At 55.3% G+C, this 262,394-nt stretch overlaps 4 protein-coding genes across 14 annotated transcripts; 2 read left to right on the top strand and 2 right to left on the bottom strand.

The window, feature by feature from the left end:
- The first annotated feature begins 22,232 nt into the window (after positions 1 to 22,232).
- RAB27A (RAB27A, member RAS oncogene family) lies at positions 22,233 to 48,238 on the top strand. Of its 6 annotated transcripts, none has more exons than XM_084816481.1 (7): positions 22,233 to 22,488; positions 31,568 to 31,655; positions 34,811 to 34,983; positions 37,723 to 37,808; positions 38,212 to 38,315; positions 41,853 to 41,976; positions 45,794 to 48,232. In XM_084816481.1, the coding sequence occupies exons 3-7, from the start codon at positions 34,831 to 34,833 to the stop codon at positions 45,990 to 45,992; spliced, it is 666 nt and encodes a 221-aa protein (XP_084672607.1). In that variant the 5' UTR covers positions 22,233 to 22,488; positions 31,568 to 31,655; positions 34,811 to 34,830; the 3' UTR covers positions 45,993 to 48,232. The 6 variants fall into 6 exon arrangements, with proteins under 6 accessions (XP_084672607.1, XP_084672605.1, XP_084672604.1 ...); XM_084816479.1 differs by lacking the exon at positions 22,233 to 22,488 and adding an exon at positions 29,762 to 29,994 and having other exon boundaries at positions 45,794 to 48,238; XM_084816478.1 differs by lacking the exon at positions 22,233 to 22,488 and adding an exon at positions 29,762 to 29,918.
- Positions 48,239 to 53,200: 4,962 nt separating this feature from the next.
- RSL24D1 (ribosomal L24 domain containing 1) lies at positions 53,201 to 57,556 on the top strand. The gene is made up of 6 exons (XM_084816477.1): positions 53,201 to 53,291; positions 54,514 to 54,627; positions 55,655 to 55,727; positions 56,282 to 56,345; positions 56,881 to 56,966; positions 57,175 to 57,556. Exons 1-6 carry the CDS (start codon positions 53,211 to 53,213, stop codon positions 57,246 to 57,248), a joined length of 492 nt encoding a protein of 163 aa, XP_084672603.1. The 5' UTR covers positions 53,201 to 53,210; the 3' UTR covers positions 57,249 to 57,556.
- A 36,070-nt stretch (positions 57,557 to 93,626) lies between these two features.
- On the bottom strand, positions 93,627 to 100,368 carry LOC146336868 (uncharacterized). The gene is made up of 5 exons (XM_084817478.1): positions 100,332 to 100,368; positions 99,473 to 99,709; positions 97,629 to 97,642; positions 94,349 to 95,534; positions 93,627 to 94,141 (listed from the first exon to the last, which is right to left on the bottom strand). The coding sequence occupies exons 1-5, from the start codon at positions 100,366 to 100,368 to the stop codon at positions 93,627 to 93,629; spliced, it is 1,989 nt and encodes a 662-aa protein (XP_084673604.1).
- A 2,401-nt stretch (positions 100,369 to 102,769) lies between these two features.
- UNC13C (unc-13 homolog C) lies at positions 102,770 to 251,387 on the bottom strand. 6 transcript variants are annotated; one of them, XM_084816472.1, is made up of 34 exons: positions 251,111 to 251,201; positions 245,172 to 245,251; positions 240,839 to 244,077; positions 226,239 to 226,261; positions 225,602 to 225,663; positions 210,870 to 210,948; positions 201,156 to 201,227; positions 188,381 to 188,600; positions 185,128 to 185,355; positions 180,197 to 180,338; positions 163,272 to 163,441; positions 162,445 to 162,560; positions 160,107 to 160,270; positions 157,195 to 157,345; positions 145,929 to 145,997; positions 144,830 to 144,919; positions 144,039 to 144,167; positions 140,492 to 140,625; positions 137,565 to 137,650; positions 130,381 to 130,507; positions 129,262 to 129,358; positions 128,482 to 128,625; positions 126,733 to 126,810; positions 124,301 to 124,378; positions 123,332 to 123,361; positions 120,875 to 120,963; positions 120,322 to 120,468; positions 115,769 to 115,892; positions 114,679 to 114,735; positions 113,628 to 113,708; positions 108,749 to 108,896; positions 105,508 to 105,600; positions 104,530 to 104,689; positions 102,770 to 104,443 (listed from the first exon to the last, which is right to left on the bottom strand). In XM_084816472.1, exons 3-34 carry the CDS (start codon positions 243,816 to 243,818, stop codon positions 104,158 to 104,160), a joined length of 6,654 nt encoding a protein of 2,217 aa, XP_084672598.1. In that variant the 5' UTR covers positions 243,819 to 244,077; positions 245,172 to 245,251; positions 251,111 to 251,201; the 3' UTR covers positions 102,770 to 104,157. The 6 variants fall into 6 exon arrangements, 5 of the variants coding, with proteins under 5 accessions (XP_084672598.1, XP_084672597.1, XP_084672599.1 ...); XM_084816471.1 differs by lacking the exon at positions 245,172 to 245,251 and having other exon boundaries at positions 251,111 to 251,387; XM_084816473.1 differs by lacking the exons at positions 123,332 to 123,361; positions 245,172 to 245,251 and having other exon boundaries at positions 251,111 to 251,387.
- Positions 251,388 to 262,394: the final 11,007 nt, after the last annotated feature.

Below are 262,394 nucleotides of genomic sequence, written 5' to 3'. Positions count from 1 at the left end.
AGGCAAAGAGAAAGAACATTTGTAGGGAGTCTGGCAAGAATGCCGGCCCTGCCAAAGATACACTCTCCTCGAAAAGACGAGGATCCAGACCCGCCTGTTGCCCACCGGTTGAGAAGTACTGACAGTGGAGCCCAAACCTTGCTCCCCTTGAGACAGATAACCCAGTTAGTGGCCAATCCAGATCTAAGTGTGGAAGAACGCTATGTACCTGTTCAGGCTTACACATACGCACCTTTCACTACTTCTGATTTACTGAATTGGAAAACCCGTTATGCCTCATATACGGAGAAGCCCCATGAGCTAGTAGAGCTATGCTCCAGTATCACGGCATCGCATATGCCAAATTGGCAAGATTGCCAACAGTTGCTATTAACTTCAGATCCCAAAGAAAACCAAACACTTTGATCAGCACTGGCTGATGGTATAAAAAGTTTTGTATTGTGCTTCACAGACTATTATGAGCATTCGCTTATCAGAAATGCTATAATTGTAATGAAATTATGCATTTAAGGGGGGAAATGTAGTAGCAATGTAGAGGGTCAGACTAAGTAGCCTCATCCCTCATGTTTCTGCTGAGCTCTTTCTCTTTCACATACATTTTGCAAGCTGAAAAGATGCAGGAATTTCTTAACAAGGCTAAGGTCAGAGTTATCATGTTTTCTGCTTATTATGTCCTATAACCCATTTCCTGGGCTGTAGACAATGATGCTAGAAGAGGAAATGCTGAATACTGAAAAATCACACGGAGGGGGGCAGAGGAGCTTTTTCATATGTGTTATAATGTCTATAAAAACAATTTGCTGATGTACTTCGGGGCTTTTGGCACTTTAGAAGTTATTCCGGCCATAAAGCCCGCACGTTAAATAAAGAAAAACTCTTTTTCCTTCACTCCGTGGTCTCTCTGACTCTGATTTCTGCAACAACGCCAACAGGAACCCAGTGTGAGGCCAGGTGGCTCTGGACCTCCCTGTGCCTCACAGGGAGGGTTGGATTTGACTTCACATAAGCTTTGCAACCAGACCCCAATCCAGCTTCCCTGGAAGTGGTTGCCCATGCTGGCCATACTGCTGGGCAAGTGTGCCCAGGCGTGCAAGCTTCACGGGGGGATCTGCCCGAGCATTGCAGAAGGGAAGGGACCAGAGCAGTGACTGATGGGGTGGTGCCAGCTCCTAATAGCTTGTTATGAGTACTAGAATTTGACGGATCACAATAGATGGACGCTGTGGGGCACTTTTAAAAATGCATTTGGCTTGCAATGCAGATGGGTACGTTGAAGTGAAACATCCATCACTTGGGATGTAAAGCACAGCACAATGTGTGCAAGAGAGGAATTTCTCTTTGTTTTTGCCTCTTGGTCAGCAAATTTGTCAGAAGCGAGATAATGCATGAATGTGCTAGTTCTTCATGGCTGGGCCGCGAATGAATCTTAAAACCTGCGCTGCAGATACACGTAGCCTTCAGCTTCACAGAACGCATGGCTCAGGTGTTGTGACTGCAGTCAAAGGTGGTTTCACACATTACACAGCACACAGTCAGGCTCTCTGATAAGTGGACGTGTATGAAATACCCTTTTTTTATAAGCACACATTTTTAGATCTGCATCTAACATATCTACATATGAAGAGACTGGATCCATGCCCTTAGGGGGGTGCAAACATTTCCAGTTAGGGCGATTCAGTGATGGGCACAGCAGGCCCAGGCCAACTTCAGCCTGTCATAAAAGTGTTAAAACCATGAAGTCTCTGCTAGGAGGTAATGAGATGAAAGAAGTTTCATTCTTCTGCTTTCTGGGGTCCTGCTGTGATGGTGTGCTATGTAACTTAAAAGTTTATTTTCCTACTCATTACTGGTTAGAACTTTAGCCACTCTGTGCCTTGAGCCCAACATGGGCAGGAGAAAAAGTCACTCGAGGACTTTTTCCAAAGAAAAGAATCAATTACCTTGCCTTTCTATCTGTAGGAAACCCATTGCAGATGAAACTCTTGAAGCAGATAGAAGAATGACCAAGAGATGCAAACACTGGCTCAGGGAGCTGCTCTCTAATCACTAGCCAAGGGTCTGTTGTCTGCTTGGGGGGCCCTCTAAGGAAGTCCACAAATCCTATCCATTGACCAACCCCTTTTAGTCAGATTGTGCCCCACTGGGCTTTCTAAAAACTGTTGCTATGGAGGCCATCAATAAAGGGCCGGTGATGGGGGTGCCCCACTAATTCAGCCTTTAGGTGTTGCTGAGCTGTTCCTATTAAACACCAGAGGATGTAGGTGTCATTACCTATTTTCTGGCAGATCTATTATTTTAAAGGATGGGTGTTACTCAAGTCCTGCTTACATCGAAGTCCCGCTTGGCAGGAGCTGATAGATATGTGAACTCAAAAGGTCAGCCTGGACACAGCTCAGAAAGCCCCCCCCCCCCGCTTCCTTTTTCCTGGCTATACTTGGGCGCATTCAGGGCCGTAGTGGAAATGGCTGCCAGGTGACTAGAGGGAGAGGATGTTTGCAGAAGGGCTAGGAGGATGAATAACCCTTGGCTGAGCCTCTCTCGCTTCCTGCAGTGTGTGATCCACTGGGCCCCTCCCTGGTGCAAGTGGGGTGAAATGAATGGAACCTTGCCCAGCTCCCATGTGCGTCCACCTGGCTCCGACTGTCACAAATGCCCCATCTCCATTCTTGAAAAGGGATCTATCTGACCTCAGATTTATTTCCACGTTGTGTCTCCATGGATATGGGGTAGTTTTCTCAAAGCTTTTTTGGCTGCTGCAAGGCCCTTGGGAAGGGCCGCCCGAGAGAGGCGGGTGTTTTTTGTGCATGTGCCCTGGTTCCCAAATTAGGCTGTGCTGCTGTGCAAATGTGTGTGAACGTTTACTTCTTGAAAGCAAAGCATCCAGGCCAGTATCCCTGGGGCTGGGCCAGCTCTGGAGTTCTACCCTATTGTGAGACGTTGAATGCTATAAAGGCTCCGCGTCAAGTCTGCTATGTATGGTAGAATGTGGGCACCCTGCACATAGCACATGATGCGAAACGGGAGACCCACAGGTAGTGGTTTGGATGCGCAGAGACCTGCTAGCACAGCGGTAGACAAATGGGTCCAGTGCAGTTTCACCAGGTTGAGCTGTTGCTGCTGTTGCTTTTGAATGCTTTTATTATGTATTTCTAACCCACCTTTTCTAAAACCCCAGTTAAAAACAACACAAGCAGCAGCAATACATAAAATTAAATAACAGGAGACCGGCAAAGGCCACAAATCAGGATTACCTCAAGGCATGCCTAAACAGAAAGGTCTTCAGCTGGCACCTTGGGGGCCAGCCAAATTCCCCATGGCAAAATGCCCCATAGCCTGGGCCTCACCACTGATGCAGCCTTGCCCCTCCTGCTTCTCAACCCCCTCAGGTGGAGGCGGGGCGCACGCATGGGCAGGTCCATAATGGACAGGGCCTGTCCTGCCAGCACTGGGCCAGATGGAGCTGGAGCCTGACAGCGCAAGGTAGCTTTCTCGGTTCCTAAAGGTGCTCTTCCTCTGTACCATGTACGTTGGGGGGAGGGGGTCCTCACTCTGCCTGCACACCTTGGCTTCTCTCCTGAGCCAGTGCCCTCCTGGTCGCCCAAGCAATCCGTGCTGTTTTTGTTTTCATTGTCCTTGTTCCTTCCTTGAGAGGAGATCTGTCCTGCCACTGGGTCCCTTAACTGGAGAAGCCAGGATCAACTGCTTGGAGTCCTGCACTCTGCCACGAAGCTGTATCCCCTCCTAGCAGCTTCCAGTTAAAGTGTTGGTGTTGCAGGAGGTCAGTCAAACGTTATAAACATCACTGCCCGAAAAGGTGGCGTCCCTAACATTCTGCAGTCATCCATGAAAGGGCGGGTGCAAGCCAGCATTACTCATCAGGGCTAATTCTAGTCAGAGGTCAGGAAATGTGATGTTTCTGGGTGTTGGCCTAACATAGGGATGGGGGCCCGTGTCGGGGTGGGGCACCATGCCAGGGCTGCGGGGTGATGGGATTCATGCCAAGGATGCGGAGTGGGTAATCTTGGCCCTGTTCCATGCAGCACTTTCTGCTCTCTTACTAAGAGGGCAGACTCAGAACTGTGTAACTGAGATCAGTGATGCTGCCTCAAGTGTTTAAGAGACTTGAGTGTTCTTGTTTCGGAAATGTACAACACATTGGTGGAACAAGAGGCTCTAGTATAGAATGAAAAGCAGGCCACAGAAGTCTGAAGTCTTATCTTTTAGCCACCCCCCACCCCAGTCTGAAAGGCAATCAAGGGCTCTGGGAGAATAGGAGTTTCGTTCTCTCTCTGTCTCTCTCTCTCTCTCTCTCTCTCTCACACACACACACACACACACACACATGCTTAGAGTTCTTGTGCCAAAGGCTTGATTAGACTGCATATTTAATTGTTCATGGTCTGGGGTACTGTGGCCTTCAAAAAAACACTTGGGTGTTGCTCTTGTAGCCTGTATTCTGTGGGCCTCCACAAATCCACTTGCCATCCCTCCTCCTCTGGAGACTGTCAGGAATTTCAGGGAAGGGTCAGGGTCAATCTCTTGCCCTACGGAAGGCTGAAGCAGTATGAGAGGACAGACAAAAGGAAGGACTTCTTCACACAGTGCATAACTCGTGTATGGCGTTTGTTGATGCAAGATGTCTTGATGGCCACCAGCTTCAGTGGTTTAGACCAATTCATGAAGGAGGAGGAGGGAGGCCTGTTGATTGCTACTTATGATGGTCCAATGGAGCCTGCAGGGTTAGGGGCAGTCTATCCCTGAATGCCAGTTGCTGGGGAGCAACCTCTGGAGAGGGCTGTTGCCTCCATGCTCTTGCGTCTATGGTGACCATGAATAGTGGCTGGCTAGTAAAGCAAGCTGAGATTTGTGGGCCCCACTCTTGTTAATGGCATGCATGTTCCCCACCCTGAGTCACATGCCTTTCTCTACCTAGCCCTGAGAGTGGTCGTCTGGCCAGCCAAATTCCCATGATGCAAATGTGGCAGCTGGACGTGTTCCTAGCTCCACGTTCTCCTCGAAAAGGGAAGGGTTTTCATGGCTTTCTGAGGGCCCTTCAGCAAACAGTTGCCTTAAAAGCAGCCAAGTAACTGCCATCTTTCCACAAACAAGCAGAAATGTGTTTCTGAGACACGTGGGAGCTGGGAGATCTGGGTTCTAGTCCCCACCCGGCCATGGAAGCTCACTGGGTGACTTTGGGCCAGTCACAGACTCTCAGCCCAACCCACCTCACAGGGTTGTTGTTGTTAGGATAAAATGGAGAGGAGGAGGAGAATGTAAGCCGCCTTGGGTTCCTTGCGAGAGGAAGGAAGGCGGGGTATAAATGCAATCAATCAATCACGCTTGGGCTGTGGCTCGCTCCAGAAGGAGATGCTGGGGGAGTGAACAGGGTGTGCGTGTTGCACAGGATGGGCAGATGTAGGGGGTGTCTTAATGACAGGAGGGAGCATGACTGTGCACGTCGGAGATGCAGGCAGAGCAACCTAAAGCAAACTGAGAAGATCCAGAAAGATCATGCATTGAGGAAGCACATGGTCCCCCCCTTCCCCCCAAGTTCTTAAAAAGTCCGTTTTGGGAGAGCTGCTCTCGCTGCCGCCTCAGCCCTTGACACTCCATGCTGTCTTTCGAAATCCTGTGCCATGCATGTCAGCATACCCTCAAGCCATGCAGCAGTGCAGGATTCGCTCCCTTCCAGCCACACCTGCTGGCTGGCTGGCTGGCTGGCTGGCTGGCAAGTAGCCCACACAAAGCTTTGGCCACAACCTGACCAAAGGCTGCCCTGGCCTCTGGCCAGGCAGGGGCTCCACAGTCACAAGGTCCTTCCAGAAAAGAGAGGGCAGCCTTGAAGGACCTGCTCAGCCCAGGAGTTCCTGGAACCGTTTGGCAGGACGCCATAGCTGCCATGCCCTCCTTCAGAACATGGAAGTACAATGACACCACCAAGGAATCCAACCTTGGGATGTTTGGGTTCCAGGGCAGTCCTGGGTTGGTTGATCCTGGGGGCTGCTTCTGAAACAGGGGCCTCTTGACAGCCAAGCCCCCCTCCCCACCCCACTTGAGTTTCCGCCAGAGAAGAGGGGCTTCAGTGGTGGCACTCTGCATGTGCCCCTTCCTCTTCTCCCAGGACAATGCACAGAGCCAGGGAGCTGCTTTTCATATCATGCATCCATGAATGCAGAATGGGAATATTGGATTAATCAGATTTCGGTGGACCCTGTGGTAGCACAGGCTGATCTAGGCAGCCTGCATGATTGTGAAAAGCCACATGCACATGAATCTCTGGGTGCGTGCGCATGCATGCCCACACACTCTGTCCCCAGTGGCCTTTGTGGCTCCTATTAACCTTTTCCTTGCCACCCCACTGCACAACGTTGTGGGGCAGAGTCTCCTCCCTGTCCCGAGACTTTCCTGGCAGATGATGCAGACATGGAGAGGTTATCCGGAGGTGTGGGCTGAGGTGCCATCAATATGCAGATGACACCCAGCTCTACCTCTCTTTCTCATCAAACGCAGGTGAGGCAGTGACTGTTCTGAATCAGTGCCTGGGCACGGTAATGGACTGGATGAGGGCCAATAAACTGAAACTCAATCCAGACAAGACGGAGGTACTCATAGAATCATAGAATAGTAGGGTTGGAAGGGGCCTACAAGGCCATCGAGTCCAACCCCCTGCTCAATGCAGGAATCCAAGTCAGAGCATCCCTGACAAATGGCTGTCCAGCCTCGTCTTAAAGGCTTCCAGTGTGGGAGAGCCCACCACCTCCCCAGGTAATTGGTTCCATTGCCGTATTGCTCTGACACTCAGGAAGTTTTTCCTGATGTTCAGCCGGAATCTGGCTTCCTGTAACTTGAGCCCATTATTCCGTGTCCTGCACTCTGGGATGATCAAGAAGAGATCCTGGCCTTCTTCTCTGTGACAACCTTTCAAGTACTTGAAGAGTGCTATCATATCTCCCCTCAGTCTTCTCTTCTCAAGGCTAAACATGCCCAGTTCTTTCAGTCTCTCTTCATAGGACTTTGTTTCCAGTCCCCTGATCATCTTTGTTGCCCTCCTTTGAACCCTCTCCAGCTTGTCTGCATCCTTCTTAAAGTGTGGTGCCCAGAACTGGACACAGTACTCCAGATGAGGCCTAACCAGTGCTGAGTAGAGGGGAACTAGTACTTCCCGGGATTTGGAAGCGATGCTTCTATTAATGCAGCCCAAAATAGCATTTGCCTTTTTTGCAGCCACATCACATTGTTGGCTCATATTCAGCTTGTGATCGACGACAATTCCAAGATCCTTCTCGCTCGTAGAGTGGTTGAGCCACGTATCCCCCATCTTGTAACTGTGCATTTGGTTTCTTTTTCCTAGGTGCAGAACTTGGCATTTGTCCCTATTAAATGCCATTCTGTTGTTTTCTGCCCAGCACTCCAGTCTATCCAGATCACTTTGAATTTTGTTTCTGTCTTCCAAAGTATTAGCTATCCCTCCCAATTTTGTGTCATCTGCAAATTTGATCAGCATTCCCTGCACCTCCTCCTCCAAGTCATTAATAAAAATGTTGAAGAGCACTGGGCCCAGGACTGAGCCCTGCGGTACCCCGCTCGTTACCTCTCCCCAGCTTGAGAAGGTCCCATTGATAAGCACTCTTTGAGTCCGATTCTGTAGCCAACTGTGGATCCACATGATCGTTGTTTCATCTAGCCCACTTCGAGCAAGTTTGCTCATCAGGATATCATGGGGCACTTTGTCGAAAGCTTTGCTGAAGTCGAGGTATATGATGTCTACAGCATTCCCACGGTCTACAAGGGAGGTGACTTGATCAAAAAATGAGATCAGATTTGTCTGGCAGGACTTGTTTTTGACAAATCCATGTTGGCTTCGAGTAATCACGGCATTGTTGTCAAGGTGCTTCCAGATGGATTGCTTTATGATCTGCTCCAGAATTTTCCCAGGGATTGATGTCAGACTGACTGGTCTGTAGTTCCCAGGTTCCTCCTTTTTACCCTTTTTGAAGATAGGGACAACGTTAGCCCTCCTCCAGTCATCTGGCACTTCCCCGGTCCTCCATGATTTCTCAAAGAGAATAGACAGCGGTTCTGAGAGTTCTTCTGCCAGTTCCTTTATGACTCTAGGATGCAGTTCATCTGGCCCTGGAGATTTGAACTCATTCAAAGTAATGAGGTGTTCCTTGACCATATGCCTGTCGATCTCAAGCTGCAATCCTGCCCCTTCAGCCTGTACTTCGCCTTTGCCAGGGGGGTCATAGACCCTCTTTTGGGAGAAGACTGAGCCAAAGTAGGAATTGAGCACCTCTGCCTTTTCTTTGTCATCTGTTATCATTTTGCCATCCTTATTTAATAGCTGAACAACCATTTCTTTCCTCTGCCTTTTACTATGCACGTAGCTGAAGAAAGCCTTTTTGTTGTTTTTAGCATCCCTCGCTAACCTCACCTCGTTCTCCGCTTTAGCCTTCCTGACGCCATCCCTGCAATTCTGTGCTACCTGCCTGTACTCTTCCTTTGTTACTTGGCCTTCTTTCCACTTCTTATATGTGTCCTTTTTTGTTTTCAGGTCATCCCTAAGCTTTTTGTGAAGCCACATTGGCTTCTTCTGTTGTCTTCCACCTTTTCTTCTTGTTGGAATTGTTTGTGATTGTGCCTTGAGAATTTCCTTTTTTAAAAGTTCCCACCCATCTTGGACTCCTTTTCTCGCTAGCATTGTTTGCCATGGGACCTTACTGATCATTGTTCTGAGTTTATTAAAATCAGCTTTCCTAAAATCCAGGGTACGCGTTTGAGTACACTCGGCTTTTGCTTCCCTTAGAACCAAGAACTCAAGTACTGTTGCAGAACCCAGAGTCAGAGAGACCACGGAGTGAAGGAAAAAGAGATTCTTTATTTAACGCGCGGGCTTAAGGCTGGAATCGTTTCCAAAGAGCCAGAAGCCCCGATTTACATTAGCACATTGGTTTTATAGACATTGTGACACATATGAAACGGCTCCTCCTCCCCCTCCCGCATGGGGTTGCAGTCCTCAACATTTCTTCTCTTAGCACTATTGTTTATAATACAAGAACTGGGTTATAGGGTAGCCATGATAAGGAGAGAACAGAAGAGAACAGCAGAGAACAAGATATACAATTGTATGACCTTTGACAAGATAAGGAATTCCTGTGTCTCGTCAGCTTACAACAATATATTCAAGGGAGAAAGAGCTCAGCAAGAACATGAAGCATGAGACTGCATGAGGCTACTTAGTCTGACCCCCGATATGGCTGCTACATTCCCCCCTTAAATGCATAATTTCATTACAATTATAGCATTTCTGATAACTATACAAAGCTTTTTGTGACATACATATTACTTAGCCTCTTGTTGGGCTATTAGAGCATAGAGGGCAGCAGTTTTACTAGCTGAGACATAAAACAGATTGGTTAAACAGCGCATAAGACAAGGAACGCAGAGACATAACAGAACTTTTATGAACAATACTGGTAGAATTAGGATGAACAATGCTTTTAAGCCAGCTAAGATCTGGAAGCCAAGGGGTTAACTAATTGAGCTAATTGTTTTGTCTTATTGTTTTGTTAGCTACTATATTGTGCAGCTTGTTGATCTGTTCATCTACAGCATTGCCATTATCAGTTAAGTTAAAACAACAGAGCTTTTGGTGTGTCTCACAACTTAAATGATGAAGAAGGAAGAGGTAATCTATACCAGCTCTGTTTTCTAGAACTGCACCTCTTAGATCACGCAACTCTTTATTTGACAATGACAATGCTCGTGAGGTGGCATTTATGCTTTTGGCTAAGCTGCAAGCTAACCGGTTGATTTCCAGACCATCAGCCAAGGCTAAACCTGGAACCTTAACCAGTGACATTGCTAAGGCCAATTTTTCTGAGTCAGAATATAACTGCACATGACTATTACAATTTTTAGTTAGTTGGAGTGCTCGAGGCTGCCGTTGACGGATTTTCTCGGGCTACAGGGGAAGAATTGGCACCAGTTCAATTGGCGGCTGAGGCAACATGGGTGGTTATCAGACAAGTTGGCAGGAATGAATGACCAAGTGCGGGAATTACATGTCTAAAACCATCCATGAGGCAAAAGTATGTGGGCATCATTAAAAGATATGTTTTGAATTTTATTACAGTGGAAGGGGGCCAGGGATAGCTTTGTATTTTCTGGAAAAAATTTTGACAATTAAGCATTCGTGCACACGTAGCATTTGTTTCAGCAACGATGGGGGTGCGTAGAGTGAACTCTGTTGGGGGGTAGGATCTTTGCAACCACGCCCCAATTAGCATTTTGGGAATAAGTTAAACTTACACCATAAACTCTTAACATGGTATCTTTTTGAATTTTCCCAGGATGTCTACAGACAGGTATTAAGCAAGAGCTAATAAGCCTGTTTGCAGGTATACCTCTTGGCAAACAAAAATGTTTTATTCTCGTGATGTTAGCCAGGTGAAGCCAGTAATTATCAGCAAATCACTGGGACAAACTTCTTTTTCCAGGGGCAGACCCCCCTTTTTGCACCTTATTAAGGAAACACAATACAACACTACAATACGCATGTTTGATCTTCTTTGGGATCTGACCGTACGCTGGGCAGCTATTCACCTGGCAAGCTGCAGTAGGGTCTAGTCCCCTTCTTCAATTCTCCAGTTGCAGGTCTGACCGTACGCAGGGGGACAGTTTCCCGGTGTGTCCACAGTAAGGTCTAGCCTGAGTCTTCTTACTGCTTTTTCAGAATGATTTTTAAAGGATTTTCAGGATTTCTGTTTACAGTCTACTCTCCCCCTCTCGCTCTCTTGACTCGTGTCCAATGTATCCAGGGTTTAATTCTAGCTGCTTTCATAGCTGCGGGGGTGGAAAGTATGACAGTTCTGAGTTCTTTCCATCTGGGAGTCAAAGGGTTATTTTTCCCTCTTTAACTCATACTTTAACTCTTGGTTGGAAAGGATGAACTTCTGTGATGGGAATGGCTTATTTTTTTAAGACAAAGCGACGCTGGGCTTGAAGACCTTTGCTCAGTGTTTGGACTTCTTGTTTAAGGCTAACGTTTGCTTGCTCTTGATGCCACTCCAGTGTCAATCATGAAGTCAATGTCACTGCCCCTCACAGTCAATGTCACGGCCCCTCTCAAGCTGTCTCCCTCTTCGCCCATTCTGGCCCCTTTGTTTTTTTCCTTTGTGTATTTGATTTATTTTATTTGGGCATTCATGCCACTAATGTCCATCTTGTCCACACTGGGCACACTGGTTCTTTTTTAAAGAATCTTCTGCCTCTGCTGGGTCTTCTTCTTTTCTTCTTTCATCCATGTCTTCTTGGGCCTCTGGGTCGAGGGAGGTGTACTGGCGATAGGCATTTGAAAGATGCTCCAAGTACGCTCTGGGGCCTCGGTGGCACCTTGCAGCACTTTAGACACTTTGGTCATATTAACTGACTTCTTTATACCTGCCTTTTATGGCTTCTAACAGCAGGGTTTGATACTGGGTGAGGCGCTCTAGCCCAACTTGTGTTTTGGGATTCCAGCGAGGGGGAGATTTATTTACAAGGAGACTTTATTGGGTAACTTACAGCACACAGGCGTACTTAATTGTTGGATCAGACAGCTTCTCTGAACCACGAGCTATTGGGCTAAATGGGTTTTTATACTATACATGTTACCCATGAGGCAGCACAACACTAGCAAGCATTTTCAGCATAGGCTAGAAGTGTTTGGTTCTCAGGCACAGCTTCCTGTAAACAATTTCGCTTCTCAGAGTGCTTGATAACACTTTTATTCATTAGTATGGGAAGAGAAATTTCTCTCTCTTTTGCTTTCTTTTTCTTTGCTGATCTGCCTGTATTGCAGATCATGTTTCAAACTTTTTACATAAAACTTTCTGCTCCATGCACCAGCCTTGTCTCTTTATTTGTCTTTTTCAAGTTAAACTCACTTACTTAAACCTTTCTGCCTTACACTAGTCCCAATGACACACATTTGGGATAGGCTCTTCTTCTCCTTCTAGTTACATTTTCTTCATCTTAAAGAACTATTACATTATTGTGGCTACTTTACCCCAGGTAATAAGCTCCAGGCACAATCAGCTGCTTTTAATTTACCCTGGGGGCAACTATGGCCACGCTTCTTTTCTACAAATGTTTTTTCTTTGCCTCTTGCCTTTTCTTTCTTCTTTTTTTTTCTTTCTTCTCTATCTGTCTTCTACTTTCTCTATTCCTTTCTTTTCTACTTGCCTTTGTCTTTCTTTCCTTGTCATCCATTGGGAACCACACTTAGTATCATTTGGAGTTGCAACTAACACTAATCTGCAAATATCACATATATTTTATGATATCTAAGAAATCATAAAATATACACAACAAACTTTTTCTGCAATTTAACACAATGAATGGAAAACACTTTTGCATGGTAAGGCATGATGGAGCAGATCCAGCAATTATACTGGTCTTCTGGCTGAAAGCTCAGGGCTCATCAAAATCAAGGGACGGGCATACTCACACACGCAAAGAATTCTAGGTCACCATTTTTGCATCGGCAACTCTATGCTGCATGAGTTCTGGCAGAAGGAAATCTAAAAGTTATAGATCAAACTCAGCCTGCTGTACACTGAGCTGACTACAAACATAGACACACGGTCCACAGCGATGAGAGTTCAAGTTTATCAAAAGCTTCATAGCACTGTCCATGGCAAGTTTTTGACAATTTAAAATTTTAGTTAATGTGCAGAGTGTCTCTAAAAAGCTCAGATGATGATGAAAGCAAACAGAGACGGCTCTGGGCAATGAAGATGCGATGTTTCCAGCAAAGGCTCTCTACTTTTGCATGAGTTTAAAAAGGGGAAGTGTGGCCCTACACCCCTTCTGACAGACAAGGGCCTTTAACTTTTTAGCAAGGCTTCTGTTTAAACAGAGCGGCACAGCTCAGCTCTCTAGCCATGATGCTTTAACTTGGGCAACTCCTCTGTAAATTTTATTTTACTTCTGTCAGGTTCTCTCACAGACATTTTAAAAACTTACTCTTTTTTTTTCTCTTCTAACCTGGTACACGAAAGCACTGAAACACTGAGTGCCGAAACTCAGGATGCTGGGGGTGATGGGCATCGCTTTATACTTGCATTTTTCAGGCAGCCATTAATCTTCGGGGAGGCGGTGGGGTGATTTGCAGGACTTCAAAGGCAAGCTTCTCAGTTTGTTTGTATTTGTAAATCCCAAGCTTAAAACAGGACACGATGAGGTACAGGGCAGCCAAATCTTTGCTTTGGCAGGGGCAACAAATAACTCGGGTCAGCTTTCTTCGCTGGGGTCTCAAACAGGAAAACAGTCTTAATTTAAAGTTGTAACATCACTGACAGCGTCAGCCAGCCAGCTACACAGATCTCATTGTTTTTTAAGACAGTTGCTCCAATATTTTCTTCTCAATCAGGTTGGGTCTCCCAGCTTACACAGTTTATTGCAGCTTCCAGGAGCATGGCAGTAGCGTGATTTTGGCTTGGCCAGGAACATGCTGTCTGGTTTCTCGGTCTCTTTAGCACACACACTTAGGCAGTGTAACACTGGACACTCAAATCAGTGAGATTTCTTCATTGCAGGGAATCCCACGGCAAAAGCTTAATGGTTACGCTCTTCAGAAATCATATACCTGATGGTCAGTAGCTACAGGCTCTATGCAATTTTAACACAGTTCAAAGCTAAACACGGTTACCTTGACAGAGATCTTTAACGTGGTCTTTCCGCTTCATTCTGCTTTGGGCCAGTCTTATGGCACACTTTTCACTCGAAGAGGGGTCTAGCCTGTGCTCTGGGGGCTGATTCTTCACCTTTATTTTCTATTTTGCCTTCATCTTCTGGGTCTTCATTTTCAGTTTCCATTTCTTAGGGATTTCATCTCAATTAGGCGAGGTGATGATGTTGCACAACTCAGAATGTTGTGGGCAATTTTCCTGCCCCCCCCTCTCTCGGCGCGCTAGGCTAACAGCTACTTCTTCGGCCTTACACTCTCACGCTCCCACGCTTTGTTAAAAGCCAGACTGTCCTGCAACATTTTTCTAATTAACAGCCTCAGATCTTGTTTTTTTTTTCCTCTCAGCTCGACCTTGAGCTTTTTGCTGTTTTCTCTTTCTATTCTGAATCTTTTTTAAAAAAACCTTTTTCCTTCTTTGTTTGACATACATCTCAAGGGGGTGCAAGGTTTGCTTCCCCCACCACCCATAGCCTCCCTCCTAAATTGAAGACAGACACAATTAGGGAATGGGAATTGGTCAGTGAGTAAGGGGTCTCACTGGCCGACACAAGAGGATTTTTCACACCACGCACTTTGCTACTGGCCTGGGCACCCGGACGGTCAACGGTATGCGTCAGAAACCACAGTAGCCACTCACACAATCATCAATCTCTCCACTACATCCATATGTCCCTGCCACCCACTTTTCCCACTTTTTACCAGAGCGGAAAACGGCTTCCCCAGCTTCCTCAGCTTCCTACTGAGTACTGGCGTGCTAGGTACTGGCGCCCACTCGGGGGTGTGATCAGGCCCCCCTTCTACCCGCAAGGAGTAGGTTCTTTTGTATACGTATACCACCAACACTGACCTTCTTCATAAGGCGGGGCCCTCTTTTTTTCTGCCCAGTGGCCTTTCTCCCTAAAGGCGGGGCCCTCTTTTTCCCATATACTTGCCTTTCTCCTGAAGGCTTCCAATGTGGGTTTCAACTCAATTGCAGCTGCGATACAGGCAGGGCTCAAGTTCCTTCCTCCGCTTCTCAAGGTTCTCTTGCTGCTCGCTGCCGTTTGGGCGATCCCGGTGCAGGCCTTCTCCCATTCACTCGACAAAAAGGTCGGTGGCGCCAAGAAAGGGAGGCATGCGCCGAGCTCGTCTTCCCGGTGCGGCGATCAAGAGCAGGCAACTGCCACCTGTCTGGCTCAGAGCCTGCCACATCCGAGTCACGGCACCATTTATGTTGCAGAACCCAGAGTCAGAGAGACCACGGAGTGAAGGAAAAAGAGATTCTTTATTTAACGCGCGGGCTTAAGGCTGGAATCGTTTCCAAAGAGCCAGAAGCCCCGATTTACATTAGCACATTGGTTTTATAGACATTGTGACACATATGAAACGGCTCCTCCTCCCCCTCCCGCATGGGGTTGCAGTCCTCAACATTTCTTCTCTTAGCACTATTGTTTATAATACAAGAACTGGGTTATAGGGTAGCCATGATAAGGAGAGAACAGAAGAGAACAGCAGAGAACAAGATATACAATTGTATGACCTTTGACAAGATAAGGAATTCCTGTGTCTCGTCAGCTTACAACAATATATTCAAGGGAGAAAGAGCTCAGCAAGAACATGAAGCATGAGACTGCATGAGGCTACTTAGTCTGACCCCCGATATGGCTGCTACAGTACAACATGGTCGCTTTCCCCCAGAGTTCCTGTAACTGCTACTTTATCCACTAAGTCATCTCTGTTGGTTAGGATCAAGTCAAGGATAGCCGATCCTCTAGTTCCTTCCTCTACTTTCTGTAGGAGGAAGTTATCCGCCACACAAGTCAGGAATTTCCTGGAGGGGCCATGTTTTGCAGAATTTGTCTCCCAACAAATATCGGGGAAATTGAAGTCCCCCATTACTACTACATCATGCTTCCTTAAAACATTGGCTATTTGCTTTTCAAAAGTTTCATCCTTGGCTTCTCCTTGATTGGGTGGCCGGTAGTAGACTCCGACCACCAGGTTCCTTTTATTCTTTGCTCCATTTATTTCAACCCAGATGCTCTCGATGGGGCTACCAAGCTCCTCCTCCTGTATTTCTGTGCAGAGATATGTATTTTTCACATACAGTGCAACCCCGCCTCCCTTTCTGTTCCTCCTGTTCTTTTTGAACAAGTTATATCCTTCAACTGCTGTATTCCAGTCATGAGAGTCATCCCACCAAGTCTCAGTTATACCTATCAAGTCATAATTTCCCTCCTGTATTAAGAGTTCAAGTTCATTCTGTTTGTTTCCCATACTCTGGGCATTAGTATATAGACATCGAAGACCATGTGCTTCATAGTCTGGCTTTCTTCCTACATGTGTCTGAAGACTATTATTGGGCGCTATCAGCGCTGTTCTCTCCATTGCAGTGCATGCGCCTACGTCCATTGTTACCCCCAACATTACATCTCCCTTCCCCGTAGGATTCAGTTTAAAGCCCTCCTGATGAAGTTCTTCATGCTGTGTCCAAACACATTCTTCCCAGCCTTTGTGAGGTGCAACCCATCCCTAGCCAACAGCCCATCTTCCAGGAAGTATAGCCCGTGGTCCCAGAATCCAAATCTCTCTCGTCGGCACCACCTTCGTAGCCAGTCATTCACCCGGAGTATTTTTCGTTCCCTTTCTATCCCTCTTCTAACTACTGGAAGGATGGATGAGAAAACTATCTGGGCCCCAAAGTTCTTGAGTTTCCTTCCCAAAGCTTCAAAGTCTGACGTGATCTCTTCGTAGCTCCGCTTGGCGGTATCATTTGTTCCCACATGGATGAGAAGAAAGGGATACCTGTCAGTGGGCTTTATGAGTGCAGGCAACCTTTCAGTCACGTCTCTAATCCGTCCTCCCGGGAGACAACATACCTGGCGAGTCCACGGGTCTTCGCGACATACTTGGGTCTCGATCCCACGCAGCAAGGAGTCTCCCACTACTACCACTCTTCTCTTCTTCTTCTTGTAGGCCTGGGTTTCATCGCCTCTGTTTGACTGACCTTTAGCCTCTTGCTCACTCTCATGCAGGTTCCCCTGTGATTCTTCCTCTGCAGGCTGTCCTCCAGTCTCATCTGCAAGTACCTGGAATCGGTTCCACAGCTCCACCGCTTCCACTGGTGCAGAGTGGCGTCTAGTTCTTCTTCTCCTAACTGTCACCGTTTTCCAAGGAGTATCCTCTACTCCATTTTTCTTCTCCTCAGCATTTCCCACTTCTGCCTCATCTTGCTGTTGCTCTTCAAGCTTCTGGTCTGCCCTTTGCTGCTGTAGTTCCCCCATTCTGTCCAAGAACTCTTCGTGTTCTCTTATTCCCCGGAGGGTTGACAGTCGCCGCTCCAGTCCACTTACTTTTTCCTCCAGCAGCGTGATCAACTTGCACTTGTTGCAGGTGTAGGCCATGTTGTTCTCAGGCAAGAAAACAAACATTGCACACACCTTGCAGGTCACCACCACTGGAGAGTCTTGTCCTTCCATAGCCCCTTTTCCCTTTTTGTGTCTAGCTTTGTGATTGTTCTAGACTAGCCTGTGCCTGCTCCTCTACTCAGTAGAGGTTAAAAGCAGAGTCCCACTGGTGTGGAAGTGTGTGTTACAAGACAAATAAATGGGAAAAAGTTAGTTAAAAAAAAAAATGTTAGGTACTGTTAGTGGGTGGTTCGTCTGCCCGGCTAGGTGATAGTCAACCTGTTCTGGAGGGGGCTGCACTCCCCCTAAAGGATCCGGTTCGTAGTTGGGGATGCTCTTGGACCCAGAACTGTCACGTGAAGGCACAGGTGAACTCAGTGGCTCGGAGCACTTTTTATCAGCTTAGGCTGGTTTACCAACTCCGCCCTTATCTGGACAGAGATAGCCTAGCTACAGTTACCCATGCTCTGCTAACTTCTTGTCTGGATTACTGCAATGCGTTGTGCATGGGGCTGCCTTTGAAAATGATCTGGAAACTTCAGCTAGTCCAAAACAGGGCAGTAAGATTGTTAACAGGGACTGGCCAATGAGATCACATTATGTTAGTACTTTTCCAGCTGCACTGGCTGCCAGTCCATTTCCGGGCCCAATCCAAAGTGCTGGTATTAACATTCAAAGCCCTTAATGGCTTGGGGCCAGGTTATCTGAAGGATTGCCTCCTCCATATGTGCCTGCCCGGACCTTAAGATCATCGTCAGCGGCCCTTCTCCGTGAGCCCCTGCCAAAGGAAGTGAGATGGGTGGCTACTAGGAGGAAGGCTTTCTCTGCTGTGGCACCCTGGCTCTGGAATGAGCTCCCTGGTGAAGTTCACCTGGCACCTACACTGTATTCCTTCTGGAGCCAGGTGAAGACCTTTTCCCCCCCCAGGCATTTTAGCATTTTAGCTTTCTAGACTTCTGGCTTTGCCGTTTTAAACCTGCATTTTAAATTCCTGCACTGCTGCTAGGTTTTATTGTGGTTGTATTGTTATATTGTGGTTTTAATGTTCTATATATTTTAAATTGTTTTATTGTTTGCCATTTGGTTTTAATTTTTGTGAACCACCCAGAGAGCTTCGGCTATTGGGAGGTATAGAAATGAAATAAATAAATAAATAAATAAATTTCAGCAGAGATTTGTGCGTTGAGAAATTCCATCCTTCAAAGGCTACCTTGAGTGGAGGTTTGGCAATGAATCGGAGCAGTTCGCCAAACTCTAGGACACAAATCATTGATTGGTTGGTGAGATCATAAGTGCCGGGGGGGGGGGGGCTTTCTTTCACACAGCCCTACACTGCTTGGGGACTACAAATACCGGCACGGGTTCGTGTCATGGTTCCCTCCCTGGGGTTCTCCTGCTCTCCCGTAACAAGGGAGCATTACCTCCTTTGCGGATGAGGAAAGGAAAGGTTCCTCCTGTGCATTGCTGACCCCTAGAGGGACGCCGCTTGCGCGGGCGTTTTCCTGGCGGATGTGGCGGGGTGGTTTGCCGTTGCCTTCCCCAGTCGTGGCCACCTTTCCCCCAGCACGCGGGTCCTCATTTCACCGACCTCGGAAGGATGGAGGGCGGAGTCGACCTGAGCCGGCTGCCCAGACCCGGCTTCCGCTGGGATCGAGCTCAGGTCGTGGGGAGAGTCTCGGTCCAATACTGCCGCCCACCACTCTGCGCCGCACGAGGCTCATTTGCGGCTGAGCGACTCCCGACGGGCGGACGAAATTCCACTCGCGCCGCGGCTGATCCCGGGAGCCGAAGGCGGGCAGAGCAAGCCCCTCCTCTGGCGGCAGCGCCTTCCCCGCGGGGTCCGCTGCGGCCGAGCAGAGCCCCGCTGAGCCCGAGCCAACGGCCCCGCCGGGGGCAGCAGCGCACGCTGTCTGCGCGCCGCAGAGGCCCCAGCAGGGCGCCGCCAGCCGGGCGGGCGGCCCTCGAGCCCCTGCCGCTCGAGCCCCCCCGGCGGCACGGAGAGGCCGCGGGCCGGGCCGGGCCGGGCCGGGCCTCTCGCCGGCAGCGGCAGGCGCCTTCCGACAGCGGCCGCAGCTGCAAGAGCCGTCCTGGGCCGAAATGCGCCCATTCCCCGGGCCGCTTCTGGGGAGGCGTCCCTGGGGCCGGGGCTGCCCCCCGCGTCCCGCCTTGCCCGCTGGCGCGCGAGGAGCGGCGCGCGCCGGGCGCGCCTTTGTGCCGCTGCCGGGGGCCGGAGGCCGCGGCTGCCCGCCCGGGCCGCCCGCTCCGCCGCCAGCGCGCCCGCCGCCGCGGACCCCGGCGGAGGGCCGGGGCGGCGAGAGAGGCGCGCCGGCCGCGCGGGGCTCTCCCGGCCGGGCCCGCAGGCGGGGCCCTGCATGACCCGCGGCCGGAAGTCCTCGGGGCGGCGGGCCGCCGCCGCGGCGCAGGCGGAGCCGGGCAGCCACGGGCGGCGGCGGAGAGGCGCTCCGCCCGCGCCGGCTCCCCTTTGGCCGGCCGCCGCCTTCCCCCGCGAAGCGAGCCGGCGGGGGGCCCGGCGGCGCCGCGCGCGCGGTCCCGAGCCGGCCTGCGGAGCGCTCCGAGGGAGCCCGCGTGCTGCCGCCGAGGAGCGCGCGCGGACGGCCGCCTGGGCCGCGCCGACGGGGGCGGCGGGCCCCTCGGACGTCAGCGGGCGCGGGCGCGGCCTGCGGAGCGGCTCGGTCTGCGCGCCGGGGCCGCGATCCCCAGGGGCTGCTGCTCAGAGACGCGCGAGGGGCTGCTCGAGTCCGGCGCACCCCGGGCCTCTTGTCCGGGAGGGGCCGCCCCCGCAAGGCGGCAGCGCGGGCCCCTCGCAGCCCTCCGGGGCCCGGGCGGGGCGGGGCTCGACTCCCTGTCCCCTCACTCGCAGGCGAGGCCCTGCGGTTTCGGCGTCACCCGCTTCCACGCCGGCCGATGGCTGCTGGCCGCGGCGCCCGGGTTCTCTGGAGCCGGACCCAGAGGCCTCCCTCCGCCCCGGATGACCCGCGCCGCTACGGGCGGGGGCTCGGCTCGGCTCGGCTCGGCTCGGCTCTGCAGGACGCTGGCCGGCTGCTTGAGGGGTGGCCGGCGGCGGCGGCGGCGTTCCGGCCCTGGGCGGGCGGATTCCCTTTTCCTGTTGGCAAAGCGCTTCGTGGCCCCTCCTGTGCTGGGCACCTCTCGGCCGAAGGGAGGCGCCAGAAGAGCCGGGGGGCCTCCCGGCGGCTTCGCCCCAAAGTGGTCCACTCCCTTCCCTGCGGTGGGACCCCGGGTGTCGAGGGCAGCGGGGCTGACCGAGGGTGGGTGTTGTGCGGGGAGGGATCCCCTCCCTTGGAAGCTGCCAAGATGTGGTGGGAGCAGCATCTCCCGGGGATGCTGGAGGGCTTGGAGGCGGAATGCCGGCGCGTGTCTCTGCATTTACGGTCACTTTCAGGCCCCTTTGGCTGACGTGACTGATCGCAAATCCACAGCCAGCTGTGAATCAGCTTAGCCTAATATGCGGATGACACGCAGGTCTACCTCTCGTTCAAATCTTCACCAAGGTTGGCCGTAGAATCCCTGTCCAAATGTCTGGAGACGGTGAGTGGCTGGATGGGGAGGAATAAGCTGAAGCTCAACCCTGACAAGACCGAGGTACTTTTGGTGGGAGACAAGAGGAGGCTGGGGGATGTTGACCTGGTGGTGAATGGGGTACGGCTACCCTTGAAAGACCAGGTCCGCAGCCTGGGGGTCATTTTGGACTCCCAGCTGTCCATGGAGGCTCAGGTGTCAGCTGTGAGCCGGACAGCGCTGTATCAACTCCATCTGATACGGCGGCTGCGCCCCTTCCTTCCCGACCATCTGCTCCCATCGGTAGTACATGCCCTGGTCTCCTCTCGTTTAGACTACTGTAATGCGCTCTACGTGGGGTTACCCTTGAAACTGCAGCTGGTACAGAACGCAGCGGCTCGCCTGATTAAAGGCAGCCGCCGGTGAGATCACATCATTCCAGTGCTGAAGGAGTTGCACTGGTTACCAGTTGTTTTCCGGACCAAATTCAAGGTGTTGGTTTTGACCTTTAAAACCCTATATGGTTCCGGCCCAGCCTATCTTAAGGAGCGCCTCCAGCAGCACCAGACAGGCCGCTTAACAAGATCAGCCTCGCATGGCCTTCTCTCTGTCCCATCAGCCAGGACAGCTAGACTGGTGGGAACGAGGGAGAGGGCCTTTTCTGTGGTGGCCCCCACTCTGTGGCACTCCCTCCCAAGGGAACTCCATCATGCCCTCTCTTTAATGAGCTTCCGTCGTGCATTAAAAACGTGGTTGTTCAGGCAGGCATTTGGGGTGGGTTAGGGTATTTTAGAAAATGTTTTTATTGTAGAATTTTATTGTTTTAAACTGTTTTTATTGTATGTTGTACATCACCCAGAGTGGCTGGGTGACCAGCCAGATGGGCGATTAATAAATTTAATAATAAATAAATAAAACCCTCCTCCGCCGCATCATGCCCTCCGTCCTATGTCTGTGAATGCTCATCACGCGCCGAGCTGCCACCCCGTGGGAAGTTCTCCTGCGCAAGAGCTGCTGAAGGAATGGGAGCGCACGACAGCGGCACCACGAGCTCCTGTGCAGCTCCCACACCCTTCAGCGGGGTCTTGTGCAGGAGAACAGCCCCCCCCCCCGGATTGCACCCCTCGTCCCTAGGGGCCACAGAGCGGGGCTCCCTGCTCGCGTGGTGCGATGGGTGCATGCCTTCGTGATGCAGGGATGTGCCAGCCTCCCCTCTGGCGTTCCGCCTCGGCCCAGTCTCGGGGGGTCATAATGCTCTTAATTAAGGCAAGGATGAAAAGCTACATTGTTGCTTGTATTCCGTTTCCACCGACATAAAAGAAATAAGTCTTCATGAAGGGATCATATGATGCAGCCTGGAACTCCGTTTGTCAGTTGTCTGGCCAGACCGCACATCTTCAGGAAAGCCACAGCCCGAGACCCTCTGGGGGCTCCTCATCCTGTATTCAGTTCCTCTTTGAACTTCACAGAATCCAAGGGGAAGTGGAGAGGCGGGGGGGGGGGGGGCGACCAGGTCCAGCACCTGGGGCAACAGGAAACCACGGAGCGCCTGCAGCAGCCCGAGAGGTTCTCCACTCAGGCAAGAAGTGTGCCTGCTCCGTTCAGGCCCCTTGGCTGCTTGCTGAGCGGTGATGCAAGCCAGGCTTGGGAGAGGCTGCTGCAGACCGTCCCGCTAGACCAGGCAGGGCTTTGGCAGCAGAAGGCCCCTCCCGGCGGGCCCCATCCTTGGCTGGCGTCTTCCTCAGAAGATCCTGGGCAGTGGCACCGACGAGAGGGAGCTCCGCTGGACGCCCTGGGGAGCCGTGCCCGTCGGAGTCGAGAACACCGGGCGAGGTTGGTCTGACTGGGCCTGAAGCAGCTGCTTTCGGTGTCTGACGCTGCCTTTTCCTGCGCCTTTCAGGGTCGAGCTCTGTTTGGGCCGGGGGGGGGGGCAGTGGGCCGCGTCTCTGAGAGCTGAATATTGCGCACACGTTTGCTGGAAGAGAAGTTCTTAGGGCAGCCCCCCTCCCCCAACCTGGTGTCCCATGCCCATGCTGGCCGGGGTTGACGGGAGTTGTAGTCCAAAACATCTGGAGGGCACCAGGTTGGGCGAGGCTGTCCTGGAAGTCAACATAGGAAAGCACCAAAGCTACGGGGGAAAGGATGTAAAACCGACAACAGATGGGCAAGACATCCAGGACGCAAACAGTGGATGTAAACTCGGGCGGGGGCGGGGGCAGGATATGAAAGCGAGCAGAAGCGCTTCCAGATCCCGCGGGAGCACTTTGCTCTGAAGGGGCCATAGCTGCAGCTGAGCCGTCTGCCTGGGGGGCTTGCCCGTCTGCCTGGGGGCTTGCCTCCCAGGGTTTGTGGCACTGGGTGCATTTCTGGAGGGCAAACGGAGACCCGTGGGAGTCTGTGACTGGCTTGGCAGATGCGCAGAGACGCAGGCAGCCCTCCCTCCCTGTGCGCGGCAGCCCTTGCCAGGAGAGGGCCCTCTGTGAGCCACCGCCAGGAAAGCGGCTTGCCCGGGGCCCCAGCCCTCGGGGCTCTGCCAGGCGCCAGCCAGGCGTTGTGCTGCTCTAGCAAGGGCAGGCGTGGGCTGTGCCGACCCCGCACCCCTGCGCTGCGCCTGCAAATGGGGCGATGCTGAGACCGGGCGTGGGCTGGCGCGCAGCCAACGTGCCCAGGTTGCGCGGCGTTGCCGGCCAGTCGTTCCAACGAGGCACCGCCAAGCCCTGCGTTTTGCAGCACAGAAGGCAGCTGCGGTGCTCTGGCGCCCAGGACCACGCTCTTCCCAATTCGAGGGGCTCAGCAGCTCTTTGCCCGGCCTCCGGCGGGACATCGGCTTCGACGGGTGGCTGGCCTGGGGGTGGGCTTCAGATGTGTTCAGTTGCTCGTTGGGCTTCAGATGTGTCCGGCTCTGATGCTGTATTAAAGAGAACGTCTAAATGCTGCAGTCGAAGTACGATTTGGCAAGAGAAATGGCTGCTTTCGCTGCAGGGACTGATAAGCGCTCGACAATGCCGCTCCCTACGTTGTGGTTCCGGGCCCCGGCCCCCCCCCCGCCGCCCCCCTTGGCAGGAATAAATGAAGACGTGGAATAAGGCCGCTAATTGCGCGCCCCCCCCCCCCGGGCATTCTGCATTGTGTAGGTTTTCTGGCTCTTTGGAGAGGTTTCCTCCCTGGACGTTCCCTGTGTTTCGCTTTCCAGGTCGCTCTCTCCAATGGGAGCCTCTGGTGGGTGAAGAAAGGGGCACATCGAAGGGAGCCTCCCGTTTTCCTCGGCGTGTGGACCGTGATGCCTGCACGCGCGCGCGCGCACGCACACACTCCGCCCCGCTGCTCAGGCTTTCCTGTGGCTGCAAGAGGGGAATATGCTTCTTGCTTCTTGCGCGGGCGGGCTCCTTCACACGGAGCTTTTATCCTGCTCTTGAGATTGGTTACTCAAGTAGTTTGGTAGTTTGCGGGCCCTTTAGACGACACCGTTAACCTCCAGGGCGTCCCGCACTAAATGACCTTTATTCCGTTTTTAAATGGATCGGAGATAAGGAGCTATCATATTACCCCGCTTGAGTCGCGCTCGATTCCCTCGGTGAAAAAGGAAAAGCCGCCAGAAGAGGAGCGGGACCAATGAAACCTATGAGGCCTCGGACAGGGGGAGAGGGAGGGGAGGACGCGCGTGTCGAGGGAGTCCGTCGCGATCCCGCGCTTGAAACGGAAGCAGGGCGCCCCTCTCAGCTGCGGCTCCGCGCGGGCGCAGCAGCCCGGCGGAGGGCCGGTCCCGCGGGCAGCGCGGAAGCAGAGCCGAGGGCCGCAGGGCGGCGGCCGCGGCCGCGGCTGGGCGCGAGGAGGCGGCGCGGCGCTCGGCGGGCCGTGCGGGGGCTCCGGCCAGCCGCTCTCCCCGCGTGCGCAGGCGGGCCCGGCCACGGGAAGGGCCCAGAGGCGGCCGCAGGGGAGGCGGCTCTCCGGCGGGGGGCGCGCTCCGCGGGGGGCGCTTCCGCGGGCGGGCGGCCTCTCCCCCCGCCGGCCCTCTGCGCGGGCGGCTGCCGCTGGGCGGCGGCAGCCTCCCCGCCCTGCCCGCGCGGGGGCCGGGGGCCGGGCAGGCAGCTGCAGGCTGGGGGCGGGGGCCCTCCGGCGGAGGGCAGGCGCTGCCTTGCCTTAGAAGGCCGTCGAGGAGACCTGGCTTGGCAGGATGTGCTTGACGTCCACGCTTTCTTGTCGCGCAGCGGGTGAATTCGAAATTAAGTCTTCACTTTTTTCTTGTAATTTGCACGCTCTGATATATACCCACAACAGGACATTTATTCAATATAACCAGATTCCATATCTTGTCATAGCTGAATAGTTTCATCTCCACATCTCTTCATCAACTTGTCCATTTCTACTTCAGTTTCAATGACCAATGCATGATGTTCAAAGTAAAATTACAGTTAAGAAATCCTTGCTAACCATAGTCCTAAAACTGAATAGTATCACTTTTTCAACATTAGTAGTAAGCCTCCTTATTACAGATTTAATTGGATTTCTCCTCTTCTCCTGAAATCATCAAGATCTATTTTCATCCATTTCCTCCAACATGGAAAGATATCAGTCTTTTAAGGAGTAAATGCATTCTTCCTTTCAATCCGTGGTTAGCTTGAAATTTGGTTTAAGGTGCCATCCTGTGCATGTTTAGACAGAAAAAAGCCCTGCTGGCTGGGGCATGCTGAGAGTTGTAGGCCTTTTTTCCATCTCAGCCTGCCCAGGATTGTGCCCTAGACCATTTAACTGTCCATCCTTCACCATATTTGAAGGACAAGAATAGTGACAATCTTGTGCTAAGCTCCTGTTGACATTTGCCCTGCAAGTTGCTCAGACACAAGGGCCGTAATCCAAGACAGAGTTGAGCTTGCTGCATCCCATAGATTTCAATGACCTTACCTACACTGAACCCTGTATCAGATTGTGGCCAGGGTGAAAGAGCTTGGTTTTTCCCCTTGACCAACATCCAAAGGGGTCGACATCTCTCCCCATAATATAGTAACTAAGAGCCACCCAAGAGCAGCAGATAAATGAAATGAAAACAAAATGAAATTGCAACTCCCAGACACCGGCTTGCATTTTCTTAGACACTGGGTCCTTAGGGGATGGGGAGAAAGGAGGGGGAGAGGTCTCCCTCCACATGTCGGCCAGCCTTTTGGGGTCGTTGGCCTCATTTACAGTGGCATCTGCCAGACTAAGCTGTTCCAGACTAACCTGGACCTCCCAGCGATACTGAGTTTTAGCATCTGTGTCTCTAGGCTGGATATAAAGCAGCCTCCCCCAGCCTGGCGCCCTCCAGATGTGTTGGGCTACAACTCCCATCAGCCCCAGCTAGCATAGCTAATGGTCAGGAATGCTGGGAGCTGTCGTCCAACTCATCTGGAGGGCACCAGGCTGGGGGAGGCTGGCATAAAGGATCCCTGAAAGGTGATTTAGACCAACTTCAAATGTCATGGCAGCCTTATCACTCAGCATCTGGGAAGAGCAATTCTTCCCTCCGGATACGGGCTCTTTTCAGAGGGGTGGGGGCAGGTGGGGGTCTTAAAAACTCACTGCTGGAAGCTTTTTGCTCTGTACAAACATAAGCATTTGCTTTTGTCAGGCCTTCAGGTTAGATCAAGGGATGGACTCTGGGGCAAGACTCCTAAATGATCCTCTCAAGATGATGTTCGTTTCAGTTGTAGCTCCCTGCCATGCCATGTTAATTTTGCATCTGACCATTAAAAAAGAGAGAAAGATCTTGAGATACATTATTCTCCTGGATCTATATACATATATATGCTGCCAGTAAGAGCGGACAATACTCTGCTAGTTGGACAAACGTCTGACCTGGAATAAAATCATTTTCTGTGTTCCTAACTTAGAGTAGGATCTTACCTGCAAGGAGGGCATTGTCTGGTTTTTCTGGGGACTAGGACACAATATAAAGTGTCTTCTGGAACTACCAGTTTATTTCATTTCTTGCCGATTGCAGAAAAGGATTGCCTCAGTATCACAAACATTTGGAAGCATCCCTGGTTGGTTTGGGTTCTTCATATAATTTCTAAGAGCTGTCCATATTGCACAGTTTTTATCCTGCCTCAGGGGGCTTTTCTACATGAGTCTTTTAACCCACAACTTTACTGAGGCCTCTGCTTCCGGATTCTTCGCCGATCAGCTCCTTTACGTGTTTCTCTGCCTTTTTATACGTTCCATTACACAACCACTAGGTGGTGCTGTGATATAGTGGAATTGCACACCTATTTCTGTACTGCCTTTCAGAAAAAATACCATACTTTCCTTGTTAGGAAAAAAAACACTATAATGGTTGCAAAGCATGGGAGAGGCCCTGGAAGATGATGACATTGTGTAAAGCACCCCCAAACTACCATGAGTGAGGAATCATGAGTGCACAATAAAAGCCTCATGTAGAAAGGCACTAGGATCTCAAGGAGGACAGATGTAAAGGAAAGCCCAGGGGTTGGGTAGAAGTTAGCAAAGTCTCTCAGCTGGCAGGACCAAGTCCTCCTGCTGCACTTCCTCTCATTCTGCTGTGTAGCTGTGCAAGAGCCTCCTTTGCTGCAGACTCTTTCACTGGCCCTGAACTCTGAAGGGCCGTTGTGGAAAGAACAGGCTTGCCAAATGGTGTGAATGGGAAGAACTAGACACAGCAATCCTCCGACAGACATGCGACAGGCCTGCTGCTCCGGGGGATTCAAAAGCACTCTAGTCAAGGTGGCCTTCGGAGCATCTGCCCACTGGCGGGAAAGACAACATTCCCAGCTCAAGGGTGCAAATGTTATGGCTGTCTGTCTGTCTGGTGGGTGAGGAGAGTAGCCAGCTAATGCCTAGGTGTCAGAGTGACAGTCTGCCCTCCTACGTTTGACAGTCTTCCCTTGCCAGTTGCTTTTGTTTTTAAATTTTTAAAAAATAAACTATAAAAGACAGAGACACATGAGAGCAAAATGACAACTCATATTCAGCCTTTACTGAATATTACAGTGATTTTTGTTTTATGTTATTGTCCTAAATCTAGTTTAAATCAAAGATCAAAATCATTTCAAAAATTACATCAATGCATTCTTTCCAAATCCCACAAAGAACTACCTACTCAAATTACATTTAATGCCTCTCTTAACATGTTTCATAACTGGCTTTGCTGTTTCAGTACTCTGTGAAAATGAGCCAGCATCCCATTGAATCATTTCTTCTCCTATTTCTTTCCCAAAGTCTCTTGTAATATGTTCCAAAATAGATTCCAAAATCTATTTAGGGCAATACCTTTATCAGGCCAACCCAGAGGTATTGCCCTAACATGGAATTCGGATTTTTTTTTCCTTATGGCCAACACAGCTACCTTTGCTTTTTATAATATGTTGTTTTATACATCGGAACCCTTTGCCATATATTCCTTTCCACTCACCACTGTTGGTAATTGCTGATTGGTCCAATGCTGGGCCACTACCAAACAGGCTGCTATCAACCCATTACCTACCATTTTACAACTTTTAATTGGAATCACAGCATCAGGCTTAAATAAAACGAAACAGTATTTACACTGGACTGGAAACAAAGCCCTGTGAGAAGAGACTGAAAGAACTGGGCATGTTTAGCCGTGAGAAGAGAAGACTGAGGGGAGACAGGATAGCGCTCTTCAAGTATTTGAAAGGTTGCCCCAGAGAGGAAGGCCAGGATCTCTTCTCGATCATCCCAGAGTGCAGGACACGGAATCTTGGGCTCAAGTTTCAGGAAGCCAGATTCCGGCTGAACATCAGGAGAAACTTCCTGACTGTTAGAGCAATATGACAGTGGAACCAATGACCCAGGTTTGTGGTGGGCTCTCCCACACTGGAGGTGTTCAAGAGGAGGCTGGACAGCCACCTGTCAGGGATGCTCTGACTTGGATTCCTGCACTGAGCAGGGGGTTGGACTTGATGGCCTTGTAGGCACCTTCCAGCCCTACTAGTCTATGATTCTACACCCCTTATCTCATTTAGGGTGCAATCCTATGCATATTTAGACAAAGGCCTACAACTCCCACCATTCCCCAGCCAGCTATGCTTTTTTTGTCTAAACATGCATAGGATTGTGCCCTTATCGTATTATCTACCCTTATACAGTGTAGTTGGATATCGATTTTTTAAAAGAATTAACAGTCCCACCAGGTGTCAAAAATCAGCCAATCCTTCTTTCATCTTCAGCATAATGGCATAGGAAGTTGATATCCCCCCCCCCCAACTTTGAGAAGTATAATAAATACATAGTCTCATCAACATTTTCTTTGGCTAAAATAACGAAGGCCATCTCTACATATAACTTTCCAGTTTTGTTCTGAGATACGACTTCAAAACAGCTTTTCCCATCCATTTTTAATTCCTATTTTAACCTCTTGTAAGTTACATAACAATCAACACATTATTGATAATAACCCCTTTTGAAATCAGGTCTGTCTCTCATCCGTCTCCCCTTCTAGATATTCTGCTAAGACAATTCGTAATTTGCATGTGTTCATATAAAGGAAAGGGAACTGTGTGTGGCTTGCGGCATTTTGGCAACTGAGTCGGTTCATGAACAGGGCTCTGCAGAGCTGCCCAGCCGGATGTCTTGACCCAGGCCTGCCGGCCTCAGCACTTCTCCAGACCTGGGCGGAGGAGCCCGGCTGAACGGCGCGGGACGGACGGTGCGCAGGAGAGCGGCCGTCTCCCGCCACAACGCGGCCGGTGCTGCTCTGCAAACCCTGAGCTCCAAAGCGAAGTCCAGGCGCGCCCTCACGAGGGGCCGCTGGATGCCCGGCGGGCGCCGCAGCGAGCGTCTTGTTCTCTTCCGAAAAAATGAAGCCCGGCGGCCACGTGTCCGGGCGCTTCCGTGGGCGCGGAGGCCCGCGTCGTGGGCCGGGCGCGGGCCTCCGCGCGGAGGGCGCGGCGTGTTCAGGGCCAGCTGGGCGCTGCCTGCCGGGGAGGGGGCGCTTGCGCGGGCTGCCCTGGGCTGCCGCTCCAGGGCGCGGCGGGGCCAAGACGCCGCCTGCGCGCCGGCCGCGAGCCTGCCCGGGCCCGCGGCCCGCCGCCGCCCCGGGACGGCGCGAGTCCGGAGGTGGGGGCCGGGCCTGGCAGGGCGCCGGCGCGGCGGCTCTCCGGAGAGCGGCCCCGCGCAGGCGAGGAGCGGCCGCCGCGGCTCCTCCCGGCCCTGCCCGGGTGTGCGGCTGGCGCACCTGCAGTCTGCAAACAGCGCTGGGCGGCCCGCGGGTGACACGTCGGCGGCAGGCCGGGCTGTGTGCGAAGCAGGTGGGGCTCGCAGCGGGGGCAGCAGGGTGCGCATCTGGCCGGGCCAGCGCCTCGCGTCGCCGACGGCGGCGGACAGGTGAGCGGCTGGTGGCGCGGGCGCCCCCGCGCCGCGGCGGAGCAGGGCCCGGGGGGGACGCGTGGCCCTCGCTGCCTGCGGCGGCTGGCTCTTGGCAGGCCCGGCTCGCCCCGGGGCTGCCCTTCCCCGTCGGAGCCCCCTCTGGCTGGGCTGGTTCTAGGCCAGGCGCTCCCGTCCTGGCCGCGGAAAGCCAAAGGACGGACCCCGGGGTCCTCCGCGCCTTCCGCTGGCGGCAGCCGGGCATTGCCTCGGAGGGCCGCAGCCGGGACGCTTCGCGCAGGACGGGACGCAAAGCGGGCCGAGCCCCGCTCAGAAGGGCCCACGTGAAGCCAGCGCAACGCGGGGGGCTCCGCCGGCGCGCCGGCCCCGGCGGATGGATCCATCCCGCCCAAGCAGAGCCCAGGGCCGCGGCGGTGCGGCGGGCGGAGAAGGCCGCGGCGGGCTGGGCGCGGCGCCTCGTTCCTTCTGGCAGCCGCGCTGACCCCGTCGGGATCCTGGGCTGCGCAGCGGCGGGGCCGTCGCAGGGGGGCAGGAGAGGGCGGCGCGGCGGCGAGGCAGAGGAGCGCGGCGTCGGGGGTCTGGAGGGCTGCTGGGGAGCGGGAAGAGGAGATGCCGCGGGAGGCGGGAAGCGGGCCGTGCGGGACGCAGCCTCCCCGGCAGAGAAGGGGTCGGAGCCGCCGGGCGAGCAGCCGCTCCCGGGCTGGGGGGCTGGAACCCGGGGGCGCGGCCGTGCCCGGGCGCCGCCACGCGTGCTGCTGCCCGCGCCCCGCAGGAAGCCCCGCGCCCTGACGGCTCCCGCGGGCCGCAGTCGCTGCCGGAGGCCGCCTGTGCCGGGGGCCCTGGGAACCCGCCTGGGCTGCCGCCGGCGCGCGCAGCCCCCCCTCTCCGTGCCGCGCGGCGGGCGCGACGCGCGCTGCCGAGCAGAGCCCCGGGCGCGTCGTGGGGGCGCGCTCAGGGCCGCCGGTGTGCGCCCCCGCGGATGCCTGGGCGTGGGGTGGTCAGCCACGCCCGGCAAGCTGGCTGCACGGGCCGGGAAGCGTTCCTGGGAATGGGGCAGGGGGGCGGCCACAGCCGGGCTGGCGAACCGCCTGCTCCCGAGCGGGACGCTGCTTGGCCGGGGGGACCTCCGCGGAGGAGCTCCCGCAGCCAGTGGCAAGCCGGCTGCGCCGGGAGGCCGCCCCCGGGGGCTGCGCCGCGGAACGGGAGTAGCGGGGCGGCCAGCTCCGCGCTCGGGGCGAGGCCATCGGTGCCGGGCGGCGAAGGGCAGGGGCCTGGCCCGTTTGGGAGCGGGATCCCGGAGAGCGAGCAGCCCCCCGACGCCAGGCCTGCGCCCGCCCGGCGGCGACTCCGAGGCCCCAGTGATGGCTGCGTGACGGGCGGGTTGGGCGGAGGGGGACTTCCGCGCCGCCAGGGAGGGCGCCAGCCGCGCTTCCCTTCGGCCTTTAGTCACCCCAGTTGCCTTGCATGTGGTAGCGATGTGGTTTGCTTGTTTTTTCATTTTGAAGGGTTGTTACTCTCTAATACTGTTTGAGCAAGAAGTATCTGTTTTGAGGTACCACTTCTCCTTACACAGCTTGAAGTCCAGAACGCTCAGCTGAGATTCACACGTCTGTTTCTGAGCGGGGTCTGTCCCTACAGCCACTGTTTTCTCTCATGGTCAGGTGAGTCACAGACACACTTGTTCAGGTAAGAGAAACGTGGGCTGGGAATCGGCCTCCTGTCTCACGTGGCTCCCCGTTTCCTGCACTCTTGGTGGAGTCTCCCCACGATGCCCCCCCCCCTCCACTAGGTGATGTTCCACACACACCCCTGAATTTATGTATGCCCTGAATTTACAGGTTGCTTTTCTGACAGATATCTAGTGGAGTGTATAACAACATTTAAAAATACACGAGAGATTCATGACTGACACGCCTGTTGAAATCCTGCTTGGGCTTTCAGCAATTCTCGCGCGAGTCCTCCTGGGTGGGTCAGCTGCAGCCGACGTAGGCAAAGGGTGGAGGTTACTTATTAAATATTTGTACAGGGAGGAGGAGGAATCTGAAACTTGAAGGGACAATGATCTTACTGCCTCCCATATCTGGGCCAGCTGTCCCTTGGAGACATTTTCAGTGGGTTGGGTACCCCTCAAGGTCCATCACAGCAGAAAATCAAGGAGTCGCCACCACTTCTTCCTCAACAGTCATAGAATCATAGAATAGTAGGGTTGGAAGGGGCCTACAAGGCCATCGAATCCAACCCCCCGCTCAATGCAGGAATCCAAGTCAGAGCATCCCTGGCAGACGGCTGTCCAGCCTCGTCTTGAAGGCCTCCAGTGTGGGAGAGCCCACCACCTCCCCAGGTAATTGGTTCCATTGCCGTATTGCTCTAACAGTCAGGACGTTTTTCCTGATGTTCTGCCGGAATCTGGCTTCCTGTAACTTGAGCCCATGATTCCATGTCCTGCACTCTGGGATGATCGAGAAGAGATCCTGGCCTTCCTCTCTGGGACAACCTTTCAAGTACTTGAAGAGGGCTATCCTATCTCCCCTCAGTCTTCTCTTCTCAAGGCTAAACATGCCCAGTTCTTTCAGTCTCTCTTCACAGGGCTTTGTTTCCAGTCCCCTGATCATCTTTGTTGCCCTCCTCTGAACTCCCCTCCCAGTTTGTCTGCATCCTTCTTAAAGTGTGGTGCCCAGAACTGGACACAGTACTCCAGATGAGGCCTAACCAGGGCTGAGTAGAGGGGAGCTAGTCATTCCTGGGATTTGGAAGCTATGCTTCTATTAATGCAGCCCAAAAGAGCATTTGCCTTTTTTGCAGCCACATCACATTGTTGGCTCATATTCAGCTTGTGATCGACAACAATTCCAAGATCTTTCTCGCTTGTAGTGTTGTTGAGCCACATATCCCCCATCTTGTAACTGTACATTTGGTTTCTTTTTCCTAGGTGCAGAACTTGGCATTTATCCCTGTTAAATGTCATTCTGTTGTTTTCTTCCCAGCACTCCAGTCTATCCAGATCACTTTGAATTTTGTTTCTGTCTTCCAGAGTATTAGCTGTCCTGCCCAATTTTGTGTCACCTGCAAATTTGATCAGCATTCCCTGCACCTCCTCCTCCAAGTCATTCATAAAAATGTTGAAGAGCACTGGGCCCAGGACTGAGCCCTGCGGTACCCCACTCGTTACCTCTCCCCAGTTTGAGAAGGTCCCATTGAGAAGCACTCTTTGACTCCGATTCTGTAGCCAACTGTAGATCCACCGGATCGTTGTTTCATCTAGCCCACTTTGAGCTAGTTTGCTCATCAGGAGATCATGGGGCACTTTGTCGAAAGCTTTGCTGAAGACAAGGGATATGATGTCTACAGCATTCCCACGGTCTACAAGGGAGGTTACTTGATCCAAAAATGAGATCAGATTCGTCTGGCAGGACTTGTTTTTGACAAATCCATGTTGGCTTCGAGTAATCACGGCATTGTTTTCAAGGTGCTTCCAGATGGATTGCTGTATCATCTGCTCCAGAATTTCCCCAGGGATTGATGTCAGACTGACTGGTCTGTAGTTCCCAGGTTCCTCCTTGTTACCCTTTTTGAAGATAGGGACAACGTTAGCCCTCCTCCAGTCATCTGGCACTTCCCCTGTCCTCCATGATTTCTCAGAGAGAATAGACATCAGTTCTGAGAGTTCTGCCAGTTCCTTTATTTTCCTTTATTTCATCATCTTTTTCAGTTTCCTCTTAGTGTTCCTTACCCACAGTTTCCGTCTTCCCTTTCCATATGTAGAATGCCACTTCCTTGCTATTAGATGCTTTTCATGTTTTAGATTACTTTTAGATCCGTTGTGAGCTGCCCTGAGTGCCTCGTGTTGAGACAGAGAATGGGGAGAAGTGGTTGTAATAAAATCTGAAAATGTGTGTCGGCCAAGAGACAGGCCTTGTAGCCTGAGCAAAACGTGACCGTTAGATGTGCCTGAAAATCCAGAAGAGGCACCATGGAACACATTCCCTGACTTAACCCTCTCCAGACCAGGCTGAAGTATAGCTAGTCAAACTAGGTCACAATCCTTTGATTTGGAATCAATTGCTGAGAGTTGGGGTGGGGGGCGGGGATATGGGTTCTGCTCAAGAAGTTTAGGCACCCTGAGCCTCCTTCCCCCTTGAATGGCCATGAAGCAACAACCATCTCCCTAGTCATGAATGACGCTTATGGTACCAACAGAGTTCGATCCTTGTTCTCACACTGCTGCTTCATGCTACAGTCCCTCTAACCAAGTGTTCCCAGGGAGGGGTGACACCCAGCTCAGCAGTGGCCTCTCTGCATCTCCTGCAGTGTATCGCTGGGCCCTGGGTGGGAGTGACTTTTCCATGCTCATCCAGAAACTTTCATGGCTGAGAGATGGTTCTGAACCTGGGTCTGTTGTGTCCACACCATCACTGTCTTACCCACAGGCCAACTGCCACAGCCAGATCCCCACAGTTTGAAAGCATGGCTGTTGGCCTCTTCACACAGGATATGGGTGCAGGGGAAAGAAAAGCAGGGCCAGTGCCATGCGTGAAGAAGGCATCCGTTTCTGTTTTGCTTAGTGTACATGCCTGGAAATCCACAGCCAGTGCACAGACAAACAGCAGAGCAGATGCAGGCATAATCTTCACCCGTGATGGTATGGATCGTCCTCTTGGACTCCCATGTAGGGAAAATGTCGTGTGGGAAGTGACACTTGGATTGGACTCCAAGGTGGTCCCTGGATGTCAGGAAGTGCAAGGATGACTGAAAAAACAGCATTCCTGGTGTGGAAATTAAAACAACTTTTTTCTTTCCGTTCTCCCCACCCCTAAAGCTGCCACTGAAGTTCTCACTATGTCTGATGGAGACTATGATTGCCTCATCAAATTCTTGGCCCTGGGCGACTCTGGTGTTGGAAAGACCAGCTTCCTCTACCAGTACACAGATGGCAAATTCAATTCCAAATTCATAACTACTGTCGGCATCGACTTCCGGGAGAAGAGGGTGGTGAGTCCCCATCATTTCCTGTGTTTCCAATTCATTTGGAGGAATGTTCACTTCTAAGCATGTTCCAGAAATGTGATCAGGTCTCAGGGCTGGGTCAACTTTTTGCTGTCCACAAGTGGATTCCAAAACCTCTTTGGATATAAATAGGTGAGAAACAGAACACATGAAGCGGGCCGGGGGGACCTATCACAGGCCTGCAACAGCACATGCCATTCAGTGCTGGAGGATTCTTGACTGGGGTGAAACAAAGGATCCCATCACTTGGCTCCTGGAGTGAACTGAGGCTCCTCATTCTAGGATTGAATTTGGACTGGCCCACTAGGCCCACCATGCTTCCAAGGAACAAGCAGTTGGAGGTCCTGAAACAAATGGGGGGATGAAAACTAACCTGGATGCTTTAGCCTAGAGGTCTTTCTGGAAGATATTTCACCTCAAGGCTTTAGACTGGTCAGCTCAAGTTACCCTTCCGGTAGTTTCACTGTGGAAGTGACCTGGTAGTCCAGGAAAGTGGGCGTTTGCACGTATCTGGAGTTCCCATTCTTTGCGTAGTCACAAGGGGGCAATTCCTGTTGATCAAGAACTCAAGAAGAGCCTTGCTGGATCAGACCAAGGGCTATCTTGTCCAGCGTTCTGTTCACACAGCAGCCAACCAGCTGCCTGTGGGAACCCCCAAGTAGGACATGAGTGCAGCCCCCCCCCCCATTTTCCCCAGCAACTAGCAAACACAGGCATGCTGCCTCTGATCCTGGAGGCAGCATGTAGCCATCAGGAGCAGTAGCCGCAGAGAGTCTCACCCTCCACAGGTTTGTCTAATCGCCTTTTAAAGCTGTCCCCAGTTGGTTCGGTTAGGACAGGTGACAGGCAGGTCATGAACTTTAAGTGCATCAGGTGCTGGCAGCTCGCACATTGCTCTCAGGACCCCTTTGCTCCTGGCCTTCTGGAACAGTCAGAACATACTGCAGAAAAGGCAAAGGTGATGCTTGCAGAAATAATGTGTTACAGCCGAGCTTCTCTGTAACAGCTGTATCTGATCAAGTCAAGCAAACTAAGTTTCCGTTTTCTTTTCAAGGGATGAGGATGGTGTGGGGGAGTGTGGGGTGGGCTGTGCCCCCCCTCACCTTCCCAAGACAGGCCTCCGCCAGACGGCCTCCTGCTGCTGTTGCCACAATGTCCCCCTGCCAGGCTTCTGCCCAGCCAGTAGTGTCGCTCTCTAGGAGACTGCAGGAGGAGCAGCCCCTTGGGAGGGTCCTGGGGCCTTTCTGGCAGTGCCGAGGGCGGCTCTGGTCAGCTGAGGCTGCAGTGAAGAGCCGCATTGTGCGATGCAGATGATCTGTGGCCAGGACCTCTGACTCTGAGCTGCCTGGAATCGCCTGTTTTTCCAAAGTCCCAGCTGCGGACCTCAAAGCTGACTGGCCCCTCTATAAACAAGCTTTCCCGCAGTCGGGGCCCTCCAGATGTTTTGGACTACAACTTCCAGCATTCCTGACCATTGCCCATGCTGGCCGGGGCCACTGGGAGTTGAGGTCCAAAACATCTGGAGGGTCCCAGGTGCAGGGAGGCCACTTGAAATCTTTCCCAGCCTGTCTGGGGGAAATGAGGTTGCACTGCGTTGGCCAGATGGAGCAGCAGTGCCAATCCTATCAGAGGGGAGGCAGCTGCTGCCGCTGGGAAGAGAAGCAGGGAGCCCAGATGCGTTTTCTCGCAGCCTTCCCATACCCCCTTTCCAGGCCGCTTCTGCCTCCCTTTCCGATCTGTCGCCAGCACCTGTCTTTTATTTAATGCTGCCTGCTGCTACCTGGCCTTCCATATTAATGCCCTGTTCCAGCCTATAATTCTGACCCATAATGAGATCAGGCTGACACTGAATGGTGGCATTGCTTTTAAAAGCGCCGTTGGCAGCCAGGGCCAGCAAGCTGTGGGGCAGGGAGCAGATCAGTTGCCGGAGTGCGGTTGTTATCTGATTGTCCTTTGTATAATTACGCTTAAATCAGAGCAATCAAACTGGGGCTCTGCACGTCTTGGGTTGGCTGGCCAGGCACTCATCGCTTCTGGTCATCACAGGCTGCTCTCCTCCCACAAGTCCTCTGTGCGTGCCAGTGAAGTTGGAAGGGGGCAGAGCGTGTCTCTCTCTCTCTCTCTCTCTCTCTCTCTCTCTCTCTCTCGTGTTGCGTGAGGCATTGGAGGAGGAGGACACTGCCCAAACCGCTCTCTTGCTTCCTGCTTCGGTCTGCTCTGCTCCCAAGCAGCCTGGGACATTAGAAACTTGGGAGAAAGCTCCACTGAACTCAGTGGGGCCTGGTTTCAGGTAAAAATGTGTAGAATCGGGCATCAGGGCAAAAATAGAATGGGAGACATTAACTAGGATCGTGTGGGATGGAGACGGTGGGTTTTGCAGCTTGGATTTGTGCCAGGAGCCCTCACAGCTGCCGCCAAGGGGAAATAGCAATAATCAAATGTGTTAAGTCAATGTATACATTCCCCTCTGCCCCTAAATTTATTAAATGCAGTTACTAAAAACAAAAAAAGTTGATCTTGGCCACAGGCAGTCCACCAGCAGAGTAATAAAAGCTGATGCGGTCACCACTATAAAAGTCTCCTGAAGTGTAGAAAGACACACACACACACCCAGCCCTGGCTTCTTGAACACTCTCTGGGGAAGGGGTTCCGTAAAGATAGGCTGGGCTTGTTCGGGGATGGATTGGCAGCCCTTCCGGCTCACAAAAGTCCATTTTTAAACAGGTGTACCGATCGAACGGGCCGGATGGCACTCGCGGCCGAGGACAGAGAATACACCTGCAGCTGTGGGACACCGCAGGGCAAGAAAGGTGAGGGGCTTGGGGCAGGGGCTGGCTGAGACTGCTGCACCTCGGGCGAGGAGCTGGCCTGCAGCTGAGCAACTGCATGAGCGTGACCACTGAGCTTGGCGCCAGACCCGAGGGGCCGAGCGCCGCCCGACGCGCCCACGTGAGGCAGGGTCCCAGCCATCCTGCGTCCTGACTTGGCCTCCGCTTCAGGTCGACTGTTAGCCAAAGAGACTGTGCCGAGCAGTGCCTGCCTGGAGAATCTAAGGGCCTGGGAGGCCCTCTGTTCCTTCCGGGTGACTTTAGCCTTGTAGTTAAGCTGCAGTTGTGCCTCCTCTTCACTTCGGGCTCTGTTCTGCAGGAGGCTGGCCTTTCAAAGGAGCACAGGGGAGGAGCCCTCACCCTCTGCTGCTCCTCTTCTCCGTAGGTTTCGAAGTTTGACGACCGCTTTCTTCAGGGATGCCATGGGCTTCCTCCTCCTCTTTGACCTGACCAACGAGCAGAGCTTCGTCAACGTCCGGAACTGGATGAGTGCGTCTCCCCTCCCGCCCCACCGCGGCTAGTTGTCTTTCCTCAGGACGGCCCTTGTGGGTGTGACGCTCCACAGAACACCCCCCGCTCTGCAGCAAGGCCGCCTCCCCACAAGCCAGCAGGGAACCAGCGAGGGGTGGGGGCGGCGGCGGCAGCCGTGCTGTGTGTCAGGATGAATCCACCTTTGGGCAGCCCTGTGGGAATGTGCTCCTTCCAGCACACTCTGGGCAGCCATGAATCACTGAGGCAGCTCCTCAGAGAGGCAGTCAGGCACAGGCGAGGAAGCCCTCACGTGGCCTGGCGGGCTTGTCTCAAAGAATTTGGCTTGGGGGATCCTGGGGCAGAATTCTCACGCGGCCACAGAAAGAGGGGCTGGGGGAAAGGGCAGACCGCTCAGGGAGCGGATGGTGGCCATTGTGTGGCGGCGGCAGCGGTGGTTCTCATGCAACAGAACGTGGCTGCCTTCACTGCACCCCAGGAAGAGGCTGCAGCAGCAGCAGCACCGGCTTCCCCGGGAGGAGCCGCAGGTGGAGGGGGGAGGGACTGCGATACCGGCGGCCCACCTTTGCTGTCCACGGTGGGTCGGGACAAAGAGCTGAGGCCAGTGGTGCCGGCCACGCGGGAGGAGCAGCCGTAGCCCAAGCCGAGCCCCAGGCCCTCCAGCCCAGCCTTGTCTGCCCTGCGAGCAGCCGCGTCCCCAAGCCAGAGGCGAGGCGAGGCGAGGCTCCCTCCAGGCCCAGCTGCTTGCAATCAGCCGTGGCAGCCAGGGGCGGGGAGGTGGCCTTCCAGCCCCAGTCAATGGTGGCCTCTGTGCCCAGGAAGGGCAGAGTGGCCTCCCTCTGGCCCCATGGCTCAGCGTGACGTAAAAGGGCCGGGAGCCTCCCTCAGCTGGGGGACGTGTTCCATTTTGGGGATGCTCTCGGGAGCCACGTCCCAGTGGTGGGTGGGGCCAATGACCACAGGGACGGGGCCACAGTGCCAAAGATGCCAGCATGGCTGAGCTTGTCCCACCGGCAGCTGAGCTTCCGGAGGGCTTTTCAGCCCTTCAGAATGGGGGGAAAGTCTACAACTGCCGGACACCACCAGACGCCCCGTGGTCGAGGGACAGGGAGTGGGTCAGAGAAGGGGGCGTGGGGAGCCCAGAGCATCTGCGCCCCCCTGTAAAGGGAGCAGCTGGGGGCTTGTCGGCTCCCTCCTCCTGAAGCACCCACATCTGTTTCTAACGGAGTGCAGCTTGGCATTAGGCCGAACAGCCTATGAAGCTGGATTGTTTCATAAACAGTCGTTACAATTAACCACAGTTTGCGGTTCAGAAGCAACGCTACACCGCGGCTACTTGCAGACGGAAGCAACAGTTTCCGGACTCCTCACAGCTGCAGGAGCAGAGGAGAGGGAGCAGGCAGCTCGGGCAGCGGGGGCGCAGGCATGGCACCAGCAGCGTCGTTCGGCCTTCCGTCCCAGCCAGGCCCCGCGGCAGCCTGCTGGGCCGTCTGAGCTGCTGTCGCCTCGGTGACCAGCAGCAGCTCTGCAGGGTCTCGGGCCGCCCCATCCTGCGGAGACCCCAGGGCCCTCTGCAGGCGAGGGGGCCTTTGTGTGGATTATAGGCTGGGCTGCAGCCTGTGCCGACTTGCAGCATCCATCCCCAGAAGCCGTGGGGTGCGGGGGGCCCTGGGAGGCGGGCTTGTGAGGCAGGAGCGTCCCTGCGCCATCGCAGCAAAGACTCGATGCGGGCGGAGTAGCGTGATGCCGGACACCCCGGCTCAGCCCTCGCAGGGGGCCGGGGCGGCAGCTGCTGCCCTCCTGGGCTCCCGGCCTGCCCGCCCCGGGTGTCCATTCCCTCAGTGCACAGCACAGGAGCCACCCGTTTTTCTCTTGGGGAGTATTTTTTAAAGGGTTTTTAGATCACACCAGCTATGCAGAGGAGAACTCCCAGCACACGGAGCTCCCGCCTCCTCCAGCAAGGCCGGGAACCAGATGGCCCTTGGTCTGGGGAGAGGCCGCAGCTGTGTGCACGCCGGGCTTGTCTGCCGGGGTGGGGGGCGATTAGGAGCCAAAGGGGCGCGCAGGAGCCCTGCTGAGCCAAAGGAAGCATCGGTGCATTTGCAAGCCAAAGCTTATATGATGCAGAAACATTATTATTCTGCCATTTTTGGCAGAGAGGTGGGATGTACATTTACTAAATATATACATGATACATCTTTGCCATTGCTTGAGCTGCTGGCTCCTGCAGGCCCCATCTGAGCCGGCCTCCTCCTTTCCATCCTGCTTCTGTCCCAACTGGGACACTGGTGGTATGGGAAGGGACTGGGCCGGGCCTTGCAGGACTGGCTCCTGTAAGCCCCCGCTGGGTGGGGCAGGGAATCCCCATGCTAACAAAGGGATTCCCCCTTGGATAGGGAAGGCGAGCGGCACAAAGGGGAATTCTGTGGTTACCTCCAATCAGAGATAACGGGGATTCCTCTCCCCCTGGGGAGGGCAGGGGCCAGATTGCCGCCCCGTCCCAGCGGGCCACAGGTTCCCCTCCCGTGATATAGCACCATCAGCGTGCCCAGCACTGCACAGAGCGCAAGCAGACATTGCTGCCCAGAGGGGCTGAGAGGCTAAAATGTGACACAGGGAAGGGAGTGTAGGAAGAGGTCAGCAGGGAAAGACTGTGTGTGTGTGTGCGCGCGCGCGCGGGGACTCAGTTACACGGACTTCAGCCTGGTGACCGCAGGATATGGAAATTGGGGGGTGCTTATTGGGGGATGTGCAGTCTGGGGGCGCTTATTGTTTCTGCACAGTCATTGGAGGCCCAAGTGACTTCTATGGCTCGAAGGGCCCTTTTTCAACCTGGATGGAGATTACTTAGCCAAAATTGCCCATGCTCTGGCAACATCTCCTTTAGACTACTGCCATGCATTGTGCATGGGGCTACCTTTAAAACCTACTTGGAAACTGCAGTTGGCCCAAAGTAGAGATGCAGGATTACTGACCGGCACTGGATGGTTTGACCAGACTATGCCTGCGCATTGCTCACTGCCTTGGCTCCTAATGCATTTCTGAGCCTCTCCAAAGTGCTGCTTTTAAAAGCCCTAAACAGTTTGGGATGAGGTTACCTGAATGACTGCCTCATCATATGTACCTACCTGGACCTTAAAATCTTCTGAGGCCCAGCTCTGAGTGCCCCCGCCAGAAAGGGCCACGTGGTGCCGTCTTTGGGCTCTTTTCAGTGCCAGGTAAAGACCTTCTTATTTGCCAAGGGCTTTAAAATAATGTATGTCTTTTAGCCCAAGCCTCTCAGTTTGAAATCTGTGCTATACTTATTTGAGCTTTCATTGTTTTATAAATTAAAAGGCCGTGGGGAGCTTTGAAAGTAAGGAGAAGGCCTGGGAGAAAAGGAATGGAAGGGGGGGCGCCAGAGTGACCACATGCCTTACCGCAAACCAGTCCAGACTAAAACAGGACTTGAGCACTGGCAGCAGCGCCCCCTCGCTGCTGCGGCTTCTCTTGGTGTTGCAAGTGAGCCCCACATTCCCCTTCTCCTGTTACTGCTAGGCCAGTTGCAAACACACGCCTATTGCGAAAACCCCGATGTGGTCCTGTGTGGAAACAAAAGTGACTTGGAAGAGCAGCAGATGGTGAAAGAAGAGGATGCAAAGGAACTTGCAGAAAAGCACGGGCAAGTAACATCCTTCCAGTTATTTTTGTGGTTTGACCAGAGTCAGCTGTGTGTGTCTTGAAATGGCTGCAGCAGTCAAGCTGCAGGAAATCCTTCGAAGGAGCTTAACAGAAAAACTGGACACTTCGTACACGTTGGGTAGCCAAACAATCCTCCAGAACCAGTTGGTCATGAACAACGCTCACCTTAAGGGAAGGTGAGCGCTGTCCCAAGGATCCCTCTGCATGCCCCCTTGCATAGTCAGAGTGCTGCCTGATGCCCCAGAAGGGAAGAGGAGCAGAAATCTTAGTTCCTCTGCCTGGCTCACTTCCACCTGGCCTGGGAGGGCAGGGCCCCAACGGACCCCAGCTGCAAAGGCTGCTCAACGTGCCTGGAAGGTTGCCAGCCCCTGTGTGAGAGACAGGCCTGTGACCCTCATCTAGGGTGAGAGCCTGGGTGGGGGGAGTTTGTGGTGTGTGGAGGCCCCCCTGAGTGAGAGCCGGGGTGGAGAAAGATAAGCACCATCCGACTAGGGGTGTAGGCTGATAACTTGGGTGAGCCACTCGGGAGCCACAAGGGAGCAGAGGGCTTGGGTTGTAGCTTTTAAAAAGTGTTGGGCGGTGGGCTTATGGGGCCGTGTTTGTGATTTTAGGGTTGGGTTGCCCACCTGATAGGTGGAAGCGAGGGAGGCATGTGCCCACCTGGCGGAGGCAGTGGGGGGAGTTCTGAGGGCCAGAACATACCGAGGCTGGGCGGCAGATGCTGGCGGAGCACCGGGGCAGCCATGCTGGGTTAGGGGAATGGGAGAGATGCGTAATCTCTGTCCCCTGTTCTGGGCCTGTCCAGAGCCGAAGGATTGCTGGGGGATGCCTGACTCCATCCGCTGGCCCTCATCTGCTGCTGTGTAATGCCAGCGTGTGGAGAGCAGCTCAGATTCAGAATGGGAACAGCCAGAACCGGGGGAGGCTCCCTCCCTGGTGAGCTCAGATATGGCAAGGCATTCTTCTCAAGACCTTGGCGCACAGATGGCTCGGCCTGAAGGGGCCCCCCTCTCCTCCTCCATGAGAACCCAGGTCTCGGGGAGGAGGAGAGTGAGGGGCATGACGTGAGGGATGCTAGGGTCCCTTGCAGAGCGAAGCGGGAAGAGTCCTCCAGGTTGGCTATGCGTGATAGCCTACGTAGGAGGGAGCTGTTGTAAGGGAGGGGCATCCCCCCTAAGCTAGTCTGGCCGGGAAGTTCTAGTACTAACTGCTGGCAACTTCTCTAACTTCCACTTCGGCTCCTCTATTGGTGATTGTAATTGTGTGGTGTAGCTGCTTCCTTCGTAGCCTGAGAGTTTCCTAGAATTTGCATTTGTAAGGAACCTGGTCCCTGAAGCCTGATATCTTGGAGAGTGTTGATTGCAAAGGGGGAGGACAAGGAACATGACAGAGACTTAGGGAGGGAATCAGGGCGGGGGTGAATGCGGTGATTAGACCACTCTTAAAGAAGCCCTCCTTGGATCCCCAAGACTTGAACAACTTTCGCCCGGTCTCGAATCTGCCATTTTTGGGCAAGGTGATTGAGTGGGTGGTGGCGTTGCAGTTGCAGGCACGCTTGGGAGAAGCCAATTATCTGGATCCATTTCAGTCGGGCTTCAGGCCTGGGCACGGGACAGAAACGGCCTTGGTCACCTTGGTGGATGATATGGGAAGGGCTCGGGATAGGGGCAAATGCTCTTTCCTTGTTCTCTATCTCCAGGGGCTATTGATACTGTCAACCACGGTATCCTCCTGGACTGCCTGGAAGGTTGGGCATAGGGGACACCGTATTACAGTGGTTCCGGTCCTTCCTCTCTGGCAGGTACCAGAGGGTAGCTCTGGCTGCTCACTTGCGGGGTGCCACAGGGTTCTGTTCTCTCCCCGATGTTATTTAACATCTATGTGAAGCCTCTGGGGACTATCATCAGGGGGTTTGGGGTGCAGGGTCACCAAAATGCGGATGACTCACAGCTCTACCTCTCGTTTAAATCCTCGCCAAGGGTGGCTGTAGAAACCCTGTCCAAGTGTCTGGAGTCGGTGAGTGGCTGGATGGGAAGGAATAAGCTGAAACTGAACCCTGACAAAACCGAAGTACTTTTGGTGGGAGACAAGAGGAGGTTGGGGGAGGTTGACCTGGTGTTGAATGGGGTGCGGCTGCCCCTGAAGGACCAGGTCCGCAGCCTGGGGGTCATTTTAGACTCCCAGCTGTCCATGGGGGCTCAGGTGTCAGCCGTGAGCCAGGTGGCGCTGTACCAACTCCATCTGATGTGGCGGCTGCACTCCCACCTCCCTAACCATCTGCTCCCCTCAGTAGTTCGTGCCCTGGTCTCCTCTCACTAGACTACTGTAACGCACTCTATGTGGGGTTGCCCTTGAAGACGGTCTGGAAGTTGCAGCTGGTGCAGAACGCAGCGGCCCACCTGATTAAAGGCAGCCATCGGCGAGATCACATCACTCCAGTGCTGAAGGAGTTGCACTGGTTACCATTTGTTTTCCGGGCCCAGTTCAAGGTGTTGGTATTGACCTTTAAAACCCTACACGGTTCCAGCCCACTCTGTCTTAAGGAGCGGCTCCAGCAACACCAGGGATGCCGCTCAACGAGATCGGCCTCGGAAGGCCTTCTCTCTGTCCCATCAGCCAGGACAGCTAGGCTGGTGAGGACTAGGGAGAGGGCCTTTTCTGTGGTGGCCCCCACTCTGTGGAATTCCCTCCCTAGTGACCTCTGCCGTGCCCCCTCTTGGAGGAACTTCTGTTGGGCTTTGAAAAGCGGGCTGTTCAGGCGGGGATTTGGGGTGGGTTAGGTTTTTTTTTTAGAGCAATGTTGTTTTGTTCAGTTGATTTGTTGTAATTTTGGGCTGTTGTTTGTATTGTACGCTGCCTAGAGTGGCCAGGTGGTTGGCCAGATGGGCGGCTAATAAATCAAATAAATAAATAGGAGAAAGCTCTTCCTGATCCGGGTCCCAACTGATTGGCAGGAGATTCAGGGCAGACATAAGGAAGTATTTCTTCGGTGATGGAACACACGAGCAACGCATGGCAGTTGCTGCTGGGAGTTGTGTGTTGATGGCCATTGGCTTCAGATGGCTGTAAAAGAGGATGAGAGGAGGATCAGGCGCGGTCTCCGAAGTACAGCTCAAGGCCAGTTCCTGGAGAACATGAGCTGGAGGGCGCTCCCGCGCTCCCACAGGCATCTGGTTGGCCCCTGTGGGAACAGAACTTTGAACAAGGTGCACCCACCTTGCTCTGACCCAACTTCAAGGCTCTTCTTAGGTTCCCGGCATCATTAGTCAGGGTAGCTCAATGGAGCCTCCATGTTCAGAGGCAGACTAGCTCTGATTATGGATTGCCAGGGGTGTGGTGGAGGCAGGACTCCTCTGTCCCCAGTGGAGGGCTCCTTGTGCCCCGGCACGTTTGATGGTTGCACAAGCAAAGTGGCCCAGGGAAGCCTCTGGGACAGGCAGAAGTGAAAAGCTGAAGGCATGCTAGCTCATGCCGGTTCACTCCTCTCTACCAAAGTACCATCACTCCTGTGTTCGCTGCACGAAGGGCCCTAAATTACAGCCGAGTAGAAAAAAAGCATTTAATGGAAAAGCTGTGCAGCAGCCCCTTGAGCACCATCAGGCAGAGAGTATGGGAATCTGTTATTGGACAAGTCCATGAAAGACAGTCTGGTGTGAGTTGTTGTTCCAGCAAATGTCGTGCTGTCTGAAGCAGAATGGGCCACGCTCCTGATTTCACCACACGCCTTCTCTGATTTCAGAGGACTGCACCTCAGTAGGCACATTGGAGTGATGCTGTCTAATATGCGTTGTTTCCAGGATCCCGTATTTTGAAACAAGTGCTGCCAACGGAACCAATGTCAGCAAGGCCATCGAGACGCTGCTGGACCTCATCATGAAGCGCATGGAACGGTGTGTGGACAAGTCCTGGATCCCTGAAGGGGTAGTGCAGCCCAACGGGCATAGCTCCACTGAGCAGCTCAGTGAACAGAAAGGAAAGAGCAAGTGCAGTTGTTGAGGACACAGACTTGATTGCAACATTTAAATTAAGCGATGATGATACTATGGCTGAAGCGTAATTTGATTCATTTATGGACTGCTCCTGCCTTCTGTATACATAGCAATAGATGTGCGATGATAAGAGGTCTGTTAAGCCTCGGAGCTTACCTTCAAGTGACATAGGCTGCTGCTTTGCAGCCATTTCCCTTCCTTAGTAATTAGCTGGAGATGGATTTGGACAGGTTTGCAGCACTACTGGGTTTTCAGGATATGAGTTGGCTGCCCAACAGCAGCACACTCTTCTCCAAGGGCCCAAATTCTCTCACCAAAGGAACAAAAACTATAAGGAGATGGGGAGGGAGGAGAAGTGCTGGCCAGAGAATGCAGGGAACTTAGAAATGTCCTGGTCGTAAGCAGCATTCTGCAAACCAAGTAATAAGAAATAGATCTGTGTCTATAAGAACACCAAGCCGGCCTTAGTAACAGCACCAAAGTCTATCTTTCAGAGTTAAGAACTAATTTTGTTTGAACCCTGATGTGCCTACCTGTCTAAGTAGATGGAATAAGAGAGAATGCAGATATATGAAGACTGAGGTGTCACATGTAAACTTTCTTGTTTTGACAGGAATATAGGGCAAGCTAATGGCTTGCACTAAATTTGTTTGTCCCAAGTGTACATTTGGAAAATCACCTTCACAATCGGACCGAAAATGTCATTACTGGCTCTGTTTTGATGAGGTGTGTTGTGGGTCTTTAACACTTCTTGGCGTATATACCTGCTCTTTGTGTTGTGTTTGTTCCAGCAGAATCTGGCCACATGTGCTGAAATCATGCAGATGGTTTGTTTTTGCTCATTCGTAATCAAAGTGTCTAGATCAGCTTGTTTATTCTCAGATATAATATTGGGCAGAATCAGTATATTTAATTGGACGTACAACCTACCAGCAGCAGCTTCCAAGTAAGTGCAGAGTGAAAGAGAGCAACAGCGAGGCTCTCCTTGCAGCGCCCATGCATTTCAATGGCACACGTGCAAAGGGAGTGGTGGAGCTGCTGTCTATGTCCGCAGGCACGCACACCCGTGATGTGCCCACTGAATGACCTCTCTGAGCAGCTAGATTTTTGTGCACTTGAAATACCTTGTTGAAAAGCCTTAACAGGCCAGGCTTTTTGTGATGGCCACACACCATCAGAGGCTGCTGGGCTGTCAGCTGTAGCCCAAGCCCCCTCGGTCAGGAGCGTCATGGTCCCGAGTCCATGCATGGGAGCAAATATTTGGCAGCCTGCTCCCTCAGGCATCAGTCCCACCAACCCAGTTGCCAAGCTGTGGTGTCTTAGCCAACCTCTGTGTACAAGTGACTTGCTGTTTGGCAAACCTCACTCAGGAACTGATGGATCTGATGCAATAACAAAACCAGAAGCCCGCCTATGTGGTGCAGTGTGCTTTGCTGGCCAGTACGTTCACAAAGCCCCCCAAAACACTTTTATTATTTCCTCACAATGAGCTGCACGTTATTTAGCAACCTGATACCACCATCACCAAATAATTTTTTAACTACACAAATAAGAATCTGAATGTATTAAACATAAAGTAACTGTTTGGTCGCTGTGAATAAGCATTTTGTTGTGTAAGTATTTTAAAGCTACCCTAAAAAAGGAGCCACTGCTTGTGATGTTAAGGTTGCTTATCAGAAATGCAGTCCGGGAGATGAAGGGTTGCTGTCTTTTCTCTGAGAACGTTGCCATGTTGCTTTAACAAGCAATGCGCACCTGCATGCACACACACTGATTGATCTGGTTCAGCCAGGTGTGCGTGCAAATATTGGCTCAAATGTTTGAAGATGCCAAGAGAACAATGGACTGTAGGCTTATTATGACTCATGTGTGCCTTTGGAAGTAGCCAGGGTGAAGCAAAAGAACCAGCACTGAAAGTCTGACAAAGTTGTTCTTCAAAGGAGGAGAAAATATAACTTCACTTCTTGGCGGAAGGTCTTGGAACTCTGCTACCTGTTTGTTTCATGGCCAATCTAGGCTAAAATCCAAAGCAGTTCTTGACGGGCAAATGCCTCTGGGATTTGGTGCCAAAATGCAACGGTGCACTTTCCTTCATCCGGGGATACATTTTAGATTTGATACTGAGGGCTGATACTGTCATATTTTTTGGCCTGCACATTGTATGTATTTCCAGAACTGTATAAAACGAAATTTTATCTCCTTGTACTGCCATGAAAAAGAGCTTTATTAAAAATGAATTATAGTAGCTGCCAGTGTCTGACTTCTTTATAGCTGAGATCAGGAACTTGAGCAGGCTGAATCAAGAATTGCACAAGGAACTTTTATGAGCTGGGGTGGGGGGTTGTTCATACATGTGCTGGGAGCCCCAATGCTGCAATGTTCAGCCAGCAATGGCAGGGAGTTCTCTGGTGTCCCCACCCCTGCGCATGCCAGCAGCATTCAAACTTGGCCCCTGGTTCGACCCTAGAGGAGGCTCAGAAGTAGCCAGAGAGGCGGGAGGGGGGGCGTAGGCCCCGTAGGAGGCCGTGTCCCCCAGGCCTGTGTAGGCCTGTGTCTGCTGCCCCAAGGACTCGGCCCCCGGGGCCCAGCGCAGGAGCGGCCAGGCCGCGCCACGCTTGCCAGAGTCTGTTTCCCGCCTCCCAGCTGAGCAGAGCAGAGCAAGCTGCTCCAGCTGGTCCAGGGACTACAGAAGCAGGCAAGCTCCCAGAGAGCGAGCGAGCAGGGGGAGCAAACAGGAGTTGGCCAGAGGAGTTCGGCAGGGGAGGTCAAGGGGGAGGCCCCTAACATTTTTTAAAATTATTTTTATTTTTTATTTTAACTAACTTTTTCCATTTATTTGTCTTGTAACACACACTTCCACACCAGTGGGACTCTGCTTTTAACCTCTACTGAGTAGAGGAGCAGGCGCAGGCTAGTCTAGAACCATCACAAAGCTAGACACAAAAAGGGAAAAGAGGCAATGGAAGGACAAGACTCTCCAGTGGTGGTGACCTGCAAGGTGTGTGCCATGTTTGTTTTCTTGCCTGAGAACAACATGGCCGACACCTGCAACAAGTGCAAGTTGATCACGCTGCTGGAGGAAAAAGTAAGTGGACTGGAGCGGCGACTGTCGACCCTCCGGGGAATAAGAGAATGTGAAGCGTTCTTGGACAGAATGGGGGAACTACAGCGGCAAAGGGAAGACCAGAAGCTTGAAGAGCAACAGCAAGCTGAGGCAGAAGTGGGAAATGCTGAGGTGAGACAAAATGGAGTAGAGGATACTCCTTGGAAAAGGGTGACAGTTAGGAGAAGAAGAACTAGCCGCCACTCTGCACCAGTGGAAGCTGTAGAGCAGTGGAACTGATTCCAGGTACTTGCGGATGAGACTGGAGGACAGCCTGCAGAGGAAGAATCACAGGGGAACCTGCATGAGAGCGATCAAGAGGCTGAAGGTCAGTCAAACAGAGGCAATGAAACCCAGGCCTACAAGAAGAAGAAGAGAAGAGTGGCAGTAGTGGGAGACTCCTTGCTGTGTGGGATCGATACCCAAGTATGTTGCAAAGACCCGTGGACTCGCCAGGTATGTTGTCTCCCGGGAGGACGAATTAGAGACGTGACTGAAAGGTTGCCTGCACTCATAAAGCCCACTGATAGGTATCCCTTTCTTCTCACCCATGTGGGAACAAATGATACCGCCAAGCGGAGCTACGAAGAAATCACGTCAGACTTTGAAGCTCTGGGAAGGAAACTCAAGAACTTTGGGGCCCAGACAGTTTTCTCATCCATCCTTCCAGTAGTTAGAAGAGGGACAGAAAGGGAACGAAAAATACTCCGGGTGAATGACTGGCTACGAAGGTGGTGCTGACGAGATTTGGATTCTGGGACCACGGGCTATACTTCCTGGAAGATGGGCTGTTGGCAAGGGACGGGTTGCACCTCACAAAGGCTGGGAAGAATGTGTTTGGCCACAGCATGAAGAACTTTATTAGGAGGGCTTTAAACTGAATCCTACGGGGAAGGGAGATGTAATGTTGGGGGTAACAATGGACGTAGGCGCATGCACTGCAACGGAGAGAACAGCTCTGATAGCGCCCAATAATAGTCTTCAGACACATGTAGGAAGAAAGCCAGACTATGAAGCACATGGTCTTCGATGTCTCTATACTAATGCCCAGAGCATGGGAAACAAACAGAACGAACTTAAACTCTTAATACAAGAGGGAAATTATGACTTGATAGGTGTAACTGAGACTTGGTGGGATGACTCTCATGACTGGAATACAGCAACTGAAGGGTATAACTTGATCAAAAAGAACAGGAGGAACAGAAAGGGAGGTGGGGTTGCACTGTATGTGAAAAATACATATCTCTGCACAGAGATTCAGGAGGAGGAGCTTGGTGGCCCCATCGAGAGCATCTGGATCAAAATAAATGGAGCAAAGAATAAAAGGAACCTGGTGGTCAGAGTCTACTACCGGCCACCCAACCAAGGAGAAGACGAGGATGAAACTTTTGAAAAGCAAATAGCCAATGTTTTAAGGAAGCATGATGTAGTAGTAATGGGGGACTTCAATTTCCCTGATATGTGTTGGGAGACAAATTCTGCAAAACATGGCCCCTCCAGGAAATTCCTGACTTGTGTGGCGGATCACTTCCTCCTACAGAAAGTAGAGGAAGGAACTAGAGGATCGGCTATCCTTGACTTGATCCTAACCAACAGAGATGACTTAGTGGATAAAGTAGCAGTTACGGGAATCTGGGGGAAAGCGACCATGTTGCACTTGAGTTCTTGGTTCTAAGGGAAGCAAGAGCCGAGTGTAGTCAAACACGTACCCTGGATTTTAGGAAAGCTGATTTTAATAAACTCAGAACAATGATCAGGAAGGTCCCATGGCAAGCGACTCTAACGAGAAAAGGAGTCCAAGATGGGTGGGAGCTTTTAAAAAAGGAAATTCTCAAGGCACAATCACAAACCATTCCAACAAGAAGAAAAGGTGGAAGACAACAGAAGAAGCTAATGTGGCTTCACAAAAAGCTTAGGGATGACCTGAAAACAAAAAAGGACACATATAGGAAGTGGAAAGAAGGCTAAGTAACAAAGGAAGAGTACAGGCAGGTCGCACAGAATTGCAGGGATGGCGTCAGGAAGGCTAAAGCTGAGAACAAGCTGAGGCTAGCGAGGGATGCTAAAAACAACAAAAAGGCTTTCTTCAGCTATATGCATAGTAAAAGGCAGAGGAAAGAAATGGTTGTTCAGCTGTTAAATAAGGATGGAAAAATGATATTGGATGACAAAGGCAGAGGTGCTCAATTCCTACTTTGGCTCAGTCTTCTCCCAAAAGAGGGTCTATGACCCCCCCCCCCCCCGGCAAAGGCGAAGCGCAGGCTGAAGGGGCAGGATTGCAGCTGGAGATCGATAGGCATATGGTCAAGGAACACCTAATGACTTTGAATGAGTTCCAATCTCCAGGGCCAGATGAACTGCATCCTACAGTAATAAAGGAGCTGGCAGAAGAACTGTCAGAACCGCTGTCTATGCTCTTGGAGAAATCATGGAGGACGGGGGAAGTGCCAGATGACTGGAGGAGGGCTAACGTCCCTGTCTTCAAAAAGGGTAACAAGGAGGAACCTGGGAACTACAGACCAGTCAGTCTGACATCAATCCCTGGGGAAATTCTGGAGCAGATGATAAAGCAATCCATTTGTAAGCACCTTGACAACAATACTGTGATTACTCGAAGCCAACATGGATTTGTCAAAAACAAGTCCTGCCAGACAAATCTGATCTCATTTTTTGATCAAGTCACCTCCCTTTTAGACCGTGGGAATGCTGTAGACATCATATCCCTCGACTTCAGCAAAGCTTTCGACAAAGTGCCCCATGATATCCTGATGAGCACACTAGCTCAAAGTGGGCTAGATGAGACAACGATCCGGTGGATCCACAGTTGGCTACAGAATTGGACTCAAAGAGTGCTTCTCAATGGGACCTTCTCAAACTGGGGAGAGGTAACGAGTGGGGTACCGCAGGGCTCAGTCCTGGGCCCAGTGCTCTTCAACATTTTTATGAATGACTTGGAGGAGGAGGTGCAGGGAATGCTAATCAAATTTGCAGGTGACACCAAATTGGGCAAGATAGCTAATACTCTGGAAGACAGAAACAAAATTCAAAGTGATCTGGATAGACTGGAGCGCTGGGCAGAAAACAACAGAATGACATTTAATAGGGACAAATGCCAAGTTCTGCACCTAGGAAAAAGAAACCAAATGCGCAGTGACAAGATGGGGGATACGTGGCTCAACAACAGTACAAGTGAGAAGGATCTTGGAATTGTTGTCGATCACAAGCTGAATATGAGCCAACAATGTGATGTGGCTGCAAAAAAGCCAAATGCTATTTTGGGCTGCATTCATAGAAGCATCGCTTCCAAATCCCGGGAAGTACTAGTTCCCCTCTAGTCAGCACTGGTTAGGCCTCATCTGGAGTACTGTGTCCAGTTCTGGGCACCACACTTTAAGAAGGATGCAGACAAACCGGAGCGGGTTCAGAGGAGGGCAACAAAGATGATCAGGGGACTGGAAACAAAGCCCTATGAAGAGAGACTGAAAGAACTGGGCATGTTTAGCCGTGAGAAGAGAAGACTGAGGGGAGATAGGATAGCGCTCTTCAGGTCCTTGAAAGGCTGCCCCAGAGAGGAAGGCCAGGATCTCTTCTCGATCATCCCAGAGTGCAGGACACGGAATCTTGGGCTCAAGTTGCAGGAAGCCAGATTCCGGCTGGACACCAGGAGAAACCTCCTGACCGTTAGAGCAATACGACAGTGGGACCAAGGCGCGGGGAGGCGGTGGGCTCTGCCCCACGGGAGGCCTTCAAGAGGAGGCCGCACAGCCACCTGTCAGGGGCGCCGACTTGGGTTCCTGCATTGGGCAGGGGGTTGGGCTGGGGGCCTTGCAGGCCCCTCCCTGCCCCACGATCCCATGCTTCTATGAGGCCCACCGGCCGCGAGGCGGCCCTGCTCTCCGGAGCCGGCCGCCCCGCAGGACTGGCCGGCAGCGCGCGGGACCTCGGGCCGCAGGGCGGAGGGCGCTGACCCGCGGCGGCGGCGGGGGGCCGGAGGCGCCTCCCGCGGAAACAGGCCGCCGCCGCCGCCGCCGCCGCGCGGGCGGGCGGGCGGGCGGGCGGGCGGGGGAGGGCGGGGCTCCCGGCGCGGGGTTCCGCTTCCGCCCCGCCCGCCCGCCCGCCGCCATGCGCGTGGAGAGGTGCTGCTTCTGCTCGGGCCCGGCGTACCCGGGCCACGGGCTCCTCTTCGTGCGCAACGACGGCAAGGTGAGCCTCGGGGCGCCGCGCGCGGCGGGCCAGGGCCGGCGGGGGCCTGCGGCGGAGAGCGCCCGGGAGGCGCGGGCCGCGCTTCCGCAGCGTCCTCGGGCTGAGGCGCGGCGACGCGGCGGGCTGCCGGGCCGGGCCGGGCCGGGCCGGAGCGGGGCGGGGAGGGCCGCCGGCTGTCAAGCGCGCCGCTGCCGCGCAGGACTCCTGCCGGCCCCGCCGGCGCTGCCCCCAGCGGAGGGGCCGCCGTTGCCCCCGCGGCCGGACTGCTCAGCCCAAGGGGGCGCCCCGATCGCCGCCGGCACCTGCCTCCGCTGCGTGCCCCGGCCTCGGTGGGAGCAGGCCGTGGCCCCTTCTGCGCGGCAGCTCCCGAGGGGCTCCCGGCCCCCGCAGCCGTCTCGCTTCCGAGGCCGGGCATGCCCGCTCCCTTCCGCCGCCCCTTGTAGGCAGGACTCGGCTGCTGGTCTGCTGCTCATCTTCGTTGCCTTTCTCTGAGCTCTTTCCAGCTTATCTGGATCCTTCGTAATGTGGGTGGCCAGAATTGGACAACAGTATTTGAGGGGAGAAGTTACTTAAGTTTCATGGGATTTTCGGTTTGTGGGAACTGAGGTCAGAGCCAGGGCTACAAACTCTGTTCCCAGAAACTGTCACCCCCTTGTAGCTGCCACAGTTCTCCCTGCGCTCGGAAAGGAAATGGAGCGTGGAGATGGGGGAAAGGGGGTGCCCCAGAGGAGGGAGGAGATCCTGGGAGCTGTGTTGTGCAGCTTTCTGTGCACCACGCAGCCTCCCCGCTCCCGCTCCGGAGCTCCCTGGCTAGACGGATGAAATCGCCTGTCTAGCCAAAAATGCAGGGCAGCCGGAGCACAGAGGTGAGGATCACCTCTACTCCAGCTGCCCTGCATTGGATAGTCGTTCGGAGGCAGTGACTGACTCCAGAGGATTGTGCCCCAGAGTGAGTGAGTTTATTTATTTATTAAACTTATTAATCATCCATCTGGCTGGTCACCCAGCCACTCTGGGCAATGTGCAGCATATAACAAAACAGTTTAAGACAATAAAATTCTACAATAAAAACGTTTTCTAAAATACCCTAACCCACCCCAAATGCCTGCCTGAACAACCACATTTTTAATGCACGGCGGAAGCTCATTAAAGAGTTGGCATTGGGCTCTCTTTGTGGTTGAAACAAAGCACTTCAGCCTTTGTACGGACTCTGTTCCTGCAGGTGTTTCGGTTCTGCAAATCAAAATGCCACAAAAACTTCAAAAAGAAGCGAAATCCCAGGAAGGTCAGGTGGACCAAGGCCTTCCGGAAAGCAGCTGGGAAAGAATTGACAGTGGTGAGTGTGCGGCCTGAGTGCCTTTCGGTATGCCACTGAGCTCAAGTCCCGTTCACACAAGAGGGTGTCTGGGAGTGTTGAAAAGTTCTTCCTTAAACATGAACAGTGATTGTTTGAGGCGTGGCGGTGTCTTTGAACTAGCACTGTCCCTCTGCGCTTTGGAGCAGCATCTAGAGCAGGAAAACGACTTGGGTGGACAAAAGGAAGGCCTTCACGCAGCACGCAATTGGTTGCCACAAGAGGGGCTGTGGCTCAGTGGCACAGCCCCTGCGTTGCATGCAGCAGGTCCCAGGTTCAACCCCCTGGAAAAACTCCTGCTTGAAACCCTGGACAGCCACGGCTGCCAGTCAGTGTCAACAGTGCTGGGCTGGATGGACTCCATGCAAGGCAGCCTCCCAGTTTCCTATGAGTGATGGCCACTGGCTTGGGCAGCTTTAAAGGGCAATTGAGCACATTCGACGAGGGAGACGGGAGGCCCGTTAGTCATGATGGAGGCTGAAATGGGGCCTCAGGGTCAGCTCACTTTTGGATCACCGCCTCTGGGGAGCAACCAGGCGGGCTGTGGCCCTTACACCCTGCTTGCAGGCTTCCCAGAGACATCTGGTTTGCCCTAGTTGAAAACAGGATGCTGGACTGGATGGGCCCTGGCCTGATCCAGCTAGGAGAATTCTGATGCCTGGGGACCGCAGCTGTAGCCCATCTGGCCATCCACACTGTGGTTCCCAGTGCTCTGCAGTGCATCCGGGTCACAACACGTGCGCATCTGCTGTGGATGCGCTCATGCTGAGGATTGGGCCCTTGTGGTTGCTGTCTTTGCAACCAGTTCTGTGAAGCTGGGTGTCATCCAAGAGGGCTTCAGAGGTGAATTATGGTGGGTGCTCTCCCCCCCCCCCATGGAGGAGGAGGAGGAGGAGGAGGAGGAAGGGCAGTTACTGCTGGGAAACGTTTTAAAAGGTGGGCAGGTGTTTTGGAGAGCAGCTTGGAACTCAGCTGTGCCATATTAACTCCTCTGCTTGTATCCATGCAGGACAACTCATTTGAATTTGAGAAACGGAGAAATGAACCGCTGAAATACCAGCGAGAACTTTGGAATAAGACAGGTATCTAACCTTCCTATATAGAGAGGGCAGGATTTCTGAAAAACTGATAGCCACATTTGTAGTGTTGTTGTTTTTATCATGACATCTCAGCTGTTCACAAGATGTGAAATGTAAAGTTGGCTACGAATTTTGTGTCAGCATTTTGAAATGGCACAAGGAGAAACCTTGTATACTGCAAGTGGAATTGGTTTATTGCAGCCTTGCTCCAGTCTGGAGAAGCCTGCTGGGCCTTTTCCTTCTTTTTCTAAGGAATGATCCCCCTGCACTGCACGGCAACCTGCAGTTCAAACTTCTCCAAGTAATGCCTAGTATTTAGTGCCCGTTCTGCAGTCTATGGATATTCCTACCATCCACCGTGAATGAAAAATAAGTGGAAAAACAAAGAATGGCAAATATGTCCAGTTGAGACTACGCCTATTGGTTTTCTGTTATTAGGAAATGGTCAAGCATACCTCATTCTTTTTAATGCTAGGAATTGAAATCTGAGAACAGTTGCAAATAAGAAATGACTAGACTGCAGCTGTTTTTGATGTGAAAATATCTTTGCTTTTCAGTGGATGCTATGAAGAGAGTAGAAGAGATCAAGCAAAAGCGTCAAGCCAAATTCATCATGAACAGGTATGGGGCCATTTTTTCCCCTTTGAAGCCTCAGCTGGGGAGAGCTTTTAGCCCATAGCATGTTGAAAATAACCAACAGTTTGCCATTGGACTGAGCTCTGCTGCTGAAGAACATTTGCAAAAATCCCAGTCATCTCAAAAGTCTCAATCCAGGAATCGGGTCTCTTGGGCTCTGTTGCTGTCTGTAAAATTGGAATAGGTGACCTCCTTCTCTGGGCATTTTGGGGAGCAAATGCAATGAAAAACACTAGCAGAGTAAAAGTGGGGAAATTGGTTGGCCTTGAAAGGGCGTAATTGTCTGAAGTACCCACAGCGTGCTTTTCTGTGGCTTTGTTAAAACCATTTTCATCTGTACTCCCATAGTTGTGGTTTATGTGAGGGAGATCCCAGTTTTTCTTGACAAGCAGAAAATATGAAATCTGATTTATGTGCATTTAAAATCTGCTATTGCTGAAAAACCCTCTCTTGTATTTGATTTTGGAATAAAAGTGTTTCCCTCCCTCTTGTTTCCCCTGTCCCTCCCACACCCTCAAAGATTAAAGAAGGGGAAAGAGCTGCAAAAGGCACAAGACATTCGGGAAGTCAAGCAGAGCATCCATCTCATCCGGGCTCCGCATGCAGGTGAGGCGTGCGGGATCGGGGGGAGCTCGGGGGGGGGGGAGGGAGGGACAGTGGTGACCTCTTGATGGTCAAGACCTCTTCATTTCTAAGCAGCCTTTTAAAACATTAAACCGGTAGCTAAAGACAGCTAGCAGGACTAGTTAATTCTGTGGTCAGCCACCTGTTCGCTTTCAGGCTTTGAAACTATCACCTTTGATTTCTTCTTAAGGCAAAGCCAAACAGCTGGAAGAGAAGATGGTCCAGCAGGTACAGGATGCCACACGGATGGAAGAAGACTCCTAGAAAGCTTCCCTCTCCGGACCGTGACCTGTCCGAGCACATCATCGTTCACTGTTGTTGCTGTTGTGTCCAGGTGTTTCTGTGTCTGTGAACTAGCCCTGCTTGTGTTTCTTGCATGCCAGTCCCAGCTGGGGCAGCGGTTGAAGCGGTCTTGTGCGTCATCCATTGGAATTGGCTCTCTGAGCAAGATGAGGTCAGGGGAGGAAAGTGGCTGCCACGAAGAGGGTCAACTCTATCCAAGACTGTTGCCTGTCTCGGCTGTTTAAATCCAGCGAGAGGGATGGTGGCTCAAATAAAGCATGTTGTAAGAAGCAGTTGCCGTGCCTGTTGTGCTCAGCCAGTTGTTCCAGAAGGGAATCGTTTAGGAAGGAGGGTGTGGCATGCCTCATTTTGGGGCTTTGTCAGTTCAGGACGTTTTCTGGTGTTTGAAAATGAGTTGTCTTAGGTGCACCATGTAGGGCAGAATTTACTCTGCTTCCCATGAAGCTGCAGGTCCACATTTGAACAGGGGTGAGCCCCAGGGAGCAGCTCCTGGGCTCAAGCTTCACTCTCGCATGGTGGGGCTGAAGGCCCGAGGCCCCTGCTGCTATAAGAGGGGCTCAAAGGAGAATTCAGGCCTCTTTCTTGAGCTAGCTGAATGTCTTCAGTAGGAACCGGCACTCCTGCTGACTTGCCTGCGTGGCAGTCTGTCTGCTGGAGAGCTGCGAAGCCCAGTGAGGCTTGGACACCACATTAAACTGGCCCCCACTCAGGTAGTGGATCAAGACATACAGAAGAAATGGGGAACACGCGGTCCTGCAGACGTTGGAGGACTGCGACTCCCATCATGCCTCACCACTGCAGTCCAACAGCATCTGGAGGACCACGTCCTTGGTGTACAGAGATGAAGTCTCATCTGCAAGTGGTCATGCCGGAGCAGGGAGCGGGGATGTGAGGCTAAGACATTCACAGCAAGCTGCGGAAATAACATAAGCTCCCTTTCACATGAACCATTATTTCAGTCTTTCCCCATAAAAATACAGTAATATATCAAAACGTCTGTGCTGCTGTTAATGCCACTGAAAAACCTGGGCTCCCCATTCCCCAAGCTTCCTTGAGTCTGGTCTGTTTCCAATTACCTGCTGCTTAAGCCTTTCTTTGTGGCTTGCAGTTCTGATAAATCTGAGTCTTGCTATTATACCCGCAAATGCTGCCCAGGGGAATGGGAATCTTCGCTGCCTCAGAACGCATCTATTTTGATTGTTTTGGAAGCTGTTCAGGCTTCTGTGCTGAGTGTGGTTTTCTGATAATCTTTACTTAAAAACAAACAGCTGGACTCTGCACCAGAAAAAGCTGAACTGCGTAGCCTCCAAGTAAAACCGCTGCATGTATGTCAGGATCCTTGCTGGCCAGGGTGGACAGTGTCAGGCGAAGCAGTGCTGGCTCTCAGGCCTTTCTTTGTAGTGGTTGAGGTCTGGCAGATGGGCTTTCAGGGTGCAGAATTCTGTGGAACGCTAAACCAAATGCTGCTGTGTAACCATGCAACATGCCCCCACCCCACCCTGGGCTATGACTGTACAGCTCCAGCAGAAGAGGGAGCTCAGTCTCTTTCAGGTGGCCTTGACAACAGCGCTCTCCCACTTGTCAGAAGTGAAGGGAAGGGGCACCCCCCCCCCCAAGCTCCTGGGCTGTGCTGCCATCCACTGCCTGGGTGACTCTGGCGTCCTTGACAAGAACTTGAGGCTTGCCACCAGCTCTGCCCCCTCTCTGCTACCCAAAAAGCAATCCCATATTTAAAAAAATCAGCCTAGATGGGCTGGTGCTCTAATCCCAGCAGTAAGTGGGCCTGTTCACTCTTCAGTAGATCCTGAAAGTTGTGTCAAATAGCCTGTATGGCCCTGCACAAGAAATACTTTTGTAACAATTTTCATTTATTTTTCTAGCACTTCAGTGACCTGTTTTGAAGTATTCAAAGTGCTTCCTGCACGTTCCCTGGCATCCTTGCTACAGCCCTGTAAGGTGGGCCAGGATCACTGTCGGCGGGCCACGAATGGGGTTGAGAGACCTGGCCTGTCCGAGGCTGGCGGGTGATCCTGTGGCCTGGTGCTGCTGGAGCGAGGAAGGCAGGAAGTGCCTCCCCCTCGTGCCCTTAGCCACCATCCTGCGCTGGGCCTGTGCAGGGAGGGCTGCGTGAGCAACGCATGCAGATCTTGCATCTAGATTGGTCACATTTGTGTCCAACCTTTTCCTCCAAGGAGGCTGAAGTGGCATACGTGATCCTCCTCTCCATTTTATCCTCACAACCACCCTGCAAGGCAGGTTAGTCTGAGAGTACGACTGGCCCAAAGTCACCCTGTGATCTTCATGGCTGAGTGGGGACTTGTACCCGGGTCTCCAGTGTCCCAGGCTGACACCCGCACCGCGCCACGATTTGCACGGGAGGCTGGACGCCTGTCTCTGTACGCATGGGGGCCACGTCTAACCTGCCCTGCTCAGGTCTCCCTTCCGACCAGCTTGGGCTCCCTTGGGGATGGAGACTGCAGGAGGGGCAGGGTGGAAGGGATCTCACTCGGGGCGGCCGGCAGAGGCTAGCGCCCCTCCGGGACCGGGCCTGCGTGGGCTGGGGCGGGTCAGTCCCCGCTGGCCTGCTCTGCACCGTTGCCTGCCTGTCGCCTCCATGGCCTTGCCGTGTGCTGCAGAGCCCTGGACCGGGGCCCCGTTCCCCCGACATGCCTCCCCCAAAGCGTCGGCAGGCAGCGACGCTGGGAAACGCAGCCCGGGCCGAGAATCCGCCCGGCGTACGCTGCCCTGCCTTCGACACGGCCGCGTTGAGCGGGCCGGCGCAGCCCGACGCGCCCCCGAGGCTGCCGCGCGCTCCGAGCGCCGCCTCTGCCCGGCCTCTCGCGCTCCGCAGGCCCCCGCCGCCGGGCCCGCTGGGCTCCGCGGAGCGGGGCCCGCCCTCCTCTCCCCGCCGCCGGGCGCCCCAACTCCGGGCCGGGGGCGGCGCCACGCGCGGCCCCCGCTCAGGGGCGGGGAGGCGGCGCCGCCGACGGCGGAGCTCCGGCGGAGCGCCAGCGGCGCGGAGGTCCAGCGGGGTCGCCGCACGCGCGTCTCCCCCCGGAGGGCGCCGGGCCGGGCGGCCGTTTCCGCCTCTCCTCTGCGGGCTTCGCCGCCCTGGCCTGCCGCGCTGGCGACGCGCTCTTCCGCGTGTCGGGCGCGGCCCGCGGGGAGCGCTCCTTCGCCCCTTGCCAGGCCGCCGCCCGCTGGGCGAGCCGCCGCCTCCTGGGGCTTCAGCGGAAGGCGAGTGGGTCCGAGGGCCCCCTTGCCTTCCACCTGCGCCCTGCGGGCGGGGCGCTCGGGCCTGCCCGGTCGCGAAACGAGGCCAAGCCAGGCCCTGGGAACTGCCCAGCGAGCCCCGGCAGGCTGGAGCGCTCAGGCAGGCCTTGCTCTTCGCACGAGCGAAGCGGATGCGCCCTTCTCCCGGGCAGCCTCGGCGAGCCAGCAGGGCCGGCTTGCCCCCCCCTTGCACTCGCTCCCTGAAAGGCCTCGTCGGCTGATGCAGCGCCTGCCTCGGGGTGGGGGTGGCGTGGACAGCTGAAGCTGGCGCACAGAGACCCCACGCGCTGCCAGTCGGAACACGTCCCCCGATAGCCAAGGACATCTCGCTCCCTTGAGCGTCTCACGCGCCCCCTCCCGAGGCGGCATCTCCCTCTCCCAGCCATGACCGGCTCCCTCGGGAAGCAGCAGCCGCTCACAGGAGGGGGGGGGGGGCTAATTGGTGCATGGCAAACAGGACACGACGTTAGCCACATTCCTCTCCACATGACCTGACGCTCCAGTCATCTGTGAGAGTTCTCTGAGAGTCCAGCTTGTTTCTCAAGAAATGCGCCACACTTGGCTTTTTTCTGCTGTGAAATAAATCCTACACCTGGCTATGCAAAGCTCTCTGGCTGGCCTTCCAGAAGGCTGGGCGGCAGGGGCACCAGCGGCTGATCCCTGCCCTCCCGCAGGTGGTCAGCGTTTCCACCTCGACTGCCAACAGATATGTTGCATTCCCACACGATAATTCACTCTATGGGCTAGATGCCATTTTACACACAACCCCACCTGAGTTTGAATAAGGGTTTAAATTCCACCCAAGAGTCTTGTCTTCCTTCTGATAAATCTCCTGGTGCTGTTTTTGGCTGTTAATCCAAAGAGGAAAAAAGCCAAATACCAGTATGGATGAACCATTCATACAGGCATCCAACAAGGACAGAAAAAATCCCAGTTTCTTTATGGTTTAAGTTATGCCACTTCAGTGAAACTTCCAGGGTGTCCCACAACAGAGGAGTAGACAAAAAGAAAATATAATGATCAGTCAAACAAAACAGAACACTGATCAAATGGGCAAGACAGGAAAAAAATCAGCCCTTAAAATTCAGCAGGACTTAAACTGTGTGGTTTAGCTGGACAAAGGCTGCAAGCAGACGGCTAAAGATGAGCTGCTCTTCTCGGCTGGGTGGGCATGGGCATCCTTGCTGCACCACCAGAAAGCGGAAGGGAAAATGCAGAGCCCCCAGGACAGACCGGAGAAGCATGATGCATCTGTGCTCTGCCTCTCTCTGAAAGTCCAGGGGGGCGAACGAAGAGCAAGAAGCAATATGAAAACAGCAAGCAGCAGCCCCGAAGGCAAAGGCCATGGCTCCCTGGCCCCTGGGCACTCCAGGGCTGAGCTGTTTCCGAGCAGGGACTGCACAGGATCGAAGCCTGGATGGTGGCCAAGACGCCCAACTCGGCCCAGGCATGTGCAGTCAAGGGCCCCCGGATGTTGATGGAGCCCGGAGGGCTGCCACTGGCCTAAAAAGAGAACCACTGGCTGAGTGCCAGGAAGGCGTGACTGGGCAGGGTCCCCCACTGGCTCGTGGGAAAGGGAAAGCATCCGTGGGGGCAGCGTGGGTTTCAAAAAACGCCCCCCGTGCTGTTCTCCAAATGTAACCCCCCCCCCCGAATTTGGGCACACTGTGAATTCACTGCCTCTTGTCTGCTGGGGCCCAGGCCAGCTTCTACAAGCCCCGCCGCCCCACCCCCGAGGCTCCCTCCTGCTGCCATTAGGAGCCCTGCCAGTTGTTGTTGTTGTTCAGTCGTGTCCGACTCTTCGTGACCCCATGGACCATAGCACGCCAGGCCTTCCTGTCCTGCGCTCTCTCCCGGAGCGTGCTCAAGTTCATATTCATTGCATCCATGATGCTATCTAGCCATCTCATCCTCTGCCGTCCCCTTCTCCTTTTGCCTTCAGTCTTTCCCAGCATCAGGGCCTTTTCCAGGGAGTTTTCTCTTCGCATTAGGTGGCCAAAATATTGGAGCTTCAGCTTCATTATCTGTCCTTCCAATGAGCACTCAGGGTTGATTTCCTTTAGGATGGACTGATTTGACCTCCTTGCAGTCCAGGGGACTCGTAAGAGTCTTCTCCAGCACCACAGTTCGAAAGCATCCATTCTTCGGCGCTCAGCCTTCCTTATAGTCCAGCTCTCACAGCCATACATTACTACTGGGAAAACCATAGCTTTGATTAGACGGACCTTTGTCGGCAAGGTGATGTCTCTGCTTCTTACTATGCTGTCTAGGTTGGCCATAGCTTTCCTCCCAAGGAGCAAGCGTCTTTTAATTTCATGGCTACAGTCACCGTCTGCAGTGATCTTGGAGCCCAAGAAAGTAAAATCTGTCACTGCTTCCATTTCTTCCCCTTCTATATGCCAGGAAGTGATGGGGCCAGATGCCATGATCTTCGTTTTTTTAATGTTGAGTTTCAAACCCGCTTTTGCACTCTCCTCTTTCACCCTCAACAAGAGGCTCTTTAGATCCTCTTCGCTTTCTGCCATTAGGGTGGTATCGTCTGCATATCGGAGGTTGTTGATAATTCTCCCAGCAATCTTAATTCCGACCTCTGATTCATCCAACCCGGCATTTCTCATGATGTACTCTGCATATAACTTAAATAAGCAGGGTGACAATATGCAGCCTTGTCGTACTCCTTTCCCAATTTTGAACCAATCGGTTGTTCCATGTCTGGTTCTTACTGTTGCTTCTTGACCCTCGTACAGGTTTCTCAGGAGACAGGTAAGGTGGTCTGGTACTCCCATCACTTTCAGAATTTGCCACAGTTTGTTGTGATCCACACAATCAAAGGCTTTAGCATAGTCAATGAAGCAGAAATAGACGTTTTTCTGGAATTCTCTTGCTTTCTCCATGATACAGCGAATGTTGGAGATTTGATCTCTAGTTCCTCTGCCTCTTCTAAACCCAGCTTGTACTTCCGGTAGTTCTCGGTTCGCATACTGCTGAAGCCTAGCTTGTAGGATTTTGAGCATCACCTTGCTGGCATGTGAAATGAGCGCAATTGTGCGATAGTTTGAACACTCTTTGGCGTTGCCCTTCTTTGGAATTGGAATGTAAACTGACCTTTTCCAGTCTTGTGGCCACTGTTGAGTGTTCCAGATTTGTTGACATATTGAATGCAGCACTTTAACAGCATCATCTTTTAGGATTTTAAATAGCTCGGCTGGAATACTGTCATCTCCGCTAGCTTTGTTGTTACTAATGCTTCCTAAGGCCCACTTGACTTCACTCTCGAGGATGTCCGGCTCAAGTTCAGTGACCGCACTGTCATGGCTATCAGGGACATTCAGATCTTTCCTGTATAGTTCTTCTGTGTATTCTTGCCACCTCTTCTTAATCTCATCTGCTTCTGTTAGGTCCCTGCCTTCTTTGTCCTTGATCATGCCCGTCTTTGCACAAAATGTTCCCTTGAGATCTCCAATTTTCTTGAAGAGATCTCTAGTCTTTCCCATTCTGTTGTTTTCCTCGATTTCTTTGCATTGTTCATTTAAGAAGGCCTTCTTGTCTCTCCTTGCTATTCTCTGGAACTCTGCATTCAGTTGGGTATATCTTCCCCTTTCTCCCTTGCTTTTCGCTTCCCTTCTTTCCTCAGCTAGTTGTAAAGCCTCCTCAGACAGCCACTTGGCTTTCTTGCATTTCTTTTTCTTTGGGATGGATTTCGTTGCTGCCTCCTGAACAATGTTATGGATCTCTGTCCATAGTTCCTCAGGCACTCTGTCTATCAGGTCTAATCCCTGAAATCTATTCCTCACCTCCACTGTATATTCATCAGGGATATGATTTAGGTCATACCTGAACGGTTTAGTGGTTTTCCCGACGTTCTTCAATTTCAGCCGAAATTTTGCAAGAAGCAGCTCATGATCTGAGCCACAGTCAGCTCCAGGTCTTGTTTTTACTGACTGTACAGAGCGTCTCCATCTTTGGTTGCAAAGGACATAATCAATCTGATTTCGATATTGACCATCTGGTGACGTCCATGTGTAGAGTCGCCTCTTGTGCTGTTGGAAAAGAGTGTTTGCTATGATCAGCATGTTCTCTTGGCAAAACTCTATTAGCTTTTGTCCTGCTTCATTTTGTACACCAAGGCCATGCCTGCCTGTTATCCCGGTGATTTCTTGATTTCCTACTTTAGCATTCCAATCCCCTATGATGAAGAGGACATCTTGTTTTGGTGTTAGTTCTAGAAGGTGTTGTAGGTCTTCATAGAACCGATCAACCTCAGCTTCTTCGGCCTCAGTGGTTGGGGCATAGACTTGAATTACTGTGATGTTGAATGGTTTGCCTTGGATTCGTACTGAGATCATTCTATCATTTTTAAGATTGTACCCCAGTACTGCTTTTCCCACCCTTTTGTTGACTATGAGTGCTACTCCATTTCTTCTAAGGGATTCTTGCCCACAATAGTAGATATGATGGTCACCTGAATTAAATTCGCCCATGCCTGTCCATTTTAGTTCGCTGATTCCCAAGATGTCGATGTTCAATCTTGCCATCTCATGTTTGACCACCTACAGCTTACCTTGATTCATTGATCTGACATTCCAGGTTCCTAAACAATATTGTTCTTTACAGCATCGGATTTTCTTTTCACCACCAGACACATCCACAGCTGAGTGTCCTTTCGGGTTTGGCCCAGCCGCTTCACTCTTTCTGGCGCTACTTGGAAATACCCTCTGCTCTTCCCCAGTAGCATATTGGACACCTTCCGACCTGAGGGGCTCATCTTCCGGCGTCATCTCTTTTAGCCTTGTGATACGTTCCATGGGGTTTTCTTGGCAAGAATACTGGAGTGGGTTGCCATTTCCTTCTCCAGTGGACCACATTTTGTCAGAACTCTCATAGAATCATAGAATAGTAGGGTTGGATTGTAGGGTTCCATTGTAGGGTTCCATTGCCGTATTGCTCTGACACTCAGGAAGTTTTTCCTGATGTTCAGTCGGAATCTGGCTTCCTGTAACTTGAGCCCATTATTCCGTGTCCTGCACTCTGGGATGATCAAGAAGAGATCCTGGCCTTCTTCTCTGTGACAACCTTTCAAGTACTTGAAGAGTGCTATCATATCTCCCCTCAGTCTTCTCTTCTCAAGGCTAAACATGCCCAGTTCTTTCAGTCTCTCTTCATAGGGCTTTGTTTCCAGTCCCCTGATCATCTTTGTTGCCCTCCTTTGAACCCTCTCTAGCTTGTCTGCATCCTTCTTAAAGTGTGGTGCCCAGAACTGGACACAGTACTCCAGATGAGGCCTAACCAGTGCTGAGTAGAGGGGAACTAGTACTTCCCGGGATTTGGAAGCGATGCTTCTATGAATGCAGCCCAAAATAGCATTTGCCTTTTTTGCAGCCACATCACATTGTTGGCTCATATTCAGCTTGTGATCGACAACAATTCCAAGATCCTTCTCGCTCGTAGTGTGGTTGAGCCACGTATCCCCCATCTTGTAACTGTGCATTTGGTTTCTTTTTCCTAGGTGCAGAACTTGGCATTTGTCCCTATTAAATGTCATTCTGTTGTTTTCTGCCCAGCACTCCAGTCTATCCAGATCACTTTGAATTTTGTTTCTGTCTTCCAAAGTATTAGCTATCCCTCCCAATTTTGTGTCATCTGCAAATTTGATCAGCATTCCCTGCACCTCCTCCTCCAAGTCATTAATAAAAATGTTGAAGAGCACTGGGCCCAGGACTGAGCCCTGCGGTACCCCACTCGTTACCTCTCCCCAGCTTGAGAAGGTCCCATTGATAAGCACTCTTTGAGTCCGATTCTGTAGCCAACTGTGGATCCACCGGATCGTTGTTTCATCTAGCCCACTTCGAGCAAGTTTGCTCATCAGGATATCATGGGGCACTTTGTCGAAAGCTTTGCTGAAGTCGAGGTATATGATGTCTACAGCATTCCCACGGTCTACAAGGGAGGTGACTTGATCAAAAAATGAGATCAGATTTGTCTGGCAGGACTTGTTTTTGACAAATCCATGTTGGCTTCGAGTAATCACGGCATTGTTGTCAAGGTGCTTCCAGATGGATTGCTTTATGATCTGCTCCAGAATTTCCCCAGGGATTGATGTCAGACTGACTGGTCTGTAGTTCCCAGGTTCCTCCTTTTTACCCTTTTTGAAGATAGGGACAACGTTAGCCCTCCTCCAGTCATCTGGCACTTCCCCGGTCCTCCATGATTTCTCAAAGAGAATAGACAGCGGTTCTGAGAGTTCTTCTGCCAGTTCCTTTATGACTCTAGGATGCAGTTCATCTGGCCCTGGAGATTTGAACTCATTCAAAGTAATGAGGTGTTCCTTGACCATATGCCTGTCGATCTCAAGCTGCAATCCTGCCCCTTCAGCCTGTACTTCGCCTTTGCCAGGGGGGTCATAGACCCTCTTTTGGGAGAAGACTGAGCCAAAGTAGGAATTGAGCACCTCTGCCTTTTCTTTGTCCTCTGTTATCATTTTGCCATCCTTATTTAATAGCTGAACAACCATTTCTTTCCTCTGCCTTTTACTATGCACGTAGCTGAAGAAAGCCTTTTTGTTGTTTTTAGCATCCCTCACTAACCTCACCTCGTTCTCCGCTTTAGCCTTCCTGACGCCATCCCTGCAATTCTGTGCTACCTGCCTGTACTCTTCCTTTGTTACTTGGCCTTCTTTCCACTTCCTATATGTGTCCTTTTTTGTTTTCAGGTCATCCCTAAGCTTTTTGTGAAGCCACATTGGCTTCTTCTGTTGTCTTCCACCTTTTCTTCTTGTTGGAATTGTTTGTGATTGTGCCTTGAGAATTTCCTTTTTTAAAAGTTCCCACCCATCTTGGACTCCTTTTCTCGCTAGCATTGCTTGCCATGGGACCTTACTGATCATTGTTCTGAGTTTATTAAAATCAGCTTTCCTAAAATCCAGGGTACGCGTTTGAGTACACTCGGCTTTTGCTTCCCTTAGAACCAAGAACTCAAGTACAACATGGTCGCTTTCCCCCAGAGTTCCTGTAACTGCTACTTTCTCCACTAAGTCATCTCTGTTGGTTAGGATCAAGTCAAGGATAGCCGATCCTCTAGTTCCTTCCTCTACTTTCTGTAGGAGGAAGTGATCCGCCACACAAGTCAGGAATTTCCTGGAGGGGCCATGTTTTGCAGAATTTGTCTCCCAACAAATATCGGGGAAATTGAAGTCCCCCATTACTACTACATCATGCTTCCTTAAAACATTGGCTATTTGCTTTTCAAAAGTTTCATCCTTGTCTTCTCCTTGATTGGGTGGCCGGTAGTAGACTCCGACCACCAGGTTCCTTTTATTCTTTGCTCCATTTATTTCAACCCAGATGCTCTCGATGGGGCTACCAAGCTCCTCCTCCTGTATTTCTGTGCAGAGATATGTATTTTTCACATACAGTGCAACCCCGCCTCCCTTTCTGTTCCTCCTGTTCTTTTTGAACAAGTTATATCCTTCAATTGCTGTATTCCAGTCATGAGAGTCATCCCACCAAGTCTCAGTTATACCTATCAAGTCATAATTTCCCTCCTGTATTAAGAGTTCAAGTTCGTTCTGTTTGTTTCCCATACTCTGGGCATTAGTATATAGACATCGAAGACCATGTGCTTCATAGTCTGGCTTACTTCCTACCTGTGTCTGAAGACTATTATTGGACGCTATCAGAGCTGTTCTCTCCATTGCAGTGCATGCGCCTACGTCCATTGTTACCCCCAACATTACATCTCCCTTCCCCGTAGGATTCAGTTTAAAGCCCTCCTGATGAAGTTCTTCATGCTGTGGCCAAACACATTCTTCCCAGCCTTTGTGAGGTGCAACCCATCCCTAGCCAACAGCCCATCTTCCAGGAAGTATAGCCCGTGGTCCCAGAATCCAAATCTCTCTCGTCGGCACCACCTTCGTAGCCAGTCATTCACCCGGAGTATTTTTCGTTCCCTTTCTATCCCTCTTCTAACTACTGGAAGGATGGATGAGAAAACTATCTGGGCCCCAAAGTTCTTGAGTTTCCTTCCCAAAGCTTCAAAGTCTGACGTGATCTCTTCGTAGCTCCGCTTGGCGGTATCATTTGTTCCCACATGGATGAGAAGAAAGGGATACCTGTCAGTGGGCTTTATGAGTGCAGGCAACCTTTCAGTCACGTCTCTAATCTGTCCTCCCGGGAGACAACATACCTGGCGAGTCCACGGGTCTTCGCGACATACTTGGGTCTCGATCCCACGCAGCAAGGAGTCTCCCACTACTACCACTCTTCTCTTCTTCTTCTTGTGGGCCTGGGTTTCATCGCCTCTGTTTGACTGACCTTTAGCCTCTTGCTCACTCTCATGCAGGTTCCCCTGTGATTCTTCCTCTGCAGGCTGTCCTCCAGTCTCATCTGCCAGTACCTGGAATCGGTTCCACAGCTCCACCGCTTCCACTGGTGCAGAGTGTCGTCTAGTTCTTCTTCTCCTAACTGTCACCGTTTTCCAAGGAGTATCCTCTACTCCATTTTTCTTCAGCATTTCTCACTGCCTCATCTTGCTGTTGCTCTTCAAGCTTCTGGTCTGCCCTTTGCTGCTGTAGTTCCCCCATTCTGTCCAAGAACTCTTCGTGTTCTCTTATTCCCCGGAGGGTCGACAGTCGCCGCTCCAGTCCACTTACTTTTTCCTCCAGCAGCGTGATCAACTTGCACTTGTTGCAGGTGTAGGCCATGTTGTTCTCAGGCAAGAAAACAAACATGGCACACACCTTGCAGGTCACCACCACTGGAGAGTCTTGTCCTTCCATAGCCCCATTTCCCTTTTTGTGTCTAGCTTTGTGATTGTTCTAGACTAGCCTGCGCCTGCTCCTCTACTCAGTAGAGGTTAAAAGCAGAGTCCCACTTGTGTGAAAGTGTGTGTTACAAGACAAATAAATGGAAAAAAGTTAGTTAAAATAAAAAATAAAAATAATTTTAAAAAATGTTAGGGGCCTCCCCCTTGACCTCCCCTGCCGAACTCCCCAGGCCAACTCCTGTTCGCTCCCCCTGTCCGCTCGCTCTGTTCGCTCGCTCTCTGGGAGCTGGCCTGCTTCTGTAGTCCCTTGACCAGCTGGAGCAGCTTGCTCTGCTCTGCTCAGCTGGGAGGCGGGAAACAGACTGAAGCTTCCCGCCCAGTCAGCTGCTGGGAGTACTCAGGCCACACCCCTCCAATTCAGTTGGAGCTCTCAGAAGCCCCTGGTGAGCTCACAGCCAGTCAGAAGGACAAAGGGCAGCGCCCTGGGCTAGTCTCTGCCATGACCTGTCCGTCTTTTGGGTGGCCCTGCACGGCATAGCTTATGGCTTCACTGAGTTACGCAAGCCCCTTCGCCACAACAAGGCAGTGATCCATGAAGGGGGCCCTGCCAGTTGTTGTTGTTGTTCAGTCGTTCAGTCGTGTCCGACTCTTCGTGACCCCATGGACCATAGCACGCCAGGCCTTCCTGTCCTGCGCTCTCTCCCGGAGCGTGCTCAAGTTCATATTCATTGCATCCGTGATGCTATCTAGCCATCTCATCCTCTGCCGTCCCCTTCTCCTTTTGCCTTCAGTCTTTCCCAGCATCAGGGTCTTTTCCAGGGAGTTTTCTCTTCGCATTAGGTGGCCAAAATATTGGAGCTTCAGCTTCATTATCTGTCCTTCCAATGAGCACTCAGGGTTGATTTCCTTTAGGATGGACTGATTTGACCTCCACTCCCTAAATATATGTTGCTCATCTCTTACAACCTGAGAATTTTTTAGAGGAAATTTTGGTGAAAAAAAGTTTGAAATGTACTGTTTTTCATGTAGTTAAAATTGCTGGGAGAAAAGGTGTACGGCCTCCTCCTCCCCTTACAACCACCCCTGTCCTGCATTCACCACCCTAGAACGAGGCACACAGAGCTTTCAGAGGCAAGGTAACCAGTGCCGAGGAAGTGTTCCAGAACCAAGTTCTGAGCTGCTTCCTCAGCTTGTTTTCGGCAGAATTCTGGAACAGAACAAAATATTAATACAAAACAACATGAGCTGATAGCTCTGTTCAAAACAAGAAATAAAGTACTATGCCCTGTGCCACTGGAACGCTCCGCACAGTCAAGAGCGCAAGAGCCATGGCACTAACTGCACAGGATGAGGATTCCTCCATGGGAGCAAGCAACCAGGTAGCTCTTCTGCATGGTCGATGGACGGGGGGGGGGACAAGGGGGGGCTGGGGAGCTGACTGCAGTGTTTGCCTCTGGTCAGTTTGGCTTGGCGATCTGTATACAGAGCAACTACTACAAAGCCACCTTAACAGCACAATCCCATGTATATCTACTCAGAAGTAAGTCCTAGTAATGCCAATGGGACTTGCTCCCAAGTAAACATGCATAGGGATTCCCCCCCCCCTTCTCCACAGGGGCCTCAGCCCCAGAATGCCTTGCACCCATCACATACTGCTGGACTCACGGGGCAGGTAAGAGTGGCTGCCCTGCATGGGCTCAGCACATATTGATGGGGCTGGTGGGGCTGTCGTGTCAGGTGTGACATGTTTATCCCGCCCTTGAAGGTGCTCAAGGCAGCATGCCTGCTTCCTATTTTATTCTCCCAACAGCCCTGTGAGGAAGGTAGTTTGAGAGATCGTGATTAGCCAAAAGGGGATCTGAGCCTGGCTCCCGTCCCAATGCTCTTCCCATGACACTCTGTTGGCTCTCCAGATTTTAGTGGTGGCCTCTTTCCACCCTTCACTTCTATAATCCCAGTGCTTAGAAGCTTGGAGCTCTGTGGCTTCATAGAATCATAGAATAGTAGAGTTGGAAGGGGCCTTCAAGGCCATCGGGTCCAACCCCCTGCTCAATGAAGGAATCCAAGTCAGAGCATCCCTGACAGATGGCTGTCCAGCCTCATCTTGAATGCCTCCAGTGTGGGAGAGCTCACCACCTCCCTAGGTAATTGATTCCATTGTCGTATTGCTCTAACAGTCAGGACGTTTTTCCTGTTCAGGCGGAATCTGTGTTCCTGTCACTTGAGCCCATTATTCTGTGTTCTGCATTCTGGGATGATTGAGAAGAGATCCTGGCCTTCCTCTCCGGGACAAGCTTTCAAGTACTTGAAGAGCGCTATCATATCTCCTCTCAGTCTTCTCAAAGCTAAACATGGCCAGTTCTTTCAGTCTCTCTTCATAGGGCTTTGTTTCCAGTCCCCTGATTATCTTTGTTGCCCTCCTCTGAACCCTCTCCAGTTTGTCTGCATCCTTCTTAAAATGTGGTGCCCAGAACTGGACACAGTACTCCAGATGAGGCCTAACCAGTGCTGAGTAGAGGGGAACTAGTACTTCCCGGGATTTGGAAGCTATGCTTCTCTGAATGCAGCCCAAAAGAGCATTTGCCTTTTTTGCAGCCACATCACCTTGTTGGCTCATATTCAGCTTGTGATCGACAATTCCAAGATCCTTCTCGCTTGTAGTGCTGTCATCATGTGTGGGAAGGGTCCACCTGCAGCTTCTGACCATGTGGACGCTCTGTGTCCCCTCTCCAATCTCTGAATAGGCAAACTGGGGGGGGGGTAGAAATGCGGTGGGACTGGAGGCACACATCACACAAGAAGCTTTCCGTAGTGGCACATTTGCACATCCAGTGTGCAGAAAAAGCAGGACATGTCTTCAGGCTCATGTGGCCTGGCCCTGAAGCGTAAATGTCTCAGGCTCTTCTGTGGATTGTGTGGGGGTAGCCCTTATTCTCCCCATTTCAGAGACGAGCAACCAAGGGCAGGGGGAGAGAGCAGCTTAACCAAGACAACAAAGGAGTCAACGGCAGGCGCTGGCTTCTCAAGGACGACCCATCCGTCTCCCACTTGATTCCTACTGGCGTAGCTCAACCCACTGTGTTCAGTGGGGGTTATTCCCGGAGAGGTGTTGACACCCAAACTCTGTGCAATTCCTGTTCCTTACAGATCAATTCACACAACTCTTTTACTTGGTCTGGGCTAAATGCAAGTTGGCCTTTTAACTTCTCATCGCAAATTGTTCCAGATGGGTCCAGGCAACAACCAAACCAAACCCATTCAGCAAGGCCTGTGAAAACTGGCTTGAAGCAGGCCCATGTCAGGTGGCTGGTTCAACACCAGCTGTAAAAGCAGATATGGCCAGCCGTTTGCTTGCAAGCCAAGGGCCACTGAAACACGCTCAGCATGGCAAGGCGGGCTCTGCCTTGGAGAAATGTGGTCCACTGGAGAAGGAAATGGCAACCCACTCCAGTGTTCTTGCCAAGAAAACCCCATGGAACGTATCACAAGGCTAAAAGAGATGATGCCGGAAGATGAGCCCCTCAGGTCAGAAGGTGTCCAATATACTACTGGGGAAGAGCAGAGGGAATTTCCAAGTAGCGCCAGAAAGAGTGAAGCGGCTGGGCCAAACCCGAAAGGACACTCAGCTGTGGATGTGTCTGGTGGTGAAAGAAAATCCGATGCTGTAAAGAACAATATTGTTTAGGAACCTGGAATGTCAGATCAATGAATCAAGGTAAGCTGGAGGTGGTCAAACATGAGATGGCAAGATTGAACATCGACATCTTGGGAATCAGCGAACTAAAATGGACAGGCATGGGCGAATTTAATTCAGGTGACCATCATATCTACTACTGTGGGCAAGAATCCCTGAGAAGAAATGGAGTAGCACTCATAGTCAACAAAAGGGTGGGAAAAGCAGTACTGGGGTACAATCTCAAAAACGATAGAATGATCTCAGTACAAATCCAAGGCAAACCATTCAACGTCACAGTAATTCAAGTCTATGCCCCAACCACTGATGCTGAAGAAGCTGAGGTTGATCGGTTCTACGAAGACCTACAGCACCTTCTAGAACTAACACCAAAACAAGATGTCCTCTTCATCATAGGGGATTGGAATGCTAAACTAGGAAGTCCAGAAATCACCGGGATAACAGGCAAGCATGGCCTTGGTGTACAAAATGAAGCAGGACAAAGGCTAATCGAGTTTTGCCAAGAGAACACGCTGATCATAGCGAACACTCTTTTCCATCAGCACAAGAGGCGACTCTACACATGGACATCACTAGATGGTCAATATCGAAATCAGATTGATTAAGTCCTTTGCAACCAAAGATGGAGAAGCTCTATACAGTCAGTAAAAACAAGACCTGGAGCTGACTGTGGCTCAGATCATGAGCTTCTTATTGCAAAATTTTGGCTTAAATTGAAGAACATAGGGAAAACCACTAAACCATTCAGGTATGACCTCAATCATATCCCTGATGAATATACAGTGGAGGTGACGAATAGATTTAAGGGATTTGACCTGATAGACAGAGTGCCTGAGGAACTACGGACAGAGGTCCGTAACATTGTTCAGGAAGCAGCAACTCAATCCATCCCAAAGTAAAAGAAATGCAAGAAAGCCAAGTGGCTGTCTGATGAGGCTTTACAACTAGCTGAGGAAAGAAGGGAAGCGAAAAGCAAGGGACAAAGGGGAAGATATATCCAACTGAATGCAGAGTTCCAGAGAACAGCAAGGAGAGACAAGAAGGCCTTCTTAAATGAACAATCCAAAGAAATCAAGGAAAACAGTAGAATGGGAAAGATTAGAGATCTCTTCAAGAAAATTGGAGATCTCAAGGGAACGTTTTGTGCAAAGACGGGCATGATAAAGGACAAAGAAGGCAGGGACCTAACAGAGAGGTGAGATTAAGAAGAGGTGGAAAGAAGACACAGAAGAACTATACAGGAAAGATCTTAATGTCCCTGATAGCCATGATAGTGCGGTCACTGAACTGCAGCCGGACATCCTCGAGAGTGAAGTCAAGTGGGCCTTAGGAAGCATTAGTAACAACAAAGCTAGTGGAGATGACAGTATTCCAGCTGAGCTACTTAAGATCCTAAAAGATGATGCTGTTAAAGTGCTGCACTCAATATGCCAACACATTTGGAACACTCAACAGTGCCCACAAGACTGGAAAAGGTCAGTTTACATTCCAATTCCAAAGAAGGGCAATGCCAAAGAGTGTTCAAACCACTGCACAATTGCGCTCATTTCACATGCCAGCAAGGTGATGCTCAAGATCCTACAAGCTAGGCTTCAGCAGCATGTGAACCGAGAACTACCGGAAGTACAAGCGGGGTTTCAAAGAGGCAGAGGAACTAGAGATCAAATCGCCAACATTCGCTGCATCATGGAGAAAGCAAGAGAATTCCAGAAAAATGTCTATTTCTGCTTCATTGACTTCACTAAAGCCTTTGATTGTGCGGATCACAACAAACTGTGGCAAATTCTTAAAGAGATGGGAGTAGCAGACCACCTTACCTGTCTCCTGAGAAACCTGTACGAGGGTCAAGAAGCAACAGTAAGAACCGGACATGGAACAACCGATTGGTTCAAAATTGGGAAAGGAGTATGGCAAGGCTGTATATTGTCGCCCTGCTTATTTAATTTATATGCAGAGTACATCATGAGAAACTCCGGGTTGGATGAATCACAGGTCGGAATTAAGATTGCTGGGAGAATTATCAACAACCTCAGATACGCAGACGATACCACCCTAATGGCAGAAAGCGAAGAGGATCTCAAGAGCCTCTTGTTGAGGGTGAAAGGGGAGAGTGCAAAAGCTGGCTTGAAACTCAACATTAAAAAAACGAAGATCATGGCATCTGGCCCTATCACTTCCTGGCATATAGAAGGGGAAGAAATGGAAGCAGTGACAGATTTTACTTTCTTGGGCTCCAAGATCACCGCAGACGGTGACTGTAGCCATGAAATTAAAAGACGCTTGCTCCTTGGGAGGAAAGCTATGGCAAACCTAGGCAGCACAGTAAGAAGCAGAGACATCACCTTGCCGACAAAGGTCCGTCTAATCAAAGCTATGGTTTTCCCAGTAGTGACGTATGGCTGTGAGAGCTGGACTATAAGGAAGGCTGAGCGCCGAAGAATGGATGCTTTTGAACTGTGGTGCTGGAGAAGACTCTTACGAGTCCCCTGGACTGCAAGGAGGTCAAATCAGTCCATCCTAAAGGAAATCAACCCTGACTGCTCATTGGAAGGACAGATACTGAAGGTGAATCTCAAATATTTTGGCCACCTAATGCGAAGAGAAAACTCTGGAAAAGACCCTGATGCTGGGAAAGACTGAAGGCAAAAGGAGAAGGGGACGGCAGAGGATGAGATGGCTAGATAGCATCACTGATGCAATGAACTTGAGCACGCTCCGGGAGAGAGCGCAGGACAGGAAGGCCTGGTGTGCTGTGGTCCGTGGGGTCATGAAGAGTCGGACATGACTGAACGACTGACCAACAACAAACCTTGTTTGATTAGTGTTAGATGTTAAATCGATTTATTGATGTTAGTTTTATGGCTTTACCCATGGGTTTTGCTGCTACTTTGGTGGCAGAGAATGTGGTGTATGAAATGTAGTCAGACATGCAAAATAACCTGAACTGTCTGATTTACTCAGCTCTGAGTAAAGCTCTGACAAGTGCTTGCTGGTTGGATCCCTGCCCTGCTCCTCAGCCAAAAGGCTCCTGGAGCAGCTTGCATGCCATCAGTAAGAGAAGACGGTCCCTGCCTGCAGGCTTGCGATCCCAAAGGGGACGACACATGAGGAGAAAGGGATGGCGAGGGAAGAGGAACCTTGAGATCATCTTTCAGCAGGGCTGGTGGAATGGCCCCGCTCCGCCGTTGCATCTCCCTCAGCACAGCCCGCTGGAACGGGGCTGCGCCTGTGATGCCCTGCCAGTGATACCAGACCCACTGCAGAGAACACCAGGCAGCAATTGTGGCAGGGGCCTGATCCTGACTGCACAATCTGACGTCACTCACGAAAGACAAAGCCATTTAGAAAGAGGGCAGATCCGATGGCAGATGCCTCCCACCCTTCTGCTGGTTCACGAGGGCTGCTGCATGAGGCTTGCCATTCGGAAGGGTGGAGGGGAGCTGCCTTCCTTCCAAGATGGCTGGGCTGGCAGTCAGATGATCCCTCCTGCTCCCAGGCCCCACCAGGACCACAGCCCTACCAGCCATTGTGGACAGAGGCAGAAAATGCCTCCAAGGCAGCACAACATTCCACGACGATTGGGGGTTCCGTGGGGGTGGACTCAGTGGTCTGACAGGCTCCATCTACCCCAACTATTCTATGATCTCGGGTCCCAGTGGTCTCTTGCCTTCCTGCCACATATTCATTGTTCTTTCTGCTCCAGTGTGTGTGTGTGTGGGGGGGGACTCCACTCAAGCCCTCTGCTTGCCAGTGCCTTCCTTCCCTGCTTGGGAAAATGCTGACACAGGTTTCCAGCTCTTGGCCTCTCCTCCCAAGGAACTGGGGTGGGGGCACAATCCACACTGGAACCTAAGTGATTGCGACACCCATTCTTCCTGAAAGGAACTGACACCTCTGGGGAAAGTGTCAGCTGTCACAGGGTGGTGCGCCAAACCTCAACTCTGCAGCTCCTCCACTCTGCAGGACTAATAAATGTCCGCAAGAACAGGCCACCACCACTTTCTTGAGAAATGCCAAAGTAAAGAGCTCTGCTGTTGCACTCTCCAGCACTTCCCGATCCAGGCAGGATCCAGATGGTTGCTCAGCCAGGTGACTCGGGAAGTCAGACTCTTGACTTGGTGGGGCCTTGGCAAGTCCAAACGCGCAAACCCCAAAGGCATCTGCTTGCAGGCTCTTCCCAGAGGGAGAGCCCTGGAGCAAAGGGGAGAAGCCACACTGCAGCCTCCTCCCGAAGAGTCTGTGGGTGCGTGTGGGATGCAGCTGGAGAGAGCAGTAGGGAGCAAGGGAGCATCAGACGTCCTGTATGGGCTCTCGCTCACCCTCTCCAAATCCCAGCCATGTTGGGGGGGGGGCTTTGAGGCCATTTAGACAAGGGGCCCATAGGAAAGCACTCCCACGTGTTCCCTGCTGAACCCTCAGACCCAGGAACATTCTAGGGCTTGAAGGAGCAGATGCTGAAACCACATGGGCAGACGTAGAAGGCCCCGTTTGGGGGGCTGAAGGCTGAAGATGGGTAGCCCAGCCTAGCCTGAGGGTTCTGCTCCACCTCCTCCAGTCCGCACCCTGGCTGGGGCCCACACAGGGAGGCCTGGACTGCCACTGCCCTGCCCGCGCAGAGCCTGCAGGTCTTATGGCTGATCCGATGACCCTCTGGGTTTTCACTGTATTTGCAGCTTTCCTTTCTCATGGCTACTTTGACCTTGTTTTAAAAAGCAGGACGTAAATGTTTGAAATATAATAAAATCTCATAGACATTCATCTGTCAGGGGTGCTGCAGTTGCAAGATTCCTGCATGGTGCACAGTTGGACTAGATGACCTCCAGGATCCCCTCCCACTCTATCGTTCTGCAGTTCCTTGCCCCCAGTGCCTCTGGCAGCGGCGACAGCACCTCCACCAGCACCTCTCTCCTTGGGCTAGGCTGAGGGGTGCTGTACACTGGGAGCGGCACGACTGACCCCTTCCGTGCCACCGCCCACCTCTGCCGCTGCCCCCGGCCCCTGGTAAGCTCACTGGGGGGGGGGGCAGAGCGGGGCAAGATGCCCAGATGGTGTCGGTCCTAGCTGGGATCACCTGACCCAGATAAAGTAGCAGTTACAGGAACTCTGGGGGAAAGCGACCATGTTGTACTTGAGTTCTTGGTTCTAAGGGAAGCAAAAGCAGAGTGTAGCCAAACGCATACCCTGGATTTTAGGAAAGCTGATTTTAATAAACTCAGAACAATGATCAGTAAGGTCTCATGGCAAGCAACAATAACAAGAACTCTTAATACAGGAGGGAAATTATGACTTGATAGGTATAACTGAGACTTGGTGGGATGACTCTCATGGCTGGAATACAGCAATTGAAGGATATAACTTGTTCAAAAAGAACAGGAGGAACAGAAAGGGAGGTGGGGTTGCACTGTATGTGAAAAATACATATCTCTGCCCAGAAACACAGGAGGATGAGCTTGGTAGCCCCATCGAGAGCATCTGGATCAAAATAAATGGAGCAAAGAATAAAAGGAACCTGGTGGTCGGAGTCTACTACCGGCCACTAGGGATGTCAGAGAATTCCGCCACGGATCTCGGGGAGGCTGAATGCCAGTGCATTCAGCCCCCCAAAATAGGTGGTGGAATGGTCTGCCCCCCGCCCCCGGGACGGGACTTACCTTGGGCGGATCTCCCTGGCGGCGGCGGCTGCGGCGGGGCGGCGGCCGGTCTTCCGTCCAGCCGCCGCCGCTGCCATTTCCAGTTAAAAACAACAACAACAACAAAACATGATAGGCTACGTAAAGATTTACGTAGCCTATCATGGCTGATTTAAACGAAAAAGAAAAAAAACGCGCGTACGCAAATGGCAGCACCCATGGGCGCTGCCATTTGCATTCCTTATTTTGGCATGTCTTAGTCTATGTAAACATTTACATAGACTGAGACAGCGAAAATAAGGGGAACGCAAGACGTGCCAAAATAAGGAACGCAAATGGCGGCGCCCATGGGCACGTTTTTTTTCTTTTAAATCAGCTGTGATAGGCTATGTAAACATTTACGTAGGCTATCACGGCTGACTGCAGGGACGCAAACGGCGGCAGTTACGGCCGCCGCCATTTGCATCCCTGCTAGCCAAGCGGCCGGATGTCCAGCCGCTGGCGGAGCCGGCCCGTGGCTCTGCAGAATCCCTGCAGAGTGGAGCCGGCCAGCCAGGATTTGGGGGGAAGGGACGGAGCGCCTCCCCCCCAGCCAGAATTTAGGGGGGAGGGACGGAGCGCCTCCCCCCCTCACGAATGTCACCCTTCGAAAATGTAAGTGACTTTCGTACATCCCTACCGGCCACCCAACCAAGGAGAAAAAGATGAAACTTTTGAAAAGCAAATAGCCAATGTTTTAAGGAAGCATGATGTAGTAGTAATGGGGGACTTCAATTTCCCCGATATGCGTTGGGAGAGAAATTCTGCAAAACATGGCCCCTCCAGGAAATTCCTGACTTGTGTGGCAGATCACTTCCTCCTACAGAAAGTAGAGGAAGGAACTACAGCTATCCTTGACTTGATCCAAACCAACAGAGATGTCTTGGTGGATAAAGTATCAGTTCCAGGAACTCTGGGAGAAAGCAACCATGTTGTACTTGAGTTCTTGGTTCTAAGGGAAGCAAAAGCCGAGTGTAGTCAAACGCGTACCCTGGATTTTAGGAAAGCTGATTTTAATAAACTCAGCACAATGATCAGTAAGGTCCCATGGCAAGCGATGCTAGCGAGAAAAGGAGTCCAAGATGGGTGGGAGCTTTTAAAAAAGGAAATTCTCAAGGCACAATTACAAACCATTCCAACAAGAAGAAAAGGTGGAAGACAACAGAAGAAGCCAATGTGGCTTCACAAAAAGCTTAGGGATGACCTGAAAACAAAAAAGGACACATATAGGAAGTGGAAAGAAGGCCAAGTAACAAAGGAAGAGTACAGGCAGGTCGCACAGAATTGCAGGGATGGCATCAGGAAGGCTAAAGCTGAGAACGAGCTGAGGCTAGCGAGGGATGCTAAAAACAACAAAAAGGCTTTCTTCAGCTACGTGCATAGTAAAAGACAGAGGAAAGAAATGGTTGTTCAGCTATTAAATAAGGATGGCAAAATGATAACAGAGGACAAAGAAAAGGCAGAGGTGCTCAATTCCTACTTTGGCTCAGTCTTCTCCCAAAAGAGGGTCTATGACCCCCCTGGCAAAGGCGAAGTACAGGCTGAAGGGGCAGGATTGCAGCTTGAGATCGAGAGGCATGTGGTCAAGGAACACCTCATTACTTTGAATGAGTTCAAATCTCCAGGGCCAGATGAACTGCATCCTACAGTAATAAAGGAGCTGGCAGAAGAACTCTCAGAACCGCTGTCTATGCTCTTGGAGAAATCATGGAGGACAGGGGAAGTGCCAGATGACTGGAGGAGGGCTAATGTTGTCCCTATCTTCAAAAAGGGTAAAAAGGAGGAACCTGGGAACTACAGAGCAGTCAGTCTGACATCAATCCCTGGGGAAATTCTGGAGCAGATGATAAAGCAATCCATCTGGAAGCACCTTGAAAACAATGCAGTGATTACTCAAAGCCAACATGGATTTGTCAAGAACAAGTCCTGCCAGACGAATCCGATCTCATTTTTGAATCACGTCACCTCCCTTTTAGACCGTGGGAATCCTGTAGACATCATATACCTCGACTTCAGCAAAGCTTTCGACAAAGTGCCCCATGATATCCTGATGAGCAAAGTAGCTCAAAGTGGGCTAGATGAAACAAGAATCCGGTGGATCCACAGTTGGCTACAGAAACGGACTCAAAGAGTGCTTCTCAATGGGACCTTCTCAAACTGGGGAGAGGTAACGAGTGGGGTACCGCAGGGCTCAGTCCTGGGCCCAGTGCTCTTCAACATTGTTATAAATGAGTTGGAGGAGGAGGTGCAGGGAATGCTGATCACATCTGCAGATGACACAGAATTGGGTGGGATAGCTAATACTTTGGAAGACAGAAACAAAATTCAAAGTGATCTTGATAGACTGGAGCTCTGGGCAGAAAACAACAGAATGACATTTAATAGGGATAAATACCAATTTCTGCACCTAAGAAAAAGAAACGAAACACACAGTTACAAGATGGGGGATACGTGGCTCAACAACACTACAAGTGAGAAGGATCTTGGAATTGTTGTCGATCACAAGCTGAATATGAGCCAACAAGGTGATGTGGCTGCAAAAACGGAGAAGGGGACAGCAGAGGATGAGATGGCTAGATAGCATCACTGATGCAATGAATATGAACTTGAGCATGCTCCGGGAGAGAGGAGAGGACAGGAAGGCCTGGCGTGCTCTGGTCCATGGGGTCACGAAGAGTCGGACACGACTTAACGACTGACCAACAACAACAATAGAAGCATAGCTTCCAAATCCCGGGAAGTACTAGTTCCCCTCTACTCAGCACTGGTTAGTCCTCATCTGGAGTACTGTGTCCAGTTCTGGGCACCACACTTTAAGAAGGATGCAGACAAACTGGTGAGGATTCAGTGGAGGGCAACGAAGATGATCAGGGGACTGGAAACAAAGCCCTATGAAGAGAGACTGAAAGAACTGGGCATGTTTAGCCTTGAGAAGAGAAGACTGAGGGAAGATAGGATGGCGCTCTTGAAGTACTTGAAAGGCTGTCACAGACAGGAAGGCCAGGATTGCTTCTTGATCATCCCAGAGTGCAGGACATGGAATAATGGGCTCAAATTACAGGGAGCCAGATTCCGGCTGAACATCAGGAAAAACATCCTGTTAGAGCAATATGACAATGGAACCAGTTACCTAGGGAGGTGGTGGGCTCTCCCACACTGGAGGCCTTCACGTCGAGGCTGGACAGCCATCTGTCGGGGATGCTCTGACTTGGATTTCTGTATTGATCAGGGGATTGGACTCGAAGGTTTTGTAGGCCCCTTCCAACCCTAGTATTCTGATTCTATGACCTCCCACTCCTCCAGGCCTCAGCAAAGCTCCTCAAGACAAGGGAAGATACTAGGCAAGGTCCAAAGAACCATTTGGGCTCTGAAGGCAGGCTCTGGGAATGGGAGTGGGTGCATTTTGTACTCATTTCTTGTTGAAAAAGCTGGAATGCCTCCAGAAAAGCAGCGATTTTTCTAAAAGGGGGAGACCCTGAGGACTTCTTCAGTAATCATCTCCTCATGAAATCCAGATTCTTTCTAACAACTGAAATCAGTTTGAGATGGATTAAAAATTATGTGTAAAACGCAGTTCGAGATGACCAGACCGAGCCCTTTTTCGTGGCTTCTGTGTTACCTGAGCCCTTCTGTGGTGCCACGCAGCATGTTGCGTTCACAGCCTCTGAGGACGCAGAAGCAGATAGAGGGAAGGGAGGTGGCAGGCGAGTGAGTCTTGCACCACCAGCGGAGCACCCAGCAAAGCACGAGCGAGAGGCCCTGCTACAGAGGAAGCCGTTCTCCCTCTTGTGAGCTGCAGCTGACCCCTCCTCTCCCACCCCAGAGGACTGGATAACTCTGCCAGGAATGGCAGCAGTTTGTCTTGCTGGGGTGCTTCCTATGATGCTGGGTGTTCAAGCATCAACACCCCAACTGCTGGCTGCCCAGCTTCTCTGCAGCTCCTTCCAGCCTTCGCCGGTGAACACCTGGCAGTTGCCAATTCAGCTGTGAGCCCAACTCCAAAGCAGCCACACTCCTCCTAGAGGAGGCTCTGGCGTGCTTGCCTCGCTGGCTGCCGCACGGCTCCGTGTTCAGGAGCCGAGCCCCAAGGACAGAGCTGGAATCGCTGCAGAAGGTGGCAAGCCAAGACTGAGGGAGGTGGCTGGAAGCTCTGTCTGGGGGCAGGCCTGCCTCAGGCGCATACGCACCGCGTTTCCTTTTTAATTTTCCCGTGTGTCTGACTCGCCCCTCAAAGTACCCTGGGCACTGTAGCTTGCAAAGTGGCAGAGAAGTCTCTGTTACAGAGCCTTTGCTCCAGAGCCAGCGCAGACCGCAGGACGCCCCCAGGAGTGTTTCTGACACCTCTCCATGGTTTCAGCGTTAAATAGCTTAAAAAAAATGTCTCAAAAATCTACACTCCCTGTCCTATAATGATAAGCCATTATGTGCTAAAAACAACAAAAGTGTCTTGTGGAGCCTTAAAGACTTGCAAATTAAAGACTAGCAAAGAGAGCTTCGGTTATTGGGTGGTACAGAAGTGAAGTGAGTAAAGTACGTGTATTCTGGCATGTCCTTTATTCACGGCCACCATCTGCTTCAGCAGCAGCCAGTGGCCATGAAGGGGCCCCAAGGCCCCTCGGTGCTCGGCTGCCACCGCCCAACACAGCCACCCTCTGGGCGCGAAGCACTGAGAGCCCTCGTCACTGCTTCATCTTGTTCTGCTATTGCAAGTGCCATTAGTTTGCAGCTCTTCAGCGTCGCCGTGGATCCCAGATGGGGCTGGGTTTCTTCCGGAACAAGGGCGAGCCCCACATTAGTGAGTGGCTGTTCCTCCTGTCTGTGGCCATTACAGTCATCACATTCCTTCATTCCACTTCTATGCTTCCTAGCAGCCAAAGCTCTCTGGCTGGTTCACAGCATTATTATTATTATTATTATTATTATTATTATTATTAATCGTATGGCACATTTACATCGCATTACAATAAAAACATACAGCATAATAAATACGAAATGTAAAATATAAAATATAGACAGGAATATTACAAACGCATGTCTAGGTTACAGATAAAGTTTTTTGCTTCTGTTGTCACAGCCAGGAAATCAGCAAAGTCTCCACTGTAGGCCAGTGTGGTGTAGTGGCAAGAGTGTTGGACTAGGAGCTGGGAGATCTGGGTTCTAGTCCCCACTCAGCCATGGAAGCTCACTGGGTGACTTTGGGCCAGTCACAGACTCTCAGCCCAACCCACCTCACAGGGTTGTTGTTGTGAGGATAAGATGGAGAGGTGTTGGATTGTGTAGGCCGCCTTGGGTTCCTTGCAAGAGGGAAAAAGGCGGAGTATAAATGCAATAAATAAATAAAATAAATAGGCTCGGTTTTGACACTCTGTCACTATGTATTGGATAGTTTGTTTTTCAGCCCCACGGTCACAATTTGATGATGTTGTTTTGCCCCATTTATAAAGGGCATCTGCACATCTACCATGACCCATGCGAATTCGGTTCCAGGTTGTCCCTATCACACGGGGCTGGTCAAATCCAGGTGGTTTTTCCGAGATGCAGGCCAAGCATCGGCATTGTGGAGGGCAGTTTCCTAGCCAATGTTGTTTCCACATGTTGTGGATATTGAAATCATCTTCTAGAAGAGCTTTAGCGGTAGAAATGGCTGGATGTCTCAGTCTTTACCTGTTTCGCTCCAAGTAGGTTACATCATTTAATATTGGTAGCTGGAGATGGTCAATAATCTTCCGGTCTTCTTCAAGAAGGGCGCTCTTTCGTCTTGCATCCAGAGTGGTATATGGCTCAAAACAGGCAACCAGTATGTGGGAGTAGATCGTATCGTCCCACTAACAATATGCATTGACTCATGCAGTTGTGTATCGATCTTTCTTGTGTGCAGACTATTAAGCCACACTGGGGCACAGTACAGCTGAGTAAACCAGACAGTGCAGTCGTTCTCAGCATATCCGCTGTTGAGCCCCAGCTAGTGCCGCGTAGTTTGTGTAAAATGTTATTTCTACTTCTCAGTTTGGCAGCAGTCTTCATCAAGTGTTCTTTATAGGAAAGTGTCCTATCCAGTGTGACTCCAAGATATTTGGGATGCATGTTATGATTGAGCCAGTTTCCCTTAAATTGAACGTTGAGCTCTCTGCCTGCTGATCTGTTACAAAGGTGGAAGCATGTTACTTCTGTCTTTGTTGGATTGGGCTGTAACCTCCACTTACAGAAATATTTATCCAGTATGTCTAGATCAGAAGTGAAGACATCTTCAGTTGTCTCAAAGGATTTATGTTGTGTGGCTATAGCCCAATCATCCGCGTAGCCAAACTTCCTCGTCTTTGTGTGTGGTATGTCAGCTATGTGTAGATTGAAAAGGGGAGGTGCAAGAACCAAGCCTTGTGGTAGTCTGTTGTTTACTAGTAGCCTCTCCTATAGTCACAGGGAAAGTTCTACCAGCAAGCATATTATCAACAAGTCGGGTGGTGTTTCGGCATGAGGTTACTTGTATCAGTTCATAAAGTAGTCCATGTCTCCACACTGTATCATATGCTGCACTTAAATCTATAAAAGCAACTGATGTTCTTTGCTTCGCCTGATATCCTGCTTCGCTCATGGTTCACAGCATGATAAAACATAACGGAAAACCTTGAACATTCAAACATTCAGAACACTTCAAAAATAACTTATAAACCCCTGAGAGTGCTCCTTGTTTCTTACAGTTCAAAGTGTTCTCCATGGGAGACGAGAATGGCACCACCCGGGGCACACGTGCTGCGTCTTCCCCAGCCAGTTCCTCGTTGGATCTGGCAAGTGGCTGGTCAGACCTGAAGCGCAACAGGAGACAGCTGGGCTGACAGGGAGCCATTGGCCAGAGGCCCCGGCATGGAGGGAGCCCAGCGGAAGGCGAGGGGGCAGGGGCGGCCACGCAGGCCTGGCTGCATCAGCTCCGGGTGCGCATTGCAGGGCTCCGCATATTTCCCCCAGCCCAGTGGGTGGGGATGAGGGTCAGGACTGGACCTGACGGTGCTCCTGACATCAACCAGGAACCCGGTTCGCCCCCTGACAATCAAGCTGTTTTCTGACTTGAAAAGCGAAGTCGCCCTGCCAGCCAAGCTCAGTGACGTTAGTCCAGAAAGGATGGCCCGTCATCGCGACACACAAGTCACACGAGGGTGAGCAGAAGGTCCTCCGGGCATCTTCTGCCCTCATCTACAGCTGGCAGCAGCCCCCGCCCCGCCCCACCTCCATTCACCATCAGTCGCTCCGCCCCACAACTGGTGAACCATAATTTTGGATCCAGACTGCTTACACACCAGCAGATTCTTAAATAAGGTCTCCTTTTTAGGGCCTCACTGAAAAGCTGCAATCCTGCTTCACATTAATCCTTTTAAAGAGCCTGGAGCAAGCAGAGTGCTTGCTTGAGACCTCTAGAGTGAAAACCAAGATCCTGTGGCTCCCTGAAAGGGCACAGAGTGTTTTGTCCAGAGTGCCAGCCAAGGGCAAGTCCTGTGAGCGAAGAGCGTTCGTGATTCCCCAAGTAGTCAAGGCAGCAGCACCAGCAGCGCTCCCAATTCGTTTCAGGAGTGAACGGACATCATCTCTGTAATGGCTGGCTGTCTGGAGCTCTGCACACACATAAGTGGAAGTACATCCCATTGTACATCAGTCAGTCCATCCTCAAGGAAATCAGCCCTGGCCGCTCCTTGGAAGGACAGAGACTGAAGCCAAAGCTCAAATATTTTGGCCACCTAATGCGAAGAGAAAACTCTCTGGAAAAGACCCTGATGCTGGGAAAGACTGAAGGCAGAAGGAGAAGGGGACAGCATAGGATGAGATGGCTGGATAGCATCACCGATGCAATGAATATGGACTTGAGCACGCTCCGGGAGACAGCGCAGGACAGGAAGGCCTGGCGTGCTGGGGTCCATGGGGTCACGAAGAGTCGGACACAACTGAACAACATCATCCCATTGACCTCAGTGAGACTTACGTCTGAGTAAACATGTTAGAGGACGGATTGTATTGCATGTCTGTGATGGTAAAATCTGAATTCTTTGAAATATCTCTAAGGGTTCTTCGAAATGCAGATTTTATCATGCCGTGGCCCTGTGTCATTCATGGCATTTTATAGTACTTGTGTCTTCCGCTCGTAACCCTCAAGTGTTTTCCTTCTGCTTCTTCCATCTTTTTATCACAGAAAATCCGTTAGTGAGATGGAGTCAGCGTAGCTGCACAAGGCCTTCTCTTAGTGCTGGGGGCAACCTAGGAAACGCCTGGAAGTATGGCGTGCAGGACTGGAGGTAGCTCTCATTACTGCTGCTGGGACCTCTTCATCTGAGACCAGGATAGGCCACCTGGCACCCTCCAGATGTTCTGGAATACAACTCCCATAACCCCTGGCCTTTGGCCACACTGGCTATGGCTGTAGGCAGCTGTAGTCCAAAACATTTGGAGGGTGCCAGGTGGCCTTCCCATGTCAGATACTCAGCGCAAGCAGCTAAGAGCTGCCACACGGACCTCTTGCCCAGCAAGTAAAGCAGCTGTGCCTCCCTCCAGAACAGTTAGCAGCTGGGGTACGCACCCGAGATTTCATCTTCCCAAATGGGAGGTTGTCAAGAATGATGGTCTGTTTTCCACCATAAGATTAGGCCAGGTGGTCACGTCGGATGTAACCACTTGGGATTGTGTGTTATCTAGGGGCTCCTGGGCCCCTTCGCTCAAGGCCAGCGCAGTCCCTGCTAACTGGGAAGTGATAACTGCTGGAGTTGGTGGGGAGTTCCAGTCTTTTGGAGGCCAGGGTGGTCCACTCAGGGGCTGAGCCAGTGACTGGTTGAAGGGGGATCTGCCCTGGGTTGCCAGGGCTGGGCTTTAAAAGGGGGCTGAGGTCAAGGCATGGGGTGTCCCTTCATCCTAGTGGTCCTGGACCTGCAGATGGCTGGTTGCTATCCAGGGAAATCCATACTTAGGTATGTAAAGATAGGCCAGGTAGAGTTATTATTTTGCTTGGGTGTGTATTCATGAAGCTCTCTGTATATGGTTAAGTGATTTGGCTTTGTACCCTCTTGTGTAACTTGTTACTTCTGTCCTTCCCTTTCCCTCTACCCCTTTATTTTGATCTTAATAAACCTTTATCCAACCTTTAGTTGGTGTGGTCTCCTCAGTGCCTTTTGGCTTAAGAGGGGGGCTACTGGGTAGTTTGGGGGACTGAAAAGCCAGGTTTGGCCAGTCCTGTTTTTGGAAGGAGAGCCGGGATCAGGTCCTGAGTGGTCCTACCTCGCAGTGAGGTTGGGGCCAGTGCTGGCGGGATACCTTCACAGTCAGCTTAGTGCAGTTTGGAAGAACTGCGTGGCAGGGAGGCTCTTCCCTTCCCCAGGATCAAACCATGCTGGCTCCTGAAGGCCTGGGCAGTGGAGCACCGTGGCACCAGCCCACCCCCAGCCCCTGGGAGGCTGGAGAGGTGGGACCGTGACCCCCCCATCACACCACAACTGCCCCAGGGGGAGGGCAATCTCCCAAGCACAAGGACTGCCTGCACTTTGGGGAAGGACCCGTGGGGAGAAGAATGGACAGGCAAAGACAGGCTGGGAGTGCAGACACAGCTACTTCCTGCCTGCAGGCCACTTGCAGACGGGAGGTGGGAGAATGCAAGGCAGCCACCCATGGCCAGCCTGGCGGCCCTTCTGCGGAGCCAGGCCTCCTCTTGGCGGGGCACGCTCTGAACTGCCAGCACTCGACCAGAACAGATGGGGGGGGGGGAACATCCATAGCCCCCCCCCCCCCCGCTTGGTTGTTCCCAAGTTAAGCGGCATCTCCTGGGACACAGGACACTTCTGGTCCCAGGTGACTCAGCTGAAAATCTCCCTGAAAGGCTGTTAGAACTCAGGGCTGCAAGGGTTCTTATTAGGTTGTATTTCCAAAAATTGTGTGCATGTAAAACTTCCCCTGATGAGAGTTTTACACCCAGTTTTGGAAATATGACTCAATAAGGTGCTCAGCAACACTATAAATGAGGCATGTGGGCCTTGTTTGAACTGAGGACTAATTGTTGTTGTTCAGTCGTTAAGTCATGTCTGACTCTTCATGACCCCATGGACCACAGCACGCCAGGCCTTCCTGTCCTCTGCTCTCTTCCGGAGCGTGCTCAAGTCCATGAGGACTAATTAGGAGTCTTCAAATAATTTCTCTCTTCTCTGCAAGGATCATAGAATCATAGAATAGTAGGGTTGGAAGGAGCCTACAAGGCCCTCCAGTCCAACCCCCTGCTCAATGCAGGAATCCAAGTCAGAGCATCTCTGACAGATGGCTGTCCAGCCTCGTCTTGAAGGCCTCCAGTGTGGGAGAGCCCACTACCTCCCTAGGTCATGGGTGCCATTGTCCTATTGCTCTAACAGTCAGGAGGTTTTTCCTTATGTTCAGCCGGAATCTGGCTTCCTGTAACTTGAGCACATGATTCTGTGTCCTGCACTCTGGGATGATCGAGAAGAGATCCTGGCCTTCCTCTCTGGGACAGCCTTTCAAGTACTTCAAAAGTGCTATCATATCTCCCCTCAGTCTTCTCTTCTCAACGCTAAACATGCCCAGTTCCTTCAGTCTCTCCTCCTTTGTTTCCAGTCCCCTGAACATCTTTGTTGCCCTCCTCTGAACCCCCTCCAGTTTGTCTGCATCCTTCTTAAAGTGTGGTGCCCAGAACTGGACACAGTATTCCAGATGAGGCCGAACCAGTGCTGAGTAGAGGGGAATTAGTACTTCCCGGGATTTGGAAGCTATGCTTCTATTAATGCAGCCCAAAAGAGCATTTGCCTTTTTTGCAGCCACATCACATTGTTGGCTCATATTCAGCTTGTGATCGACAACAATTCCAAGATCCTTCTCGCTTGTAGTGTGGTTGAGCCACGTATCCCCCATCTTGTCACTGTGCATTTGGTTTCTTTTTCCTAGGTGCAGAACTTGGCATTTATCCCTATTAAATGTCATTCTGTTGTTTTCTGCCCAGAGCTCCAGTCTATCCAGATCACTTTGAATTTTGTTTCTGTCTTCCAAAGTATTAGCTATCCCACCCCATTTTGTGTCATCTGCAAATTTGATCAGCATTCCCTGCACCTCCTCCTCCAAGTCATTCATAAAAATGTTGAAGAGCACTGGGCCCAGGACTGAGTCCTGCGGTACCCCACTCGTTACCTCTCCCCAGTTTGAGAAGGTCCCATTGAGAAGCACTCTTTGAGTCCAGTTCTGTAGCCAACTGTGGACCCACCGGATCGTTGTTTCATCTAGCCCACTTTGAGCTAGTTTGCTCATCAGGAGATCATGGAGCACTTTGTCGAAAGCTTTGCTGAAGTCGAGGTATATGATGTCTACAGCATTCCCACGGTCCACAAGGGAGGTGACTTGATCCAAAAATGAGATCAGATTCGTGTGGCAGGACTTGTTTTTGACAAATCCATGTTGGCGTCGAGTAATCACGGCATTGTTTTCAAGGTGCTTCCAGACTGAGTGCTTTATCATCTGCTCCAGAATTTCCCCAGGGATTGATGTCAGACTGACTGGTCTGTAGTTTCCAGGTTCCTCTTCTGGGAGAAGACTGAGCCAAAGTAGGAATTGAGCACCTCTGCCTTTTCTTTGTCATCTGTTATCGTTTCACTATCCTTATTTAATAGCTGAACAACCATTTCTTTCCTCTGCCTTTTACTATGCACATAGCTAAAGAAAGCTTTTTTGTTGTTTTTAGCATCCCTCGCTAACCTCAGCTTGTTCTCAGCTTTAGCCTTCCTGACGCCATCCCTGAAATTCTGTGCAACCTGCCTGTACTCTTCCTTTGTTACTTGGCCTTCTTTCCACTTCCTATATGTGTCCTTTTTTGTTTTCAGGTCATCCCTAAGCTTTTTGTGAAGCCACATTGGCTTCTTCTGTCGTCTTCCACCTTTTCTTCGTGTTGGAATGGTTTATTTATTTATTTATTTCATTTCTATACCGCCCAATAGCCGAAGCTCTCTGGGCGGTTCACAAAAACTAAAACCAAACAACACACAATAAAACAATTTAAAATATATAGAACATTAAAACCACAATATAACAATACAACCACAATAAAACCTAGCAGCAGTACAGGAGTTTAAAATACAGATTTAAAACAGCAAAGATAAAAATTTAGAAAGCTAAAATGCCTGGGAAAATAAAAAGGTCTTCACCTGGCGCCGAAAGGAGTACAATGTAGGCGCCAGGCGAACCTCACTAGGGAGCTCATTCCAGAGCCGGGGTGCCACAGCAGAAAAAGCCCTCCTCCTAGTAGCCACCCGCCTCACTTCCTTTGGCAGGGGCTCACGGAGAAGGGCCGCTGATGATGATCTTAAGGTCCGGGCAAGCACATATGGGAGGAGGCGATCCTTCAGGTAACCTGGCCCCAAGCCGTTCAGGGCTTTGAATGTTAACACCAGCACTTTGAATCGGGCCCGGAAATGGACTGGCAGCCAGTGCAGCTGGAAAAGTACTGGCGTAATATGAGCTCGCAGGCCAGTCCCTGTTAACAATCTTGCTGCCCTATTTTGGACCAGCTGAAGTTTCCGGACCGTTTTCAAAGGCAGCCCCACGTATAACGCATTGCAGTAATCCAGACGAGGAGTTATCAGAGCATGGATAACTGTAGCTAGGCTATCTCTGTCCAGATAAGGGCGTAGTTGGTATACCAGCCTAAGCTGATAAAAAGTGCTCCGTGCCACTGAGTTCACCTGTGCCTCAAGTGACAGTTCTGGATCCAAGAGCACCCCCAAACTACGAACCTGATCCTTCAGGGGGAGTGCAACCCCCTCCAGAACAGGTTGAATATCACCTAGCCGGGCAGATGAACCACCCACTAACAGTACCTCCGTCTTGTCTGGACTGAGTTTCAGTTTATTAGCCCTCATCCAGTCCATTACCGTGCCCAGGCACTGGTTCAGAACAGCCACTGCCTCACCTGGTTTTGATGAGAAAGAGAGGTAGAGCTGGGTGTCATCTGCATATTGATGGCACCTCAGCCCACACCTCCGGATAACCTCCCCCAGCGGTTTCATGTAGATGTTAAACAGCATGGGGGATAGAATAGAGCCCTGTGGAACCGCATGGCACAATTGCCATGGCACAGAGCAATAATCCCCCAGCACCACCTTCTGGAATCGGCCATCCAAGTAGGAGCGGAACCACTGTAGTGCAGTGCCTCCAACTCCCAACCCAGACAACCTATCCAGAAGGATACCATGGTCGATGGTATCGAAAGCCGCTGAGAGGTCCAGGAGAATCAACAGGGTCGCACTCCCCCTGTCCCTCTCCCGGCAGAGGTCATCCCACAGGGCGACCAAGGCAGTTTCCGTTCCAAAACCAGGCCTGAAGCCCGATTGAAGTGGATCTAGATAATCTAGGTTTGTGATTGTGCCTTGAGAATTTCCTTTTTTAAAAGCTCCCACCCATCTTGGACTCCTTTTCTTGTTAGCGTCGCTTGCCATGGGACCTTACTGATCATTGTTCTGAGTTTATTAAAATCAGCTTTCCTAAAATCCAGGGTACGTGTTTGACTACACTCGGCTTTTGCTTCCCTTAGAACCAAGAACTCAAGTACAACATGGTCGCTTTCCCCCAGAGTTCCTGTAACTGCTACTTTACCCACTAAGTCATCTCTGTTGGTTAGGATCAAGTCAAGGATAGCCGATCCTCTAGTTCCTTCCTCTACTTTCTGTAGGAGGAAGTGATCCGCCACACAGGTCAGGAATTTCCTAGAGGGGCCATGTCACTACTTGCTAACTACAGAAACCCCACACCCCACGGATATTTGTGAAGCTGGACTGATTGCTGTTTGCTTGGGCACAGTTCTGACTTCACAAGGACTGCCACATTTAAAAGTCACCTTTAGGAAACACAAAACAGCGCAGTGGGCTTGTTGACCCAGGAGCAGCCTAGATGTCATGACGATACTGCCCAGAACGTTCCAAAAAAATACACCATGCAGGTAGCTGAAAATGGAGATGCACATGAGCCACAGGGCCCGAAAAATGGCCCACGAAACATGGAGGGTCCCGCACTTGCCACACTTCATCCACACCAACCTTCTCACATGGGCAGCATTGCGCAGCTCCGTGTGTGTGTCTGGCATAAATAGCGGCAATCCCATTTCCAGGAAATGATGAGGAGCATCGCCTTGGCAGCTCAGGCACGTGTGCATGGATTCCCCCTCTGCCTGTGTCCCTGAAGGAAGATGCACTCTCTCCCCTTGTCCACTTCCATCCCCTCCCTCTCTTGTCTCTCCTGATTCAAAGCATAGATTGCAAGCTTCTCAGGGGCAGGGACTCAAGAAATAAGAGCAAAAAGCAGAACATGGGCTTGACCAACAGCAAGATGGGATTGGAATTCTCCTGCCAACAGAGAACCCATTTCTACCCTAATGATGCCTTGGCAAGGGGCTCTGACACCTTGTGGGACACACACACACACACAAACACACACACACACCGGCTGAGGTGAGGGTGCGCAGTCCAGGCTGACTTCAAAGTGCCTCTGGTGGGGAGATGTGTGGGAGCTTCCCAGGGGGGCCACTTTGCCAAGAAAAGGTTGGCTCCTTGACAGTGAACTGGAAGCCACGCGGCTGATGGCTTCCTGCTCAGGCCAGGCTGTTTGCATCAGCCACATTTATTATGTATGAAGAGCAATGCTGCACTTTTTTCATTCTCAGGAATCAATAGTTGTCTTCTCTCTTATGCAGCAAGCACCAAACAAGAGAAATCAATTTCTAGCAAATGTTTGAAAGGGAGGCCATAAATCAGTTGTTTTGCTCTAAACTCTGGGGACAGGATTTAAATGTCACTCGGTTAATTCTGCATGCAAGCAGCACTGCTTTGCTCTGCAGGCCAGGGTTTCGTTTTGCTTCAAAATGTTGCATGGCCACCTGTCTGCCTGCCCTGCTGGCTTCCTCTGCCCAGCCAGCCAGGGCCTGAACTCCTGTCAGGCCACACACACCCTGTTCACGAACGCCATGGGGGACGAGTCAGCTGCACGATGTGGGCCTGTGAGAGCTGCTGTGCAGCAGGCGAGGGGAAAAGCCAGGCGGCTCCGTAGGCCGGGCACAGCGGGCCTGCATGTGCCCTGTGGCAACTGGGACCAGGGCCCCCAGAGCCGGCACCAGGCCCCCTCCCTGCTCAGGGAGCCTGCCTGCAGCGCCTGCCCCCCCCCCCCCGGGGCCAGAGCGAGAGGTGGGGAACAAGCGGGTGACACCGGGAAGAGGTGGCAGCGCATGTCCCCGGGGCTCTGGCAGAGGCCCCTGTGGGGCAGTGGAGCCTTGGCAGGGGCCCAAGCAGGCCTGCCCTGGGTGCCGGCCCTAGGAGCCCTGCGAGCAGGCTCACCTCTGCAGCGGGGCAGAAAGGGGCGAAGGGAGCTGGCTGAGCGTTCCTGCCCTCCTTGCCGGCCACGCTGTGGGTGGTTCCTGGGAACCCCACACCCCGCCAACCTCACCCTCTCAGCTGTTTCCCGGTTATCAGGGGGCAGCAGGCATCAAAGTCCACCTGGACGCGGCACGTTTCAGCGTCTTACCATTCAAAGCGGCTTCCTTTCATAGGAAACAAAACGGCTTCTCAGGAGCAACTTCTTGCAGCTGGTGTGAAATCTGCGGTGTCGCCGCTGAGGTCCGGCTGGCCCGCGCGGGGCCCGCCGCCCCCCCGCGGAAGCACCGCCCTCGCCCCCAGACGCGCCCCTCCCAGGACCCGCGCAGGGGACACGCGCGGGCCGCTCGCTGCTGAAGCTGGCTCTCCGCGGCGCGGCGCGGCTCGGGGGCGCCGCCGCCCTCGCGCGGGGGACGGGGGCCTGCGAAGGCCGAGGGCCGCCGCGCGGCAGGCCGGGCAGCAAGGCAGCGCCGGGACGCCTGACGCGGCCCTCCCCCTGCAGCTCGCCCACCCGCCCCTCCGGCCAGTCTTGCGCGGCGGGAGCGGCACCCGCCAGGCAGCCTCGCCCCGCTCTCCTGCTGCCGCAGCTGGGCCTCCCCGCCAGGCGCCGACAGCCGGCCCGGGCTGGGGCCGCCTGGCGCCGCGGCTCAGCTGCTCCGCACGGGCCGGCCTGGCGGCGCCCGGGCCTCCGGGCAGAGGCCGAGGAGCCGCGCCCGCCCCTCCCCTCCTCCGCGCTGCTTTTGCGTCCGCGGACCGCGACGCCGCCTGGTGCCCCGCTCCGCGCGCGCCGGACTCCGCGGAGCAGCGGCGCGGGAGGCAACGGCTGGAGGCCGGCGCCGGCAGCTCCCGACTGGGCGCGACCGGCTCGCAGGAACGGCTCCAGCCCGGCCGATCGCCGTGGAGCGCGGGCTGCGCTCCCGCGGCGGCTGCGCCCGGGGAGGCGCGGCCCCGTCTCCCGGCAACGCGTCTCGCGCGCGACGGGGGGCCGCGGAGCCGAGGGCCTCGCCTGCGAAGCCCCCCGCCGCACCCCCACGAGGCGCGGCCGGGGGCTCGGCGGCCTCTGCAGGCCGCGCGCGGCACGGGCCGCCGGAGCTGGGCCCGGGGGCGGGGCGCTCCTTGGCCTGGCCAGGATCAGCCGGCTGGCGCCGCGAGGCTGCCGCGGGGCGCGGAAGGTCCGGCCGGGCGCCCGCCCCGCCTTCGGAAGCAGCCGGCGGGGAGCCGGGCCCCGCGGCCGGCCGGCCGGCCCTGCCTCGGACAGCCTGGCCTGCGGAGGAGGGGCGCCGGCTCCGCCCCGCACCTCCGGGTCGGCTGAAGGCGGAGCGCAGGCGCCTTCCCCTCCGTCCTGCCGGCCGCGCGGCGGCTCCGCGCGCTGGAGGGGCGCCTGGGCCTTTTCAGCCCCTGCGGCGGCCTGCAAGGTCGGGGCGCGGCGCCCGCCGCCACGCTGCCGAGCCCTCGCCGCCGCGGCCCCCAGCGCCTGTCCGCCCGGGTTGCGCCGCGCCGTGGCAGCTCAGGCAGGCCCGTCCCTTCGGGCCGCGCCCGCCGGTCCCGGGCACAAGCGCCCGCGCGCCCGCCCGCCCGCGCGCCTCGGCGTCTGGCCCGGCCTTCCCCCGCCGGGGGCGCGCCTTGTGCGCCCCTGCCCAGGCGCCGCCGAGGTCCGCATAATCAAAGCTATGGTTTTCCCAGTAGAGACGTATGGCTGTGAGAGCTGGACTATAAGGAAGGCTGAGCGCCGAAGAATTGATGCTTTCGAACTGTGGTGCTGGAGAAGACTCTTACGAGTCCCCTGGACTGCAAGGAGGTCCAGTCAGTCCATCCTAAAGGAAATCAACCCTGACCGCTCATTGGAAGGACAGATAATGAAGCTGAAGCTCCAATATTTTGGCCACCTAATGCGAAGAGAAAACTCCCTGGAAAAGACCCTGATGCTGGGAAAGACTGAAGGCAAAAGGAGAAGGGGACGGCAGAGGATGAGATGGCTAGATAGCATCACGGATGCAATGAATATGGACTTGAGCACGCTCCGGGAGAGTGCGCAGGACAGGAAGGCCTGGCGTGCTGTGGTCCATGGGGTCACGAAGAGTCGGACACGACTGAACGACTGAACAACAACAATCAGATGAGAAGAAGTATAAGAATATCCCTCCCCCCACAGACAATGTGCTCTTGAATGGAAGAGTGTGGGTGCGACATGCTGCCCCCCCTGCCACCGCCTTTGCTCCCCCCCCCTGCATTTATGTGGAGCGCAAAAGATCCCTTGCCAACCCACAGAGAGCAGGAGCCGGTCCCAGGAGAGGCTTGGGAACTGGGGAGAAGGCGAGCAGGAGCTTGAGGGCTGTGCACGTGGGGGGGGGGGAAGAAGCGTCAAGGGGCGGGATGGGAGGGGATGCCTTCCTCTTTGAACGAGGCCTGGGCACGGCCCTCCTCGGTGGGTTGTTGGTTTAAAAGCATATATTTTGTTGAGTTGGATTATACATGTTAAGAAGTAGCGCGAGTGCAAAGGGAAACACACAGGGCAACAGACCCCCGGAGCAGATGAATGAAGCCCCAGAGGCCGCCCAGGCAGGTGGCCAGTCCGGGGCTGCAGTGCAGGGAGCGGCGCAAGAGATCCATGCCAGAGAGCAGTCGGTGGAGCAAGCGCTCTGGTCAGCCACAGCCCCGAGCCCCAGCCAGGCATTCTGCCACCATTGCGTGGGGCAGCCCCACTTTCCCAAGCCCTGCCAGCCTGGCCTTCTGCAGAGGTTTTAACACATCCAGCTCATGGCTAGATCTGCTTGCTTTAATTGTGCTCTGCAAATGGGCTTAATGTTACGTTTGGTTGTTATACATGTCCTAAACCAGGATGGGGAATTTCTCTCAGCCCAAGGGATGAATCCCATTTTAGAGAAGCTCTTGGGGGCCACCTCCCAGTATGGCCCCAAACCCAGCCCACGTGAGCGTGAAGCTCTCCCTGCCTTCTGGTCCCTTGGCCTCAGGAGAGACGTTCCAGCCTTTTGGAATGGGGGGGGGGGGGCGCTGCACGACAGCCGTGAAGCCACCAAGCGATCAGGAGTGGGGAGGAAGGGAGGCAGGGGAGCCCTACAAGGCTGAATTTGGCCCCCAGACCTGGGGTTCTGCGCTCTTGTTCTAAACATATAAATGTATAAGTAATGTGGAAGAGACTGAGAGGCGCTGAAGGGCGGATGTGTCTAGGTAGATATGCTTTGGGGCCAAGCACCTAACCAGAGGCCTGGGCACTTAGGAGGAGTGTGTGTGTGTGTGCACGCGCGTGCGTGCGCAGGGGTGGGGGGCTTGTGGCTGAGCCTGCCAGCTGGCTGTGGGGGTAATCCAGGCATGTCAGTGGGGCCTGCCTGTCTGCAGCCTCTCAGCATTTTAAGAGCTGCTCGCTATCACCTTCTTTTAGGGAGAGACTTGGTGACCGGTTGTTACTCAAGTTAGCAAGTGCCTTTGCCCAGGGCAGTTCAGCTTCTGTCTTGCTGAGACCCATCCTGATGAGGGTTGCAAGCACTGATGGAGCAATTACTGTGTGCAAACACAGAGTACCAACACCCTCCCCCCACAACAAACCTACAGCAAGGCTATAACCTATTTGGGCAAATTGAGCCAAAATTAATCCACCAACATCATATTTAGAGGCCCTTCTCTGAGCACCCTCATGGCTTGAAGTGAGGCAGGTGGCAGCTGGGGAGGACAGGGCCCTTTCGGTTGTGGTGCCTCACCCCGCCCCCCTTTGGAGGCTCATCCGCCACCTACATTTGGTGATTATCTTTTTGCTTTCACAGTCCTTTTGCCTTCTGATGAGCTTTTAATATCTGACCATTTTATTACTCCTATTTTATCCTGTTGTCTTTTCATTCATGAACTGTATTCTCATGAAACCACTGTTTTTATCTTGTTAACCCCCCTGATAATATTGACTGAAGGGTGGTATAAAATGTATTAAATTAATTTATTAAGTACATTTAAGTGCCATTGATTTCAAATAAAAAGGGATGGGATACAAGAGCGACCTCCGTTGCGATGGACTGCCAGTTGTCATCTGTCCGTCCATCCACCCATTGCACTGAAATAAAAAAAGCTTTCCATGCTGAAGCAATTTCTGCTCTTGATGATCTCCAAAGAAATATTTGTACTTACTTGGTCGGAGAAAAAAAATCTGTGGCAACTAGTAAGTATTAGAAGACCTTTGAAGTCTGGGAGATGGAGTGAGCAAAAAGCAGCTCCCCCCGACTCTGGCAGGGGACTGCTGGGGCCGTAGCGTCCTTTGTGACACTGGGGATGCCCCTGCGCTACAACAGCAGCCTTGTGGCGGCCTTCCCATGACACAGCTGGACACCTCTGCTCCAGAGCGAGCTGTCAGAAACGCTTATGTTGTCCACGGCCATATCAAGAATTCCTTTTCAGGCCGCGTGGGTGGAGAGGCAGGTGTCGCTGTGCCATTTGCAGCCTGGAGCCAGGCAGTCCACCTGGCACTGGCCTCCGGAGGAAAGGAGACCAGGCGGAAGTAAAAACTTCTCCCCCCATCCCTGTGGCCCAGCTGTGGCTGGTGGATTCCAATCCACATGAATGAAAGCAGGACTGAAACCAAACCAGAAGTTGGCAGTTCTGAATTCATGATCTGTACTTTGGTTCCCTAACAGGCTTGGGGGGGGGGGGTGCCCAGCTGGTGTTTCATTGCTATGGCTAAATTGCCATATAACTACCCGAATCCGTTTTAGTAAACAGCATATTTCAATTGGTATTTTCTGTTTTTTAATCAGATTCAGATTGCTGTCCAATTAATGCTTGTACCTCTCCAGTTCTACTATGGAGAGCCATGGAAATGCTCTCCGCTCCTTCAAAATATGCTCAATAAAGCTCAATTGCCCATGTAATTGCAGTGTATTCCTCTCCTGCCACAAATTCCATTTCTGATTAGAGAAAGATACTACATGCAGGGGAAAAACACTGCAAAGAAATGTGTTTACTTTCTGCCTCCCTGCCTCTCCCCCACCGCTGGTAGTCTCTAGACACATGTGGCAAACAGGATGCCTGCAGGATGCTGGCAACTGAGCAGCGGGAAAGGGGTCTCACAAGTCATTTCTGGGGCGCACAGCTCTTCCCTCGACTGCCCGCTTGCCAGGGGCTGACACGCGGCATGCAACATGCCCCTGAAATACAGTTTAGCCAGTCTGAACATTAAAACAATGCTGTCAAATCCAGCCAGCAGCACAGATGGAAACATACCTTGGATATGTACACTTCCAACCCCTGAGGGAAAGCGCTCCATGACTGGGCCACCACCCCTGGAGCTGTGGGTTTGGGCATCACCATGCCACCAGCCTCGCCTCAGAAATGGGCTTTGCAGAAACATCCCACGGGAGTTCAGGGCGACATCCATTCTAGCCCAGCAGCTTCCTCCGGGATCAAACGCACATGACAGTCCAACACCCTCCCCTCGGCATTTCTCTAGAGCGGTCAGCTGAGTAGAAGCCCCAGAGCTCCACTCCAGCCGGTCCAGGGCCGAGAAGAGGGGCCGGAGGCACCACCATGCGCAGCTGTCTCCAAGGGCCCTTCCCTGGGACTGGGGTCTCCGACGCACTGCCTGCAGACCCCTCTGCTGGAGCCCTGCAGGCCCCCACAGGCCCTCATCCTGGTTCTTAAGGTTCTGTTCTTTGAAAAATCAAGTGGGGAGTCTGGCTGCTGCAAAGCGAGGGGCTGCCCTCTGGCATCATCTTGGCGCCAGTTCAGGTTTTGTGCTTGGGGGCTCAGAACCCACCTCTGCTGTGGACTTCGGTGCATGGGCATGTTGCTTTCCTTTTAGTCTCACCAGCTGGCCTCCTGTGAAACGACTGCTGGGTGACCAGCTATGTCCAGTGTGGCAGCCATCTTACACATGAGCAGTCCCCCCCATGGCAGCCATTTTGTGAGCGCACCCTTGACATACTCTCAACATTCCAAATGCAGCCACTGACCCCAACAAAGTTGGGGACCCCTGCCCTAGAAACCCCCCCCCACACACACACACTCGGATATTGTCCATCTATTGGTTAGCAGGGCTCCAGTTTGGGGCTGCCACATCCCCTCTGCTTGCAGTTCCAGCGGTGCAGCCAGGGCTGGTCCTTGGGGCCAGAGCCCAGCCCCATCTGTGTGTGGCCTGCCCCAGGCGGCCATGGCCATCTCATGTTGGCTACCTCATCCCGCACCCTTCTCACTTTTAAAACATTTTGTAGCGGGGTGGTGGTGGTGGGCTGGGCATGCACATGGGCACAGATGCGCATTGCATTCTTTTTACTTTTTATAGAGATCATCCCTTTCTCCGGCAAAACCATGCTTGTTCCCAACCCAACGTGTTTAGCATTCGGCAGCAGATGCAAACTCGTTTATTCTTGTGCAGTGATGCTGCCGCTAAGATTTATGTGAGTTTAAAATGTGAAACTGGTCGTGTTCAGAGGATCTCATGTTTGCGCTATATCTGGAATGCAGAAACAGTTACAGAGCAATGGCTGCTGGTGGTGGGTGTGTGCGGGAGAGAAGAGAAATGTCAGCCGCGGGCTTCACATACACAGGGGTGTCTGGGCGGGTGCTGTAAAACTAGTCAGTCCGGCGTCTACAGTTGCCTCGCTGCAGCCCCGCGCCGGGCGTTCACGGATGGCGGCGGGCTGCTCCTGGGAGCCACCCCGGCGCAGCCTCCGCGCCGGTCCAGCAGAGGCAGCCCCGTCCGCCCAGCCGCGCCTTGTCCCTGGCTCACCAGTCCTGCCCCGCTCCCTGCCCATCCCCTGGGCTTGCCCCGGAGGGCACCGCTTCCGGGCCCCCCGGCGTGCGGCCTCTGGGCGCGCGCCCGCTCGCCCCGGGGAGGCTCGCAGGCTGGCCTTTGCCGAGGGCCAGCGGCCCCACCGCGCAGGAGAGGCGGCTGCGCGGGCCGCAGAGAGCACGGAGGCCCACACCGGAGGGCCGAGGCAGGCGGGCGGGCGGGGCTCGCCGCCCTCCGCCCACTCCGGTCTCGGCAGACCCCCTTTCTGCCAGCAGCGGGGGCCTTCAGCGCCCCGAACACGCCAGCCCGCCGGGCCCTCATCGCTGCCCCTCTCCTCGCGCCGCCCAGGCCACCGCGCGAGCTCCGCGGGGGCTGCCGCCTTCGCGCCCGGCGGGCTCCGCGCACCTGCCGCGTGGGCCGCACGAGCCGGTCGCGGGCCGCCTGGGAGGCGCGGGTGCTGAGCGCCGCGCGCGGCCCTGCCCGCGACGGGCGGGCGGCTGCGCCAGAGGCGCCCGCGTGGCGGGAGGCCCGCCTCCTCGGGGCGGCGGCGGCTGGCGCCCGGGCCTTCCCAGCGCGCCCTGCCGCCGCGGAGGCTCCCGCAGGAGCCGGGCGAAGCGGCTCCGCTCCCGGCGCTCGGCAGCGGGCTCCCCGGGACCCGCGGCCTCAGGCGTCGCGCCGGCGTCACGAAGGCGGCGGCAGCGCGGCGCTGTCCCCGGCGCCGCGAGCCGGGGAGGAGCGCGGCCCGAGAGGGCGCCCGGCCCCGAGGAAGCGCGACGAGCCGCCGCGGCTGCGTTCCCCGCGGAAGCCCCGGGAAGCCGCCCCGCAGCTCGGAGAGGCGCAGGAGCCGCGCGCCGCCCTGGGCCGCCCGCCTCGCTCGCTCGCCCCAGGCCCGCCCGCGAGCGGCGGCGCTTCCGGCCTGGGGAGCGGCTTTGCCGCGGAGCTGCCCGGCCTGCGGCTGCGCGCCGCTCGGGGGCGTGGCTTCGGCGGCGCCCCGCTGCCCCGGGCGCCCCAGGCGGCGAGGGGGCTGTGCGGCCCCTCGGGCGCGCCAGGAGGGCCCACGGCAGGGCTCGGGCGAGCGCTTCCGCCGGCACGCGGGCAGCTGCGAGTCGGGCGGCAGCTGGGCGCCCTCGCGGGCCGCTCCGCTCCCCCGCCGCGCGCTCCGAGGACGCCTGGGGCAGCCGAGCGCCTGCAGGCAAGAGCGGCGGGGCGGTCGGCCGGGGAGCCGGAGGCCGCGTGACAGACGGGCCCTCGCGCGCAGCGAGCGGCGCCTCGGCCTCCTCCCCACTCGCGCTCCCCGAGACGCACGGGACGTTCCTCGGCCGGGAGCCGCGCTGCTGGCTTCCGTGTAGCCCCTGGGATCCGGAGCCTGGCGGGGCAGCCCTGCGCTCCCGGCGGGGCCGTCCCGGCAGGGCCGGAGGCCTGCGCGTGCCAGGGGCCAGCGGGGCCCGGGCGGGGAGCGCTCCGGTGCATCGCTCGGCCCTCCCACGGCCGCGACGCGTCCCGCTTTCTAGCCCTTTCGACCTCCGCGCCGCCAGTTCGGGCATCTTTCTGCTCGGGAGGTCACGGCGACGGGGCGGGCGGGGCGCCCGGCAAATGTGCGCGAGCGAAACGCCGCCTGTCTTGACGCGGGAGGGCCGTGTTCCCCTCCCCCAGCTTCAGGGGAGCGCAGGACCGGCGCTGGGTCGGGACGCAGCCAGGCTCGGCCATGACTCCGCTCGCCCACCGGAAGGAGCTCGGCTGCTTCGGACGGGGCGGGGTCTCGACGGAGTTCTGCAAGGGCACGAGAAGCCCCTCTGGGGCAGCCCGTGGGCAGATCCTGCCCGTGGCCGCAGTTTGCGCTCTTCGGGGCGCTGCCCCGGCCTCTTTGGCCTCGGGGACGTGGGGAAGGCAAAGTCGACGCGGCGTCTGTTGGCCCGCTTGCCTCCCCAGGGCAGCCGGGGGGCTGCCGGCGGGCAAAGAAGGCCAAGGGGAGACATGGGGCTGTTCCTTCTCGCTTTATTTTACAATTTCTCACGAAATATATTTACAGCACATGGATTTTTTTCTTCAGTGCACGACATAGGCATGTTGCATAAGTAGAAACCTTAGAACTTTTGTGAAAATAAAAATAATGAAGCACTTGGCTGAAATCTCAGTTAAGTATGTAAAAGAACGGCCGCAATGGCCAGACTGAAAACTGTCGCGACAAAATTGCTTCTCGCGAAGGATCTCTAGATCGAAACCCCCAACCAGCACCTTCCGCCTCATGGTTAACCCTGTGTAGCCCAGCAGCGTTTTGCACAATGTGACTGTGGAGCGCTTCCCACCCACTGGGGACGCCTTGGGGGGGGGGCCTGCACGTCGGCCACCGGAGCAGAGCAGAAAAGGCACCCCAGCCAACAGCCGCCCGCAGCCTTTGCCAGGGCAGCCTCCGCACTCCAGAGCCCCCCCCCCCCCCCGCTCCGGCATACCTCCTCCTGATGCACACATGATCCTCTCCATTCACTTCAATGGAAGAGGAGCCCCCCACTCGGGAAGCCATTGCAGGTGGGCCGGGGGGACGACCCATGGGAACCCCCCGCCTTTGCCTGCAGGAAAGCACTGAACTGGGGTGATGGAACTTCCCTTTTACTACAAACATGGTGTTACCTTTGCAGTCTGAGAGAACGTTATCTCAAGATATCAAACATCCGTAACAAACGTGGTTAAATGTCTTGAGCACTTGCTCTGACAGCATTTCTTTTTCACAGTGATGAATATGAAAAACTGGGGGAAAACGGTCAGGATAAGACATTTCCACCTTTTCTTTTTTAAGTTTGTGTGCAAAAAATCATTTATTATCAGCAATTATAAAATTACAAACCCTTTCTTGAAGTTACTGCATCTGTAAGTTATGGTAGAAAAAGGTTTTGGGAAGTGAGACTAAAATGGAGTTTGCATAAAACAGAAAGAGACAATCACGCCAAACACCTGAGGTGGGGGTGGGGGTGGGGGGGGGTGGGACTTGGCTAAGGGGGTGTTGGCGAGGCCACCCGGTCATTTAACAGAGACGGCTAATGAGGCAACCCAAAAGACTAACATGTCCCTAGGAAATGTTTCCGGTGGAGGAGCTGTAATGAGACAAACTCAACATTTTAAAAGATGCCATAAATTCATTGCAGATTTTGGTACTTCATTGAAACAACTACTTCTTTTTCAAAGACATATGGAAAAGGTCGACAGCTCTTGGACACACCTTGCAAATATAGCACTTTATGTTCTGGCAAACACGGAAACAGAGTTAGTTAGACATTCCCACAGAGTTGCACACACATGCATGATTCAGACGTCGATAACACTGGGTCAAGGATCTTGGCGCGGACATTTTGCATTTCCTCACAAGGAGTTTTCAGGCAGTTTCCTCAATGGATCGGGCTTCCGATTTGAGCCGGACGAATTCTTTTGCAATGTCGTCACTGGTCCTCTGAGAAAGGATCCGCAGGATCATCAGCCCCGTCTCGTCCACGGAGATGTTCCTCAGCAGAGGGTGCCACCCCGTGCAGGCCCCTCGCTCTGTGAGGCTGCGCAGCTGGATCACAGCCATGCCGACAACGCGGTCCTCCCTGGCAAAGCAGTAGTCCTTGACCGAGAGGTGCAGCTCATAGGCGCCAGGCTTTTCTTCGCGGCTCAGGAGGCTGGAGGGCGTTACACACAGGAATTAAAACCACCGCCACGCGTGGGCTGTCGGCACGAACTGCACGGAGAGCCACACGCCACTTACAACTGGAAGGTCTCGTCGTATTTGGGCGACCAGGTGTTGCTCTTGGCCTTGGTCCCGTGCTTCCGCTTTCTATCCCCGAGGCCGGGCCCCAGAAGGCACACCTCCACGAAGGGCCGGAACATGGCGCTCGTCTGCCAGCTGAGGTTGTCGATGGCCACAACTGAGGACCGAGAACAAAGCCAGTCACCTCCTCGCCACCCACATGCAGCCTCCCATTGGGCCTGAAAGCGCGCCCGCACACCAGCGAGGGGACAGGGCTGCTCCCTTCTCGCGGCGCCAGGGGCAGATGCCCAGAGATACAGAGGGCCAGAGGAGGAGCCAGCGTGTTTCTGCTTGCAGACAGGGTGTGTGTGTGGGGCGGGGCGGGGCAGGGGGGATGCAGCAGAGCAGTGCTGAGAATAGCAGTGGCCACATACAAAGCCGGGGAAGGGGGAAAGCAACTTTTGCCCCCAATCCTTTCTTTTTTGGTACCAGAGGAAGAAAACCTGCCGCCTCCTATCACTGATGTCTGCGCAGGCAGGACTTTGGGGAGAAACTTGAGCCCTGCTCAGCAGGCGGGCTCCCCAAACACATCAGGGCTGGCTGACCAGATCTTAAGGTCAGTGGAATGAACCACGTGGCCATCTCCGAGCCGCTGCCCCCCCGCAAGACCACAGGAAGGCAGGAGAAGAAGCAGCGTGACTTTTGAAAGAGGGGCCCTTCCTAAGGTCATTCGGTCCAGGGTCTCCAGCCGCGCCACGGGAAGCGCGTGTCCGCGCCACAGTCGGGGCCCCTTTCCCTACCTCTGGGGCTCCCCCACCCCACGACATAGCCACCGCCCAGCTGGGCCCCATCAGACAAGCGAGGCGAGACCTGGTGGGGGAAACCACCTGCCTGGACCTTCCGCCCCCGCCGGCGCCAGCAGCCCCCCGCGGCCCTGCGCATTCCGAGCTTGGCAAGTGCCGGGGGCTGCGGGAGGGCCAGCATGCGGAGACGCACCTTTCACCGTGACCCTCTGCTCGCTGGTTCCAGGGTGCGTGGTGAGATCCACCTGCAGATGGAGCTCCCCCACTGCACTGTGGGTTGCCTGACCTGCAATGCAAGGCGGAGGATGACGCGGGGGAAATCCGCGTGTGCAGGAGCGCGCACCGCAGATCACACCCCTGCAGACACCCCCCCACAGGGCTGGATCAGGCTGCGTGTCTGGCTGCTGGGAGCGAGTTCCTGAGGGACTCTTGGGAGAACGAGCGCTCCTGGCTGCGAGGGAGCGCGCCGCGCGAGAGCGCCTTGGCGGTGCGAGGCCTTCCCTGATCCACACTCAGGAGAGAGGCCTCTTCTGGCCTCCCCCACTGGCCCGTTTTTACAGCGGTGTCCTGGCATCCTCTCCTGTAACAGGAGGAATGGGGCACGTGGGCGTCTGTGCAAGGGTGCGGTTGCTGGGGGCGTGGTTGCTGGGGGCGCGTGCGTGCTGAGCTGCGGACAGATCGACACACAAGGTGCATGGGGTGGGAGGGGCTGATCTGGTGGCGGCAGCAGCAGCAGGAACATCCTTCCCGCAACAACCCTGCCGGGTAGGCCAGCACCCCCCACATTTGACAGACTGGTGCTGAGGCTGAGATCCAGGGGGAGACGGGGGGCGGAGCTCTCGCAGAGGCTCCCCGGCAGAGCTGCCTCTGGAATCCGGCCCCCCCGCTCCCAAGCCTGGGGGCTGCTCTGCTGCCGCCCTCCCTCCCTCATCAGGCGAGAGACGCTGCTGCCAATGAGAGATGGACAATTCCCAGTCCATCTCTCCATCGGGGTAAGCCGAGGGTGCTCTAAAACTCACCCATCACTGTCCAGAGCATATTTGCTAATGGAGACCAGTCTCCCGGGAAAAGTCAGGTTCAAAGCGGCATGTAGAACCATGTGTCAAGAAGACACGTGGGAAATGCAGCGGCAGCCCAGCCTCCCTGGCGCAAGGCCAAGGCTGGAAGCAGAGGAGAGCCTCACGCCTCGGCCGCCGGAGCGCTCATGCGGCCCTGGCAGCCCTCCTGGCCAGCGTTGCGCAGGCCACAGAGTCGGCCGGCTGGCCATGCAGGCCCAGGTGGGCGCCAGCTCCTTCTGCACGGAAACACACACGGTTCCCTCGTGTCAGTCTTCCCGGCCCTGCTGGCCACCCGGCTGCGGCCTTCTGCTTCAGCACTTCCTTTTGCCCTCCCTCTGTGCTCCCCGAGTTCTGGGTCCTCCCTCCAAAGAGAAGCGGACCTACGAGCTGGGCACCTCCTGCGCAGGCCCTCGGTCCGCCACGCCCAGCACCGTTTGCGCTGACTGGCAGCGGCAGCAGCTCTGCAGGTCTCAGTCCAAATGCCCACAATCCCCTTTGCCTGTCCGGCCCCAGCGCCGTCCTGCGCGAGAACGCTTGGCGCTCTTGGAGGAGGCAGAGAGTCCCACTGCTGGCCTCGGCCCACCTGGGTCTCGTGTGGAGTCATGGAGGTGGACAAGGCCCCGGAGACAGACACCCAGACCGGGACCCAGGGTGGGGAGGCTGCTGATGCTGGCAAGTGCCTCACTGCTCCTTTCAGACCCTCCACCATCACCCCAGGAACGCAGGAGCAGAGACCCTGGCCGCAGTTCTGGGCGGGGGCCTAGAGCCAAAGGCCCGAGTCCGCTCAGCAGCACCAGGCCTCCCTCCCCGAGGCCCACCAGGGAGGGGGAAGCCAGAGCCAGCCACGCTCTGGAGCAGGGCTCTGTTGAAGGGCTGCGGCAGCCAGCAAGCTCCTCTGTGGCTGCCCGACCACAGCCGAGGCGGGCCAGTCGAGCGCAGCAGTCCGGGGCTGTCGGTGGACGGCTCCCCCACTCCTGAGGAGACCGTGCTCCACGACTGGTGGGGCAGCCCTCCGGCCTTACTGGTAAGAAGAGAATCTAAGCCCCACGGCAGCAGTGGCCACTGGAGCAGGACCAACCGGAGACAATGCCAGGGGAGCGACCCTCACAGAGGTCTGCACATGCCCAGGCAAGGGCCGGCTGTGAAGAGGCTCCCAAGCAGCCGCTCACCCCATGCGCACGGCACGGCTGCGTGCAGCCCTGCCGGAAGCAGCCCTGTCCTGGGGCCACCCTGAGTCACCTCAGGGCTGGAGAACAGCTGTGCCACAGCGAGGGCAGCCCCACATAAGCACGTCGTGGTAATCCAGCCTGGAGGCTACTCGCGCCTGCACCGCCGTGGCCAAGCTGCCCCGTCCAGGAGAGGCCATAGCTGGCAAAAGGCGCTCCGAGCCGCAGCGGCCACATGGGCCTCCAGCGACGGTGGTGGATCTCGGAGTGCTCCCAGACTACAGACCTGCTCTTTCACGGCAGTGCAACCCTGCCCAGAACAGGCAATGAGCCTGTCTCCCAGACCCGGGAACCACTTGCCCACAGGGCTTCTGCCTTGCCAGGATTCAGCTTCAGTTTATCGGCCCTCGTCCAGCCCATTACTAAACCTAGGCACTGATCCAGGACTTGCACAGCCTCTCCTGATTCAGATGGCACAGGGAGAGAGAGCTACGTGTCCTCAGCATCCTGATGGCACTTGGCTCCAGATCCCCCAGTGACCGCTCCCAGCGGCTTCATAGAGATGTTAGACGTAACGCTGGGGACATGACGGTGCCCTGAGGAACCCCATAGCTCAATTGCTAAGGGGCTGAGGGATGGTCACCAAATGTTACTCTCTGAAATCGGCCCTGCGGGGAGGATTGGAAGCACTGTGATACAGTGCCTGCAATGCCCATCCCACAGAGCCGATCCAGGAGGATACCATGGCCAGTGGCACCAAAAGCCAATGAGAGGTCGAGCAGAATTAGCAGGGTGCCACTTGGGGAACAAAGCAAACATCCATACTCGGCCCCCCAGCCAAAGAAAACGGCGCTCTCTGAGGGGCATCGCTTGAGGGGGAACTTGCTCCTACACCTAGAAGCCCCCGAAGAAGGCCTCCCTGGTTCAGATCCAGATTCAGTGATAGGGGCTTGTTTTTGGCGGCTGTGCTTCTTGCATCTGAATGTGCAAAACATGACCGCTGGGAGCAAGCTGGGAGCAAGCAGGGAAGGGCCAGGAGCACTGGCACAGCCTCCCTCCCCTCCCGGAAGGAGCAGTGATCAGGCCGGGGGCAGTCCGATGGGGGTTCCTGCGGCCACCCGGCCAGCCTTTCTGTGCCCCTTCCGGGCTGCCAAGCACGAGTCGCCTTCCGGGCACACAGAGGCCTTTGTGTGTTTGCCAGCTCACTCACTCTGCGATGTCTGGGTGTCGATGAATTTCCTGATCAGGGCATCTGTGGTCTGTGCGTAAAGGTTCAGGGCGTATTTGAGAGACTGCAGGGCTGGACTCTTCTCCAGGAAGTTCTTCTTCAGCCCGCTTCCTCCCGCATGGAAGTATTGCTAAAAGGAAGGAGAGGAAAGAGAGGAGAGGAGGAAAGAGAGGAGAGGAGGACCATCTAAAGACCTGCCTGCCTCTGAGCTTCCTGGTCAGAGGAAAGTCCGAAGCGCCATGGGGATCAGGCCAGAGTCTGGCATCCTGTTCCCACGGTGGCCAACCCCATGCCTCTGGGGACCCCCCCCAGACAGAGCACAACTGCCCCGCAGCAGAAGCAGGACTAGGCTGTGTTCCACCGGGGGGGGGGGGCGAAGTCAGGGGCTGGCATGGGGCAGTGTGGCCACACAGCTAGGGGCTTCCTTGCAGTTTCTGCCACCGGTGCTTCCGCGCTGAAGAGGCAAGCTGTTTTTCCATGGCCAGCTGTGCCTGGCTCTTCAGTGCCGCACGCAGTCACGGGGGAAACACCAGAGCGACGTCCTGCTGCTTGTATGGCTGTGGCCAGCTCTGGTGGATGGAGGCCAGCAGAGTTAAACTGCTGCGAGAGAAACTGACTTCGCTAATAATTAATGAATAAACAGGGCGACTCTTTGCAGTAGGCAGCAGCAACATGCTGAATGGTTGGTGCTATATAAATTAATAAGTCTTGGAATTAAGTAGCTACATTTTTAACTTTATAGTAAACTAATTTTTTAAAAAGGCACCTACTAAAAAAGGGCACCTATTCTGCTCTTCTGAAATCAAGTTTTTGAGAAGATCAAAGAGATAACAGAGAGCAATATTCCTTTTTAATGATCTCGGTACGAATCCAAGGCAAACCATTCAACGTCACAGTAATTCAAGTCTATGCCCCAACCACTGAGGCTGAAGAAGCTGAGGTTGATCGGTTCTATGAAGACCTACAACACCTTCTAGAACTAACACCAAAACAAGACGTCCTCTTCATCATAGGGGATTGGAATGCTAAAGTAGGAAGTCAAGAAATCACCGGGATAACAGGCAAGCATGGCCTTGGTGTACAAAATGAAGCAGGACAAAATGAAGCATGGCCTTGGTGTACAAAATGAAGCAGGGCAAAGGCTAATCGAGTTTTGCCAAGAGAACACGCTGATCATAGCAAACACTCTTTTGCAACAGCACAAGAGGCAACTCTACACATGGACATCACCAGATGGTCAATATTGAAATCAGATTGAGTATGTACTTTGCAGCCAAAGATGGAGGAGCTCTATACAGTCAGTATAAACAAGACCTGGAGCTGACTGTGGCTCAGATCATGAGCTTCTTATTGCAAAATTTTGGCTTAAATTGAAGAACGTAGGGAAAACCACTAAACCATTCAGGTATGACCTCAATCATATCCCTTATGAATATACAGTGGAGGTGACGAATAGATTTCAGGGATTAGACCTGATAGACAGAGTGCCTGAGGAACTATGGACGGAGGTCCGTAACATTGTTCAGGAGGCAGCAACTCAATCCATCCCAAAGAAAAAGAAATGCAAGAAAGCAAAGTGGCTGTCTGAGGAGGCTTTACAAGTAGCTGAGGAAAGAAGGGAAGCAAAAAGCAAGGGAGAAAGGGGAAGATATACCCAACTGAATGCAGTTTTCCAAAGAATAGCAAGGAGAGACAAGAAGGCCTTCTTAAATGAACAATGCAAAGAAATCGAAGAAAACAACAGAATGGGAAAGACTAGAGATCTCTTCAAGAAAATCGGAGATCTCAAAGGAACGTTTTGTGCAAAGACGGGCATGATAAAGGACAAAGAAGGCAGGGATCCAACAGAAGCAGATGAGATTAAGAAGAGGTGGAAAGAATACACAGAAGAACTATTCAGGAAAGATCTGAATGTCCCTGATAGCCATGATAGTGCCATCACTGAACTTGAGCCGGACATCCTCGAGAGTGAAGTCAAGTGGGCCTTAGGAAGCATTAGTAACAACAAAGCTAGCGGAGATGACAGTATTCCAGCTGAGCTATTTAAAATCCTAAAAGATGATGCTGTTAAAGTGCTGCACTCAATATGCCAACAAATTTGGAACACTCAACAGTGGCCGCAAGACTGGAAAAAGGTCAGTTTACATTCCAGTTCCAAAGAAGGCAATGCCAAAGAGTGTTCAAACTACCGCACAATTGCGCTCATTTCACATGCCAGCAAGGTGATGCTCAAGATCCTACAAGCTAGGCTTCAGCAGTATGTGAACCGAGAACTACCGGAAGTACAAGCGGGGTTTCGAAGAGGCAGAGGAACTAGAGATCAAATCGTCAACGTTCGCTGGATCATGGAAAAAGCACGAGAACTCCAGAAAAACATCTATTTCTGCTTCATTGCCTACGCTAAAGCCTTTGTCTGTGTGGATCACAACAAACTGTGGCAAATTCTGAAAGTGATGGGAGTACCAGACCACCTTACCTGTCTCCTGAGAAACCTGTACGAGGGTCAAGAAGCAACAGTCAAGAAGAACCGGGCATGGAACAACCGATTGGTTCAAAATTGGGAAAGGAGTACGACAAGGCTACATATTGTCGCCCTGCTTATTTAACTTATATGCAGAGTTGTTCAGTCGTTCAGTTGTGTCCGACTCTTCGTGACCCCATGATATGCAGAGTACATCATGACAAACGCCGAGTTGGATGAATCACAGGTCGGGATTAAGATTGCCGGGAGAATTATCAACAACCTCAGATATGCAGACGATACCACCCTAATGGCAGAAAGCGAAGAGGATCAAAAGAACCTCTTGGTGAGGATGAGAGTGCAAAAGCTGGTTTGAAACTCAACATTAAAAAAACTAAGATCATGGCATCTGGCCCCATCACTTCCTGGCATATAGAAGGGGAAGAAATGGAAGCAGGGACAGATTTTATTTTCTTGGGCTCCAAGATCACCGCAGACGGTGACTGTAGCCATGAAATTAAAAGACGCTTGCTCCTTGGGAGGAAAGCTATGGCAAACCTAGACAGCACAGTAAGAAGCAGAGACATCACCTTGCCGACAAAGGTCCGCATAATCAAAGCTATGGTTTTCCCAGTGGTGACGTATGGCTGTGAGAGCTGGACTATAAGGAAGGCTGAGCGCTGAAGAATTGATGCTTTCGAACTGTGGTGCTGGAGAAGACTCTTACGAGTCCCCTGGACTGCAAGGAGGTCCAATCAGTCAGTCCTAAAGGAAATCAACCCTGAGTGCTCATTGGAAGGACAGATACTGAAGCTGAAGCTCAAATATTTTGGCCAACTAATGCGAAGAGAAAACTCACTGGAAAAGACCCTGATGCTGGGCAAGACTGAAGGCAGAAGGAGGAGGGGACGGCAGAGGATGAGATGGCTAGATAGCATCACGGATGCAATGAATATGGACTTGCGCACGCTCTGGGAGAGAGCGGAGGACAGGAGGGCCTGGCGTGCTGTGGTCCGTGGGACACGACTGAACAACTGAACAACAACAAGAATATTCCTTTTAACCCCAACAGTAGTACTTCGGGTTTGCTTTGCAGGAAGATCTTGAATTGGCCCCTTGTTTACTGACTGCAGCTAAAACTAACATCCCGGCCCAGTGGATGTCATCACGCTCCCCACCTTTGACGGGTGGTCTCAGAATAGAGGGCCAGTCGCTTTTCGGTTCACATGCACCATGGTGCCCGTTTGCGCGTGCGGGGCTGCCCCTTGCACTGAGTGAATGGGGCAGCGGGGGGGGGGGGGCCCTCACAGGAGTGCTCTGGATTGGGGCCCGATGGAGGAACATTTGCGTGCACTGCCAGCAAGGGGGAGGTGCCTTTTCTGTCCATCTGGATGCATCAGACTGGCCCAACTGCCATCAAAGCACTTTTCCAGTGCTCAGTTCTGTGGCCAAGGTCCAGGGTATCTGGACGGTGCCTTCCTGGCCCTGCAACTGGCAACTGCAGGCAGGGCTCTGCTGCGATGGGAGCCAAGCGGCCCTTTACAGTGGGAAGGAGATCAAGCGCCCCACCAGCAGCTCCAAAAGGCCCCCCAAAGCCCCCTCCCTCCTGCCACGCAGGCTCCGCCGCCACAGTCCCGCAGAGAGGCGGCCAGACTCTGGCTCCTGCCCAGCGTTCCCCGGATCGAGCGAGACGGTCCAGCCCAAACGCTGCCCCTTCCAGCCCAAGACAGCAAATGTGGCAGATCCAGAGAGCCTCTTCTCAGAAGAGCACCTCGGCTGCTGGACTTGCCCTCCCACAATGATGTTTCTGAGGTGAGTCCACTGCGGTCGTGATGGCAAAGATTACTTGATCCAGTTGTGCCCCCAAACATCTGGCCAGCAAGTTGGGTCAGCCCCTGATGGGGAGCCAGTGAAGGGAGGGGTTCATCACCGTCTTGGGGTGCCCCCACTTATGTGCAGGTGGCGGCTAATTAGCAGATGTACAGAAACGGAACATGACAGATGGAGGAAGAGCGGGGGGGCCGGTTTCACTGGGGCCCCTCCCCCAATTAGACTCGTCTTTATTATTTGCATTTGCTCTCCGGCGGTTTCAGAAGTTAAAGCCTCGTGCTTTGTTGTGTTTTACCTTCAAAGTGCCTGGGGGCCCTTCTGGGGGGCGAAGCGCAGGGAGGCGTTTCCCAAACGAAAGGAGCTGCACGCCAAGCTGGCCCTGGGCCTGCGCCGTCCGACCGGGTCTCCTCCGCCTGGCAGCGGGCCCTGCTCCAGAGGCCCAGCCCAGGGCTGCCAGGGACTGAGCCAGGGACCTTTGGCTCCCCCAGCCCCTTGCCCGTGGGAGGGGATTCCAGGCCCGCAGCTCCCCAGGCAGGGCACCCTCCTGGCCCGCACGCCAAGGCCCCCTACCTTAATGGTGGCCAGAACCACGTCCATGATGGCGCACTGCCGCAGTGTCAGGCTTTTGGCTTCTTCTCGGATGACGTGTTCCTGGAAGATGAGGAGGGGGCGTTGCTGAGGAACTCCTTCTGGAAGGCAATGCAGCCCCTTCTCTCCGCCGCACCCTGAGCCAGCTGTGCCACCCCCCCCCGCGGGAAGGATCTCAGCCAACATGTGGGGGGGGCAGGGGGAGGAGATGCTTAATTGTACAGGGTTCAGGACCCGGGCAGAGGGGCTTTCAAAGGGGGTTGGGGGAAACTATGTGGGGCGGAGAGCCGGCTGGGCTGCCCCCAACGTGGCTTGCCTGCCAGCATGACGGTGCCGGGGGAGCAGCAGGTCCAGGCCGCAGGGGCGGTGCCGGGAGGCGGGCTGGCTGAGCGGGGGAGGCAGGTCCGGCCTCTCCAATCAGACCGCGCTCCCTGGCCAAGGCGGGGGGGCCACCACCCGCAAGTCAGGCCCTGGGCTGAGCATCGTCTGCCTGGGCAGCGGCGGCGGCTCCCCTCGCAGGCTTCCGAGCCAGGCTCTGCAGGGCCTGCTCAGTCTGGGGCTTTCTTTCGGAGGGCCGGGCATCGGAGCGGGGCGGAGAGGGACAGGGACGCCTGCATCCCCACTGGCCCTCCGGTGCGTGGGGCAGTCTGCCTTTGCCCGGCAGTCCTGTGGGGTGGGAGCGGCGGCGGCTGTAGCCAAGGGCTTCCGGGCCCTGCTGGGGCTCCCCAGAAGCCTGTGCCTGGCTGGCCACTGGCGGAGCGGGAGCTGGGCGCCAGGAGCCCTTGGCCTGCTCCTGCGAGGCTCCTTTGGCGAAGCCCCGCGAAGCCTGCCCTCGGGGCCCCCGGGGATGGCAGCATCCTCCTGTCCTGGGAGCAGCGTGGGGAGCGACCACGGGGCAGGCACAACTGCGCCGCTCTTCTCAAGCGAGGACCGGCCCAAGAGCGGCGCCTTGCCTGCACAAGCACGGGCCGCTCCGGCACGAGCGAGCACAACCGTGCGGCAGCCGCCATCCCTGCCGGGGAGGTTCACTCACCTTCAGCTTGGACAACTGGCCAAAATCTTTGGCTGCACTGAGAAGCATGGGGGGCCCCTGTGGGCAGAAGCAAAGGCAGGAGAGATGAGGCCGTGCGGCGGGAACGCACCCCGTGTTCGGCTCCCAACGGGCACGGGGGAGCAGGCTGCAGAGGGGGCCTCTGCTCCCACCGAGGAGCCCTCCCTTCCCAAGGCCGCCTCCCTCGTGCCCCCCCAGCCTGGGCTGAAGCCAGCAGGCTGTCCCTGAGGGGATAACCCCCCCACACACAAAGGCTTATGAGCCCGGCAGGGGAGCTGACTGGGCGGGGGGGACACTGCCTGCCCCTGAAGGCGAGGGGGAGGGAGCAAGCTTGAGCGGGGCCCTGCACTGCCTCCCTGGAAGCGGCACGTGGCTCAGACGCCAGAAGGAAGGAGCCCTGGCTCGCAGGCAACAGAAAGCCCCCTCCGGGCCCCCTCCCCTCCGGGCCCCACCATCCTGCACCCTCCGTCTGCCCTCAAACATGCTCCTGGGCTGCTGTGGAAAAGTAGCTGTGCGTCATCCTCCAGGAGGGGTGGCAGAAATCCACCCTCCCTAGCGAGATGGGGGAGAGGCTGGCACTGCCCCGTGCCCCCAGTGCCACGGCCGCGCAAGCCCCGCAACGCGTAACCCAGGAGGGCTGGGCCAGTCAGCTCCCCCCGCCTCGTGCGGCTGGGCAGCGGAGAGGCCTCCGCGCCACCCGTCCCCAGCTGCAGCGCTCGCATCCGCAGGCGCGTTCTCCCCGGAACCCTTCCCACCCCAGCTGCCTTGGCGGGGGAAATAGCTGGCGGGGCTGCCGAGCACGACTTTGTCCTCGTCTGGAGAGGAACGCTTGGAAAAGCGTCTGCAGGGCAAGCAGGTGGGAGAGACAGAGGACCGTGATGCCCCAGCCTAGCAAGCCCTCTGCCATGGGACCGACACGCCTCAGCTGGGGAAGGGGTTTCCCCTGCAGCCATCTGCCCCGGCCGGCACAAGCCATGTGGATAAACGTCCGGGCTCCCAAATGGCTTCTCCGCTCCTCTGGGGAAACGGAGGAGCTGCCGTGCCATGGCCTTCTGCGCGCCTGGAGACTTACCGCCTGGTCTGCCAGTGGTGGGAGCACGATCAGCTTCTCGATCTGGCTCAGGACCAACTTCCAGAGCTCTTTCAAAACCCTCTTCAGGACGGTCTTCTCACAGATTTTTGCGGAGAGACTTAAGCTGCAACAAAGTGAAACCATCTCCGAATCCAGACTCCACCTCCCCACTGGGTCGCGTGAACAGCCACAGCGTGTCGGGGCCTCTGCCGGCCACGAGGGCAGCACTGCTTTGGGGAGGCTACGGAGCTGCATAGGCTGTCCACCGCCGCGAAGGAGTGCTGCGTGCACAGGGCCCCGCTCTGCTTCCGCAGCCAGGAGCATCCTCCCTGCCTGTGGGGGCTTTCCTGCTTGGCCGGAGGAGGCCTGTGGGGCACGCCTAGGCACACGTAGGCAGTGGGAGCAATCTGCAAAGGAGGTGGGGGGGTCTGTTCTAGAGCCTCAGCCAGGGCTGCCTGGGTCCAGGAAGACCTGGATCTCCCCCAGGGGAGCAGGGGCGCCCCTCCCTCTGGACCCCCCTGCAGGTGGGTGGGTTCATACAGAGCGAGGAATGGGGACCAGGCGGGGGGCTGCGCTCAGAGCAGGAGGCGAGCCCTAGCACTGGATCCACCCCAGGGTCCACCCAGTCTGCTCACACTGCGCCCAGCCAGCCTCAGGCAGAAGAACCGGCCCAGGTGACTGTCATTCCGCCCAACCCTGAGTTTCCTTTATTCTGGTTTTTTTAGTTTATTCATTCATGTCTGAGATGCCTTTTGGTCCAAACAGGGCCCCACCAGGCATCTTACGACTGAAATCCAAGACAACGAGAAAACTTCAAAATGTCACAACAGACACATTGGGCGTCTCAGTCATTCCCCTCCCGTTCCAGCACAGTGGGCATGAACCAGGGCGAATGGGCCCTGCCCAGCCGCCGAATTCCAGGTGGCCTGGAAAACAATGTAAAGAAGGGATATCCGGCTGGAGCCACGGCGTCCGGCAGTGACTTGCGGAGCGCCGCAGGCTGCTTATCTCAAACAGCGGGGAAAAGGTTGAGAAACCTTTCTATCTTCCCCTGGAATTAAAAGGGGAAGCTTACAGGACCGTCCAGATGAAATCCTGGAAGAACAGCTGCTTCTGTGAAGAAGCAGAGGGGCTGAAATCTAAGAACAGACGCCGGAGTGTCATCTACTGAACACTGTTTGAAACTCCTAAGCAATTAGGAGACACAAGGACAAACGGCTCCAAACAGCATTTCTGAATTTGAACTACCAGCAATATCTGAGGACCTGGAATTAGGGATGTACGAAAGTCACTTCCCTTTTCGCAGGGGTGTTCGCGGTGCGGGGGAGGCGCTTCGCTTCTCCCCCTGAAGTTCAGGTGAGGGGGGGGAGGCGTCCCGCCTCGCCCGGCCGAAATTCAGGCCGGGGGGGGAGGCTTCCCGCTTCGCCCGGCCGAAATTCAGGCCGGGGAGAAGCGCCCCGTCTCCCCGGCCGTGAAACAAAGTGTAAAAAAACCCCAAAAAACAAAAAACCCCGTGATAGGCTACGTAACGATTAACGTAGCCTATCACGGCTAGATTTCCAGTCAGCCGTGATAGGCTACGTAAATTGTTACGTAGCCTATCACGGGTGACTTTGAAAAAAAAAAAAGTGCGTATGCAAATGGCGGCACCCTATGGGCGCCGCCATTTGCGTACGTGTTTTTTTTTTTTTTTCAAAGTCACCCGTGATAGGCTACATAACAATTTACGTAGCCTATCACGGCTGACTTTGGAAATCTAGCCGTGATAGGCTACGTTAATCGTTACGTAGCCTATCACGGGGTTTTGTATTTTTTTTTACACTTTGTAATGGCGGCGGTGGCAGCCGGTCGGAAGACCAGCTGCCGCCCCTGCCCCCGACGAAAGGCTGACGAACCGCTGCTGGGACCTGCCGCCGGGAGGGACATTCACCAAAGGTAAGTCCCATCCCGGGGGGGGGGGAGAATTTTACCGCCGATTTCGGGGGGCCGAATGCGTTGGCGCTCGGCCCCCCGAAGATTCGGGGAGAAATTCTCTGCCATCCCTACCTGGAATTCAACCTGTGTTTTTTTTGTTTCTGCAATTATACTTGCTTGTTATGCTTTGGAAAGTGGAGGATGGCAGTACCAAAGGAAAAAAGGAAAGGCTTGGAAACGCCATCTACGCCCCCAATTGCTCCCTCGGCAAAGGTTTCTAGAAATGCCGGAGATGAAGAGGAGTTGCTCGCTTTGATAAAAACTGTCTTCTCAGCTACTAGAGCAGTCAAAGAAACTTGAAACAATTCAGGAATCTATTACTGCCCTTCAGGGGGCTGTGGATTTAATTACTATCTCTTTTCAAAAGATGGAAACGAAGGTGAATGATCTTGAAGATAGGGTTACTGCACATGAAGCAGCCATAAAAGTGTCTCACAGTGTTTTGTCTGCTCGAATCTCTCACCTGGAGGCCTTCACACGCAGAGCGAATCTACATTTCCTTGGTATTAAAGACATGGCTACCGATATAGGTTTGGATGAATTTATGGATAAACTTTTGTATGAGCTATTTGCTTTACCATCTGATTTTTCACTTGATATTGAGCATGCATATTGTGTTCCTGGTTCAATATGTGGCACTAGAGGGTCTTTTGGGACTGTTATTGTTCAATTTTCTCAAGTCTCCACAAAAAATTACCTCATGTGTCTGGCAAGAGAACAAGGTGAGCTCTGGTAGGGACCAGCAAATGACAAGATTATGCTCTTTCATGACTATACTAAAGAAATCGCTGACAGAAGAAGGCAATTCACCAAGGCAAGAAGTTTGGCAAAGCAAATTAACCTACAATATCATATTAAATATCCAGCTACATTTTGTATTCTTTTTGAAGGCCAGATGAAAAGATTTTTGGATCCTGATGCTGCAGAACTGGTATCAAAACTAAACTAAGGGAACCAACTCTCTCAGCCTCCGGAGTTGGAACTTAGCCATTTTTACTGTTCTTCTGAAGTGTTGTTTGGGCTCTAGCTGATAAGATGTCTGGGCAGTATGCCAAAATAAATGTTTGCATTTTTTTCTCTTTCTCCTCTTTTTTATGTTATATTGTAATAAAGTGCATATTTGTGTGTGCATGTGTGTGTACACATATAAATATATTTTAGATATATTACTTAAAATATACAAATGATTTGTTCCTGTTTTTATCCTTTTCTTAAACTTCTCTTTTTTCCCCTTTTTATTAGTATTATTATTATTAATACCATTATGGGATTATTATTATTACTACTCCTTGTTGGCTAAACCTTGGTTTATTAATACGTGTTAACCGAATGGTAATTTATGGCCAATGGAAATGGAGTGTTTGCTTCTATTTTTGTGCTATAAGATTGTTTGGATATTTGGTTTGTTTTTATTGAAGTTTAATATAATTCTGTTTTTTTCTTTTTTTCTCTTCCTTCTTATGCTATCCTCCCTTTTTTCTTTTTCTTAGAATACTGTAATGTTGGAAAGTGAAGATTTTGATTATATTGTTGGTAGTGCTTATTTCATTTATAAAAATAAAATAAAAATAGATTTTTTAAAAAAAGGAAACCAATGTAAAGAAAATGTGGTGGGGCCTGTGGTTGCACCGGAGGGCCGCAAGGGCCAAGCTCAGCTTACAAGAGCATGGCGCGGCTCTTTTGGCGCTCCTCTGTAGCAGCAACAGACACCGTTTCCTCCTGACAGTTCTTCAGAACTTGGCCTGTGCTGCGGCCTGCTGTAAGGCAGAAATGGTCCCGGACCTGCAGCGGGTCATGGCATGCAGAGTCGGGGACACACACAGGGCAGCTCTGCAAAAGAGAGGGTGGCCGGGGCGCCCTGGGGCGGGGCGGAGGGCGGGGCTCGGCAGCTTCTCCTGCGGAGACGCCGGGATCCAGCCCCTCCCGGGGCTGGGGGTGGCTGCTTTGTCCTGGCTCCTGCAGCGGAGATGCACTCCACGGCCATGCTCCTCCTCCACCCCTTCTGACAAGGTGGATGGTGGGCCAGGATTGGCTGGTGCATGGCGCCTGGAAAGACGGATTCTCGCCAGGTGGAGAGAACGGGAGGGCGGAGCCCCTGGTGCCACGAGCCAGCCATTTCCGCAGACGGAGCAAGTGGTGGGAGAAGAACTTGGCACCGACTGGCGACGGGGAGCTTGCGCCAGGCAGGGAGGCTGCCGCTTCCCTCTGGCCAGCCAGCCACTTGGATCCGGAGGGCAATTTTCCAGGGAGGCGGGAAAGTCCCGCTGCCTTACTGTCACTCTCCGCTCTCGAGGCTATGAGAGCTGTGCTCAGCCCCCCAGTGGGACACGGTGCAGGCCCACAGCCAAGGCCCCCTCCGCCCCGCATGGGAGTATGCCGATGCCCCCGCGCTGCGGGACATCCACGCAGTGCCGCCGCAGGCATGGCCCGAGCGGTGGGGTGCCACGGGGCAGAGTGAGGGCGCCCCCATCCTAGGGGAGAAGGGGGGCCTGAGGCAGAGGCCCCTCACAGAGCTGCCGGGCAAAGCCTGCCCCTGCGGCCCCTCCCCTCCCCTCCCCTGAGGCCGCCTCCCCGCTCACGTTTTGTCGAGGAAATCCATCAAGGGGCGCAGCACCAGCTCCGCCTCCATCACGCTGCTGCTCCTGCTGGCGGCCGCCCCGCTCCCCCTCCTCTGGCTCAGCTCCACGGCCATTTGCCTCACGCACTCCTCGATCATGAGCTGGAAGCTAAGGGAAACCAAGCGGGCAGATGATGGCGGTGGAAATCCCACATCTCTGATTTTATTATTTAATGAATATCTCTACTCTCTTAGAAAAACGCCTTACAAAGCAGCTTGCAAACATCTGAAATATTACTAAAGAAACACAATAAAATCACAGCAACAACCACCAAATCCGAAACGGCCCCCCAAAGACAAGCGTCGCCAACGCAGGAGACCCAGCTCTGCGCTTGGAGCGCCCCCTCCCCCCACGAGGCACTTGCCAGCCGAGCCCCGGAGAGCCCCATCTGCTGCCCCGGCGGGGAGCCCCTCCCCAGCCGCCCTGCCCCAGCCCCACCCCTGGTGCTCCCTGGCACGGGCCCGCGGTGGACCTTCCACCGGGCTCGGGGGGCGGGCAGCGGGCAGCCGCTCACCTGGCGCCGTAGGTTGCGCTGAGCCGGTCCAGGGCGCCGCTGAGGTTGGCCTGCAGCTCTTTCAGGGCTCCACTGGCCTCGGGGTCCAGCTGGAAAGAGACACTGGTCAGGTGAGTCCCGCCTGGCCTCCTCCCGCTTCCGTTCGGCAAGGGAGGGGGGAGGAGAAGGCACCCATCAACTAGGTGACATTAATGGAAAACAAACATGGAAGCCCCAAGGCAGTCTGGTGCTGGAAATGGAAGGTCCAAACGGGCCCTCTGGAACGCAGGCCTCGCTCCACCAGGACGTCCCCCTCCTGCCCCAGCCTCGGTGGAACGGCTGAGGCTCGGCCGGTGCAGGGCTGCGCCCGGGCTCAGACTGGTGCTGCCCCCCCGCCTTAGCAGGGCCCAAAGTCAGCCCAGGAGTCTCTGGAGACGCCCTCAGGGCCGGGCCAGCGGCTCTCACAGACTCGGGGGTGCTGCCCCATCCCCGCCCGGAAGGAGCCCCAAGTCATGCGCCCCATCCCACCCACGGCCAGGGTGTTCAGACGAGCTGCGGCCGGGCCGGGGGGCAGCCGGGAAGGAGGAGCTCCCACGCTGCTTTGCATTAGCGTCAGCAGAAGCATCCAGCTGCGGGGAGGAGCGGGGCAGGCTCTGGGTCCATGCTCTTTCCCGAGGAGGGGCTATGCGGGGAGGGGGAGGAAGCGGCCCACTTTCAGCCCAGGGCAGTCCTGGCTGTGCCCCGTAGCATCCCAAGGCAGCCAGGCCAGGCCAGGCATGCGCAAGCGCCCCTGCCGTCCGAGGGATCGGCCTCCACAGGCTGCCCGCCCGCCCGGGTGCTCGGCAAGTCGCCGCTCGGCTGCGGGCGGAGCCTCGCTGGGCACACAGATCTCTCTCAGATGGGGGGGTGCACCGGCATTCATATCTCGCCACTGACTGCCACCTCTGCCTGCTCCCAGGGCCCCTTTTGAATGGGGGGGGTCACAGCTGGGGTGCTCAGGGGGCGGCCCCTGGCCCACCAGCGGAGCCCGGTCTGCGTGCGGAGCCTTCGATCCACGCCTGAGATGTGGGCATAGGGGCAGGGGGGGAATGTCCGGATTGTGCATGTGAGACAGGCCTGGAGGAGGCTGCCCGGGGGGGATCTCCCTTTCCAGAGGACCACCATGGGCCAGTGGCGTGGCATGGTCCAAAGCAGTGGCTTCCCAAATCCACACACAAATCCGGGCCTGTTGCAAATGGACACTCTGCGCAGAGGCCCGATGGTCCGCCAACAGCGATTTCGTCTTGAGGAGATGCCCAGAAATGCCCTCACAGCTGTAGACCCCCTCCAAGGCACGTGACCGTGAAGGGGAGTGGACCGTGGGGAGAGGCGACTGCAGCCACCGCCGCCTGTCCTAGTGCTCCGCAAACTTCTGGAAGGGCAAGCAAGGACCGGGAGCATCGGCCCAGGCGCCTCACGCTCCAAGGACGGGCCGGCCGCTGATTCCACGGAGGGCAGAGGAGCAGCCTGCCCGGGCTGCCCACCTCTCCCGGGGCGCCTCGGGGGCTGCAGGCCACCCCTGGGCCAGCCAGGCGCTTCGGCCACTCTTTGGCACAAGGACGGCGCGCCTGGCTGCACAGGCCGCCCCAGCCCTTTCCACGGAGGGAGGGTGCTGCTGGGTGCACGTGCAGAGCAGCTCCTCCCATGAGGCTGGACAGCGCGGCCCCGGGGAGTGCCTGCTGCACTGGGCGGACTGAGGATCCCTCCAGCCTCAGCTCCTCGGGGGCAAAATGGGGGCGGGGGGAAGAGGCGCTTGGCTGCACAGTGCTGGAAGGGGGGTGGCTGAGGAGAGCACTTTGCGTGTAAGCCTTCTGGAGAAAAACGGGGGTGGGGGGGCACAATCCAGTTCAGAGTGACACATGAGTAAGTACCCATACACCGATGGGGCTTGAAAGCATGTGTGTGCTGGATTGGGGCCACTGCTGGTGATGGCAACTCTGAACGCTAAGCCATGGCGGACTGCAGAATGGTCCTCCCCGGGGGTGCGCCAGTCGCCCGGCGCGTGTGAACCTTGCCTCGTCCCGTCAGGCATGAGGAAGATGTGCCTGTCACCCTCCCTCCTTGACAGGGGGCTCTAATCCTCCCCTTCCAAATCACCCCGCCCCCGGCCAGGCTGGCTTTCATCTAGCTGCTTTCAACAGGATTAAATCAGCGCAAATCCAAGTGTTTCTGTCGAAAGCTGCCATGCCTTTCCATACGAGACCGTTTCATGAAGCCAGGCTTCACGGCCGTGGCTGCGCACATTCCGAAGAGGGAGCCGCCCCTCTGTCCACGGAAAGATCCGGGGCGTCAGCTGGGAGGCCCATGCAGACCTTTCTGGGGACGAAGCATCGCCTGCGGGGGCTCCCGCCAACGCAGCCACACAGACCCTCAGCAGTGCGACAGCTGTGGGCCGCAGGGCAGGAGAAGGAAGAAGTGAAGATGCTTGCTAGCACAAACCTCATAAGAAAACCGCTCTCCTTCTTGCTTCTGCTCAGGGAATGGCAAGTTAAAGGCATCAGACAAAGACAGGAGGACACGTTACAGCAGGCACAGGCACAGGCACGTGGCTGCCTCCCTCCCCTGCCCCACATGCGCCCGTGGCCCGCTGTGCTGGGAGCCCGCCAGCCCCCAGAGGGAGGCACGGTGTGGCTCTGTCCTGGAGCGGCGGCAGCGGTGCCGCACCAGGGCGGAGCTCAGCGCCAGGGCCTCACGTCCCAGAGCACCCGCCTGGGCCCGCCCAAGGCCAGGCGGTCCTCCCCCAAACAGCAAGCGCCGCGCAAGTCCCCCCAGTGCCCCGAGCCTAGGAGAGAGGGACGAGTCAGCAAGCTGAATCGGAGCTGCCTTGCCCCCCACTGCTCGAGGAGCCTCGAGGCAAAGCGGGTACATTCAGCCGTGCAGGTGAACGTTCATTCTTTGAAACCGGAACAGCTCAAAACCCAGCCTAAGTTGTGGAAGTTGTTGAAGACAACGTCAGAGCAAAACACCATCCTCACGTTTTAAAACTGAAAAGCTGCTCCACGGGGGGGGGGGGGGCTCATCACATCACGTGAGGCAGCCCATCAGTGCAGGGCACAGCCAGCTTCAGCTGCGAAACGCGAGGGTCCCCGAACCTCCAGCTGGGGGGGAAGTCGCACATCTGCACGAGACATGCGAGGGCACGCTGCCGGGGGGCTTGCTGCTGGCCCTGCAGCCTTCAGGATGGGCCCCGTTTCGTGTTGTTCTCTCTCCAGGGATAGAGCAGCCAAGCTGTTCTGAACCTCCTGGCCACACAGGACAGACACCTGCCAAGCAGAGGAGCCCTGGAAGCGCCCTCGCTTCTCCTCCCAGGGACGTCCTGCTGGACACCCCCAAGGGTTCTCTTCTCTTTCTGTCCCCTCGAATGCCCAGGTGGGGCTCCGGGGATGCAGCAGGCAGCTCCTGACTCACCTCTTTCCCCCCCATGGCTTCAAACATCTTCTCGAGCTGGACACGCAGTTGCTGGATGTTGTTCATCAAGATGCAGGGCTACGAATGACAGAGGTCGCGTGATGGCATTAGCACGGCCGCGAGGGGAGATCAGGCGTGGGCGAGGGGAGCCCTGGGGGTGGCGCTCCTGGGCCGGGGGGCTGTGCATCACCCGCGGCAGCCCCGCTGCTGAGCGCAGTGCTGCGGAGGTGGAGAGGGGAGGTTTGAGCCCAGCCCAGCCCAGCCCCCTACCCGTCCTGGCAGGCAGAGTACCCACCCTTTCCTGGCAAAGCAACCTGCCCTCCCACAAAACGGTGGCCAGGCCAGCACTGCTCCTCCTGGGCCGACCCCGAGACATGTGAGCAGCCAGATGAGGCCCGTCCCCAGAGACCGCTCCCGGTGCCAAGCCTGTGCTTGCGTTCTTCCCCTGCTGCCTTTCCTGCCTGCATCCCTTGGATTTCTCTTTGCACGCTGACAGCCCTGCCTGGCTCATTCTGTAGCCGTCTGTTTCTATTTTCTCTTTTTAAAAAATGTGCTGAAGAGAGACGTGGAAATCTCCCAAAGCAGCGTCTTCTGCATCGCTATTTTGAGATTCCCAGCGATCAAAATATTTGATGTGGAAAGGAAGGCTGCAATATGGTGCACCCAGATGGAACAGGATTTATGCCGACAGAGAAATGAATGCATTCAGCAGCAGCAGCTCTGTCGGGCCCGACTCCCGCCGTGGCTAGCCGCACCTTCCAGGGAGGGGGGTCAATTTAGATGGGGAAAAGGCTGAACCCAGGCTGGCTGGAAGACAGCAAGGAAGGGGATGACCTCGCACCACCCAGACAACATCCGTCCGCCTGTGGGATGCCACAAGGCCCCCGTGCTTTTCAGCATTTACATGAAACTGCTGCAGGGAGTCATCCGGAGGTTTGGGCTGAAGTGTCGTGAGTAGGCGGATTATACGCAGCTCTGCCTCTCATTTCCATCTGCACATCCCAGGGAGGCCGTGGACCGCTTGACCCAGCGTCTGGAGACTGTTTGGGGATGGATGAGGGTGAACAAGCCGAAGCTTAATCCAGACAAGGGGGCGGCACTGTGACTTGGGGAACCGACTACTCTGGGTGGAGGTTTACAACTGGTCTTAGATGGGGTTGCACTCCTGCTGAAAGACCAAGTGCGCAGTGTGGGAGTCCCCTGGACTCTGCGCTAACTGGAGGAGCCAATGGCTATGGTGTCCTGGAGTGAGTTTTACCAACTTAGGCTGGTGTGCCAGCTGCGGCCCTATCTGGACAAGATGGACCTCGCCTCAGTTATTCATGCACTAGTCACATCCAGGCTGGACTACTGTAATGTGCTGTACACGGGGCTGCCTTTGAAGATGGTTCAGAAACTTCTGCTGGTGCAGAATGCGGACACCCAAGTGCTGGTGGGAGTGAAGTGATCCAATTATGTAATGCCAATATTGTGCCAACTGAACTGGTTACTGGTGTTTTTCCAAACCCAATTAAAAGCGCTGGTTTTGACCATTAAAGCCTTGCATGATTCGGGACCAAATTCCCTAGTGAGGTTCGCCTGGCACCTACATTGTATTCCTTTCGGCGCCAGGTGAAGACCTTTTTGTTTTCCCAGGCATTTTAGCATTTTAGCTTTCTAGACTTTTAGCTTTGCGGTTTTAAATCTGTCTTTTAAACTCCTGCACTGCTGCTAGGTTTTATTGTGGTTGTATTGTTATATTGTGGTTTTAATGTTCTATATATTTTAAATTGTTTTATTGTGTGCTGTTTGGTTTTAATTTTTGTGAACCACCCAGAGAGCTTCAGCTATTGGGCAGTATAGAAATGAAATAAATAAATAAATAAATAAATAAATTCCTTGAAGGGCCACCTTCAGCCATATCAGCCTGCCCACACTTTGAGATCAGCAAGAGGGGCCCTCCTCACTTGCCCACCTGTGGGTGACCACACGTGACAGGGCCTTCTCTGCAGTGGCCCCACACCTTTGGAATAAGCCACCATTGGGAGTCCATCATGCTCCTTCATGGCAGGCTTTTAAGAAGGCCTTGAAAACATATTATTTTACTCTGGCCGTCTCCTAAAAGGATTGCTGTTGTTGCGGTTTTATTGCTGGTTTTGTTGTTGGTTTTTATTGTTGTTTTTATTGCGTTCTTACTGTTTTTATTGTGCTTTTATCACTTTTACTATTGTATTGGTTTTATGTGTTTTATTGCTGTATGCCGCCCTGGGGGGGCTTCTGCCCTGAAAGGCAGCCAAGAAATATTTTAAATAGATCAAGTAAATAATTGAGGAGAGTTCTGCTCTCCAACCGATCAGTCTCTCCCCTAGCAAGCCACCCTCTGGTCCATGCTGGTCATACGAAGGTTGCAACATAGTGTGTTAAATAGAAAGAAACAACGGCATTTTACTCACCACATTTTCTTTATCGCAGTAAGAGCCGAAATCATTTGTTATGATCGCGGCATACTGAGTCAGCACTTTATGGATCGTCTGCAACAACAAGAACAGGGTGGGGGAAGTAATCCCGTCACGGGCATTTGCTCAGCAAGACGACTTGTGGGAGCCCCCAAAGGGGTTGGGCCGCAGCTGGCCGTTGTCGGGGCAGTAGCAGAAGAACCCCGTCCCATTCCTCTGCCTGAGCCATCGCAGCACTAAGGCGACAGGGTTCTGGCTCCCCTGTCACGCCCAGGAGAGGAGCATCAAGGCACCAGCCGAGGCTGGCTCTTCTGGCCCTAATGTGAAAAGCAACCCTGGTGTCTGAGGGTGGTGCTGGGTGTCAAAAGAGAACAGAGCAGCTAAATTAATTCTTTTTGTCTGTCTTCACTGTGGAAAACACAGGGCAGAAACCCAAGTCTGAATGAACATTTTCAGGAAGGGAGTTTAAGAAACTGAGGCAAACAGTGCTGACAAGAGACAAAGTTTTACACCTTATGGACAAATCGAAAGCCAAGAAATAACTGGGCCCAGACAGTACCCATCTGAGTGCTTAAATAACTCAAATGTGAAATTGCTGATCTTCTGACAAAACATGTAACATGCTCCTAAGATCAGCAGTTAAAAAAAGGAATCTCAGGGGGATTCAGGAAATTACACACCAGTTGCTTAACATCTGGTTCCAGGTAAATTGGTGGGAAGTATTATTAACAATAAAATTATCAAGCATATAGAAGGACAAGTCTTGCAGAAGAAGAATCAACACGGCTTCTGCAAAGGTAGGTTTTCTCTCACTAACCTTTAGCGTTCCTTGAGAGTCAACAAGTACATAGATGGGGTGTTCTGGTAGACAGTGTTTAGGGTGGTAAAAAGTGGGGGGACTGAAGAACTCCAAAAGGGTCCCTCCAAACTGGGGGAATGGACATCAAAATGGCACATACAGTTCAAGTAAGCAAATTAAAAAGTGATGCAGTTTGGGGCAAAACATCCTGATGAGGTCTGAGCTTGTGCTGACTGTCTAGGAAAGGGATTGTGGGGTCTGTGGGGGAGAGCTTGATGAAAATGCAGTTGTAAAAAAGGCAAATGCCACGAGAGGGATCATTCGGGAAGGGGTCTAAAAATTAAATGGCTAGTATCGCAATGTCTTTACGGAATAACAGGGTGTGGCTGCAGTTGGGGCACTGCGCAGCGCTTTGGCCACCCATCTCACAAAGGAGATCGCGGCTGTGTCACATGCCTCCCTCCAGGAGGGCCGCTCTGAGCTCCGGAAAAAGCGAGCGAGGAGAGGTGTCGGAGGGCCCTTGGCCGAGGGAGGGGCCAGAGCTGCTGAGACAGCGCTCGGCGCCACAGGCTCTGCCAGGCCGGCCTTCTCCTCCTTGCTGCTGGCTAGCGGTGGGTTGCCCCCTGCCTCTGTCCGAGGGGGATCCAGCACCCTGTCCCCCAGGGGGGCCCGTTTCCCAGAGTGCCTGTGACCGGCCCAGAGAACACAGCTCTTGTCTGGGGGATATGGCGTTTGCAGCGGCGCGGTGAGCCAGAGCTCAAAAAGGGGAGGCTCCTGCGACAGGGCGACAAGCGAGCGCGTGGGCGGGCGGGCAGGCAGGCGGGCAGCAGCTCTGGAGACGCTTAGCGGAGAAGCCTCGGGAGTAGCAGGGCCCGCCCTGAGATGCGAGGAGGGCGGGATGCCGCCGCCAGAGCCAGCGCAGCCAAGACGAGGACTGGCACGCTGACCTTGGCAAACCGCCTCATGAGATGAGAGAGTGCTTCCGGGTGGGGGCACTCCAGCTTCTTGATGATCGTAAAGCTCTGGTTGAGCTGCGCAAAGACGTCCACCACAGAGCAAGAGAAGAGGGCGTGGTCGGATGTTGGCTGGAACTGCAGGGAGAGGCCACAACACGCCGTCAAGCTTGGGCCGGGCCAGCAGCTGCGGGGGCTGCGCTCAGGGCCCCGGCTGCGCCCGCCCCGCTCCTTTGGCTGGGCCGCTCCGCTTTTCTGCCTCTTCCCACCAAGCGGCCACGGCGGCTGTCGGACAGGGCGTGCCTTTAGGAAGGAGCACACCATCTGCTCCCGAAGCAGGCATGGCCGCAGAGGTGCTCTCCGGGGCCTGGGGGCCGGTGGCACCCGGGGCTCGGCGCCCCGTCCCTGTCCCCTGCCGCGGCGCAGCCACAGGCTACCCGGCTCTCCGCTGCTTCTGCCTGTGGCAGCTGCGGTGGCGGATCAGGGGGCCTGGACAGGGCAGAGCAGGGCCACAGAAGGGGCGCTGCGGGATCCCCTCCCCTGCCCTTCGCAGAGCAAAACAAACAGTGCTCCGCCGTGGGAGTAGGGCCAAGATGGATCAGGGCCGCCCAGGGAAAACGGCCACGGCTGGCAGGGTCTGGAGGGGCGCTCTGTCCATCCTGCCTTCCCTCGCCGGGGGGCGGGTGGTGGACAGGACCAGCACGCCTGGCTCCTCCATGCCAGGATGCCAGCCACAGACCCGATCCAGGGCCTGAGCTTCGTGGCTCCTCTCACCCCGTCTTTCTTGTCCCTTCCCAGTGCACCGTGAAGAAAGTCCATGGAGACATCCTCATTCTCGTCCAACCACTGCATGGCAAACGGCTCAAACCACCTAGGGATGGAAGTCATGGGGGCTTCACACCGGTCTTGCCTGCAGCAACGTTTCCATCTCAGACAGAGCGTGAGCCTTCCTGCCAACCGGGAGGGGCGCTTCCGGACCAGGCCTTCTAGGGGCCTCCTCACTGTGCAGTCGTAGGGGTGGCTGGACGTCGCCCTCCCCACTTGTAGCCCCCCGCCCCTGAGATTTCCCACTCCTCCTTCTGCCTTACCACAGAAAATCCGTCGAGGGGGAAAGGCGGAAGGTCTGCGGGAGGCCTTCCGGGTGGCAGCGGCAGAGCCCTCCACCCAAAGCCCCTCCAGGCTCAGAGCAAAGAGGATTGGTGCTGGGGCACTGCTGCCCCGGAAGAGGCCCGCGGGTGCCCAGCCCGGCCTTGCAACCGCCCCTTGTCGAGAGGCACGCACCTGCAGTGCCAGGAAGCCACTGCGCGGCCACCACGGGGTGCGGCTGCGTGTGGGGTGGACCCCAACGGACAGAAGACAAAGCCCCCCCCAGCAGCAAGCGCAAGGGGGCAGCGCCCCACCCGCCATGGCCATCCCCTGGCACGCCTTGACCCGCCCTCCGGATGGGTGCCGCAGGAACTGCAGCCCGGGCGGGCGGGCCAATGGTCTGGGTGGGGCAGGGCGCCAAGTGCCACATCATGCCCTGGCAGAGGCACCGCCCCTCCAGAGCGCTGCTGCCTCCTCCCCCAGCCTTTGGCGGCGGCAGGATCGGCCCACGCTGCCTCCCACCCACCCCTTTGGGGATGGCTCCCGTTCTGCTTCTGGGGCCTGCAGGAGGTCTCAGTTCAGCATGGCAGACAAGAAGCCACTTTGTGGGCGATGGATCGCCTTTTCCCTACCGCCAAATAGAGAAGTCAAGGGAAAGATTCCTCTAAAGTGCACCACACGGGCTCAAACGGGCTCTGGTTTCAAGGCTGTGCTGGATGAATACTTAAAAGAAATCTGAGCTCAGCGAGCAAAATAAAAGCTCCGGAACGTTCTCCCACCCCCATGCAACATCCCCCCCACACTTACAGAGAGTATTCCGGCACTGCGTCTCGGAATGCAGAGAGTTCTCGCACATATTCATTATAAAACCATTTCACTTTGAAGTGCAAATTCATATAATCTGTGCTCTTGCATAACCGTTGCTTCTCATGCTCTGTAAAGGAACACAAGGAAACAGAAGGGAATATCTGAAAAAGCAGCAGCTGTAAATACAACTGCAGTGTCCCAGAGTACCTTAGTTCTGGCAAAATGAATCATACTGGACTTCCACAGCCGGGATCTGCTTAGTTTCCAAAACCGCTTTATGCTCACTGATGGAAAAGCAGGGGCGGCCCAGAAGGGAGTGGGAGAATGGGACTGGACCCCATGGGGAGAGCAGATCCCTTAAGGATTGGGGCCAGTGCAGCAGAGCACCCCAGAAGACGCACGGAAGCAAGCCAGGCCAAGCCAAGCCATGCAGCTGGTTTTGCCCCCTGCTGCCCACCAACGGCCCCCTCAGCCTCCCCCCACCCCGCCTCGCTCCTGAAGTTTGGGGGCAGGCGCGCCCCTGATGCGGCACCTGGGAGCTCAGTCGCTGGGGCAAGCCGCGAGTCCTGAAGGCTGTGAGAAGACCCCTTCGCCGGGAGACGCCACGCCTGAGGCCGAACCTTTCCCACAAGATGGCAGGGGGGGCGTTTGATGGCCAGCATTACCGGACAACAAGACTGGGCTGGATCATGGCTACTTTATTGCCCCCTACTTGTGATGCTGTGAACCTTCTGAGCCCTTTGGGGGCTTTTGGGCAGCAGGGGGGGCGAGGAGGAGGGCATGCTGGCTGGGGTTGCCTCTGCACCGGCCCACAGCCTTGTGGGCTCAGCTGCTGCATCGCTCCCCCGGCGCCTCTGCGAAGCCCGCCACGTGCTCGCTCGGCCTGCAGGCCCTCCCTGGCAACCGGCAGGCGCGTGTCCTGGCAGAGGGGCCGGCCCCACTAGCCCGTTGCTGATCCACGACAGCTGCGGCCGCTTGCAGCCCCGGTCAGGGGCTCCCCACAGTTCCTGGAGGAAAGTTCTGGGCGACGTCCTTGCGTTGCCGTTTCTTGACTGGCCAAATCCATTTCCCCACTGAGATGCGCGGGCAGGAGCAGCAGGCGCAGCTCCTGCCCAGGCAAATGGCTGCACGAGCCAGAGTGCAGCAAGACGCGTCCAAGGGGAGCTGCGAGATGGATCTGGGCCCACCACACGCCCTGGGCACCAAACCATCCGTCAGGACTGCCGACGCCGTTTATTTTGGGCGGGAATCCCAGGGGCCCTCAGGAGGCCCTGGGGCTGGACCAGACATGGAGGCTCCAGGCTCCTGCTTCCTCCCACAGGGGCCCAGCGGACACCTCCGGGAAGCCTGGAAGCAGCCGGGGCATCAGCCCTCGCCTGCTCTCATGGCCGGGTCTCGGAACATGGCGCTCCCCTCTAGTGGTAGCAGACTGTCCTCCTCCTCGCCGGATCTGCACAATCTCTTTTTAGGGCTGCCGGAGCCAGCAGCCCTCAGCGCCTCTTCAGGCTGGGAGTGCCAGGTCCGTGTGGCTTCAGTCCGCGTAGCTTCAGCTTCAGGAGCTTCAGGAGGAGGGAAGGCAGCAGGGGGGCTGGTCCTGCTGGCCTGGCTCAGGATGTGGCCAGAGCCTCCCTCGCAGCGCGAGGCAGCGCAGCCTGTCCCCGCTGGCCAGGCCGCTCTGCCTCGGCTGCCGCCAGGAGTGCGCGGCTGCGGAGGGAGACCGGTCGGGGCCCTCCCTTCCGCTCGGCATCCTGTTCCCAGCCCCTGGAAAGGGCAGGGGGCGTCCGCCCGCGAGGGCCAGCCCGGGTCACTGCTTGGGCCCCCAGGGGAGCCAGGACGAGGCCTGCAGGGCTCTGCTTTCCCAGACCCAGTGGAGGCGCAGTCATGACGCCACGAAGTGTGGCGAGCCAGACTGATTTGGGAGCCTCCCGTGTGTGGATTTCTGCCACAGCATTTATAACCAGCAGAACAGCACTGTGTAGCCAGAGCAAACATTTATGCCAATCCATCCAAGGGACAGTGCATCCGGCCCAGCCCTGACCCAGGCGTGCGGCGCCAGCAGCGCTTCACGCCCACACCTGGCAAGGTGGCCCATGCCGGTGCTCCAGGGCCCTGCTGCTTCCCGCCAAGGCCACCTCCTCCAGTTGGGCTTCACTCCTCCAGCAGGGGGTGAAGCCTGATCTTCCGGGGGGGAGTCCCACGGCAGGGCAACCCCACGCTGCTTCTGCGTCCCTCCAGCAGGCTGCCACCAAAGGGCCCCAGTGCTGGAAGTGACTGCCCAGCACCCACCCAGACACGCCCTGCCCTCCCCAAAGGGGTGTCACCGTGGCCCAGGACTTTCCGGCCCACTCAGCACAAGCAGCAGCAAGCAGAGGCAGTTCCCGGGCACGCAAAGAGGGCAGCGAGAGCAGCTGGATGCGGCTGTGCCCACCAGGGCTTTGCCTGCCTCTTGGGAGTGCCACGGGGACGGACACATGAAGCAGGGCTCCGTGTTGAGCTCCCCTCGTGGCTCTCCCAAGGCAGCTGCTGAAGAGCCTTTCCTTGCCAGCCCTTCATCGGCCCCCCACCCCACCCCAAGCACTGCTTGTGGCCACTGCTCACTCAGGGCGAAAAGTGGCAGCAGCCAAGCAACACAGGTGGCCGGAGGGGTCGTCATGGGGAGCAGTGCAGGGGGCGTTAGCCCCCGAAGACCCAGCCCCCTTGACTGCTGCAAAACTGGACCCCCCGCTCCACATGAAGGAGCTTCTCAGCCCTTCACCCAGCCGCTCTAGCCATGTTTCCCTGAGCAGAACCTGAGCGGAGCTGGGCCCTCTTCCACCAGCCCTTGCAAACTAGCAACTCGGAAGTGCCACGGAAGAGTCTGTCCCTTCAGAGCCTCTGAGAACAGAGCTCAGGGTCAAAACCAAACCGGACTCTGCGCTACCCGGGAGAGGGCGGCATTCGTGTCATGTCTGAGGCCTGGCAACAGAGAGCGCAGTGTGCTCCCCCGCAACAGCATCACGCGTGACCGGCCTTCGTCCCGCTGGCAAATGCCTTGGAAGGTCTCACGGCGAGGGGCCAGAAGGAGGCCCCCAGTCTCGCGTAACAGATGCACAAGGGCAAAATGAGTCTGTGTAGCCCTCCCCAGGGGAAGGAGTGCCTTCCTCTGCCCGTCCTGCCGTGCCAGCGTGACTCGTGCTCGTTTCCCTCCTCCAGGGACAGACGGAAGCCTTAAAAAATCCGTCAGTCTGGGAAGGAGATCCGAAGTGTGGCTTGTCCACAACATGACCTGCCTCCGCTGAGGAGTGTCCCTGACATGGAATGGATTCCCAGCCTGGGGGGGCGTGTCCCACTGGTGGAATGGGGGGGTGCCAGTCAGTGCTTGGCCACTTCTTTAATTTTGTGTGTGCTTCAGTTAAAACATGACATCGTTCCAAACATGACAGGATTTGAGGGGAAATACTTAAACATGGCGGGAAACCAAAACATCCCCTGCAGATGCCTTTTGCTCCATGGATTCTGTGTTTAAATGAAGGCAAGGATCAGGATCCCTTCTCTTTCCCCAGCTGGGGGCTGAAGAACTAGCATGAACTGGCGGGTGGGGTGGCCGGCCGCCTCCTGCCCATTCCCGGGGGATCTGCTGCTGCCTCCCCTTGCGCTTCTCCTGGGCCCACCCACCGGGATCAAAAGGCGGCACGTATAGAAGAAACAGCCTGCATAATAGGATGAGGCAGACCGTGGCAGCTCACTTCCACTGGCAACAGCACGGCATGGCTCCAAGGAGCGCCGAACGCAGAGGCATCGCTGCCTCCGCACAACCGTTGCCGCCATCACCCTCCCAGGCAGCTCTGCAAACCGCCATGGAACGGGGGGGCTCTCAATTTTAAAATGCATCATTTTGAGAAAAATACCTCAGAAACATGTCCTTCAACAGGGCTTTTCATGCAGATTTTAAAAACATGCAGACATGGGACAGAATGGATGTGGGTGAAAGCGACACAGGCCAGGAGCAGGCCCATTTGCCCTCCTTTGCATGCAGCAGGGCCACCCGGGGACTGGATGCGAGGTCCCAAAGGGAGGCAGGACTGTCCTTTGGTGGCGGACATCTCTCCTGACCCACATCTCCGCCTGCCACGCAGCTGAACCCACCTTCTCAGCTGCTTGAGCTCATTTCTGGTCGTTCCTCCTGCCATACCCCTGGGTGGGCTGCAGCTTCTCAGCCCCTCATTCAGCAGCTCTTTTTGTATGATGTGGAAGGATGGCTACGAGGGCTAAAGGGTCAATAGCCTGGACCCAACGCAGCAGCTGGGGGGCTCCAGGCAGCTGTGGACTTCGGGGGGAGCGAGCGCAGACATGTGTTGTACACGTGCCGGTTCTCTCTCAGTCAGGACTTGGATTCCTGCACTGAGCAGGGGGCTGGACTCGACGGTCTTGCAGGCCCCTGCCAACCCTGCTACGCTCTGACTCCAGGACGAGGACCGGTTGGGCATACATTCCTCTCTGCTGGATCTCGTCCTTCCCCTTATGTGGGGACCTGTCCCCAAATGTGGGCAGAAGCAGCTGAGCTGTGATGACTGAGTGTTCTTTGCAGGAATGGTCCTGGGAAATGTTTTAACCATTTACTTTAAGCTAATTATTGTGAAGCAGCATCTTAACTGGAAGAAAAGATCCTTCCTCCCAAAGCCACCAAGTTCTGCTCCAGTTCTCAGATGTCTATACAAAATACTAATCTTTTAATACTTAATTGGATTGCTGGGCACAAACACCCAAGTGGAAATGGAATGCATTCACAATAGTAATTCTGCGCTCTCCAAAACATTTTTTAATAGCTGAAGGCACTCCAGTATTGCTTTTTATGCTCTGAGCACAATGTCTTGTTTTATTCCATATTAAAATTCAATTTGCCCATATGATTTAATTCAACAAATTGCATAGCCTTGTAATTACAGGCGCTCCGAGGCAGCCTTGGGCATCTTAACTTATTTGGGGGCGGGGGGGTTCAAAAGGAGCACTGCTCTTTCAGCTGACTTGCCAAGGTTCAACTGCTGCCCTGCCTGGTGCCCCCCAGCTGCTGCCAGCACATCCCATGCGAGAATGTGAGGGGGCACTTGAGGGGTTGGGGTCTCGGCACAGGGGCAGGAGAACTGAGCACGGCTGGAATTTGCCACTGCTGACCCTGGAGAAGGAGTTTACCTTTTCAGCAGAGAGGCTGAATATTTCTGACAGTTGTAAACGATATTTCAGAAACTCTTGGCTGCTTGAACCACATGCTCTCCAATAAAAAGAGACCAAGGCCACACCCTTGTTTTTAACAAACTGCACTGGAGCCCGGTCCCTTCCCCCACGGTTCTCATCAGTGCAGGCCTTCCGCGCCATGCGCAGGCCCCTTCAAACAGCCGGAGTGGAATCGGCTTTGTGCCCCCGGGAGTGAGTGGGCTTCCATGCAAGGCCAGCTGTGGCGAGGGGCCATCTGGACTGTGCACCCGGCGGCCCTGCTGGCACGGCTACTCGTGCCTCTGGGGCCCCGCGGTCCTGACCGTCGGGGCCCCGTCCTCTGCTCTGGGCGTTGATGGCTCGGGCAGGGGAGCCCGACTTCAGGCAGGCGAGGCTTCAGCACCACGGCCAGCGCCGGGGCATCTGCTGGGGGGGGGCCTTCAGCACCACGGAGAGCGCCCTGCTGCTCCCGCACAGACAAGCCTGCGGGGGAGGCCCGCGGAGGCCGGCCAGGCGCCTCCAGGAGCTCAGCCCCGCTCCGGTGCACCGGCTGTTGAAGGCTGGCACCCTGTCCTGCCGGCGGAGCGAGGCTGCAGGAGCGAGGAGCCGGCTGGGCCTGCTCCTCAGGCCCCCTGGTCCCTGGAGAGTCGGGGGGCCGGGCATGTCCTGGGGCCGTGTGGCCCGGCTCGGAAGGGGCAGAGATGGGCTCTGGCACCACCTCAGGGCCCCTGCTGCTTCGGCCTCTGAGGGCTCCTGCTGCTGGGCCACAGCCCCCCGCTCCACGCCACGCCCCCTCCTCTTGGCGCTTCCTCAGCCCCTCTTGCTGCGCTGCGGCTCCAGGGGGACGCCAGCCTTGCAGCGGTCGCGAGGCAACCGCAGCGAAGGCTCCCAGCCTCTCCGCAGGGTTAGCAGCGGTTCAACGCAAACCAGGCCCAAAGGCCTGAAGGGGGCTGGTGCTCAGTCACACACAGCATCCATTTTGGGGTGCACATGAATCTCCCTCCTGGTTCTTGGCAACGAAGATTCGCTGTAAAGGCCTGGCTTTACTTCTCCGCCATTTATTTATCCATTTCTTTGTAGCTCTCCTTCCTACCAGAACTGGCACTCCAGGCGTCTTTACCTGGGACGCGTGGCTTGGCTGGCATGCTTGAGGGATCCAGCCATTCTTGCTGTCTGCTTGCGACCGACATCCTGCACTCCATCTCTGCCAGACAGTGGGGGGGGGGGCTGTGCTGCGGGGGGAGCTGGCCCCACCAGCGCAGAAGAGCCTTGCAGCGGGGCCCGATGGAGGTGCCTCCGCCTGGTCCAACACGCAGGGGCCAGCCAGCGGTCTCGAGAGAGCCCACACACCAGGCGGGCAGGCAGGCAAGCTCCCCGCCCGCCCCCAGCAACTGCTCTGAGAAGGGCATCTCTGCGGCCCCTGTCAGGGCCATGGCCCGGTGGCTCCAGAGGGCGGCTGCTGCGCCCCTTCTCTGGAAGCTGGCAAGGGTGAGCAGCGCACCCCTGGCCCGTGGAACTCTCCCTGCAGAGCAACGGCTCACCCCCCACCAGGAGCCCCTTCACTGATGATGTGTGACTCCTGGGGTGGTCCACTGGCGGTGCCCCTTGGCACAGCTTCTGTCCACAGCAAGGGAGCCCCACCCGGCACAGGGGAGGGCAGCCCTCTTCTGCACTCAGGAGCAGCTCTGGTGAAGGGGGCTGGGGGAAGGGCTGTCCCGCAGAAAGAGCGGAACAGAGCGCCAGCCCAGCTCACGGGCCAGCGAAACCGCCTCCCGGGGAACCAGGCACCAGGGAAGAGCCTGGGGCGGGTTTTACGCCACCGCTCCATTTGCGGAGAGCTCGGACTGCTCCTGCTTGCTTTCTTGTGCTGGCTCATCACCCTGAGCGGGGGACGCTTGTCCCGCGCTGCCGAAATGCACGCTTCCTCCCCAGGCTGTTCCGGCCTGCGAGCGCCCCGCCAGGCCGGCGTCTAAGGGGGCCCTTCCCCGCCTTACCTTCCAGGGCGTATTTCATGTCCTGCGCAAAGAGGGCCCAAGTGATCTCAGCACTGACTTTGCCCATGTTCAGCTCCTGGGGGAACCTGGAAGAGAGCGAGAGTGGCCGTCGTCACTGCTGCTGGTGCCAGGCCCCGGGAGGGCTCCGCCCCGGCAGCGCTGCTTCCCTTGTAGCCCCCACGCGGCAGGGCCAGGGCCGGGGAAGCCCACCCTAGGGAGGGGGGAGTGCATGGGCATGGCTGCCCCCACAGTCCTCGGGAGGCCGAGGAGAGCGGGGTGGGCGGGGCCAGGCGCCCGTGTTGGCTGTGGGCATCTTTGGCAAGTGGAGCAGCTGTCCTGGGCACCACCACAAAATTGCTGCCATGGGGGTGTGGCAAAGGACAAGTCACTGTCTGAAGTCTGAGCCCCGGTCTGCGCCCAAGTCTGAGCCCCAGCACGCTGAACAACCCCTCTGAGCCCCCCGTTTTCAGTGCGAGCAGAAACCCATTTCACAGCAGGCCCACTGCTGGCAAGGACACTGCATTTTTTTCCAAACAGCGGGTGGGGCTGAGGCGGGCCGCAGCAGAGCAGGCTGGCCTTTGGATGGAGGGGCTGACACGCACCAGGACTGGCCTGCAGCAGGTGGCCGCGGTGGGGGGCTGGAGCCTTCTTGCCAAGGAGGACCACCTCGTTGGGTGGGTGAAGCGTTTGAGCCCATGTGCAAGGCCCGAAGTGCGAAACGACAAAGAGGAAAGGCATCTTCAGGATTTGCTGACATGAAGACAGGCGGGGAGTCCCTGCCCCTCCGGACACCCTGCAGCTCTGGCAAGAGAGGAGTCACGTGTGCCTTGGACTCCTGCGCTGAGCGCGGGGGGGGACGACTCGATGGTCCTATAGGCCCCCCCCAACCCTGCTATGCTGTGGCTCTATGAACCTTTTCCGCAAACGGGGTCTGGCCAGAAAGGGAGGTGCAGTTCTCTCTCAGCAGCCAGTTAAGTAGCTTTGCATTACCAGGTGACCCAACTAATTTGCATTCTTGTGTGCACAGTTCTTGGGCAACAGATTCCTCCACCCAAAACAACACGTGTACCGGGTGTCTCACGGGAATCGGGGGGGGGCGCCGAGGTCCAGGTAACGACGTCCCCTTGAGACGGCGGATTCACGCAGGGGGGTGGGGCCTGCCTGCAGACCGCCCAGCGATGGCATGCTTAACTGGGCTGCGTGCACTGGCACAACACAGGCGACCCCCCCAATCAGGTGAGCTGAAGCGGCCATGATTCTGGGCGGGGCAGCATCGGACGCGCATCTGAGGAGCGCCTGTCCTCGCAGCACAGGGCTCCCTGGCCGCTGGCCCACCTGGGAAAGGCCAGGTGGAGGCCGAGTGCCAGAGCAAACCAGTCGTTCACTGGGGGAGCCTGGGAGGGCACCTCAGCGTGGTGAGAGGGAGAAGGCAGCATCCCAAAGGAGGAGCGGAAGAAGCATCGCGCACCCAGATGAAAGACTCGAGGCCTCTCTGCCCCATCTGGTCCATAACAAAGCAACCCCGAATTGGGGGGGGGGGCAGTTGCTGGAGTGACTCAGCCCTGGACCACTCTCTCCCCAGCCCAGGCTCTGCAGGCGCCTCCCTCTGCAAGCGCAGGGGGACCCTGCTGGAATGAGCTGAGCTCCACAAGCCCCAGAGCCCCCGTGCCAAGCAGGTCCACTGGAGGGGGCGGGGGGATTACGGCTGCAAGGGCTGCTCTTCTTCCAAAGGGCAAGCAGCAGCCACACCACCCACGTGGGCGGTCACGTGGGGGACGTGTGGATGGGCCTTTCCTCTGCTGCGCAGCACGCATGTTTAACAGCAGCAGGGGCAGTGTGCATGCATGTGCGCGCACCTGCCCACCCACGGTTACTGCCTTTGGGAGAAGAGCAACCCTTCCAGGCACAGTCCCGCCCTGCCCTGCCCCGCCCAGGCGACCTCCTGAGCATCGGGGGCTCAAACCACAGGGAGCTCCTGTTTTGGCTGCTGAAGGCTAGGGTGGGCCAGGCCCAGGCCCAGCCATTCAGCGGCTGCTTGGCTTTGCCTGGCCATGCCCTGCGCACGATTCCAGTGTCCGCAGCGACATCAGCTCCATGAGAAGGGAAAGAATAGGCTTTTAGTGCATGTTCCCCGACTCAATGCTAGATAACCTTTTCCGGATTATTTTGCTTTCAGAAGTGCTGCACAAATTTGTCATTTAAAAATATCCTCTTTATTTGCTGATCTTAATTCCCAGGGGATGCAGAGTGTGAAAGCGGAGAAGACCCCCAGCTTGTGTGGCGCTGCTCCCAAGGCAGGATCGTCGCGAGGGACGGCGCCTTGCTTGGAAACGATGCTGTGCTCATCTTCGCAAGACAGGCCCTCGAGCTCAGGGCTGGGCTGCCCTGCTTTGAAGCCGCCTCCTTGGGTAGCCATCCTGTGGCATGGCAGCCTCGGTGGCTGTGGCCGCTGCCCCTGCCAGGTGGGCAACTTCCCCATGGCGCTGCAAGCCACTCTCGAGAGCCATCTGCAGGGCGGGGACCATGCGGAAGAGCAGGACCTTTTTGTGCTTGTCGGCGCAGCCCCTACACTGGCAAGCAAGCATGTTTGCATCGGGCATTTCTAGATGGGAGCACAGAGCCAAGCTGCAGGTCCATCACTCCGACGAGCAGCTCCATGGAGAGGCATTTTGTTAACAGGTTAGACACGGAGCAAAGCGTTCTGCATAATGCCTCTTTCTGAAGAGTCGCACAAAAGACCGGGGGCCTGGTCCCAGCCGCCCCCCTGCCCTGCCTTTCTCCAGCGGCCCCTCCGAGCACTTCCTCAGCTGTAAGGCCACCTTTTGGCTGATGAACACAGGTGGCCATCTGTCATGGCCAGGCCCCGCGCAGCCCTCACGAGACGGCCTTGACCGCCCTCGCTCTTCCCGCCATACAACGATCCTTACTGGTTCAAGACAGGAGTGTAGGCCGTCTTGTCTTCGTCAATGACGGTCACCATGAGGGTTATCAGCTGGGTCCAAAAATCCAGGTTCTTAGTAGTTGGCCCCTGTTCCTCCCGAGGAATCTCTTGCTTCTTACTCTGTTGGCAAAAAAGGAAGAAACAGCCCGTTCAAGTTTTCTATGACACTATTTTCTACAAAAAGCCAAAGTCCGAAAAAGCCCCCTGAAAAGGCCTGCTCCTGGCATCTCCGGCCCGTTGCTGCTGTCGACAGGGGCTTGCTGCACCGAGCAGACAGCCAGTGCTCAGCGCGCGCGGCCTCTTCCCTCCCCTCCTGCAGCGCTAGCTGGGGCTCAGCAAGGCCTCCCCCAAGAAGGCCTTTGCACCAACCCTCGCAGAAACATCCTCCATGTTATCCTCAGGAAGGTCCTCCCTCTGGGCAGAGTCCTCCCCTTGCAGGCGGAGGCAGCCCGGGACCCTCCAGGCTAGGCACAGCGGACGTGCAGGCGGCTGCAGCCCTCCCCAGGCTGTGTGTTGGGACTGAGGGTGCCCTGCCAGGGACAGGCGCTGGCAGCTCCACTCAGCCAACCCCGGCCCCTCGCCCCCCCCGGCGGCCTCTTGCCCAGGAGAGGCGGGCTGTGTGGAAGGCTGAGCCAGCACGGGGCTGGGCAGCGCATAGGCGGCTGCTTCCTTCCCCGGGTGCTGCCTGGGCACAGGGAGCTGCCACGCCTGTCCTCCCGTGCACCCCTAGAGTGGTCAGGTGAAAGCATCTGCCTGTCGTGACTCACAGCCGTGGACAGACCTCCCCTCCCTCCACTGAGAATTGGTCTAGGCCCTCTTTGGAGCCACCCAAACGGGTGGCCATCGCCGTATCTTGTGGCAGCGAGTTCCGTGGGTTAACTGTGCGGGGTATGAAGAAGCCCTTCCTTTGATCTGCCCTGCAGCTCGCGCCGAGCAGCTCCATGGGCGGGCCCCGTTCGGCTCTCGCATTGCAAGGCAGAGAGCAAAATGTCTCCCTGCCCCCTTCCCCGCCGGGTTTGGTTTTGTGCTCCGCCATCACGGCTCCCCACACTCGCCTTTTTCCCAGGCATTGCACCCTTTCCCCCAAGGGGCTTTGCTCCGGCCCCTCCGTCTTTTCAGCTGCCCTTTTCAGCATCTTTCCCAGAGCTGCGACCTCTAATTTGAGATGGGTGACCAAAGCTGTAAAGGAGCAAAAGGCGACCTGGTGCCCTCCAGATGTTTGGGACTACAACTCCCATAAGCCCTTACCAGTATGGCCAAGGATTATTCGGGGTTGTAGTCCAAAGCACCGGGAGGGCGCCAGGTTGCCTATCTCCACTGTACACAGTATTCCAAATGTGGCCAGACCACAATTTATATAAAGTCATTGTGACACCGGCCAGCTCATTTTCAAATCCCTTCCCTAGTAACCCCTTGCAAGGAGTCCGCCTCTGGCGCAGCGGCTGCACACCGAGCGGGCGCCTGCACTCACCGCCCCAGGCCTCTCTCTGGCCCTCTCAGGCCCAGCCTGCCATGCCCCTCCCGCCCCGCACAGGAGGGGCCCTCGCCAGAGGAGGAGCGGCAGCACCCTGAACCAAACATCCCCGAGGAGCAGGCTGTTTCAAGAGACCCCCATGGGTGGTCGGTGGACTTGGTAGACCTGCTTCCTCAGGATGCAGAGAGACCCCCGCTTCTGCTGCAGAGAGGGAAGCTGAGCCCTGCCTAGTCCTAGAGAACACAGGCACCCGAGGGTGCTGGCTCAGCTGGCTGCCAGGCCAAGAAGTGTCCGTCGAAGAATTCCTCATGAGTAAAGGGCTGCTCGTGAATAAGGCTCTCCTCATGAGCAAGAACTTCACAAGGCACCTCTGATGGTCTGCAGCTGAGCCCTGGGTGGGGCTCTGAGAGCTCAAGCTTCCAAACATGCAGCCCTGGGCAGACGGGTGCTGGTGCAGCCTCTGTGCTCCAGCCCCAGGCTTCTGTCTCGCCTTTCCTGGCTGCCTACTTCCCCTTTGGGCCACGTGTGCCCTGACCCTTGGCTCTTCTTCAGGCCTCGCCTTTGGGCAGGCACGGGAACCTCTGGCTTTCAAAGCAGAATATCGGTCTGTGCAAAGTGAGGAGTTTCCTTGCGCCAAGCAGGGAACAGGCCTCCAAAATATGCTTGTCACGGAGGCAAAAGCGCCGAACAGCCGGAGCCGCTCAGGTCCTTGTAAACACCGGCCGATGGCACCGGTGAATGCGGAACAGGTCTGAATGTCATTTGGAGAGTAAGTGGCAAGAGAGACGATGGCGATCAACGTGGGCGGAGGCATCGGGGAGGCGACCAGGGCCATCTTCACGTCGCATCAGTGAGTGGATTCTCGCTATGCCTCAGGACCGGCCTGTTACACTGACAGCTCCAAACACCCCTCCCCGACAGGGGACTCCCAGTGACAGCCCACCACACGCATCACAGCTGTCGAGGGATCACGCTGCTGCGGGAAGGAAGGAGGGGCTCAGCACACCCCCAGAGGGCTGCACCGCCCCCTTCTGCTGGCGAAGCGAGAGGCGCCTCAGTCTCTGGACGGAGCCATTGTTTTGGGAAGAAGAAGATGCCAACCAGAGTTTCTTCCCTTTCTGGGAGGGCGGGGACGCTTCTTCCACTTTCGGTTTCTTCCCTTTCCGGGAGGGCGGGGACGCTTCTTCCACTTTGCCTGCTGCCAGGGTTGCCAAACGCTATGCAGCCAAAGGGCGGCACTGCCGGTTTGCCACCGAGGCCTCACTGCTTCCTTCAGAGGACCAGCAGGGAAAGACAAGGGCCCCTCTCCGCATCTAGAGAAACCCGCTCAGCGCAACGCCAGCTGGGATGAGCGGCAAAGCTCTCGCGGGCCCCCGCCTCCCATTTTCTGTTCCAAGCAGTGTTTCCCCAGCCGGATGCTTTTGGGACATTGACAAGCAGCGCAGGGAAGCCGGCGTTCCAGCCGGCTCTTCGCCCCCGGCCGGCCTCTGGTGTGTGGAGACAGCACTGCCCCTGGATAAGGGGGCTCCATTGAGTGACCGGGCCTGATCATGTTAGTCACAAGAGGTGCGGCCCAGGACAGGACCCCTTCTCTGCCCATAGGAGAACTCTTCATTGCACAGGCCGCAGTTTTTGCACCCCTGTCCTAGGCCATAATGGCTGTTTATGACGTCAGCCTCCTTTTAATGGCCTGACCTACTGTTTTTATTGGTTTTAAAAACTGGTCTCTTGTAAGCCACCTCGAGGCCGTTCCAAAAGGCCAGGTAAAAATATCTCAGATAATTAAGTGTTCCTCACAGCTGGGCCTGGGCATAAGTGGGCAGCCACACCAAATATTCAGGGGGGGGGGGCTGAGAAGCCACAGTACCAGTAGGGATCAGAAAAAAAAATCTGTAAAGTTGGAAATCAAAATAAAAAAAGGAGCAGCTGCATCAATGGCATTCCCAACGCATTTCGACATAGGTCTTTATCAAGGGAAAAACACCAAGAGACTTTTCTGGAGGATTCCCTCTCCCTGACGTCTTCCAAAGAGGGGGCTGAGAAGCCACCAAGAACTCACCTGGTCCATTAGCTGCAAGTAGAGCTCATCGCAGTTGTCGAAAATGTACTTGTACGTGGCGTCCAAGCAAGCCTGGACACAGTCCTTCACCACCGCGCTGGCTCGGGGAGGGCTCTGCAGTTCCAGCACCTGCACAGGATTGCACAGAGCAAAGGCCACGGATGGCACACCTTGCGCTGGGTCGGTGCCAGGGCAAGGGGCTTTGGCTGGGCTCCTGAGCAGCACCCCAGGCCGCCACGCCGCAGATCCTCTCCTTGGCTTCCAGGATGTTTGTTGGTCTCGAAATGGGTACTTGGGAAACACTCTTGTTTGCTGCAGGAGCGAGGGGGCTTAGGCTGCGGGGGCTCAGAGCCAGACCACCTGCCGAAGGCCCCCCCAATGCCCAGGGACCGGGCCACATGAAGGAGGAGACAAGGGGAGCATTCCTGGAAGGACGCCAGGGGCTGGACTTGCAGTGAGTTCAAGGGGGCTCCCAGGAGCGAGACGGAGCTGAAATAGCTGGACTTGTAGCTTGTCACTTATTGCTTATGGTTTAAGGTCTATTTGCAGGTACAACAGAAAACAGCAGCTCAGCCTTGCTAGCTAAATGTTGTCACCTTGCAATGGGTGGGAAGCACAGGCCCTCGAGAGCCCCCTCTTCCCTGGCTGATTCGTGTGTGGATGTTCCCTGCCTCCAACAAGCCCCAGACGGGAATCGCCCTCCCACCCCACACAAGCACCGAGAGACGTCCTCAGAGAGCCAGGGGAGCACATTGTGGCAGATGCGGGTCCAGAATCAGAGCCAGGATCACCTTCATGCGGAAAAATGCGATGCTTGTGAGCAGGTCCACCGTTGATCTCAGGTCCTGAAGCCTCTCAGGATTGCTGGCAGGGAAATTTTCCTGGTACGTGAACAGAACAGAACATGCAGATCACCAAGAGGCCCCCGCTGCAATGGCGAGCCAGGCAACCGAGCAGGCCCCCGTTTCCCTGGAGCCGGCGCCCCCCCGCCTGCTGCCAGGAGGAGGGAGCGTGCAAGGTCCAGCCCCCGAGGCCACGCAACTCTTGTGCAAAAGGGCCACGCTGGGCCGAGAAGCCAGGCTGGGCCGGGGCGAGATTTCCTCCAGGATTAACCAAAGACGGAAAGGGCGCCGGCGGGGTGTGCGGGGCTGGCTTCCGACTCCCAGCGGGGTTTGGCAAGGAAATGGCAGCTATCTGCCCAGGCCTGCAAGCAGGAGCCTCCCCCCCTCTGCACGGGAGCAAGGGATTTGGCACCAGCACCTCCTTTCTGCTGTGCTGAGTGCCGGACGCCCCTGTGCGGCAGCACGTCCGCTCCAGCCGGGGAGTCTGCTCTTCGCTTGGCTGCACACACACGTCCCCACTTGCTTTCCTGCCCTTGGCGGACTGCCGTCTTTAAGGAAAGCCCCCCCCCCCCCAGGCAAAGGTGCTCCCTGGATAAATGCACATGGAGGGTGTCTTGGATGTGGCTTAGGGCTCTCCCCAATGCAACAGTCTCTCTGAAGCCTCAACTCTGGTTCTGACACACTGTCAAGGGACAGGGCAAAATCACCCCCCCCCCGCCCAATCTCCCTTCCCTCCACAAAAGGCACCTGCCTTTTGTATTGAAGGAAACGTCCGGGCCGCTTTGAGAAGCAGCCCGAGAGCCCTCTCTCCGTGGGCCCGACTGGCCCCAGGTGCCCGACCAGCCTTGGCCCCAATGCCATCGATCACAGAATCAATGGCAATGCAGTCCTACGCATGTCTACTCAGAAGCAAGTACCTCTACGTTCAACGGGACCTACTCTCAAGCAGGTGGTGATCGCCTTGATCCCTGAGCTGGGCAGAAGCCAACGCGTCCATGTGGCTGGCGGGGCAGGGTGAGGTTTGGGGTGGGCAGGAGCCGATACGTACCCGGTATTTAGAGAGGTCGATCCTCAGCGAATTGTGCAGCTGATCCAGCAGTCTGATGAACTTTTCCCTCTGCATGGGAAAGACACAGGCACAGACACAGACACACAGACCTGTGGGTGAGAGGCAGCGCTGGCCCCACCCACGGACGGCGGGCCTCTTCCGCCGGCTTTGCCCCCCCCACTGGGCTAGAAACGCCAGGAGGGCCCCGGCTGGCAAGGCACGTGGCCCCGCGCGCACTCCTCCGCCCGTGCCCGGCCAGCGTGCAGACGCGCACCACCCGTGCTCCCTGCAGCGAAGGCCTCCCGCCTTCACGCCGACTCTGGGGGAGGGGGCGCACCCCGGGGGCACGGCGCTGGTGCGGGCAGGACCCCCCTTTGCCGGGGCCTCTGGGGAGCGCCTGCCGGCCACGCAGCAGGGTGGAGTCCGGCCCGCGGTGGGGCAGCTCACTGGGAGAACTACAGGGCGGAGCGGAACACTCGGGGTTCCCCAGCTTGCAAGACCTGGCGAGGAGAAAGGGGCACACCTGTCGGGACAGGGCAAGGCAGGGCTGGGTAACCTTTGGGGGCCACGGGCACGCTCGGCAACTAGTCCTGGGCGCCACAAGACGGCTGCCATCGGAGCCGGCAAAGGCCACGTCGCCTGCCCCAAAGACGGCGGGCTGAGCGCCACACCTCGAAGCACTGCTCCGAAGCCCGGCCTTCAGCGCCACCGGAGCCCTGCCCCACAGCCGCCTCACTGCCGACAAGGCCGCGCATTGATCAAAAGAGGGAAGGGGGCGGGGGCCAAGGTCGTTGGCTGGGGGCGCGCGGGGGCCGGGGGCCACCCTGCCCGCCCTGGCCCAGGGCCGCCTGGGAACCTTGGGCTGTTCCCGCAGCCCTCCCCACAAAAGCCTCCCCTCTGCCTGCCTGACCCGGAGGGCTGAGCACCAACACCTGCCCCCCCAAGGCAGCCAGCAGGCCCTCAGCCCCCCTTGTGTGGCAGCCCCAGCCCCACCTTTGGCCCTGGCCGGGCATGTTTGTGGGCTTAAAGCAGCCCCCTGCTCTCGGACGCCCCCCGAAGCAGGATGCAGCCAGCAGCCACGTCAGCGGCCTTGCCAGCAGAAAGTGTCCGACCCCCCCCGGCCCGCCAGCCTAGAGACCATCCGGCGGCAGCTCCAGCAAGACCTGACCCCGCTCTCTGCCCGGCTTGTTCCCCCGTGGCCCGGGGCTGGCGGAGCCCGCAGAAAGGCTGTGCCCGCTGCCGCCGCCGGGGCATGCGGAGCAGCCAGCCAGGGGGGCATTTCGCCCCGGAGGAGCGGCACGGCTCTGCCGCTCGCTAGGGTATTGCTGCCTTGCTCCTTCTGGTTGGGCCTAACTGGGCAGGACTGGTGGACTGCTGAACCTTGGCGTATATTTACTGGGGGCTGCACATGCATTGCGCAGGTGGGTTGCCCCCAGCTGCTGAAGGGGCTGTTCCCCCACGGCTGGTCTGGGGCGTTTTGCCACCTTGTCAGAGCCCTGCATCCCTGCTGGGGCCCCAGTCCAGGGGGGCCGGGTCACCCCATTTGCCTGCTCTCTCCACATTCAGGGAGGGGCTGTGGGTGGGCCACGCGCCTCCCAAGCCCCCTCCCCCTCCTGACCCTTCAACGTGGCACTCTTTGCAGAAGGGGGGTGCGCTTGCTCGGGGGGGGGGGAATTCTGCCGGGTGTGCTGCTGCTGCTGCTCCCCAGGTGGAAACTCGCTTCAGAAGGATGGAAGCACAGACAATGAGCTCCCCCCTCCCCCCCGGTAACACTGTCATGGTGGCTGGGAACGCTGGGTGGGAGGGAAGGGGCTGAACCTCCCCGACCATTTCCACTTGCAAATATCCCTGAGACTAGAAATTAGCTTGACCACTGGGGGGGGGGCAGTTATGCGGGTGGGATTTTGTGTATTTAGTGTGCTTTTAAACTGCCCAATAACCAAAGTCCTATGGGCAGCGTACGATACATAAAAAACATATATCACAAAAAAGGAAAATGGTTCAGAATAAGACCAGATCAAAACTGGCAGCAGAATAGACTACTAGAAGCACTAAAAGCAGTTCTTAAAATTCTTGGGACAATAAAAAGATCTACTTCTGGTGTGGAAGAGACCATAAAGTAGCCGCTGGGCGAGCCTCTCTGGGAAGAGCGTTCCACAAATGGGGCCACCACTGAAAAGGCCCCCTCTCTTGTAGCCACTCACCCTGCCTCATTTGGAAGGGGCACCTGCAGGGGGGCTCAGGCAATTATCTTAATTCCAGATTGATAAATATGGAAAGAGGCTTTAAAGGGGTGAATATCTGGGAATGGCTGCAGCACGCCACACCCCCCACCCCATGTGGGACTGGGAACCTGTGTTGGCAGGGGCGTTGTGCTGTCCAGCCCTCAGAGCAGGGCCTTTCATAGAATCATAGAATACTAGGGTTGGAAGGGGCCTACAAGGCCATCGAGTCCAACCCCCTGCTCAGTGCAGGAATCCAGGTCACAGCATCCCCGACAGATGGCTGTCCAGCCTCGTCTTGAACGCCTCCAGTGTGGGAGAGCCCACCACCTCCCTAGGGAATTGGTTCCATTGTCGTATTGCTCTAAATGTCAGGACGTTTTTCCTGATGTTCAGGCGGAATCCGGCTTCCTGTAACTTGAGCCCATTATTCTGTGTCCTGCACTCTCGGATGATCAAGAAGAGATCCTGGCCTTCCTCTCTGTGACAACCTTTCAAGTACTTGAAGAGTGCTATCCTATCTCCCCTCAGTCTTCTCTTCTCAAGGCTAAACATGCCCAGTTCTTTCAGTCTCTCCTCCTTTGTTTCCAGTCCTCTGATCATCTTTGTTGCCCTCCTCTGAACCCTCTCCAGTTTGTCTGCATCCTCCTTACAGTGTGGTGCCCAGAACTGGACACAGTACTCCAGATGAGGCCTAACCAGTGCTGAGTAGAGGCGAACTAGTACTTCCCGGGATTTGGAAGCTATGCTTCTATTAATGTAGCCCAAAACAGCCTTTGCCTTTTTTGCAGCCACATCACATTGTTGGCTCATATTCAGCTGATGATGTACCACAATTCCAAGATCCTTCTCGCTTGTAGTGTTGTTGAGCCATGTATCCCCCATCTTGTAACTCTGCATTTGGTTTCTTTTTCCTAGATGCAGAACTTGGCATTTGTCCCTACTAAATGTCATTCTGTTGTTTTCTGCCCAGCACTCCAGTCTATCCAGATCACTTTGAATTGTGTTTCTGTCTTCCAAAGTATTAGCTATCCCGCCCAATTTGGTGTCATCTGCAAATCTGATCAGCATTCCCTGCACCTCCTCCTCCAAGTCATTCATAAAAATGTTGAAGAGCACTGGGCCCAGGACTGAGCCCTGCGGTACCCCACTCGTTACCTCTCCCCAGTTTGAGAAGCACTCTTTGACTCCGATTCTGTAGCCCACTGTGGATCCACCGGATCGTTGTTTCATCTAGCCCACTTTGAGCTAGTTTGCTCATCAGGAGATCATGGGGCACTTTGTTGAAAGCTTTGCTGAAGTCGAGGTATATGATGTCTACAGCATTCCCATGGTCTACAAGGGAGGTGACTTGATCAAAAAATGAGATCAGGTTCGTCTGGCAGCCATTGTTTTCAAGGTGCTTCCAGACTGATTTTAAAAAGCGGGACGTGGTGTGTTGCAGCCCTGACTTGTCTGTCATGAGCATCTCATGCCCATTCAAGCTCAGCATCTCATGCCCATTCAAGGGATGTTTATAGAACAAGATCAGCCAGACCACATCAACATTGGGGCTGGGGGGACCTAAGCAGATCTGTGGAATTCCCATGACGGAGACCAGGCCCAATCCTCAGCCCACCGAAGCCGGCATGGGAGAGGAGCCGCTGGGCATGGAGAGAGGCGGGGATCCCCACCCAGCCCACCTGCGGCTCCAGGGAGAGAAAGCTCCTGCTCAGCAGCCTTTCGGGAAAGCCCCCCCCTCGCCACAGGCCGGCTCCTGCCGGAGAACCCCGCCACACTGCCCCGTGGCCAAGGGGGGCTTCCCTCCGCCTTGGCGTGTGGTGCGGGCTGGGCGGAGGGCATCTCTCCGCAGGATGGCCTGGATGGCAGTGGCTGGACGGCCAGAGGGCCAAGCATTGTTTTTTCTTTGTAATTTCACTTAAGCCCTCCGAAGCTGTTTGTAATGCCAAGAAATGCTGAGATGAAAAATATTCCACTACATTTGCTTCTTCACACTGATGCTGCTGCACCCTGATTTGCTTGGTTCATGACGTAGGGGTTTGTTTTACTTCTTCGCTTCCAAGTGCTGGGTGCGGTTGGTGCCAGGGCAGCAACCTGGGTACGCCGCCCTCCTGGCTCGAGAGCAGCGGCTGGATTCTCCCAGCTCACTTGCTCTGTGCCCAGCGGGGCTCCCACAGCAGGGCTCCCAGGCCGTCCCAGGAAAGCTCCCCTCCAGTTAGCCATGGCAAGGTGAGCTCAGGGCCCTCAGCGAAGGAGTGTGAACAGAAGCGGCGATCTGCTTCCCGAGCGCGCTGCAAAGTGTACGCAGAGGGGTGACCCTGCGCTCTGCAGCCATGGCCAAAATTAGTCCGAGGAGAGGAATGGCTCCGAATCTGATGAAAGCCGGTGGCCGATGTCAAACAGATGGCTGTGGATGGCCTGGCACGTCGTTTACAGAGAGGGATGTCTCGGGAAGTCGAGTGAAGCGGGCAGCCCGGCGGCCTGCTCAATGCCCAAGCAGAATCGGGCTGCAACAATAGCCTCCCTTGAGCAACGCCTGCCCTCCCCGCCTTGTGCTCACAACACGCCTCGCCTCCCATGCACGGGAGCGGCATCTTCCCACTCTCACAGGAAGGAAAGGCTCTGTTAGTTCCTCAAAGGGTGGGGAAGAGGGCCTGCAAGGGTGGTGGAGGAGAACGGAGGCCTGAAGGCGGTCCCCGCACAGGCCCTCTGGGCTGGCTTCCAGCCCCCAGTCTCCGACTTCTCCCCCATGGGGCCTGGAGAGGGGTGCCAGAGAAGGGTCTGGGCGATCTCTGCCCCCCTGTGCCAGCCTGCTCCGTGTAGGCGCCCTCCCCGCCAACGGGGAGCCTCCAGACACCCGCATCCCCCTCCAGTGATGTCGGCGTCTCAGGGCCCAATTCCCGTCTGAGCAGAGCAGCATGCTGCTCGGCCCCTGCCCTAAGGAGCCCCCGCTCCTGGCAGGAGAGTGCAGGGGGCCCACAGGGGTCCCGGGAGACGCGCCATGCCTGACACAGCCTTCCGCTCCGTCCTGAGCCCACCGACACCTGGGGCCCCACCCTTCTGCCAAGAAGGCCGGAGCTCTCGGAATGCACGGACGGCCTCCTCATGATTCATGGCTGTGCTTTCAGCTTTGCTTTTGAATATTCTAGGCATGTCAACGGACGGGCTTGGTATGATTATACTTATGCATTTTGATCTGTCCCTGTAAACTGCTTGGAGATGCCTTTTGATAGGATCAGCGGTACATAAATTGATTAAATGAATAAAACAAACCTTTTCCAAAGAACAAACCACGCTTGGCGTATCAGAGGCTGCTGTGGCAGCTCCTCCAAGTGTTTACGCCAGGGGCGGGGAGCCCCCTTGGCCCGGGGAGGGCCACGTTTCTTCCAGGCGTGCATGTCTTGGCCGCGCGCCAGCAGCAGGCAGGGCTGCCCCAGCCTTGGCCTCTGGCTCCCGACAGGACTGCCCAGGCCCCCACGCAGCGCACGCCCCCTGCTCCTCCACAGGCTGCCACGAGGCTCTGCGAACGCCCTCACAGGCAGCCAGGGAGGCTTTTCGAACACCCCATGAAACTTGTGGGTGGGGGGAGTCGGGGAAATCCCTTCTCTCTGATCAGCTATGGATGGGAGATAAAAGATGCTCAGGTGTGGTGGTGGCATGAAGGCTGGGGAGGGGTGTCGGGACCAGATCCTCTCCCCACACGCACACAGTGCCTGGTCCAGGGCCGCAGGTCTACCATCCCTGGCTTGTGCCAATAATAAACAGCCCCACTGCACAGGTTATGGCAGCAGCAGAAACTTTGGGGGTAAAAAACACTCAGCCTGAAAAAAAAAAAAAAAGCAAACAGGCCTCTGCTGCTTCCTCTGGTCTTCGTGTTTTTTTAGTAATAGTTATAAATCAGCAAGACAGCTGAATGCACAACCATATGTACGTCTACTGAGAAATAAGTCCCACGGAGCTCAGTGGGGCTTACTCTCAGGTAAATGTGCACAGGATTGCAGCCTTACGCAATTAAGGCTTTCGATACCATCGGCCATGGTATCCTCCTGGATTGTTTATCTGGATTGGGCTTGAGAGGCACAGTTTCAAAGTGGTTCCGGTCCTTTCTGGAGGAGCAGCCTCAGAAGGTGGTGCTGGGGGACTTCGGTTCCACCCCATGGCCATTAGCCTGTGGGGTGCCGCAAGGTTCTATCTTGTCCCCCAGGCCTTTCAACTTCTACATGAAACCACTGGGGGAAGCCAGCAGGAGGTTCGGGCTGAAGTGTCATGCGTAGGCGGGTGATACGCAGCTCTGCCTCTCGTTTCCATCTGCACAACCCAGGGAGGCCGTGGACCTCTTGACCCAGTGTCTGGAGGCTGTTTGGGGATGGGTGAGGGTGAACAAGCCGAAGCTTAATCCAGACAAGATGGAGGTACTCTGGGTTGGGAAACAAACTACTCTGGGTGGAGGTTTACAACTGGTCTTAGATGGGGTTGCCGTCCCCCTGGAAGACCAAGTGCGCAGTGTGGGAGTCCCCTGGACTCTGCGCTAACCGGGGAAGCCCAGATGGCTGCAGTGTCCCGGAGCGCTTTTTACCAGCTTAGGCTGGTATGCCAACCACGGCCCTATCTGGAGGGGATGGACCTTGCCTCAGTTATCCACGCACTAGTCATGTCCAGGCTGGACTACTATAATGCGCTATACGTGGGGCTGCCTTTAAAGATGGTTCAGAAACTCCAGCTTGTGCAGAATGCGGGCACCCAAGTATTGGTGGGGGTGAGGCGATTCGATCACATAATGCCTATACTGCGCCAGCTGCACTGGTTACCGGCGCGTTTCCAAGCCCAAATCAAAGTGCTGGTTTTGACCTTTAAAGCCTTAAACGGTTTGGGACCAAGTTACCTGAAGGAGTGCCTACACCTGTATCAGCCTGCCTGCACTTTAAGATGAGAAAGAGAGGCCCTTCTCATTTGCCCACCCATGAGAGCAGTCAGGTGGGTGACCACACGTGACAGGGCCTTCTCTGCAGTGGCCCCACACCTTTGGAACAAGCTGCCATCAGAGGTCCGCCATGTTCCATCACTGCAGGCTTTTAAGAAGGCCTTGAAAACCTTGGCCTTCTCTTGATATGACTGCTATGGTTTCTGTTACTGCTGTTACCGTTGTTGCTGGTTTTACTGTTGGCTTTTATTGCTGTTTTTATCACTTTTAATATTTTAACTGGTTTTATGTATTTTATTGCTGTGAGCCACCTTGGGAGGGCTTCTTCCCTGAAAGGTGGCCAGGAAATATTTTAAATAAAAAAAAATTAGGCACACAACAGAATAGAATATACAAAGCTTAGAATACAATTAAAACCAGTAAAGAAACAGCAGCAGCTAAAATATCAATCTGCATCAAAATGCAGAGGCCGTGATAACGTCAGTCCATTTTCCAGCCATTCCTCCCTGCCCCCGCCCCAGTAAAAGGGCTTCCCCTCAATTTCTAATCTAGAGCTTCACCCCATACCAGCTAACAGACGTTGTTCCCATACTCCATGGCTAGTCTCCGCTGAGTAGAACTCCTCGATGCGGATGCTGACTGAGGTTTCTCCGGGCCCATTCCCATCCCACCCATCCCAGCATAAACGCATTCCAGCTCTCACAGCATGAGTTAAGAGAAAAGGCTGGCAGCCACGCAAATTCCACATAATTCAGAGCTTCCTGGAGCTTGGCCGGGGCTATTTCTGGATGCCCAACAGATCCCCAAAGGAAATCTCAGCTATGCCCTTAAAAAATGCCCTAGGAATCTGAATGGGTCCCCCACCCCACCCCCCACTGCTACATCCAGCTTGGGAGGATGTGCTTTTAGATTATATCTACTTGCCCACTGAACTGGAGGGCTACTTAACCAAGTCCAGATATGGATTTCCCTTCATAGTTACTTTAACTATATTATCTGTCTCCTGTAATTAATAGATAAATATTTCATCATGCCTCCTCATTTCAACACACGAGCATTTTAATCTCCATATGGCAGATTGGAAAGGGTTGTGGCTGGCAGAGAGTGGCTTATGACAGCCCTGCAGTGCAGTTCACATGGCACACTGCAGGTCAGGCTTGGAGTCGTTTACAGCGACCCTCCTGCAGTGCAGCTTGGGGTTGGGCTACATCCCATGTGGAGGGAGTAGCTGTACTCTTCCCCATCACTTCCATCCCTGCATTGCTGCTGAGAGAGTGGTATAAAACAACCTTGCAGTGTTGCTCACAGCTATACTCCTATTGCAGCTTGATGGGCCATGCTTATGGCAGCCCTGCCATGTAGCTCCCTGCTCTGCTCCGGGCTAGAGGTGAGCTATGTTGCCCCCTCAGGCCCCTCCAGGCCAGACCGATGCTCCCTGGCAGGCAGGCAGGACGCCGCACCTTTACATGGCCAAAAACTGAAACAAGCAAACACTGCACAGGAAGCAAGAGCCACGTTCGACTGGAGAGTCCTGTCTTAGGTGTCCATTTTCCAGCCCGCTCCGCCAAAGGCTCAGGTACCATGAGTGCGGCAGGAACATGCTGTAACATTTTGTTGCGGGGCCCTGCCTGATCTTTCACTTGCCGTTTCGAGACTTCCTGCATTCGTGGAGACAAAACGGCACCACCTGCACGCAAAAGAGAGCCATCAGGGCGCGAGGGGGGCACCCTGGGGATCTGCACACACATGGAAGGTCTTGGAAGAAAACTCCACGGCAGGGGCTCCGCTGGGCTCCTCCGTCCTGCAGCTGTCCCATGGCAGCACCATTCCACCCCAGCAGAGGGATCGGAGAGGAATCCGGGCTGTGCTGGGAGACCCACTCTGCTGGGCTCCTCCTCTCCTCGAACGGTTCCCATTCCAGGCAGTTGTTACGGGAAATATTGCCACTTTAAGAACTGGTGCTTGGGTTGGCTTGCTTTCCTCTTCATCCATTTTCCTTTTGTGTTGTATCTTTTAGAGTGCAAAACTGCAGCCAGGGACTATCTAGTTTTTATTTATCCTATGAAAGCTGCTCCAGAAGGCTTTTTCACAGAAGAGCGGAATTAAAGTGTTGTTCAATAAACCAGGCAAAAACCACCTGACAACTGGTGGGGGGGAGGGCAGGGAGAATAGGCTGGAGCGACCACAGACACCAGTGAAGACGTTCAAGATGTGGGCACTGCTGGGCCTGGGCACACGGGCCCGAGAGGACCCCCGAAACAGGTCTGGGGGGCCTGAGCGTGCTCTGTGGGCAGGGCACACTGACATGCTGTTGGGGAGGGAGGACCATCACTATTCTATGATTCTATGACCGGAGCACCGTGGGAGGCGGGGAAGGGGAGGCGGGGGCCGGGGCGGCTTGGGCCCCACCCAGGAGCACTCCGCATGGGAGCGTTTGCTCTGGGGCCCCAAGCGCTTGAGCGGGATTCCATTTGAACGGCCACTTCGCCACCTGAGGCTGTTGCTGGCCGCTTGGCGCCTCCCTGGCTTCCCTGGAAAGGGAGGCGCCCAGCGGTGGCGGGCTGGGGGGCGCTTCCTCGGCTTCTCCCTCCCCCTGAAAAGGCAGAGGTGCCCATGCTGTGAAAAGGATTGTGGTCTCCGGACGGAGACCTAGGGAGCCGCTGCCATTGCCAGCTGGAGCAAGCGGTGCCCAGGCCAGAGACAGGCCCCGCCTCCCCCTCCCCTGAGGAGGGGTCTCCTCTGGTTCTGGCGCAGGAGACTGGTGGGGCAGGAGGCCCCGTCTGGCGCCTCCGGACAAAGACGCCACTGCCCCGTCGCTCCCTCTGGCCCCTGGTAACTTGTACTGGGTGGCAGCCTGAGCAACAAACATCTCCGCCCACCCAAGGCGATGGCGGAAGGCAAAGCCAGGCGCGGCGCAGGAGGCACACGGGGAGTCTCTGCACAGTCTTCCGGAAGGAACGGCGGCCCTGAAAGCAGGACTCGGGGGGGGGCATCCAACCCTTTCCTCTCTGGCCATCTCTCCACTACTCGTCTCCCAACCAAGCGGCATTCCCGGCAGGGGGGAAAAGAAAGACCCCCCCCAGTTTAAACAAGGGTGGAGCTCAACGCCATGTCTCAGCACCCTCCTCTCAGGACCAGCCCAGTACGAGGAGCGGCCTTGGAGGAAGAGGAGAAATTTACTGCTGGCCCTGGGGTCCAGAGCAGACACCCCATCCCACACCCCCCCCGCCAAGGCCTCCAACCATGAAGATAGCTGGACTGGTCCCAGCACCTCCACCTCTGGACCCCAGAAGAAGAGAGGGCAATATGTCCGAACGGAAGCCCCCAGCGGAAGGCTCAGACACCTCCAGGAAGCCTGGGCCTCCCACCCAGGAGCCCTACTCAAGTGGAGGAGGCCACACTCCAGACATTCCGAGGATGAGGGCCTGGTGATGTGCCCAGGAGGACAGGGCAGCAGAGCTCTCAAGCTGGGCAGATGGGCCTAGCCAGCGCTGACGCCTGGCTGTCTCCTGCAGATCGCTCCCCTGCCCTGCTCTCTCTCTGCAAGAGCGGCAGCCCCCGGGCCTCCCCGGCAAGGCAGGATTTGGGCCCACACAGCAGCATGGCAGGATGGAATACGACATTACAACAGCAGAAAACATCGCCCCAAACCAACCCATCAAATGCTGCTCAACCCCCCCCCCCCGAGCTCAATCGGCCAGCACCCCCCAGCACCACACAAAACTACAGTTCAGAGCCCCGTCTCAGCAGCCATATCACTTCAACCACGCATCCCGAACGGGGCTCCTGGGTGGGACAGGCCACGTGGGGCATCGCGGGGCACGGTTCCCAGGACAGGGACCAAACCACTAGGGAATCTGCCGCCAGCCCCCTTGGCCCTGCGGGGCCAGTGTGCCCACTGCTGCCTGGCAGCCCTGGCGTCTCCCAGGCAAGCGCCTCTGTTCGCGGCTGTCGCTCCTCTACCATCTCTCCGGGCGACACATGTCCACCGGGGGAGCTGCTGATGCCCGAGGGGCCGCCTGGCGTGCCGGAGGCTGCTCGGCGTGTTCCGACCGGGGAAGCCCAGCCGCTCCGCTCCGCGGGAACGCTGACACTCAGGTGCAGGAGGAGGAATGGCACTTACCCCAAAGTTGGTCGCAGCAAATCGGTCTGAGGCCGAGACATTGGTGGCGGCTGTGGTGCGAGCATAGAAAGCGTTGATGTTGGCCAGCAAAGTGCTCATGACTGCCGGAACGCCAGGGCACATGTACTTCGAGGACAGGCAAGAGAAGTGCCTGCGACGCAAACCAGACAGGAGCCACTGAAAGGCGGGGTGGGGCGGCCCGGCTCGCTGTGCCCCACCGGGCGTGTGGCCTCCCGCAGCGCGTGCGCAAACAGCTTCGCAGCCGGACCACAGCGCCCCGCCTGCAGGAGCACGTGGGGGCCTCCTCTGGAAAACACTGAACGGGCCTCTGGCGGCACGCGCGCGGCCCATGAGGACATGCGCAGAGCCCCACTGGGTCCGCCCAAAGGCCCTTGTTTGGGGAGGGGCGAGGTGCCGGGCGCGTGCCAGGCGCGCTCGCCACACAGCGCCGCTCGGTCTTGACTCGCATGTCATTGACCCACACGCTCCGTCTCTGGGGCAGCGCTACGCTCCCTCCACCTCCCTCTCACTCTTCCGGCAGCGCTGCTCTCCCTCCTGCCCTACCATGGGGCCCGTGAGTGCCACATTTACCCCGAGTAGACGGAGCGGGCCACTGGGGGAGGCAGCCAGAGTCCGCTGCTGCCCAGGGTCTGCTGCTTCTCCTTGAACACATGAGAAGCCTTCTTGGCCTCTCACACGCTCCCTGAGCAGCCCCCGCCCCAATGCATCACTTCAGACGAGGGGCGGACATGCAAGCGGAAACAAGCTCATTATCTGGCTGTGCCAGGGAAGCACCATGTAAAGTGATGAATTCTGGTGACTGACGGCCCAAACTCAACGCCCCCTGCACGTTTTGAGACCAGGAGCTGGGGTGGTGTGACCGATCAAGCGCTGGACTCAGACTGGGGAGGCCCAGTCTCAAATCCGTGCCTGCTGGGGGCCCTGGGCCAGTCACTAGCCCAGCTCACAGGGCTGTGGATCCAACCTGGTGCCCTCCAGAGGCTCTGGAACTGCAACTCCCATAAGCCCTGACCACTGGCCATGCTGGCTGGGGCTCATAGGAGCTGTAGTCCAAAACCTCTGGTGGGCACCAGGTGGGGAACGGCAAACCATCCGGAGGTGCCTGGAGGAAGGGCGGGACAAACCCGTCAGTACGCAAGCTAACGGACGCACAAGGCATGCGTGAGCGTGACCCCTGACCGGCGCGTGTGCAAGGCAGCTGGGGCGCCCCGTGTGCCAGCGCGGGCGAGAAGAGGCCGGGCAGCGTGGCTGCGGGGTGCTGGGGCTCTTGCGGGGGCGCCTTGCTAGCCAACACGGCCTTGTCTGCTTGGAGTTACAAGCGTGGCGGCTCCGACCCAAGCTTGAGGCTGCCTGGGAGCAGGCCAGGGCCCGATCCAGGAGAGGGCGCTCCTGGAGCAGGAGGACTCTGCCCCACTCAGGACAGCCGTGGTGGTGGCAGATCCGCCTGCGGAGCACTCTTCACGCATGGACCCCGGCCCCGCTGAAATGGATGGGCCAGCCCCTGTGCACGGGCAAGTGGGGGTCCCCCCCCCACTAACATGGAGTCTGGGATCTGCACAGCAACAGCATTCTCACGCTGAGCCACCGCGAAACTCCCTTCTGGCAAACGAGGCTCAGTGCCGTGAACGGGCCCGGCCGAAGCCTCCGGCCGAAGGCGCCAGTCAGGAAGAGGCTCGACTGCACTGTAAAAATTAACTAGCATGCAAGTACCACAACGTTGCAGGAACGCTGACGTCTTTACAGCAAGCTTTACACTTTCCTGGGCACAGCTGAAGGGGCAGCATTAAGAACATGTGCCTCCACGCTGGAATAAAAATAACTCCACATGCAAAAACAGGTTTCTGCGAACGGAGCTGCCCCCACCCCTGGTCTCCCCGACATCCCAGCAAGGTGCCTTTGTGATGGCTGGATTAGCACAGGGCTCAGCGGCATGCTGGCAGCCTCCGCCGCCGCGGGGCAGAGGCAGCTGCCCTCCCGTTCCGAGGTCCGTGGGTGGGAGAGAAGACATCCCTTGGCAGCGCAAGGGCGCCGTCTTTCCGTAGACCTCCAGAATCTGTTCAGCCTCGCAGGAGTGATTTTACCCCTTGAATGGCAGAGAGAGGTCTGCCAAAATGCAGACGCAGGGCAAGCCGCCATACAAAAGTGGTGCCGTCTGTGGAGGGTGCTGGGGGGCTGGCCCCTATGGACGCTGGCTCCTGGGCTTGGGAAGGAGCACCAGGCCTCCAGCTGCCCCCCTGCGAGGCAGAGGTCCCCAGCACCAGCCCTCCAGAGCTGCCCAAGGCAGAGCCCATCTTGGCCCAGAATGGGGCCAGCCGGCCAGGGCTCACGGGGACTCCAATCCAGGGCCAAACCCATTCAGGTTGCCCCAAGCCAGCAGCTGAGCCTCAGCAGGTGGGCAGGAGCACGGCTGGGTTCTCCAGTCCTGGATGGGTTCGGGTAAGCGGGTCCTCCCCCAGCATGCGCAGGCGACGTCTGCCGTGGCCGGGCCTGTGGCGCCCAGGGGCACCAGGTGCCATACAGCCTGTGCTCAAGGGAGAGGCAGAGCAAACTCCGCCGCCTCCCCCATCTGCCCATTCTGGGCCCGGGGCACCCGCTGCACAGCCCGCGTCCAGACTGCCCTCGGCGCCGCCGCCTGCCAGCCACGCATGCAAGTGCGTGCGTGCAGCCAGGCGCCACCTGCAGGAGAATGCGGCACCGATCTGCTGGGAGAGAGCCACAAGCTCCTCTTGCTGTGGGACGCAGGAATTGGGTCGCCTGGCCTTCCGCTGGCACAAGCGCAAAGCTGACCCCAACTCAAGGAATCGGGAGAAACCTGGGAGGGACCTGGGGGCCGCTGTGCCTGCCCCCCCCCCGTCCGCCAGCCTGCCCAGAGGAGAGGACGGGCGACTTACGTCATCGCCTGGTAGATGTACTCGATTCCGTAGCGCATGGCAAACTCATCCACGATCTCTTGTGCGGCATCATCAAAGTAGACCTTCCAGGCCTCATCGCCTTTGACTGCAGGGATCTGCACCGCCCCGCTGGACTTCGCCTCCGTCAAGTGATGGAAAAGGCTCTACGGGCAACATATTTTTCACTTTAGTTGGACACTTTAACCTCCAGGTGCCACCGGAGAAGACGGAGCGGCATTGCACTTGAGCTTTTCCAAGGCTTTTATTATTTTCAGATTTTCTTTGCTTCTGTCACAATGATCACTGAATGAACGAGACACTAGAAAAGCCCGCAGCCCAAAGCAGACGTCCGGAGCACAAGCTGGGACTGGGCCCCTGCAGCTCGGTCCCTGGCATGAGGCTCCCCCTGCCCGCCATGAAAAAGCAGCCAGTCCAATCTCTTCACCAATCCAGCACTGCACCAATCTGTGCCCAAACCTCCCTCCAGGCCCCGCGAGGGGCTGCAGAGCGGGGGCCGCAAGGTCTGGTGAGCAGCCGGGTGTGTGCCATGTGGGGGTGCTCTGCCGCTCAGGGCACTTTGCAGAGGAGCCAGGAGTGGCACATTCTGGAGGGGGGGCGAACCTCTCTCAGCTGAAGTGCCCCACCTCCGCTCAGCAAGCCTCCTGCTGGGGGAAACCTCAGAATTTATTTTATTATTTATTATCAAATTTATTAATCGCCCATCTGGCTGGTCACCCAGCCACTCTAGGCGATGTACAGCATATAATGAAACAGTTTAAAACAATAGAAATTCTTCAATAAAAACATTTTCTAAAATGCCCTAACCCACCCCAAATGCCTGCCTGAACAACCACGTTTTTAATGCACGGCGGAGGCTCATTAAAGAGGGGGCATGGCGGAGTTCCCTAGGGAGGGAGTTCCACAGAGTGGGGGCCACCACAGAAAAGCCCCTCTCCCTCGTCCCCACCAGTCTAGCTGTCCTGGCTGATGGGACAGAGAGAAGGCCATCTGAGGCTGATCTTGTTAAGCGGCCGGTCTGGTGTTGCTGGAGGCGCTCCTTAAGATAGGCTGGGCCGGAACCATATAGGGTTTTAAAGGTCAAAACCAGCACCTTGAATTTGGCCCGGAAAACAACTGGTAGCCAGTGCAGCTCCTTCAGCACTGCAGTGATGTGATCTCGCCGGCGGCTGCCTTTAATCAGGCGAGCCGCCACGTTCTGTACCAGCTGCAGCTTCCGAACCGCCTTCAAGGGTAACCCCACGTAGAGCGCATTACAGTAGTCTAAACGAGAGGAGACCAGGGAATGTACTACCGATGGGAGCAGATGGTCGGGAAGGAACGGGCGCAGCCGTCGTATCAAATGGAGTTGGTACAGCGCTGTCCGGCTCACAGCTGACACCTGAGCCTCCATGGACAGCTGGGAGTCCAAAATGACCCCCAGGCTGCGGACCTGGTCCTTCAGGGGCAGCCGCACCCCATTCAACACCAGGTCACCATCCCCCAACCTCCTCTTGTCTCCCACCAAAAGTGCCTCAGTCTTGTCAGGGTTCAGCTTCAGCTTATTCCTCCCCATCCAGCCACTCACCGTCTCCAGACATTTGGACAGGGATTCTACGGCCAGCCTTGGTGAAGATTTGAACGAGAGGTAGAGCTGCGTGTCATCTACATATTGATGACACCGCACCCCAAACCTCCTGATGATAGCCCCCAGCGGCTTCACACAGATGTTAAATAGCATCGGGGAGAGGATGGAACCCTGTGGCACCCCACAAGTGAGTGGCCACGGGTCCAAAACCTCCTCTCCCAGTGCTACCCTCTGGTACCTGCCGGAGAGGAAGGACCGGAACCACCGCAATACGGTGTCTCCAATGCCCAACCCCTCCAGGCAGTCCAGGAGGACACCGTGGTCAACGGTATCAAGAGCCGCTGAGAGGTCGAGGAGAACTAGGAAGCAGCATTCACCCCTATCCAGAGCCCTCCTCATATCAGAACCAGCGCTCAGGCCAGGCCCTAAGCTGGAGGGGGGGTAACCATCCCCCTGTGGCAAGAGGCACAGCCCAGAGGCCAGCAGGACGCCCCCCCCCCTTTCTGGCCTTGCTCCCTCTCCCCATCCCACCCCTCCCTCCCCAGCCACAATCCTGACCAGGATGCTGCTCTGCCACCCCCCTGGCCTAGCTGATCCCTCCCCCTCGCCTTCCTCTGGAGCCCCTCAGCCTCAGCACCCAGCTCAGAGAGGGAAAGGGGCACTGCCTACCCTGCCCTGGGAGCCCCTGGAGATGCCTTGCGAACCCCAAAGGAGCTCCCGCTGCCGGGACGAAAACCCCGTCCCCCCACTTACCTCATGTAAACAGGTGTACTGCACGTGGTACGGTGCGACCTTCTCCTCCCCTTTTATTTCAACGTTCAGCTTCAGCCGAATAGCCCCGGACACGGCAGACTTATCAGTTCGCTTGTCTAGGAGATTGGGGGCGGGGGGAAGTATCATGCTGGCCATTGCCAAGAATGGCTTGTTAGCAGCCAGGAGGGGCAATGCTGCCGCACAGCCACGGCTTCCGTCATTCAAAGGCAAACCTTGGCCACGCTCTTTATTCCCTGCCCGGAAAGCAGCCGACCCAGCCCGCGCCCGATCCAGAGCGCCGTCTGCGCACTGGTGTGCATTTGGATCTACTGCACGTGGGAGTGGAGCCGCCCATTCATTTCAATGGGAGGGGAAGCTCTGCATGCCCACATGTGTGCAAACCGGGCCTGGGAGCGTCTGCTGCAGGAGCCCACGGATAGCGCTGGGCTGAGCAAGAACACATGGGCTCCGTCTGACGCGGCAGGGAAAAAGTCCACGCAAAGCCAGGAAGGACATGCGAGGGATGGAGCAGAGCGGCCTACCTCCCTTTACTGAGCCAGAGGGGGGCCATGAAGGCTGAGCCTCCGGGGAAAGGCCCTGGGCAAACGACGGAGAAGGGCCAATGGGGGGTGGGGGCCGAGGATCGTGCCCCCCTTCGGGGAGGAGGTAGGGCTGATGGACGGGTTTAGGGGGGAAGCGGCTCTACAAGAGGGCTGCCTGCTCAGATGTGCAGGGGCTCCAGCAACAGGGCCGGGCGCCGCCCAGCTCACAGCCCTCCCACGGCGGCACTGGAGGAGGCTCCTGCTCGGGAGAGGGGCGGCACCTACCGAGGTTGTACCAGACGTCCATCTCCCCACTGAGGGTCCGCACTTCGATGACGGTTTGCCCCAGGAAGTCATCTGATTCCTTTTTGAAATGCTGCTTCACTCGAGATTTGATGTCATCATCTTCATCCCAAACCCGGACTTTGATTCTGTCTGTCGAGTTGTGGCATTCGCTGGAAGACAACGTCAGGACACAGGTGAGGGTTCTGGAGCGCCAACAGCAAGGCCCAGGCGCCCGTGCTGCAAGGCCCACAGCACCAGGGGCCTGGCAGGGTCAGTCCTGGGCTGGGCTCCCAGTCACACGGCTGCTGCATCTCTTAAGAAAGGGCTACAGAGAGACATTCACAGTTGCACCTCCCCCCAAAAGGTGCCAGCTGGACACGGCTGGCCAGCATGCGCCGCTTCCATCAAGAAGCCCCCAGGGCATGGGTGGCCCTCTCCCCCGCCTTGCATCAGCCCCTGGGGGAGGAGCAAGGACGTGCCTGGCTCAGGATCGTCCCGCCACACGCACGCCAAGGGCGCTGGGACGGAGGGTGACGCGCGCTTCTGTCCCGGCCTGGGAATGGTCAGCAAGCACCAGCGTTTGCGCCAGAAATGGGGACTCTGCCGGCCACCGAAGGGCGATGAGGAAAACGTTCAGAGTGTCAGGAGCCCAGTAGATTCCAATAGCCAACTCAAGACACAGACGAAAGGATTTCTTTTCAAAGCGTTAATCCTTTTACAACTTAATGACTCTTTCAGATGCTAAGCACCAGCAACTAAAGCAAGGAACAGCAGGGTGGCCTAAGCTCCAAGTAGTTGACCCCGTTTGAAAGAGAGTCACTTGAAGACCCAGAACTTATGGGCTAGGGAGAGATCCTCCCTCTTTCCCTTGGGTCCATGGGAGGCGGCGTTGCTTGCGTGCCAAACGGGCACTACGCCTCCTTTCCGCGCCCTCCATCGCTCTTTGCGTCTGCGTTGAGCATCTAAGAAGCCCCCCTCCCGCATTCCCTCACTGCCAGGGTCGCTCTCTATCTCTGGAATGCTGGCAGAAGGAATCTCTGCCAGGTGCTGAGCCTGGGAGGGATGAGCTGGCCCCTCTCCCACGGATAGCTGTTCCTCCTCAGAATCCGAACTGCTCTGAGGCTCTCTGGGCTCAGTTTCCACCCTGAGACAGAGAAGGGGCTGCAGGCCAGGGAGAGACAAGGCTGGGAGCCTGTGCGTCTGGGAAGCCCAAAGAGGGGCTGGATGGCGCCTTCTATTTCCTGCCTGAAAGCCCCCACCCCGGCAAAGCCCAACACACCCGCCGAACAGTCGCCACCTTCGGCAACACACCTTCGCAGGCCCTGCATGTGAGTGCTGAGATGAGTGCACTCTTGTGCCAGGCATCCATCTGAGAGGAACACGGAAGTCAAATGCTTGGTCTGGTCTTGATCTTCAAGGGGGGAGGGTGGTGCCAGTGTTCATTCACGGGGAAGGAGAGGTTTCCAGCTCACCAAAGAGCAAGTCGAGGTCAATGCAGAAGCAAACCTGACTGCGGTGGTTTCTCTGGCCTGTGCTTGATGACCCCTTTCCTTCTCCGATGGCCACACTTCCCCCTTCGCGTCACGGGGGCTCTCCAGCCGAGGGGAGGCGGAACCCCCAAGGCAGGAGGCTGGGAGGCGCAAGGGAGCAGCTGAACCGCCCATGGCCTGCTTAGGTCCTTGGGCGCTGAGTGCGGGAGCGGGAAAGGGCCAGACTGCTGCCTCCCCTCGGAAGCAGCCCTGCTGACCCGGGAAGGGCCAGGCCAGGCTGGGCCTCCTGCCCCCCACCCGGCCAGGCCGTGTTTCCCACTCAGGCGCCCTCCCCGCTGCCTGGCTCTCCTGATGGCGCTGGGGTTTTAGCTTGTTTGTTGTTGTTTCTTGGTTGTGCATTTTCTTGTTATGGGTTTATCCTATTTTGTTTTTAACGTATTGGAATCTGCCTGGAGGCCTTTGTGCCGGAGAAGCGTTGCACTTGGAGTCGCGTAAGATCTGAAGACCTACCCACCTGCCTCTCCAGAGACACCAGCAGCCACAATACCAGCAGCAAATAGCAGCAGCAGAGGGCAGCAGCTTTAAAGACAAGGGGAAAGGGGCAAACGTGGACTATCTGCTCCTTCTTAGCTGCTGTTCTCTTTTATCTCTTTTATCTTTTATATTCTTTTAAACTGTTGTACATTTTATATCCTAACATTTTAATATGTGCCTGGGAGGACTATTGGGCAACTCAGGGGGTCGGGGAGGTGCCACCATAACTGTGGTCACGGGCAGGGGGAGGTATGGCATTGGGGGATTAACAGGCCAGCTGAGGAAAAGAGGGGCTAGATACCTTACAGCTGTCCCCTCTTCTGGTTCTTCCCCCAACCTGATGGTTCCTGACAGCCTTACCAGTCTGCCCTCGGGTCTGGTGGTGCTGCTGCTGAATGCCAGGTCGGCCTAAAATAAAATCTCCCTCATCCATGATTTGATTGTGGATGAGGGGGCTGACCTGGCACGTATTACTGAGACCTGGGTGGGGGAACTGGGAGGGGTCACTCTCTCCCAGCTGTGCCCTCCTGGGTACTCGGTGCAGCACCAACACCGACTTGAGGGTCGGGGAGGGGGGGTTGCCGTGGTCTATAGGAATTCAATCTTCCTCTCCAGGCTTCCTGCTCATTCGAGCGCAGAACTTGAGTGTCTGTACCTTGTGTTGGGTACCCGGGACAGATTAGGGATTCTGTTGGTGTACCGCCCACCCCGCTGCCCATCAGACTCCCTGCCTGAGCTGACGGAGGTGGTCTCGGACTTGGTGTTGAGGACCCCCAGGATGATGGTCCTGGGGGATCTCAACTTCCATGCCGAGGCCACTGTATCCGGGGCGGCTCAGGACTTCACGGCCGCCATGACAACCATGGGGCTGTCCCAACATGTCATCGGCCCAACGCATATAAAAGGTCACATGCTTGATCTGGTTTTCTCGACTGGGCAGGAGGATGGTGATCTGAAAGTGGAGGACTTAACATCTGTCCCTTTGTCATGGACAGATCACTTCCTGCGGAGGTTTAGACTCCTGGCGGCCTTTCCCCTCTGCAAGGGTGGGGGACCTATTAAAATGGTCCGCCCCCGGAGATTAATGGATTCCGATGGATTCCAGAGGGCTCTGGGGGATTTTCCTGCTGGTATGGCTGGTGCTCCTGTCGAAGCCCAGGTCGCTCTGTGGAATGCAGAGATGACTCGGGCGGTTGACACGATCGCGCCCAAGCGCCCTCTCCCTCTGAGCAGAGCCCGGCCAGCTCCTTGGTATACACCTGAGCTGAGGGCAATGAAGCAAGAGCGGAGATGGCTAGAACACAGGTGGAGGAAAACTCGTGCGGAGTCTGACCGAACACAGGTAAGAGCCCACTATCGAGCCCACTCTGTGGCGGTGAGGGTGGCAAAGAGACAGTTCTTTTCCACCAGCATTGCATCTTCTCAGTGTCATCCAGCGGACCTTTTCCGAGTGGTTCGCGGCCTGTTACATTCTGGGCCAGGGAGAGAGACGGTGGAACCCTTGGTAGCACGCTGTGACGAGTTTGCACGGCACTTGAGGATAAAGTCGCTCAGATTCGTCATGAATTGGACACCACCATTAATGCAGTTCCATTGGTAGAGGCGTTCAGAGCACCGTCTGGTCCAGTTTTATTGGATGAGTTTCAGTTACTGAGGCCTGAGGATGTGGACAAGGTGCTTGGCCAAGTCCGATGGACCACTTGTGTGCTTGACCCTTGCCCTTCATGGCTTATTAAATCAAACAAGGAGGGGTTGTCCAGCTGGGTCCAGGAGGTTGTAAATTCCTCCTTGAGAGAGGGAGTGGTGCCTGCCGCTTTAAAAGAGGCAGTAATTAGACCACTCCTGAAAAAGCCTAACCTGGACCCAGAGGATGTTAACAATTATAGGCCAGTGGCCAACATCCCCTTCCTGGGCAAGGTGCTTGAGCGGGTGGTTGTCGGACAGCTCCAGGCACTGTTGAATGAAACGGATTATCTAGATCCATTTCAATCGGGCTTCAGGCCTGGTTTTGGAACGGAAACTGCCTTGGTCGCCCTGTGGGATGACCTCTGCCGGGAGAGGGACAGGGAGAGTGCGACCCTGTTGATTCTCCTGGACCTCTCAGTGGCTTTCGATACCATCGACCATGGTATCCTTCTGGATAGGTTGTCTGGGTTAGGAGTTAGGCTCCTACTTGGATGGCCGATTCCAGAAGGTGGTGCTGGGGGATTATTGCTCTGTGCCATGGCAATTGTGCCATGGGGTTCCACAGGGCTCTATTTTATCCCCCATGCTGTTTAACATCTACATGAAACCGCTGGGGAGGTTATCCGGAGGTGTGGGCTGAGGTGCCATCAATATGCAGATGACACCCAGCTCTACCTCTCTTTCTCATCAAAACCAGGTGAGGCAGTGGCTGTTCTGAATCAGTGCCTGGGCACGGTAATGGACTGGATGAGGGCCAATAAACTGAAACTCAATCCAGACAAGACGGAGGTACTGTTAGTGGGTGGTTCGTCTGCCCGGCTAGGTGATAGTCAACCTGTTCTGGAGGGGGCTGCACTCCCCCTAAAGGATCAGGTTCGTAATTTGGGGGTGCTCTTGGATCCAGAACTGTCACTTGAGGCACAGGTGAACTCAGTGGCACGGAGCACTTTTTATCAGCTTCGGCTGGTATACCAACTACGCCCTTATCTGGACAGAGATAGCCTTGCTACAGTTATCCATGCTCTGATAACTCCTCGTCTGGATTACTGCAATGCGTTATACGTGGGGCTGCCTTTGAAAACGGTCCGGAAACTTCAGCTGGTCCAAAATAGGACAGCAAGATTGTTAACAGGGACTGGCCTGCGAGCTCATATTACGCCAGTACTTTTCCAGCTGCACTGGCTGCCAGTCCATTTCTGGGCCCGATTCAAAGTGCTGGTGTTAACATTCAAAGCCCTTAACGGCTTGGGGCCAGGTTACCTGCAGGATCGCCTCCTCCCATATGTGCCTGCCCGGACCTTAAGATCATCATCAGCGGCCCTTCTCCGTGAGCCCCTGCCAAAGGAAGTGAGGCGGGTGGCTACTAGGAGGAGGGCTTTTTCTGCTGTGGCACCCCGGCTCTGGAATGAGCTCCCTAGTGAGGTTCGCCTGGCGCCTACATTGTATTCCTTTCGGCGCCAGGTGAAGACCTTTTTATTTTCCCAGGCATTTTAGCATTTTAGCTTTCTAAATTTTTATCTTTATTGTTTTAAATCTGTATTTTAAACTCCTGCACTGCTGCTAGGTTTTATTGTGGTTGTATTGTTATATTGTGGTTTTAATGTTCTGTATATTTTAAATTGTTTTATTTTGTGTTGTTTGGTTTTAATTTTTGTGAACCGCCCAGAGAGCTTCAGCTATTGGGCGGTATAGAAATAAAATGAATGAATGAATGAATGAATGAATGAATAAATAAATAGAAGCAGGGGAGGGATACACACACAGATACACGGAAGACCCAGATGACTTTGGAGCTGCTTTCCTACGAAGGCACGCGAAGTGGCATGAGAAAGAGACCTAACAGAAGTGCTGCAAGAGGCAGGCGTCTTCTGGCCTGTGTGTCTGTGGATGCTGGCCTGGCCAGCTGCCCAGCCTGGGCCTCAGGACCCAAACGCTCCGTGGGCAGAGCAGGCATGCCAGCCCCGACCCAGAGACCTCTCTGCTTCCTCTGCAGCCTGCCTTCCCAGCTGCCATGCCTGGTGCTTCCCTGCCTGCCAAGGTCACCTCCCCAACCCGAGGGCCTGGTCACGTCTCGATGAAGGGCTCCTTGGCATTCCCCCCCATCTCTTCCCCCTGGAGGCTGGCAGCATCTCCACAAACCAGCCCTTCCCCGCTATGAATACCTGAAGGAAGAGGAAAACGCTGCACTTTGTGGCAGCCCCACAAAGCATCAAAGCTGCCCAGGGCCAGTTGGCGGAGGAGTTGCAGCCAAATGTACTCCCGGGGGGGGGGGGGACATCCACCGCACAATCCAGCCATGGCACTGGGTGGTCTCCGCCGATTTTTCACATGGCGGCGGGTTCCGTTCTGTCAAGCAAGGGCAGGAGGCCCATCGGCAGACATTCTGAATAGACCTGCCGGAGACATCCAGGCCGTGTGGGGCAGACCCTCTCCCATCAGACCCGCCTTGGATCACGCTCAGCTGCCAGGGACAGGACCGCACACTTGAGGGATGGCGCCAGGCAGGAGCTGAGCCCCCCCGCCCCACCCAGGGACCAGCCACGGACACGCCTTGCATCAGCAGGCCATGGAGGCCTGTGGGAGGAGCCCACAGGTGCCTCGGCTCCCATGCGCGTCCTGCGGGAGCAAGAGCCTCTGCTCTGGCTGCCTCTCCCACCCCGAGGGGCAGCCATGCTGCAGCCAAGGCAGCTGCGGAGGAGGGCAGAGCAGCTCCAGGGAGGGGCAGAGCTGCAGGGCGCCTGTGTGGCTGGGAGTCAGTGCCCCATGCGAGAGGGGCTCTCCCTGCCCTTTCCCACGCAGCCTTGGGAACACCCCCCCCCGGAGTTCTGAGCGGGCAGCCCTGGTGGGAAGGCCCCGCGCGCCCCCCTGTGGGCCCAGGGAGCTCCGCATGGGCAGGCCCGTGGGACGGTGGGAAGGAGGAGGCAGAGGCCCCGACGACGCTGCGAGGAGAGGAGGCCGAGACTGGGGCGGGGGGGTGAGGGAGAGAAGAGGGGTCCGGAGGAGTCCGAGAAAAGGCCGGGAAGGAGGGCAGCCACCCGCCCCTGCCTTACCGCCCCCCCGCCCCACGGCTCCTCAAGCAGCAGTCAAAGAAGTCCCAGCTCATGCTCTGCCATGCCCCAAAACAGACAACTGAGGCTTCTCCAAGTTTAGTGCCAAGATGAAACTGACCCCACAGAGGGAGTAGATGGGGGGCAGGTGCTTGGAGCTGGGTGCCCAGGTCACCCTCCCCCAACACAACGGCCAAGCTCCTTGCAATCAGTCTTCAAAAGCAAACACCGGATTATTCAAAGACCAAGCAGGGTCAAAGAAGCAATCTGCACGATGCAAATCAAATCTGTACTTGTAATCAGAAAGCTGCCCGCTTTTAATCTCTGGCCATTTCTATTAGCTCAGAGACCTGGTATACAGACGGATGCATGCAGCAGCTAGACTGAGTCACTCCTCTATGTTTGAGTCCTATGGTATCAGCTGGAAGGCAGAAGCGGCCGCTGGAGAGCCAGTGTCTTCTCTGCAACAGCAGCCACAGCTGGTGGGGGGCTCCGAAGCAAAACGGGGCTCTTCAGAACGGCTTAGAGAGAGGATGGCTTCTCAGCTCAAGCAGCCTCCTCCTCCTCCAGGTTGATGGGGCCGGATCCTGGCATCTGCAACCACCCATGTACCCGCTGCTTTACTGTCCTCCTCCTCTTCCTCCAGGGCTTCCAAACCAAGGCAGGAATTTGAGCCTAGAAAGAGAAGGAGCTGCATCTGCCCCCCGCCGGCCTGTGCTGATCTTATTATGTTTGAACCGCTGGCGTGGTGCGGGGGAGGCATTCCTCATCCCCCTGCATGCTCAAGCACAGTCACGATCTTTGGGCTCTCTGGCAAAAGAACAGAAGTGAACCCCAAAGCATCTGCACGTGCATTCTCCAAGGGAGAAGCTGTCTGGCTCTTCAGTCACATCGCCAGAGCTGACTATTCTATGATTCTATGACCTTGATGATGTCTGGCTGACCTTCCCTCCTGCACTGCTGCAGAGGACTGCAACTCCCCAAATCCCTCCGAAGTGGACAACAGTAGCATACGTGACCTGGTTCTTTGCATTAGCAGGTGACCTTTGAGGTGGTTCCACTTTGCCTGAGAAGCTGCATGTCAGGTTGAAGGCCGGGTCAACCCAAGGGCCTGTGAAGCTACCGGTCTTCTTTCTTGCCCAGGGATTCAGCAGAAGACCAGGTGCTCTGAGTGGGGGATGTTTTGCTGCTGGATGCCTTGTCTGAGGTCACGAGGCTCTACGACCTGGTCCTCCTGAGATGCCCCCATCCCATCCTCATGAGTCTCAGAGGCCGTCTAACTCTTTGGAAGACACCACCAGCTCACTGTCAGCAGCATCTGGTTCTGACATTGGAAGACAGCCCAACACAGAGGTGGCTGGCAGGGCTTCCCAGGCAGAGCCACGCTGGGAGAATCCAGGGCATCCTCCTAAGCTCTGGATCAGTGAGTCATCCTCGAATGAAGCTTTCTGGTCAGACAGGGGAGAACCCTGGGAGGCAGGCTCGGGTATGGAACAGACTGGGCACTTAGCTGGGGTTTCCAAAGGAAAGGAGGAAGCGACTCTCTCCAGGGCCTGTTCGCACAGCACGGCGCCCCTTCAGCTCACCACCAGGAGGCTCCTGCAGGCGCACAGGTGAGCTGCCTGCAGAAGTTCAGGGCCAAGCTGGCAGTGGGGAGGCGACAGGCACAGAGACGCACAGGGAGCCGCCCCTGACCTGGCCGTCCACTGGTCCGGTATGGCCTCCTCCTTTGGTCTTCACGGTGAGTTGGTCCCGTGAACTTCTGCACGCAAAGGAGGCGTTCCACCATTGAGCTGTGGCCCCTGCAAGGCCTGTGGCACGGCACGGCTTCCCCTGAGACCGTCACGTACGCACAGTGGCAAGAACAGCAACTGTCCTTAAACTCGTTCGACCACCGAAATCTCACCATTCCTACACTTTATGCTAGGGGCAGCTAAATTGCATGCGCATTTACTCAGACGCAGCAAGACGCGGCCTATACTTCCTGGAAGATGGGCTGTTGGCTAGGGATGGGTTGCACCTCACAAAGGCTGGGAAGAATGTGTTTGGCCACAGCATGAAGAACTTCATCAGGAGGGCTTTAAACTGAATCCTACGGGGAAGGGAGATGTAATGTTGGGGGTAACAGTGGACATAGGCGCATGCACTGCAATGGAGAGAACAGCTCTGATAGCGCCCAATAATAGTCTTCAGACACATGTAGGAAGAAAGCCAGACTATGAAGCACATGGTCTTCGATGTCTATATACTAATGCCCAGAGTATGGGAAACAAACAGAACGAACTTGAACTCTTAATACAGGAGGGAAATTATGACTTGATAGGTATAACTGAGACTTGGTGGGATGACTCTCATGACTGGAATACAGCAGCTGAAGGATATAACTTGTTCAAAAAGAACAGGAGGAACAGAAAGGGAGGTGGGGTTGCACTGTATGTGAAAAATACATATCTCTGCACAGAAATACAGGAGGAGGAGCTTGGTAGCCCCATCCAGAGCATCTGGGTTGAAATAAATGGAGCAAAGAATAAAAGGAACCTGGTGGTCGGAGTCTACTACCAGCCACCCAATCAAGGAGAAGACAAGGATGAAACTTTTGAAAAGCAAATAGCCAATGTTTTAAGGAAGCGTGATGTAGTAGTAATGGGGGACTTCAATTTCTCCGATATTTGTTGGGAGACAAATTCTGCAAAACATGGCCCCTCCAGGAAATTCCTAACTTGTGTGGCGGATAACTTCCTCCTACAGAAAGTAGAGGAAGGAACTAGAGGATCGGCTATCCTTGACTTGATCCTAACCAACAGAGATGACTTAGTGGGTAAAGTAGCAGTTACAGGAACTCTGGGGGAAAGCGACCATGTTGTACTTGAGTTCTTGGTTCTAAGGGAAGCAAAAGCCGAGTGTAGTCAAACGCGTACCCTGGATTTTAGGAAAGCTGATTTTAATAAACTCAGAACAATGATCAGTAAGGTCCCATGGCAAGCAATGCTAGCGAGAAAAGGAGTCCAAGATGGGTGGGAGCTTTTAAAAAAGGAAATTCTCAAGGCACAATCACAAACAATTCCAACAAGAAGAAAAGGTGGAAGACAACAGAAGAAGCCAATGTGGCTTCACAAAAAGCTTAGGGATGACCTGAAAACAAAAAAGGACACATATAGGAAGTGGAAAGAAGGCCAAGTAACAAAGGAAGAGTACAGGCAGGTCGCACAGAATTGCAGGGATGGCGTCAGGAAGGCTAAAGCGGAGAACGAGGTGAGGTTAGCGAGGGATGCTAAAAACAACAAAAAGGCTTTCTTCAGCTACGTGCATAGTAAAAGGCAGAGGAAAGAAATGGTTGTTCAGCTATTAAATAAGGATGGCAAAATGATAACAGATGACAAAGAAAAGGCAGAGGTGCTCAATTCCTACTTTGGCTCAGTCTTCTCCCAAAAGAGGGTCTATGACCCCCCTGGCAAAGGCGAAGTACAGGCTGAAGGGGCAGGATTGCAGCTTGAGATCGACAGGCATATGGTCAAGGAACACCTAATGACTTTGTATGAGTTCAAATCTCCAGGGCCAGATGAACTGCATCCTAGAGTCATAAAGGAACTGGCAGAAGAACTCTCAGAACCGCTGTCTATTCTCTTTGAGAAATCATGGAGGACGGGGGAAGTGCCAGATGACTGGAGGAGGGCTAACGTTGTCCCTATCTTCAAAAAGGGTAAAAAGGAGGAACCTGGGAACTACAGACCAGTCAGTCTGACATCAATCCCTGGGAAAATTCTGGAGCAGATCATAAAGCAATCCATCTGGAAGCACCTTGACAACAATACTGTGATTAGTCTAAGCCAACATGGATTTGTCAAAAACAAGTCCTGCCAGACAAATCTGATCTCATTTTTTTATCAAGTCACCTCCCTTGTAGACCATGGGAATGCTGTAGACATCATATACCTCGACTTCAGCAAAGCTTTCGACAAAGTGCCCCATGATATCCTGATGAGCAAACTAGCTCGAAGTGGGCTAGATGAAACAACGATCCGGTGGATCCACAGTTGGCTACAGAATCGGACTCAAAGAGTGCTTATCAATGGGACCTTCTCAAGCTGGGGAGAGGTAACAAGTGGGGTACCGCAGGGCTCAGTCCTGGGCCCAGTGCTCTTCAACATTTTTATTAATGACTTGGAGGAGGAGGTGCAGGGAATGCTGATCAAATTTGCAGATGACACAAAATTGGGAGGGATAGCTAATACTTTGGAAGACAGAAACAAAATTCAAAGTGATCTGGATAGACTGGAGTGCTGGGCAGAAAACAACAGAATGGCATTTAATAGGGACAAATGCCAAGTTCTGCACCTAGGAAAAAGAAACCAAATGCACAGTGACAAGATGGGGGATACGTGGCTCAACCACACTACAAGCGAGAAGGATCTCGGAATTGCTGTCGATCACAAGCTGAATATGAGCCCACAATGTGATGTGGCTGCAAAAAAGGCAAATGCTCTTTTGGGCTGCATTCATAGAAGCATCGCTTCCAAATCCCGGGAAGTACTAGTTCCCCTCTACTCAGCACTGGTTAGGCCTCATCTGGAGTACTGTGTCCAGTTCTGGGCACCACACTTTAAGAAGGATGCAGACAAACTGGAGAGGGTTCAAAGGAGGGCAACAAAGATGATCAGGGGACTGGAAACAAAGCCCTATGAAGAGAGACTGAAAGAACTGGGCATGTTTAGCCTTGAGAAGAGAAAACTGAGGGGAGATATGATAGCACTCTTCAAGTACTTGAAAGGTTGTCACAGAAAAGAAGGCCAGGATCTCTTCTTGATCATCCCAGAGTGCAGGACACGGAATAATGGGCTCAAGTTACAGGAAGCCAGATTCCGGCTGAACATCAGGAGAAACTTCCTGACTGTAAGAGCAATACGGCAATGGAACCAATTACGTGGGGAGTTGGTGGGCTCTCCCACACTGGAGGCCTTCAAGACGAGGCTGGACAGCCATTTGTCAGGGATGCTCTGACTTGGATTCCTGCATTGAGCAGGGGGTTGGACTCGATGGCCTTGTAGGCCCCTTCCAACCCTACTATTCTATGATTCTATAAGTGCCACTGTGTTCAACGGGGCTTTCTCTCCTGTAAGTGCACTTGCGACTGCGGTCCTGATATCGTTCATGCTTTCCTTTCATCTACATGATGCTCTTTAGAACTCGCCTTGAGTGAAAGACGCCTCCCTCGCCATTCATTCAATGGCGGATCTTCAAGGGTGCCCAAAACAAGAGGTACCCGTGCAAGGGCGCTCATCAGTTCTGTCTCCCTCCCATGGACCGAGTCCAGCTCCACTCCCCTTTGAGTGGATAATCAGCACACTTCTGACAGATCTACTAATCAGCAGATCAAGGGATGGTCTGGAGGTCTGTCTGGCACCACCGCCTGCAATGCTTCAGCTGCATTTCCTAGCTCCTTTTCCTTTGGAGTGGAGCCTGTGTGCTAATTAATTCAACGGAATGTCTGTCACCTTATTTTAAATGCTGAAGAAAATGCTCAGGGTGGTGCTGTAGCCCTCGTATCCTGCTTGTGAGCGTCCCACTGGGGCAGCTGGCTGGCCCCTGTGTGAACAGAATGCTGGTCTAGGTGGCCCCCTTTGGTCTGATCCAGCTTCAGGGCCCTTCTTGTGTTCTTGCGGTTTGTCACATTATAAATGGTAGTCAATCAGAGCTGTGCACAGCCAGTGTCTGCTGCAAAGAGGCAGAACCTGATTTTCCCGAGCTCAACCCCGCAGAGGCGCTGTTTGTGCAAAGGGGAGGTGGAGCATGTGCTTCCACAGACACGCCATTGAGCAATTTCTGGACACCTGACACTGCCCCCCACTCCAGTTTGCTGTCAGGGATGAGCCAAGCAATCACAATTGGCCCAGAACGAATATGCTGGTGAAAAGAGCAATTCATGGACTCTGAAAGCTCCACTGTTTGTGTTATTTGAGTTAATTAACATTTGCTTATTTTGGAGCGAACAGCCAGCACGGGCGGAAGGCATTTACTGATGCCAGATGGCAAGCGGGAGACAGCCAGCCAAAAGAGGCATCCGGAGTCAGTGGAACAGAGCCACCCAGCCAGAAAGCAAGGGCAACATTTCAGGTTCTAAATGTGTTGCTCTGAAGCTCATGCCGGGGGGGGGGGCGGTTGCAGGTCACACACTGCTCAAGCCCTGGAAGCTGAGCCTAGCCAGTGACGGAGGAAAGCGGCGTGCTGAGAATCCGGGGGCAAAGGAACAAGGGCAGAGAAAAGCCGGCTGGGCCTCCCAGGGGACCGTCCCGGTGGGCTGGAGGAAAAACTAAGCCCCCAGATCCTCCCATCCATCCATCCATCTATCCATCCATACACACACACACACACACACACACACACACACACTGCTCCTGTTGGCTGCCCAGAAGAGAGCCATCAGCTCCTGCCTTGCTTCCAGGGCAGGGGCACTCAGGAAGGCCCTCGTGCAGCTTTCATGGACCTGAAAGCCCAGGACCTGTGGGCAGGCAAGGCAGCTGTGACAAAGCAGAACAGCTGTGGGGCAGGGAGTGGTGGCAGTGGGGCACTAGGTGACCAGACCTGGAGGGGGCTCGTTTCTGCTTTGGCAGTATGGCTGGAAAAGGGGCGGGCGAGCAAGAGAGACAGAGAGCGCTACCAGGGAGCACTATGAGGGGGAGCGGCTGTGTTTTTGTTATTTATTAGATTTATTAGCTGCCCATCTGGCCGGCTAGCCAGCCACTCAAGGTGGCGTACAATACAAATAACAACACACAATACAACAAATCAACTGAACAAAACAACACTGCTCTAAAAAACCCTAACCCACCCCAAATGCCCGCCTGAACAGCCCGCTTTTCAAAGCCCAACAGAAGTTCCTCCAAGAGGGAGCATGGCAGAGGTCACTAGGGAGGGAATTCCACAGAGTGGGGGCCACCACAGAAAAGGCCCTCTCCCTAGTCCTCACCAGCCTAGCTGTCCTGGCTGATGGGACAGAGAGAAGGCCTTCCGAGGCCGATCTCGTTGAGCGGCATCCCTGGTGTTGCTGGAGCCGCTCCTTAAGACAGAGTGGGCTGGAACCGTGTAGGGTTTTAAAGGTCAATACCAACACCTTGAACTGGGCCCGGAAAACAAATGGTAACCAGTGCAACTCCTTCAGCATTGGAGTGATGTGATCTCGCCGATGGCTGCCTTTAATCAGGTGGGCCGCTGCATTCTGCACCAGCTGCAACTTCCAGACCGTCTTCAAGGGCAACCCCACATAGAGTGCGTTACAGTAGTCTAGTGAGAGGAGACCAGGGCACGAACCACTGAGGGCAGCAGATGGTTAGGGAGGTGGGAGTGCAGCCGCCATATCAGATGGAGTTGGTACAGCGCCACCTGGCTCACGGCTGACACCTGAGCCCCCATGGACAGCTGGGAGTCTAAAATGACCCCCAGGCTGCGGACCTGGTCCTTCAGGGGCAGCCGCACCCCATTCAACACCAGGTCAACCTCCCCCAACCTCCTCTTGTCTCCCACCAAAAGTACTTCGGTTTTGTCAGGGTTCAGTTTCAGCTTATTCTTTCCCATCCAGCCACTCACCGACTCCAGACACTTGGACAGGGTTTCTACAGCCACCCTTGGCGAGGATTTAAACGAGAGGTAGAGCTGTGTGTCATCCACATATTGGTGACCCTGCACCCCATACCCCCTGATGATAGTCCCCAGAGGCTTCACATAGATGTTAAATAACATCGGGGAGAACAGAACCCTGTGGCACCCCGCAAGTGAGCAGCCGAGGGTCTGACGCCTCCTCCCCCAGAGCTACCCTCTGGTACCTGCCAGAGAGGAAGGACCGGAACCACTGTAATACGGTGTCCCCTATGCCCAACCTTCCAGGCAGTCCAGGAGGATACCGTGGTCGATGGTATCGTGGTCTATGGTATCGTGGTCGATGGTACCAGGAGGATACCATGGTTGATGCTACCTCGACGATGGTCGAGGTTATCAAAAACCCCTGGAGATCGAGGAGAACAAGGAAGGAGCATTCGCCCCTATTCCGAGCCCTTCCCATATCATCCACCAAGGTGACCAAGGCCGTTTCTGTCCCATGCCCAGGCCTGAAGCCCGACTGAAATGGATCCAGGTAATCGGCTTCTCCCAAGTGTGCCTGCAACTGCAATGCCACCGGCTGAGAAGTCTCCGGCAAGGAATAAAGGCAAATGGGGCAGAAGTTCAAAGAGTTGCTGTGCACTGCGCCGAAAGGGCTGCCCAGCTCCAAGGCCCTGGGCAAGAGCAGCCTCCACCAAGAAGCAGGAGAGGGCAGGAGAAACAGGCGGCTGCCCGGGCGGGGCACATCCCCCCGCTCAGCGCAGAAGTCCCAGAGGAGGAGAACCGCCAGCAGCAGAAGCCCTCAAAGGCAGCCAGGCAAGAGAGGCAGTGGGAGGGTCACGCCACGGCTGAGCCAGCCTCCGGCCAGAGGAGGCAAACCTGCAGTGACAGGTTCCAGCTGGGCTCCCTCCACAGGCGGAAGACCACGCTCCCGCTCGCTTGGCATGTGGCGCACTCCAGCGGCACTCCGTGCTGAGGGAGGGTGGGGGACCGGGACCATCCCACCAGCGTTGCTGAATGACTTATTCCCCACCTCTTCCCTCCCTCTTTTCCTTGTGTGTCGTGCCTGTACGTTGGTGGGCAGGGGCAGTCTTTTTTACTGATTATGTGTAAGCTGCTCTGGGAGCCATTTTGGCTGAGGAGCCGGATAAAAATCCTCCTAATAAATACATAAACGGGCAAGGTTTTTGTGCTCGGGTTGGTGTTGCATTGTGGCTTGTTCAAGCCCCCCCCCCTCCCCCCCGCGCGCAGGCTTCAAGTCATTTTTCTGCTTTGCTGGAAACTCTTTCCTCCGCTGGCACCTCCTCCTCCCCCACAGTGCCACCCCTGGGTCCTCTTCCTGATCCCTTTCAGCCCTCTGCCTTCCTGCCTCTCTTCTCGGCTGGCAAGAAACCAGATCAAAGAGTGTGTCCCCCACCCCACCCCCACCCCCGAAGCAGCTCAGCGACTGTCTGTCTAGGTGCTCACAGCCAACCAATTAAACACCACATTATCCAAGCAAATGAACAAGAGGCGTCTCGAAAATACTTGGAGCGCCTTCAGCCCGTCTCATCCAAGTGTAAACCCAGACCAGAGAGCAGGCGGATCAGCAGCCAGCTGCAGCCAGTCGCCTACAAGGCGCAGAGCACAGCTCCCCCGCCTCCCCAGGACAGCACAACCATTCTTCCTAATATGGCCCCAGGTGCCCGGGAGGAAATCTCTTACTAAAAACATTTTCAATTCTCTCTTCCTACAGCAACATGCAGCCGCACCATCAAGGGCTTGAAGAGTTCACCGTTTAGCAACCAAAAAGTGTCTGTCTCATGAATATATTCTGGCTTCATTAAAGCATTTTTATAAATTATGTAACCAACGCCATGAAGAGAACATCTAGAAAGAGAATACATGAGTAAGGAAATGTATGCAACTAAATTAAACGGGTCATCCTGGAGGCCGACGGTGGCGATCCCTCTGGCACGGACGTCAAGCTCAGGAGAGCAGAGGCAAACGACCACAGAACTCTCAGGCCTGCAGCGATGGCTTCATGTAAAGCCACCAAGACATTTCAAGTGGCGTCACTCGACGTACAATGGAGCACTTGTGGGCTGGAGTTCCAAGAAGGCGCTGAAGGAGCCACGCCCGGCTGGGGTGTTCTGCTTCAGTCATGTATTTATTATTCATTAGCGCTATTTCTACCCAGATCCTCAACTGAAGCGAATCCGCAGGCACCGGGGTGGCCTCGCCTGCGCTCATGGCGGGGCGGGGCGGGGCCCTGCCCTGCTGCTTGCTCCCGGAGGGGCCCCCTGCGCAGCCTGGCAGAGGAAGGGCAGGAGGGCTGCGGAGCAGGGCCGTCTTCCCTGCGGATTGCTGAAGCCAGCGTCTGAGGCAGATGCGGGCAACGCTCCCCTGGCTCTCCTGCGCCTGCAGCAGCATCGCCTGCCCTGGGAATTCTCACCTGCCACGGCTGCAGCTCACTCCAAAGCCAGGGAGCGCGCGGATGGCTCTGGGCGCTTCGTGCGGCCCACGGCCCGGGCAAATGCCACAGACACCGAAGGGTGCAGACAACATCAATAAAGCCAAGAACTCTGAAAATACTCACAAATAAAATTTCTCATCCCACATCGGATTCAGGTTTCCAAAGACAGTCTTTGTTCTCCTTTTGGTTTTGCCGACTTGCACAGTGACATATGGATCGCTGGAACCAGTTTTGTCCTTTGCTTGCAACCCCTGGGCACAAACCACTGCAACGAAGACGAAACGCGGGCAGTCAGCATTTAAAATCAGGGCTGGCCCAGGATATTGTGGCATCTCTGCACAGGGCTCAGTGGTGGAGCTCCGGCTTCGCACCCAGATGGTTTCGGGTCCCATCCCCAGCAGCTCCAGTTCAAAGGATGGAGAGGGGAGACCCTCCTCTGCCTGCTGGAGACCCTGGGGAGGAGCTGCCCGTCCGAGCAGGCCATCCTAGACTAGATGGCCGAAGAGTGACTCAGGCTCTGCAGGAAGGGGCAGCTTCCCCAGCCCCCTAGTAGTTGGAGTTCCTCTAGAGCACAGACGGGGCTGCTTTCCAATGGCTGGACCAGGGCTTCTGCTGTACACCGATGCCCAACTCTCTGGGAGCAGGTCAGAATTCGTCAGTATGTCAGGCGGGCCCCTGGCCTCACCTGGAGGAGGAAATGGACATCCTGAGGCCATGGCGCGTCTGTCCCTCTGAGCCTTAGGGGCTCCGGCCGGATAGCTGGGGGGGAGGAGCGGGCTGGCTGTGCTGAACTGGCATAACAGCAGCCACAGAACCACCCGCTTTGTTTTCTAGGAGGAGCGAAACAGCTGTATGCGACTTGTCCTATGGGGAGATTTGTCCAAGCAGAAAAAATATTGCGTGTGGATCAGACATGTGTGAGAAATAAGTTGGGCCTGAGACAAAATGAGGGTGTGCAAGCAATGCAGAGAAGCGCCCTAACAGTAGGCGGGCTGGGAGGTTTGGAGGATCCTTTTAAGGAACAAATGGGCAAAACAAACAGCCTCATTTCAGCAAAGCACGAGGCGAAACTGGCTGGTTTCAGCCCTGGTTGATCACCTGGTGCTCCCTCAAAACACAGCTCAAGGATGCACCGAACTCTGTGTGACTCTAAAGCTTGCATACTCAGTCACTGACAGAAAGTGGTGCAATAAAGAAGACACTCCCTTGTCTCTTTTGTACCTATCACAGCTGGGTCAAGCCGGAGCTACATGGCTTTTTCAACATGGTTAACTGTCTCCCACACACCAAGAAAACCTTTCCAGCATCCATCTCTCTGGAGCAAGAGCCTCGCGTCACTTTGCCACAAAGATGGACGTGCCAAGCCCCTGTGGCTGCCTTTCAGAGCAGTCTGCAGTCACAAGTCACCTAAACACAGCCGTTTCCTGGAACGCCCCTCTTACAGGGTTCGGCGAGCCGGCTGCAACCTACAGCGAGAGACAGCGAGCTCTCCTCTCACTGCCTTTCGCAGAGGAAGCACATGTCGGAATTTATGATTGCTAATGTGTGTTTATGCTGCTACAAATACAAACACTTGTCAGTTGTCTCCTCCATCGCAATTCATATCAGCGCAAATCTTTCAGCCGACACGAAAGCCAAAATCATGCTGGGGCCACTGAAAACAAGAAAAGCAACAGTCCCCACCCCACGCCCCATGACCCTCAGCAAATATTTACTTTATTAGTTGGGTCTGTATTATTTAAAGCTTCCAGACAGAAGCATTCAATTAGTGTTTTGAATGTCACTAGCAGGGATAGCCCAGCTCACTGGCTGCCTGCTCAGAGCAAGGATGGGATTCAGACCCCCCCGCCCCGGCTCAGCAGACCTGTGTGTGCAGATCCAGAGGCAAAGTGGCTGAGCTCAAGCGGGGGGGGGGGGGGGCTTGTACTGCTTCTCGGGGCTCCTGGCGGGCTGCTGCTGCGTGATGCAAGCCCATGCAGAGCGAAGGGTCTAAAGCATCTTGGCCACCTGACTTATACGGGCGCTTGACAAACAGATCTCCTGAAGTGGTGGGGCGTCCCACCAGTGCCAGCACTGCCTTCCTAGCAAGCCCTCCAGGCTTGCAGAGGAAGACGGCAGCCCCAGGAGTGGAGGGCGGGCAGCATTCTGGCCTCCCTTCCCTGGCCAGGGGCAGCTCTGGATCTGCTTCGGGGCTTGGCCAGAAGGAAGGACCGCGAGGAGGGGAAGGGGCACGCAGGTGTGCCGCTGCCGCCACTGCCTCCCCAGGCCATTTCCTGGACCTCCGGCGAGGCTCTCATGCTCAGCGCTCCAAGACCACCAGCCGCTTGGCTTTGGACCTGGGCTCGGCTCCTCTGCAGACCAGCACCGCTTGCCCCTCTGGTCTGGGCCTTTGCTGGAGGCTGGACTGCTGCTGGTGACAAGCAGTTTCCCGGCTGGGAGCAATCTTTGGGCGTGCGAGGGAGGCACCTCCACAGGGAACCCACCCATGGGAGGTGAAAGAAGTCCTTGGCATAAGACCACCAAAAAGTAGAGGCTGAACCCTGCGGGCTGCACAGACCGCCAGGAAGTCCTTGGAGACGGGAATATCTAAGCTCGAGGCAGCCATCTCTGCTCCCAAGTCAGGCCAAGTCAGGCCATCCATCTGTCCCGACCACAGCGCTGGAGGTCCCAGCTGGCAGCAGTTCTTCGCCTCTCGGCCAGAGAGGGGTCTTTCTTCCCCAGCTTTGTCCCCAAGACCTGTCACACGGAGGGGCTTCCAGACCACCTGCACGAGCTGAGCGACAGCTTTCCATCCTGCCATGGGAAGCCACAACCCGCTCTCCTGAACGTGTCCCTGTCTTGGTATCATGTGTCCCAACAATCAGATGAGTTGGGCACCTTCCACGGTGTGGTGTTTTGCGCCCATTCACTGCACCCAGCCCAACAGATGGCCTTGGAGTGGGTCCAGCTATTTCCCCACTCTGCCACAGCTCTTTCTCTGGCTCTTCTGCTGCTGGAGTGGCCCCCTGCGTATAGCCGGCAGCGAGGGCCCCTGTTTTTCCCCCACGGAGGTGTCTGGCACACCCCTGATGGAGACACTGCACCCCTCAAAGGAAAGCCTCAGCAACAGAGAGTGCTCCTGCAGGAGCAGCCCAGGCTAGTCGACACACCCTCGGTTTTCTGGGGCTGGGCCAGGTCTTCGACTGAGGGAACCACACCTGCCTGACGCCTGGTTCAAGGATGCTGCTGCTGGGGCTGCCGAGGCAGGCGGGAGTGCGGAGAAGAGTCCAGCATGGCGAGACGGCCGGCCGACGGAGCCAGAGAGGCTTGGTGTGGGGAAAAGGAGGCTGAAGGGGGCCTGGGCACGCCTGGCCAGCTGAGGACAAGCCATTTGGCCACGCAGGGAGGAAGAGCCTGCTGGCCCCGCCTTCCCCTCAAGGCCCGGAGCACTTCAGCGCTGCACCTCAGGAGCCTGGGAACTCCCCTCTTGGGGCCTGGGCCTTCCCAGGAGAGGCTGGGCAGGGGTCAGGGCAGGAGCCCCCTCGTTGCGCTCAGGCCTCCCGTCCTCATGCAGCAAGTGCCTCGCTGCACCTTCCCAGCTCCGAGGCGGCCGCTGGCATCACAACCGGCGAGGCAGCTACCCTGCTCCCACAGACGGCGGCAGCAGCGGGGGAGGGGGGGCCGAAGCCCGTGGTTTGTCAGCGTAACACCCCCAGCCCTGCCTCATTTCAAGAGCTCCAGGCGGCCCTTGCTGCTGCTTCTGAGGGGTCCGGCAAGGTTTGGGCTAAAGCATCTCATGTTAACATCACAGGATAAAGGTCAATCCGTTTGGCAATGCTGATCAGCATTTGCTGGAAAGCAACACAAAGCTGGCAAGGGATTTAAAGCCCTTGCTGACCTGCTGCAGCTTGGTCCATGCCGAGGGGGGCCGTCGATCCACACAGGCCAGAGGCGTGGCCACGCACCAGTGGAACACCCAGAGGCCCGCCCCAGGATGAGCAAGAGGAACATCGCCGAACAGCCTCGTGGCATCTTGAAGACCAACAGGTTTCCTGTGGCATGAATGTTCATGGACATGAGCTTCTGCCACAACAAATCTGTGAGGCTTAAGGTGTCCCAGGACTGTTCTTTTTTCTCTGCAACAGACTAACACCGCCACCCCCTGCTAGAGGAAAATGTTCCGGCATGATTCACATATAGATTCTGAATGAGGAGCAGCGCTTCCTGTGACACTGAAATATATATATTATGTAAAAGAGGATATGAAGGGTGGGATATAAATGCCTCAAAACACACTACAATCACAATGCACACAAGAGCAAGTTTGATTCTGGCTTTCACCCGAAATTCAGCCAAGGGTGCGACCCAGCTCCCTGCCATCATTTTCAGGGCCAAGTCAGCACGTGGAGGCATTAACAGATGGGGGGGGGGGTTCCCTTCCACACCTGGGGGGCGAGCTGAAACAAACCCAGAATACGGCCACCTCCAGTTCTCTGCTGTGAATCCTGATGCTGAGTATTTTCTGAACACTCAGACGAACAGCTGAACGGTGACTGGATATCTTATTTTTTATTTGACAGTATTTAATATCTGACAGCAGCTGGTATCTGACAGCATTTGACAGATAACATGTCACGGTGTTTAGTATTTCAGATTTTAGATTACCTTGACAGTCAACAGCAGATCAGATTTCATGTTTGTGTCTGCTGAAAAACTAAACAAGACACGCCAAGTATCTAGAGCACGCACCTTTCGATATACAATTGCACAAATTCTAATTTCAAATGAATAGTTTTGCATTCAAAATGTAAATACTGAAAACAGGAGTTCTAGTGTTTCCCCTGACTCGCTGGGCTTCAGAGAGGCAAGCGGCTGCAGCCAGCGTGACCCCGTGAGATCCAGCTGCACACGGTTTTCCTACTCTGAACACACAAAGACACCTTTGCTTGCATCAGTGCCACCATTTGTGTTCCTAGCCCATAAACGTGGATCCCTGGACTGGAAAGGAAAAGGAGCGCTTTGGCAAGAGATCACATCCCAGGGAAAACACGGGCAGGGAAAAGAGTTCTTCTCACCGGTGATGGTTATTTTTGCCGACCACTTGGAGGTCCCATCCAAGACACTCTGCTTGGCTGCCTTTGTGTGCTGTACAAAGTCTTCCTTGGGGATCTGGAACATTTCCCGGATCAGTTCAAAGACCTCCGGCCTGTTTCTCTCTCGGACCTTCATCCGTTCCTTCATTGCTGTAATAATATTCTGGGCCTTGTCCTCTGCACCGTGCCTGGAGCTCTTTTCCGCTGCCCCTGAGAGGAAGGAAGAGTCACATCACCAATGGCTGCTTTTTAATATAGTAATACCTTACTACGTTTTATAGTTTTTATAGTACTTTATTGTCTATTTATTAATTGTATATTTTGTATGGTTTTTATTCTGTACGCTGCCTTGAGAGGGTTTTACCCTCTCAAGGGTAGAGCTGGAAAAAGTGCAGAAAAGGGCAGCTAAGGTGATCAAGGGGCTGGAGCATTCCCCCGGCTGGCCCTTGCGTGAACAGAGCGCTGGACCCTGGGTCTGATCCAGCAGGGCTCTTCCTATGATCTTATGTACCCTTAAAGGCAGTTTAAAAACGATTTTAAATTAAAATAATAATAGCAATCTATTTGGCTGCATATTTTGAGGATTGGAGACTGTGCTCCACGGGACCCAGGCCTCTTGCTGCTGGCACACCCAGAAGTCATGACATCAGCACGTGCCGAGGCCTGGGGTCTTTCGCAAAGGAATCCAAAACCGAAGTGTGAACTCTGCCACAGATCCAGATTCTGAAAAAACAATGTGCTGGGTGAACTGGCTGTATTCCGAAGAAAAGCAGGGGGCTGGCGGGGGTCGCCCATCCCCGAGATGCTGACGTTCTCAGCCAGACTCCACCAGCCTGGAGCCCTCCAGATGTTTTGGCCTTCAGCCCCCAGCATCCCCAACTACTGGCCATGCTGGTTGGGGCTGATGGGAGTTGACGTTCAACACATCTGGAGGGCAGCGCATGAGGGAGGTGGGCCGAGGGTTCTGGACCCTTCTTCTGTCGGGGTGGTTCCACTATCCCCGGCAAGTCCCAGGGGCCTTGCTGCCCTCACCCAATATAACAAGACCTGGAACCAGAAATCCGCAGTGGCTGAATTAAGGAAGCCCACCCTCCTCCTAGGGTGGCCCATCTGCTGCCGGCTCAGTCTGGGCAAATTTCAGGAGCCAGACCACAAGGACTTGGGCTTAAGGATGAGAGAGGCCCGAGATTAATGCACATGGGGAAGGGAAGGAACTATTTTGCATGAGGCAATTCCCTCCCGCTTGGCTCCCCCAGGCCACAGCACCTTAAGTAGTTAGAATAATAGAGCTGGAAGGGACCTCAGAGATCATCTATTCCACCACCCACTCAAGGCAGGCTCTGCACTGCAGGGTGCAGCTACAGCCTCCCTGACTGAGGGCCCACGCACCGGCCATCCAGCATCTGCTCCAATAGCTCCCGTGAATGAGAACAAATGAGGACTGCATTGCCCTTTGAATGACAGCTGGCCGCAAGTCTGCCCTGGAGAACCAGGCCGAGAGGCACCAAGCAGTCCCCAGTGGGCCTCCCAAGACCGAGCAGCACGAGGAGGGAAGGGGGAGATCTGTGGGTGGGTGTTCTGCCTTTGGGAAGAACCCCACGTGGCCCCGCAGCACCTCCAAGTCCGACAGTGCTTCTAACAGGTTTGAGCTTGTTGCAGTCTGCTTAGCCAACTCCATGAGAGGCAAAAGTGCCCCGGAAACACGGTGGGTTTAGACACAGTGGAGGAGACGCCGTTTGAGCCAGTGAGACTGGATAAATAAGCAAAATGAAGGAGATGCAGACGGTGTGGTTGACCGGGTCAAACCCAGTGTTAGTCCTACTTACAGCAGACCCACTGAAATGAATGGGACTTAAGTTATGACTGACCTAGGCCACATCCATTTCAATGGTTCTGCTCTATATGGGAGTTCTGGATAGAACCCTCAGACCCAGAACACAGGGCAGGGAGCAGGCAAAGAAGAAGAGCCCTGAAGCGGAGTCAGAGCCAAGAGGGCTTCTCTAGTCCAGCACCTGGTCTCTGCACTGGCCAGCTGAACCCCCGCAGGAAGCCCCCCAGCAGGGCACGAGCACAGCAGTGCCCGCCACTGGGGCTCCCCAGCAACTGGCAGGCAGAGGCAGGCCACCTCTGATGCTGGAGGCAGCACGCAGCCACCAGGACCAGTAGCCACCGATAGCCTTTTCCTCCAGGAATCTGTCTAATTCCCTTTGGGAGCCATCCAAACTGGTGGCCGTCACAACACCCTGCGACAGCGAGCTCAGCTATGTGCTGTGAGAGGAAGCCCTTCCTTTGATCTGTCCCAAATCCCCACCAATCAACTTCATGGCACGACCCCACGGGGTTCTAGTATTATGAGAGGGAGGAAAGGCTCTCCCTATCCACTTTCTCCACACCAGGCACAATTTTGTGCATCTCCATCGTGTCTCCCCTCACTCGCCTTTTTTCTAAGCTAAACAGTCCCAGCTGCTATAACCTTCCCTCACAGGGAGTTGCTCCAGCCCCTTGATCATCTGAGTTGCCTTCTGCTGAACTTTTTCCAACTGTACGATATGTTTTTTAGGTGTGGTGACCAGAACTGGACACGGTATCCCAAGTGTGGTCACACCATAGATTTGAACAAGGGCAGGATGATCTTGTCAGTTCCATTCTCAGATCCTTTCCTGATTATGCCCAACATGGAGTTTGCCCTGTTCACAACAGCTGCCCACAGGGTCGACATTTCCGTCAAGCTGCCGGCCATGACCCCAAGATCTCCTCCTTGGTCAGTCTCCGCTGGCTCAGACCCCGTCACGCCATGCGTGAAACAGGATTCCTCTCCCAACGTGCATCACTTTGCCCTTGCTTCCACTGAGCTGCTCTTGTCATCTTGTGGCCCGCGTGCCCCTCCAGCTCCATCCCTGCCCTGCAGCCGCAGAGACCCGCTCAGCAGCTCCACAGCCCAGAGGCCCTCTAGAGCCTCCCTATGGCTCTCCACACAGAAGAGGGAGACGGGGCCGACCTGCCGTCCCAGCCTGCCGCACCCCTGGCCATGGTGAGCCCGGCATTTCTCCCCGGGTGCACAGGCCCTGGCGCTCCATGTGGCGCCTCTTTTTCGGCAAGCCCTCCTTGCCTCCTTCCACTCGTGGGGCGACTGGCCAGCCGACACCTCCTGCGTGCCCCCCACTGGCTCCCCGCCCCGAGCCGGAGCCTGGAGTGATGTTGGAAGTGGAGGTGCTGCTGGGTCTCCAAGACTCACTCTGCAAGCAGTCGGCGCTGAGGAGGTCTTGGCACTTCTCGTGGCATTTGACCCCACACTCGGTGCAGCGCATGCCCTGCCTGGCAATGCCCCAGAGGAGCCCCTCGCACTCGTGGCAGTAGGCAGGGGCTGTGGCAGTCCACACTTCGAAAAAATGTGGGGTGGTGGAGGAGATGGGGTAGATGAGGGCCTGCAGGGTCTTCTTGAACACGTGCGCTTTCTGTGGGGGGGACGAGGGAGGGGACAAAAAGAGAGAGCCGAGAGATGGCAAGATCAGCAAGTGGCTGGCCACGGAAACCACCCCTTCACGCACACACAAGCTCCTGGGGCAAAGCTTCTTCTCCCCCCCGCTTTTGAATATATATATTTATTTTATCTTTATAAATGAAATAATACCAAAATTATCAACAACCTGATCAATGCTACAATTTCCCAACAATACAATATTCTGATGAGGACACCACAATAACAAAAAGAGAAGGAAAAAGAAAAAAAAAAAGGAAAAGGGAGGAGGAAAGGAAGTGAAGAAAAAAGAAGATTCTTTCCCCTTCCCTCCCCCTCCCCCTCTCCTTTAAAGAATTAAGTTTAAACTCCAATACCCCCTGGCCTCCGATGCCATTCTATTTTAAAAACTATATCTATAACCTTAACAATCTTACAATTTAATAAACAACCTTACATTTCAATATCATATCATCAATCTTATATCCAAGAAACAGGTCTACAGTTCATTCCCAGTAGCCTATACTAATAACAACAACAACAACAACAACTAGAAGAAATATAGTGTTATATAATAATAAAACTTAAAATAAACCTTCAACAATCAATCATATATTTTATATATAAATGCATGTGCACAATTACCCTCAAACAATAAATTTAAATACAGCATACCATATCTATTTTGAAATAAAATATATAAAGAAAAGCAAGAAAAAAAGACAGATGAAAGAGAATAAATGAATATATATATAACCATTTATCTTCTGGCCTAGCCTGGATCATGTAGACTGAACACAAGCAGTTAACAAAGCTTGTTTAAAGATTCCAGTTCATGGGGTTGTAACAGAATTCTCACGCATTTTTACGTTCAGTCATGCCTCTGCCATTTCATAATTTAGAAACTTCTTCATCTGACCTTCAGACACAATACAAAGTGTAGCAAGATATTTTAAGTAATATTGTAAGTTCATTTGTTTTGCCATATTTTTGCTTTGATAAATTGCCTTCTTTTATTCACCACCTCTTTGATGTAGTCTGGAAATAACATAACTTTATCTTGTTTCCAGGAAAGGCTTCCACTCTCTCTTGCCAAACGCAGGATATAATTCTTTGTGGAGACTTTTGCAAATTGGGCTATGATTGTGTAATCAGTCCCTTTAGCATTTGGCACACAAAATGCCTGCTCAATATCGAATAAATAATCAAATGGGATAGGAAGTATCTCATGCAAAAGTTTATCCACAAAAATAGGCAATTTTACATCATTAGACAGATTTTTAATCCCAATAATACGTACATTGGATCGCCTCGTGAAGGCCTCCAGTTGAGAAATTCTATCAGAGGCATTTTTAAAACAAATTTGTGTTGTAGTTTCATTTCCTGCCACTCGGTCTTCTAGCTCATTAATTTTCTTCTCCATTTTTTGCCATGACGCATTAATTAAATCTACATGTCAGGGTGGAAACTGAGCCAATAGAGCCCCAGAGCAGTTCTGATTCTGAGGAGGAACAGCAATCCGTGGGAGAGGAGCTCGCTCATCTCTCACAAGCACAGCAGTTGGCAGAGATTCCTCCTGCCAGCATTCCTGGGATAGATAGTGACCCTGGCAGTGAGAGAGCACTGGAGGGGGGCTTGCTGGACGCTCGGCGCAGATGCAGGGAGCGACGACAGATGGAGGGCGCGGAAAGGAGGCGTTCCGCTCGTTTGGCACGCAAACAACGGTCGCATCCCGAGGACCCAAGGGAAAGAGGGAGGATCTCTCCCTAGCCCTTAAGTTCAGGGTCTTCCCGTGATTCTCCTTCAAACGGGGACCAACTGCCTTACCTGGAGCTTAGGCTACTCTGCTATCTTTCCCCAGTGCTGTTCCTTGCTTTGGCGCTAGCGACTAGTATTCTGAAACAGTCATAAAGTAATAAAGGAATAAAGTCTCGGAAAGAATTCCTCGTCATCTGTGTCCTGAGTTGGCCATTGGTGGGGACTGCAAGAGGCAGCTAGGGTGCTCCTGACAGCTTGGTCCTTGTGGCTCTTTTTTTCCTCTCTGCTCCTACCGCCTCTGGAGGTTGCCATGGACCCGGCGGTGCAAGCTCTCGCGCAAAAGAACCAGGCTCTTTGTGATCAAGTGGCTCAACTGACAACTGCCGTACAGAGTCTGCAAGTTCCAGTTCAACCCCCACCACCTCCAATTCCCCCCCGCCGCAAGTGCCCGGTGGCTCTGCCTGAGAAGTTTTCTGGGGCGAAAGGACTTTTTCAGATTTTCCAGGCCCAATCGGAGCTGTACATGCGCCTATGACCTGAGGATTTCCTGACGGAACAGGTTCGTGTGGGCTTCATCATTAACCTACTTTCAGGCGAGACAGCTAAATGGGCTTCGGGACTTCTTCTCGCTAATGACCCCCTGCTCGGGGACTATCAAGGTTTCATGACAGTGATGGCCAGCTTTTTCGGTGACCCCCTGCGCACGCAGACAGCTTCTCGGGAGATTCGCCGCCTCAGGCAGGGCAAGGACTCAGTTTCCAGCTATGCGACAACCTTTCGCTTGCTGATGCAGGATTTACAGTGGAATGATGCCATGCTGGTGGCTCAGTTTTTGGATGGTTTGAATGACGAGATCTTGGATGAGTTGGCACGCACGCCTAGCCCGCCTACTTTGGAGGACCTCATCCAGACCTGCCTCCAGATAGTCGGCTGGAGGGGCGCCAGCAGACCTGGCGGGGCGCCGGGGGCCGAGATTTCCCTCCTCCCATTCCCCCACGTTTCCTGCCCCCTCCCCCACCCCTGCAGTGGGGGCGGAGGAGACCCCAATGCAGCTGGGAGCTACCCAAGCCCCACTGCTGCCGGAGGAACTAGAGCGGCGGTGCACGGAGCGCTGATGCTTTCGGTGTGGAAAGCTGGGACATTTCGCAAAAACCTGCTGAGCTAGACCCGCAGCCCCACTGCCTCCCCCTCCTCTCCTTCCTCCTCCTCCTCGTCCCCAGGCCTGACTAGGCTGCCCCCCAAGCCTGTTGGGGGTCTCCAGTGTGGGGGTTGGTTCCCCACCAGGTGGGTGTCTTCTGCAACCCCCCCCCCACCTTCCCATCTGCTATTGCATGCTCACCTCCGCTCCTCCCAGTGGGGTGGGGTGGAGGCCCTAGCTTTAGTGGACTCAGGGGCTACGACCAGTTTCATGGACGAAACGTTCGCCCTCTTCCACAAGATTCCTACCCTGCCTCTTCCTGCCGCCTTGGCAGTGGAGACCGTCGATGGGCAAGGTGACCCAGATTACAGCTCCGCTCACTCTGCGCGCCCAGTCCCACGTTGAGCAGATTCAGTTTCACTTGGCCAAGGTTCCCCAATACCCAGTCGTGCTGGGTGTTTCCTGGCTCTCTAAGCACAACCCTCAGATTTCTTGGGGGCTTCAGCAAGTGGAGTTTGCATCTCCCTGCCGCCGGGAGCATTGCCTCCCAGAGGAGGCGCCAGTCCCAGCCCAGGCCTTAACCCTTTCCTCCCCCTCCTCGTCTGCTTCTGGCAGTTCTTCAGCTACCATGATCCTCCCAGAGAAGTATGCAGCTTTTCGGTATGTTTTCGACAAGGAGGAGGCCGACCAGCTCCCCCCCCACCGCCCTTTTGACTGTGCCATTAACCTCATTCCTGGGGTGACCATCCCCGCTGGCTGGCTGTATTTGATGTCAGAGCCGGAGCTTCGAGCTCTGCACAAGTTTTTGGACACAAACCTCAGACGTGGCTTCATTCGCCCCTCCTCCTCCCCCACCTGTGCCCCTACCATGTTTGTGCGCAAGAAATCGGGCAAACTCTGCCCGGTGCACTATTTCAGAGCTTTGAATTTGGTCTCGATCCCCGACAAGTACCCCCTCCCCCTCATACCAGAGATGCTTGAGCGCCTGGGGCAAGCCAAGATTTTCACAAAGTTGGACTTGCGTGGCGCCTACAATCTGATTTGCATCCGGGAGGGGGATGAGTGGAAGACCTGTTTCGGCACCCAGTATGGAGCGTATGAATACCTAGTGATGCCGTTTGGGCTCGCCTCCCCCCCCACGTTTTTGCGTTTTATGAATGCCATCTTCCGGACTATTTGGACACTTTCCTCATTGTGTATTTCGATGATTTACTTATATTTTCTGAGGACCCCCACGCCCATCAGCACCATGTCTCCACCGTCCTCCAGTGCCTCCGCGAGCACCACCTTTATGCCAAGCTGGAGAAATGTGCGTTTGACCTAACCTCTTTGGACTATCTTGGCTACATTATCCCAGCTGACGGTATCAGGATGGATCCTGCAAAGGTCCAGGCAGTCCTCTCCTGGCAGGCTCCATCCACCAAGAAGGACTTGCAATGTTTTCTGGGGTTTGTTAATTTTTACAGAAAGTTCCTGCCCAGCTTTGCTCGGCTGACATCTCCTCTCACGGACCTCCTTAAGGGCAGGAAATCTCCTTTTCATTGGATGGCATCTACCCAACAGGCTTTCAAGGAACTTAAGAAGCATTTTAGTTCTGAGCCGATCCTGTTACATCCCGACCCGAGGAAGCCTTTTGTAGTGCAAACTGATGCCTCTGACTTTGTGGTGGGGGAGATGCTTTTTCAGCCAGATCGGGCAGGTGGCGGGTTGCCACCATGCACCTACCACTCCTGGAAGCTGAACGTGTCTGAGAGGAATTATACCATCTGGGAGAAGGAACTGTTGGCCATCAAGTCCGCTTTGGAGACCTGGCGTCATCTTTTTGAGGGGGCACAGCACCCAGTCGAAGTTAGAACCGACCATCGCAACCTGGAACATCTTCAGACAGCCCGTGCCTTAAACCAGTGGCAGATAAGGTGGTTGCTTTTTCCCCCCCCGGTTCCACCTTAAGATTTGTCCAACAACACTACAAGCGAGAAAGAACTTGGAATTGTTGTCGATCTCAAGCTGAATATGAGCCAACAAGGTGATGTGGCTGCAAAAAAGGCAAATGCTCTTTTGGGCTGCATTCATAGAAGCATAGCTTCCAAATCCGGGAAGTACTAGTTCCCCTCTACTCAGCACTGGTTAGGCCTCATCTGGAGTACTGTGTCCAGTTCTGGCGACCGCACTTTAAGAAGGATGCAGATGAGCTGGAGAGGGTTCAGAGGGGGGCAACAAAGATGATCAGGGGACTGGAAACAAAGCCCTATGAAGAGAGACTGAAAGAACTGGGCATGTTTAGCCTTGAGAAGAGAAGACTGAGGGGAGATATGATAGCGCTCTTCAAGTACTTGAAAGGTTGTCACAGACAGGAAGGCCAGGATTTCTTCTCGATCCTCCCAGAGTGCAGGACACGGAATAATGGGCTCAAGTTACAGGAAGCCAGATTTCGGCTGAACATCAGGAAAAACTTCCTGTTAGAGCAATAGGACAATGGAACCCATGACCTAGGGAGATGGTGGGCTCTCCCACCCTGGAGGTGTTCAAGACAAGGCTGGACAGCCATCTGTCAGGATGCTCTGACTTGGATTCCTGCATTGAGCAGGGGGTTGGACTTGATGGCCTTGTAGGCCCCTTCCAACCCTACTATTCTATGATTCTATGATTTGCCATGTGAAGGCCTCCAACAACCTACAAGCAGATGCTCTTTCTCGTAAGCCGGACCTTCAGCCAGGGGGTGAGGGAAATCCCCCCCCTCTGATTCTTCCCCCCCAGAGCCTGGTGGCAGCTGCGGTGCTCACTCTTGGGAGGAACTCATTCACTCTGAACAGGCTCAGGATGCTTTTGTCCGCACAAAAGTGGAGGAACTGTGGCTAGCCTCTGCCCCCCCTGCACTCTACCCCCTTCTCTCTGCGAGGTGGCCTGCTTTACCATTCTGGCTGGTTCTATGTGCCTTCTAGACCCCTCCATGAGAAGGTCCTCCCATCAGTGCCACGACTCCCCCACCGCTGGGCATTTTGGCTTCGCCAAGACCCTGCACGGAGTGACGTGGGATTTTTGGTGGCCTCGTGTGTGTCAGAACGTCAAGACCTATGTCGCCTCCTGCCCAACCTGCCAGCAGGCGAAGGCCCCCTCAGGCAAGCCCACAGGCTTACTTCACCCCCTGCCTACCCCCTCAGGTCCTTGGAAATTGCTCTCCCTTGACTTCATCACTGACTTGCCTTGCTCACACGGTAAGACCACTATTCTGGTGGTGGTGGATTTGTTTTCTAAGATGGCCCATTTCATCCCCTGCTCTGAGTTGCCCACAGCCAGGGAGACAGCGGAGCTTTTCTTGGCGCATGTTTTCCAGCTCCACAGATGGCCCGAGGGTCTCATTTTGGATAGGGGGGCCCAATTCACTGCCCATTTCTGGAGGGAGCTACTTGCGCTTCTCCATCTGACGCTCTGTCTTTCCTCCGCCCACCATCCACAGACAGACGGTCAGACCAAGCGCACCAATGCAACTCTGGAGCAATATTTGCGCTATTATGTCAATTACCAGCAAGATTACTGGTTTTCCTTGCTGCCCCTTGCAGAATTTGCTTATAACAATGCCTGCCATGTTTCCACCCACCAAACTCAATTTTTTTGCCAATTTTGGTTACCACCCCAAGGCCTTCCCGTCCACCCTAGCTCCCACTTCGGTGCCGGCGGCCCATGACTTTTTAAAGGAGTTGCAAGCGGTACACCACCTCTTACGGGACTCCCTCGAGCAAGCCAAGACAGCCTACAAGGCCTCTGCGGACCGGCAGCGCCGGCCGGGTCCGTCTCTGCAACTGGGTTTGGTTGTGCACCCAATACCTCCCCTCTCACTCGCTCACAAGGAAGCTTGCGCCTTGCCGCACGGGGCCTTTCCAGGTTACGGCCCAGATTAACCCTGTTGCTTTTCGCCTGGCTCTCCCCCCCACCATGAAGATCCATCCTGTTTTTCATCGGTCCTTGTTGTCCCCCCTGGTTTCTGGTGACCCTCATCGCTCGGCCGGCTTCTCCCCCCCCGCCAGTGCTGGTGGAGGAGGAGGAAGAGTTTGAGGTCGTGGAGATTCTGGACTCCCGCCTTTCTTGCGGCCGCCTGCAATATCTGATGGACTGGAAGGGGTACGGGCCAGATGAGCGATCCTGGGAACCCATGGAAAATGTGCATGCTCCGCTGCTGCTGAGGCGCTTCCACCAGCTGTACCCCCACAAATCAGGGGCCCCAGGGGAAGAGCACGAGGGGGGGCCTCATGGGAGCGGGGATGATGTCAGGGTGGAAACTGAGCCAATAGAGCCCCAGAGCAGTTCTGATTCTGAGGAAGAATAGCAATCCGTGGGAGAGGAGCACGCTCATCTCTCACAAGCACAGCAGCTGGCAGAGATTCCTCCTGCCAGCATTCCTGGGATAGATAGTGACCCTGGCAGTGAGAGAGCGCTGGAGGGGGGCTTGCTGGACGCTTGGTGCAGACGCAGGAGCGACGACAGATGGAGGGCGCGGAAAGGCGGCGTAGCACTTGTTTGGCACGCAAACAACGGTCGCATCCTGAGGACCCAAGGGAAAGAGGGAGGATCTCTTCCTAGCCCATAAGTTCAGGGTCTTCCTGTGATTTTCCTTCAAACAGGGACCAACTGCCTTACCTGGAGCTTAGGCTACTCTGCTATCTTTCCCCAGTGCTGTTCCTTGCTTTGGTGCTAGCGACTTGTATTCTGAAAGAGTCATAAAGTAATAAAGGAATAAAGTCTCGGAAAGAATTCCTCGTCGTCTGTGTCCTGAGTTGGCCATTGGTGGGGACTGCAAGAGGCAGCTAGGGCGCTCCTGACAGCACAGCTCCTTGCAAGGCAGTGATGGAATTTTGGATTAAATCCAATCTTTTGGCTTACTCTATAAATTGCGAAGATAAAGTCTTTATCTGAGTAGATAATTCCCCTATATCTTCTGTTCTTGAAACTTTTGACACAGGTGGTGTGGACGGAGTTGATGCCGGCTCCTTTCTTCTCCTCTGCGCAGACATGTTTCTCTCAAACAGATCTTGCAGGTCCTCAGATGTTCTCAAATACTGTTAACATTTCTTAAATCATCCCTCAGAAGTTGTTGATATTTCTTAAAGCATATATTATTATGGAACATATCAGCCCTGTTTTCTCCTATGAAATAAGGAGTCTCAGTACAGCTTTTTGTGTTGGTAAAGCTCTGGAGAGATAATCCTGGAATCCAGCCCCCCCCCCCCCCATCTTGAAGGGGGTTACTTTTCTCCAAGGTATTATCCAGATGTTGCCTTGCCTGCCACCTTTTAATTCCAGGGGGGAATGAAAAGGTTTTTCAACCTTTAAAAAAGCTGTTTGAGAAAGCTCCCATGGGAGCGCCCATGGGATGCTACCAGAGCGACATCGGTTCCACCGGAAGTCCTCCTGGGGCAAAGCTTCTGACAAGCCGCTGCAACACACGCCCGAGGCCAGCCCTTCCTTGCTGCGCACTTCTCGCGCGCTCCGCTGGTCCCCCTCAACAGCAGCCGCAGCAGCTCCGAGGCCCCCGAAGGCAGTGTGGAGACTGATGGGATCTGTGAATCTTTTCGGAGAGAGCTGCGTGCTGCTCAGTGGCAGGAACTGGGGCCAGTCCTTCAGTGCTAGGGAGAGATTTATGGGCCCTTTGAAACAGTTATTCCGTACTGATGCATTTTTCCATGCAGCTTGCACAGAGCAACATGTCTTGAAGCACTTCGCATGCACACAGAGTCCATGCTGCAGTCAGGGGAAGGGGAAGAGGAGGGCACAGATCCACGCAGCCACTCCTCCAGCCATCCCCCTCCCTGGTTTATACCAGGAGGAGCGTGTGAGTGTGTGGACAATTTCTGGTCGTGTGTCCAGCAGATGCTACAAGCTAACATGAAGCATCACATGCATTCCAAGCCCGGAGACACGTTGACCTTTGAATCTCAAGTCTTCTTAAAGCTGAGGCAGGAGCGGTAAGTCTCAAGGAGCAAAAATCAATGCTGCATCCCTCACCCTTAAAAGAAACAGGTGATCCGACAGCCTTCAGACCGGGGGGGAGGGGGGGGGGCAATTTGTGGCCTCCAAATGTCTTGGCCTCCAGCACCCATGATCCCTCACCATTGGCTGGGCTGGCTAGGGGTGATGGGAGTTGTAAGCCCAAACACTGGGAGAGCCACAAGGTGCCTGTCCCTGCTCCAGACCATGGCCAAGAGAAGCTCCCTGGCCCATTGACCCCTCCCCTCAAGTTGGAGGTCTGTGGATGGAGGCAGCACTCTGTGTCCCCTTCGTAGCACTGCCCGCCCCCAGCCCCACCTCTGCCAGAGTATCAGAAGCGCTGAGACACAGGCCCCGGAAACTCTGGCAGTTCTCTCTGGGGAACAGCAGCACATGGGCAGACCCCCCCCCCCCGCTCCCCCTGACAAAGAGATGGACCCAGGAAAGCCCGCCGGGTGGGCAGCTGGAGTGCTAATTTTGCTCCCTCCACCCGATGAGCAAATACAGAGTCTGACAGCATCACATGAAAACATCCTGCTATAAATAAATATATCAATGGAAAACATGCCCAAGAGAATCATAGAATAGTAGGGTTGGAAGAGGCCTACAAGGCCATTGAGTCCAACCCCCTGCTCAATGCAGGGATCCAGGTCAGGGCCATTGCCTAAAACAAAATAGGTCAAACAGGCCGGTCCTGAAGAAGTAACACTTGCAAGACAGAAGTGATGATTTCCTAGGACTCCTTGCTGAGAAAGAGAAGCAAGCCCTTCTGGGGGCTTGTGGCTGTCAAACATTTTGTAGCAGTGAGGAGTGAAGCCATGCCAGTAGCGAAGCTGCGTGTCTTATGCGCTGCAAAGCCATCATGTAACCTGCCTTCAGAATGTGCTTTCAAACTCATGTGTAGTTTTGCATTATATAACACTTAGGAAAGGAATAATTTGATGCTGATTGCTTAACATACGCAGGCACCCTGATAGACAATGTCCTGGTTCACATCATCACCGCAGCCCACAGTGGCTGCCCCCCATGGGTGCCAGGTTGCCATTTCAGGGCCCCCTACCACCACTACTTCTCCTGTCACCCAAACCTGGAGAGGGGGGCTTGTTGGGGTGGTGAACAAGCCACCCCGCCACCCTACAACAGGCCACGGGTACCGGATGGTTTGTTCACCACCCCAACAAACCCCCCTTGCCGGGTTCAGACGACTGGGAAGCCACACCCAGCGAGGAGAAATCTGCAAATTGGGCCAAATAGATGCATCCCTCCTGGCTGGAGTAGACCCAGGTGGAGCCCAGCTCCCAAGGGCTGCCCTTTCTCTCCCCGCTTCTCTCTCTCCTCCCCCTCCTCACGCCTGGGATTCTGAAATAATCCTAAGAGAAAACTGAGGACAGAAATGATGGTGCTCTTCAAGTATGTGAAAGGCTGTCACAGAGAGGAAGACCAGGATCTCTTCTCGATCATCCCAGAGACCAGGACGCGGAATAATGGGCTCAAGTTAGAGGAAGCCAGATTCCGGCAGAACATCAGGAAAAACCTCCTGACTGTCGGAGCAATACGACAATGAAACCAATTCCCTAGGGAGGTGATGGGCAATCCCACACTGGAGGCGTTCCAGACGAGGCTGGACAGCCATCTGTCAGGGCTGCTCTGACTTGGATTCCTGCATTGGGCAGGGGTTGGACTCAGTGGTCTTTCAGGCCCCTTCCAACCCTATGATTCCATGATGCCACAACCCTGGTGCTGACCAGCTGCCAGGGCCCCGACACAGACGCAGGGGGAGGGAAAGGGCCGGCCAGATCTGAAGCCATGAAGGTGCTGCGCCCAGAGCCAGCCAGCCCCCAGGCACTCACTAGGAGGCTGAGCCCATCAGCCAGGAGGCCCCTGAGCGGCATACCCCCACACTGAAATCCCCCGAGGATCCAGCCCCACCTAGGCCTGGGGCTCTGGGCTGCTTGGCACCTGCTCCCCACTGCAGACAAGGCACAAGCTATGGCGGGGGGGCACCCAGGCCACAAGACCCTCCCCCCCTTAAGTCTCCCCATCTTCAGGAACCCGGAGGGGCTGCTCCAGCGCAAGAGGGATCAATGGCCTCAGCTGAGCGCCAGGCCTGGGTGGGGCGAGGCGTGTGCTGCGAGGCTTCTGGGTCCCTGGAGCACCAGCCAGACCGCCCCCCCCCGATATCCAACAGGCCAACAGCGGAAGACGCCCTCTGGCATCCAGTGGACCCCATGGATTGCCACGCATGGCCACGATGGGCCACGTCAGCAGGCGCAGGGCATTTTGTTTGCTCACAGTGCCTGGCCTGGGGGGGATGTGATGCTGAGCCAGGGGCCACACATGCCTCCTGCACACAGACCAGCGATGCTGACCCAGAAGGCCCCGCTTTGCTGGTGGTGGGAAAAGAGAGGTCTGTCTGAGGATCTCTGGGGAGGGAGAGCTGGGGGGGGAGACGGGCACCCGCGGGGCCACAGCTGGTGATCCCGAGGGCCCCCTGCAGCTCAAGGGCCGCCAGTCATGCATCCCCGCCTCCGGAGGACGCGTCTGCCAAGGACCCAAGCAGCTGCCCCGTCCTCTGGGCCCCGCCTGAGGGAGGGCAGGAGCCAGATGCTGGGGGAGGCCAGGCGCCTTCTTCCTTGGAGCCGGGAGGGCTCTCAGGGGTCTGGCTCCTCTCGCAGGGCTTCGGCCAGAGGACGTCCCCCTCCTTGGACTGCGCGGGGGAGCCGCAGCAGCAGAGAGAGCAGCCCGGCGGAAGGCAGGGAGCGGGGGCGCGGGAGACGGCCTCCCGGCTGCAGGGTGGCCCCCGGCTGGGCTTCCTCGGGCGCAGCACAACAGCCGCAGCTGAGCCAAAGCCTCGCAGCCCCCGCCCCCGCATGGCAGCCGGGCTGGAGGGGCCCAGGGGAGGCGGCCCCCGGCTGGTCGAGGAGGCCTTGCGGGCCACACCCAGCCCGCGGGCTGCCAGCGCCCCGCCTCTGCTCTCCCGAGTGCTGAGCACCAAGGCAAGGGCGCCTAGCAACATCTCACTTCCTTTCTATGACTAGCAAAAGTCAGTCCGGCTAGAGCAACCAAGTCTGGAGCTAAAGAAGAAGCAAACCTCCCATCTGCCAAAGCAGGGAGCAAATCCAAGCAGTCAAGAGAAGAAGAGGATCAGTACGATCCTGCCCGGGAACTGCAGGCCTGGTCGCAGTCAGCGAGCCAAGCGCCCCAACCCTTGGGCAGCACTTGCTCCCACTCGCACAGCTGCGACTCAGGCGGGGAAGGAGGCCGGACAGGCAGCCAACCACCAGCAGCAGACGCAAACCAGCAGACAGAAGCAAATGCGGCAACCCTGGCTGCCCAGCCAGACTGGCGGCCTGACGAGGGGGGCTCCATTGCCACTCAGAGCAGGCCCTCCGCTCGCTGAGAGGACTGGCCCCAGCTCTGGGGCGGGGGTGTCTCGAGCGACACCCCCCGTTCGCACAGCAAGGCTCTGCAGGCCTTCCCCACGTGGACAGAGAAAGGAAGCGACCGCAGGGACACTCCGGCCCGCAGAGAGCGTACAACGGAGAAACAGCACTGCATCCCACAGAAGGATATAAATGTTTCTTGACCCTTCCAGTTAGGCAAACCCCCACTGAAGACAGAGACGAAATGCTAGGGAGCAGGGGGCCTTCCCCAAGGACAGGGCCCCTCGCTTACCATCTCCTCATTATCCACGGACGTCCGGATGAGCGTGGCCAGCGAGATCCCAGACTTCCGGGCAGCCAGCGTCTGCACAAAGCAAAAGCACGCCGTCAATCAGCAGGAGAGCAGCAGTCATCGGTGCCAAACAAGCAAAAGGGGGGGGCGGGGGGGCGGTCAGAGCCGGCCGGGCAACTCTCTCGAACAGGCCTGGACCCGCTTTGACTGCCCATGGAACTCCTCGGCACCACTGCGCTCTCGCCCCACATCCCATGTGCCGCATCTGCCCTGCTATTCAGAATCCCTTTGCCACTTCCCATATTGTACAATCTAATCTCCAGGACCAAGAGGAGCATGCCTGAATGAAAACGTGGAGGCTGGTCAGTCGAATGTTAAGGCAACACCACTAGTCTCAACTTGCCGAATTCAAGACTTTTGCAACTTCCTTTTGGCCTCCCTAAGAAACCGCCACGTTCATGAGCATCCCATAATTGTGAATGCTGTAAAAACATTCGCAATCAAGGATACAGACATTCGGACTTCCACACACGCAACCTGCGACAAATGCAAGTCATTCCTCCTCTGTTCTAGGGTTCCTCAGCCACGTCCTTCCCTCAGTCCAGACCTGGTCTTCTCACTCTATGGGGAGGCCTGGGACACCACTTCCCTGCCCAATCTTGGGCAGAAAACCACTTACCGTCGGGAGAGGAGTTGTGCAGCAGGAAGCCTGTATCCTGGTGCCGCTTCTGCGGCTTCAAGAAGAAATCCAAAAAATACACCCCCGCTTGCCTGGCCTGCTTTGATCCCAGAGTGAAGGACTGTCAGGCATGCCTGCAAAGCCCCCCCTCACTCCGGGGAACTTGCGAAAGGGGCTGAAATCCCAACACTGGGGGCTGCCCCTAAGAGACAGATCTGGCTGTTCAGTGGCCTCAGGCTGCCTTCACATGGGGAATGCAGACTCTGGTCTTCATGGTGACATTTCAGAGACACGTGTCGTATATGTTCCCCAAACAGCAACGTTTTTGTGCTTTTAGGAATCCCTCCCCAGCCCTAATACACACACACAGCACATTCTGGTGATGCAGGAGATGGCAACAATGATGGGAACTCAAATTACACAGGCAGATTTCAAGGGATTATTATTATTCAAATGACAACTGAAAAGGGTGACTCCAGTCTTGCATCCCACATTAACCATTTTCATGCTCAGGAAGACTGAAAAGCTCAGAATCAGAAAGCCACAACTGGCCTTAAAGCAGCCGAATGGTTGACTCTTCCATCCTGGGCCAGGGTTCAAAACATCTGTTCCCATATAACTGCTACTGCATCGACGGCTGTGGCATCACTTTTCAGATCTGCTTTGTCCAATGCATGAGGGGCAACAGCAGAGTGATGCTGGAGGCAACCGCTCTGCAGGAAATGGGTCACGCACTGCAGAAGGCCTCGCCCCAGAGAGAGCAAACATTGAGAAGCCCCTGTGCATGTGGGCGCTGAGGGCATCGTGTAAACAAGGCTCAACCTTCCAAGAGCCAATGCTGTAACCAAGCCTCTAGCGGTCGGTCTCCAGCCTAGGCAATCTTCCATTTTCCCTTGACAGTAGTTAAACTTGCAGAGGGATGTAATATGATTAACTCCATGAAACGAATATAAGAAAGAATCTTTGGCACGGTCTTACTTGGTTTGCTTCATTATTGCGATACGATGGTTCATGAATGATTGTCACAAGTTTTTCTTTGCAAACTCTGGATAATTTAGCTGGCTTGTGATGCTAATTCATAATTAATTTCCTTAGCTAACTATTAATAATGAAATAATTCTGTTTGCTTGTCAGCTTCCACCTTTCTCTTTTATTTCAATAAATACAGAACACTCATGTAGAGAAATTAAATAGATCAGCTTCTGCTTTGCAAAAATGGCGGTAAAAAGAAAAGTGTGAAGCCACAACCATGAGACAGTTTCCAGAACAAAGATGTAACTGCCCAGTGTTAGTCCTGGAGGCCCAGAATGCTTGTGGTGGGTGGGGGGCTTGTGGTAAAAGCCACCAGGGTGGGCTCCACCTCTAACACCAGCAGGAACAGGGATGCTTCAGCCATGGCCTGGACTCAAGGAGCCCAGTCACAGAAGCCCCACTCCGCCATGCGAGCTTTACACCTGTGGTTATTAAACATCACCCACCCACCCCCAGTGCCACCCAGCAACGTCCCCATTCAAAAGCATTTGTGATATGGCACGATGGGAGGTGGGGGGGCAGCCATCCAAGGGGAAGAAAGCAGCAATGTTGCTCAGGTTTGTCATGCCTTGCCTTGGAATATAAGCCTTGGCGATTCCTAATGCGCATCTCCCATGCGACACGAGGGAGCGCTACACCTCTGGGCTTGGTCTCTGACTCAAATTGGAGGATTCTCTTCTCTTCCCCCTGGAACTGCAGGCACTGTGGCAAGGAGGGGGTCCCCCCCCCCAGGAGTATGCAGTGCTGCTACAGGATGCTATAGCCACCAGTGGAGAGTAAGGGCAGAAGGGGTGTCAAATAGGCCCCTGGACCTAGCCCTTCATGGGACCCCCAAGGTACCTCTCTGGACTCAGCCCATGCAGTTAATATCGTTCTGTTTCACTATCTGCGGATTTTCAGTGAATTGCCCAGTCCACCAAGGCCTGTGCCAGGAGCTGCCATCGTGTGACTTGGGGGACCACCCCCTCCAACTGCCAAGTCAAGCTCCCAGCTGGACTTCTATTGATCTCTCATGACCTGGCACAAAAAACCACCTAAAATGATCCCCAGCGTTGCTAGGCTAAGAACAGTCCAGCTTCTCTCTGCTTCAGTTTTCCACCTAGCAAGGACCCGGTCTGTTTTGCTGAAGGATGGAGGCAGTTCTGAGCAACCGCTGGTTCTATGGCTTTAAAAATAGGGGCTTGACCATTGTTTGCTTCTCCTTCCCAGCCACCCTTGGGGGATGTCAGGTGCCAGCTGAAGCCATTGCTGCACCTGGCAGAGCCTCCCTTGAGTGTCTGCGGCATCCGCCCATTCAGCTTCAGACTTTGATCAGACAAACTTGACTCCAACATCAAGTCAGTCTCTGTTGTTCTCCCCTCCCTCCCCAACTTGCCTGACGAAGGGATCTGGAGATCTCAGAAACGTGCCCAGAATTTTCTGATCTTTGAGTGGATCTCATCACTCAGCTTTTCCACCCTGAGCTCTGCTGCCTGGGTCAGCCCATCACAGGACTCAATGCCATCCATCCATTCGTTTTTAAATAATTTTAAAATGCTAATTCCTCATTCTTTAAAGGGGGCTCTTAGGCCGGAATGGAGAGTGCTGCCTTTGGGGTCGGGCCTCACCTCTTTTCCTGTGGCTCTTGTCGCAGTGAAGAGGGAAGACTCCCACGGCTGCCCACACAGCCACCAGACACAGATGTAAGAGAGTGGAACCACAGCACTGGCCTCACCCCCCCCCGAAAATCCAAAGACCCCCGATGCTGGATCAGGCCAAGGGTCCATTCAGCCCAGCATTCCGTTCACACAGGGGCCAACCAGCTGTCGACCAGGAACCCACACGCAGGACACGAGGGCAACTGCACCCTCCCGCCCATGTCCCCCAGCAACGGGCGTACACAAGCCCACCGCCTCTGGCACTCGGGGTAGCACAGCGCCATCAGGACTAGCAGCCAGTGATGGCCTCCTGCTCCAGGAATTTGTCCAGCCCCCTTTAAAGCCCTCCAAACAGGGGCCATCACTACATCCCATGGAAGCGAGTGCCATACTTTAACTCTGCGCTGCCTGAAGAAGCCCTTCCTTCTGTCTGTCCTGAATCTCCCACCCATCAGCTCCATAGGATGACCCCACTGGGTTCCAGTATTTTGAGAGAGGGTGAAAAATGCCTCCCTGGCCACGTTCTCCACACCAAGCCAGCGAGGAGGCCAAAGCAGGATGCGCCTGCCCCACAACGACTGGAGAACGGCCAGCGGCTGGAGATCTTTCTTGTAACGAAGCCAGCCGGGCAACGTGACTTTGACGAGCTCTGGGCCTGTGGCCTCAGGCAAGGGGCACCCAGGGGCCTCTTTCGCAGCAGATTCCTTGCGGGGACAGTGCAGCTCCTTGCCCCCCCCCCCCATGGGAGCCTCCTGTGGTCTGAACAGCTGCACAAGGTGTCAGGAATTCATCCGTGGGAGGCTCACACGCAGGGATGTGGCCAGGCCCCAGTGTAAGAAGCTGGACATTCGGCCCAAAGTCACATGGCTTTTGGCATTGTTAAGATTGCAGGAGACCATCAATGAACCCAAAAGACAAGTAGGGCTGACCACGGGGCTTCCGCCTGCAGTGCCCACCGTGCTTTCTGAATGAAGCCAGCCACCAAGAAACGACCACAGATCTTCCTGCAGGAGCAAATGTGGGGAACGTTCAGAAATTTCACCGGCAAGGTGTTCTCTTGCCAGTGGCTGAAATTCGTGGTGCGTGTGACAGAGAAGTCCCTAGGACAGAGAGCACAAGGCACCGGATCATCTCCCCAGAAGTAGTGGGACTTGTACAAAAGCTGGGGGGGGGGGGTTGCTTCAGCTCAGAGCCAGATGCCAGAGACCCTCTGCTCCCGCTCCCAGGCCCTCCTCAATCCTGCTCGCTCTGGCCTCAAGATGGCCAGCCGTGGCTTTGTGGGGAGTCTCTGGAGGAGGAGGAGGAAGCACATGCACAGCAGCCCGGTGTCAGGGTGGACACTGAGCCCATAGAATCCCAGAGTAGTTCTGATTCTGAGGAGGAGCAGTTGCTTCTGGGAGAGGAGCGCGCTCCTCTTTCCCAGGGCCCACAGCTGACGGAGATTCCTCCCACCAGCATTCCTAGATTAGATAGCAGTCCAGGGAGTGACCGAGCGCAGGAAGTAGTCTTGGTGGACGCGCGACGCCGACGCAGAGAGCGGCGCCAAATGGAGGGCGCGGAAAGGAGGCGTAGTGCCCGGTTGGCGCGCAAACAACGGCTGCGCCCAGAGGATCCAAGGGAAAAGGGGAGGGACTCTCCCTAGTCCTTAAGTTCAGGGGTCTGCCAGTAATTCCCTTTCAAACGGGGACCAACTGTTCCAACTTAGGGCATAGGTACTGTGCTGCTCAGATCTAGTTGCAATCGGTATAGTTAAGTTGTAAAAGAAGAATAAAGCTTTGAAAGGAATCCCTTTGTCTAGTGTCTGGACTTGGCTACTGGATTAGACTGAGAGAGGCCTCCAAGGAGCCCTTGACACCCGGCAAGTGAGAGGGCGGATGCACGAGCTTTGAGGAGGAGAGGCGGCGGGAGCTCCTCAAGCCACCTCCACCACCTTTCCTCCAGGGTCTGTGGCTGGCAGGGAGCAGCTGGAACATCTGGGGAGGCCAGGAAGGGAAGCGCAGATGGGGCCGGCCAGCTCCCCGTGCTCCGCCCGCCCCATTGCGCCCTCACTTGTCCGCCAGATATTCATTTCATAACGGGGGATGGAGAAATGTACATAATTATATTTGTATTAAATATTCATCAAGCCTATATGGAAGAAATGGGGAAGCACGGCTCAATCAGTGATTAAGGCAAGAGAGAAGCATTCTCTGACAGCATTAGGCCGGGGGCTGGGGGGGATCGGGCCGAGGCTGGCTGGGGGTCCAAGGGGCCAACCTCCGTGCCCGCTGAGCTAAGGCACAAGGTGGAGCCTCCTGATCACCAGAGGCGCAGCCACCCCAGACCCTGCCTTGTCCAGCTGGGCTCCGCCGCGAGCGTAGCTCAGCCTTGCAGGCTCTCAGACCAGCCACAGATCCAGGGATCTTTGCCTGCAAGCAGGGCCTGGCAGCGGGGGGGATCCATGCCCCGAGCTGGCACACTTTCCCCGCCTTTCTTTAAAGGGGGGAGGGGGGCGGTGGAGCACCAGAGGCAAAGCACTCTGCACGCAGCAGCTGGTGGTTGGCAGGAAGCCTCATGATCCAGTCTCGCCCTGGAGTGCCTCTTCCACCCCGCTTGGTGCTGGGCAGGGACTCCAGCTTCTGCTTGTTCCTGTTCCGCTGTAGTGAACCAGCTGCAGGTTTGCCAGAAGCGCATGGGAAGGCGCCTCCTTCACACAATGCCCGGCAGAACCCCTACACGGCCTCAGGAGCCAGGACGTCCCTCGGAAAGGCTTAGAAGGCCAGGCCCCGCATCCCTCTGGAGACCAGATACAGAGAATGACAAGAGGCGGCTGGCGTGCCCGCCCCCTCTCCAGGAAGCTCCTTGCCCGCGTTGCTCTGCTGCTGCCAGAGCTGGCCCAGCAGGGCGTCCAGCCTCTGGCCTGGCACAGCCGGCCCACCTTCGCACCGCAGCTGGGATGCTCGCCCCAACGACAGCACCCCCAGGGCCGTGGGCAGGAGCAGCCTCTCCCTAGGGCCTGGCCTGAACTGACACTTGACCATGAAGCCAGATCATCTCCCCCAAGAACGTTCCACAAAAGCCCCAAACATCCCAAAGCTGCCTCAATGCGCCCGGGCAGCAGGGGAAGAAAAGAGAGAGCTGCTCATTCATTTTTTATTTCAACAAATGAATAAATGCATTGCTCTTCTCCATCACAAATTCATCTTCTTCTCCCAAGTTCAGCAAAGCCCTTTGCCCCTGAGAGGGCTTCATGCCATGGTGAGGAATTAATGTTCCACACACGGAGAGGAAAGCCACAGCCGGATGCTGTGGCGGCCGCCTGGGAGATGCCACCCTGCCCCAAGCAGAGCAGGCTGAGCAGAGGGCCGGCCCAGTTCTGCTCCAGGCGGACTCTGGCAGGAAGGCCTGGAACAGGCAGCAGGAAGAACTGCAGCCAGGGCTCACTGAAACTTGCCACCCTTCCAATAAATTGGGGAGGTGAGCAGCCCCTTCAAGCCCATGAGGGCCAAACCAGCGTGTCCCGCCCGGACTGCGTGGTCCCTGCCAAGCACGGTGGCAACATTTGTGGAGGTCTGTGGGTGTGCCACCCCCAGTGTGCAGAAACCCTGGAAAAAGGGACACATGGGAGAATCGCCTACCACCTCTGGGGAAGTTCCGCCCCAGAATTCTTTTCCACCCAAGATGATTTGTGCAAGTGAGTGAATTCACAGGGATGCAGAGGAAAGGGGAGGCTGCCGCCGAGACATCTGGAGGGTTTAGCTGGAGGAATGTCTCCTCTCTCTCTTTCTAAAGGGTTGAGCTGCCCTTGTAACAGTTGGGTGCTCAAGGTGACATACGGTGCAATCCAAAGCCAACAGCGCCACTTCCTTGGGAAGGACAGGGACGCTCAGGCTGGGGGGGAGGGTATTGCTCTGTATGTCGAAGGGGGGGCATGTCAGAAAAGCCACAGACCTCCAGGGGGCAGACTCCTCCACAGGCTCACTGCAGGTGACAATTCCAGGCCCCCGGAATAATTAAGCAGTCCGGACATGCTGTCAGCCCCCGACCAACATTCTCAGGGTGACCTTGAGATGGAGAATGGAATCAGGGAGGCATCCAAAGAAGAAAGGATTGTGGTAATGGGTGACTTCAATTGCCCTCATGTAGACTGGACAGATGCATGTTCTGTTCACGACAAAGAGGAAATGTTTCTTGATACCCTAAAAGACTGTCCCCTAGAAAAGCTGGGCATGGAACTGGCCAGAGGGGAGGCGACCAGTAGAAAGGAAGCTGAAAGGGAAAGTCAAGAGGGTCATCTGTCTCCAGAACACTGGAGGTTTACGCAAAACCACAATGACAGAAGCTTTGCTGGAACATATACCGCAGGCCAGGAAAGGCAGCCCCAAGTCCAAAAGGTCGCCAGCGTGTTTAATGAACAGTGTCAAGGCAGCTATTAGAGAGAAGGATTCCTTCAGAAAATGGAAGTCTTGTGCAAATGAGAAGAAAAAAGAACACAAGCTTGCACGAAGGAAATGCAAGCAGCCAAGGAGGGATGCAAAGAAGGATTTTGAGGACCACATTGCTGATAATGTAAAGACTGGGGAAAAAAAGGGGAAAAAAGTTAAATACATCAGAAGCAGGAAACTGGCTAGGAAGCCCGCAGCATCAGTGTGTTCAGCAGGTCTCAGGAAATTCCCCTGTGAGCAAAGACCGTGACCAGGTTTGCACAATCACTAGGGAATAGAAGCCACGGTGGCTTCTTCTCCCCGCCCTGCGTGTGCACGTCACCTGCCTGACATTTGCCTGATTACCCACAGTGCAAGCTATGGTGTCATCTGAACCCTACAAGGTGCATGGTGGGGGTGGCTTCTAAACCATACCACAACCCCTACAACAACCCCATCCTGCTGCCACCGTTATGGGCCAGAAAGACGCTTTCATCACCCTATATGAATAGAGGCAGAGCTCTGGGGCAAGGTGGGCTTCCAGACAAAAAGGCATTGGCCCATGCTGTGGGTCCGCTCCTAGCCTCCCCCCACCCCCTTGTTCATGTGGCAGAGCCCAGGGCAGAAGGCCTAGTCCAAAGAAAGGACTGACTGGCCCTGCTAGGTGTCCTGGGTGGTCTTTCCACACGTCTGATTTAGCACGAAATCACCCAACCAACAGTGTGGGGGAAACACATACTTGCACATGGCGCTGGGAGCCAAAATGCCCAAGAGGCCCCAGTGAGATCCACAGCATTTTCTCCCATGGAGGCACTCAGAGGACTGGAGCCTCCTCTGGGTTGCTCTCTGAACTGCCCATCCTTGGCAATCAGTTCCATTGCAATCATTGGCGCTCAGCACAAGTCAATGCGTTTTAGGACTCAAACATCCATCCTCTCTTTTAAAAATAGGGTTCAAACCCCTTTTGCAAAGCCATTTCACACTGAAGTGTTGCTCATGAGGAAGCATTTCTAATGTGCAGTGAATGGCTGCCTTGGAACACAGCTTTTGAGAAACACAAAAGATTAATTATGACATTTCAAAACATCCATCAACAGAAAAGCACTTACCATCGCCTGGAAAATCCAGCATTGATGAGAAAGAAATGAGAGAAAGCATTAATAGGAAGGTGTTGTAGGGACGATGGCAAGCAATGATTAATAGGTTGACTGGCATCAAAGCAGCAGAGAAACCACATTAAGTCCTGGCATTCTCCCCCCATTTCAAAAACATTCACGCAGGTAACTGGATTGATTCATAGAAGAAAACACTTAGAAGAAGGAAGAGGTTCCATTATTCATTTTTCTCTCTGGTGAGCACAGCTGAAATTGATTTAGTGCAAGGCACAGGTGCGCTAAAAGAGGGGCCGATGTTGGCAAATGTCTCATGGCAATGGACGGCTACCGCTACTTTGAAGAAATCTTGGGTAGACCTTCAACCGCTCTGTGGCTTTCATCACTACAGTCAACTCCAGATTTCTCATGGAGTGAATTGCTTCCACAGCCACACACAAAGCCAAGACATGCACGCTCCATCCGCATTTCAAGAGCTGCATCCATGCAGGACCCTTATTAGGAGCAGGAAACAGAACAAAGCAAAACGAATGAGGTTGTTCCTCCAGAGACTCTTTGGCCGCCTGCTCATCTCACAGGTGCTGGCAAAGTGCTTGCAGCGTCTCACAGCAGCTGCAGCGTGGAGGACCACAAACGGTTTAGAATGACGGTGCAGACTGGGCCGTTCTAAGCTGGGCCACATCTGTGCAAGGGCCAAGCCGGTTTCCTGGTTTGTGGCTTGCTCAAAGACGAATCCCAAAAGAAGAGACTCCCCCCCGCTCCCCAAGGCAGCCCCTGTGACCAGGAAGAGTCCGTTCCAGTCACCAAGCCCACGGAGCCCGCCCTTTCCCCGCCTATCGCCAGGAACTTACCACATCTCGAACAATGGGAAGGGTCTTCTTGCGGCGCAGGTCCGGCATGCTGTCGATGCCATACAGTGTGCTGCCTGGGCTGAAGACGAGAGAACATGCAGGCAATGTCAGAGTTCGCGTGCAGGAAAACAACGCTGCACGTCAACAGCTTTAATAAGCATCATTTCATGGGGTCACACTGTACAAGGGGCCATATATGTGCCCACTGAAAACACTTCTGGATCTTTTGAGGGCTGTGAACAAGAAATGGGCATGGAGCCCAAGACGTTCCTGGCCCTCTGAGCTGGACGTGCACGCACACTTCCTTGCCCACTCCGTGATCTCACTCTCTCTGGAGTGTAGCTGCCAAGCCAGCTATTCCCTTTAGCTTGTATTTCTCTGCACTACTCTGTGCTCCCCTGAATCAAACGTCACAACTAGAACCAGGGTGCCAGGGGGCGGAGCTGGCATTTCTCTTGGCATCTGTTTCTCTCTATGCCTCCTAGGGAGGCATCCAAGGCTTGCCACAGCTCTGGGTGCAACCCATCCTAGAAGGTTGTGGAAAATGAGCAGATGCAGAAGATGAAACCTGTGTTTACAACAGCATCATGGGGAAAGCACACCAGCAACGGGGCAGATGTGGGAGGAAGAGCAGGGTTGGAAGCAGGCAGTGGAGAGATCTCGGGGCGACGTGCCATGGGCAGGCAAGGGCTGCCGACTCCCAACTGCCCAGCAGCAGCAGCAGCAGCGCACCCTCCCCCGCCCCTCAGTTACACTCCCGAAATGAGGAACCCTTGGGAAACCCAGGAGCGTGAGCCCGTTCAGTTCTGGGACGCAAAAATCGTATCTGGGCTCAGAGCTTTTAAATTCTAAGTGTCTGTCTTTTGCGCCTGACTCTGGTCGGAAGGTTGGAGGATCTCAGGGTTCAGCCAAAACACAACATGGGCCCCGCAAGCCCGAAGCCTGGAAAACGCTTCGTTACAGCAAGAGTGGGCAAAACACAGACTGTGCGGACAAGATTCGAGCTCAAAAGCCAGCAACCACGTCGACATGAGCTGGTCGGTCAAAGCGACTGCTTCACCTGCGTGCTCACACCCAAGCAGTACAACTCCATGCCAGAGCAATCCCGCTGCAACCTTTTAGTTAGGCCCAAGGTGCTTCTGAGGTAGCCCACTCCACCAGCAGCCCACCTGCCTCCAGGGGCCCCCACGACACAGTGCCCCAGCCAAGACGGCTGGATGGGGAGGGCCTGGGCCGGATCCAGTGGCGACTCTTGGCATCCTAAGCAAGACGGCAAGCTCAGGACGACTTAAGAGGGATCAGCGATGCCTTTCCTGTTCATTCCAGACGGACGGGGCCGCCTTCTCTAGCGCAACTGAGCACTGAAAATCCAGGGCTGGATTGCACAGAGCTGGTGGCGGTGGGACCCACAGCCTACAGGACGCAGCGCCTGGCTCGGTTTATGTAGCACTTGGAGTGGATGGCGGGGGCGAGCAATTGGAGGTGGGGTGAAAACAGCCAAAACAGTGAGGGGAAGAAAGCAGGGCTGACATCCTCTGGGCGCTTGTGAAAAGCGCATGGCTGATGTTTCAGCTAAGTCACATAAGAGACTCTGGGTCAGATGGTCCTTCAGGGTGAGCAGTGTTTAAACAGATAATGACTTTATTTTTAATATCATACACAGGACAATTAGAACTCAAGTCTCTGACAGTAAACTGGCCTAAAATCCATTTGCAAACATGTTTAAAAGGGGGGAAGGAAGCAAGTGAAGAAATATATTTTATTGAACCAACTCGTTGGACAAAAATGTTGCTAAAGTTTGATATGCACATTTTTTGTCAGGGGGCTGGGGGATCAGGGGGATGACATCTTGTTCCATGCTCAGAATGTCAACTTGTCCACACAGCCCCCCCCCCGCCTGCTGGCAGTAGGGGAAGCTGCACAAATTAGACTGGGCCGGACCAGGTCTTGCCTGGGGGTAAGATGGCTCAGAGCGCACCCCACCCCAGCCACATATCCTCCCTACCCCCTTGCCTCAGTGGCAGAGCTTCAGCCAGGCCTCTGTCATCTCGGCCAGGCAAGCACCTCTATTTTTATTTTCATTGGGTGCAAGGCTGTTGTTTTTTCCCTGTTTTTGCAAAACCAAACATGGACAAACTCCCCCATCTTCCACCCACTGCCCTCCCCACAAACACCTCATCAAGATTATGATGAATAAGCAAAGCATAGAAAGATCTGTTCAAAGAAGCACAAGCAGCATTCAGAGTCCATGAGCCAGGAGAGAGGGCAGAGGGGAGCACAGGGGGCCCTCGCCCCACTCTGGCCATGACAAGGGAAAGGATCCAAGCTCAACACAGGCTGGTTGCGTCAAAGCAACCCCTCCACCTGCGCAAACCCATCCAAGCACCCAATGCCAAACCAGAGTAGTCCCACGGCAACACTCCCAATGAGAACAGGGGCACTGCAAAGGCCCAAGGCTCCTCTGAGGCCGCCCAGCCGGGACCCGGGGCAGGAACAGCCTTGGCTGCCTCAGGCACCTGCCAGGGGCCTGCTTGGCCACAGGCATCTGCGCATGCGCGCACATGGAGTGCTGGCCACGAGCGGAGCCGGGGACCCCAAGACCAGCACCTCATCCCAGACAGGAGATCTGCATGGGGGCTTGCCCATGGAGACCTGTGCGGGGAGAAGAGCTCACTCCAGGGAGCGGAGGGAGCCCCACGGCCCTCCCCCTGTACATGCACACTCTGCTGCCCTTTGCGGCTTCTCCTCCTCCAAACCAGCAGCTTCAACACCATCTTGGAAACCAGCCAGCCAGCCACTCCTTCCTGAGGTGATCACAGTCAAGCTGGAATCACACCAGCAGTGTGCGATCACCCCAGTCGCCACAGTGACTCTGCCCCAGGCAGGCTGCTTGGGACCCTCCGGACGTTTTGGACTACAGCTCCCATCAGTCCCAGCCAGCACAGCCAATTGCAAGGGACCGTGGAGTAGAAGCCTGGGACGCTTGGAGGGCACCCAGCTGCCTGCCTCTGGGAGACACAACGGCACCGGAAGCCAGGCCAGAAGAAAGGCAGCTCTGGACAGGCCTTCTGAAGACGCCACCGAGCCAATCAGATCCGGCTATCTGATGACACCAGGAAGCCAAATCAGAAAGAGAGTGACGCTTCCCGCCCTCGCACTACACTGCCCTGCTCCATCTGGGATGCCACCATCTCCCAGGCAACGGCTCAGGTGAGGGCACCACATGGGGGAGGCGGCTGGATCCCGTCTGGGCCTTGAGCTGGGGTCAGCACCTTGGACAGCACAGAATCATAGAAACATAGAACAGCAGGGTTGGAAGGGGCCTGCAAGACCCTCGAATCCAGCCCCCTGCTCAGTGCAGGAATCCAAGTCAGAGCATCCCCGACAGATGGCTGTCCAGCCTCGTCTTGAATGCCTCCAGTCCGGGAGAGCCCACCACCTCCCTAGGTAACTGGTTCCATTGTCGTATTGCTCTAACAGTCAAGAGGTTCAGACGGAATCTGGCTCCCTGTCACTTGAGCCCATTATTCCGTGTCCTGCACTCTGGGATGATCAAGAAGAGATCCTGGCCTTCCTCTCTGTGACAACCTTTCAAGGACTTGAAGAGTGCTATCATATCTCCCCTCAGTCTTCTCTTCTCAAGGCTAAACATGCCCAGTTCTTTCAGTCTCTCTTCATAGGGCTTTGTTTCCAGTCCCCCGATCATCCTCGTTGCCCTCCTCTGAACCCTCTCCAGTTTGTCTGCATCCTTCTTAAAATGTGGTGCCTAGAACTGGACACAGTACTCCAGATGAGGCCTAACCAGTGCTGAGTAGAGGGGAACTAGGACTTCCCGGGATTTGGAAGTGATACTTCTATTAATGCAGCCCAAAATAGTGTTTGCCTTTTTTGCAGCCACATCACATTGTTGGTTCATATTCAGCTTGTGATCGACAACAATTCGAAGATCCGTCTCGCTTGTAGTGTGGTTCACATATCCCCCATCTTGTAATTGTGCATTTGGTTTCTTTTTCCTACGTGCAGAACTTGGCATTTATCTTCTATATATATAAAAGTCAAAAATTGTGTGTGGGTTTGTGGCTGGCTGCAGGGCCGCCTGTAATGCAGGGAATAAGGGGGAGCTGCCCTGGGCCTAATCACACTGTAGGGGCCCACTGAGCCCGCCATTTGGGCCCCACAGTTGCTGCCCCTTTTAGTTCACATTCTCACGTGCTGGAGTGTATGACAGGAGTCGCTGGGTTACATTATTACTTGGTTTATACTTCCCCTTACTAACAAGTCCACGCTCTCAGTCACGGTGCAGGCCAGGTTTCTGATTTCAGCCATGAGTCACCCTATTGGCCATCTTTCATTCTATTGGTCTCTCTCCCGTTCACTCTGACTTCCTTCACCTTGGATTGGCTGGCCGCCGTTTGTTCCCTCCCCTTCACTCACGGTTTCTTTTCTGACTGTGCAGAGCCTTTAGCTTCTCTCCCCTCTTCCTGCTCTAACCAGAGAGCAAGCAAGTTAGTGTCAAATATCTTTACCCCTTTCAGTGCCAGATGTATCTGTTAGTAGTGTGTGATTAACACTAATGTGAAATGTGGTGCGGTGTGTGCTCGCCTGTCTTAGGGGCCGGGATGATACAGTGGAGTGGAGGCTTGGGGCTTTATTCATAAAAGAGTGAACTGGGGGGAACTGAGAAGGCAATTGCAAAATGAAGGGCAAAATAGCAGAGTTTTACGTGTAGCTGAATTGAGGATTTTGGGGGTTGTGTGTTTGTGGCTGGCTGCAGGGCCGTCTGCAAGACAGGGCATAAGGGGGAGCTGCCCTGGGCCTAATCACACTGCAGGGGCTAACAAGTTCACCCTCTCAATCATGGTACAGGCCAGGTTTCTGATTTCAGGTACCAGTCATCCTATTGGCCATCTTTCATTCTATTGGTCTCTCTTCCATTCACTCTGACTTCCTTCACCTTGGATTGGCTGGCTGCCGTTTGTTCTCTCCCCTTTACTCATGGTTTCTTCTCTGACTGTGGAGAGCGTTTAGTTTCTATACCCTGTTCCTGCAATATCCAGCAAGGAAGCCTCTGTTGAACATTTTAATAGTGGTATGAGATTCACTAGTGGATAGTGGAGGTGAGGAATAGATTTGGAGGTGAGGAATAGATTTCAGGGATTAGACCTGATAGACAGAGTGCCTGAGGAACTATGGACGGAGGTCTGTAACACTGATCAGGAGGCAGCAACGAAATCTATCCCAAAGAAAAAGAAATGCAAGAAAGCCAAGTGGCTGTCTGAGGAGGCTTTACAAGTAGCTGGGGAAAGAAGGGAAGCGAAAAGCAAGGGAGAAAGGGGAAGATATATCCAACTCAATGCAGAGTTCCAGAGAATAGCAAGGAGAGACAAGAAGGCCTTCTTCAATGAACAATGCAAAGAAATCGAGGAAAACAACAGAATGGGAAAGACTAGAGATCTCTTCAAGAAAATTGGAGATCTCAAGGGAACGTTTTGTCCAAAGACGGGCATGATAAAGGACAAAGAAGGCAGGGACCTAACAGAAGCAGATGAGATTAAGAAGAGGTGGAAAGAATACACAGAAGAACTATTCAGGAAAGATCTGAATGTCCCTGATAGCCATGATAGTGCAGTCACTGAACTTGAGCCGGACATCCTCGAGAGTGAAGTCAAGTGGGCCTTAGCAAGCATTACTAACAACAAAGCTAGCGGAGATGACAGTATTCCAGCTGAGCTATTTAAAATCCTAAAAGATGATGCTGTTAAAGTGCTGCATTCAATATGCCAACAAATTTGGAACACTCAACAGTGGCCACAAGACTGGAAAAGGTCAGTTTACATTCCAATTCCAAAGAAGGGCAACGCCAAAGAGTGTTCAAATTACCGCACAATTGCGCTCATTTCACATGCCAGCAAGGTGACGCTCAAAATCCTACAAGCTAGGCTTCAGCAGTATGCAAACCGAGAACTACCGGAAGTACAAGCGGGGTTTTGAAGAGGCAGAGGAACTAGAGATCAAATCGCCAACATTCGCTGCATCATGGAGAAAGCAAGAGAATTCCAGAAAAACGTTTATTTCTGCTTCATTGACTACGCTAAAGCCTTTGATTGTGTGGATCACAACAAACTGTGGCAAATTCTTAAAGTGATGGGAGTACCAGACCACCTTACCTGTCTCCTGAGAAACCTGTACGAGGGTCAAGAAGCAACAGTAAGAACCAGACATGGAACAACCGAGTGGTTCAAAATTGGGAAAGGAGTATGACAAGGCTGCATATTGTCACCCTGCTTATTTAACTTATATGCAGAGTACATCATGAGAAATGCTGGGTTGGATGAATCAGAGGTCGGAATTAAGATTGCCGGGAGAATTATCAACAACCTCCGATATGCAGACGATACCAACCTAATGGCAGAAAGCGAAGAGGATCTCAAGAGCCTCTTGTTGAGGGTGAAAGAGGAGAGTGCAAAAGCTGGTTTGAAACTCAATATTAAAAAAACGAAGATCATGGCATCTGGCCCCATCACTTCCTGGCATATAGAAGGGGAAGAAATGGAAGCAGTGACAGATTTTACTTTCTTGGGCTCCAAGATCACCACAGACGGTGACTGTAGCCATGAAATTAAAAGACGCTTGCTCCTTGGGAGGAAAGCTATGGCAAACCTAGACAGCATAGTAAGAAGCAGAGACATCACCTTGGTGACAAAGGTCCGTCTAATCAAAGCTATGGTTTTCCCAGTAGTAATGTATGGCTGTGAGAGCTGGACTATAAGGAAGGCTGAGCACCGAAGAATTGATGCTTTCGAACTGTGGTGCTGGAGAAGACTCTTACGAGTCCCCTGGACTGCAAGGAGGTCAAATCAGTCCATCCTAAAGGAAATCAACCCTGAGTGCTCATTGGAAGGACAGATACTGAAGCTGAAGCTCAAATATTTTGGCCACCAAATGCGAAGAGAAAACTCTCTGGAAAAGACCCTGATGCTGGGAAAGACTGAAGGCAAAAGGAGAAGGGGACGGAAGAGGATGAGATGGCTAGATAGCATCACCGATGCAATGAGTATGAACTTGAGCACGCTCCGGGAGAGAGCGCAGGACAGGAAGGCCTGGCGTGCTATGGTCCATGGGGTCACGAAGAGTCGGACACGACTGAACAACAACAATGAGATTCAGTGTGGATTATATTGTAGTAGTGCTTACAGATTCAGTCTCTTGCATTTTTAGTAGTGTTTTTTATTCAATCTGCTCATTATAATTGTTGTGCTTTTTTAATCAAGTCTGGTGGATTCAACTTTTCACCTTTCTTATGGGGACTTTCCGAGAAGCATAAACCTACCTTAATGTGTTTCTAACAAATAGTACCTATGACAAAATTACATCCCGGGCAACGCCGGGTATATCAGCTAGTCCCTATTAAATGTCATTCTGTTGTTTTCTGCCCAGCACTCCAGTCTATCCAGATCACTTTGAATTGTGTTTCTGTCTTCCAAAGTATTAGCTATCCCGCCCAATTTGGTGTCACCTGCAAATCTGATCAGCATTCCCTGCGCCTCCCCCTCCAAGTCATTCATAAAAACGTTGAAGAGCATTGGGCCCAGGACTGAGCCCTGCGGCACCCTGCTCGTTTCCTCTCCCCAGTTTGAGAAGATCCCATTAATAAGCGCTGTTTGAGTCCGATTCTGTAGCCAACTGTGGATCCACCGGATCGTTGTTTCATCCAGCCCACTTTGAGCTAGTTTGCTCATCAGGATATCATGGGGCACTTTGTCGAAAGCTTTGCTGAAGTCGAGGGATATGATGTCCACAGCATTCCCACAGTCCACAAGGGAGGTGACTTGATCAAAAAATAAGATCAGATTCATCTGGCAGGATTTGTTCTTGACAAATCCATGTTGGCTTCGAGTAATCACTGCGTTGTTTTCAAGGTGCTTACACATGGATTGCTTTATCATCTGCTCCAGAATTTTCCCTGGGATTGATGACAGACTGACTGGTCTGTAGTTCTCAGGTTCCTCCTTTTTACCCTTTTTGAAGACAGGGACAACATTAGCCCTCCTCCAGTCCTCTGGCACTTCCCCCGTCCTCCATGATTTCTCAAAGAGAATAGACAGCGGTTCTGACAGTTCTTCTGCCAGTTCCTTTATGACTCTAGGATGCAGTTCATCTGGCCCTGGAGATTGGAACTCATTCAAAGTAACGAGGTGTTCCTTGACCATATGCCTATCCATCTCAAGCCGCAATCCTGCCCCTTCAGCCTGTACTTCGCCTTTGCCAGGGGGGTCATAGACCCTCTTTGGGGAGAAGACTGAGCCAAAGTAGGAATTGAGCACCTCTGCCTTTTCTTTGTCATCTGTTATCGTTTTGCCATCCTGATTTAATAGCTGAACAACCATTTCTTTCCTCTGCCTTTTACTATGCACGTAGCTGAAGAAAGCCTTTTTGTTGTTTTTAGCATCCCTCGCTAGCCTCAGCTCGTTCTCAGCTTGAGCCTTCCTGACGCCATCCCTGCAATTCTGTGCTACCTGCCTGTACTCTTCCTTTGTTACTTGGCCTTCTTTCCACTTTCCATATGTGTCCTTTTTTGTTTTCAGGTCATCTCTAAGCTTTTTGTGAAGCCACCGTGGCTTCTTCTGTTGTCTTCCTCCTTTTTCATTGTTGGAATTGTTTGTAATTGTGCCTTGAGAATTTCCTTTTTTAAAAACTCCCACCCATCTTCGACTCCTTTTCTTGTTAGAGTTGCTTGCCATGGGACCTTATTGATCATTGTTCTGAGTTTATTAAAATCAGCTTTCCTAAAATCCAGGCTATGCTCGGCTCTTGCTTCCCTTAGAACCAAGAACTCAAGTACAACGTGGTCGCTTTCCCCCAGAGTTCCTGTAACTGCTACTTTACCCACTAAGTCATCTCTGTTGGTTAGGATCAAGTCAAGGATAGCCGATCCTCTAGTTCCTTCCTCTACTTTCTGTAGGAGGAAGTTATCTGCCACACAAGTCAGGAATTTCCTGAAGTGGCCATGTTTTGCAGAATTTGTCTCCCAACAAATTTGCTTTTCAGAAAGTTTCATCCTCATCTTCTCCTTGATTGGGTGGCTGGTAGTAGACTCCCTACTACCCGCCACCCTACTACCAGCCTAATCGTGGGGCTAGAGAGCTGACAAGCTGCCCGGTGCTGGCTGGGAGGGACTGGCAGGGCCTCAGATGCCGGCCAGGAGGCCTTTTGGAAGCTCAGCCCCACTCAGGTGCACCCAGCTGTTGGGCCAGCGCCTTGTCCTGCAGGCGGCTGCTCCGGGGAGCAAAGGCTGCAGGAGCAAGGATCCAGCTGGGCCTGCTCCTCAGGCCTCCCTGGTCCCTGGAGGAGGCAGGGGCCCCTCCAGGGGGTCACGGGGATAGAAGATTCGGTCCGAGGCCGTGGGGCCCAGTTCAGGAGGCCAGGACTGGCTCTGGAGCCTCTTCGGAGCCCGTTGTGGGAGGCGTCCACCTCCGAGGACTCCGTCCTGGGCCATGACATCGAAGGGCCAGCACGGTCACCCCATGTAGCAGCCCCACCACAAAACAATGCGCAGGAGTTGGATTCCAACTCTGGCAGGACCAAGGTTCTTCATGGAAAACGCTCCCCACCCCGATGCCTTCCCTTGTGGCGCAGTACACCGCACCTGCACCCCCACCTAGATTTCCAACCGAAGTCTTAATTCAGATTATCTCAGACTGGGTAGCTTTGATATTACTGCAGGACTGGAAGGAACACTAAACCCCACAAAAGCCCACTGGATGGAATTTACAGCACTTGCTGGCTGAGTCGATATTAAAATGCAACCACAGAGATTGCTTAACAGTGTTTCCACAAAAAGACGAAAGACGCTTTCATAGCAGCCCAACCTATCGGCTCCGCTTGCCTGCAGCAGGGCAGGACACGACCCGATCATGCTCTCCCTCCACCTAGACGCTGCCGCAAGGTGCTGCGGGGGGCACGGTGGTCTGGGTGGGGGAGTGGACTTGCTCCAACACTGCTGGCCTGCAAGCGGGAGGCCCTCGCAGCGCCCCCGGGTTCCGCCCACACGCCAGCCCCGGGGAGGCAAGTCAGATTCGCTCGTCCATTTGCATCTTTGGTGAGGAGACTAATGCTGGGATTGTTATTCTGAGCACCTTTATGATGTAACGTGGGAGGCTGGGAGGCTGCCAACAGGCTCCTGCTGGGGACCTCCTGCGCTGATCCAGGCTGGACCTGGTAAGGGCACTGCCAGCTGATGGGAGGCTCTCTGTGGCCAGCTGCCATTTGCCCTGGGCCAATGCGAGCAACTCACCAAGATCTGGTCTAACCGCTCCTGCGGTGAAGGCAGCAGCTCAGGACTGATTAGACCATCCAGCTTTATCATAAACCCGCCAAGGTTCCTCGCCTGCCAGACTCCACAGCGACTGTTTTTATTATTTATTTATTACATTTACATCCCATCTTTTTTCCTCCTTAAGGAGCCCAAGGTGACATACATAATCCTCCTCTCCATTTTATCCTCACAACAACAACCCTGTGAGGGAGGTTGGGCTGAGAGTCTGTGACTGGCCCAGAGTCACCCGGTGAGCTTCGATGGCCGAGTGGGGACTAGAACCTGGATCTCCCAACTCCTAGTCCAACACTACACCACACTGGCTCTTGCTCCCACCCCCCACCCCAAACGGAGGCGTGTCCTGCCTGTGACATCCAGTTGCGGCTCTTCTCTACAGAACTACAGAGCTGGGTTTTCCCCTGACACCCACCTAGGGAGTGGAAAGTCATCCCCACAGCACTTGCGTAGGAAGGGGGACGGCCTTTGGGCCCTCCAGACTGCCAGCAATGCTCAGAGGACTTTGCCTGCAGGGGCTCTGCATAAGCACAGAGATCCAGGCCAAGAGAGGGGCTGGATGAGTGGTGCGCCCGCCCCCCTGCCCCCCGGCCAGCGTGGAGCTGCCATGCTCAGCGGCAGGATGCCTCTGCGCACCAGGGCCTGGGGGGCTTTAGAGCCTCTGCTGCAGAACAAGGTGTTGGACCAGATGCTCCTGCCATGGTCCAATCCAGCCAGGCTCTCCTTGTGCTGCCATGCCAGCTGAACTGCACACCACGTGGCATGGAGTGCAAAGTCATGCAAGCGGTGGGACGGCTCATCTCTTTGCCGAGGGGAGGCGCGTGGGTGTGCGAGAGTATTGCTCCCTCTGGCCCAGGACTGCCTATAGGTCACCCCACAGTCATAGCAGTGTCCCAGCCTGCTTGTCCGGTTCTGGGCTCAATTCAGAGGGATCTCGAAAGCCCAGTCCCAGGGCAAGGAGGTCGGGCACCTGCCAGGCAGTTTGGCCAACAACTCCCATCATCCCTGGGCATGGGCTGTGCTAGCTGGGGCTGATGGGAGTTGAAGTCCAAAACCCCTGGGGGCACCAGCTTACTCCCCTGCCCTTCAGCATTCAGGAACAGCATCTCTGAAGGGCGACGGCGCCTCCTGCCTGAGCCTGCTGGGTACGGAGAGCGTGGCGGGGCCCCTGGACAGGTCTAATCTCCCAGGGGATGCAACACAGGCACAGGGCTCTCTCTCTGGTTGCCTCTGGGCGCGGGAGCACCCCGACTGGGGAGGCGCCTATGGCCCCTGGACGAAGGCGACATCAGGCGGGCAGCTGACATGTGAACGTGCAGAGAGAACAAGCGGCCCCCGGAATCACTGTGCTCCCCGAAGAAGCAGACGTGTCCGGCGCTGAGGGTGCCACCAGCCCTCTCGCCCTCCAGCCTGAGGCCATGACTTGCATCCGCATCACGGCACAGAAGACAGCACCTGCCTGAGGCGGGGCTCGGACCGTCCTCCAAACGTCACGGCACTTGGCAACTCCTTGCATGCTCTCTTGGGGCCAGGACCTGCTGGGCTCGTGGTGGCGACTGTCATGTGCGGCGGCAGCCGTGGCAGCCCCCTTTGTGCTGGGGGCTCCTGGGAAAGGGGCTCAAAACGGAACAGCCCAATTCAATACCTCCTAGAAATCTACGGCATGGCTGCCTTCGGAACCCCGAGTGCAGTTCTGGCTGCCCATCGCAGTAAGAAGGCCCAGAGCTGGGAAAGGCACAGAAAAGGGCCATGGAAATGATCACTGGGCTGGAGCATCTCCACCATGAGGGAAGGTTATGGCAGCTGGGCCTGTTTCACTTCAAGAAAAGACAAGTGAGGGGAGACCTGAGAGAGGTGCACAACATGAAGCCTGGTGTGGAGGATGTGGGGAGGGAGACATTTTTCTTCCTCACTCATCATACTAGAACCCAACAGGGTCACCAGTGAAGCTGAGTGGTGGGAGATCCAGGAGGATGCCTTCCCCCCACCGCAAATAGCCAAACGATGGAATTTACTGCCACAATGTGTGGCGACAGTCACCGGCTCAGGTGGCTTTAAGGGGGGACTAACCAAGTTCGCGGGGGGGGAGGCACGTCAATGGCTCTGTCGCCCCTCCCACTCCACCCGCCTTCATGCCAAGCAAGCGCCCTGCTTTTGCAGCAGGCCTGCATTCTGCTGCACGTCCAACAATGCAGGGAAGGCCTTCCTGCAGTGGGGCCACCGCCTCGTGTGCGGCCGGCCTCCCCTGCACACCCCATGTCCCATAACCATAGAATCATAGAATAGTAGGGTTGGAAGGGGCTACAAGGCCATCGAGTCCAACCCCCTGCTCAATGCAGGAATCCAAGTCAGAGCATCCCTGACAAATGGCTGTCCAGCCTCGTCTTGAAGGCCTCCAGTGTGGGAGAGCCCACCAACTCCCCAGGTAATTGGTTCCATTGTCGTATTGCTCTTACAGTCAAGAAGTTTTTCCTGATGTTCAGCCCGAATCTGGCTTCCTGTAACTTGAGCCCATTATTCCGTGTCCTGCACTCTGGGATGATCAAGAAGAGATCCTGGCCTTCTTCTCTGTGACAACCTTTCAAGTACTTGAAGAGTGCTATCATATCACCCCTCAGTCTTCTCTTCTCAAGGCTAAACACGCCCAGTTCTTTCAGTCTCTCTTCACAGGGCTTTGTTTCCAGTCCCCTGATCATCTTTGTTGCCCTCCTCTGCACCCTCTCCAGTTTCTCTGCATCCTTCTTCAAGTGTGGTGCCCAGAACTGGACACAGTACTCCAGATGAGGCCTAACCAGTACTGAGTAGAGGGGAACTAGTACTTCCCGGGATTTGGAAGCGATGCTTCTACGAATGCAGCCCAAAATAGCATTTGCCTTTTTTGCAGCCACATCACATTATGTGCAGCCACATCACATTATATCCCCATTCGTTATGGGATACGGACAGATGAGCCACGGTGGCTATAGATTTCCCCCAGAGTCAGGGGCTGTCTGCCTCCCAGTACCACTTGCCGGGGAACATGAGAGGGAGGGGGGTCTAACTGCCCTCCGCTTGTAGGCTTCCCGTTGCGGCATCTGGGCGGCCACTGTGCAAACAGAACCCAGGAATGCAGGGGCCCCTGGGCCTGATCCAGCATGGCTCTGCTCACACAATGCTCCTCCTCCAGCCTGCTGACTCAATGCGCAAGCGGTGGCGTCTCCGCTCCCTCCTCCATGGCCGTTTCCACCCTTCCAGCCCGGGGGCCGGTCCTACTTTCTCTACCTCCACATTCTGCCCCCGCCGCCCAACTCATGCCGCTTGGTGCCTCTGCCTGCAACACCCGCCCTCGCTGCCCCAGGAGCCTGTCCAGGAGTCGTGAGGCAGCCATCTGGCCTGGTGGGCAGAAGCCATCTCCCTTCCATGCCCGCGGCACAGTGAGCTGCCCGGGCCTCTCTCGGCAGGCCAACCCAAGCACTGGGGCTCTTGCTGAAGATGGCCCGGCCGGCTGCCTTGGGCCCAGCCCTGCCACGTTCACCCCACCACCATGAGCCCACCCCCGGCAAGGGCCCTCGCGCCTCCTCCCAGCACCCTCCACAGCAAACACGCAGGACGCGTGGAAATCAGCCAATATCCCATCATGCGAGAAAAGCCACAGGATACAGAAACAAAGGCAGCAGCCACGGCAAAGGCAGCCCCCAAAGCCCCCTCGCTCCTGCAGAACAGCTGCCCCGCGAGCCCCGACCGTGCTCCAGCCAACACAGGTTTGCATGTGTGAACAGGAGGGCGGAGAGGCGGGGCTGCACGTGGCATGCTGAAACGACGGAAGGAGTGCCCGCCATTTTACCAGCTGGAAGGAAACAGCCGTGGCGCAAGAGAGGGAAGAGACGCCTTCCTCTTCATCTGCGGCAGGGGTGGGCAATGCATGGTTTACAGGCCGCACTCTGCCCCCACCGGCCCCAGTTCTCCCAAGTCTGGTGGGGTCCCCTGGCTGCTGCAACAGGAGTGGGCGGTCAGGGTCAAACGGATGCCACCATCTCCCCATCCGGCTTTGCGGCAGCAGAGTCCCTGAGCCAGGAGAAAGGGAAGGGTGTGTGCAAACAGACTGGGGTGCGATCAGCCATCTTCAGTGGCTGCAGGGGGATGAACTTGAACTGAGGTGCGGTGGGGGGCAATTCTGGTGCTCACGGCCCCAGCGCTCCAAGCTCCAGCACGCCCGGCCATCTGTTCCCGTCTCTCCCAAACCATGCTCCAGCAACGCTTCTCCAAAGCCCCCCCAGCCCCCGCCATCTGCCTCTCCTGATGCTCGGGCAGCACAGACCCCTCCCCTCCCCCCACGTGGTCAGTCAGGCTGCCCTGGGGAGGAAACAAAATGGCCGCACAGAGCCGGAAGGCACACTGGCGGCACAGCTGTGCCCGTACTTACCCGGCAAAGGCCCGGATGGCGAGCTTGGATGCCTCCAACGGACCCCCACTCACAACGCGAGCCTTGAATGGAGAAGAAGGAAAAGCTCAGTTACTCGGCTGGGGAGAACAGGCGGTGAACAGGGACAGCAGTGTGCGGCACACACAACACCAGGGTGGAAGGGCTAAGCAGGGCCAGCTCCACACCAAAGCCAACCACGTCCTTCTCGTTGGGGAGGACCGCAGAGCAACGTTCAGCATTGAGAGAGGAACCCCGGCTGTGTGCGCCCAGGGACCCCGCAGGGCAGGCAGTCCCCCTTCACGCCCGGGGGGAGCAGGGCCCCCGGGGCAGTGAGTGCACGGCTGGTTTGTTTGTCACAGGGCAGCAAAACCGGAGACCAGGTTTGCCAGGAGCAGCGCCCCGAGCTGGCACCACTCGTGCGGTCAGAGTCACAACAGTGAGGGTTCACTCTGCATGGGGGGGGCGGGGATTTGGAGACATCAGCAGGGGAGGGGAGGGGAGGGGAGGGGGAGCATGGAAAGCTGGGCGAAACATGCGCATCTCACAACTCAGATGAAGGGACCACAGGGCCACTGAGTCACAGACACAGGCCAACAAGAGGCACAACCCCCCCGAAGGAAAGAGGTGATCCTGGAACCTTTTCATCCGCAGAGCCGCTGTCTGAAAGAGAACCGGGAGGGGGGAGACAGGTCAGGTCCAAGGGCCGCCCAGAGGCAGCGCAGTCCCAGTCCCACTGGATGCCTGGTGGGGGACTTTCCACCCAGGGCTGGGCTCCCCCTCCCGGTGCGGAGAAGCAACATGGGGCAGGACAAGGGCACGGACTGACCGCTGCCCTTCCTTTGGGACTCCCCCGCCCCCAGGTACGCCTTCCGTGGGCGCCGCTCCAAAGGGTCCAAAGCCAGCTCTTTGCCCCCCTGGCCGGAGGCTCCGCTCTGCAGGCGGGACCAGGACTGGGGCGGGGCAGGACGTGCGACACTGAGGGGTCCCCCTCGGACACCCCAAAGAGCTTGTCCCAGAGGCCTTATGTCCCAGGCCATGAAATTGCAGCTGCCCCAGGGCAGCCCTCAGAAGGCCCCTAGTGTAAGAGCTGCTTTTCTGAAGGCCCCCGAACACCGGAGAGCCCAGGCGGCAGCTCTCCTGCCTCGGCTGCCTTCCAGCTTCAGTGGTCAAGGCCCCACCTGATGGCACGCGAGGCAAGCCGTGTACGGACTCCCTAGGCAGCGGGCTGGGGCCTGCTCCTGGGTGCCGCCTGACCTAAAGCAAGCGGCCCCAGAAGCAGCAGCACCCCCCCCAGCCCACACCTATATGGCACAGGATCAGGACAAGGGGCAGCCCTCCCAGGGGCCGGCTGTCGTGACTCCGCTGCTGGGGGGTGGTCCTCTGGCATGGCGGCACGTGAGGTCTGGACTGCCACAGCGAGGTGGTGCGAGCGGCGTAGCTGACCCCCGTGGCCCCAGGTCAGAGGCAGCTATGTCTCCTGAGGCAGCAGCCACTCTCCGCAGCACCGTCGCAGCTAAAGGGATCTGCAGGGTCAGGGGATCTCTGTTCCTGCAGGCGGTAAAACAACGCCCCAAGACACCAAATCTCAACGCCTCCACAAATCTGCTCAGACAACTCACGAAAGAAAAATATATCTCTTTCCGAGGGTAATTTCTCTTGTTATCTACACATGTTCATAGCCAGAATAGCCGCTCTCACGGGGCACCACCTTGATCGATGCTGGGGTGCTTCAGGATGGTGCTCCTGAAGAGCAGGAGGAGAAGACCTGTGGGCCCAGCCGAAGGATGTAGCCCAGGGGGACCACTGGGCTGCTGACTCCCACCACTCACTGCTTTGAAAAGCTCACGCTCCCTTCCTTGGGCCATGGGGCCGGCTCCTCAGTTCAGCCGAGGAAGAGGGCAGGAGCGCTCCTGGCAGGGTCGGAGGCTCCACAGTGGGAGGGAAGACTGCTGGTGAAGAATCCCCACACACACACCCTTGCCATGGCGCCCACCCACAGTCTCCCTCAGTGGTCTTTCAGAGCCAGGACCTGAAAGGTCCTGGACCCATCCAGACGGGCACACCGGGACACTGCCCAGCCCAAAGGAGATAGCTCCTCCCCCGGCAGTGATGAGCGGTGTGGGGGGCATCGCTCCTGACCCCAAACCTAGGCCAAGGCGGAATTGCAGGCCTGGAGAAGGCCAGCCCCTTTTTCCTGGGAGGAAAACCAGCGAGCGAGAAATCGACTTCCTTGGGTTACCAGGAAGTCAGCATGGTTTTAAAAGGAGGCTACAAAGACGTTTGTGACACCACAGCTGCAGAGGGACGGTGCCGCCTTCCTTGCCGAAGGCGGTCTGGCCAGCCGACTTACTTAATTTTAATTTAATTTTATTAAATTTATTAATCGCCCATCTGGCTGGTGACCCAGCCACTCTGGGCGATGTACAGCATATAATAAAACAGTTTAAAACAATAAAATTCTACAATAAAAACATTTTCTAAAATACCCTAACCCACCCCAAATGCCTGCCTGAACAACCACGTTTTTAATGCACGGCAGAAGCTCATTAAAGAGGGGTCATGGCGGAGTTCCCTAGGGAGGGAGTTCCACAGACTGGGGGCCACCACAGAAAAGGCCCTCTCCCTCGTCCCCACCAGTCTAGCTGTCCTGGCTGATGGGACAGAGAGAAGGCCATCCGAGGCTGATCTTGTTAAGCGGCCGGTCTGGTGTTGCTGGAGGCACTCCTTAAGATAGGGGCGAGATCTCACGCCCCCGCCCAGCCCACACCAAGAGCAGCGGCTCTCTCTTGCCAAAGGCCCAGGTGCTGCTCCCCAGCCGCTGGGAGAAGTGACGCTCCGTCTATCTGACCAAGCACAGTAATTAACGGGGGCAAACCCACCTTTGTAAATCGTACAGCCGTGTTGCAACAATTGAACTCTTTCTCATGGCCACATAAGCAAACCCATTCCAATATAATGAGCTTAATTAAAGCAGCAGTGGCAGAAGTGCACAGCAGTGATGACACAAGGGGGGGGTGCATACTAAGATCTGGTGCCATCTCTGGACGCAGCTCACCCTTCGGCGAGTGGGCCGTCGTGGGCGGCGCTGCAGGCCGAGGGGTCACTCGGACGCTGCGCTCGAAGCTTCCTGTGTAAGAGAACCATCACGCAACGCATCCCGTGCATTGGCTGAGGGCACGCACCGCGGGACTGGAGCAGCCACGCCGGAAGGCCTTCCACCGCTGGGGGAGCGACGCAGCTGGTCATGAGTGCCTGTGCGAGCAGCACTCCGCCCGTGCGCGGGGGGGCTCAGCTGCACAGCTCTCCCCGCTCCCCCACCCAGGCCGCCTGACATCGACTGCATGCCGTCCCGGCAGGTGCCGGATCATCCGCATCACTGGAGCCTGATGGCTCGGAGGGGGAAACGAAGAGGCAAGGCAGAAGGCGCCCAACCCAGCCACGGCGACGGGAGGGAGGCCGGCGGGAGGGGCACCTGCTAAAACCACTGCTCTGGCGCTTGGCGCTCAGGCAGCTTTGCCCAGCAGCCGTCCGGCTGCCTGGAGACAGCCAGATGGTGCAGCGGCCAGCCCTCAAGGGGGAACGCTGAGCTCCACAGCGGGAGGACCGAGCGGCACGGCTCTGATCCTGAGGTCATCGCGGGATTCGGGCTGGTCCACGGGAGACACGGACCGAGGCTGCCAGCCGCTCAGGAGCAGCCGGGCAGGAGGACGAGTCAGAACCCAGGCTGGATGGGCCCCCCTCGCCCACCCAGGATCTCCATGAACTGCCCCGGTTTCTTGCCCGGCTCTGGGCGCAGCAGGGCACTGCGGGGGAGCCACGGTGTGTCTGGAGGGACAGTAGGGGAGCCTCCGAAATGCAGGGGGCCGGTGGGGTTGTGGGCGACAGGGCAGGACAGTGGGTGGGGGGCTGCGTAGCCCCCGGTGCTTCGGGCTCCCAGCCCTCTCATGTACCCTGTTCTATGCACAAAGACACTGACATGCCGCCTTTTGGCCATCCAAAGGGACAACCCAAAGCAGTAAGAGCTGGGAGCAATACAGTCTAAACAGAATTATTATGAAAAACAGCACCAAGGGAGGAGAACACCCCCCTCATTTAAAAACCCTTAAAGGCTTAGCGGAATAAAAGTATCTTAACTGCCCACCATCAAAGACAGGGCCAGCTGGACTCCCCTCGGGAGACCCCGGCAATTGGGGTCCCTCTGTTGCTGCCAGAAACACCCCACTGCCTGGGGTGGCCCACCCCAAGAAGGGCCCCCCAAGCCCCCCGGCTTGGCCAGGCGTTCAGCGGGTGTCTGCCTATTGCCCATGAGGCCGAGGGGCTGCCAGCCCAGGCCAAGCCATGCGGGGGTGAAGCCGGAGGGAGGAAAATGATCTGACACAAAGAGGGGCTGCCGCCCCCCCCCCCCGGAACCCAAACGTGGGGAGCAGCCCAGCCCCTGAGCTGCAGCAGGAGACAGCCCCACTGGAGGGCCAAGCTCTCAGCAGCTCCCACAGAAGGGGAAAGGTGCCAGAGGGCCACCCATGTCTGAGCCCAGAGATGCTCACAGACCCCCACCCCACCACGCACGGCCAGCCTGCCTAAAACAGCGCAGCGGCCCCCCTCTGAGAGTCGAGGCCAGGCCAGCAGAAGCCAACACCTTCGCTTAGCAGACATGCCGCAGGCGCCTGGTCCACGCGCCCGGAGGGAGAAGCTGGGGCAGCTGGGCAGAAGAAGCGTCCCCGCTCCCAAGGCTCCAGGAGGTCCCAGGCAGAGATCTGGGGCTGGATTCTAGAACCCAAGGCAAGCCAGCCGGCCCACACCAGGTGACCCCGCTCTCCCGGGGAGGGGATGCTGTGCAGAGAAAACTCTGGTCCACGTGTTCTGCCCTGCTCCGGCCACTCAGGGTGGGATTGCCTTTGCAAAGCTGCAGATGTGAATCAAGGGTGCTGACACACAAGTAAAACCATATGGGAGCCTCGAGGAGCAGGAGCAGAGAGGCCATTCCCAGAGGCAAGCGTCCGGAGGCAGCAGTTATTTCCCGATTATGGGGGTGGCAGGGGGGCCCTCGGGGAGAAGGCAGCTTCCCCCCCGCGGAGTAATAAAAAGCGGTCAATGAGACCAAAGAAGGTTGAAGAATTCAAACGTTGCCATTTAACAAGAGGAAAGGTATGAAGCATTTGTTACAGGGAGATTTTGCATTACTGCTCCTCGCCTCCAACAGAGGAAGAACCAGAATGCATTGTGGATCGTCTCTGGGCACAAGATCCAAATCCCCCCCGCCCCCGGGCGCCCAAGGACTGGGGGTGGGGGCAGCCGCTGGAATGCCTGTCCTGCTCTGCAGTGGCAGTCAGCTGGGCGGGAGGGGAGCGGCGCCCTGGGCAAGCACAGGGCCACGCCACGCAGACCCAGCAGGAGAGCCTCACAGGTCTGGACAGGGGTCCTCTGAAGCACCTCGTCCTGATCGCGCCTGGCTCCCACTGCCCAAGGGGGCTTGTGCAGGGCAACGGCCCAGCGGACCATCCCCCCCTACTGCCACGGCTGGCCCCCCTCCCCCCTCCGAGGGCTCTCCTGAGCCCAGCTGCCAGCACTTCACAGGCAACAAGCACCTGGGCCGGGATCATGGCCATGGCCCGTGGAGGGCAGGAAGGCAGCCCTCCTGTCCCACACCGGGCAGGTCCAGAGCCTGGCAGCCTCCAAAACACTGCAGGACAGCAGCCAGCCTCGTGGGGAGCCTGTCCTCCCTGCTTGGGGCGAGGCGCAGCCCGGGCCCCGGGGAAAGGCCTGCGAGTACAGAGCACAGGAATCCTCCGCCGTGGCATCCCTCTGGGCCAACCCTCTCCGGAAGGGCAACTAAAATGCTTGGGGGGCAGCTGCTTTTCTGCTGAGAAAGAGAGACGGGGGTGAGGGAGGGCCAGGGCTTCCTCGCATCCCGAACAGCGCTCATTCCAGCCTTTCTCAGGATCACCCAGTGCTGACAGCTGGGCGGAGATTCAGGCTGGGTAAGAGGGAGCGCTTCCTGGCGCAACACCTCGCTAACTTACCGATGGGTCACAAACCTGCCGTCGCAAGATGCAGGGCTGTCGCCTGGGCCTGGAAAGGGGGACGCTACTCTTCCAGCAGCAACTGGCGAGGGACACCGCCCGGATCGCCCAGCTGCAGGGGCAGCCCGCCCCAGAGGAGAGGACGCGAGGGCCAAGCAACGGAAAAGGCCTCTGCCGTCTGCAGGTGCTTCTGGGACGCCGGGCCCAGACTCCTCGGAACATGCAGCGCAGCCGGCGGCACTCCTCATCATGGCTGGGGCCTGGCGGGGGAGGACGTGCAGCCCGCTTCCCCCCCCCCCCGGGCCTGCCCTGCACGTGCTCCTCCCGCAGCTGCCGTGCTCAGCGCCTGCGGCACAGGAGGCACGAGAAGCAAGGCTGTGGCGATGCCGGGACAACCTCACTGGCGCAGCTGAGGCGAGGACAGGGGCCAGGCCAGGAGCTCCTGGCAGCCAAACCCAAAGGCCTGGGCTGGGGCCAGCTGCAGAGAGCAGAGGGCTCAAGCCAGGCTGGTTCTGCCTGCCGCGGGCCTGTGGGCCTCTACTGTGGCCTGCTGCAGCAGGAATCGCCTCTCCGCCTTCGCTCTCGGGGGCTGGAAGACGCCCTGAAGAGGGAGGGTGGCGGCGGAGGCAGCAGCGCGCAAAGGGCCAGCCCAGGATGGCAGGGGCAGCACCTGGGCCCGGCCGCACTCGAGTATCCCTGAATGCACAGAGTCGGCTGCGCGGAGAGGCCAGGGTGAGCCTGGCTGCGGCGACAAGGCCCGAACACCACCCCTGAGCCCAGCAGCTGCCACCAGGGCGGTGGGGGGTCGTCCGAGCGACAGACTTGGGCAGGGAGAGCCAAGTGTGGAGCGGCTGCTTTGCCCTTTCGGCTCTTTTGCCGATGGCGGGTTCGTGAGTGATCTCCCCTATATGCACCAGCCTGGAAGCGCTTAGGGACGCAGGGTATCCAGGTGCAAATGAGTAGCAGGCACCGCCCAAGACAGCTCCCGATCACTACCCCCCACCCCGGCCGGCCCCACACAGCTTCTCTGCAGCCCGAACTGGCCCCTGGAGCCACACTTGTTCTCCTGCATGCTCCTCCCAGGGCGGCTGGTAGAAAGCGGCTTGCAGGGCCTGCCGCTGGCCCCTCGCTGAACTGTGCACAGCCCTCCAGGAGTGGCGTCCCTGGAGGCCAGACCCAGACAAGCTGGGCAGGCTCCACCCATGACACCGTGGGGCCCTCCCCTGCCCCTCGGACAGAGCCCCCCCATCCGGGCATGAGCTTGGGAGGACCCCTTTCTCCCCGCCAGATCTGTCCTGGCTCTCCCCTTCTCTCCACTCACTGCCCGCACAGCAGGGCGTGAAGCCAGAAGGAGCAGCAGCCCAGGGCCTCCTCCATGCCAGGCGGCCAGCGAGCCGTCTCCCCCACCCGCCCGCCCTTCCAGGCGCTTCATCGGGAGCCCAGTACACGGTTGGTCCGGGAAGTCAACAATGCTGTGGTTGGAGGAGAGGGCACGCGCAGAGGGCAGCAAGCCGAACGAGCAAGCGGAAGAAATCCACACTGCTGAGGCGCAGCGGCTGCACGTTTCTACTACAGCCCTCGCAGCTGTGGCTGCTCCTGCATCCGGAGGCTCTGTGGGCGGGCAAGACGCTTGCCCCGTGTCCGGTGAGGACCAGCGCAGCAGCCTGTGGATCGCAGCCTCACAGGGCCAGCCGCCTCCACGTCTGGGGCCTTGGCCAGGTTCAGACGAGAAGCAGCACTGTGGCTGGCTGCCGGGACAGCCTTCGGTTCGAACCCTCCACTTAACCAGCCATCACTCTCCTACCTGAAGCTTGGAAACCTCGTTGCTGAGAAGCCTCGGGCCCTCCACACCTCTCCTCCAGTAAGTGAACCTCAGGACCTGTCCTGAAATCCCCAAATACTATTCCCCTTTCTGCCCCAGCTGGGCCTCCGTTTCGCTCCCCTTCCTCTGTGGTCTCCCTTTGGTCAAGATTTGGACGGCAAGCCCCCCGGGGCAGGGACCTGTCCTCTTGCTCATTGTGAAGTGCCATCTAGACCACAGTCAGCTGGCCTGGCCAGCACCTCCACCAGCCATGTGCCGCTTGGCACAGGCTTTCTGCCTGACTACCATCTGCCCTTCAGGGCTGCCCACTTTTCTGTCTGCAACAGTCCGGTGTGCTCCGTGCACTTGGGATGGGGGTGACGAGAACCTTCCATGACTCCGGAGGGTGATGCACCTGCTCCCGCCAAGGAAGGCCCCATTTCACCCAGCTATTTTGTTCTACAATTTAAACTTATTTCAGCACCAGGCAGGCCTCCTTAAACCAGGCAGGCCTCCTGGGGGAAGGTTTTCCCTAAGTGGGGGGCTGCCGCAGAGAAAGCCCTCCCCTGCCCCTCCCGGGATGCGCATAAGGGGCTCCTGACACAAGGGGCTCCTGAGGAGGAGGAGGGCTTCCTGCAGCAAGGGCAGGCTGAGATCCATCTTTCAGGAAGAGGCATGAAACCTCCCCTAGTTCATGTTACTGTTTCTGCCCTGGGCCATGTTTGAATGGGGCTGCCTCTCTCCTTCCAAAAAGCACTGATCGAGAAAAATCCAAATATTTTGTAAGTGAGGAGGATGCCCTGCCTTTCATCCATGCAGTAAAATATTAATTTGTGCTCCTTTGCTCCGTGGAATGAACGTGGCAGTGGTGAAATGCACCCCTGAAGGTGACATTCCAGCCCAGGTTTGCTCTCAGCTCTGGTGGACAAATTTTAATCTATTTCCATCAAGAGGCTGGAGAAGCTTGCAGAGGCCCCGTTGGGGCTGAGTGGCTAATCGCTGCAAGCTCAGAAGCATCACCAGATACAGGGACACCAACCTGCCTTCGAAGGCTGCAGCTATTTTGGGGCCCTTGCAGAACCTTGGGATACCACGCCAGCTTGCTGCATCCTGATAATCCGTGGGCACAGGGCTTAGTCTGCTACCCAGAGCCCGTGGCACATGTGCTGCATCCCACATGGTTCACAGGCCAGTCCGCAAGCCAAGCCGCCCAGGGCACCTGGGCTCTGCACAGCCGGGGGGCCGTGGCTCTGGATCCAGGGGTGAGGGGTCAGTTCCTGGAAGCAAAGGCGGCGTAGAGGGGCTGGAACTAGACAGGACGCCCCAGTAGAAGTGGGGGAGGGAAGGTCAGAATCAGTCCCAAGTGTGTGTGGGGGAGCTGGGGACCGCGGACAGTGACGAGGGGCTGTTGGGCACCATGAAAGACTTGAGAGCAGAAGGGAAGGGCCTTCCGTCTGCCACGGTCAGCGGCTGGGGCCTGAGGAGACACCAGCACCCCTGGCAGTGCAGGGTCACGAAGATCTGCGGTCTGCGGATTCCACGCTGGCCTTTCCGGACACGCTGCGGGCTCAAGCGTGCCGTCCTGGGTTTTGTCAGAGAGAAAAGCAGTGTCTGGATGTGCAAACTCTCACGCAACAGCAGGGTGGGATCTAGGCAAGCCCTGTCCAGAGCTTCCCTGGCCCTAAATTACAGAGCGGCGGAATACACATCCACCCACCCACCCCGCCCCAGAAGCCTTCCTGAGATGTGCCTGTCAGCGAAGTCTGGTGGAACCCGGAGTCTGTGGCCCAATGAGGGAGGAGACGTGAGGAGTTGGGGGAAAGGGATCAGGTCCAGCAGAGGGAGATGCTGATGGGGAACACTGCAAGGGTGTGGCCATGCCAAAGGAGCCACAGCACTGCTGCACCGGCCCAGCGTGCCCAAGGGAAGAAAGGAAGGAGAGCAGGGAAGCTGGGGGAGCCAGCCGCGTGGGGTGGGTGGCACAGGAAGGTAAGGGAGGAAGAGGAGGGAGGGCCAGGAAGAACAGGCCTGTCTTTCAGGGGCGAGGGCATGCTAAGGGGCAGGCAGAGGGGCCAAGGCCCGAGGGGCAGACGCAACAGCTCACGTGATTCTACGGGGGAGGACAGTGGCAGGCCCATGGGGGTAGCAACTGGAAAGGACTCAATCCAGCCCAGACATTTCAGGTAGCAAAACAGCACGCAGATCTCATTTTCTTATACTGGAGCACAGAGGGATCATGGAGCCTTTTGATGCCAAGCTGCCCCCAACTCCCCCCCCCGCCCCGAGACAGCTATCCCCTGGGCACCATGGTGAAGCTTTAAGTCAATGTCACCTCTGCCCACTCACCCAGACTCCAAGGGGGGCTGAAGAGGCTTGCAATGGGGAACCTGATGCTTTTTGGGCAAAACAAAGCCACCCCACCCCCACCATTACTGGGACCTGCCTGGAGACTAAAACACCACAGAGGTATCCGAGACCAGAAAGGGGGAGAGTTTGCCCGGCCCTCTTAGAAGACTTCCTGGCTGAAGGTTCAGGCCTTCAGGACAGCCCGAGAACCGGGCAAGGCGTGGGACCATCAAAAATCCTTTCTCAGTTGCTTGCTCCAAAAACAGCCTCCAGCCTCCTGTGTGGACACGAGGCAAAGATCACAGAATACGGGAATCTGGACATCACCTCTGTTGGCCACCTGCCCTGAGGCAGGATCCGCCAGGAAGCACGAAGCCAGCAGTGCAGATCAAGGGCTGCTGCCTGTACCAGAGCAAGCGAGCAGGAGTCGCTCCCGTGCACCTCTTGGGTCTGAGTCCGGAAGCGATGCTGGGAGCGCTCCACAGCTACCCACTGCAGGGGCTTCCACTTGGTCCTGGGGGCGTGGGGCGGGCTGCTGGAGATGCAGCCCCCCTGGAGACAGCTCCCCTCTGGAATCCCCTTTGGGGTGGGGCCGCATCCACGCCGGCAAATCCCCGGCCCACGTCACGTCCATGGATGGTGCGTAGCAGTGGGTGGGGGTGAGGAGCCTCCGCACGGGCGCCTTTCAAGCAGGAAGCAACGCTGTTTGTGGGAAGGGGGCGTAAGATGGGCTGCCTGGGCGGGTGGCGTTTACCAAAGAAAATCAGGCTCACAGGAGGAAAGCCGATGGCTGACTCCCAGCAGCCCGCAACTCCGCGACGAAGCGCCTTCAGAACAGAGGTGGTTCTGTCAGCAACCAACGGAGCTATCGGATCCTGTGACGGTTTTGGGAAGGCAACCCTAGGATTTTGCACCAACTCTCTCCTCCTTTTGGCCGCCATATTTGTTCATCCATTGGTTATTGCTCCTGTGGTCTTCTCAGGCTAAATGGATCACCTTCCTGAATGGCTTCATCTTTCCTGGATTACTGTTCAACATACGATCACATTCCGCCTCAGTGCTTTGGCCAAAACTGGGCCTGCCACTCGAGCCTTTAGATGCCCCAACCAGCAGCCTCTTGTAGGCCCCAGGGTACCTGTGGCCAGGGGCGGCACAAGATGTTTTGCTGCTGGGGGTCCCAAGGACAATATGATGTCCCCACATCCATGTGCTGACACAGACCAGACTCGCGGGGAATCCTACTTCCAGACTGGCAGTGGGACAGCATCCTCCAGCACAGCTCAGGGCAGCAGGCTGGCACGGGGGTGCAGGCCATGTGGCCCACGCACCTTTGCCCCCCAACCAAGGGGAATGGCCAGGGGCTGCTGCCACCACCTTCCTCTGCCCAGAGGCAGCTGCCTCACCCAGCCCAAATACCAGGCCTCCCCTTCTCCTGCAGGCCGGCCCCGCTCCCTTCAAGGCAGGGGAGCCTCTGCACCCACCGAAGGACGTGGCCCAGCTGCACCGCAAGGTCCCACGGGCACAGGCCCAAGAGAAGCCCTACCCCAGAAGGCTACCAGCCCTGGAGGGAGGGGCTTCCTGAGCCAGCCCTGGAGGGACACATTGGGGAAGACGTCGCTGAGCGATCCCTGTGCGAGGTCCACCCTTGGGAAAGCACCCATCTTTGGAAGACAGTATGGTTCTGTGGGGTGCCCACGCACACTCTGAGGGCTCCCTTGGGGGATCCATGGTTCTGAGGACAGAAAGGTGACCCAACAGAACCGTCTCTGGACAGACAGTTTTCCATGCAGCTTGCCTTGGGATCTGTGAAGAAATGCCATGTACAGAACTGCTGTTGTTCCGACAATACTGTGTGTGGGCTTGAGTGGCGACTGTGTCTCTGTGGGGGCCTGAGGCCCGGTGTGGCCGCTCCCCTGGAGGCCTGTGCTGGTGGTAGCTGCTTAGCGGTGTTCGGAAGGGCGCGAGAGAGACATTGCTTGAACTATTTTGGGATGGGGCTTGGATCAGGTAAATTCGATTCTGATTCCAGCCAGGGGGGAAAGAGCAGCTGGGAAACGATGGTTGACAGCTGAGGCGCTGACATTTAGGGGTTCAGACAATCGTCAGGCGTCTCTGGGCTTCTCAGGGAGAAGGTCTGCTGGGTGGTGCTACGGAAGGGCTAGGAGAAAGCCGAGGAGAACATGAATAGCTACAGCCTGGATGCCAAGCTGCTCCTCGCTCTGTGGGAGAGCCACGCGGGGCTGGTGAAGGTCAGGGCCAGGAAGCCAGTGGCCATGCGGTGCCAGGAGGGTGCCCTAAGATCTGGCCAGAGGAAGGTTACACAAGCAGGCACGAAAAACCAGACAAACTGCCCAAGCGGCCAGAAATACAACCAGAGGCGCTCTGGGGGTCAGAGGAAGACTGCCCCAAGGAGAGTGCTGTGGGTGACTCTGGCTAGGGGGGAGGTTTAGGGAATTTGTCCTGAGGTAAAAGAAGCCATTAAGAGGCTTGTACTAGCAAAAGGGCCTCCTGGGTCCTGCTGCAGTGCCAGCAAGCAGCCTTATGAAAACCCCAAAGTAGACATTGGTATTCCCTTATGTATGAAATATGCCCTTAATAAATTAACTTCTGTAACAGTTATCCTGTCTCTGGTGCTGGTGCCCATTTCATGGCTAAGCCTCTTATACCAGGGTTTTAAAGTATTCTAAGTGACTTGGTGGCAGTGGGAAAGGGTCACCTTGGGGAACTCTCAAGTTATAGTGGCAGAGAGTTTTCCTTATGCCCAGAAATACAAATATCTGCTGCAAATAAGAAGCCCGCAGGCGGGACTGCCCAGCGAAGGAGCCGTTTCCCCATTGGTGGTGGCTGTGCTGGTGAGAAAGTCCCCCACAGGATCTGCCAAAACAGACCCTGCCTTCTCAAAGGCAAACTGTGATTTGAAATCCAAACCGACACAAATCCACCCTGGCCCCCGTTTCTGGCCTGCTCATCCTTCTGCATGGCACTCACAAGGATGCAGCCCAGACTGAGCCCAGGGGGCAGTGGGTAGCTGTTGCTCTTGGGAGCGGCGTGGGGCCGCGGCTGGGAGGGCGAGCGCAAGGTGGGCACGCACGGTGCCTGGAAGCAGCATCGCCGCCACTGCCGCTCTCTGCAGACTTCCAAGGGCAGTATCTGGCAGCGGCAAGAGAAACGTGACGTTCCCGGCACCCGCCCACGCCCCGCCGCCCCACACACAATCCCAACAGAAACACTGCATTTATGCGAGCAGCTGAGGGGCAGCTGAGGGGCAGCTGGGGCACAGACCTGCACTCCCCTCCAAGACGGCTCCCCCCGCCCATGCTGCCCGGCGCTGGTGGGCCTGGTGCTCCCCAAGTCTTGCACAGGCTGTGCCTGGCCTGGAGTTGGAGCTGAGGCCTTTGGTCCAATGGGCCTGGAACAAGATGGCGATTCAGATCATCGGACGCTTGGGATTTGGGGCCTAAACTGTGTTGTGAAGCCTGCTTGATTTCTGCACGGCAAAAGTCCCAATGTCAGGTTTCTTCGCCTTTGCTGTACATGAGGCCTCCTTCTATTAGGACAGCATCTGGGCCACTTGTTTTAAAGCACATTCCAGTAGCCTGCTAAACAAATTGGGCAGGCCAGAAAGATCTTTAGGCCTCAATCCTAGAATTCACATAATTTTCTGTATTATTTCTTTATATATTTAATGGAGTTTTCAACCACCTTTCATGATAACTTATCCTTCCAAGGCAGTTTACAATAGTAAGTAAACAATATAATAAGATTCCACAAAAACAACAATATTAAAATATTGGGCCAGTAACACATAAATCCGATAAAACTATCAAATAAAAGCCAGCAGCAAATAAAGCAGTTACATTACCATAAATCTTCAAAAACTGATAGGGTCAAAAACAGCCCTCCTAAAGCCAACAAGAAGCATGCCAAATGTATTTCCCTGAGGAGGATATTCCAAAGATATGGGGCCACCACAGAAAAATCTCTGCCCCTGGTACCCATCAGCGTAACAGCTCTCACTGGTGGCTCAGAGAGTGGACACAGAAATGCAGGGAGTCCTTCCAACAGACTAGTCCCCACATGTAGGGATTTAAACGTAATACCAGCACCTTAATTTGGGCTTAGAAACAAACAGGCAGCCAATGTATCTGGCGCAGAATGGCTGTAACGTGATCAGAACCGCGATCTACCGCAAGCGCTCCCACTGCCACATTCCGCACTAAGTGAAGTTTCCAACCCAGCTTTACGGGCAGCCCAGCGTGCAGCGCATTATAGTGGACCAGGCTGGATGTCTCCAACACGTGTCACCAAGGCAAGACCTGCCTTCTTTCAGTAAGGCTCTTGATCAAGGATACCTGTCTTGTTTTGCCCTAGCACTTTAGAACAGTTTGAGTACACCCCATATATAGCCTTTTACCACTTTAATAGACAGCTGGATAAATTTAAAATAACACATTGTAACTATTTATTCCAATAAAGACACCATCCAGAAATTCTCTTTTTGAGATACAAGTTAATAGTCTATTTTACAATGCAGTTAAGCCACATTAATTGGATTTAAGCCAATTTACTCAATCCATTTCAATGGGACTAAGCAGCTCAAGTCTTTGGGCTTAACTGGACTGTGGATCAGGTTGCACAGAATCCTAGAGACGGGAGCGGCCCCTGAGGCCATCAAGTCCACCCCCTGCACAGTACAGGAATCCCGTTGGAAGCATCCCTGCCAGATGGCTGTCCAGTCTCTGCTTGAAGACCCTCAGCGACAGAGAGCCCACCCCCTCCCCAGGCATTTGGCTCCATTGTCTGACTGGTAACATTTGGTTTTAGCCACGGATTCCCCCACACAATCCAGTGTCATTCCAACTGAAGTTAGTTTCCATGGACTGGATCCAGACTTAGCCACAATTTAACTTAAATACCATTGATTTCAATGGGTCTCCTCTATGTATGACTAAGTGTGTGTCCAACCCTATGACACTAAATTCCGAGAGAGAAAAACGGCACCTACAAAACAGACTTTTGTTGTCATCATTGCTATTTCTGTTTAAATATAAAATACTAAAAATGCCATACCTCCGGCAAGGATCTTCTCCTCCAGTTCGCTCATCTGTTTCTTGTATGCCTTCAGAGCGGCTTCTTTAAATGATGGCCGAAACTTTTTTTTCACTGGTGTTTGAACAGGAAGTTCCGGGACATTTTGATTTTCATCTTCACATACTTCTACTTCTGTTTCAGCAACTGTATCGCCCACAAATTCCAACATATTTTCGCTAACCATGGAGTTATCAAAATACCCACTGGGAGCGTCTTCCTGCGAAACGGCACAGGGGCTTTCATACGGGGTCTGCTCTGGCTCGTAGTCCTGGGCCTGTTCTTCTGATTCATTGGTACTGGTCCTGTTTTCCAGTTTCGCAAGAACTTGTTCCATGACTTCCACATAATCAGTTTCATTCTCACCAACAGGTTCACTGTGGTCATCCTCATCCTCGGCTTTGTAATAATAAGGCTCCGTGTAAACGTCAGAATCCAGGGTTGTGCTTGACTCATTAGCAGTTGACTGTGACAAGGTCCGAAATCTCCCCATAAAAGACGATCCACTGTCCTCGTATCCACTTAGACTCTGCGTGCTCTTATTCCACACCACTTCCAAGGCCGACTTGGCTCTCTGCAGAGTATTTCCAAATTTAGGAAAGCTGAATGTCCTGTCCGAAAGGTCAATGCTCAGCCTGCTGTGCCAAGATTTCGGAGGCAGTTCCTCAGAGTCGTCGCTTGGCAGCTCACTTTGGCTTCGATACATCATAGGCTTCCTGTTCTGGTTTTGATGCAGGGTAGTGCCATTCGCCTCCTGGTAGTCATCGTACTGGTCACTCCACTGGCCCTGTGTTTCACTGTTGAGCCCCACGCCAGAGGGAGAGTTGCCTTCCAGGGTGCAATCATAATTTTCTGCATCATACTGGATGTCAGAGAGATCTATTTGTTGGCCATAGTCTGTCTGTTGGTCAGAAGAGCTACTCAAGTCGTAAGCCAAAACGTCTTGTGCTGACGGATCTAACCCCAGGTCTCTGTTTTGTTCTAGTTGATTCCAGTCTTTCCATGGTGAAAGGTCATCTTCTAAGGAGACTTGGGAGTTGCTATAATGACTCCTGTCTGCAGACACACACATTATCCCATTGCTGACTCCACTGTCCACTGTTTCTGTGTTCTCCACTTCATTCTCTGCCCTGTCAGGTTGACCTTCATTAAAAGTCTGCTCTTGTGAACCACCACGCCAGCTGGATGGGTCATCATGCGTTCTCTGCCACAGCTCTCTATCAGAGGAAGATAAGAGGGAGCTGCCATTGGTTCTGCCAGAGAAGTACGGATTCTCTGAAAAATCTTCAGAGTACGATTGGCAGAGTTTAGAAAAATCAGATTCTGAGTGGCTGAGCTTGAGAGTTGCAAAGTCATTCTGTGACTGCCAGAAAGGGGTCATGCTGGAGTAACCGCCCGCCTTGGACTCCTTCTGCAGGCTCTCTGCTCCTGGCAACGCTTCCTTGTAATTGGTTTCACTTGGAAAACTGTTGCCATCTGGAGCTCCTTTAAGGACACGGATGTGTGAAGATCCCCCCCTTGCCTCTGCAGTACTTCTTTTCATTTGGGGGGCCGATTTGGAGATCTTTGCATAACTGTTCCGATTTATATCTGATCCCAGTTCTTTGTCACTGCTGTCAGGTGACTCCCAGTCGTGTCTCTTCGCTTTGAGATCAATCGGCCGCAGCTTCATGTCCATGCTCTCGTAGGTCTGCGACGAAGGCAGACCTCGCTCTTTCCGCTCTTTGGCGTCGTGAGAGGAGAGAATGTCCGTGGAAATCCCAATGCCAGTTCCTTTGAGCTTGTAAGATTTTTTCAAAACTAAATCACGTTGCTGTGGGGTCTCAAAGTAAACCAGGATGGGCCTGGGCTTGGCACTGGGGCAGTCCCTATGCTGGCCCATGCGGTGCGCAAAGTCGATTTTGACAGAATGCGGTGCCTCCGAAAACCCCATTTTCTCTATCAAAGTTCTGTACACCACATGCTCAGTATTTTCAAACTTTTCCTCAGGCACGTTTAGAAATCTAAGACTGGTCTTGCTCCCCGTGTGCCCAATTTGTTTGATATAGTCATGGATGTCACGGGTTTCCCTCCTGGACTGCACAAACCCTGTCCGCAACTGCTCGATCTCACTCTGCACCACTTCCACGCTGCTGGAGATTTCATCGATGGACTGCTTCAGAGCGTTGACGTGCCCCCGCAGTTCAGAGAGTTCCGTTTCAATTTGGCTGATGCCCTGAAGTTCCTTAAAGATCATTTCCATGACATCGTGGGTTTGACTAATGCAACCTGTTGAACTGAAGCTTGGCTCAAGGGTGCTGGACTTCTGTGGGCGAGCGGTCCTGTCCAAAGACTTGCTCCGCAGGCCCCAGGTCTTCTTCCACGTGCTGAGTTCCGAGTCCGAGGAGACGCATTCCTGGCTCTTCTTCCATTTGCGCAGTTTCCGTAACGCACCGAGCTTTAGGCTGTGCAAGGTGCGCTCTCCATCCGAGCTGCCGTCCGACGGGGCAAGGCTGCTCGAGCTCTTCCTGTTGCGTCTCACAGGCATCGTGTGCGACGAAAACTCTTTGCTCCTACTCAGGCCCTTGGCTTCACTTAAGGACTCCGAATATGAGCTCTCATTGGAAGATGGATCTTGAAAGAGATCCTCATTCTTATGCGTTAGAAACACATTCTTTTGCAGTCCATTGGCAATCGCCACCCTATAGCTAAATGTTGGAGATAGGGAAAACTCTTGGCTGCTTCCCTCCTCTTCTATTGACAAATGGCGAGCGGAGCCCTTGGCAATCTTTTTCACTGTGCTTTTCAAAGTGTTGGAGAATCTGGGATGCTTTATCTGTCCAACCTGGGAGATGTCTTGCTCCTTTTGGCTTTGACAACTCTCTTTCTTTTTTGTACTATTTCCCACGTTCTTTGTAAACATTCCTTTGTAAATCTTATATATGTAGGAAGAGATCAGGCTCTGGAAGAGAGCAGAAACCATGGATGGGAATTTCAACTGGACTTTCCCCACAAAGACAGCCGTTTTCTATCCACAAGAATATTCCCTTGTTTCCAACATCAACTTTAGGCAGGAGCCCCTGAACCACCTAAGACAGTTGACAGTTACGTGCACTAATCCTGGGAGCTCTCAAGGTTTCTGTATAATCCAACAGCAGATCAGTAGGCTAGAGACCAACCCTCGAGGGAGGTTCACAGAGGAGGCAAACTCTGGCTCTGCTTCCCATCACTCTCCGCAGAATCTAGAAATCAGGGAAGGCGGGGGGGAGTTACTATGGCTTGCAAACCCACATTCATACTTTTTACATACATGTCCAAAAAAGGCCGACACTTTGCAATATGGATTTTTTTAAAAATGAAATTACTGCATTTGCAGAACCAGTATTCTTGATATGTAAATTAAGAAAATCAGTTGGATCTTGGGAGGGGCACCACTGCTGAAATCACACTTCCCAAATGAAAAAGAAAAACTGACCAAGAGGTAAAGTTGTTTCATGTAAGATGGTTTTGTGGCATGACTTGATATACGCCAACACAGAATGTTGGTGTTAGAGACTCCTCAACAAAAAGCACGCAAAGCGCCACATGAAGTATCCTCAACAGCAAAGCTATAGTTTGAAGCTGCGCATATTTACTTGGAAATCAGTCCCACTAAATTCAGCAGGCCTTCAGTATGCACAAGTCTCTTGGTCAGGTGTCATCTTGGGGGAGGCACATTCCATTCAGGGGGACCTCAGAGATTGCTACCAAGGCATGGCATTGTGGGATTCCCAAAGGATGGGTGGGCATATACGTGTAAGTGTGTACACTCCGCAGTGCGCATGTGTGTATATACGTATACATGCATGCACACACGTACACACTTAAAAATGACATCATTAATTTTAGAATCCCAGGAGATCTTTATGCAAACTCAGCCAGTAGCCTGGTTGGCTTGTGCCCCCCCCGCCCCCCAGTCTGCAGATCCCTCTGCGTGTTCAGCTGTTTTGCCCTTTGCATCAGCTAGACTAAGAGCAGCAAAGAAGCTTTCCTGGAGCAAGGCACTGACTCGCACAAAGCGAGATACAGTTACGCAATGTGTAATTGCAGACACTGCTTCAAAGAACGCCTCTCAGGACATCAGGAAGCAAGAGTTCAATTCTCATTTGGCGGGGGGAGCGTTCCACAAATTAAATGTGTTCCCCACCCACCCACCCACCCAGAGTTATGCAGGGTGGCAAAGCTGAGCACCAGCAGGCGACAAAGTACAGATCTGGAAGGATTTGGTTGTTGTTTGAAACCAGATAGTAGCAAGAGGATCATAATACTAATGATGGAAGGACAGGCACAGGAATACCTGGGGAGGTTTTCCAGTCAGTGCAGAGTCCCTCGTATTCCATGATACATTCAGGTCCCTTCAAAGCCACTCAGCTTAAGCTGTTAATCCAAAAATTACAAGAACGATACTTAAAAGGGAGTCCCACCAGGTGAGGCATTTATCCCTCTCTTTCACTCTCCCTCAACTAAGGTGCCTCACCCTGTCCCTAAGAGTGTGTTCAGAAGCGATGCTCATACTCAGATTTTAAAATTTCCCACCTCTGGCAGTCAACTGGAAGAATGGCCCCACAGATTAGAAACAGCCATTTGACTCCACGTTGCTCCTGCCTCCCTTTCCCTGCTCCTGCTTGCGTCCTGTCTTGCATGAGTAATATTCACAAGTGACACAATGCAGAGTTGGGTGGTGTTCGTAGCACCCCCAGATTAAGAAGGGAATGGCGTGGTGCCCTTTTGTAGGGTGGTTTTGCCCTTCACCTCATGCCCCCCCCCCCCGGGGGCTGCCCCTTCTCCCTCACTCCTGCTGCACATAGAATCATAGAATAGTAGGGTTGGAAGGGGCCTATAAGCCCAAGACATGGACCAAGTGTCCCAATCCACATGCTTCTGGACTCCCCCGTCCCTCCCCGGACCATATCCCCTGCAGTGCTCTCATCAGCCAGACATGGCTGCTGCTGCTGCTGGCCTCATGGAAAGTCAGGAGCACTTTCCGACACAGCCCCTGAGGCTCTGCTAGGCCACCCAGCCAAGAGCTGGCACGTGGGCTGGAAACCTCAGCACCAGTGGCTGCCACAGAGGCCTCAAAGGGGCTGGGTGGTTTTGGAGGCTTCCCACAAGCATTGCTTGATCTACCTGCCTGGAATCTGGCCCACAGTCAGACAGGATGTGACACACCTTGCCAAATCCAGCACCTGAGTAGAAATGGCACGAATCAGCCAGTGGCTTCTAGGAAGCCCCCCCCCCCCCGATTTTAGAGCCAGGGGCAATTCTCGGCTGGGGGTATTAAGAATCAAGGAGCTCTGGAGCCCCCGTGGGCACCGGGCTGGTGGAAAGAGCACATGCCAACAGGGGCCAGGTCCCTTCTCCTCCTTCCTTCCCCAAGGGAGAACCAGCCCACCTTGTCCTCGGAACACGGCATCCACAGCAGGTCCCCAGAGCCTGTCCTGCTCCTGGGGCTGGCCCTGCCCCGCTGAAATCAAAGGGGCAGGCTGGGCAGCGGGAGGAGAGGCCGCATCCCCATGAGAGCGCAGCCTCTCAGGAACTCATGGGGTGAGGAGGAGGGGGATCCTAGGGCAGGAGCATGATCTGTGCAAGGGAGCGTGTACATGCACGTGCACACATGTGTGTGCAAGGATGGCGGGCTGCGTTGGTGCTAGGTGGAGGAAGGCAATGGGTACCACTTAGGTGGCATTAACTTGAACCCCAAGAAGGATTGGATCAGGAAGGAATGGATGGGGGGACTAAATCCTTCAAGGAGCCAAGACATTGGGGGCATGCCCCATTTGGGCATTTTCTTTTGCGCCCCCCCCCCCCCCGCAGCAAGCATTGTCTGGCAGCTACCAGACCCCCCCCCACACACACACACGCACACAAAAGTGGGATGCACTCCAGGAACAGACTCGATGGTTCCTGGCACAGAAGCCTCATTCCTAGAGTATCCCTGGAACATCCTAAGAAGATGTGCTTGAAGGTTCCTGCCAGCTTCCTAGGATGCTCGGGGGATGCTCTAAGAACAAGGCTTCTGTGGCAGGATTCCTAGAGCATTTTCTCTTGGGGAAGGGATCAGGCTGGGGTGGCTGGGGAGAGGGTGAGGGGCCTGCTGGGACATGGAAGAGATGCTGCTGTTCCTGCAGCATCAAATTCTGCTGCTGCAGGGGCATGTGTGGGGGTGTGTGAAAATTAAGGGGTGAGGAGAGATGCACATTTTGAGAGACTGGGACTAAAAAAGCTCTGAGATCTCTAGAGACCACAGAGTAACAGTCCTGAAGGAAGTTTTCACCCGAGCCGTAAACCACGTTTGTGTCTCTCTTATGGCACTTATGTTATTCAGATAGAAAAGGAAGCAGAGGCATTTGTGATGCCAACGAGCATTCTGGCCTACAATGGCTTTGCTTTCGACAGTTCTTGTTTTTACAGGGGTGTAAAGTGCCTCATGGGTGAAAAGGCTTTAGAGGAGGAGCCTTTTCAGGAAGCCTCTCTTGGCATGATGTCCACTGTCTAATTAACTTGTACTGAAAACTTTGTTAATACAGCTCTGTAGGACTTTAGTAAAATTGCTTATATATATCCAGGACACGTCAAAAGAAATGTGGGGAGTTTAAGAACAAAAGAGACATGCTGCATCAGAGCAAGGGTTCATCCAGTCCAGCAGTCTGTTCACACAGTGGCCAACCAGCTGCCTATGGGAAACCCACAGGCAGGACATGAGTGCAACAGCACCTCTGCCCCACCCCCCGCATGTTTCCCAGCAACTGGTGTACATAGGCTCACTGCCTCTGGTACTGGAGGTAGCACAGAGCCATCAGGACCAGTAGCCATTGATCTCCTTCTCCTCCAGGAATTTGCCAACCCCCTTTTAAAGCCATCCAAATTGGTGGCCATCACTATGTCTTGTGGTAGCAAATCCCCTAGTTGGAGTCTGCATTGTGCGAAGGACTTCCTTCTGTCCGTCCTGAATCTCCCACCCATCAGTTTCATAGGATGACCCCGTGGTTCTAGTATTTTGAGAGCGGGAGAAAAATGTCTCCCTATCCACTTTCTCCACACCAGGCATGATTTTGTACACTTCTCTCCTATCTCCCTTGCTTTTTTCCCCCAAGCTTCTCTTCTTACAAGATGTGGTCAGCTCAGGAAAAACAGTGCCCATGTTTTCACCTGCCAGGCTTCCACCCAGATTGGTTCCCAGGAAGACAAAACATCTCCCGGGGGAGAAGACTGAACCAAGCCTCCTGCAGGATACTGGCACTCGACTCGGGGCAGGCCACCAACGGGAGCTTCCTTGCAGGAGCTCCTTCACACACATTTCTTGCCATGTGCAACTCTAGAGACTGCTTTGCAATAGAGCAAAACCAGCTTCATTGGTTGTGTCACTTACAGGGTAGGCTACTGACTTGTGGCTTTGGGCTTGACTAGGAGGCAACCCGGCCACTGACCACTTCAGTGGAAGTCCTTGAATTCAAGCCCATTTAGCACCATTGTTCTCAGCTGAAATACACTGGTTTAAGCCAACGTTATTTGGCTTGAGCTGATGAGGGCGAGTCAAAGTGTAAATTAGCAACCAGCCACGGGACTGACTGGGTGTTACCAACTGCGCAGCGCAGAAGGCGGCCACTGACCTGTCCCACAGCTGGTCTGTGTTTGGCCAACCCAGCTGACTCAAGACCCCCTGGCCGGATCTCCAGCCCCATTAAAGCAGAGCCCTCGGGCGTTTTAAGCCGGCTGCAGGCACAAAGCTGAGCAACTGGCCCACCGCCCGCTCTGGCTTTGCTAGGTCCCGCAGGCTGATCCCACAGCAGGACCCTGTCAAATTCCTCAAAGTGCACGTGGAGAAAGGCTTGTGTGCATCAAGCTTTAGGGAAGGGGGAACGATCTTGTCCACTTTCTCTACCCATTTTTTCACGCTTGTGGATCCCCACTAACCGCAGACTCATGCTACAATGCGCTCAACCATGCCTTGGGGACAAGGGGGCCAGATTTGTCATTGCCCTACAGGGATCTGCATGCCACGTCCAGAACAGCCTGGCTGACACTGGCTATGGTGAGGAAAATCTGACTTTGCTGTACAAGCGGGCCGAGAGCAGAGCCATTATGGATGAACGTCTCTGGCTACATTCTCCAGAGGACAGAGGAAGAAGTGTCACTGCAGAGGAGCCTGGCTAAAGGGCACCCCAATGGGGACTCGGCCGCTGTGTCAAGGAGCGGCCCGTCCCAGGCCATATTGGGCTCCTGCTTGGAAGCTGGACCCAGCAAACAGGAGAATGTGCACAATGTGGGTTCCCTTTGCTGGAAGCCACATGCAAGAGCCACCACGACTGGAGTGAGTCCAGCTTAAAAACAGCTTTTGACCATGTCCTCCACGTGGCATTCACAGTATTCAGGCGGGAGAGATTAAACGACCTCACTTGCAGTCCAATGCGGCCGCAGCACAGTGCCCGAGGCTCCGGCCACAAGCAAGGAGCCAGCGGACGGCTTGGCTGGCCCTCGTTCCCTCCGCTGCCCCCCTTCTGCTGGAAGCGCTTGCAGCCGCCGCACAGAACTGAAGAGCCAGGCCGGCACCTGCTGCGATGAGCGATGGAGATGTGTTCCTGCCAAGTGGCTGGGCTACGGGGCAGAGATGCCCCCCGCCGCTCTGTGGCAGCTGGTCAGCCAGCCTGCCTGGAGGAGGGAGGGTTGCCTGGGCTCTGTGGCCATGTAGCCGGTGTCCCTACAGCCCCTTGCTTTGCAACACATCAAGATTTCCCAGACCTGGAAGCTTGGGAGGGCTTCAGCCCTTCACCTGCTGCCTCTTTCTGTCCCCCACCCCCCTTGCTCATAGAAGCTTCAGAGCAGGGCCAGGAATATTTGGGTGGCAAAATCCCAGGACAGACTGTAGAATGAGTGTGTGTGTGTGTGGGGGGGTATCTATTTAAGTGCCATTATGCTTGGGGAGGAGGGAACCAAACCGAAGAGCACAACATGAATGCTGTAGCAAACGCACGACTATTTCTGACTGCACTTTTGCCTCATGTGAATATTCTATTTTGTAGTCACCCCTAAAGAGTAATTAGGGGTCCTTTCCATCTTATTAATTCATGCTTGCTTTAATGCACTCTGGTCTTATTGACTGCTTTGTAACTTGCCGGCATGAGCAAAAAACATCGATATTGGACAAGGCTTAAAAATTCTGCTCTATTAATCTGCTGCTGGTGATGAGGGGGGTATTGGCGTTTAGTTCTCTCCTCTACCCCACCCCTCCCAACCTAGAACACACTCTGTTCTGGCTTTTCCAGCCTCCAAGGGAAAAGTGAAAGATGAATCACTCCATCATTCCTCGATTCCAAACATGTGTCCCTTTTCATCCCTAAATCTGTAATCACGTAAGATTCCCTCGCTCACTGTGGAAGATTTATTTGGGGGGGTTGCATAAGGGGGCTTCATTAAAACTGTACGCCACAGTCAGGGTCTCCCCCCCCCCCCGCATCATTGTATTCCAGCTACTTCCAAACCCTACAGCTGTGGTGTAGAAGAGATGAGTGAGAAAAGGCGCCTTTGGAAAAGATGTCCCCCCCCGGAGCTTTGACTCTGACATTATAACAGCGAGGACCCCACAAGCGCCTGCAAGGCAAAGAGGGCGCCTCCCCGCGCGCAAGGAGAACCTGTGACCCGCAAGCCCTGCTTGCGCCCCGCCCCCACCTCGGCCGGGACGAGCTGCTCTCTTGGGACTCGCCCGCCCCCTCCGGCGCGCCCCCCGCTTCCAGGGGCTCGGGGCCCCCGGGCCTGCAGCAGATCGGGCCGAGGGGAGCCGGCGCAAGGCTCGCGGCGGCCCTCGGCGCACTCAGCTCCTCAGCGCCGCCACAACCCCGGGCCGCCCACCGCGGGCGCCCCGGCCCCTCCAGGGAGGAGATGCGGCTCGGGCCGCTCCTGCGGGCCTTCTCCCGGGCGCCGCCCCAGCCCGCTCCCGCCGAAAGCAGCCGCGGGGCTCCTTCGCTCCGCAGCCTGGAGCCCGCGAAGGGGCGCGAGCGGGGTCCCGCGCCGAGCCCTCGGGCAGCCGCGCCGGCGCGCCTCGGCCGAGCTCCCGCCGGCTCCGGGCGGGGCTGCCCGCAGGGCGCCTGGCTGGCCCGCGGGCGCGCCTCGCTCCGCCCCGCGGGCAGGCCGCGCGCCTCCTCCAGGACGCGGCCCGGGCTGGCGAGGGCTGCCGGCGGCCCGCGGCGCCGCCCCGCCTGGCTCGCTGCGGCAGGCCCGGGCGCCCCTCCGCGAACTTACCGGGCGAACTTGGGCGCGCGGCGGCTCTCCCGAGGGCGCCGGCGCCGAGGCGGCAAACAACGCGGCCGCGCGCCGGGAGGAGCCAGGCGAGGCGCGTCCCCGCGGCGGAGGGGCGGGGCTCCGGCGCTCGTCCGCGCCCGCCCACGGCTGGCTGGCCGGCTGGCCGGCCGGGCGGGCGGGGAGGCCGCGCCGCCAGGCGCTCGTGCTGCTACGGCAGCGCCTCCGTCGCGCCCCTCGCCGAGCGCCGCCCAGCGCAGACGCGCGGCGGCCCCTTCGTGCGCGCCCGGGAGGCAGCGCGGGGCGGAGCAGCGCCGCCGCCTCGCCCGCCCCGCCCCGGCCGCCTCCCTCTGCGGCCGCTCCGCCAGCCCGGGCGCCCGGAGCCCCTGCGGCTGCGCCCGCCTCTCCCGCCCGAGGGCGCCCGGGCGGCGTGCGCGTGCCGGCGCCGCCGACGGGCTGCCGCCGCGCTCGAGGCCGCCGGGCCGGGCCGGCGGCCCGCGCCTCTGGCGCGCCTGGGCGGGCAGGGCGAGGGAGGCCGCCGCGTCCCCGAGGAGGAGCGCCGGGCAGGCTTGGCGGGCCGGCCAACGCGGGCCAGAGGGCCGCCTCGCCCGCCGGCGCCCGGGCCTGCAGGCGGCAGGCGGGCCGCCCGCTGTGGCGCGGGGCCCCCCTCGGCGCGGGGCCCTGCCGCCGCCCTCGCGGGCGCCGTGAGCCCCGAGCCGCAGGCCCCTTCTGGCCAGGGCAGGCTGGGCCGGGCGGCCGCCCGCCCGCCCGCCGCAGCGGCTCCGCTCCCCAGCCCAGAACGGGTGCCGGCCCTGCCCGAGCCTGGGCCGCGCAGGGCCCCCGCGGCGGGGCGCGTTCCGCCCCGTGCTCCTGGCCGCCGCGGGGGACCGGCGGGCGCGGCCACCCGGAGCCTGGGCGAGCTCATCAGCCGGCGGGCGCCCGACGCCGTTTCGCGGGCCCTCGCGCCGGGCCGGGCCGGGCACAGGAGCCTTCGCGGGCGCGCCGGGCGCAGCAGCCGCTGGCTCGGAACGTGGCTGCCGGGCGGGCCGGCCTGCAGAGCGCGGGAGGCCTGGGCTTGGCCGCCTTCCCTGGCTCCTCCGTGCCCAGGCTCCGCTCCAAGGGCCGGCTTGGCCTCCACGGCCCTGGGCCAGGTAGGGCCCCGAGAGGCCTCCCGCTGCCGCCCGGCCTCGGCGCTCGAGATCCTGGCCAGTGGGCCGATCCCAGCGTCCTCCCCCCTCGGAGGGCAGCCGGGGCGGGCGGGGCTCTCCCCGAAGGGGCTTGCCGGGCCTGGCTGTCTTTCCTCCTGCCCCGCCGAGCTTCTCGTCTTGATTTGGTTTTCCGCTGCGCTGAGACCTTTGCCTGGTTAGTTCTTCTGTCCGGCGGGTAGCTGCAGCGGCTTTGCAGTCTGCGTGGGATTTGGGCAAAGGGCCCTATAGAGGTGTCATGCTGCATTAAATAACTAAACAGCCCCCTCCTCCAACCCTCTGCTGAGAACCCACCTTTCCTGTCCTCTGAGGTGGGGAGGGGGCAGGCGGCCGCACGTCACTGCTGCCGCCCTCGCTCCTTCCGGAGGCGCTTCCCCCTGCTGCCGCTTCCCCCAGCCCCACAGATGCTGCTGCCACACGCCCGGGGTGCCCTGAATCACTCCCCCCCTTCCCCCAGCTCTCCTCCGCTGTTCTGCAGGATTGGGGTGACGCCTCTCCAAGCATATTTGCATGAGAAGTTGGGGAAGGGAGACCAGAGAAGGCCTGAGGCTGCTTGCGAGCAAAAGGGGAGCCCCTGCGGCCCGGGCGCCTCCCCAAGGGAAGGGCCAGAATTGGGGCCCTCAAAAGCCTTGGCTTGCTGTTGCCTCAGATGGTTTCAGCAAACTACACAGGGAGGGGGCGATGCTGGGGTCTGGCTCCTGGTCAGCCCAGAAAAATAAGAGTGATAACAACAGTTAACACCACGTACTAAACTGTTAATGATAATAAACTGCTAACAAGGACAATTCAGTTGGGCCTCGACAGGCCAGCAGCACAGAAGGCGCTGCAGCAGTAGCCGCCCTGCCGTCGCCCCCCCGCCACCGGAGATGTGGCTCCATTCCACCATCAGAGCTCCTGAGCAGGCTGAGGAACCTGGCACGGGCTGTGTGCTCCCCTCTGGGCATGTGCAGAGAGGCCTTGTGCCTCACAGGCTAAGGGCCGGCTGGGTTAGTGCTTGTCAGTGGCTGCGCCCACAGCCTTTGGGACAGGATGGGCAGTGCCATCTTCAGGGGGGTCAACTGAGCAACGGGCCCCACCCCAGGGCAAGAGAAAGGGGGACACTGGGCTCCAGGAGGAAAGGGTGAGCGAGGGGCCCTCAGTCCATCCCAGGGAACGCTGCAGAAGTGATGGCATCTCCAGCTCAGGTTGCAGCGGTATACCCTACTTACCTGGGAGCAAGCCCCATGACACGGCTGGGGGTGCACTGGAAAATGCCCCCAACCGTGAGGGAGTTCTTAGGGGCTGTTCCCCCACCTTGAGCTCCCTCCCTCCCCCATCCTGAACATTCCTAGGCAGAACTGTGGGCCTGCGGGCATCGGAGTGCACGGAAGAGGCTTTGCTATAACGTCCGGTAGGCTGTGCAAAGGGAGAGGATGAGGGGAAGCGGAACCGCCCCACCAGCCCTGCCAAAAGCCCTCTCCCTTTGCCCTCTTTCCTTCCCATCCCATTTGTCTCGGGTGCCACGTCTTTAGATGAACACGCGTGTCCCGTACCCCACTCTTAGCATTCACAGAGGGAAGCGAAGTGAATGCTGCTCCATCCACCAGTTGTCATGCGTTTCCCTCATTTCCATTCATTGGCTGAACCTTCCTCCACAGAAGTGCACCAGGCCTCACGAGGAGGCAGCCTGAGCTTGCCCAGGAGGGCTGTTGGCTCTTCAGCCCGTCTGGGTGGCTGCCACTGAGCCGTCGTGGGCTCCAGGCCTGATGGGGCAGCCCTGTTCAGACAGGCATGCGTGCCCTAGCGGGGAAGCCAGGCGGCTGTGCTGGGCTGGGCTGGGCTGAGAGGGGCCCGGGGCGCCTGCCCAAAGCCCTGCCCTGATGGCACCGTTGCAGCTCAGGGCTCTGAAACAACCCCAAGGAGTATATAAGAGCATCTGTTAAAGGCAATTACAAGGTTATCGATCTGCCTTGGAATTAAAAGACCACTGCGAACTAGTCTTGCCAGTAAAATGTCTCTTTCGATCATGGCGCTGCTGTCAGGGAGTTTTATGGGCTGGCATGCAATAAGAGACGGCCTGGAAGGGGAGGGGCCACCTCCGCCTCGTGAAAGAGGCAGGGGCGGGGGGGCATTTCAGGCCACTTCCTGGCCTCTGCAGGGCCCCTGCTGGGCTGTTGATGAGCCAGTTTGGTGAGCCCCTGCAGCCCCTGCAGGATCCCGCTACCCTGCAGGGCGGGGCCGCAGCCCAGCAGCCGAGCCCCGCTGTCCATGCAGAAGGCCCCGGGCTTGACCCCCTGCCGTGTCCCGGGGCAGGGCGGAAAAACCCCTGCCTGGAGCCTTGGGGAGCTGCTGCTGCCAGTCGGCATGGGCAAGCCCGGGCTGGGTGGAGCAGGGGGCCGTGCTCGAGCCGCGGCGGTGCCCGACGTTCCTGCGGAGGACACCGGCGCAGCGAGGCCTCCCGCTCCAGGACTCCCCCACGGCCCTCGCGGGAGGGCCCAGCCTGCCTCTGGCTGGCCTCGCTGCAGGCCCGCGTGGCTCAGAGGAGGGGGCCAGCAGGGCTGCTTGCCCTCTGCACGGGCTGCTGACATCCATGGCTCGCCTCCCTTTCAGCAACGCTAAGCAGAGACGGAGGAGCATTTGGATCACTGCCATCGCAGCAGGGCCGGGCAAAACCCACTGGCCCGGGCGACGGGGCAGCCTCTTGTGGGCTGATGAACCTTCCAGGAGCAGCGGTGGGTGCCGGCCACCCTCATGCACGCACAGTCCCCAGCCAGGGGTGGTCAAGTCCTGTAAGCCCAGCCAGTGGGGGCTGCTGGAGAGCTGAACAACCCTTGCCTAACCCGCGGGGTGCTGTAGGGCTGGTCATTCAGGAGTTGTTTCGCCCTGAAGCCATCCCCGCTGGCCACGTTTGCACGACACGACAACCCCGCAGCCCCTGGTCTGTCAGGGCAGCGTGTTCCTCTGCAAGCTTGCTGTGGGGGCGGCAGGACTGCCAAGCTGCAGGGTTCTGTGGGGAGGTCTTCCTCCCATCCCCATGAACGCTGCGTGGCCTGTTGGCGAGAGGCCTGCCTTTTGTGTGGACGTGCTGCACAGCGTGTGTGGAGGCAGCCTCTCAGCCGCTTCCTCAGAGGCGGCCCCCTTGCCACCGGCCTGGTCTGGGTGGCGCCTCAGTGCGTCTGTCGCCACTGCCCACGGTGCGCAGGGGTTGCGGTGCCACAGGCAGCTCTGGATTTCCTGCCATCCCAATAAAAGCAAGAGCCCCCCCGGACAAAATAATCTGTCATCAGCTACGAACAGATGGCATTTTACATTACACAATTGGAGTAATTTCTACATGGTTCACTGCTGCAGCAACATCGCTGTCCTACAAGTGAAATTCTAGATGTAACAAAGCTAGATTCTTCTACTCTGACTTCCAGCCTGGAAGGCTGACTAGCTCACAGGAAATAAAACCTTCCCTTTCACCTGCTGTAGGGACACCCACTCACCCCCCCCCCCCCGCCGATCCCAACAGCCCTACAGAAAGCAACTGCTGTCAGCAAAATTAAGACTGCAGTTGATCCTTATCTCTAGAAGACAACTCTCCAACCTCATCAGCATCACCAGCTTGAAACCATGGAGCAAAATGTGTATGGGGGGAGGGGATTTCTTCTTACACATCAGGCTGCTTCACTGGATAGAACTAAGCCAAGAAGAGCGTCAGCATTTGCAAACGTCGGGGGTGGGCCCTGGCTGGGGCTGCAAGGTCACACGGCGAGAGGGAGTTGTGGCCGTGCAGATGGCGGTGCCCCCCCCACTTTCACAGCTCAGGCCTGGCCCACCGCCCAGCTCTTCCTTCTGCACGCAGAGCTGGGGGACAGAATGCTTCCACTCCCTGGTATGGGATGGATTCGGTGGTGATGGCCGCTGCGTGTCTCTGTGGTGAAGGAGACACAACCCTTAAGTCAGGCTGCAGTCATGCTCAGTGCCTTCTAACTCCTAGCAAAGTGAGGCTGTGGGTGTGGTCGTGTTATGGGGGTCACCACCACCACCACTGTGGGCCAAACCCCAAAGCTAAAGCCGTTGGCTGCACAGCCCTCCCAGCCCATCCCAATGAACCCTGGAGCTGCATGGCGTGGGCAGCAGGAGGAGCCCTTGCCAGCAAGCCTAGGATGGCCCCCTGCCCCAGACACTGCAACACCCACCGGCCCGGGAACTGGAGCAGTATCCTGCCCACACCCATCTCCTGCAGGGTCGACTCCCGGTAGGGCTGGGAAAGACCCTGCCTGCACCCCAGGAGAGCCAGCCAGAGTCAGCAGGTTTGGGCTGGATGGACCGGCGCCTGGCTGCATGCAACAGCTTCCTACCTTCAGTGACACCTGACAGCTTCCAAGACTTCGTATTTCACGTCTCCAAAGTCAAAGCAGTCAAGATTTGTTGACAAATCTAAAGCACGCAAACCTTTCACATTCAGCGCTCTGAGTGGCAAGTTTGGAAGGGGTGCGAGGGCGTGGTGTGCCTCGGCCCTGTTCACATACCCAAAGGGGTGGGTGTGTTTCCAGCCCCACCCACAACGCGCCTGATCTCCCTTCTTCTCTCAGAGCAGAATTTGAACTCTAAGGCGAGTCCCGAGTCCCAGGTCGCTTGGTAAGGACTAGGAGGGGGCTGAGCGCCACAAGGTGCCGTGAGGGATTCCCCCACCCAGACCAATCCCCGGGGGCGGCCACCACAAGAGCCAGCGTGGCGTAGTGGCGAGAGTGCTGGACTGGGAGCTGGGAGATGCGGGTTCTAGTCCCCACTCGGCCGTGGAAGCTCCCTGGGCGACTTTGGGCCAGTCACAGACTCTCAGCCCAACCCACCTCACAGGGTTGTTGTTGTGAGGATAATACGGAGGAGGAGGAGGAGAATGTACGCCGCCTTGGGTTCCTTAAGGAGGAAAAAAAGGCAGGATGTAAGTAATACATAAAGGTAAACAAGTCTTCTCACTCTTGCTCGCTTGCTTGCACAGGCTCCAGCAGGGTCCCAGCGCGCCCCTGCCAGCCGAGGCGAAAGGGTTGCCTGCCTTTGGTGGCAGCCAGGCCCGGGCGTGGCAGTCATCCAGAACATGCACCAGACAGCCAGTAATTCAATGACAGATGTGCCTCGGGAGCCATGCAACTCTCGTACACTGACCATAAAAGCAGCGATAAGTAACGCCCCACAAGTCTTTATGGCGGAGCGTGCGTCAGCAGAAATCGGGGAAATGTGGAGCTGAGGGGTCTGATCTTTGATGAGCTCACAGGTGGAACTGGAGGGTGTCGTCCTCCAGCCAGGCTGGTGCCAAGTGCAGACCCACAGCACCTCCTCCCCAGCAAAAGAGGGCTCCATGGGAGACAGGGCCTCCTCCGGGCAGAGAGCGCCGCTCCTACCCAAGCAGGCCAGGAGGCCAGGCTCCCTGGAGCCCTGCAGCAGCCGTGAAACGGCTTTCTTCCCTGGATGGGGCTGGCTGGCCTAGGTAGGTCTGTCCCCTTCAGGATGAAGGAGCCCCAGTGCCCTGGAGCTCCCTTTTGAGCCTCCCTCCCTGCGAGCCTCGATGGCCACATGGCTGTGGGTTCCCCCATCGCCTCTCCACCTGCACCAGCCAAAGGGGAAAGGCCTGCTGCCATCGCCATGGCTTCTCACATACTCTTTCAGCAAGCCTGGCTACAACAACCCTATAGGGTTGGTTGCTATTTTTATTATTATTTCCATATCTGAGCGGAGTCGGTCTGAGAGATGGTGTGAGAGGGATTGCTGTCTCTGCTGTCTCAAATGAGGAACAGTAGGCAAATAGTTTCCTTCAAACAGTAGGCAAGCAGTGCTATAAAACAACTTTTGAGAGAGGGAGACATTTTCCTCCCTCTCTCATAATCTAGAATCCAGTGGGGTCATCCCATGAAGCTGATGGGAGATTCAGTGGTGGGAGATTCAGGACAGATCAAAGGAAGGACTCCTTCACACAGCGCAAAGTCAAAACTATTAAATTCGCGACCACAGGATGCAGTGATGGCCACCCATTTGGATGGCTTTAAATGGGGCTGGACAAATTCCTGGAGGAAAGGCGAGCCACGGCTGCTGGTCCTGATGGCTCTGTGCCACCTCCAGTACCAGAGGCAGGGAGCCTGTGTACACCAGTTGCTGGGGAACATGGGTCAGAGGGTGCTGATGTGCTCATGCCCTGCTTGTGAGTTCCTGGCCGACAGCTGTTTGGCCACCGTGTGAACAGAATGCTGGACTGGATGGACCCTTGGCCTGATCCAGCAGGGCTCTTCTTCTGTTCTTGTTGTTACATTTATATCCCACCTTTCTTCCATCATGGAACTCAAGGTGGTCCCCAGGTGGTCTCCCTCCAGACACTGACCAGACCCAAACCTGCTTAGCTTCAGCAAGGTGGCCGTCTCAAGTGCCTTCCGACAACACCCTGGGATTCCTAACTAAACTCCCCATGTCTTTTCATTACAAAACATTTTTATAATACATTACAATAATCAACAATGAAGGAGCTGCTTGAGTTTGTCATCACCATTCATCTGTTAGGTTACAGAAATAAATCCAGCTGGCGCAGCTGCCCCAAACCTCCGCTCGATGAGTGGCATCACCCTGCGCTTGCACACAGCTCCAGCACCAGGCCCTGCTGCTCAGGCACAAAGCGAGCCTCTCGCTCCCTCTGGCTGAAACATGCGTTTGCCCAACTAACAGAAGCCAGGGGAGAGCTGCGGGGGGGTCCCCCGGCCAGCCCCCCTGCCCCCAAAGGGTTTCCCACCCCCATCTCTGCTGGGACCTTGTTCTCTCCACCCCACTCTCTCCCCCAATGGGAGGCCAAGCATCAGTTGGCCCCACCAAAAATGCGGAGCGATGCATCTAAGCCTCCCCCAGCCCTGGCTCCTCGCCTCGCAAGCCCCCTTCAGCTTTCAGAGGTAGCAGTGGGGGTGGGGGGGCCTTGCAGTTGGGCAGTGGCATTCTCATGCCTGAAGAAGGCTTTGCTGTGCTGCGCCTCACACCACAGCAACTCGCCCATCACAGCAGGTCCGACTGGAATGGCCGCTGCAGGGCAGCCACCAGAAACAGCACTGCCTCTCGCCTTCTGAGAAAGCAGCTGGGCAAGTCATTGAGGTGTTTGGACGTGGGCAGTCCTAGAGTGCTCCTGTCCTCAGGGGGACCCTTCCAGGCTTTCTGGGAGAAAGAGCAAGGGCCCCTCCAGTTCAAGAGAGAGGGGGTGCCTGAGCAGACACGGGCACATGGGGCAGCCACATTTCAGCCCTGCACCCACACTGGGTCTGCACAGTACTTCTCTTTGGCTGGATTGTGTCCATGATCTACATGTGCTGGAACTTCTGAGCATTGGTCGCAAGTCACCAGAGGACTGCCAGAAGGAAGCAGGGAGCAAACTGCCACCAATCACATGATTCGATTTATGAAATGGACACAACTGAGGAAGCATCTCAGTCTTACCTGTCCTACAAACTGGCCTTTTGCTGCCTGAGTGCTGTGAGCTGAAGGTCTTCCAAAGCTCTGCATCCATTGTGTGGTTTTGTTGGCTCTTGTAGAATTCTGTATTTGTTATTGCTTATTGTAGGCAAACACCCCATAAGGTAGCTAATCCACCTTCCTAAAGGACTCCCAACTGCACTAGGTTTGATAAAGCTCACAGAACTGCAATCCATAAAAAATGTGTGGTATATAAATGATGCAGGAATTCTTGAGCATATCAGGGCAGAGTATGAAAGAGCTTTCTATGACTGTAGGATAATGCTGGCAGAGACATGCATCCAGTCCGGGCAGCGCTGCACGGTCGCTGAGCCAGATTCAGGCGGGGCGCGTGCGGGCGGGCGTGTGTTCTGCACGTCATCATGGAAGGCCAGGAACAGCACACCTCGCTGTCCCTTGAGGGGCCCCGACACCCAGATCCAACAAGCAGCGGAATCTGGCCAGCCAGCTCTGCTGGCCAAGCTTGCCCCACAGCTCAGAGTGTGCCGGAAGCAGCAGCAGATCTAGGGTGCGTGGAGAGACAGCCACATGTCCCGCCGTCTGCCCCCGCACGTCCAGGGGCACGGACAGCGGAGCATCCCCGCCCTCAGTGATGGCAATGTTCGGTCTTAACAGCAAGAGCACAAGGAGTGTTCAGATAACACTCGGGCCTGATGTGAAGCCTTGGCCACAGTCGCCCACAGCCATTCGAGTCCACGCCTGACTGGCCCAACCTCGCCCGAAAACAGGGACACCCCCATCTACCAGGCTGCTCGCCAGCCCTGCGGAGACACCCAGAGGGTGACACCAGGGAAGGGCACCAGGCCCATATGCCTGTTGCAGGAGCATCTGCTGGCTTCATCTCCTGAAGCAAGTCAAGCCCAGCACTCGCTACAGGCCATGCCATGGTTTTGGACCTGCAGTGCTTTGGCCCTGTGCCCCGCCTGTCTCAGCACAGGAGCTGGGCTCCCCTTTAACTCCCCCCTCCTGGTGCCCCTCACACCCAAGTTTTCATTGACATGGTAACAATGCCCAAATATTTGGCCTCTCTCTCTCTTTCACATGTAGTGCCCGTCAGATTACATGCCTTCAAGACAGGGACGCTTCCTCCCAATTTACCTAGGACAGGACTTCAGCTGACAGGCCAATAATTTCCAGGATCATTCCTCAATTATTTTCTTTTCAACTGGTGTTCCATTGGCTGCCTGCCTGCCAGTCCTCTCTCTGCGAAGAGGCTGGTGTGAGTCTTGGAGCTCTATTAGATGCCCTCACCGAATGCATGCACTACCCAACACCCACAACAGGGCTGACAAACTAAAAAGCGAAGGCCACCGGCCTGCATTCCCTCAACTGGAAACATTTCCCAAGATCCCCTCCTGGCTCTTTGAGGCTGGATCAGCCACATCATAGACAAAGGCATCCCAAATCATGGTTGTCTTTCCTATGAAGGCTTTATGCATCAATCAACATCTTCTACCCTGATTCAGACCGTCTTGTGGCCCCGCAGAAAAGCCCATTGTCAGCTTCCTTCCATCACCAAACGTTTCACTCTGAAGGCACTCAGTGGTACTGGCTCAACTGCAGAACCTGACCTGGGGCGGCTAGTGGGTGGTGCAAGAAGAGAGGTGCCGAAGGCTGCCTGCATTGACCTCTGAGACTTCTCTGCAGGTTGCTAAGGAAGGACCCAGTAAAGAGCTTCCTGGAGCCGAGCCGAGCATTCTGCCACATAGCTCAGTCTCCTTGCCACTAATTCTCTTTCAGCAGAACTGAGCTGTGTAGCAAAGTGTCCTGTTGTGATCAGCTCTTTTACAGTCCAATTAGCAGCAGCACTCAGCCTCGTTTGATGTCAGTGAAATTGATTAGAACGAAGGCAAAGGCACAGTGTAGAAGTCAGATTTCAAGAGACAAGGGAGGATGCCCAACCCTAAAATGTGCGAGAACTGACACAGCTGCTAACAAAACCTGTACAAACAACCGCTCTTCCTTGCATAAATATCAGTCACTTTATTACTGTCTTGAAATATTTCTTATACAGTAAACAGAAACCCCCCAAAGAAGCTAAAGAGTTAAACATGTGGTGTTAAGTTCTTTTCAATAGTGTCTGCAACAGCTAAATGGATTTTCATTCAATACTACTGTCAATATATGCTCATTAGGAACAGGTTGAAAACAAAGTATTTCAGAGCAATTTATTATTTTAAACTACATTAAAATTAGATACCCTGCACCATTCTCTTATTATTTCAAAACCACTTCTGAAACAGGATATAAGATCCTAAGTCGCTGTGCATCACAGTTAAAATTCCCAGACGCAATCAGAGTTTATACATCAGAGGTGAACCTTGAGGGCCAGTTGACTCTCTCCCAGATAAATGAACTGGCAATTTCACTTTCTTGAGAATGATCATCTTTGAGAAAGAGCAGGAAGTGAGGAATGTTTCCGCCAACCACAGACATCCAAGTAGAATTGGTCTGAACATGGATAATAATGATGGAGATGAAACACTTCACATTTTTTCCTCAACGGAACATCCTGAAATTGCAGTGGAATGTCATGAAGCCATGGTCACATTCCCACCATTTGAATTAGTCTGGCCCAACTTGCTTTTGCCACATGCACTATGCTCCTAGTGGAGAAA

Source organism: Heloderma suspectum, chromosome 11 (genome assembly GCF_057233095.1).
Source record: "Heloderma suspectum isolate Gila_16-S chromosome 11, 16-S_ref, whole genome shotgun sequence".
NCBI lineage: Eukaryota > Metazoa > Chordata > Lepidosauria > Squamata > Helodermatidae > Heloderma > Heloderma suspectum.
The sequence above is the reverse complement of the archived record's forward strand: the minus strand, read 5'-3'. Positions and strand labels throughout refer to the sequence as shown.

Coding starts and splice junctions, on each gene's coding strand:
- RSL24D1 (XM_084816477.1), top strand. CDS start 53,211: ATGCGCGTGGAGAGGTGCTGCTTCTGCTCGGGCCCGGCGTACCCGGGC. Junction 54,628..55,654: donor CTGGGAAAGAATTGACAGTG/GTGAGTGTGCGG, acceptor GTATCCATGCAG/GACAACTCATTTGAATTTGA. Junction 55,728..56,281: donor AGAACTTTGGAATAAGACAG/GTATCTAACCTT, acceptor TTTGCTTTTCAG/TGGATGCTATGAAGAGAGTA.
- LOC146336868 (XM_084817478.1), bottom strand. CDS start 100,368: ATGGTTTTGCCGGAGAAAGGGATGATCTCTATAAAAA. Junction 99,710..100,331: donor AGGGATGATCTCTATAAAAA/GTAAAAAGAATG, acceptor GATTTTTCAAAG/AACAGAACCTTAAGAACCAG. Junction 94,142..94,348: donor CGCGTCTGGGGGCGAGGGCG/GTGCTTCCGCGG, acceptor ACCGGGAAACAG/CTGAGAGGGTGAGGTTGGCG.
- RAB27A (XM_084816479.1), top strand. CDS start 34,831: ATGTCTGATGGAGACTATGATTGCCTCATCAAATTCTTGGCCCTGGGC. Junction 37,809..38,211: donor GACACCGCAGGGCAAGAAAG/GTGAGGGGCTTG, acceptor TCTTCTCCGTAG/GTTTCGAAGTTTGACGACCG. Junction 38,316..41,852: donor CAACGTCCGGAACTGGATGA/GTGCGTCTCCCC, acceptor TGTTACTGCTAG/GCCAGTTGCAAACACACGCC.
- UNC13C (XM_084816471.1), bottom strand. CDS start 243,818: ATGGTTTCTGCTCTCTTCCAGAGCCTGATCTCTTCCTACATATATAAG. Junction 188,601..201,155: donor CCGTGGATAATGAGGAGATG/GTAAGCGAGGGG, acceptor TCCCCCCCACAG/AAAGCGCACGTGTTCAAGAA. Junction 129,359..130,380: donor GCAGTGCCGGAATACTCTCT/GTAAGTGTGGGG, acceptor TTCCATCCCTAG/GTGGTTTGAGCCGTTTGCCA.